Here is a 276,800-nt window from a genome sequence, read left to right on the forward strand (position 1 = left end):
ATTTCTGGGACAAAACGAAGGGGAGGAGATCAGACCGTGGCACCCCAAGTGGTTAACTTCAGAACTACACGGACAGGGACAAAGAATACAATGACTCGGCGCTCGGCTGACATAATCGAACGCGACGTCAGCGTTCGACTGGATTCGGAGTTCGTGTTCTCCGGTGAGTGGGAGGAGAGTCTTTTTTGTTACCACTCCGGCTTGCATGAACAATGCAGCATGCACGGTGCCTAGCGCAGTACAAAAGCCCAAGTGGATCAAGCTAGCATCCTGTGACGACTGCTTTCGGGAGAGATCCGGCACTTGACGTCATTTCGTTTTTTGTTAGTATTTTTACATTACACTGTGCCCCGCGCTCTATTAAAGAAGATGACATGAACATGCACGCAAGGCCTGTGGCCATGTGCAAAGACCTTGTGTTAGGTATACACCGAGGTGTGGGGGCAACAGACGGGATAGAGCGTCTTGCCAATAGTGACATTACTGAATCTCATGTCCTGCGGCGCACCCTAGACGGATCGTTCAACGACAATCCATATTCCCTCTATGGGGAGTTCACTATAAACGACTTGAAATACGGATATGAGTGAATTGAAAACGAAGAGAACCCACATAATAAGGTGTTGTTCAGAAAGGCACTCCACGTTTGGGGACGTTTTGTTGGCATTTTGAGAGGTCACCTTGCTCGTTGTCCGTTTCCTGTCCTGTTCGCAGCTTATCAATGTTCGCTTACAGACAGTGTTTACGACAGCAATAAGTGACGGACTGATCACAAAAAAGAAAATAAACAACAAAAAACCGTGACGTTTTGCCGCAGCAGGGTCAAAGATACACAAAGCGAAACAATTTTTTTGTCCGCTTATCTTTTTTTTTTTATTATTATTTTCTTGAAACTCAAGTTTTTATTGTTGTCGTAGGTCATTTCCCCGGTCTGCGTCGCGCCTCAGTGTGGTAATCTTTACATCCGTAAAACCACTCCTTTTGTTTGGGGAGTTTTGGGGGGAGAGTTCAGGAAACAAAAGTCACCTTTGAGAAGGCTAGGGGAAAACCTTCATTCTACGAAATTTGGGCTGAAATATGAGTCACAATCGGCAAAAAAGCGATGTTTTCACGAGCTCAACCAAAGTCACCGCAGCTAATCGGAGCTAGCAACAGGATTTGGTTGCTCGAAAGAATGTTCACGTTTGCTCGTGCCACGCCCACGCCACTTCATACCGGAAAAGTCGGAAAATGGCGAAATGTCAAAAAATGTATTTCAGATAATGAGTACAAGGTACTCAGGAATGTAATTAAAATAGAGTATCAAATACTCTAGATCAGAAGTATTTGCAAGATACCAAGATTCTTCAAAAATTATCTGAAATACAGTATCTTGAGTAGATTATCTGTATCTGAGATAGGCACAAGTCTGGTTCCATGTCAGGTAACCTGTCCTTTTGTTGTAACTGTAGGTCTGTTTGTGGAAGTTCAGTGATGGATGTAGTTGGCCTTAGATTTCTGGGTGTATGAGTATTCGTGGAAGAAAAGAAAGTGGCTAAGTTTGAAACGTCCCTCTTTCTGTGTCTTTTCCTTCGACCAAACGTTTTGCGTTTCGTACCGCACTCTCGGGCACTGCAAAAATAATAAATGTCCACTAGCTCTCCTGCACCCCAGTGTTACCAAGCGAGGACTACACAACATAAGCCCTAAGTAACCAAAATTTTAACCAGACCCTGCGCTTTGTAAATATATGGTTTTTATACTTTTAGACGTTCCTTTTTAGAAATAAAATACAAATTACCCCATTGGACGAAAAAAAGGAACGCCGTTTCCTTTTCCGTTCTCGTAAAAATGTAACGAGTTCCCGTTCCAGTTCCACCGATGCCAAATGGAACGGCGGCGTTCCTTCGTTCCTCCTAAAAGGAACGCGTTCCAGGAACGCCGTTCCTTGGAACGCCGTTCCGTACAACACTGGTTCCACCTTTGTTCACGCGCCACAGTGGACGCATTCTGAAAGTCGAAACTGTGACCCGTACTCCAACAATTGTCTACGAGTTCCGTCTTCGCTCTCGTCGCATGCCTTGCCTTCAAAACGTCTCATTTGTGTTCGTTTAGGCGAGTGCAGCACCTTCAGCCTGTCTCCCCAATGTAGGACGCGTCACAGTCCATACAAAACAGTGTCTAGACTGTGACGCACTTTATACACAACAGCGCACTGGGACTCTGGGGGGCGTAATCTTTAGGTTTAGAAATGAGGTCACGTAGTTTACGATGAGGTTTGAAAGCTGTGCGGATATTCAAAGGGGAGAGGGCACTGCGAATAGACTCAAAAACACCTTTCAAGTAGGCTATTGTTAGTTGCCCTGTCCTAAGTCTTTCATTAGCCTGACTTCTTCTTTGTCCCATCTGTTTGCGGGTGTTATCAATAAAACGTTTCGGATAATTTCGCTTCATCAACACGTCAAAAATAACAGCATCCTCAGAAGCGCGCAATTTAGGATTAGAAGAAATGCGTTCTGATCGATGTAGTGGGGTTTTTACGACAGCTTTTTTATATTCGACAGAATGATGAGAGTTAAAGCTTAAGAGGTTGCCTGGATCGCAAGCTTTGCGGTACACTGTTGTATCTAACCGACCGGTACTATTTCGGAACACATTAACATCCAGAAAAGGCAGCGCACTGTTCTGATAAATTTCATTTGTGAGTTGTATTGATGATTCAACGCTGTTTAAAGCTAAATGAAAGTCAGCAAGATGGTCCTTGTTTAAAATTACAAAGGTGTCGTCCGCGTAACGTTTGTAAAACCCTATCGGGAGCGCGTTCTGTTCAAGGACAGTCTCTTCACATACTCCATTACAAGATTTGCCATTGTAACACAAATTGGACTAGCCATTGGACATCCTTCAATTTGGTCATAAATTTGTCCGCGAAACGTAAAATTCGACTGTTCAAGACAAAAACGCAGCGAAATTACAATGTCCTCCACCGTTAACGATGTGCGTGAGGGGGGGTGTAGGCCCGTTTGTCATGTGTGCATTCATCACAGGCCAACTGGTAATAGGCCCGTTCGTCACAGCGGAACATTCGTCATAGGGGAATTTGTCCCTAGGAAAGTTTGTCACTGTACGAACCGGATATTTGAATTTGCCCAACATATATTCACCTGGCTGTGCATGCAATAAAGATTAGTACGGTATATTTCATTTTTACTGAAGAGAGGGAACATCCAAACAAGTCATCGTTGTGCTTAGAAAACAACAGGTTTATTGAGCAAAATAAAAACAAATTAAAAAGCGATATTCCGAGCGGCCGTCCCCAAGGTTTCAAGACGATTGCGACCATTGTAGCGGCTTACAATGATTTGAAGACGCCGGTTGCAGTCGGCGTGCTTCTTGGACACCCTCGAAGATGTCATGCCGCCCTCTGCTTGAGCCAGCTTCATCTCTGTCAAGGATAAAAAGAACACGCACACACGCTCATGCAGAAAGCTTTTTGAGGGGGAAATGTACTGAAATCATGAGCCACAAATGCAAAAATGCACTACAGAAAACGTCCAAGTTCTCAAAGGACTATGTCAGTTTTTACGTGCAGTCCCCGCGGAGCCACGCTTCTATGCTGTTGTTCGTCCTTGGCCTTTCTGCTAGTGTTGATTCTCTGACTTACCAGACCAGAGGAGGGAAGGTGGCCAACGACAAGCCGTTCCGACGGGGTCTCCCGATATACACGTCCTCGAAGTAGTCCGCCACGAGTGAGGCATCGGCGGAGAAAACCTCGAGAAGGTCCTTGGAGGCCTCAGGAATGTCGGCGATTGGCAAGAAGGCCAATGCTTAAAGCATTCTCATATGAAAATCAACAAAAAATGAAGTAACCGATTGGCTTACCTGAAGACAACAATAAGACATATAAATAGAATGCCGCATACCAGAACAGCAAACTCTTCATCTGAATTGAAGCGACTCTGGTGACCACTGGAGCACACCATCCTATACACCGACTGGGATAAGTGAAAAAGCATCCCTGTATAGTTGATGGCCGCTATCTTGAAGTCCATGTAAGCCACGTCAAGGCAGTTGGCCCCCCATGTAACTCAGAAGGACGTCGAAAAACCTTAAAAAAAGGGAACATATATTGAAGTATTTGAACACATGTCCAATAATAGGACCACTGAGCGTTTCGTTTTATACGTTTATCAGAGCTCTTGAATGCTTACCTTCTGTAGGTAGCTTCAGATTTGTTGGCAGCAAGCCGTAAACCATTAGCACTGCCACGCCATTGACTGTGGCATGCTCCATGTACAGTTAGTAAAACTGCCGGGGTCACTTTAAAGGTCCCGTCCGCGAACCACGTAGTCGCCTGAGCCAGACAGCTCAAGTTGCGCTCCGTAGCAAAGATCAGGATTCTTTCGCTGTCGCCCTATCCGCTATCGTGGAGGAGAAAGGAGTCTCCTTTGGCAGTGGTCTGCATGCAGGTAAAACAGTCATTATTATCAGAATATGTCGCGCACTGTGATTTTGCGCTGCAGTACACTTTACCTTGAACTCTGTGGGAATTCGTATGTTGGCTCTGCAAGATGATACGCTGTAGTCGCAATTCGCCCGCTGCCTTTGCTTGCAGATTGTGCCCCGAAGTGTTGACGGTGCGGGAATCTGCGATGCAGTGTCGTCACTGACACAGGCAAACGCAGCCAGAAGTATTTGGTGTGGTACTATAGACGGCCTCCCACTGAAAGAAAGGACATTTGTGAACTTCTTTAGGGGGGAATATGAGAGCAGGAACAGATTTTGGTACATACCAGCCTTTTCCTTCATCTGATGACGAACCCGAAACACGTTTATCTCGGTGGGGTCAAATGCATGCGTATGGTCTCTGGAATAAGAGATTATACGAGTCTTGGCGGTGATCGCTGACTATTTTAGTTTTACAAACTCCTCTTCGCCGGCAGGACCAATACAGCGTAGTTTCATTACCCTTAATGCAAGTGTAGGAATGTCCTTCATGAAGAAGCATATCGCCACCTCTCTTAGCAGTAACTACTTCCATTTAGAAATCGGGAGTGATATTTTTTATAATCCGAGGGCAACCGGCATGGAAAACCCTGACACGGGGCAAAAAAAAAAAAATTGCGTTCGGTGGGTTTTTTTCTATTGGGAACTTTATGTTCTCGAAGGTCTTTTGTTAGAAAGGTGACCGCGATAAGGGCAACATGTAGGTTAAAGGCTACATGTTGCCTTGTCTTGGGGTCGTTGGTACATGCGTTTGTTTCCCGTTCGTACAGTAGTCAACCTCACTTACCTTGTACGAATTTGGTTAAGTTACTCCGTTTCCTAATTTTCTTAAGAAAGCAAGATAGAAAAAGAAACGTTTGACATCCTTCAAGTCATAGTGTGACGAACTGTCAGCGTGACGAATCATCCTATGACGAATGTTCCGCTGTGACGAACGGGCCTGTTACCAGTTGCCCTATGACGAATCGACATGTGACGAATGGGCCGTATCCCGCGTGAGGGGATGTACGTAGGCGTGTTTCGATGTACGTAGGCGTGTTTCGGCTATCTCAACATACCGAGAGGTGGGGACATATGTAAAAAAGGACACAACATCAAAGGAAACCATTATGTCGTCTTCGTCTAGGACGTGGTCCCAAACCAGGCCCACGAGTTCTTGGGAATTCCGTACTGTTAAACTGTTTTTTCCTGTGACCGGAGTGATGAGTTCGAACAGATATTTTGACAGATTGTATGTCGGAGACCCAATAAATGAAACAATAGGACGCAACGGGCACTCGGGTTTGTGAATTTTGGGGAGACCATACAATTTAGGTGTAGATCCGTCAGAAGAAAAAAGACGAGGGTACGTGGCATCGTCTAGGAGTTTCTTCTTTTTTAGATCGCCGAGGTGATCAACGAGGGATCTCTCAGATTTATGAGTGGGGTCCAGTGGTAACGTCACAAAATGCGCTGTGTCGTCAAGAATTACCTACATTTTTTCAAAGTAAATTTCTTTATCAAGTATTACAGTGCCTTTCCCTTTATCAGCTGTAAGAATAATAATTGATTGATCCGATTTAACATCCGGTAGTGCCGACTGCTCCACCTTGCTCAGATTTGATGGCGTTACTTTAGCATTGTAAAGCATAGTCGATATGCGGCTGCGGGTCAGATTAATTCCGGTCGTATCCTGTAGCTGACGAAGTGCCTCCTCAATTTCGATTGTAAAGTCTCTTTTGAGAACCACACGTGGGGCTAGAGCGAAATCAAGACCTTTCGAAAGAAGACTTACATGACCATTTCTAATTCTCAATTGCGTGCTTCTGAGGATGGTGTTATTGTTGACCTGCTGATGAAGCGGAATTATCCTAAACATTTTATTAATAACACGCGCAAACAGATGGGACAAAGAAGAAGTCAGGATAATGGACGACTTAGGACAGGGCAAGTACAATGCCTACTTGAAAGGTGTTTCTGAGTCTATTCGCAGGGCCCTCGCCCCTTTGAATATCCGCACAGCTTTCAAACACCATCGTAAACTACGTGATCTCATTTCTATACCTAAAGATTACCCCCCCCCCCCCAGAGTCCCAGTGCGGTGTTGTGTATAAAGTGAATTGTCTAGACTGTGACGCATCCTACATTGGGGAGAGAGGCCGGAGGCGCTGCACTCGCCTAAACGAACACAAACGGGAAGTGGCGAAGGCCACGCATGCGACGAGAGCGAAGACGGAACTCGTAGACCATTGTTGGAATACGGGTCACAGTTTAGACTCTAAGAATGCGTCCACTGTGGCGAGTGAACAAAGGTGGTCTCCACGCAGGTTCGTGGAATCATGGTTCATCCGAAGTGACTCATCGGCTTGCAACACCGACCGCGGCCCCCTCCACGATGTGTACGCGGTCTTGCTTAAAGAGGACTGTTGAAGTTTCTTCGCTCATTCCTGCTTGACGGTTTAACTGATAATGTTTCCCGCATGGGAGACGAAACGTTTGATTAAATCGATAATCATGTTAAGTCAAGTCGACGCAGTTTTTTTTATCGTAATTTTGATGTGGGTGATCATAAGCGATCATGGTGTTAAGTGCCTAGGCTTCATTGGATCCTGATCCTAGGATATTTGTTTCTGCCCATTAGAGCACTGCAGCAGCTAATCTTTTGGGTCTCGACTCGGGACGGGCGCGTCGGCTTTAAATCTTAACCGACACGGTCCCGGCCCGATGGGATGCCTGATTCGGCCGGCCTCGGAGCCAACACAGCTGGAGGTGCTTCGACTTTGGGCACAGATCTCAACAAGAAGCACAAATGTGGCTCGAAAAGTGGGACCGACGTGCGTCTCACTTCTGTAGCCCACGGGCCTCCCACGTCGGTGTTGCAAGTCGGGCCCATGTGAGGCCCACTTGGTCAGGCCACCTCGCCTGCCCTCGGGGACCCTCAAGGGACCTAATCGGGAAGCCCAAATGAACTCAACTCGCGGGACCCAGATTGGGCCTACTTGAGCAACCCACAAAAACCTCTCTCGTAGTGCCAAACGCCTGTACGTAGGGTGGACAGCCCACATGAGCCTACCTCCTCGGTACCGCAAGGGACGAACGAGGGCTGCCCAAATAGACTCCCCTCATGGGACCCAGAGTGAGCCCACGTGCGCAGCCTAGATGAGGCACCCCTAGGGACCTTATCCCCTTTCGAGTAATTTGATAATCTCACAGACGTTTTTATATCTTTTTTATCTTATCAGTCAGAAGACAACGTGGTATCTATTATAATTCCCCTACCATGAGGAGTATTGTAGTTCATCCCAAATTGCGCGTGCCTCACTTTCTTCATGTGACTACTGAAAAACACTAATTGCCAATTTCAAACTTCCATCAATATCGCAGGTTTGATATATTAATGAAACATCTTGACCAAGACCATCGAACATTGACAATTTCATGTTTAAGATATTGAGAAGAAAACAACACATTTCCATATAATTCCTTTTGGACAGGTAATCGTGATATATAGAGAGTTTGAGCTGTGTACAGACACCGAACAGATACCGACAACTAAACACGCGTCTGCTGGATTCACGCTAGAACTTTATAGTGCGAGTAAATATTTTCACACCATGTAAAACGGCCTTCCCGAGATTTACACTGAGTACTAAGTCTGTAATTAGGTTTTTCAACACAAAGGTTTCTCACACACCTTACGTTATAACCATAGGTGATTTGGTATCAAACTAAACCAATATGTGATATTAAATTTCCACCACGAGAATAAAAGATCTCGAATATTAGCGGAAAGTGCCATATTTTGATTTGCACAGGCAATCCAATTTGGGCATGCCTACGCGCAGACGAAGTAGGAACCAAGGGGGTACTGTCAGTGCAGCACACACGTTGGTGTGCTGCCCAAGTCGGCCTTCCATGCTTTGTCCACATCTCTGCGTACTTTGCCCTCACGTAAACAAGGTGAGTCCCGCAGATATCCTGATATGCTGGATATCCTGACCTACCCAAGTACCACCATCGTTTGATCGTGCCGCTGGCGCTTCTAGTGGATACCGGCGACGATTCGCAATTTTCGCTTCATGGAACATCTGATATCCAGACGCGCACGCTTCTATTATTTATCTGTGGCTTCGGGTGACCCGCAGCCGTTCGCAAGAACGCTACCATTGCTCTACTGTAGATTCCGGCGCCGCGCCGCCGCGCCGCCGCGCCAAACTAAATCGGAGGTGATCCTGCGCCATTTTTCGCTCAAATGCTTCCCAGAATGCACCAGCTTGGCGATACTTGTTTGTGAAATTCAAATTCATCCAGCGCTTTAGTCTGCCCATCTTGCCTCGATGGTGAGGCAGCACTAATGATGTCACGTGTTTACAGCCGTTGCCGTATGGACGTGTGCCTGAAACAGTGACGAGTCCTCAGGAAGGAAACCCTCGGTACATCGCATCTCACCTTACATGAACGTCACGTGACACCGTGACGCCAAGTTACATAATGAGGTCACGTGAGCCTCTTGCCTCATCGTGACGTCACGTGACAACATAATGCACGTTACACCGTGACGTCACGTCACCTTACAGAACGATACGTGGTCACGTGATGGAAGGTTACGTTATCGCTTGACGTCAAGGCCTGGTATCACGGCACATGGATTATGCGCCCACGTGGCGTGCCGTCCCTGGACCACGTGCTTTTTAGGTGATCGCGTGACGCTGTGGCCTTATGCTGCCACTTTACGCGATGACGCATGACACCATGACGTTTCATTGTGACGATACGTCACTTGATACTGTGGCGCTACATGTCCTTACGTTACGTTAGGTACTCCTGTGGCCATGTGGTTTACAGATTACCAGGTAACAATGTGTCGTCGCGTAACACCATGGCGTCACCGTGGTCCACTGAGTGCTACGCATTTTAGGGCTCTTTGGGATCCACCAAAAAGAGTTGTTTGCTTATTATTCGTGCAGTTATTTTTAGGCTTTCGTCCAGCTCAAGCGGAACCCATATTAGTGATCCCTGATTTTTCAGACATGCGCAGATCACATTCAGAGAAAACCGATATTTTACAAGAAGTTATGCAAGGTATTTAACCACCCTACTGGAAAGACCAGTTTAAACTGGTACCAGTTTCAAACTTGGTTATTGCTCCAGTTTGACCAGTTTCATAATGGACGAACTCTTCAAGGTGGTTCAAACTGGTCACACTGGTTGACGGGTCATGGCGGTTGACCTGGTCATACAGTTTGACTGGTCATGATGGTTGAACTGGTCACACTGGTTCGACAAAAAATATTTTCATTTGTTCATGCCACCACTATTTATTATACACAAATGTAGACACAATACGCCTACTACAAGCATCAGCGGAACATACATTAAGCACGTACATGTACACGGCACATACAAACACCAATACAACAGCACACTAACCTGATCACTACTACCGAGCTCTCAGTTTCCCTCTTTTATACTTGTCGTTTTGAACGTACGGAATTTCTCGGTGACCGCCTAAGCAATAAAAAATATTCCCAGCATGTTGATTTTTTCCAGCAATCTCATACCTCTGAGAGTATTTTGAACGGCCCAGGGGATTAATCTCTTAGTAACAAGTAAACTCTCCATCATGCCGTAAGTATTTGAAAGCCAATAAATCATAAGTGAGAAAGCAAATAAATAAAGTAAGAAAGAGGGGTCAAACTGGTAACCAGTCAGGTCAATCTAGCTACCAGTTCGGCCAGTCTGGTGACCAGTTCGGCATCTGGTGACCAGTTCGGCCAATCCGCTGACCAGTTCGGCCAATCTGGTGACCAGTTCGGCCAATCTGGTGGCCAGTTAGGCCAGTATGGTGACCAGTCAGGCCAATCTGGTGGCCAGTTAGAAGGCAATCTGGTGACCAGTTAGATCGATATAGTTACCAGTTAGACCAGTCTGACTTCCAGTTACGCCAGTTTGATTTCCTGTTAGATCAGTATGACCAGTGCAAATACTAGTTTGAGCAGTCCAAATACCAGTCGGACCAGTTAAATATTCAAACTGGTCTTTCCAATAGGGCAGTTGTCACATTCTCGCTTGCCGACTTTTTATGTTTTAATTAATCCGTCAAGAATTCACCACAAACCTAATCGATAGGTGGGCGCTTAGGACCACTTAGTTTTTGATATCTTATTTAACTGCTTCGCCAAAGTAGATCGCATGGTGCTCTTCACCATTAAAGAGGCGAAAAACTTCAAAAGAAGCAATTACGTCGACGTCACTATACCTTCCCGAGCCTTACCACAAAGGATGCTTATTTGTTTACTGAAGTGTGTTAATTGTATGCTCAGCACGCGTTTCGCTCGGAGCACGTTAACGAAAGCTCGCGCTGCAGAGCCCAGGGATCCTGGGTTCAATACGCACCCCTCCCCGTCTCTGTTCATGAATGAGCAGCGTACCGGAGCATTCTTGTATTCCCTCCTGCGTGACGCACGTGAAATACCCGAGGCTAGCAGTCGTACCGCGCCGGCTAAAAGGCTCCTCTGCAGACAGACATCGCCCAATCGATAGAGACAAACTAACTGCTGTTTAAACCCATACACAAAATAAAAAGCCAGGCTTATGCATGCACAATAAAGTCAGAGTGCGTTAGGGTTGAGGCGTGCATTTGTTGAACCCCATATTTGCGTTGTTTTCCTGCTGTGCCGTCGAAAGCTGTGTACATAGACTGGAGAATCGCGGGAAGAACCAGAAATATTATTTTCGTGGTCCTTCCTTCGAGATTCATTCCTCGGCTTTTGTATTGCCTTATGCCGGCGTCTCATTAATTTTATGCTGCTAGTGTTACCGACTAGAGCCAGTTCATTTTAAGATGCTGACTCTGTCTATTCCTTTCTTCTTTTTTGGCTATTTTGATTTTAGCAGATGTAACAGGTATAAACATTGTCAGATGTCAGGGGCCTTTTTCCTTGAAAAACCATAACGCATGGAATGCTGTCTTTTAAAGCTGATCGTTTCGACTGTTCCGAAGACATAAAAGTCGTTCCGGAAATTAGCAATATATATCGTTTTATTAATTTCGGAGAAACAGAGTTGGTGTCTCACGTGACACGGCAGGGGAGAGGGGGAGCGAGTGAATACACTTTATTAAACCAGAATTGATTTAAGTCCCCGTAGCTACGGGGACACCTTGAGGCCTGGCCCGTGGTGAGCCAAGGCTTTCAAGGCGTGCTGGATGATGAAGACTTGAGCTTCTTTGACGACTTCTCTAGCTGGGGCTTGGGCCGGCTCGCCGTCTTCATTGGTGAGCTTAAGAGCGATGCTGCACTTTCAAAACACCAGGGCTCGGACATGGGGGTTCTGAATATCTGGGTGGCATGTGAATAGTGTGTGTTCTAGGTCTGCATTTTCTTCTTTGCAATGTCTGCATCTATCATTAATTTGTGGGTTAAAGATTCTAAGTCTTGCTGGAGTAGGGAATGTGTCTGACTGTATTCTGCGGAAAGTCACTTCTTGGTGTCTAGTCAGTCCCTTCTCTGGGAGTCTGAGCTTCCTTCTCGTGTGTTTGTAGTATTCTAGTGTTTGTTTAAACGTCTTGCACGGTGTCATTTCCGGCTGGAGATTCGGGCTGAAGAGCTCACCGCGGGTAAGCTTTGGCGCGGATTGATGGGCTCTCTCGTTCCCGTCGGCCGGAGACGACTGAGTGTGCGCTGGGTACCATTGGATGGTGACCCGATGGGGATTGTAAGCCTTACTGAGCAATGTGCTGGTGTACTTAGTGATCCAATTTCTGGCGTAGTTCGTTAAGCTAGGGTTCCGCGTTTTCGGTTTCTATTTTCTCAAAATTCGGCGTACCTTTTTTCGGTGTTTATTATAAATTTAATTTTCGGTTTTTTTCAGCGCATATTTATGTCCACAAAGGTTTGTCGGCTTTTTTCGGTGAATGTAAAATAAACACCAACGGACACCAGATCAGATTATCCTTCTAGCTATGATATTTGTGATCAATCAAAGAGTAACGGCGCAGATACATTGAAAAAGAAATGGACACTTTATTCGGCAAATGTATGTAGCTGCAAAAGAAAAAAGAAAAAAGCTCTGCGGCGTTCAAAAAAAGACTAACCTTCATAAAAAAAAGTGAAAGCCGTTTACAACTCCCTGTAACACCGAATTAGAGCGCAGCTCTTGAGGAGGAGGAGGAAAGGGTACTGGCGGGGGGTCAAGTGACCTGGGGGGTCAGGTGACCTGGGGGGGTCACGTGACGATGCCGATGATGCCATCAGTGATGTCACTGATGACGTCATCAGTGACGATCGTCATCGTCATCGTCATCAGTGACGATGACGATGCGGATTCTGATGATGTCATCAGGGACGTCACTGATGACGACATCAGCGATTATGACAATGACGATGCGGATGTCAGTGACGTCATCAGTGACGTCACTGATGACGTCATCAGTGATGATGGCGATGACGATGCGGATGCCGGGGACGTCATCAGTGACATCACTGATGACGTCATCAGTGATGATGGCGATGACGATGCGGATGCCGGTGACGTCATCAGTGATGATGATGACGATGCGGATGCCGGTGACGTCATCAGTGATGATGATGACGATGCGGATGCCGGTGACGTCATCAGTGACGATGACGTCATCGGGGAGGTCACGTGACCTCGGGGGGGGGGTGTCACGTGACTTCGGGGGGGTCACGTGACCTCGAAGGAGGGGGTCATGTGACCTGGGGGGAGGGGTCACGTGACCACGGGGAGGTCACGTGTCTTTGGGGTGACCTTGGGATGACCTTGGGGTGACCTTGGTTACGCCGACGCCGACGGCGACGCCACTCAAGCCGGAAAACGGGCCCCTAAGAGCTGCGCTCCAAATTAAAGCCGTTTACAACTCCCTGTAACACCGAATTGGAGCGCAGCTCTTGAGGAGCAGGAGGGAAGGGTACTGAGGGTTACCTGTTCTCGGGGGTCATGTGACCTTGGGGCGTCACGTGACCCCCAGAAAAATTTTCCGCTAGATTTAGCGGGGAATTTTAGAGCGCAGCTCTTAGGGGCCCCTTTCCAGCCTGAGCGGCGTCGGCGTCGGCGTAACCAGGGGGGGTCACGTGACCCCCGAGGTCACGTGACCCCCAGAAGTCACGTGACCACCTGAGGTCACCTGACCCCCCTAAGCTTACGACCCCCATTAGGTCACGTGACCCCCTGAAGTCACGTGATTTCTGGGTCACGTAACCCCAAGGGGTCACGTGACCCACCCAGGTCACGTGACACCCCTAGGTCACGTGACCCCCGAGGTCAAATGACCCCCCGAGGTCACGTGACCCCCTGAGGTCACGTGACCCCCTGGAGTCACGCGACCCCCTTGAGGTCACGTGAACCCCCTTAAGGTCATGTGATCCCTTCAGGTCACGTGACCCCTTCAGGTCACGTGACCCCCCCGAAATCACGTGACCCCCTGAGGTCACGTGACCCCCTGAAGTCACGTGACCCCCTGGAGTCACGTGACCCCCTTGAGGTCCCGTGACCCCCTAAGGTCATGTGACCCCTCCAGGTCACGCGACCCCCGAGGTCACGTGACCCCCAAAGGTCACGTGAGCCTCTGAGGTCACGTGACCCCCTGAGGACACGTGACCCCCTGAGGTCACGTGAACCCATGAGGTCACATGACACCTTAGGTCACGTGACCCCCTGAAGTCACGCGACCTCAGGGGGTCACGTGACCTCGGGCTCACGTGACCTTTGGGGGTCACGTGACCCCTTAGGCCACGTGAACTCCTTGAGGTCACGTGACCTCAAGGAGTCACCTATCCCTCACTATGCTTCCATCTTCCTCCTCAAGAGCTGCGCTCTAACCGGCGTTACAGGGAATTGTAAACGGCTTTCATTTTTAGAGCGCAGCTCTTAGGGGCCTGTTCCCGGCTTGAGCGGCGTCGCCGTCGGCGTCGGCGTCGGCGTAACCGCAACCCTCGTAACCCTCGTGAGGGTTACGAGGGTTACGAGGGTTAATCTCATGAGGGTTACCCTCACGAGGATCACGAGGGCCACGAGGGTTACTTACCCTCGTAACCCTCACGAGGGTTACGAGGGTTAGTTACCCTCAAAAGGGTTACCTTCACGAGGGTTACCCTCACGAGGGTTACTTACCCTTGTAACCCTCACGAGGGTTACGAGGGTTAGTAACCCTCGTGAGGGTAACCCTCGTGAAGGTAACCCTTTTGAGGGTTACGAGGGTTAGTAACCCTCGTGAGGGTAACGAGGGTTACTAACCCTCGTAACCCTCGTGAGGGTTACAAGGGTAAGTAACCCTCGTGAGGGTAACCCTCGTGAAGGTAACCCTTTTGAGGGTAACTAACCCTCGTAACCCTCGTGAGGGTTACGAGGGTAAGTAACCCTCGTGGCCCTCGTGATCCTCGTGAGGGTAACCCTCATGAGATTAACCCTCGTAACCCTCGTAACCCTCACGAGGGTTACGAGGGTTGCGGTTACGCCGACGCCGACGCCGACGGCGACGCCGCTCAAGCCGGGAACGGGCCCCTAAGAGGGTTACGAGGGTTAGTAACCCTCGTGAGGGTAACCTTCACGAGGGTTACCCTCACGAGGGTCACGAGGGTTATGAGAGTTACCCTCACGAGGGTTACTCACCCTCGTAACCCTCACGAGGGTTACGAGGGTTAGTTACCCTCACGAGGGTCACGAGAGTTATGAGAGTTACCCTTACGAGGGTCACGAGAGTTACCCTCACGAGGGTCACGAGAGTTGCCCTCACAAGGGTTACTAGGGTTACCCTCACGAGGGTCACGATGGTTACCCAGGTCGTGACCCCCCCTGGGGTCACGTGACCTGGGGATACCCCCCGAGGTCACGTGACCCCCCGTTGACGTCATAGGCACTGATGACGTCGTCAGTGACGTCACTGATGACGTCACCGGCATCCGCATCGTCATCGTCATCATCACTGATGACGTCATTAGTGACGTCACTGATGACGTCACCGGCATCCGCATCGTCATCATCATCACTGATGGCGTCATCAGTGACGCTACTGATGACGTCATCGGTATCGTCACGTGGCCCCAGGTCACGTGACCCCCCGACGTCACGTGACGCCCCAAGGTCACGTGACTCCCACAAGGTCACGTGACCCCCCGCCCCCCGAGGTCACTTGACCCACCCCCCAGTACCCTTCCCTCCTCCTCCTCAAGAGCTGCGCTCTAATTCGGCGTTACAGGGAGTTGTAAACGGCTTTCATTTTTTCCGCTAGATTTAGCTGGAAAATTTTTCCGCTAGGTTTAACGGGAAAATTTTGCCGCTAGGCTTAGCGGGAAATTTTTTCCGCTAAATCTAGCGGGGAAATTTTGCCGCTAGATTTAGCGCGGAATTTTATCCGCTAGATTTAGCGGGGAAATTTTTCCGCTAAATCTAGCGGGGAAATTTTTCGCTAGATTTAGCGGGGAAATTTACCCATAATGCACCGCGCAGTTACGCCGACGGCGACGGCGACGGCGACGCCGCTCAAGCCGGAAACGGGCCCCTAAGAGCTGCGCTCTAAAAAAACACAATTACAAGCAATTCAGATTTAAAGCCTATGCCCACAATCGTGGAACTTTATCTTCTGTATATCAGGATTACGTGATCTTATTATAGTACACATGCACATGTACTTCCCCAGGTTCTCCTCGTTGATCCACACTTTTTCTTTCATGTTAATATGACCCTGAGCTTCCAGAATGCCCTCTCAACGCTAGCACTCGGCACTGGCAGGATGAGGAGATGAAGCGCTGCCTGCGCCAAAATCGACCAATCAACCAAATGTGACCGCCAAAAGAGACATGGTGCGACGTTTTGAAGCACAACACAACATGCAGAGCTTGCACCAAGTCAGTCTTCCTTGCAACGAGTTTGAAACCACGCTCGTACACAGTGAAGTCGTGCGGCATTGCGGAATTCTCGTTCCGATCGATAACGCGCACATTAAACCAAAACGTCATGATGGCACCCGTGTATCCCGATTCGGACACGTTTCTATAGACACTGTCGTTCCACTTTTTTGCCGCGGCTCTGCGGCACAACTGGAAGGCCAAAGTGACTTTTTCGCTTAAAACCGAATTTTAGAAAATGGATTCAACGTACGTTTATCGGTTTTTCTTGGTTTGAATCGAAAATGCCGAACCAAGAAACTGACCTTTTTCGGTTAAAGCCGAATTTCTGAAAATGAATTCGGCGTACTTTTATCGGTTTTATCGGTTTAAACCGAAAAATCCGAACCCTAGTTATAGCTGACTTAGAGTCACTTAAGATGTGTTCGCATGTGGGGATAGTGTATGCTAAGGCTATGGCTATTTCCTCTGCGTCAGAGGGGACTGGGCTCGGCTACTGGCTAGTCGTACCGTTTCACCGAGTCCATTGTTGACAGCGGTGGCAAAGCGGGTACGCATTCCTGGGTACTTAGATACATCCGTGAAAAAGGATTTGGGGTCTGAGTTGTGTATAGTTGTGAGAGCTTTGGCTCTTGTCAGTCTGCGTTCTTGATGTTCATCCAGATGCGTATGCCTGGGGAGAGGCCTGATGTCAAGCAGGCATTCCCCAGGTATAGCTGTACGGTCAACTCCGTTATTGATTGTGTACCCTATGTCATGGAGAACCTTTCTACAAGTGGAGGTATGCATGAGTCTTTCCGTATGTGATACTCGTTGGGCCTCGATAATTTACTCTATCGTGTTGTGGATTCCCACCTCCTCTAGTCGTTGGTTGTTAGTCCCTACCGGGATCCCGAGGGCGACCTTGTATAGCTTTCTCATTTTCTTGTTTAATTTGTCGAGTTTTACTGCGTCCAGAGTTAGGAACGGTGTCAAGTACGATATATGAATAACTACAAAGGCTTGTATGAGCCTGAGCAGGCCCTTTCCCTCATTCCTGCGTGCTTGCAAGTAATCCTCTTCACTAGCTGTATGGTTTCGTTCATTTTCTGAATAACTCTGCCGAAAGCTGTGGCGCTGCTGCGGTCGCCGTCAATTGAGAGTCCTAAGATTTTGATGGTTGGGACTACGGGGATTACGAACCCGTCTCTAGTGTGGATCTGGAAGAACGACTGGTGTTCCTTGTTCATGTATCTGCGCCACGGTTCGTAAGTTAATAACTGCGACTTCTGACGCGAGCATTGTAAGGCCTCATTCACACAGCCGGCGTCTCGCCCCGTCTCGGCGAAAGCGCCGTAGGTTGCAGTGCCGAAAACGGGGCGGTGCGGGGACGGAGGAGTGTTCGAACCAGCGGCGGCGGAGCTGCCGGCGGTGGCTATAGGATTAGATAGATACTGGTGGCTGTGCCCCCTTATATTGGGCTGTAGCTTGCGTCACCCAGCTTAGAACTCTTTCTGCACCTTTCAAATTCCGCGTCGAACGTTTGGATCCCATAAAACTGTATAACCGGTATAACCTATCATTTCGTGCGCATATTCACACTTCCCTCGATCTCTACTACCAATCTTGTAATCCCGTATTTGTGGCCGCTTTGTGGCGGCGCCGACCACCAAATGTAGCGGACGATCGGCGTCGACGGGCGCAGACACAACTGTTTTGTACCTTAGAGCTTTCGTTTGGGTCGCCGATAACGATCTTGCATGTTTCAAAACATTTTATTTGTCTCCACTTTTCGAAACAAAAACGACAAGACCCACCGCGAGCACGTTTCTCATCAGACACTCCTTTCGCCGCATTTCGCCCCCGATGATCGACGATTGTATTTGCTTTCTTCGGCTGCTCTTCCTTAAAATCTCATTCACGTCTATCGCAAAGGAACCAATGTGGTCTCACCATTTCGAGCGGCAGCTCAGCGGTGAATCCAAATCTCTGTATGCCCGTTGTTCGAGAGCCGTAAACATCACACAATGCGCCCGTCGTCTCGCTGGCCTCCCTCCTTCCCGAAACCCAGGTAGCACACTTGCTTGGTTTAGCTGGGGCCAGGATTGGCACTTGGCTGTGATAGCTTGGCCACGACTGCCCAGCCATTTACGTCTGTATGCCAGCTTGGCGTTTCACAGTCTTTCCTTGCCCCAGAAAGCCACGGAACTACCAGGGAACGTCTTTCCTGGTTGACCAATCAACTTCCTTGGACATTGATGGCCAGGGTAAACAGGCCGCTGCCAGTATTTTGATGTAGCCTGGCTGTCTATTGATTTTCCTCGGTCAGAGATGGCCAAGGTAGCAATGCCTCTGCCAAGCTTTGAGGTTCCATGCTGGTTCATAGGAATTCCCTGGTCCACTCAATACAAGCAACAGCCAGTGTTCGGGCATGTTGCCAGATCGAAGATAGGGTGAGACAAGGAATGGCAGGGAATTTCCGCTATGCAATGTTCCTTGGCTCAAGCTCGTATTTCATTGGACCCAGAATGCCCGCTGAAAGCCACTATTACTCTACAGTTCGTTGAACTTTTTTACTTTTTTTTTTAATTTGTATGAGCGTTCTGTTAACATGTTTTTGGTGCTTTGTGGCACGAGCCCTCGCACTAGAAAGCGACGTTTCAGTGCAAGAATTCTGTTTTAGCTAGAGACATAAAAAAGAACACGTTTACGCCATTGAAAAAGAAAAAAAACTATTTGTAAACAGTTTGGATATGAACAGGCGAAACCCGCAATGAACTGGTTGGAGTGGAATTGTACCGGGCAAATTGGAAATCAAACTGTCGAAATCGGTCGAACTCGAACTTTATAACTTTCCCGCTTTTTACCGCGGCCTTTATCTACCCTGGCTTGCACGGAGAAGCCGCTTCCAGCGCAAGTGCCCGAGGCGGAGAGCCTCCCACGTGATGTTGGAAAAGCGCGGGAAAACTCCCGCACCCCCAGATGAATCAAGCGACTGGAATGCGCCAGTGCCCCGGGACCGGAAACGATGCAGTGTCCCCGCGCGCAGCGCGGATGCCTTGAAAGAGGAGAGCTGCTCACGTGCCAGGAGAGAGAGCACGCGGGCCAATCAGCGCGGCCCTCGCGTCCGCTCGAAGCGCCAGTTTTCAGTCGGCGGCGGCGCAGTTCCAAAAAAAAAAAAAAAAAAACGGATTTGGCGTTACTGGCGCGAACTTGGGTCTTTGTTCGCGCTGTTGTTCTGCTTGGGGAAGTTACAAGTTGCTGTGTTTGTACAAGATAGTTTGCCGGTGCATTAAGTGTTGCCTCTAGTAAAGATGTCCTTTCTTTGAGATTGCGCCGGGACCCGACGACGGAGGCAGCCGATGGTCGCTGACGGAAAAATAAACCAAACAGGACTCCGCGGGTAGAAGGAAGAAAAAAAACACGTCTATTCACAAGCCAAGCTAACTTTCGAATGTCGCCGCAGAAGGTTACAGCACGTGCTGTCCTTGTCTTCTTCTCTTCTCAAAGCCTCCCCTGCCCCAGCTCGCACGAGCGTCGCCAGTTCACCCACACACAGGGGCGCACGTGCAAACGCCAACACGCAATGGAAAGAAAAAGAAGCTCGGTCCTGTTCCCGCGTCCACCCACGGTGATGGCGGGGCCGATTCTCACACCTCCCGACTAAGTATATTTTTTAGACCCAAAATGTCAAAAATAATATATAACAACTAAACTCAAACGCGTACGCATATCAGACACACCTTACACAGAGTTTGTGACTCAACCCGTCAGAATCCAAACTATCGAAAAAATTTACACCAAAATGCAAATCACACGCCAGTAAAGTGATTCTTACTGTGCCCGCCAAGGCTCCAAAGCAGTGACCAATCTTGCGCCGAGACTAGCGCAGCATCTAGCCTCCTAGCCTAGGCCTCTTTGCCGACAGGTTATTCAAGCCACCCAGATTTTGGCGGGGCTTGAATCGGACGGTGTGTAGCTGGTTCCGGAATTTCTCCGCGCAAGAGCGACGACAGTTTATGCTCTGCCTAGATTTACGAATTAGGAAGGGGCCTCGCAGGCGGTCGCCGTTGTCGACGTCTTCTGCACTCCCAGCTCTCTCATACGTGGCCGGCAGGCAGGTGGTCGAGTCTTCATCGGCGTCCCTAGCTATATTCTGGGACATATTCATCTCAAAGACGATGTCCTCGTCGCTGTCCCCGCTTTCCCTGACATCTTCACCGGCCGGCTGTGACGTCAGCCACCCTAACAAGATGTCCGACTTGTTGTCGACACCCACTTCCCTGACGTGGTCACTATCAGCTTGCCAGAACGTCTGCCGCCAAAGCAAGATAGTCGGTTCTTTCTCGTCGTCGACGTTCACGTCCTTGTCGTGATCATCCTCCGCTCGAAGAAACGCCTGCCGCCCAGGCAATAAATTCGGTCCTTCGTCGTCATCCACGTTCTCGCCATCGTCGTCCTCGGCTCGCCGAAACGCCTGCCGCCCAGGCGATAAGCTTAGTCCTTCGTCGTCGTCCACGTTCTCGCAGTCGTCGTCCTCGGCTTGCCGGAACGCCCACCTCCCAGGAGATACTCTAGGTTCTTCCTTGCAACCGACGCCCATGTTCTCAACTTGGTCGTCATTGGCTTGCCGGAACTTGTGCAACCCAGGTAAGATGTCGGGACCGGCCTCGACGTTGTGGAAGTTCACACATGGGTCGTCCTCAGATTGCCGGGACGCCTGCCGCCCAGGCAAAGTGTACGGCCTTTCGTCGTTGACGTTCTCCTGCTTGTCGTGGTCGTCCTGGGCTCGCTGGGACGTCCTCCAGGCACGCGAGACGTTCAGCTCATATCCGTCGTCAACGTGCGCCTGCACAGACACGCATCTGCGATTGTTCTTTGACGACCGCTTCGTATCATCGGCCTGTAACATAATCTGAGGCGCCTCGCGGACTGATGAGTCTGGCATCTTCTGACCTTGGTGGTCCAAGTTGTTGCCGTCGGTCTTGCCCACATCGGTCGTCACCTTGTCGGGCTCACGGCTGGAGTCTTCCTCCACAGTGACATTCTCGGCGTCCACTCTTTTCTTGAGAAACAAAAGATCTCCGTCTGGTGTCTTCGTCCGGGGACATTCGCGGGAAAGGTGCCCCAATTCCTTGCATTTAAAACACTTCACCCGATAATTTTCAGGTACGATGCCCTGCCTTGGGCTCTCGCGTTTTTCCTTGAGAGAAGTGGTGGTTTTAATAAAGGGCGTCCAGACCTCATTTTGCGACAGTCCGAACTCTAACAAGACCCGTCCTTTGACCGCACCATACCCACTTCTCTCACCCGTGTTCACCCTATTCACTAGTGCACGCATGCTCTCCGTGAAATAAGGTCGCACAAGATATCCTCTGAGCCGCTCAGGGACTTCATATGTCTCGAAGACGTTCTCTACGCCATCAAACCAGCTCGGCACTAATATGTCGGACGACGGCATGGGAGTCAGCACTCTCTCCATCAATCTCGAAAAGCGAAAAACTTCATCTCGGAGGTTGAACTCCATGCCGCCTCCACTGGCTCGCCTTCGGTTTTCTGAGCGTATATGTTCTAGTTCTAGCTCGAGGCGTAACAGCCGTTCTTTCTCCCTCACTAGTTCTCTCTCCTTTTCAATTAAGCTGTCTGATCGGAATCCTCCGTTTCCCTCCCCTTGTGTCTGCGAGTTTGCCCCTAATCCACTCGAAGGTGACGATTCACCAGGCCCGTCAACATCCCTATTCCGACCCCTATTCTGCTCGGGCATTAGAACCGGCATCCGCCGCTCTGCACTGTCTGTATCCATGGCGGGCACACGTCAAAGAATCACCTTACCGTAAGGTCAACGACTGCCGCCGGATCACAGACGCAGCCCGCTGCTCAGAATAGTCAGGCACGAAAATGATGTCCGAGCTGTAGACTCAGGCGTCCCTCGCTCGAGTGGGACGGCATCAGGTCCGATGTAGCTCTGTCACCACGAAGTAGCTCGGTGGTCCAATCTTCAAGGAGCTCGGTGGTCCAGTCTTCTCTTTAGAAGGCTCCACCAGTGCCGCGTCAAGTCGCTGTCCGCCGATTCCGTTGTGAAGATCACGCCGCCGGGGTCCGCTGACGCAATCCTGTCGACTGCGCCAGTAAAGATGTCCTTTCTTTGAGATTGCGCCGGGACCCGACGACGGAGGCAGCCGATGGTCGCTGACGGAAAAATAAACCAAACAGGACTCCGCGGGTAGAAGGAAGAAAAAAAACACGTCTATTCACAAGCCAAGCTAACTTTCGAATGTCGCCGCAGAAGGTTACAGCACGTGCTGTCCTTGTCTTCTTCTCTTCTCAAAGCCTCCCCTGCCCCAGCTCGCACGAGCGTCGCCAGTTCACCCACACACAGGGGCGCACGTGCAAACGCCAACACGCAATGGAAAGAAAAAGAAGCTCGGTCCTGTTCCCGCGTCCACCCACGGTGATGGCGGGGCCGATTCTCACACCTCTGCCGATGGTTCCTGTGGCTGATGACGTCCTCCTCCTGAGTTCTTCTCGCTCGTGGGCGAAATGGCTGCATCCCAGAACGGCGTGTTCGGAATTCGCTCCGTCCTCATTGCAGCGCGGGCAATGGCTGTCTCTGTCTCTGCGCCAGCGAGCGAGGTAAGCAGGCTCGACCATTTGGATTCATTTTCATAACCAGATGCATGTGAAACTGAACTTTTTAATACAACCGCCAGTGTATACATTCAGCTTCAGAGATCCTCTGCCACAGAGGCTAGCCACTGTGGTGGAGCATCGTGCTGTAGCCGACGACAGACTCGAGAGGCAGGACAGGGGTAACAACAGAAGGATCTTTTCATTCTTAGGAATTGCTTTGCGTAAAGGCTGAACCGAATGTAAGCGACTAAGTGAACGACGAGAGTCAGCGTCGAGCGGCGGAGATTTCCCACGGTCGCCTGTCGCGTAGCTCGGTTTTTGGATTTCTAGAAATCGTCGCTCATCGCCTTGGTCGCTTGCTCCCGTCGCTTTAATGCGGTTAGCCGCGTCGCTCGAGTGACCGAAAGACAGTGAAGTGGATCGTCGTCGCTCACCTCTTCGCTCGTCAAATCACTTGCATGCAGTTTATACTTAATTGCCGCGAGACTGGCACCACATGTACGATTGGCACACGCTTCCATATTCCCTCTCATTCTGTTTATGATGGTGCATATATTTTATTCGTGGCATTAGTTACATACCGTTTTAGAACAAACGAGTGCAAATAAATCGGCCATGATTCTAATTACTGATGTTTATTCTTATTTCAGATGCCCTGGGGTACTATGTCAGCCACCACCGGAACCCCGACACTCCAGAGGATGCGGAGAATCTCGTCAATCGCCTGGGACACATGAATAATATCACGGCAATTTTTTTACATTGTAGATATGTTTATTTTTGCGGCCTGCAGTATGTATTTCTTTCTGGAAATAAATTGAATTTCATTAATTTACTACGTGTGTTGTCGTCATATCACCAGTAAAACTAGTTTAACTGCATGGTAAATTTATATTGTCTAACCAAGCTTGGCTGACCACGCGGCCACTAGCCTGGCCCATCCTGCATATTCCTCTTAGGACACGATTTTAAAATAATCGTAAGGAAATTGTTTATCGAGCATTTTTTACATAAGGGGTACCTAAAGGTCACGTTAAACACGCTATATTTTTTTTTGATCATGCCGTTTTTTCTTTTTGTCATGTACACGTTTGTGTACACGATGTCCCAGTCACTACAAACGAACTGAAGTGAAGATTGATCAAATCAACAAGGGCTTTTTATTTAATTCATAAAAAATGAAATTTATTTGAAGACTTTTCTTATACCAAAGCAGGTGGAAACACAAACAAATTTACTTGTGGTGGAAGGCGTAAAAGCAGTCATTGGTGGCAGAGAGACAGAGAAAGACGTTGCATTTTCGGCAGCGGATTCGGGTCCTTGAGGTGCAGCCTTCGAGCTTGCAGCGCTGGGCAAGCTTCTGTGTTGCGTGCGCTGGCCAGTAGTTCAGACCATCATAGCGGACTGCGTTCACGGGCCGCGGTTCCGCATTGTGCACTTTTTTCGGAGGGTCGGCTGCAAGGTCGAGACTTGGGCGGCCACGTTTCTTGGAGCTGGGCTTGTTGCACAGGATCAGTGCCAGTCCACCATTGTTCTGGAAGCCCAGCATGTCCAGCACCTTCCTAGGTTGGATGTGGTTCTCTCGCGCATCTTTGAGGTACTCTTGCCAACTGTTCACAAGAGCAAATGAAACAGAGTGAGAGATCACCCGTACCGCCCATTTCTTGGTCCTGGAGCTGAGGGGGTACAAGGAGAGCAGGAAGTCCATCTTGTCCACTCCTCGCATGAAGGCGTTGTATTCTTTTATCAACGCTGGGCATGTGATTTTCACGTGTTCTTTCGTGGATTCACTCCATCGCCTTACGGTTTTAGCCTCACCTATACCCACGAATGTTGAAGCAACGTTCACAATTCCATTGTCTTGCCATCTCAAGATGGTTACATCGCCCTCTCTTGCGACTTTTGCGTCCAGGCTCCCTCGTCCTTCTCGCCTCATTTCTCTTTCACTTTTAAGTGCACATCCCTGCAGCCTGTTTGCCCGGATAGTACCAACGGCCCAGATACCGACGGCCTTGAGTTCTCGGAGTTGTGGAACCGATGTAAAGTAGTTGTCGAAGAAACACTAAAAGTCCTGAACTTTGGCAAGTGTTCCACTAGCCTGATCACAATTGAGCCACCAAGCCCGAGGTGCTTGTGCTCGAGCGATGTCCCCCTTCCTTTTCTCTGGTACAGCTCGAAGTCGTTTTCCGTACCATCTGAGCTGCAGCGGACGAACACTTTGACACCTTCAGGGTTAGGCTTGTTTCGCAGAAACTGCTTGGCCGCAACTCTACGCGTGAAAGGGATCATCTGTTCATCGATGCTGTTGTTCTCGGATGGAGCACGTTCCAGACACCTCTTTCTGACAGCATCCAGCACTGGGCGCACCTTCCAAAACTTATCAGTTGGAGCCCGGGGTGAAGATGCCTCCGTGACGTGCAAAGCTGACCGGAGCTTGAAAAATCTGTTGACCCCCATCGCCTCCGATACGCTGGGGATCTGCGTTGCCGGCTGCCAGTACATACGTATGCGGGGAAACTTGAGCGTCCCCATGATCATCATCATCCCGAGGAATGTTTGAATTTCTTCCGGAATAATTCCGAGATTTGTTCCCGAGGTCTGCAGTCCGTAAATGTTCGTGCACCGTGAAAGCTCTTCAAAGAGTGAGTCCGGAAAATACCTTCGAAAGTATTCGCATGGCTCGGCCACCTCCTCTGCAGACATGTGGTTTTCGTCATATGTCGTGTCCGGGGGCTCGAAATCGCTGCTTGTCCAAACAGTCCGCACCTTTCGATTGCGCACTTCCTCCACTTTATCGTTTTCCTCTGGAGCAGAAGCCGGCTGTTGCAACCCCGAAGGTCCTGCCTCGTTGTCCAGAGGGTCAACCTAAACGACAAAATGCATTCTTTTTAACTTAGCTGAGTAGTTAACAATGTCATTCAAATATTTAACGTGCCTGTACTCACAGATCGATGAGGCTGAGGGTCTCCGTCCTCGTCATCCGAGAGGCCCACATCAGATGCATTTCCATCGGCAATTTGCATTAGCAACCTCTGTGCTGTGGCATTGTCGACCCTCGTGCGATTTCTCGCATGATTTCGGATGTCTGAATTGCAAGGAACAGCATAATGTCACTAGAATATATGAATTTCCAATGAAAAGCTCCTTGCAAAAATGCTAACGGCACTATAGCACTAATGTTTCCGTCGAAGCACATTTTTCCACGATGTGGCCATAGCGGCACGCTGTACACACATGTGTACGGGAAATTCACTAATCAGTTAGAGAAGAAATAACCGCATCCCAACATCTCAATCTACTGTGCTACGTTTATTAGTATCTTAGAAATGCATTGGCATGCAGCAACTCTCGTCAAAGAACATGGAATTAAGCAGAGATTTATTTTTTCTGAGCCACTCACCCGCGTCGTCGTAGAACGTGGAGGCGTCCATCTTGCAACGGTGTTATTCGTTGTAGTTCAAAGCAGCAACGGCAGATGGCGCCACCAACCCGCTCCATAAGGTGTACACAATCGTGTACAACGTGTCTCCAGCAATACAAGCTCACATTTCAAGAGTAAATAAATTCGCAAAGACGCGTACACAAATCTGTATGCCAGGTCTGAAGGGAATAAAGAGCCAAGCTTGGGGTACCTTTGAGCTTCCCGCCTGGCCCAGGTCATAATTCCAGCGGTGACCCAGTCCATGGCTACACAGGGAACTGCCGGTGGTCGCCAGACTGGCATACCAGGATGGGGCTGCCTAGCGCCTTGGGTGAAAACAATCTATGCCCAGTGAAACTTCCCCAGCAACCCAGTGTGGCTCAAGCATGAGCCGGTCGTAATGTGCTGCTTGGGAAGGAGCTTTGTTGGCTTCGTCGTTAGGGCAGTTAGGGCGATAAGGCACAGTACGGTCAACTCTCGCTCCCGCGGCCGTGCCCATGGTCACCAACTTTTGAGAATCCGCCAGATCCAGCGAAAGTTTCCCATTTTGTGATTGGCCGTCCCTCGATGGGGCGGAGCGCCGGCGTTCCCGGCCTCTCGCCGGTGCCGGGGACGTTGAACACCCTCGTTGGGCCCTTTTCGGGTCCGGCGCCCCGATCTCGGCCGGAAACCGATCCCAACATCCTCTCCCCCGGCGGAAAAGACGGCCGGCGTTTTCGCCGGGCCGGCGGAAAAAACGGCTGTGTGAATGAGGCCTAAGCCGGTGCCTTCCAGGTGCTGTTCGACTAGCTCTACTGCGTTCTGTATAATTTTCTCCATTTCGCCAGCTCCTCTGCTTTGTGTCCAAATCGTGATATCGTCGGCGTACAGTGTCGAGCTAGCGCCCTCCAGCTTTTCGAGATTTTCGGCCCTGTTGATCATGCAGATGTTGAACAACGTTGGGGACAGGACTGCCCCTTGTGGGGTGCCTCTATCGCCCAGGTTGAGTTCCCCTGTTTTTAGTTCTCCGACGTGGAATTCGGCCGTCCTATTACTCAGAAAGCTACGTACGGAGTTATAGGTACGGGCACCCATATTGAGATCCTCTACCGACTTAAGGATGGTCGAGTGTGTAATGTTGTCGAAAGCTTCTTGTAAGTCTAGGCCTAGGACCAGGCCTGTGAAAATCCTAGGAGCATCAATGATATCGTTTTTGATTCTGAGTATGACCTCCTGCGTGCCTAGCTTGGGCCTGAAGCCCATGTTGGCCGGGTATAGCCCTTCCTGCTCAAGGTAGTTGTTAATGCGTGTGAGAATGGGGTGCTCCCATACTTTTCCCACGCATGAAGTCAGTGAAATCGGTCGAAGATTCTCTATGCTTTGTGATTTGCCGGGTTTGGGAATTAGAATGACTTTGGACTTCGTCCATTGCGGGGGTACCTCGCCTTCTTCTCATCTCGCATTGATGAAGGTAGTGAGGGCCTCTATGGAAAGATTGTCCAGATTCCATAGGATTTTGTTCGTAACTCTGTCAGGTCCCGCAGCGGAGTGGGTATTGAGTTTGGATAGCGCTGCCTGTATTTCCCTGAAGCCGAAGAGGACATCGAGCGCCGGGTTGTCAGCACCGCGGTATGGTGGGTGCTCGGTGTGACCCTGTGTCCTTAGGTATCTGTCTACACACACTTTGAGCATGGCATTTGAGCCCATGGAGTGGGTGGCGTTATGAATTACAGTTGTAATGGCATCGGTACTGGCTGATTTCGTGGTGGTAGGATTGAGCAGATGGCGGAGTGGCTGCCAAGCTGTTTTACCGTGTTGATTTCTTTCAGTTTCCTCACAGAGCCTATGCCAATTCTGTTGCCTGTGGGTGGCACAGTGGGCCTCGATCTTCCTCTTGATTTCCGTCAATTTCTTCCGCAGGCTCTTTTTCAGTCTACACTTGTTCCATCTGTTCATGATGGAGTGTTTGGCTTGAAGGAGTGTGCGTAACCGGGTATCTAGCTGGCCCTCTGCTTCGTCGAGGACTTCGTCGGGGGTCAAGGGTGGTGTTAGACTTATGGTCCTCGAGAAGACAGTGAGTGGGTCCACTGGTCGAGGTTTGTTTGTTCAGTAGGTGGTCTGTCCGATCGGGTCGTCCTAAAAGAGTCCCAGTCTGTGAAAGGGATTTTGCGCTGCGGATAGTCGTCGCGTCTGCCCGATCGTTATATTGCCGCGCGCAGGGTCACGGACTTCTAGAAGTTTCTCGTTTATTCTTGCTCCGGACATAACTTCTATCGTTTATCCCTGCTCATGTTGTTCTAGAAAGTGCGCGTTCATTCTCGCCCCAAGCGCGCTACGCTCGAACCTTCTCCGCCGAATCTTCGAGATAGTGACTCACTCTAGATAAGATGCCGCTCGCGACCTTGTCGAGTCAGTCTCGCCCCAGCGTTCGACTCTGCTGCTACGCCGACTTCGACGCCCGCGACGCTCTGTTACTATCTTTTCTACCCTTTTATTTTGGCACAAGTTCGCCACATTAAACGTTTATTTCTTCCTGTTCATTTCTTGTTTATTGGTCACCACCCGTGACATTTTGGTGGAGGTGGGGGGTAACCGTATGCCCGTGCAGCGCTCCCCTCCGAGTTCCCGCAGTGCAAGTCCGAACACAGGCCCCCAAGAAACCAACAAAGACCAGACCGAGATCCGATTAAGTCGCCGGAATTTTGGCCTACCCCCGGAATCAGGACCCATGCCACCCAGGACTAGGCAAACCAGGAGGACGACGATGGCCAACCAGTCGGAGACCCCGGCCGCTCCAGCCGTCGTTTATCTGCCCGTCGCACCGCGAACGGCTGCTCCATTCCACGGCGAGCAATACGAAGACGTCGAAGACTTGATTGACCAGTATGAACGCGTTGCCCGCCACAATTGCTGGACCGACGAGCAGCGCCTGCACAACGTCTATTTTTCGTACCGCCAAGCACTGGTACGAGAATCATGAGTCCTCTTTGACGTCGTGGGACATTTTCAAGACCGATCTCAAGGCTACGTTCAGCAACCACCACCGCCAAGAGAGAGCCGAGGACCTACTACGAACCAGAACCCAGGGCCCCAACGAGAGCCTCAACGGCTTCGTAGAGGACGTTCTGCGCCTGAGTGCCCGCGCCGACCCTCGGGCTACCGAAGAGAAGAAACTACGAATTCTCATGCGCGGGATGAGAAACGACATTTTCGGAGGCCTCGTCCGCAACCAGCCCGCAACCGTCGACGCCTTCGTCACCGAGGCAACAAACATCGAGCGCGCCCTCCAAGCCCGCGCTTCCCACTACCAGCGGCATTCAAGCGTCACTGCAACCGCTCTGCTTAGCGGCGAAAACGCTCCTGGTACGGACATCCGCGAACTCATCCGGGAGGTCGTCCGGGAGGAAATCCGCCGGTTGCTGCCAACTGTAAACCGACAGCGACTCTCTCCATCGCCGAGGTTGTGCGGGAAGAAGTTCAGAGAGCCATCCAACCAGAGGCTCCTGTCGCCGTGGCAGCCACCGAGGAGCCCACGCTGGCTTACGCCGCAGTGGCCCGACGGCCACCGCCTCCTCCTCGAGCCTATGTTGCGCCGGCCCGACGTCACTCTCCTGCGCCGCACCACGACCGACGCCGCGACGACCAGCTCCAGTACGCCAGTCAGGAGCCCCGTGCACTCCGGAAGACCGATGTGTGGCGAACGCCCGACCGACGCCCTGTGTGCTTCCACTGCGGGGAAGCAGACCACACCTACCGCCGATGCCCATACCGTCGACTCGGGCTGCGCGGGTTCCACCCGAACGACCCGCGACCCCGTTACGGTGAACGGCCTCGGGAAATCGACGAGCACCTGCGACGACATCAGTCTTCCGAGCCTGCGTCCCGCCGAGAGTTCCGGTCGCCTTCGCCACGACGTCCAGGTTCGCCGATGCACCGACCCCGACGTGAAAGCCTGTCGCCCCTCGCTCCACGCCGGGGAAACTAGGAGCGGCAACCCCTGGAGGTGGAGCTGCCGAAGACGACCGACGCCACGATCCTCTACGAACGTCGGAGGGCCCCCACTCGAACGCTACCAGAGGCCGAAACGACGCCCCTGCAGCGGTGTCCAATAACCTAAACGTCGTCATTGACGGCCACGACGCATCAGCACTCGTGGACACCGGAGCAGACTACTCGGTCTTGAGTGGGGGACTCTCCCGCCGCCTTCGAAAAGTCACCACGCCGTGGGATGAACCACAAATACGAACCGCCGGAGGGCACCTCATCACACCAGTCGGGAGATGCACTGCTCGCATCAAGATCCACGGTGAGACGTGCCCTGTGAAGTTCGTCGTTCTGCAAGACTGTTCGACGGACGTTATCCTCGGAATGGACTTTCTCTGCGAGTATGGCGCCGTCATGGACCTCGGGGCGAACCAGCTGACGCTGCGAAAGCCTGTTTTACCGCCGGTGGAGACCAACACGACGTCAACCGCGGGATGACGACGATTTGTCACATGCGCATTCGTCACAGGACGATTGGTCACAGGATGATTCGTCACAGGATGACTCGTCATGCGGGCAACTGGTCACATTGGTCGAGCAGGGGACGATAGTAAATTGTAAATTTCAACACCTGCCCACATACCCTGATGAGGAGTTTCACGATTTTCCACTGTCACGTAAACCAATGGTTATATAAACTAACATTACAATACTCATCCGCTTTTCCTTTCATTATATTACGCGTCTTCAGCAGGTTGATCTCAGTTGCAGGCTTGAACGAGCAATAATCCGACTGGCAGCCAAATTAGTTTTTAGTTTTGCCTTGCATACAGCTATTCGACAAAACCAACAAGTATCGGAACTCCTTCTGCCGAATGTGTACGAGTACCCCTCGTGCAGCATCATGGCTCTACCTCTCTCTGTTCACCTCCATCCTTTTGAATGTAGTCCGAGTTCGAAAATAGTCGCTCTTATATGGTCTCCGCATTCACCGTTCACGACGGACCCAGATAGCTAGAACGTCTGTTACAAATTCTTTGACCTCGAGAAGCGAAAGACATGCTAAGAGGTGACCGACTTTGTGAGGCCCAACCAACATTCAATGTTCGGGACCGAATCAGAAGCTAAAACGTTCGTTACAAATTCTTCGCCTTTGTCTGCCCGAACCAAATTGAACAATACATTTTTGGGGGGACGAACTATTGTGGGACCGGTTGGCCGCGTCACGAGTCATCCTATGACGAATGTTCCTGTGTGACGAATCGTCCTGTGACCAATCGTCCTGTGACGAGTGTGCATGTGACGAATGGACCGTACCCCGTCAACCGCGATCCGAGCTATCGCCAACCATGTGAACTTACCGCCGCGGTCGAGTGTTTTCGTCACCGCCATAACCGACGCAGCCATGCACGGTGAAGCTCTTCTGGAAGGCAGAGTCCAACTGCTCCTTGAGAAAGGTATTGGCGTCGCACGAGGCGTAACGGATCTCCAAGAAGGACGTACAACTGTTCTTGTGACAAACTTCCGAGAGGAGCTGCAGCACCTAACGAAGGGTACCACTGTGGGCCACATTGAGGAGTTTCAAGCGCCAGCCGTGGTCACCGCAGCCTCCGAAGAAACCTCGTCGTCACAACAGAACAGCACGCCGCCGCCGCCTATCGACATCAACCCCGAGGTCCCAGCTCCTAAGCGCCGGCAACTGGTTCATCTCCTCGCTGAATACCGTGACTGTTTTGCCACGTCGTCGAAAGTTCGCCAAACACCAATGGCGAAACATCGCGTTATTACCGACGACGACGCGCTCCCTGTCCATCAGTCGCCGTATCGAGTCTCCTTAAAAGAAAGGAAGGTGATCCAGGATCAAGTCCAAGAAATGCTCGACGACGACATCATTCAACCCTCAAAAAGTTCATGGGCGTCCCCAGTCGTCCTTGTAAAGAAGAAGGACGGAACCCTGCGGTTCTGCGTGGACTATCGTCGACTGAACGCTGTGACGAAGAAGGACGTCTATCCGCTCCCCCGCATCGACGATACGTTAGACCGACTGCGCCACTCCCGATATTTTTCGTCGATGGATCTGAAGAGTGGCTACTGGCAGATTGAAGTCGACGAACGCGACCGGGAGAAAACTGCCTTCGTCACTCCCGACGGACTGTACGAAATCAAAGTGATGCCGTTCGGGCTTTGAACAGCGCCAGCCACTTTCCAGCGTGTCATGGACACCGTCCTGGTAGGTCTGAAATGGCGGAGCTGCCTCGTCTACCTCGACGACGTCGTGGTATTTTCACGAGGTTTCTACGAGCACCTGAAACGACTTCGAGCCGTGCTTCAAGCAATCAAGACCGCCGGCCTGTCACTCAAGCCGACAAAGTGTCGATTCGCCTATGGTGAACTTAAGTTCCTTGGCCACGTCGTGAGCAACAAAGGTGTTCTCTCGGACCCCGAGAAGACCCGCGCCATGGCTGCATTTACGCCGCCGTCTGACAAGAAGGCCGTGAGAAGATTCCTCGGTCTTTGTGCCTACTAAAGACGATTTGTTCGGGACTTCGCCAAGCTGTCCGCACCGCTGACGCACCTCACGAAGGACGCCGTAAAGTTCGAATGGACAGACGAACACCAGCGGTCATTCGATGAGCTGAAACGAAGACTCCAGACGCCCCCGATTCTTCGCCATTTCGACCAGTTCGCTGATACAGAGATCCACACGGACGCCAGTAACACCGGACTTGGCGCGGTGCTAGTTCAAAGGCAGGACGGGGCAGAGCGAGTCATCGCATACGCGAGTCGGATGCTGTCTAAGGCGGAGAAAAATTACTCTACAACTGAAAAGGAGTGCCTTGCTGTCGTCTGGGCAATAACAAAGTTTCGCCCATATCTGTATGGAAGTCCTTTTCGCGTGGTCACGGACCACCACTCGCTCTGCTGGCTCGCGAGTCTGAAAGACCCCTCCGGACGCCTCGCCCGGTGGAGCCTACGACTGCAGGAGTTCGACATGACCTTTGTGTACAAATCCGGCCGGAAGCACAATGACGCCGACTGCCTGTCAAGAGCCCCTGTCGAGGCCGGACCTACCTGTATCGAAGACGACGACGATGAGTGTTTCCTCGGCGCTTTGGACGTCAGCGACATGGCAGCACTCCAACGAGACGACCCTGAACTGCGAGCGCTCATCGAGCACTTAGAGGGACAAGCGAGTTCGATTCCCTGTGCTTTCCTAACAATCCTGCATACATTTTCCAAGCGGCAAGGGGTACTGTACAAGGAGAACTTCGTCAACAACAACACAGCATGGCTGTTGGTTGTTCCTGCCAGCCTTCGAGATGAAATATTCCAAGGATGCCATGACGACCCAACGGCTGGACACCTTGGCTACAGCTGGGCGCTCGCCAGGATTCGAGAAAAGTACTACTGGCCGAGGTTACCGAAGACCGTTCACCTATACATTCGATCATGCCACGGGCGTCAGCGACGCAAGAAACCGCCGACGAAGCCGTCAGGACTTCTGCACCCGATTTCTCCCCCGTGTATGCCGTTTCAGCAGATCGGAATGGATTTACTTGGCCCTTTCCCGCCGTCAACGTCGGGAAACCGCTGGATTATCGTCGCCACCGATTATCTCGCACGGTACGCCGAGACGAAAGCCCTTCCAGCAGGCACGGCTGTTGAAGTCGCCAAGTTGTTGATCGAGTCCATCGTCCTCCGGCACGGCGCTCCAGAAGTTTTGATTACAGATCGCGGATCATCGTTCATGGCACAGCTGACCCAAGAAATCCTCCGACTCAGTCACACCAGCCACCGTCGTACAACTGCGTACCACCCGCAGACCAACGGGCTGACGGAAAGACTGAACAAGACAATCGCCGACATGATCTCTATGTACGTCGACGTTGAGCACAAGACGTGGGACGAGGTGCTGCCCTACGTCACGTTCGCCTACAATATGGCGGTTCAGGAGACCACTGGATTCACCCCTTTCCAGCTGGTACATGGTCGGAAGGTGACGACCATGCTGGACGCAATGCTGCCCCATGAGCCATCTGACAATCAAAGCGACGACGCCCAGGTGGTTGCTCAACGCGCCGAAGAAGTCCGCCAGCTCGCCCGACTCATGATTCAAGACCAGCAACGCGTCGACGCTGGCCACTACAACCTTCGTCGCAGGGACGTTCACTTCGAGCCCGGAGACATGGTGTGGGTGTGGACGCCCATCCGTCGCCGCGGTCTCAGCGAGAAGCTTCTGAAACGCTCTTTCGGACCCTACAAGATCATCCGACGGCTCGGCGATCTGAACTACGAAGTCCTTCCCGACGGAACGCGCCCATCTGCGAGACGTCAGCCGCGACCCGAGGTGGTGCACGTCGTCCGGCTGAAGCCGTATTACGAACGATAGAACGTTCTACTCTTGTCGACGAGTGAACTGTGAACTGGGAACTGTGGCTCGCGATTTTGCTGTCGTTTTTTTTTTGGATTTTTTTTTTTCGTTTTGTGCGGCATCGGCAGGATGTGCTTTTAAAGGGGGGGGGGGGGGATAATGCCGCGCTCAGGGTCACGGACTTCTAGAACTTTCTCGTTTATTCTTGCTCCGGACATAACTTCTATCGTTTATCCCTGCTTATGATGTTCTAGAAAGTGCGCGTTCATTCTCGCCCCGAGCGCGCTACGCCCGAACCTTCTCCGCCGAATCTTCGAGATAGTGACTCACTCTAGATAAAACGCCGCTCGCGACCTTGTCGAGTCAGTCTCGCCCTAGCGTTCGACTCTGCTGCTACGCCGACTTCGACGCCCGCGACGCTCTGTTATTATCTTTTCTACCCTTTTATTTTGGCACAAGTTCGCCACATTAAACATTTATTTCTTCCTGTTCATTTCTTGTTTATTGGTCACCACCCGTGACAATATAGCGGTTTCTATGATCCTGTGATCACTACCTAGCTCTTCCCAGAGGTTGAGCCATGAGGGGTTGCGAGTGTTTAGACACATGGAGAGGTCGGGCGAGGTGTCCGAGCATATCGAGTTTTCGACTCCGGTGGGGGGGGTAAAGTCGTTGAGCAGGTTGAGGTTCAGCAATTGGATTTTGTTGCGGAGGAAGTTGCCGTTGTGGGAGATGTATTTGTAGTCCCAGTCAGGGTGGGGAGCGTGGAAGTCGCCAACCAAGACTAGAGGACAGAGTCCCGCTTTGGAAATAGCTAAGTCCCAATCTTTTGCGAGCCTATACCCTCCTGCCACTTTCTCACGGGGGGAGCTGTATCCGTTGAAAACGAATAAGCTGTTTTGAGTTCGGTGTCTGGGAATAATGTCTACTCGCATGTTGCGTGAGCTCTTGTTGAGCGGGATTATCCTGGCCACCAATGGTTTCCTGACCAGGATCAGGAGACTGTTGGAGGAGTTGCTATGTTGGGAATCAGAAATATTCTTAAGTGTCTTGTAACCTTTGAGTCTCGGTGTGTCTAAGTTGTGATAGGTCTCCTGCAGTGCGATTACATCTGGTCGGGTGTGTATTCTGTATGAAGGTTTCTAGGACTGCCAATTTCTATTTGAAGTAATGACCATTCCACTGCCAGATTCTTAGACGGTGTTTGCGATTCTGCTTTCTGGTCATTATTGCTGGTTAGAGCTGGCTGACCCGGCTGTTGCGACAGCAACCGCTTTGCGCCTTGCTGGAGCTGATTCCTCTAGTACCGCGAGGCGGGCAGAGAGGGTGTTGATGACGCGAGCTAGCTCATCGTTGGAAGATGTCTTGACAGCCCGATTGCCTGGCGTGTGCTAGATTTCAGTGGGTTGTGTGTTCCTAGTCCGCGGTACATTGCCGCCGGCTTGTTTAGTGAGATCTGAGACTGCCTTGGTAAGTGTGTCTATTCTGATTCTAGGTTCTTGATTTTCGTGTTTAAGGTTCTCTATGGTTTCTTCTCTGACATCCCTGGTGTTCCGAGAGGAAACAGCATCACTCCAGCTCACCTTGTCTCTTCCTTGCGGGGCTCCTCCACCATTGCGGTAGGTGTTGAATCACGATGCCGAGCTCATTCTAGTTCTCTATGTAGATCTTGACTGTGATCTTGAGTTACGGTTGCTCGGGGTCTTAGACGGTGCCCTGCCTCGTCTCCTGGTTCTGAATCTGAAACGCCGTCTACCCTCGGAGCCTCCGAGGGGCGGGAAGTCTTCCTCCTTGAAGATTGCTCGTGGCGGTTGCCAGTTCTCGTACTGCTGTTTCTTGATTATATACGGTATGCGGAAGCGGGGAGGGCATTCCTTGCTTGCCGACTCGTAAGCGCCCCCCCACAGGATGCACTTGGGAGTGCAGGGGTGTCCTTCTTGATCGCCTTTCATTCCGCACTTGCCGCAAATCTTGTTAGTTGGGTCCGGGCAGACGTCTTGCCTGTGGCCGACTCGGCAACATTTCCAACACTTGTCGACTTGCTTTCTGTACAGCCTACACTCGAGAATGGTGTGACCATAGAAGACTGGGTATGGAACTCCGTCTCCTTGGAATAGTACACTCACCACCGTGGTGTTTCCGAGTCGGTGAGCATCCACCACCGTTGGGTTACGGTTCGTGACCGGCTTGCGTCTCATTTCATCGGCAGTTTTCGAGGTCGAAATACCCTTGATGACTACCTTGGCCGTGTCGTGCGGTGCGGCCACGTAGGTGTTCGTGGGTCTTGGTCTCTCTCCTAGCGTAATGGAGTCCACCCCTAACAGGGCTTGCATGATTCCTTGATCCTTTTAGCTTGCGACGACAATGCTCTGCCTAACATTGGGGCACATCGTGATGAGTCCCCACTTTTCTGCACGGATACCCGCCGCTTGAACGATAGCTGTAGTGATTACGGATCGAGGTGTAGCCATCTGTGATGATATGGGCTGAACAAACGACGAGGAAGACAACGCAGATGAACGCTGTCAACACATGAATAACCAAAGATGAAGAAGACTGCAAGACCGTATCAGGGAATGAGAATAAGAAAAAAGAAGAGGAGGACAACACGAGGAGAGTGAACGTCACACACGCTCGAGGCGCTCGAAAAAGGCGGTTGGGCATCGGCACCCGGCTCAACACCAGCGGTCCCGGCAGTCTAGGAAGATTCCGACGGGCGCCAACAGGCCGGTGGGGACTTTGAACCTGCACACCGTGGACCGCCGCCGTTAGCCAAGCTGCAGCCAGCAACCCTACGCCTGGGCCGACCCAGCCTGCCAGGCTCCTGAACCAAAACGTTACGACAACGAGGCGTCTTCTCGGCAATAACATCGTGTGGGCCGTAAGCGAAGTCGGCGGACTGAACTTTGTACATATTTTGATGACTCTTGTAACTTGTGTTTTCCTACTCTATCTGACTTTTATTTTTAATTCCTTACTCTGTAAATAACATCTTTCTTCTTACAACCACCGCTCCGGAATTCTGAGTTCCTTCCTTATCCATTCCCATCACAATCTGGCGTCCGCGACAGGACCTCTCTTCCTAACATCTTATAGAGAGCAGAATTCCAGGACGGTGCTGTAAGAGAAATGAGTATGGATCCGGAAAAGATAGTAGCTCTGGGTAAAGAACTGGGATATACTGGGGGAGAGCTTCGCGACTGGGTTGAGCAAGAACGCAACCGGCAACGCGAAGAACGCCACCTGTTACGAGACGAAGCACGGGAGTCAGCTAAAGAGGCACAGGACGCGGCTGATCGCGAGATCCGTAGATTACAACAGGAGCGGGAAGTGTTAGAACTGCGACTCCGACTGCGAGACAGTACCAGTTCAGATCGCAATGAAAACGAGATGGGTACCGGTGGGGCAGAAAATCAGGAAGCGCAAGCCAATTGTCGCAGCCCTCATAAACTCATTCCACCATTCAATGATAAACGAGACGACTTGGATGCTTTCCTCCAGCGTTTTGAAAGAGTCGCAAGCAGCCAAAACTGGCCTCCTGCCAAATGGGCATTGTCATTAAGCTTGTGCCTCACCGGCGAGGCCCTGACTGTAGTTGGCAGGATGACTCCTGAGGAGTCCTTAGACTACGCAAAAGTCAAGCTAAGCCTGCTACAGCGGTTTCGCTATACGACCGAAGGGTACCGCGAGAAATTCAGGGATGGCAAACCCGAAGATGCGGAGACAGGGAGACAGTTCGCGGCTCGACTATTGGGATACTTTGACCGTTGGATCGAGACAGGAGAAACCCCTAAGACGTATGAAGGGTTAAGGGACCTGATAGTCTCAGAGCAGTTCCTGAAGAGATGCAACACAAAGCTATCTATATTCCTAAAAGAAAGAAACTGCAGGTCCCTGGAGAATCTGGCGACAACCGCAGACCACTTTCTTGAAGCACAGGGACAGACTAGCCTCTTTAAATTGAGAGATGATTCGGACCACAAGAGTGGAGGCTGTGGGAAAGAAGGCAATAAAACACAGCATTCTATAAGGGTAGCCAGTCGATGCTACCTCTGCAACAAACCTGGTCATAGAGCAGCCGATTGCTGGACGAGTTCCAAGGCTCCGCGTCCTTCTGCGTGTTGGAGGTGTGGAAAGGCTGGGCACAAAGCAGAAGCTTGTAACTGGAAGTCAGACCGAGAAAAAGACAAGGCTTCCCAGGCTTCCTGTGTGTTAACGACCGCTGACGAAACCGAATCAGAAAAGGCTTATGTCTTGTTAAAAAACGGGGACAAAATCCCAGTAGTAAATATGGCAGTTGGAAAACCTCCACGTTTCTTAGTAGACGATATGCCAGTGGTGAGAGGAGAAGTGGGAGGTCGAACGGTAACGGCCCTCAGAGACAGCGGCTGCAACACAGTTGTTGTAAAAAGAAGCCTGGTTCCAGATAACAAGCTAACTGGCTTTTCCAGTCCAGTTTTTCTTCTGGACAGGACGATTAAATATTTACCAGAGGCGGAGATTGAAGTAAAAACACCATACTTCACAGGCAGCTTGGTGGCGAAGTGTATGGATAACCCGTTATATGACTTGGTACTCGGAAATATTAAAGGAGTGAGGAGGATCGATGATCCCGATGAAGAATGGGATTGTGACAGAGGACAAATAGTGTCTAAAGCGAGAGAAGCGGAAATCGAAACTGATCAGACGGCAGTAGGAGGAGAAACTGCTAAAGAACTCGCGATGAGCGAGAAACGTGAAGAGAAAGACTGTAAGGTCTTGGAGAAAGTAAGTGATTGCGCAGGGGCGCTAGGAAAGGCGCCAGGCAAGAAAAACATTTCCGAGTTACCAGTCATGTCGGTGGAGCCAACAGAAGTTGATAAAAGAAAGCTGAGAATGGCTCAGGAGAACGACGAAACGCTAAATAAGTGCTTTGCTTCCATCGGGAGAAAGTTCGGTTCAGAAAAGGCACACGAATCGGAATTCGTGTTACATGACGGAATCCTCTACAGGAGATATCGAACACCGTCCCGTAAGGAATGGGAACAGTTAGTAGTACCAAGAGACTTTCGAATGATCGTGCTCAAATTGGCACATGAAGGAATTATGGCCGGCCATCAGGGAACAAAGAAAACCACTGATCGTGTACAAGAAGAATTCTACTGGCCGGGAGTAACGGCAGAAATAAAACGATTTGTAAAATCGTGTGACATTTGCCAGAGGACTGTTCCCAAGCACTTGGTGGCCAGGGCGCCCCTTGGAACCATGGAAATCATAGGGACACCCTTCCAACGAGTCGGCATAGACATCATCGGACCAATCAAGCCGAGTTCAGAAAATGGCAACAGATATATATTGACGATGATTGATTTTGCCACCAGATATCCAGATGCTGTCGCCTTGAAGAGCATGGAGACAACAGAGGTTGCAGAGGGCCTTCTTCAAAAGTTTTCACGAGTAGGCCTACCCCAAGAAGTCCTAAGTGATCGGGGGTCCTGCTCCACGTCAGGCTTGATGAAGGAGATCAGTCGCCTGTTATCGCTGAGACAGTTGACTACCACGCCCTACCATCCTATGGGTAATGGACTTGTCGAGCGGCTGAATGGGACATTAAAACAAATGATTCGGAGGATGTGCCAAGAAAAGCCACGATGCTGGGATCGGTACCTGACCCTGTTGCTTTTCGCATATCGGGAAGTCCCACACAGTAGTTTGGGGTTCTCCCCGTTTGATCTGCTTTACGGGAGATATATTCGGGGTCCCATGGCAGTTTTAAAAGAACTGTGGACTAACGAGAACATCGACCCTGAGACGAAAACAACCTACGGGTACATGGTCGATCTTTGGAAGAGGCTGGAAGACACGTGCAAAGTTGCCCACGAAGAACTAAGAAAAGCCCAGAAGACGCAAAAGGGATATTACGACAAGAAGAGTCGTGTACGCGAACTGCAAGAGGGAGATCCAGTGCTGATCTTGTTACCAACTGACAAAAATAAACTGATTCTGCAATGGAAGGGACCATTCCGAGTGGTGGAGAGAAGGAATGAACTGGATTACGTAATAGACCTTGGAGGAAAGACGACATTATTCCACGTCAATATGCTCAAAAAGTATGAGGAGAGAGAAGTTCTGGGCGCTCCTGAACAAGTCTTGGCTGGCCTCGCAGTAGAAGAGGAAGGTGAAGAACAGGAGGTCCCCCATGTCGGCCTTCGGCGTCAGCAAGACCACAATGATGTGCGGAAATCAGAAGAACTCTCAGAAGAACAGGTCACAGAGGTGGAAGAATTGCTAGAGTCGTTCCAAGAAGTATTCTCGGATCTTCCGGGTCGAACCAATCTCGTAAAATGCCAGCTGAAACTAACAACAGATGTGCCAGTTCAAGTTCGACAGTACCCCCTCGCCTTTGCGCTACAGGAAGCAGTAGAAAAAGAGATAGGTGACATGCTGAGTCTCGGCATAATTGAGAAATGCGACTCGCCCTACAACTCACCCGTGGTGGTAGTAAAGAAGAAGGACAAGACGACCCGATTATGCATCGATTTTCGACAACTAAATCAGGTGCTCGTACCTGATTGCGAACCGATACCCCGAGTCGACATGATGTTTGCTCAAGTCAGCACAAAGAAGTACTTTTCCAAATGTGATTTTGCGAAAGGTTACTGGCAAGTGCCAATGGCACACGGATCGGAGGACGCGACTGCGTTTTCAACGATGTCAGGGTTATATCGTTTCAAGTTCATGCCCTTCGGCATAAAAACAGCCCCAGCTGTATTCACTCGTTTAATGAGGGAAGTCCTGGATGGAGTACCAAACACACATCATTATTTTGATGATGTACTAATCGCAACTTCCAACTGGGAGGAACACGCGAAAACCCTGAGACAATTTTTAACGAGGGTAAAACAAGCTGGACTTACCATCAAGCCAAAGAAGACAGAGATCGGCTTCTCCCGGATAACATTTCTCGGACATCGAGTAGGACAAGGAACGTTTGAGCCGTTAACCGAGACTTTGGAGAAAATTCAAGGCGCTAAGAGACCGCAAACAAAGACGGAAGTCAGATCGTTCCTAGGATTAACGGGATATTACCGGGAATTTATTCCCCATTACGCTGAGACGTCGCTCCCTCTAACGGAACTGACAAAGAAAAAAGCACCCATCAAAGTCATCTGGGAAGACAAACACGCCAAAGCTTTTGAGGAGCTAAAGAAATCCCTCTCCAACAAACCGATTTTGAAGTCTCCGGATCTTTCGAGGGCTTTCATCCTGAGAACAGACGCTTCGGGAAGATGCTTGGGTGCTGTGCTAATGCAAGAGCACGATCGGATGATGCACCCTGTTGCGTATGCTAGCCGGCAGTTGTTGCCGCGAGAAGTTGCATATTCAGCAATCGAGCGAGAGTGTCTCGCCCTTCTATGGGCGGTGCAGAAATTTCACCTATTTCTGTTTGGAAAACACTTCACGGTTCAAAGCGACCATCAACCCTTACAATACATTCACTCTGCCAAACAACTCAACAGTCGCGTGCTGCGATGGAGTCTGCTGCTGGCTGAATACGATTTTCATGTCATGTACATTCGGGGCAGTCAGAACTTTGGGGCTGACTATTTGAGCCGACTATAATACGCTTCCGTAAAGGATGAGATTACTCAAATAGTTGTGAGTGCATCTATTTAGGTGAAACAATTGTTTTTTTTTCCTTTTCCAAAGTGTGTAACATTTTGGTCTTTACATTGTGTTGTTCGATCTTATTTAAACAATTGTCTTTAAAAGGGGGGTGAATGTGATGATATGGGCTAACAAACGACGAGGAAGACAACGCAGATGAACGCTGTCAACACATGAATAACCAAAGATGAAGAAGACTGCAAGACCGTATCAGGGAATGAGAATAAGAAAAAAGAAGAGGAGGACAACACGAGGAGAGTGAACGTCACACACGCTCGAGGCGCTCGAAAAAGGCGGTTGGGCATCGGCACCCGGCTCAACACCAGCGGTCCCGGCAGTCTAGGAAGATTCCGACGGGCGCCAAAAGGCCCGTGGGGACTTTGAACCTGCACACCGTGGACCGCCGCCGTTAGCCAAGCTGCAGCCAGCAACCCTACGCCTGGGCCGACCCAGCCTGCCAGGCTCCTGAACCAAAACGTTACGACGACGAGGCGTCTTCTCGGCAATAACATCGTGTGGGCCGTAAGCGAAGTCGGCGGACTGAACTTTGTACATATTTTGATGACTCTCGTAACTTGTGTTTTCCTACTCTATCTGACTTTTATTTTTAATTCCTTACTCTGTAAATAACATCTTTCTTCTTACAACCACCGCTCCGGAATTCTGAGTTCCTTCCTTATCCATTCCCATCACACCATCAGATTAATTCCCCCGCCAGGGCGAATGATCACTTTGGTTTCATCCTTCGGGAGTCGCGGCATACGGCTCGAATTGAGAATCTTCGTGAGGAGATTTCGTCTCAGTCCTTTTGAATCTCGCGCCGATTCCGGCTCCGATCTTGCTCCTTTCCGTGGCGCTCCAGGCACCTGCCAGCCAGCAGTTGCACCTGCTTCACCCGGTGAAAGGGCGTCCCCGTCGACCATCATGGCCGTCCTTCCGTCCACGTAGGTCGGGCCCGCCATAGCCCTCTTGGCGGCGGCGGTAAACCGTTAAGGGCCATACGCACATAAGCGTTTGAACGCGTTTGAGTGCGTTGCGGAGTCCTTGCGGCCAGGCGCGGTCGCTTGCAGAGCGACGCGCGCCTTCCCGCAACGCTCGGTAGCGCGACGCAAGCGAGTAGAGACTCGCTCAACTTTCCGAAGCGTTGCGGTGCGTTCGGGTGCGTTCGACCAATCAGAAGCCGAAAGAGGAGAGGGGGTGACGTGTTCGCTCGCCCCACCCGGCCGACTCGGCGAGACGTATCCGGTTCGCCGGTCGCAGTGCTTGCTTTTTCGTTTTCGGGAGCGGTGGGGACTGTATTCTCCAAGGCTGCGATGGTTCAAGCTTGACAAAACGTCGAGGAAGCCGGCGAGATTGTCCCAAGATCGAACACCGACGCTGTCGCCGTGCGCCGCCATGTTGCCTTGGATTTCGCTTACTATTGGTGAGCCACTAGCGACGATAGCGCGTTCTTATTGGCTCTTGACTGCGGTTGACTGCGTGTCAACGCAACTGTGCGTACAAGCTTGGCGGAAGCGGTCTTCGCAACGCAACGCGTCCGCTTGCCGCTACGGAACGCACCGCGCTCAAACGCGAATGTGCGTATGGGCCTTTAGGCCGAGCAGCCGAGGATTGCTAAGCCTAACCGCTCTGTCGAGACTTCAAAGTTTTGTAGAATGGCAGAAAAGTCCTCAGAGTGGCCACTCGTGTCGCTTCACTTGTTGCGTCCAGTAGCGATCACTTTCTTGGTTCCCGGCGTCACAATTCGCAGAAAACGGGCTCAGAAAACGGAGCGATGCGGAGCCACATCCACTCGCCTCGGCACCCTGGCGGCCTTTTTCGGGAGAGGGAGAATTGAGGTAAAAGTGAACAGAGGGCACTGTAGGAGATTGAGAAAATTAAAGAAGAGGGGAGGAGAGGTGATTACAGTTTGGTGGGTCACAAAAAATTCACCATTAAATTCTGCAGTGAAACTGAATTTTTCCGGTGACAAGGAGTAAAAGGGAGATATGGAAAAAAAAGGAGGGGTAGGAGGAGGGCGCCGTGGAAGAATGTGGAAAGGATAGGAAGAAGATGGGGAGGGGAGGAGCGGTAGAGAATCGGACGCAGTTGAAAAGGAGAGATGGCCAAGGCACTGTGGCAGGTTGGGCTAGTTGTAGCTTTGTAAAAGTGTAAAAAACAGCGCGAACACCGACACTGACAGAGAAGGTGTACACACGCGGAACGCTGACTTTGAGCTGAGGAAGGAACGGAGATGAGGATGACACCGCGGGAGGCGGGGATGGGAAGAGAGAGGGAGGGAAGACAGGGATGGGGTGGGGAGAGGAAATTGGTGTGTCACGCGACGTATGAAGCCTTTTTGTTTACCTTTGTTCCCAGTCACGCGTTGACAAATCCGGTATGCGAGATGAAAGCAAGGCATTCTAACCTGGAACTAGTAAAATAATATGGAAACGCCAAAACGAGAATGATAGACATTGGCGGTTAAACCGAGAGATCCCCTTAGTGGTGGGGCGACAGCAAACGATGTTTCTCACATACCAAAAGTTCCGCAATTCTAGGTGGTGACGTCCGAGTAGAAATGTTCCACATTTCCCCACTAAATTTATCGGGGAAAATAAATCTTGTAGATGTCACGTGGCGTCGTCATGACAACTTCCCCGCAAAACTTATGGGGGAATCCTACTTGGTCTTTAGTCCACGTCCATTTCCCCTCTAAAACTTTGCGGGCAAACCGAAATTAACATATAGGTCACGTAACGTCAATGCTTTAACTTGTTGTAGCGGTCACGTGACCTCATGAGAATTGGCGTCTATTTTCCCGCAAGATTTAGCGGAGAATGCATGAACGGACGAGCAGACGGACGAATGGACGGAGGACGGATGAACGGAGAGACAAACCTCTGCGGTCGAAGAGAGAGGGCTTTGTAAAAGAGCATTTCATGCCTAAAAAGGAGTGAAAGTGCGATCACGGCATTCACCACTTGAACGTTTCGCCAAGTCCGAAATCCAGCCATTTAATCACGGTGTCTACAATGAATCATTCACTGTAATGAGCAAGTCACTTACCTTGTACATAGAATCAATTCGAAAGTGCGTGCAGCTCGCTCCGAGGCTGTAATGTTGAGGATAATCTTTTCGATTCTGCTTCGTGGACCAAACAGTGGCCATTGAAAACGACACCATGAGTTGTCGCTGGGTGAACTGTTGTTTCCATTTCACATAGTCCAAAGCATCCACCTGCGGTAATATGATGAAATTAAAATAAACCTCTGTAAGGTTATGCTCGCCTCACTACGACGCCGCCATATGCCACTTTTTCCCGTCTCCTGTCCCATGGACTTCTTTATTTACTTATTATTCAAGGGTAAAATAGCAAATATTCTTTAGGCGGCGATTTACTTCTGAGGTGCGATTTATTTCTCTTTCCCAATGTGACGACGCCTGTTCCACGAAGCAAACTGACGCAGAGAAAAGGCCAGGTATATTTCAAAATTAAGGTTAATTCGCTTTTCGACGAGTTCACTGACTTGCCTTTTAAGAGTAAGAGTAAGTTTCCAAGCTCTCAATGTCTCGTAAAACAGTCACCATGGCGGTAGTAGGTGCTCACCACTCTTGCAGTGTTCACCTATTACTGCCCCCTACTGTACATTGCCACGCGCGTCGCCGAGTGAGTATGCGCGTGCGGGGGGAATGGTTACAGTGCTTGACTTTCGCGAAGAATTTATAGGCTCGATTCCAGTCAGCGGAATGTTGTTTTTTTTATTTTTTCAACTTGGCGTTCTTGTAAGTTCGAGAGCATTGTTGTGTGATCGAGTTCCGAGTCTTCTACGCTCCGAAAGTTCTGCGCCGAATGTTCCCGAAGCCCACGCGTGTACATAAGGTGCTCCGCGTGGCGAGCCGGAGTCAGTCTCGCCCCAGTGTTCAATCCTGCTGTTTCGCCGCCATCGACGCCTGCGACTCACGCGTCTTTATATTTTGTTTTGGGCGCAAGTTCGCCCCATTAAACGTTTAGTTTGCGTCAGTTTTCGTCGCCTCACCAATTGTCATTTGTGACAAAATAATATTTAGAAGTTGAGTTATATAGTGTTTGCCACTCTTGATAGTTTCATTATCGTTGGAAGGGACCTTAATCTTCCGAACATGGTTAGTGCCACTGCCTCCAGCATCAATCAATCGTTTTTACTTTTTATACATTTTAATTACTTCATTGTTTATCTTTTCTTACTTGGTCAGTATGTTCTATAAAAAAAAAAAACTATTTTCGGTCCTCACTGACCAATATCTCGTGTTTCTTTCCTTTATGAATTGTATCGAAGGTATAAGTGCACCGCGCCGTTGTGGGTGATCTCTTATAGAGCAGGACGAACAGGTTTCCAATACTTCGATATGAGGTTTTGCTATGTGGGCAAGGTAATCCAAAGAGGATTTTCTGTGAACTTTTGAGAATATTGCCTTCTTTATGAACTTCAGCGTAGAAAGAGGTCTTCACTAGCCATGAAAATTGTTCACAAAAAAAATTAAGAAACTGACCGAATCTCGCATACAATCCAAGATCTTCCAAAGAAATAAACGAGAAAAACCGTGGCTTTCACTTCCTGTGTAAAGACAAATTAATCTAAACTTTATGCAAATAAGAAACATTAATCAAAACACGTCTGAGGCTCCTACACAACGCTCAAAAACATTCCAGAGCACATAAGAAAGATGTAACGAAAGCAAATGATGTTCCATTAGTCTTTTCACGACAAACTGAAAAATATCGAAAATAATTTTGGAATATTGTCATTAATGACAATTAATGAGAAACCTATGGGCAGACAGAAACTAAGCGTTTAATATGGCGAGCTCGTAAAAACATATTGTGTAGTTACCGCCAGGAGCGCGCTACTTAGCTTATAGTGGCAGCGCGCGTGTCTGTCTTTTTTGTCGCTGCCTATGACACGTGCCCTTTGGAATAGCACAAGAGCTTCTGTTTCTTGTTCCTTGGTCCTTGGACTAAACGTTCTTTTCATGGTCCTCCGGTCTTTCATGTCTGCTGCCCAGTCAGAATACGACAACTCGGAAACGAGGAAGCTTCTCTGACATGCGCGGAAGCCGACATTGCAACGGGTGACCCGGTAGCAACGGCAGCAGTGCCGCAAGTCTTCGCTCGACTGGGCTTCGTCGAACCTGTCGACAAATCGGCCAGCAAGTGGCCGTCGTATGAGGAGCGACTGACATCGTTTCTCACGGTCAACAGAATCGGCGAGGACGACAAGGTACACGCACTTCTGAGTCTTATAGGCTGGAAAACCCAAAAGACTTAAGTGATTGACCCCGCCAGAGTTGCCAGCAAAAAAACGTTCGACCAACTTAAAGAAAAAAAGTTAGAAATACACCTAAGCATTTCCGATGAGCCGTGCATAGGAAAGCATGCAAGGCGCTCGTCCGCATTCTTCTTCGTCTGCAGCGTCCTTTTCGTCGCCGGTCTGCGCGCGTGCTCCCTTGGGCTCGCTGATAAATACGCAGCGTCATGGGGTAAGCGGTCATTGAAACTGGCGAGCACAGCGGCCAATGGGAGCCCAGTGGACGCGCGCCCGCCAATAGAACCGAAGGCGAAGTCCATCAGCTTTATTTACTTTGCTCCTTCGGGAGCAGGGAATCTACGTGCCGTTTTCGCGCTTCAAAATGATGACATCAGCTTCCCTATGGGACAGTTAATACTTTCGCATTAAAAATGATTTTGGGGGCCACCTGACACCGAAACCATCGGCAATCAGCGAGTGGGCAAAATTTCACAGAAGAATGGAACTCGAAAATGAATCTGTAGCAACGTTCGTTGCAGAATTACGTTAGTTGGCAGAAACCTGCGACTTCGAAGCATCCTCGGACCAGTCTCTGAGGGACCACTTTGTGTGCGGTTTACGAAGAGAGGACACTCAGCGAGTGTTGTCCCCAGAATCCAACAAGTTATCTTTTCAGAAAGCCATAGCGACAGCACTGGCCGTGGAGGCAGCGAAAATGAACGCAGCAGAAACACATGCATCGGAACCTTGCGTGCCGGAAGTATGCCAGCCGGATATGTGCGCGTATAGCGGATATCTGTTTCAAGTGTAACAAGAATATTCATATTCAACAAATGTGTCTTGCCGACAAAGAAAAGAAACAGAATCGGACGCCGCGTAAAATGGTGAAGAAATCGGTTCTTGTTCAAGCACCAGTTAGCGTGAAGGAAATGGCTACGTATGGTTTGGAACCAATTAAAATCAGGATACAAGTGCCTTAAGTTGGCTTGAAAATGGAATTCGACACAAGGGTAACAGTTTCTGTAATGTCATTGTAGCAGTTTCGTCAGCTATATACTTCAACCAAGGTTATGGCAATGCCACTTAAGCTACGCGCGTTTAAATGAGACAAGAGGAAACATCGTCCAGGCTGTTGATGTCTATTGATTGGGGGTTTATGGAACATCAGCATCTAAGGCTATAATGCGCCAAGAGTCTGAACTATTGCAGTGGAGGGTTAGAGAGAAGAAAGGGCTGTAGTCGCTGGCGATGTTATAAAACTATTGACATGCATTTGTATAAGTGTAAAAAGTATGATCATGAGTTTGGAGTGGAAAATAAAAATCACAGTCGGTGTATAAGGCCGATATCAGTGAGAAACTTAAATAAGCAATCATGTGAAATAAGTGGTTCATCGCCTAGAAGCAGAGCTAGGTGCAGTGGGAGATGTTCTCTATATAGTTGTGAGAAGTGTTTCTGACGGTATTGATCATATCTGTGACATTCAATTAGGATGTGTAAAACGCTTAAAGTTATGTTACAGTGTTCACATACTGAATCATCCTCCCCACTCAAAAGGTGCCCATATATGAGACTTGTATGACCTATTCGTAGCCGACTAGGACCACTTCGTAGAAGCGCTCCCGATGCCGGGCACTCTCCCATTCACTTATGAAAGGTTTTACTGCGTGTAATTTGTTGTACATTTCAGTATTCCGCTGAAGTTGCTACTTTGACCGAATGCGCCGTTTTAAAGGGGTACGGAAACGAAATTTTAGCGCCGATCTTTCTGCATAAATATGGGCTAGGGACAGTCACCACCTCGGAAATATCAATATCGCGCTGTAAAACACGGAAGAACTAATTTTAAAACTTATTAAACGATTTCAAATTCACATCTGGTGGAGGACGGGAAAGTTCTCGTGACATCACTTGTGGTAGGAGCGGCCCCGTTCTGCGGCAATACGGCGTGCCGGCAGAATTAGCCTAGGCCTGAACGCATTTGCAAAGCCTTGGCGGAGAAAGCCAAAGCGTAGTTGGCCACAGTGAGCTCGTTCTCGTTGCGTCACGACACGACCCGAGCATACTTCTGGCACGGCCGCCGGCCGGTATTAGTTGCTGCGAGTCGCGAGCCGACGTTAAAAAAATAGGTTTGAACTACCAGAGTGTCAGCAAGAGCCACGCAAATACCTGTTCACACTCGGAGCGGACACGCGCGTTTGATCGAAATGCTGGATTCGCTCTGTTAGACCGCGTTTCGGTACGCGTTTCTGGACCGACCTTTTACGATTGCAACCCGATACTGACATGACACTCGGCAAAGAAAGGTTGGACCGACATCGCGTAGCTCCCCCGAACTGCTATAGCTCGACAGTGACGTAGCGTCGTGTCAGAATACAAATGGCATACTAATAACAAAGTGTTCATAGCGTGTTGCGAAGGTAATCCGTATGGCGTTTATTTGAGCTCTATGTCACACAAAACGAGGAGATAGAATCAATGAGAGTCCCTTTTCGACGACAGCGTTCCTCACCGCTGTCTCGGAAAACAAGAAGATCGAGATGACAAGGGGAAAAGATTGACCCCTGAAATTTAGTTCAGGGATCAAACTATTCATCCGGGAAGGGTCCACAAGGGTCTCGCGGGCATATTCCATTCAACAGGCCAGCCGATCATGGGCAGACGGTCTTGGCCAAGGACCGCCGGAGCAACGGTGCGCCGAGTCGGTGTTGCTGCTAGGCCTACTATATTCTGCCGAGCTCGCTTGGTCGGTAGAATCGTGGCCGCTGTAGATCTTCTCGAGTGTTTGTGGATCCTGCGTTCTTGATCGTCATGGTCTGTTTCACGTACTCCTTCCTTTTTTCTTGCTGGTTGAAGTCGGGACGCACGGGAGGAGCACGTAGAAAAATAATTGGCCGTTGGACGTTGCTACCAAGTAACTGAGTGACGCTGTCGGCCATGTTGATTTGATCGTAAAAAGTGCGTAAGACAGCTTCGGAGCTGTCGTAGGATTCTGTCGTAACCTGCGCAAAAGTTACGAAAATTTCGTTTCGAGAATACGGGTTTTCTCTCAAATTTGTCGTACGCACTTTTTTCGTCGTGAGTTCACTTTGAGAATCCGGCCTCAGAGCTGGTTCTGTCAGTGGTGCCGTGGTTGCCGACTTGCCGTGATGCAGCGTGCGTGCAGCCCTTGCACATCTCAAACGGCCACGTTGTCACAGGTCGTTAATCGTCGACGCGCCACCAAGTCGCAACGCTCGTAACCACAACATCCACGCCGTAGCCTTTCCCGTCTGGCACAAGTGACGTCACGAATGCGCCCAATATCCCAAGGCGCATCGCGCTCTCCGATGGCTGATTTTTGAGCGCGCGCCCAATCGGGCCAATCAGGATATAAAATATAGCCATGCGTTCAAAATACAAACGCGCGATTATGATTTACGGATATCATTGATCATATCGAACCTATTTCTGACCATAATAGGTGTATTTCAAGTTTCGCTTCAGTATCCCAAGCAGCACAGAGTTGGCCAGTCATCGGCCAATGGCTGGCGATGGTCCTTGGCCAAGTGGCCAGACAGTGGCCAGAGACTGGCCGGTTGGCCATTGGCCAATGGCCACTGGCCATCAGCCATCGGCCAAGCATTGGCCAATGAATGGCCACTCTCTGGCCACTGGCCAAAAGACCTTCGCCAGACATTGGCCATTGCTTGGCCGAAATCCGTGCTGCTTGGGATCCCTCTAAAGACGCGTGATAGTCTTTATAAGGTATTTTACGCAAGTCTACTTTTTCTTGTTAGCAAAACGTTCTGCAGAATCTGCCGGTTGCCAACATGGCTAGGCACCAAGCATAAAGTTATGCGAATTTTGCTGTTTTCGGCTAGAATAATCTTAATAATAATAATAAACTTTATTCAGACTCAGTAGTCTTGGCTGGTGGGGCAAAAGGCGAATCTAACGCCGCCTGACAAGGCTCCACCAGCCGTGCACATCGTTCAGCAGCAGAGGGGAAAAAAACATATAAAAAATAAGAAAAAAAATTCAGCAGCATTTAGACAATGATAGGACAAAGTCTAAAATGTTAGCGCTAGGAGTAATATAAATACACATATCACTCGGGTACGATGCAAGTCAAAAAAGTAATAATACATTCACATGAACACACGTCATACCGTCTACGTCACAACCGTACAATCAACAATAGTAGAAAAAACACTAGCCAAAATTCAACAATAAGTAAGCTTTCGCACTCTTTTTAAAGCTATAAGACGATACAGCATCTTTAACTATTTCTTCAATTTTCAAATACTTATTTAAAAATTCAGGAACTTGATGTGCTAATCTTTGTAAACCGTAATTAGTTCGAGATTTCGGTGTCATATAATTTTGGTCCCTGAGATTATAACCCAAGTAGCACAACTCGCTGGTTTGGGAATGGGGCGGTACCGGTCTGCCGGCAAGATCCTACTGGCCCGACGCTGGAAACGCCCTGTGGGGCGACAACGGGCCAGTGAGATTGCCAGTCACTGGCCAGCGACTGGGACTGACTGGGACGCCCGGCACTGGGCGTCCCATTGAGTTCCCGGGATGCTGCCAGCACAAACCCCCAGCGTAGTACCAGTAATACGGTAAGATACCAGCAAGACCCCAGGCTAGCGGCCTCAAGCCATACAGTTCCCGGTCTTTTTTCCCAGCGAGTTCCCGGGCTGCTGCCAGCACAAATCCCCGGCATAGTACCAGCAGTACCGCAAGATACCAGCAAGACCCCAGGCTAGCGGGCTAGAACCATACAGTTCACGGTCTTGTTTTTCATGCTAACATTTGGTTTTGTGTGCAATTCACACCTGGATAGAAATGATGTAGTTCATAACAAGGGTTATTTTAACACGTAATGTGTGTAAACAATAAATGAAACATACAAAATTGTTACCGTCATTGTTTATTGTCAGTTGCAGTGAAGCTACAGTCGGCTGGTAATCATGCGCTTGTCGCCAGAGGAGTGCGCTGAATGAAAGAGGCTGCATGTCACGGGCCTAGGAAGTTTTCTTCACACTTCTCATGCAGCTTGTGATGCAAGTCGACCATGCACCCGAGAAGGCAAGTCCTTCATTACAGCACCTGTAAAGAGAATCGACACCACAGTAGAATGACAGGGTAAATCAATACCAGCTGGACGTGACAATCCAGAAATTCCAAACTGGGGTGAGGGGCATGAGACAAGCAGCCCATGTAAAAGGAAATTTTTTTTGTAGCTAATGCACTAATTGTCTTTATTTTATTTTCAATCTGGAAACTATATCAAAACAAGAATCCCTAAGGGACACACCTGTAACAACACACTGGATGACCAAGGGGCGAAAATGGTCCAGTTATCTCATAATCAAGGTCAGCTATTTGTATGAAAAAGGCCCACTTCAGAGAAAGGCTTGTGGAAATCATATATTTTAATTCAAAAGGGCATGTCGAAAGACGGGCGAGCTTGGCAGAGCAGTTGGCATGTTGTTTAACACTGACGTTTGTTACGATAGGTGTGCAGTTCCCGATATCCACATTCAGCATTTTTAGGTAAACATAGCGATTCATAGCATTACTGAGACAATGACAAATCATATCCTTGACATATACAGCTCACCGTTGTACACATACTAATGAGATTGGGTAGACACAGGTAAACATGTAATGCATTGCAGAGTATGACACCCCGGTTCCCACATAATGGCAGCTTGACGACTAAAAGTCATCTGCAGACTTCATAAAATAAAAAATAGCGACTTACACAAAAACTAGTATATATTATCAGCGTCCACCATCAAACTCACATTGAGTGTTTTCCATCGGCATGCCCTAGCCCTTTAAAATGCCCGCAAGCCTCACTTCCCATGAGATGAAACATTCCCTCGTTATCATCATTAAGATGTCTAAAGGTGCGAACAGTTCAGGAATATCAATTGAAAGATACCAAATCAGTAGTGAGGTAGTGTACAGTGGCTGGTAGATGCAGGTTAATATGTATGGGACATCTATTTTCTAAGTGATATTGTTTATCTGGTCAATTTTCTTCTCATACCCATCACATACTGGGACAAGGTTTTCAATACAGTGGAAAACAGGAAGGAGGAGTGAGTTCCAGATTTAGTTTTGCACAAGTTATGTGGCAACTGACTTCATCCTCTTAGAATTTATTAGAGTGGATCTGGGTGTAATGATGTCTAGCCCGACAATACTGCCAGGAGCACATGTCCCAAAACCTTCAGAAACGGGTAGAGGAAGTTTTAATCATAATTTCCGTATTGCGATGAGAGCTGCTCACACTGAGAATTGATGTGAGCAGTGTCGGCCATCCCTCTGTCTGAAATATCTATGCGTCAGCCACCCCCTATCAGAAAAAGTTTTAGCTGAGCGCTTTTTACGGCCGGCTCAGCTCAGCCACTGAGCGGGAAATTAACCAGGCATGCACGTAACGCTCAGTCAGCAGTGGCCATAGGGGTGCAGGAATTGTCTTCTCCATGGGCATCTGCGCTCCGGTTGGTCGTTGCTGACTGAGCGTTGTGTGCGTGCAGGTGCTTTCCTTTTGAGTGGAGCGGGTCTAACAATGCTCAGATAAAACTATCTAATGTCTATGTCACAGCCTCAACAGCCAAACGAGCAGTCTTCTTCCTCGCTTGCACAATAGACCAAAATTGCACTGCATACTGCTTTAGAGGCTTGTTGGCATGTTTCACACTCACTCTCTGCAGACAGCTAGGACTATCGGTAAGCGAGGGAAAAAAAAGTGTGAACACATATCATGCAAGCCAAAAGAAAACATCAATGGGACTACACGAGACTGCAGTAAAGTTGCCAATTGGGCGCGTTTTATACTGCACAGCCACTGGCTGAATCACATAAGTGTCACACTTGCCGAGCTTGAAGTACAGTCGTGATCTTTACGAGTGTGAACAAGCGATCGTCGACTGTTCAGTACTGGGAGCATCATGAACCAGCGGACTTGCTCTCCTTTTAAAATGCCTTGCGAACCAAGCATGGTAAGTCATCTGATAAGGAGAGAACGTCACCACGGACAGCACTGAGCAGTTGATAATCACCTGCTTACCTTTATACGGATCAAGTCTCTACTTGGCCAAAGTAGGCAGTATGTGTGCAGCAGAAACGGCTGTACTGAAATCTCAAAAGGATGAAAGATCAGAACAGGCTTGGTGAGGTTTCACGTTGCAAGTATGCCCATGCAAATTTCACTTTCTAAAACATAAACACGCATTTCAAATTGTCATCCAGGACAAGCTGCTATTACACAGCTGTATATATAAGGCAGCTTACCATCAACAACCTTCGCAGACTGCCATGGACCTGATCCTCGGCTTGGCTGATGATGCAGGAACGAATTGGCCTAGTCGATGCTAGCTTCCGTTCGGCAAGGGCTGCACTGAGTATAAAGATGAAAAAAGTGTTGTAGATTATGTGAAACAAACAAAAGCAATCCTAGCATCCACAATTCGCTAGAGGCACTGAAAACAAAAATAAGAGGTTGGGTCAATTACTTTAATGCAATATACTTCGGACACATACCATGACTGCAGGTAAGATATTTGCTGCCTTCAATCTAGATCTGCTTGAAAATTTACAAGCCAAATAACAAATATTTTATAAGCTGAAATATATTTTGCTGGAACTACAAAATCTGAAGACTATCTCTGCAAATATGGTGCTATCTAGTACATCAGAGATGAGTAGAATTGGATTACAGCGTCCCCTTACAAAGATTGAAGCAAAACAAGTATAGAATCTGCCGTGCCACTACAGTAAAACCTTGTTAATTCGGATCTCATGGGACCGGCAAAAATGTCCGAATTAACCGAAAGTAGAAATATCGAAAGGACAAAGAAATCTGCGCGAAAACGTTGCCCTGTGACAAACCTTTATTTTGAGAAAAAATCTGTTATTACCGCCTGCTTTCTGTACGACACTTGGGCGAAGACGGCAACTTTCCTTAGCGCGGTCGAGTGCTCCACCGCACTCGCACTGTCGGAGCTACGCATCCCGTGCGCTGACAATGTAGCACAGCAAGGCCTCTTCTAGTTTCGGGTGCACCACCTTCCAAGGCCGCTTTCCTTTCGCGTTGAACTTCTCGCTCTCAAAAGTTGTCGAAGTACGCCGCCCTTTAAGGCCCTCAGTATTTCCACTTTCGTCGCTAAATTCTTAGCCTAGTACAGCTGCAACGAAAAACGAGTAGCACAACTGACCAGTAATCGGGGCGGCGAAATCGCGACACCCGGCGCCATTTTTCCCGAGCGCCGGTAGCGACAGTGCCAGTCACGTTGCAATTTACAATGCGGGGGTGGCCGACGAAAAATTGAGGGATAGGATAGTTGTTAAAATGGCGGGCTTTAGGATCCCCGCGTTGAGGCATAAAACGTGACTGTCACTCTCGCTATTGGCACGCTCGGGAACAATAGCCCCGCGTGTCGCGACTTTGCCATTCCGGTCGTCGGTCACTTGTGCTACCCTTCTTCCGTTGCAGCAATGCTTCTGCCGCTTCCTTGCCAGGAGAGTAACGCGCTGAAGCACGGCGATCCAGAGCAAAACTGGTGCGAAACACGGAGAACCGAAAAACCATGGGAAAACCGGAAAAATCACGTGCGCATTTCGGATGGATATTGGTTATACCTTTTGGAACAGACAGTAGATAGCGCCACCCGCCGAATTCGTCCGAATTTACGATAGTGCGCCGCGTTCCCTCTGAATTAATGAGCGGTTGCTGCCATTGACTAATACATACGTTTGACGGGACCGAATCGGCAGTTCAAATTATCTAAATTTCCAAATTAGCGGGGGTTGAATTAACGAGGTTTTACTGTACAACAGAAACGACTCTACTGTGATCTCGTGGGGATCAGAGTTCGGAACAGGCATGAAGGATTTGGCACGAGAAATATGCCAATGTCATTATTCATTTTTGCAACATTAAACGGACTCTGAAAGTGCGACCAGCTGCAGGGTGTATTAATGCAAATCTTGAGAGTGCTGAATTGTAGGCACAGTGCCCTGGTTGTGTTCATGTGCGATATATGACCAAATACCATAAGACCAATACTGCAAGCCTCATCGAAAACCAATGGGTGCGGTGGCGAACGGCGTGAGTGGCGCTTCACCTCTCTTGCCGTTCATTTGTGTTTGTGTGTTGCCACTTCCAATGGGAAGGCTTCAGCCATTATTGGGAACACTAAATAAACAAATAAAAATGCAAACACAACACACACAGCAATACTGGCAGCAAGTCGAGACGCACTTCTGTTGTCAACTCAGCATTCCGCTTACGAATGGGATGCGCAAATTCCCTACAGGATTTCATTCCACGTGAATGGCATTGGAATTGCTAAAGGCCAGTCCATAAACACAGTCTGTGTTAAAAACAATCCTATCACCAATAAGCAAATTATATTGCTCAAGATATAAAGAACCTTACCATGAACAGCCTTGGCAGTCTTCCATGAAGCCTGGCCTTCAGCAGAGGAAGCTGTCATTCTGTGTCGTCTCAGGACACTCGCATCAGAATGGCGAAAGTGAATGCCAACTTCTACTCGGTAAGGACTGCAGTAAGTATAAACATGAAAACACAGATTACAACATACGATAAAAAATATCATAGACCAACGTGAAAAAAGTGCACAAAAAGACAAGGACAAAAGGACAGGAACACATAGGACGCAGACTGGTGCACACTCACAACTTGATCTATTGAACATAAAAGAAAACGGATCAGAGAAATCAGAAAGGCTGTGTTCGGAGAATGCGAGCTTCAGAAACCAGGGCGTGAGCAAAACATGTCAGGTAGACTGTTTTACAGACACTTTGGAAATAACAACAGCCTTTCCATGTAATAAGGTGGTGAGCTCATTCTGATTGAACATCCTGAAAAATAACAAACAAAAAACAAGGAATAAAGGAGAGGAATACATACACTACATACGAGTGTAGACTCCCAACTCACAAATTGGAGAAGAAAAAAAATAAAGAATGCGAAAGAAGCTTTAGCAAAGGTTCGAACAGGTCCAAGTGGAATGTGCTAACTCCCACCCATATGCATAAGACTGTAAACACAATTTTCTTGGCAGCTCAGGTAACGGACGGATGTGCGGACACATTGGTCGCCCATACTAAGAATAATAAAGGCCTAAAATAATCCCCTTGTATGGTTTTCACAGTATCTGCTAATTATTCACGTTTTCTCTAAAAGCCTCGTCCCACTAGAGCGACAAACACCGATTTTCGTCCGACGACACCACAAAGTTCCATGTCGCCGATGCTGTCCCACTGCAACGGCCAACGCCCGCGACAAATAGAGGCGGAGGGCACCGCGCTCTTCCAGACATTCTAGCTTACCAGTGAACAATACGGTGGAGGGAGGCAATCAAACAACCCCCCTTCCCCTTTCCGCCTCCACCCGCCGGCGGGCCGCCCCCCCCCCCCCCCCCCCCCCGCCGCTGCCGCGGTTTCCCCCCCCCCCCCCCCCCCCCAAACGTTCCGCCGCTACTGATGGACCTCGAGCGAGTATGCAGCCTATTTGTGAGCGAAGAAAAACAGCCTCGCATTACCCCATTCGCGCACAATTAGTAATACTGGTAAAAGCAAGCGATCTAGGATTTTGAACGGAGGAAAGAATAATCTAGCCCTAACAGACAAAGAAAGGAACTTACTTTGGAACGACCGTACCATGATCTTGGCTGTTGAGCAGATTTGACGTAGTTCCACGGCTCACAGTCGCTTCCTTCTTGTTTATACAGATTTGAAACTAAGATAAACTCCACGCATCACGACTAATCGGTGAATTGACCTGAAGACAGAGATATGAAAACCCACACGCCCGGGCAAACGTGCAAAAAAGGGCTGTGGATTGGATTGGATTGCATTGGTTGGCTCTAATGGATATCTAGCGACTTTACGGAAACTATCTTCAACACGCTTGCAATAAAACGACCAGCAATGCAAATTAAAATAAAACATTAGTATACACAGTAATAATAACTTATTTAGCATGTAAACATTGCCACAATATTATAAATGCGTCCTGAACACGTAGCAAAAAATTAAATACGAAACTAACCGCACAATGTATCCAACCGACTTCAGCAGACTTATAACCTTTTAAAACATCAGGCGTTCCATATGTCGGTTTGGCTTTGGTTGTTAACGCGTCCTGCTGGTAACGTAGTGGTCGGTGGTTCCAATCCCACTAGAGAGAAAGTTTTCTAATCTTTTTTTTTTTTTTATCGCGTTTTTTTCTTGTTTTTATTATTTTAAATATTTGCTGTGTTTTTTGCAGTCGCCGGCCCCCTACTTTAGGGTAAAAGTCACGCAGAACGTGAAAATAGAAAGTGCGAGCCCAAATTTGAGTTGATGCAATGCACAAACCGTGGCCCTCCTGTTTGCCGGGATAAATCGCTCCCTCCGTGCTAATAGGTTGGTTGGTGTAGTACGCAAACAGCGCAAGTGCTTTCAACGAAGTAAAGAAGCTAATAATAATGGGAATATTGAGAGAAAAATGGGAAAATGTGTATGTAAATGGTCAAACTGCCACAGTGATGCAGCCGAAGTTTGTCTGAAGGCGGTCGGTCACCTTTAGCCACTATTAAAACTAAAATACCGCTATTTTAAGGCAGTTATTTACCTGAGCTCATAGCGCGCTACGTATTGAGCACATCTCTTAATTTTCTGACTTAGTACTTAATTTTGTTCTGGCACATCAGGGATATCCATCGCCTGCCCCCTGGTTTTACTTATGGAGGTTGTGCTCCGCAATTTTACTTTTTTATTAGGCCTATAATGTTTTCATTCCTGAGATCGAAGAACAGTGCGGATAAATCAACTAGCTTTCAGAAACGGTATCGTTCGGTGTGATAACATTTATGTTTTGTAGCGCCAAGGGGTCACATTCACAAACCCGGCAGTGTAAACACCCACAACGCCTTTGTGTTTCCCGTTTTATCGTGTTAAAAAAAAAAAAAAAAAAGTTTTTATATTTACTTTTTTTTGGTGCGGTATGTCGTATAACATAAGCTATCGGGGACAGATCATCTGGCTATGTGAACATTTGAAATATTTCTGTTAGATGGTCGTAGCTACCACAGAAAATAGTCGATTATTGCCTGAAATAGCATATTTTCATACTCAATTAAAATCACCAATAACATGATCTCAGGAAAGTTGTGTACATCTTGCAGCGTCATAAGCAAAACACACATCTCTTTCTTGTCCAGATTCTGCAATGTAATACAAATTATTGTTTTTGTAATTCAAAGCGCGTGCTCAATCATGCCACGTGTTTGTTAATTGTGGTTGTTGTTCTTCACTCGGATTCTCCGCTATAGAGTTTTTATTTTATTTTTTTTATCAGTGCCAAACACGTGCGTATACCACCGACCTTAAGTATAGTGCATCAAATTAAACTAGCTTCCTGAAAAGGTGTCGTTCGGTGTTGTGTAATTTATTCTTCATAGCGTAGGTGGTCAGAGTCTCGAATCCTGAACTGCAAATGTTCCACGCCGCATTATTTTTTCTCGCGTTTTCGCGATAAAACACGTCAGCTCTGCCATGCTGGGATCAAATACACCAGCGACGGCAGTTATTTGCGAAGGATTAATCTACGCAAATATTTCCACTCGCTACTCATGAATTGCCACAGTTCGTCAAAATCTGGAGGACTTGACTGCATAGTAAAAACGGCAAAAAAAAAAAAAAGATAAAACGATGTCGGTCAGTAAACGGAACTTCCATGGCGGGGCTCGCCAGCCTGAACAGCAAAGCGCCGATGCCGGCCAGTCACTGAACTTCCGTGTAAATACTGGCCATCAAAGACAGCAAAGTGCCGATGCCGGCCAGTTACTGAACTTCCATGTAAATACTGGCCATCAAAGACAGCAAAATAGCAATGCCGGCCAGTTACTGGAACCTCCATAGAAAGACTGGCCAGCAAAGACCGCAAAAACCCGATGCCGGCCAGTCACTGTAACTTCTTCGGCGGAACTGGCCAGTGAGCAAGACGAAACCCCGACGCCGGCCGTGGCCGGTAGCTCACCGGCGCCAATGGCCGGGCGCCGCCATCCTGTTACCGGGACCGGCCGGCGTAGTCCCGATACCGGCCGACGCGGTGTGCTACCTGGGAAGGTGTACTTTTACGTTGATAGAGCTCGTAGACTGCCGCCTGGTCACTACTAATTTCTTTATATATTTCTACCGCAAGCTTGTCATTGAAAAGCTGATCAATACGCAGTATACGATATTTCAAAAATAAGGGGCTGTATGCTCTTTAGATGATAAACTTTCAATGGTGCGTACAGCTTTTTTTTGAATGGTAACGATTTTATCAAGGTTGGTTTTTGTGGTTGAACCCCACACAAAGAGACAGTAATTAAGATGTGAGTTTATAAGGCTGTAATAAAGTTGGCACATAAGCCAGCTAGGAAGAAGAAACTTGACTCTATTCAGAATGCCAACTGAACTAGATATTTTAGAGCGCACATGGTTTACATGGCGCGTCCAATTTAATGTTTCGTCAAACCAAACCCCCAAAAGGTTGTGCGAAGGTACTTGCTCTATTATTGAATTTAGAAATTTTATAGTCACAGTGCTGGTCATCTCCTTATTTCTAGGCTTGAAGATGATGTATTTTGTTTTACCTATGTTCAGCTCTATTTGATTTAATTGTAGCCATAATGACAATTGGTGCAGTCAAGCGTTCGCCGAGTTTTCAAATTTTTCTAGGCTTTTGTCGGTGAAAAAAACGTTAGTGTCATTGGCATATAGAATAATACTTGGAGTTGCTATTATGTTGATTAGGTCATTTATGTACAAGATAAAAAGTAATGGCCCTAAAATTGACCCTTGAGGAACACCGTAATATATTTGCCTCAGCTCTGATTGAAAACCATTAATGAGTGTATACTGTAAACGATTAGATAAATAATTACGGATAAGTCTAGCGAGATACCTCTTACTCCATATAATGGTAGTTTTTCAAGAAGAACATCATGTTTAATAGAATCAAAAGCCTTTCTAAAATACAAGAAAATTCCAATTGTATATAACTTGTTTTCAAAAGCATCAATGGATTTATTTTTTAAGTTTAATAAGGCAATTTCGGAAGACTTGCGTTTTTGAAAGCCATACTGCTGTTTTGCAATTAAATTCTTCTCTCCTAGGTAACAAATCAATTTGCTGTTTATTACTTGTTCTAAGATTTTTGAAAAAATCGGTAGCACCGATATTGGCCTATAATTGTTCATGTCATGCTTTGGCCCACCTTTATGTAAAACACAAACTCTAGCGATTTTCATCCTATCAGGAAACATTCCTGTAGATAAAGAAATATTGCAAATGTGTGCCAGAGGAGCTCTTATGAGGTACGAGATTGCCTTAATTGGTGCTGCTTTAAGATCATCCTGACCAGCTGAGGTGTTATTCTTTAATGCTAGTAATAAGGTAGTAACCTGTTCTTCACCAATTGGCGAGAGAAAAATCGAGTTTGATATCACGTCTGGAACATCAGAGCTGATTGTCTCAATCACAACCGGAGAAGAGGAAGACCCGCCGCAACGTAGGAAGTGCAAATTAAATAGGTTTGATAGTGATACACCGCCGTATGCAGCACCATCCCTAGTGATTTCAATGGGGTGTCTACTAGTTGGTCGCTATATAAGACATGCCACTTCTTTCCATATTTTCTTGGGATCATTAGAGATAACTAAAAACTTGTTTTGATGATAATGCAATTTGGAATTCTTAATATCTGAGGCTAATTTATTTCTAAATTTTTTGTACTCGGCCAATATTCTTTCACCCCTCAGTTTGATGAATTTATGGTACATACGATTACCAACATTAATTCTTTTAAAAAGATCCGGTGTTGTCCAAGGTTTTCTCGATTTCTTGGGCTTCCGAACTTTGGTCAATGGAAATGCTAGATCATAGCAATATTTGAACTTATTCAAAAATAAATCGTAAGCTGTATTAGGATCACCTTCATTGCAAACATCATCCCAGTTGAAATATGACACCATATCATAAAAACAGTTGATGCTACTGGTATTAATATATCTCTTTAAAACTGGAGCATCTAAAATTGGATCATTCACCTTTCCATTTCTTGCAGAAGGTAGAAAACAGAATAGTGGTAGGTGGTCGCTCAGATCACACGTCAAGATACCAGCAATTATATCGTCAGACGGATAGCTGGTAATACATAAGTCAATTAGTGTTTGTGACTCTGACGTAACTCGTGTTGGTGAATTAATTACATTCTTACATTCATGTGTTTGAATACCATCAAGAAATATCCTACGTATATTGCTTGAGGACAGTAAATCTATGTTAAAATCACCAATCAATGTAACTGGTAAACTGCAATTCAGAAACAAATGGGTTTGTGACCCGTTCCAGCGATAAAACTGCTTTTAAAGAACTCAAAGAGTCAGTGAATACTACTGAGCGAGGAAACCTTTTCTTGGTTATGGAGTCGACCGCCAATAGCAGACAATATAGCTCTGCCGTGAGTATGGTGGCGGTTGAATTTATACTATTTACTCGCTTAGCGGATGGTCCAATCATAGCGCATCCCACAGTGGAGTCGTCTTTTGTCCCGTCCGTATAGAAAGTTTAGTACTATTGATAATTACATTGAAGTTCCATAAATTGCTGCTTCATAACTTCCTTTGGAACATCGTTTTTACTATTTTTCGTTAGTGAGAAGGCGCAGTGAATGTTGCTGGAGTCCCATGGGGAAATATGTGGAGGGTATTGGACTACTGGGGCCTTTGCATCCATCCCAACAGACCCTGCTGAACCACAATTCCTAATTGAAAAAGGAGGAACTACGGAGGGCTTGTTTTGAAATGTTCTCTGGAACCGAATGTTTTCTATGTTATCTCGAGCAGGGTGCTCGGGGATCGAGCGCACCCTAATGTAGTACATGAAACCCAGTGCGAACCTTCGATACTCCAAGGATGGTTCATTAGGTTCTACGTAGAGACTAGGTACTGGGAAGGTGCGGAACGCACCAGTAGCTAAACGCAACCCCTGATGGAGAATCGGGTCCAACATCTTCAAAGCCGATGCCCGGGTTGAAACATACACTATGCAACTATAGTCAAGCCGGGAACGAACGACAGAGCAATATATGCGTAATAGACACAGTCGTTCCGAGCCCCATGCCACATCCAATAAAACCTTAAGAACGTTGACAGATTTCAGACATTCCAGTTTAACACTCTTAATATGTGGAATAAACGTGAGTTTTGAGTCAAATATGAGACCCAGGAATTTGTGTTCACTTTTTATGGAAATTGGAGTACCATATATGCTTAAAGATGGACCATGGCAAGTTCCACGCCGACGAGAAAAACAAACAGACATTTTTTTCGGGCGAAAATCTAAAACCATTTGTATCAGCCCATTTGATCAAGTTATTAGCCGTAACTTGAACCCGACGTTCACAAATCGACAAGTTACAGGACAAGACGGAGATCTGCAAGTCGTCAACATACATAGAATATTGTACTGAAGGTGGTATTACTCGAGTAATTGAATTTAACTCAACGATGAAAAGAGTGACACTGAGCACGCCTCCCTGCGGGACTCCATTTTCCTGTATGAACTCTTTTGAGAGTGTTGTCCCCAGCTTTACACAAAAAGTGCGGTGCTCAAAGTTACTTTGGATGGCAGCTAACATGCGACCTCGAACACCGAAAGTGAACAAGTCTTGCAGTATGCCAAAACGCCAGACCCTCATAAGCCTCCTCTAAATCAAAGAAAACAAAAAGGCATTTTTGCCTGTTCACAAATGCCTCCCACACAGCGGTTTTCAAAACGAACTAGATGATCGACAGTGGACTGAGGTGAACGAAAACCGCACTGGTACTTATCAAGTAGGTTGTTTCTCTCCAAGTAAATCATAAGTCTCCTTATTAATCATTCCCTCCATAGTCTTTGACATAGAGCTAGTTGAAGCTAGGGGTCTAAGCTAAGTGAACATGAGGGATCCTTGCCTGGCCTTAGCACTGGTACGATGATGGCAACCTTCCAAGAGGATGAAAAGTGACCCTCAAGCCAAACTCTATTAAAAAGGTACAAAATAAGTACCAGGGTGGACGGATGAAGATGTTCGAGCATTTTATAATGAATCCCATCTGGTCCAGGGGCAGTCTGCATGAATGAAAGAGGCGATTGAGTTCGCGTAGTGTGAATGGAGGGTTGATGGTTCTCTCAAAGCCCCAAAGGTGATCACGGTCTTTTTTTCATCCTGCAACTTGTGTCGCTGGAAATTTCGAGTATAATGCTCGGAATTCGATACAAATTCGAAGTGTTCCCCTAGGATGTCTGCCTGCTCTTTCAGACTCGCAGAGCATATTCCATTTCGACTTAGTAGTGGGACGGAAAATGCCCGGTAAGAACCATCGATTTTATGCACTCGGTCACAAATTTCTTTCAGGGATGCACTGCTATTAATAGAGGAAGCATATCCTCTAAAGCTTCGCCGCTTAGCGTGCCTTCAGATGTACCTTGCCTGTGCCCTCATTCTTTTGAAATTAATAAGGTTGCTCGGTGTAGGATATCGCCTAAAAATTCCCCACGCTTTGTTTTCTTTCTTTTTAGCCTCTCGGCAGTCTTCATTCCACCACAACTTTGACCTTTTAGGAAGATGGGTGGATGTCATCGGTATGGCAATCGTTGAAGCTTCCAGGATGTGCTTCGTGAGATGGTCTGTCGCTTCGTCGATAGAGAGTTGATGTAGAGATGAAACAGCTAAAAGAGATGATTGCTTAAAACGTGCCCAGTCAGCTTTTTCGAACTTCCATCGATGGGAACGCGATGAAAGAGTGACGTGAGAACGGTTCAACTCTAAAATTAGTAGAAAGTGGTCACTTCCGTATGAATTTAGGATGACCTTTCATGAAAGCAATGGTAATATTAAAGGGTGACAAATGGATAAGTCTATAGAAGTAAAAGTATGAGTATTAGAACTTAAATAGGTAGCTTCATTTGTGTCAAGTAGGCACAATCCCGAGGAAAGAAGAAAGCATTCAATAAGAGCACATCTGGGATCTTGTCTGCCCCTCCCCCACACAGGATTGTGTGCATTAAAATCTCCCAAAAGTAAAAGAGGTGGTGGAAGCTCACTAACAAGGTCTTCGAGCTCTTAAATCTTCAGCTGATAACTGGGGGGTATATATAAAGAACAAACTGTAATTATACAATCTAACGAAATGCGGGCTGCCACAGCCTCCAGGGAACTCTGCAGAGTCACTTAAGCTACGTGAAGTTGAGCGTTGCACTACAACTGCAACGCCTCCAGATGAATGAACTGCTTGTATCCAGTCCTTGCGAAATACCTGAAAGTACTTTGATATATTAGTGCGGCTCGCTTTTTAAATGTGTTTTCTCTAAGAAAGATGCAATGGGGTCGTGATCGTCTAGTAGCTGGCTCACATCGTCATAATTAGGAAGGAGGCCTCTACAGTTCCATTGAAGAAAAAGAGACATTGGTATACTCTAAAAGGAAGTCAGATCGAGATATATATATATATATATATATATATATATATATATATATATATATATATATATATATATATATTGTAACGATAATTCTTCTCAGTCACTCAGTCGAGCCGTCCCGTCCTCAGATCCCGTCGTCTTCCTCTTCGTTTCCTTTCTTATCGTAGCAATCTCCCCCCTCCCACTGAACAAAAAAAAAAACAAAAGTGGTCATTTCTTTTAACACTACAGTTACTGTGATCTTGATGGTAGTCCGTCTGCAAAAGATGTCCACAGTCTTTACGGAACTTGGACTTGACGCGCTCGTGGGATGTATAGCTTGAGATGCAATACGTGCTCAGGAAAGCAGCGGTGTGTGCCGGGAGGTCGTCCATCAGTGAGGTCCTCGAGGTAGTAGGTGACAGGCCCTCTCCGTTCCAAGATTCGATAAGGCCCTCAGTATCGGGAAAGAAACTTAGCAGCACTCCCAACAGACCGCAGGGTCCGTCTCGCCAGAACTTTATCTCCAATTTGAAACTGGTGCACATTATGGGTACCAGCCTCTGACACATTGCCAGTCTCTTCCTGACTTCGCCGAATGGCATCCCGTGCCTGTCTACGAATTTCATCAAGAGAAGCACGTTGAGTGTCCCTGGAACGTTGTGTCCCGTTCACCCCAAGTCTTTTCTCAATACGCAGCGTCACATCACGACCGTATAAGAGTCTGAACGGTACTTCTTTTGTGGTTTCTTGCTGTGATGTGTTCTGTGCGAACATGGCGTGTGGGACAAAGTTATCCCAATTAGTATGGTTGGAGTTTACATAGGCAGACAATATATCTGTAAGTGTATGGTTGTTCCTCTCAACTAGACCGTTCGTTTGAGGATGATACACGGATGTCGGAGAATGTCGTATGCCATGTCTCGCCAGACAGTTTCTAAAATGGCGAGACATGAACGGTGTACCACGGTCTGAAATTATTGCGCGTGGCGGGCCATGTCTCAGAACAATGTTGACATCAATAAACTCTTCTAGGAAATCTGCGGTAGCATCTGGCACCGCTAGGGCCTCTACCCATTTCGTTAAGTAGTCAACTGCGACTATGACATAACGATTTCCGCTCCAGGATTTCGGAAAAGGTCCGAGAAAGTCAATTCCAATTATCTCAAACGGATGTTCTGAAGGTGTGACTGGGCAACGGGGTAAGTCCCAGTTAGTAGTAGATGTCTTTCGGAACTGGCAGTGTTCGCATGTCTGAACGTGCCGAACGATGTCTTGACGTAGGCCGCGCCACCAAAAACGTGCAGCGACCTTAGTGTAGGTTTTTTCTCGCCCAAGGTGGCCTGCACTTGGAGCGTCATGGCATGCTTGAAGTATTGCCACCCGCAAGCTCACAGGTGCAACTGGGAGCCAGACGGTGCCTGCCGATTGTCGTTTCTTTACGTGGCACAGGATAGAGTGCCTTCATGTGCGCTTCGTATAGAGTGATGCCAACTGCCTGTTTCCCTTTCCCACACCCTCTTCCACCGCCATTTTGTTTCTCTCATTGTTTCCCCGTGCGCCGGAAAGTGGCCTTTGTGTCCATCGGTAATCCCATCCGAGGGGGAAAATGCTAATCTTCCCTCCGTGGGTTCCACAACTCTGCTCCGAACTTCTTATATAAGGTGCTTGTTTCCGGGAGGGTTATAAGCCCCACGGATTATCGCCGAGGAACAAAATGGCTGCTGGTTTGTCGGCGAGTGGTATTACGAAGGGTGGCATCACCCTAGCAAAGCGCACATGAAGGCTCCCTAGGCACAGGATATTATCGACAATCCTGTATGCTCGCAACAGGCCCGGTAATCGTCGTCGTGTGTCATTCCGTCTCTCGGTAGAACTTTGTGGGAGGATCGAGCGTATATTAGCTAGCTCGGCATCGTTTACCTGTGCTTTGTACAAGTCTTGAATAGCGGAAATTACCACAGGGTGGCGCGAAAGAAAGTCCGCATCTTGGTGAGATGATCCACTGCGATGACGAATTGAGAAGTTGTATTCCTGCAGCTGGAGTGTCCACCTTGCAAGCTTTGGCGTCAGGTCCAGCTTGGATTGCAACCATTGCAATGCGGCATTGTCCGTTACTACCGTAAAATGACAACCATAGAGATATGGACGAAACTTGCTGACGGCCCAGACCACGGCGAGACATTCCAGTTCAGAGGAATGGCGCCTACTCTCACAATCGTCTAAATGTCGACTAGCGAAGGCCAACACTCTTTCAATGCCGGATGAATCCTTTTGGAGCAGTACTGCTCCCAGACCATCACCGCTGGCATCGGTGTGTAGGATTGTCTCATGAGTCTTGTTGAAGTGTGCTAGAACGGGAGGGTTCGGCAAGGCATGCTTGATGTCTGCAAATGCCTGAGTTTGAGCCTTCCCCCACGTCCATGTGGTTGTTTTTCGTAGAAGGATGGTTAAGGGTCGTGTGCGTCTCGCGAAATCTTTTATGAAACGCCGAAAATAGGACGCGCATCAGATAGAGCCTGCAGTACAAGACGAAGTCGGCGCTGATGCTCATCGAATGTAGGGGCATAAATGATGATATCGTCGAGGTAGACCAAGGCCATTGTCCATTTGAGATGACCGAGCACTTTATCCATTAGCCGTTGGTATGTGGCTGGAGCATGTGTGAGTCCGAATGGTAACCGATTGAATTGAAACAGACCGTCAAGTGTTACGAAAGACGTTTTCTCTGCATCCTCGGGTTTTATGAAGACTTGCCAGTACCCGGAAATCAAATCAAGGGTGGTAAAAAGTTTTGCGTTCGCTAGACGATCTAAGACGTCGTCTAACCGGGGTACTGGGTAGGCATCTTGTTTAGTGACACTGTTGAGTTTCCTGTAGTCGACACAAAACCGAATAGATCCGTCTTCTTTTGGGAACTAGAACTACCGGCGATGACCACGGGCTATCAGATGGTGCTATGACGTCTTGCTCGAGCATTTTGTGCACTTGTTCGTTGATGATCTCTCGTTCTGACGGGGCAACTCGACGAGGATGCTGATGAATGGGGTGAGACATTCCTGTATCAATTGAATGCTCAAGCAAAGAAGTGCAACCCAAGTCATTGGAGGAGGTTGCAATGACGTGTCGAAAGTCTTGAAGTAACGTTCGGAAAGACCGAGCTTGTTCGTCCGTCAGGTGAGGACCGAAATTCAAGTTGTTCCATCCTGTTTCGTTAGATGGACTGGAAGAGCCCATGTTGTCGACTGGAATAACGGTCGAAACAGTCTGGGAATGGGTTTGACGAGTTACTGTTCCCAACTTCTCTCCGCCACTAATGCTTGTGTCGGTGGATCCGAAGTTGATGACGAGGATTTTGGTGTGACCATCTTTACAGAGAAGAATGCTTCTCGGAGCTGCCATTTCTTGACCGGGCAAGCACTTGAGATAAGGGTCGAAGATTACATCTCCACAAAATCGTTCCGACATAACGGCGTTTACCCATACTCCAGAGTTTGCCTGGACAATTGTTCGTCTGGAGATGACTGCAGTAAGTTTAATGCCTTTTCGGGTAGACCTATGTTTATTGATGACGAGCGTTTTCATTGCTTGCCAACAATATTGCCCGAAGGTAAGAGAAAACGTGATGAACCACGTGATGAACTGAGCAAAGTGGGTCAGCAGGCCATTTTGATATCTGGTAGGTTCATCTTGCGAAACTAACGTCTTTGACTTCGGGTTACTTGGGAGAACCATCGTTGTCGTCTCAATGAGGGGTGTGTCTGATTTGAAACTGATAGTCAGCCCGGTCTATTTGCACCAGTCACACCCAAGAATGACCGGATGTACCACATTTGTGACGACAACAAAATCATGTAGCAGTTGTGTTTCCTCTCCAACCATCGTCAAGGACATTACGCCTGCGGATTTTAACTCGGAACCATTGGCAGAAGGGAGCTGGATGGTAGTCGCTGCCTTGAGATTGGCTAGCAAGCCTGCTACAACTCGACTATCAATAATGCTCACTGCGGACCCAGTGTCCACCAGAGCACTAAACTGCTGGTTGAGTTCCAGAATACGTATAGACAAACATGGTGGTGGGTAAGGTTTAGGCATCTTTACTGATGTTGGTGTTTCTGCCGCTATGCCTAAGGTAACGTTGGGGACTGGATGAACTACCAGCGAGCCCTGCCCCGATGGCTCGCGGAAGCGTTTCCCGGACGTGAAGTTTCATGAGGTTCATTCGGGCACTGTTGAGCAAAATGTCCGATTCCACCACAGCGGAAGCAATATTGCGGCTGCGACGACTTGTGGCGGTTCATCATGGAGAAGGTGCTGACAGCTGTAGTGCGTGCTGCCCTTTCCGTAGAACGAAACGCGGCTTCCGTTTCAACTGCTTGGACTAAAGCTGCTCGCAGGGTTGTTGGGCGTTCAAGGCGTACAATTTGTTGAATCTGGACATCACCAATGGCGTCCAGAAATGAAGCGGTCGCCAAGGCACTTATGGTGTCGGGGAAAGAGCTTGGAAAGGATTTTCGTGCAAGACGTTCGACGCTGGCTGCCAGCTCTGGGAAAGTCTCGCCAGAACGTTGACGGCGAGAGCGCAGTTCCGGGTAGTGAAGTTGTTCAAGGTGAGAGTCGCCGAACCGAGCGTCCAGGGCAGCGATTAAGGTAGGGTAGTCGTGAAGGAGGTCTGCTGGAATAGTCTCTAAGATTTCAACCGCCTTCCCCTGGAGGTAAGACACCAGGGCTCTTGCTTTGTTTGAGACGCTCCAGCCGTTGGCTTCTGCGATAGTTTCAAACTGCATCTGATATGCTTCCCAGGAAACTGTTCCGTCAAATGGTTGCGGTTTCAATAGAAACGCGCCGTGTGCCGCACTACCTTGAGGAGCCATACTGCCTCGGAGAAGTTGGGGTGCGGGCCCGGCTTGTTGTAGTTGATTTCGGAGGGCCTGGACTTCCAACTGTAACTGGCGCACCTGGACTTCCGTGGGATCCTAGTTTGCAGCGCCCAAAGCAGATTGATCCTCCAGGTCTCGAACATCATCATCGTTGCGGTCTCCGGCGTGGGAGTGAGAGCGGGTGAGAGGCATATCCCACCGCTGCCACCAAAACTGTAACGGTAATTCTTCTCAGTCACTCAGTCGAGCCGTCCCGTCCTCAGTTCCCGTCGTCTTCCTCCTCTTCTTTTCCTTTCTTAGCGTAGCAATATACATATATATATATATATATATATATATATATATATATATATATATATATATATATATGTATATATAACAGAGAAGGCCAAAAAACACAGATTTACGGGGCTTTTGGTGCCTCAACACCTGAGATTGTTTTTTTCTTAGCAGTGTCTTTCGGTCGTCCTACAACCTCAGAGGAGACCAGAGGAAGAGACTCTGTTTCAGGAAGAGACTGGTTGTCTTCAGAGAGCGGTAGGCACGAGGAGGGAGCACCCGACCCCTGCCAGAAGGGCCAGCTAGGGCCACTGATGGCAACCCTGGTACCTTCGAGGGTACAGTACCCATAGAACATGAAGGTGACTGAGTGTGCGTCACCTTCAAAAGTTCGGAAGGGGACCCTTGTGAAGAGGACAGCTCTTCCGGGGAAGTCTGTGTCTACACAGATGCCGTAGACGGTGGGGGTCCCCTCAACACTGCCTGGGCATAAGGACCCCTTACCTGAAAGGCAAGCTGTTCTTTGGCTGCTTGGTAGTTAAAGTTATGTTTTACTTTGAAAGTCAAGACATCTTTTTCCTCTTTCCATTTTGGGCAAGAGCGGAACAAAGCAGGGTGAGCTCCGTTACAGTTTACACATTTCGGTTCATTTTCACAGATGTCCACTATATGGTCAGTACCACCGCAGTTTCTACACGTTTCTTGGCCGCGGCAGTTTCGGGAACCATGCCCGAAACGCTGGCAACGGATACACCGCTGAGGATTTGGGATGAAAGGGCGGACTTTGCAGCTCAAGTATCCTTCCTTCACGGTGGACGGGAGAGCATGAAGTTCAAAAGTGAGTATGAGATGTCGGCTTCGTTTTTCTTGTCCATTACGTTTTAAGGTTATCCGTCTAACGGCAACAACAACACTCTTGCGCAAACCTTCGAGGATCTCGTCTTCACTGCCTTCGAGAAGGTCATCTTCTGAGATGACTCCGTGAACAGTATTCAGGGTACGGTGGAGGGTGACAGTAACCGGGTAGTCTCCCAGGCTTGTCATCTTCAATAGTGCTGTGATCTGTGACTTATTTTCTACCTCAACAAGGAGGTCTCCAGCAAGCTTCTTTGCCTCATAACATTTTCTAACCAATTCTTTTAAATGCTTTGCAATGAGAAAGGAAGAAACTTTTGAGAAATGCACAGTGCCACTTCTACAGTGAACTACAAGAAATCTCGGATATTTTTCTGGTTCATCGGCTTTTTCGAAAGTAGGGGGTACGGAGCGAACCCTTTTGGGGGCCGCTCTGCTCGGGGCTCAGAAGAGAGGCGCGCCATAGAAGGCAAAGCGTTTTCAGAATTTGTGACGCGCCGCCCACCACGGTGCCCAAGGAGGGAATACGTAACACCCCATAACAAATATGGCTATGCTGGAAGCATTACTCTATTAGCGCTTCCCAGAAACTATAACCAAGTTTGGATCTGGACGAGAGTATCTGTCATTACGCTTGGTTAGCACCTGCCGCCAAAGGAGTTGAAAAATGAGAGAAGAAAAATGAGAAGAGTGAAAAGAAGGAGAAGACAAAGGCGAAAGAAGGGAGGGGATAGTAGGAGGAGTGGCGACTAGACTGCATCATCCTGGCCGGGCCTTACCAGGACTCCCGTCCATGATGAGCGGGGGCCGAAGTGATGTATTGCCTCGCCCGGGGGGCCCCAAAGCGTCCAAACCTACCCTGGGCTCGACTCAACCACCGGGATGCCCTTTTCCCCAGACACGGGAAAGCCACGCACAGCCAGACGTGGGCGTGCGAAGCCGCATGGCTCGGGGTCCGTGAAGACGCTACTCTCCAAACACCTGCTTTCACAGGTGAACCCTGCGGGGAGGCTGTTAGTGTAACTCGCGTCAAAGTGCAGTATGGACAATAGAAGGCCAAGAGTGACCATGTGAGAAGTTTTAGCGTTTTCCCAGCAACACACAAAGCTTGGTTCACTTCTTGAGAATTATGATGATTTGTTCATAAACATACTGGGAACTAATACCGAGAAAAGGGTGCAGCTATCGGTTAAGGGGATACTTCAACGAAATTTGAAATATTCCCGTCGTGTTCAAAAATAGGTTGAATATGATCCACAATGTCCGTAAATCACAATCGCACGTTTGTATTTTGAGCCTGGTGGCTCTATTTCTCGTTATAAACGGCCCACTCTGGCAAGCGCTCGGAGAAGGCCCAGCGGAGACCACGTGACATCCAACGCTATCGTGACGTAGGTCATCTCATGACGAGCAAAGCTACGTCGAGACTGACGTCGAGAGGATGGCCTAGTCGTTACAGCTACCTAAGCGGCTGCTTTTGTACAAATTTTGAGTGACGGGTTAATCTTCTATAATCTTGTAGGGGGACAATAGCGACTTCTGTGACACACAGAAGGCATTCTCGGGAAGAGGGGAGTTCCTCCTGCCCCTCTTCTCTCGTCGTGGCCGGAGGTGAGACAACCTCCGTCACTAGCTGCCAAGGTTGCTAGACGGGCATTACAAGCGAGGCGTTAGCGACATCCACCAGGTGCTCGTTGCTAATCGCTTAATTCGTCTCAAAATTCTTTTTCGTGACTTTTTTAACAAAATATTGGTATGTTCAATTTGATGGTGCTTTTTTGAACACATATAGACAAAAAAAAAGAGCGCCAAAATTTCGTTGTAGTATCCCTTTAAACAGGATAGCGTACCGATATTATTCAAGGCCAAAAATGTACCGTTTGCCTTAAAACATGCTGTCGAGACAGAAGTAAAGAAATTGGGGGATAGGGGCATCATATCACAAGACACGACGTCATAAAACACGTGAAACAAATGCTAGTACCTCCCGGTGTAAAGATCTTTGTGTTTGACCTACGCACAACTTCGTAACCGGTAAAAAATTACTTGAGAAGAAGGGACTGTTTGTTTCCTGAGGCGTTCATTGTATCCTTTGTAACAAGCCGGGGACAATCGAGCATGTGTTTGTGGAGTGCTGGGACGGCGTTCTTCCTAGCGGCGCCTTCCAACGTACCCTAAAAAGAGGCTTGCCGCTAGATCTCTAAGGGATTCGGGTTTTTACGGTTGATCACGAGGATGGCGTGCCATTGATCTGATTACGTTATTATGTCAACACATATTATCTGGACAACCGGAATGGCCATGCGCCATACCGACAGCGATGCGCGGGAGGCGTGGGAGTAGTTCCACGAAAGTGTCATAACATACGTTGGAGTTATGAAGATCCAGCAATGGTGTTCCTGAGTGGCTCCCGAGCTTTGAGGATCTGTTGTCGATGAGACAATGATAGATCCTCAGCGCTAGCCAAAAGTTGGCTCGCATTTTTAACTCCTATTCACTTTTAGCGTACCTCGCTTTATGCTTGTGTCCTTTTGTTTGATTGTTTGATTGTACATGTTAACAACGTGGCAATAAAAAAAAAAGTGTCGTGCCATCCTGGGAAGCCACTCGCTGAATGATCTAAATGGTCTGGGGTCGATTCCCGCGTGGCGCAAAGGATTTTTTCGGCGATGGCGTCTTCCACTCAAAACTAAATCAGAGCCAAGCCTCGCGGCCACGTATTTATACAGCCTTCACTTTTTGGAATTACGAAATGGCAAACACCTATTAAAATAACGTTTCACGTTACAAAAAAAAACAAAAAGCAACATTTGGTTAACATATCTACTGTGTGTTTTTTTGTGTGCTTTTTTTTATTTTTTTTTTAGACCAGTCGCGAGTGCAAGTAACTTACAGAAGAGTTAGTTTCAATTTTAGAGGAGGCGGTTTTCAAGAAAACACACAAAGTTCTGCTGTTTCGGCATGCCTAATGGCGCAGCAGGGATCATGCAATTAGGAATTAATAAATATAAGTAATGCGGGTACATTTTTTGGAAACTTCGAATGGGGAATACCTTCCTAGAGATATATTTTTTAACACAATTGTACTCAGTATAATTTATCGCGTGATCAATAGCAAATGCTGGCGTCGCTTTCGCAGTGCTCCAACACGTCTATTTCGTACGCGAGCGGTGCGAATGATACGACAGACGACCCCTCATCCTCTACTCTTGCAGCATTCGGGCTGAATCACCCTGGAGGCGGCGCTAGCCTTGACAACGTTGCTTAAAACAGTATACACAGAGCTGAGCTCCTTGAAGACAACCGCGTGGTACAGTCACTTTGGCGTACTCGAAAATCGCTCCGTGCATTCACTGCATCCTTCATCTCACACCTATTTACTTGTAGCAATTGAATTTCGCGAATCCATACAGAACCCACCCTAGAAGAATACGGTCGAACATAGAGTGTGAAATCATATATACATATATATATATATATATATATTAGGACCTGATGAAGAGCGGTCCTCGCTCGGAGCGTCGTCCAATAAATACGTTTTCAAGCATTTACCTCCTTTTTACGATATATATATATGGGTGATTACATCTCAACTCAGGCACGGAGTTAGTGTCGAATTTGTAATTTTGAGGACAAAAATATATGTTTTGGGGCAATTCCTATAATAACATAAGACGCAAACGGCAATTTTGTCGGATTTTTTGTTCTCAAGTTACGGACCGTTGAAGCGACCAAGGTGGAAACTGACGTTTTTCCAGCTTATCAGAGGTGACACATTTCACTCCATCCTTTTTTCTACTTTTTACGCTACATCAATATAACTTAATGGAACACTCTAGACATAGGCTTTTTATGCTAATTAAGCGTCTAGGTCATAACATTCTTAATGATAATTTTCTTCATTTGCCAATTTGCCTCTCTGCCACGATAAATGACGAAGTTCAGCAAGCTGTGCTGTTTGACCTGATCAACATATTTGTATGACCTTTATATCGCAGTAAAGCTCCAATTAAGCTCTTTGTTTGATATAATTTAAATAATTTGCTATATACCCTTTCAGGCAACATTTCATGGGCGCCGCCATCTTGACGTCACGTGACCCTGCCGCCATAGCCGCCCTTCAGTTTCTCGCCGTTCCTCCGCGTTGTGTGCTGCACCGGCCACTACCGAAGCTTTGTTTTCGCGTTCTTTTACATTCCGCGTTGAAATAGAGTGTTTTCCTTAGGTCTTTTCGATATTTCGGGCTTTCATTTAATCATTTGATATCTATATTTCAACATAGCTCTTGTATCTTCATATTTATGAAATGGGATCGGACAGCTAATGGATCGACGATACAAGTTTATGGCTTCAGAGACCATGTAAGTTCATCCCATTCCAACGTTGTTCTCGCAAATAAAGGGCAGCCCACACCACAACGACATATGCAAATTTCAACTGACGCAGTAAGGCTATCGCAGTCGTGCTTCTCGCTGCATGTGCGCGCTCGTTTCTGTAAAGCCGACCCGCATGTAAGCGATTTAGCGTGCGACGAGACGAGCGACGGAGACAACGACGAGAGTCAGCGACGAATATTTCTCACTGTCGCCTGTTGCATCGCTCGGTTTTTTGGGTTTCTAGAAAACGTCGCTCACCGTCTTGGTCGCTTGCTCCCGTCGCTTCCATGCGGTTCGCCTCGTCGCGCGACTGCGCGAGCGACAGCGAAGCGGGTCACCGTCGCTTGTCTCGTTGCTCGCCGAATCGCTTGTATGCGTTTTATACTTAATATCGAGGCGCCAATTGTTCAATGGTGTGTGCATGGAAATTAATTGAGTATAAACCGCATGTAAGCGATTTGGCGAGCGACCAGATAAGCGACGGCGACCCGCTTTGCTGTCGCTCAGTTATTCGCGCCGCGAGGCAAACCGCATGGAAGCGACGGAGCAAGCGACCAAGACAGTGAGCGACGTTTTCTTGAAATCCCAAAACCGAGCGATGTGACGAAGACAGTGAGAAATCTCCGTCGCTCGTCTCGTCGCACGCTAAATCGCTTACATGCGGGTCGGCTTTATGGAAACGAGCGCGCACATGCAGCGAGAAGCAAGACTGTGATAGCCTTACTGCGTCAGTTGCAATTTACATATGTCGCAATAGTGTTGACTCCCCTTTATTGGCGACAAAAACGTAAGAATGGGACGAACTTACATGGTCATTGAAGCCTCATAATGTTGTATCGTCGACCCATTCGCTGTCCGCTTCCATTCCATAAATAAGAAAATACAAGAGCTATGTCAAAATATAAATATCAAATGATTAAATGAAAGTCCTAAATATCGAAAAGACCTAAAGAAAATACAAGATCTCAACGCGCAACGTAAAAGAACACGAAAACGAAGCTCCGGTAGTGGCCTGTGCAGCACACAACGCGGAGCAACGGCGAGAAACTGAAGGTCGGCTATGGCGGCCCGGAAAGCGCGCGAAGGGCGCGCCGACTGGTGGCAGCTCTTGTAACTGACTCGCTGAAAGCGTCTATAAGTATGTAGTGCGCAACATGTGCCTAAAAAACGAAGATTGAAAGACTGGCAAGTTTCGAGTCGATTTTCTAAAAAAAAAAACACTTTTTATTTCTTTTATTTTTTTATTCACAATTAGTTAATATAGTATTCTATCAGAAACTGCCAACAGAAATTATAATATATTGCTTGTATGGCCGCTATTAGGGCTCGAATCCCGTGCTGTGAGCGTTTTGAACGGGACTTCGCACTGGCGCTCTGCTTAGCTGAAGTTTGGCCTATGCAGGGTTTTCTATTTATTGCTAGCGGTTACCTCAATATCCAACCATAAATATTAATAAAATATGGAGTAGTGCGCTTAAAAAAAAGAAACTACTTCGAAGTCCGTATCCACAGGTGCGGGCACAGCGCTTAGTTCCTCCGAATACGGAGGAATGCAGATCGTTAGAGAATTCCTCTAAGGCCGTTTGCTTTCGGCTTTGAGCTTTAAATACCGAACTTGACATGCAATTGCCATACATTTTCATGTCGAACAGATATGCAGTGCATATACATATGTATGATTTAGTATATGACGCTTTGGAAGTACGGTTTATTTTGTGCACGTATACGGATTTTTTCGTAAAATAACAAGCATTTCGTAGCGTGTAAGGCTTCCAACGTGTTAGTCATGTGTTTAGGTTTCATTTCTATTTTCAGCGATTCATGCCGGGTTACTTGGACTTTTTCCTATTGACTTAAGTTTGTCCGGGAGTCCAGATATGACGTATCTTCTCCGTCAATACATCAGGCGAAGCTCACACACCTTGCAAATCACGCCAGTGCCAAGTAATTAAATATTGTTTGGATAAATATTGTTGCTTCACTGGCTTTTACGCCCAGATATTGAGTTAAGTATTAAGAATAAATAGAAAACCTTACATAGGTCAACCTTCTGCTCAGCTGAGCGTTTATGCGAAGTCCTGTTCAATACTCTCACAGCACGAGATTCGACTCCTAATAACGGCCATAGAAACAATATATTACAACTTTATTGGTAGGTCCTGACAAACTACTATATTACCTAACTGTAAATAAAAAAATAAAATAAATAAAAGGTGGATTCTTTTTTTTTTTAAATCGACTTCAAACTTGCAAGTCTTTCTTTAGAAAAACTTGCAAGTTTGAAATCGACTGACTCCCGTGGAGAGATAGTGCAACCAACCTCTGTTGCGCTGTCATCGCGTGACGCAGCAGAGGCTTCTTGCACTATCTCTCCACGGGGCGCGGTGCCGCCAGGGCCCAGATGCGCTCCGATAGTAAACTTAAAAACCCGTAGAATTTCTGCGGTTTTTCAGAAAGCCGTAAAATGCTTCGCGTGCCTTCTATCGTTCTGCAATTTGTTGATTTAGTGTTTTTCGATGATGCTGAGCAATTTCCTAATTGACACCATGCCCTTAAACACCATATTAAAAAGTTAATTACGCAAAAATAATTAACAACCGAATTATCTCGGACTTAAATAATTTTCCTAAATGGGCCTCTGGCCCTTGACCTAAACGACACAAGCCTTTTTCGTTGCGATGTGTAGTTTTCGTAGGAGCGATTTGGACTGAGTTCTCTGAAACACCCTATATATATATATATATATATATATATATATATATATATATATATATATATATAGGGTGTTTCAGACAACTCAGTCCAAATCGCTCCTACGAAAACTACACATGCAACGAAAAAAGGCTTATATATATATATATAAAACTAAGAAGAAAAAGACCCTTAGTGAAAAACAGCAACAACGGACGATTTAATCTTCGACGTTTCGGCCGGAGTCCGGCCTTCGTCAGGAAGAACTTTTACAAAAAAAATTGGCTTGCTCATTATGTTTATACAGCCTTGATGGAGATGCGCCTCAACGGGTAATCGGTCTCTTAGCTGTTGATGAGAAATTTAGCCAGTGCGATACAACCGCTAACCTGGGATTTTTAACGTGCATCACGCAGTAGTGATCACACGAACGCGTGCCGGTACGAAACTCATCCAGATCGAAACGGGGGGATCGAACCCAGGAGGCTCCCACGCAAGCTTTCGCTCAACGCTCAGAGCTGAGACGCGTTAGCCCACTCGGCCACTTCCTTCCTTAACTTTTACAGATGAACGCGGGTGGTATTTATACAATGCTACGGTCGAGTCCAAATTTCGGAGGAGTGACGGTTGAAGCTTTCGAGAGAGGGAAGCGTAGGGCAGTTCTTACCCGGGTGAAGAAGCTTGACGGTCGGTGCCAAGTTTCAAGGACGGCGGGATGACGGTTGCAGTAGCTTCTTGAGAGGAGGCGCAGGGTGACTTTGTGTCCGGGCCGGCAGCGGTGACCTATATAGATGATAGCGTACAATAGACGAAAGTTACACGCGCAAACTAAAATGCCGCCTCAAAAAAAAAAAAAAAAAAAATGGCGGCACGGTCACTTGTGTGCATGGAGGCATGCATGAGTCAAACCTGGAAGGGAACAATGTTAAACCTAGCAGTAAAAAGAAATACAATGGATATCAGAACCTGGAAATTAAAGAAAAGTTGATGGTCCAGCTCCGGCCCCAAACACAGTACCACTGTTAACAAAAAAAAAAAAAGTGTTTTTTGATTGCTGTTGCTATTCGTCTGTTAGCATTTTAATCGATGCCAGAGTACCGGGGCTTTCATTTATTCCTTGTTTAATAGTGTTAAATCGGTAAATTAGGTAGCATTCACGCTGTTCACGTTCGCGATTTGATTTAAATCCAGATTCTAGGAGCGTCACTGACAATTTATCAAACGAATGTTTTGGGAGAGCGAGATGTTTGGATAAAGGCAGTGCCGGAATATTTATGGCGTGAGATTTGTGATTATTAAAGCGCAGTCTAAATGCCGTTCTACTCTGCCCTATGTATTGCATTTTGCATACCGTACACTCGAATAAGTAAATGACATTCGACGAGGCACATGTTAAGTTCCCTTTAATTTTGATCGAGAACTGCGAGTGCGTGCTGCTGGCCGTGCTTGCGTGCTGCATCTGTTTACAGATTAGACATCCTGGGTGCCTGCAAGGCCTACATTCGTTAGGTGGTGGCGATGATTTTACCCGAGAGTTTACTAGCGCGTCTTTGAGGTTCCGCGACCGTCTGTGGACAACCCCCGGGGCGGATGGCAACGCGCGTTTAAATCGCTCGCTTTGTTCGAGAATGTTATAATGTCGTCTCAAGACATTATTTACATTAGGATGGTTTATGCTATAAGTTAGACATAGATTTGTGCGTTGTGTGTCGCTTTGCGTGGGGCGCGGGCTGATGAGGTCTGCGCGGTTCAGTTGTTTGGCTTTTCTGATTGCATCGTCGATTATACGGGGAGGATACTTTTGTTTCTCTAGCACTGACTTTAAATTTTGACAACTCGCATCAAAATCTGTCTCTTTGGAACAAATTCGTTTGAAACGATGAGCTTGGCTATGGGGAATGCTGTTCTTGCAATGGTGTGGGTGGTTGCTTTGATAATGAAGGTATTGCTGCCGATCTGTTGGCTTACGGTACAGGCTCGTGGCGAGTTTACTTTCATCTATCTTAACGTTGACGTCTAGGAAGTTTATTTCGGTTTGAGAGTACGAATGTGTAAAGCGGATGCTCGGATGAGCAGCATTGTATCGACCTATGAAGTCCACCAGCTCCTCCTCAGTGTGCGACCATACAATAAATATATCATCTATAAACCTTATGTATATTATTTGCTTTACGGGACATTCAGAAAGGAACCGAGATTCTAATTTTCCCATGAATATGTTGGCATACTTCGGGGCCATGTTGGTGCCCATCGCGGTTCCGCTAACCTGCCTAAAGTATTTATGGTTAAATTCGAACGTGTTTAGTTCTAAGACAAGCCTCGCTAGAGTAGCGACGACGTGTCCATCTGGGGTATCCGGTTGTTTGTGGAGTTCGTACATGTCAATTAAAGAGAGTATTTCATCATCATGTGGAATATTCGTATACAGCGATGACACATCGAGTGTAACGAGATATGATTCTTTTGGTATGCATAAATTTGATATTTCTCTTAAGAAGTGAGTTGTGTCTTTAATGTACGAATCAAGAATTGTAGGTATATGTTTAATTAAACTGTCTACATATCCTGATATGGGTTCGGTTACTGTACCTATTCCGGATATGATTGGACGCCCTGGGTTACCAGGTTTGTGAATCTTAGGGAGCATGTAGAAGCGGCCCGGAGAAGGCTGTACCGGTTTCATTAATTTATGTTCGTTAGCAGTTATTCTGCCCTCGTCTAGGAGATCCTTAAGAACCGAGGTCACAATCTGAGTGTGGCACACCGTAGGGTCATTCGCGAGAGGTTCATAAAACTTTGAGTCATTTAGTTGGCGGTTTCCTTCTCGGATGTATTCAGAAGTGCTAAGAATCACAATTGCTCCTCCTTTATCGGCTGGTTTTATTGTTATGTCTGTTCTATTGCTCAGGGTTTTTAAGCTAGCCCGTTCGGATTTAGTGAGGTTATCCCGTCTTCCCGCCTGCCTGCGATATTCCCGCATTATGTCTTTTTGCACAGCGGCTATGTATAAGTCAAGACAATCATCACGGTTAGCTTTTGGCGTCCAGTCGCTCGTTGCACGCTGCTGAGAGGTGTTGGACCTAGAAGTTTTGTCCAAGAAGTATTCCCGCAATCTTAACTTTCGAACAAAGTTGTCGAGGTCGCGTAGTAATTGAAATTCGTCAACAAAACCTGTGGCGGGACAGAAATTTAATCCCCTCGAAAGGAGTCTTTCCTCTTCTGTTGATATAGTCACGCCAGATGGATTAACAATTGTGCCACAAGGGGCACTAGTGCTTGACCTATCGCCGGTTATGCTAATGGCCGGTTGAGTATGTTCGTTATAGTTAAATGATGTCGTGAGCTGAGGTAAAACAGGGTTAGGAACCTTATCGCGCTGTAGCTTACGTAGCTTGATTGTTGCGAGGTCATGGTGTTTCTTTTTATCAAATTCAGATAGGGCGCTAATTTCGGATGTCGATAAGGGGCCATTTGAACGGAGAAGTGTAGCGGTCGCGGTCGTTAACTGTTTCACTTGTTTGTCACTATGCTGAATCGCTATTTGGACCAGTTTAAGGGAACCTTCAAGGAGAACTTTTTGCCATTCCGATCGGTCATGTTGGTCGAGGTTTGTGCAGGCGGGAGGAAGGGAAAGCGACATGCCCTTCGGGGTAATGCCTGCGTTAAGGTACACTAGCAGGGTTGAATTATGGAGTTCGTGCCTAATGCGTTTATCTGAGAGCTTTCGTACTTTAAGAAAAGTGGTACTGTAGTTTGGAGTGGAGGAATTGGACTCACCGAACTGTCGTCATTCGTCTTTCTTCGGGTGCGGGGAGCTCTCCACGGCGGGCTTTCGCAGGTTGTAACGCTGTCTTGGGGTACTTCTCGGCTGCTGCGGGCGTTGCTTTGGTACCACACTCTCGGCAGGTGTCGGGTACTCATTGACGTAGTTGACGCTCTCGCTGGCCGCCGGGCACGGTGCTCCCGGGGTCCCCACAGGGGCAGCTGGGCTCTCGATGCTCTCGCTGGCTGCCGGGCACGGTGCCCCTGCGATCCCCACAGGGGCCGCTGGGCTCTCTGGACTGGCGTTGTGGGACCTGGGACTCTCGGGCGCCTGGGTTCGTCTGATGCGGCTCTCCTGGTACAGTTGGCGGTGGCGGCGGCGGGGATCTCCGATGACCACCCTGGCGACGTCGTACTTGCTCCACGTTGCAAGATAGACTTCAGGTTTGCCGCGAGGAGGGCGACTCCCGTGAAGCTCGGGTGCAGCCCGTCAGCCGCCAGGACTCGAAGAGGCGGCAGCGACGTGAAGTCGTGGTCCAGGAAGGTCACCTTGCCTGGTTTCCTGCAGTAGCCCTTGACAGTGTTGTTGAACTTCCGGGCTTCGGTGTTGAACCAGTGGACGAAGCGGTGGTTCGACTGATCCAGGCGTCGATTGGTGTGCCTAGGCAACACGAGGGACACAATAAGCCTGTGGAGCTCCGGACGTGCTCGCAGCGTGTTGTTGACCAGGCGACAGCACCGTCGTAGCGTCTCGTCGGTGCCGTATCGTTCCAGCTCGGTCGTCCCTACGTGAAAGACGAGCGTCGTGACAGAACGTGGGAGGTTGGCGAGCTCCTTCTCGATGTCGAACGTGGATGCGCCACGGATGGTGATGAAGGCGGGTGCGGCTCTATCGTAGGGGTCGAAGTGCTGGTGGAGATATCGGGTCTGCGAGTTCCCGATGACAGCGGAGGTCGGCAGGTGCTTCGGGTACATCCGTGTTAGCTGCTAACCTTGGGTGGAGCAGCTAACACGGTTTGACTCATGCAGGTTTGACTTCCAGGTTTGACTCATGCATGCCTGCATGCAAACAAGTGACTGTGCCGCCATTTTTTCTTTTGAGACAGCACTTTAATTTGCGCGTGTAACTTTCGTCTATTGTACGCTATCGTCTATATAGGTCACCGCTGCCGGCCCGGACACAAAGTCACCCTGCGCCCCCTCTCAAGAAGCTACAACCGTCATCCCGCCGTCCTTGAAACTTGGCACCGACCGTCAAGCTTCTTCACCCGGAAAGAACTGCCCTACGCTTCCCTCTCTCGAAAGCTTCAACCGTCACCCCTCCGAAATTTGGACTCGACCGTAGCATTGTATAAATACCACCCGCGTTCATCTGTAAAAGTTCTTCCTGACGAAGGCCGGACTCCGGCCGAAACGTCGAAGATTAAATCGTCCGTTGTTGCTATTTTAGAGCGCAGCTCTTAGAGGCCCGTTTCCGGCTTGAGCGGCGTCGGCGTCGCCGTCGGCGTCGGCGTAACCGCGCGGTGCATCATGGGAAATGTCCCATAATGCACCGCGCGAGCCCCCCACCGGGGTCACGTGACCTCGTGGGGGGCACGTGACCCCCCGAGGTCACGTGACCCCCGAAGTCACGTGACCCCCTCCTCGAGGTCACGTGACCCCCCGATGATGTCATCGTCACTGATGACGTCACCGGCATCCACATCGTCATCATCACTGATGACGTCAGCGGCATCCACATCGTCATCGTCATCATCACTGATGACGTCACCGGCATCCACATCGTCATCATCACTGATGACGTCACCGGCATCCGCATTGTCATCGCCATCATCACTGATGACGTTACTGACATCCGCATCGTCATCGTCATCATCACTGATGACATCATCAGTGACGTCACTGATGTCGTCACCGGCATCCGCATCGTAATCGTCATCATCACTGATGACGTCATCAGCGACGTCACTGATAACGTCACCGACATTCGCATCGTCATCGTCATCATCACTGGTGAAGTCATCAGTGACGTCACTAATGACGTCATCGGTACCCGCATTGTCATCGTCAGTGATGACGTCATCAGTGACGTCAGTGATGACATCATTGGCACTGGGGGTCACGTGACCCCCAAGGTCACGTGACCCCCCCCTGGTTAGTTTAACCCCCCCCAATGCCCTTCCCTCCTCCTCAAGAGCTGCGCTCTAATTCGGTGTTACAGGGAGTTGTAAGCGGCTTTCATTTTTTTCACTACGGGTTTTTTTCTTCTCAGTTTTATACCCACGCCTTCGGCCTCCCACCATCATGCCCGTTATATATATATATATATATATATATATACGGCCCTCCTGTAACGTTTCACCGTTTCTCTGCAAGAGTCAGGACTTCCTCACCATTGACGGTTGATACATTGACGGCTTGTAGAGGTACACGTTTGGGCCCGTGATTTTGCACGTTTTACCAGGAACTTCATCTTCTAGGTGTGTCCTGAGTATGATAGCGTCGATGGGAGCAGTCCTGAAGAAACCAAACAAACGGGCGTTAATATTTGATGCAGGAGCCGTAGATGAGTCAAGTGTTCATTCTTCCGTCACACAGTGTAGTTTTGAAGGGTTTTCAATTGTTCCTGAGCGGCTGACTAACCCACTGGAAGATACCTTTATATTCATAAACAAAATCGCATTCTTACTTAAGATAAATCCGATATAAGCTCGAAGACGGTGAGGGAAGGGTCATTCCATGCCAAACGTCCCAGGCGGGACGCTCGACCATCGCCGATTCTTTTCAAAAAAATCACAAAGGTTCCGTATGTGTTGAGTAGTCACTTGCCTAAATATTTTCGTACACAAAAATTTTTTGGTTGCGCTAGCGCTGTTTGAAATTCCCGAAGAGGCGCGAAACTAGGCACAAGTAAAAAAATTGCCAAAAGTACAGATCTTTATTTATCAACACACAATATTTTTTGTCCAATTCTACTTGCATTATCGCTTCATATGAGGCCGATTTTAAATAATATAGTTCTTTTTTTGTTTGTTTTTAATTGAAGACAAAATGCTGAATTTGTGTCGTTTTCGAAATTTTTTTGTTTAAATTTCAAAGTCCGCATACCCGTGCTAGGAGTGTTTTCCTCATCTATTGTAGATCGACGTTTTGCATGAAATAGCTTGCTACAGTTAAAAAAAAAAAAAAAAGGTTTTTCGTTATATTAAAGCTGAAAGTTGCGTAATACGGCATTTTGGTTTAAATTAAACCGCAAATTTCGCAGTGAGGTGGTTCAAGTAAAAATATGCCAGACCAGTCAAGCGATAGAGCGTCAAATGAACTTGTGATTTATAAAATTTAAACGAAGTAATATTTTTTTTAATTGAGAAAATATTTTTTGAAGTTGAGCTCCCGCAGGGCTGCGACACCGCGCGGAGTGTTTTCATGCGGCAGCTTCTCCACACAGCACGACGGCAATGGACCTTATGTGAGCCCAGGCACATGTTCTGGTGCTCTAAATGGGGCATGCAGCTTAGTATGCGCAGCAATAAGTTGTCAAAAAGTAAGGAGCAAGAAAACAGAGTTTGTTAATCCTATTTATTCCATACAGTGGCTTGGGCCTGTTGAGAGTTACGTTATAAAGCTGTGGGCTATCGGTGCCATCCGTGAAGGTTTTTAACAAGAGTCTGCAGGTGACTGTTTTAGCCGTTTTCGAACTGGACGGGAACGTAACTACAGCGTTACTAAGTACACAAGCTTTATTTGCAGAAATATAATAATAATAATAATAATAATATTTATTTTGGTTCAGGAGAACCGCGGTGCCGCAGAAAGGCCAGTAGCCCATACCAGGAAGGCCTGCGGCGCCGCATCTAAGGACGATGGGATGAGATTGTGTACAGATGACAGAGAGGTGCTGACGATGTTGAAATGGAGCTTGTCGACGAGGGTGGCGGGATGATGCTACGGGTGATGTGGGTCGTACTCTCTTGTCGAATTTCTGCGGCTCTGGTCCTCCTGCCTCGCCGGAAGTTGGTCTTGTGAAGCCACCGGTGCGGCGGGTGGACTTATCATCGTCAGGCCGAGTAGGACGGCCGCCTCCGGGATGGAACCGGCTCGCGGCGCTCCGGGCTTCTGCTAGGCTTAACGCGGCTGCCACGAAAATAATTCATAAGTCCAGTGAACTTGCACTCACCAACGCGAAACCGATACCGATGAGCTCTAAATCACTCAAGGGGAGGCCATGCTGTCGGTGACCGCCGGCAGTGGAGACCGAGGGTCACCAGAGCCGGTGGAAAAAAACCGTACCCAACGGAGCCGATAGAAATTGCGGTTTCTATCGGTGCACATCTACAAGATGTACAAAAGTACATCTTGTAGCCTAAAATGGAGGGCGTGAGCTAAACAAGATGAATAGTTTATTTACAAACACATAGATGGCCCTAGGTGGATATCTAGGAAAAGAGCATGCGCCACGGCTCAGATAAGGTCTATTCCGTCGTCCTGTGTCGAAAAGCTGCCGCATGGAACCACTCCGCGCGGGGTCGCTAAAGCTCAAATTAAAAAAAAAAAAAAATTATATATATATATATATATATATATATATATTCGGCTTTAAAAAGTATTGCTTCGTTTAGATTTTATAAATCACAAGTTCATACGGCGCTCTATCGCGTGAGTAGTCTGGCATTTTTTTCCTTGGACCACCTCACTGCAAAATTTGCGGTTTTATTTAAACCAAAATGCCGTTTTACGCAACTTTCAGCTTTAATATAACAAAAACCTTTTTGTTAACGGTAGCAAGCTATTTCATACAAAACGTATATCTACAATAGAAGCGGAAAACACTCCTAGTACGGGTATACAGACTCCCAAATTTAAACAAAAAAATCCCGAAAGCGGCACAAATTCAGCATTTTGTCTTCAATTAAAAACAAACAAAGAAACAACTATATTATTTAAAATCGTCCTTATATCAAGCAATAATGCAAGTAAAATTGGACCGAAAAACTTGTGTGTTGATAACTAATGATCTGTACTTTTGGCAATTTTTTTTTTTACTTGTGCTTAGTTTCGCGCCTCCTCGGGAAATTCAAACAGCGCTAGCGCAGCCAAAATCTTTTTGTGTACGCAAATATTTAGGCAGGTAACTCTTCAACACATAAAGAACCCCTGTGATTTTTTTCAAAAGAATCGGCGGTGGTCGAGAGTCACGCCTGGGACGTTTGGCATGGAATGACCCGGAAGCATAACCGACTGCTGAAGACGTGCGCGCGCGAGCTCCGCCGACCACAACAATGAAACAACAACAAGAGAATGAAATACGCAGAAGGTAGGACACCGATACCACAAGCACAATAGCTCGAGGTCGCTGCTTTAAAGCGGTCTTCCGCAGAGCAAGCACTTGCGCTAGAAATGCACGTCTCAAAGCCAGGAGCTAGGCCTAGTTCGCGCTTGTACCTTTGGTGGCAGTGTCAGCTTAAGAGTGAAGAGAATATTCGCGCCAGGTGCAAAAGCTTCAAAAACACCAATAAATCAAATTGGTGAAGACGGCGAATTTGGCGACGCCTTGTAAATTTTACAATGACGTATGGGGAATGCCGATGGTAGATTCGAAGCGCTGTCCAAAATTTGCGAGGGAGGTAAAAATCAGCTCCTTTGGCCCCTAATCAAATCAACCAGCGGAGATGTCATCTTTGGAGCGACCCGCTGGAGGCGGTCCACCGTTCAATATGGCAGCTGCTACAAGTTGACAAGCCGACTAATCTTTCCGAAGACGGCTCACTACTTGCACTGTCCATCACCTGAAGGAACAGCCGACACAGGCGGTGCACTGGTAAGACTCTTAAAAGTGGAAAGAGGAAGCAAACCATCACTTGCATGGTCGTTGCCTTGTCGTTTCTTGCGTTATTGCACGAACAAACGACGGCGGTAGGCAATGTTAGAAGGTAAAAAACCAGTCACGAAAACATAGACATGCCACCTGCTTGCATCAGGTTTTCTGTCGTTATATGTTTTTCCGTTCTTCCTCCGGAATTAAAAACAGCGCGGAAAGACGAGGACCAGACAAAGAAGTGACACGGACGTAGCGCTGACTTACAACTGAGTTTATTGAACGCAAAATCGCAATATATATTTGCGGTGTCACGAACAAAAGAACAGAAAGAATTCAGCCCATGTGATGTATCACCAATAAAAATAAAACAATGATAATATACATATATATATATATATATATATAATAAAAAATAAAAATGCGCCATGACACAGCCGTACAGAGTATGTGCTGAAAAAACGAGCAAGTTAGGTAACCATAAAAATTCATCTCTTTGCCTGATAGTGCCACGGAACCTAGCAGAGCTGAGGGGGGACAGCTCAACTTTAGCGCCGTTTTTCCTCTCACAATCACAAACCTTAGCGCTTACAATTTTCCACGCTTCAGACCCGCTCTGCACTAGGTAGGACCGTTGGGGCTGTCAGAGTCCCGCGAAAAAATTCCGATGCGTACGAACACATCCAACTCGACGGTCCGCACGGTACGGCGACCTCGTGTCCACAAGCGCACCGCCGAGTTAAAGAAAGTGCCGCCGAGTTAAAGGAACCTGACGTAGCTCTCATCTGTCTACTTCCGGCTAGCTCCGGCGAATTTCGTGGATTAACCTCGACGGGGTTGGAGTGCTCCACGGGGCGTGCGCTGGAAGGAATTGACGAAGGGGAGATGACCAACTAGAACTGGATCTGCCAACAGAAGATGAGCGCTCCAAAAAGGGCGCGTTAAAAGCGCTCGAAATTTGCCAGCGGAGCTCACCAGTAGAGAGAGTTGTCTTATGAAATGCAAATGTCGGAAGTGGCATGTCTGCTAAAATTGCGCTCTCACATTAAGGAAAAAAATTGATAACTCTCTCCGTCAACACGATGGAACTGTATTTTTGGCCATCAGCCATATTGTGCAAATCGCCGGGTTCTGCGACACCTAGCTATTTTGGTCTTCACGTTGTTCGTTCGAAAGCAGTCCTGTTAAAAAGAACGTAGGACGTTAGCTTACAATATAGAAATAATATGTTGCGGTTCCATACCACATGAGCGAACGACGTTTTAGCGAACAGCGGTTATTTGAGCGAATCAACGTTGAAGCGATTAACCTGGGCGTGTGTCAACCCACCCGTCCCCTGCGTTCACGCCGCTTTGCGGCGACAGCTTGCGGTGCCTTATTACAAAATTATTAACCCGCCTTGCCCACCCGTAAACATCGTTTCACGGCGTCCGATCATTCGCTAATGTGTCTTGTGATGAAAATTTGGCGTTCGCTTAAATGTCGTTCGACCAACTGAGTGCTACTCTAGAATAGCAGGACTCGTTTCTTTTTTTTTAACGCTTCACCTTCAGCACGTGCTCGTTCCCTTTCGCCATGCTTTGGCTGCGTGCAAGCTCCACTGTCACGTGGCACCGAGAGTTGACGAATGTATACGCAGAGAAAGTCGCCTGCTTCATGCGCAGGAGTTGCGACGACGTCAAAAAGGCACCGAGCTCCGATCCGCTCCGATTGGAGGAAAGTGGGTAGACGTCAAAGCAAGCTGCCGTGACGCCCACCCACTATTCTTCATTCAGAACCCATCAGATCTCGTAGTCTATCTGACGTGATCAGAACCCCTGCAAAAGAAGCAGACGAACTTGTGCTCCGTATAGGAAGGTCGTGCTTGAGGCGGGACAAGTGAAGGCCCTCCCTGCCGTTCCTTTCTGGTTTCTGGCTCAGCTCTGAACTGGTGCGCTGCTTTACACATCTCTGCCTTCTGTGGCTTGTCATTTTTTTAACTGGTCGTATTGGAAGGGGTGGCCGACCTCTATTTCTAATGAAAGAAATCGTCGTGCGATTGTTTTTTACTCTTATGATTACGGGAGAAAACTATGTTAATTTATCTCGTTAAAATAAGGTAAAATGATTTTTGTCTATTTTAGTAGAATGGGGGAAAATCTGGTTGACAACTTTAAAAAGAACGAAGTTATGTTTACACGTCTAGATACATATATGCATTGTTATTTAGTGTCTATTCCTGATCAACTTTGAGGTGATGGAGTCATAGTTGGTCAAACAATATGCATACCATAAAAAGCGACTTGTGATCTTTTGACTGACAGGTTAATATACTGTGACAACTAATTTTTATCCTAATTTCACCGTTTGCGGCCAGCGTTCGTCTTTTAGCAGCTACAAAAAAGACACAATATTGCGGGACTTTAGCTATCACACTCTTCTCTCGTCTGTTGCATATCCCCAACAAGAAAATGATGATGACCGTGTTCATTGATGCGATGTTATACAAAGGTTCAGAGATTGCATAATGTTCTGCAGGTTCATAATAGAACTTCTGCGGAGTGTGTTGCTGATGAGAAGCAGTATGGGGCAAAGGAACCATAGCAAGCTAATTCCTATCGTGAAAGACTCTGCTGAGATACTGTCACAGCCACCCACATTGTTTGCCGGTGTCAATGTCGGTAACGCCATGTTCCATCATCTGGATCTTTTTTAATGTTTTATGCCTATTCGCATTTAGACAAGCCTGCTTGTAACTAGAATGCTTTATGCCAGCACTGTTCCAGCAATACCATTGTTGTTTTGCGAGTTGGAAATATTTTGAGTGATTAAATTGCGCTTTACCTGAACAAGTAGAGGTTGATGCGGTAAAACATCCTATGCTCAAACACTCCGCTTGGATGCTTAAAGGGACCATTAAAAATTTTTGATATCAAATTTAATCTATCGCACACCGTAATGGTGTTAAAGAAACACCAAAAAACAAAAATAGACAGCAGACAAAGTATTGCCAAAGAACTTTTAAAAGAAAACCGGACTCTGTTTTATTTTCTTTCCTTGGAGAGCTCTCTGCCTTTTCACTGCGATGCCTCCGCGGTGCCAAAGCATGTCAGCCAATCCACGTCGCGTATTAGATAAGAATTTGCCTCACCAGCACCGCTATTATAAACAATAAATAGCCTTCGAGTCTTTCTTAACACTTTTGGTATAGAATAATCTTGTCCACATTTTGTAGCATAACTAGGGATGTGATGGAAATTGCCGAATTTTATATTGCTCTGAGCCTTGCGCTATCTATCGTGTGGTGAACGAAGCAAGGTGGGGTCGCGGTTCCTGCTATCTGCTGAAAAACAAAGCGTCGGTGGGGATCGTCGACGAGGTCGGCGTTGTGGAAGCTCATCGTTCCGCATAGAGTAATATCCTCGACTGAATATTCGTCGTGTATCGCGATGATAACCCAGCACGTCCTAGAAGGGAAGATCCATCTACTAGAGCGGCGATGATCTGGCGGCACTGTCAAGACAGCAAAATGCTCGTGCCTTCGTGTTTGTTTATTTCGACTAGAGTGGATCTTTTTAGCATATGTGTCCTCAAACATTGCCCGGATTCTCTATTTTCGCGCATTTCATGTGTGTGATAATGTTTAAGGTATTTCTAGTGCATGTGTATGAAGTATGTGCCTGTTTAAAGAATGTGTGTTTACGAAGGATTATGTATATGAAGCATGCGAATTTTGATCCGTTTTCATCATCCGAGAAAAGTGATTAGTGTTAGCATTTCTAAACTCCCGCAACGGGAATGAGTCTATGTGATCACGAAATCATATTTGTACGTTGCTATATCGCTGCTAACATTACACCATCTTTTGCAATCGTAGGAAGGCCGTGTGGCGAGATTTGTACCATCGGTAAAGTCGTGTGTTAAAGTCGTGATCGTTCAAAAACGCGTACTGTGTCTTTTTTTTTTTTTTCATCCACTCTTTCCTGCGAGCCTATCCTCAAGAAATATAAACTAATAAAGCTTGAGCTTATGGAAATATTTGTCCATTCTATGGTACACGAGTGAGTGGCAGCGTGCCCCCTCCTTTTAAAAGACACCGCGGAAACAGCTGACGGCGGAGGACAAGCGGCGGTCGTGCTGACGATCTACAGGGCTTGTTGCAGTAGTTGCAGGAGTGTGTACGCGCGGCACAGAGCAATACCACCTAGAAGACAAGGCGTGCGCATGACGTTTCGTTAGTAGATCCCCGACCCGCCCAAAGCGGCAAATACCCCGAAGCTTGACGAGAGTAGGGGCCCCGCAGAGCGCGGGTGAAATGTGATCCCAGTGTCCCTGGCGAGCTCGGCGCCTCCGCTAGGGCCGTCTGCAACTTTGTTGTTTTCTTGTACAGTCGTCTGCGATTACCTCCTATTTTCCACTTCGATTGAGTTTTTAATGCGAAATCTTCGTATGGTGCTTTTTGATATTTATTAAATATATTAAAAGGTGCAAGCTCGTTATACATTTCTATTCAAAGTTTATTTGTCTACGCCGGAACGTCTGCTATGGGTCATCGTTTGTTGATCAACCGACCGCCTTAGGGGCATACACCAGCACATACTTGGAGATGGCAGGCGTGTCATGTGCTGACTACCACTGCAAAAGCAAGTTTTTGCGATGTGTTAGAAAATCCTTCCGCTTCCCGAAGACCGAGCAAACGTGAGTAATTAAGTTGCTGCAGAGTTCAAATTAAACTAAAACAAACAACTGAAAAAAAAGGGAAGCTGTTTTGTATATGCTGCTGCTTTCCATCTTTTTTTTTTCTCCATAAGAGTTGCAATAGTCTTTTTTTTTTAATGAGCTTTTTGCTGGGTGATTTGTATTTTTCTATCGGCTGCTAACTTTTTGTTTTATTCGCCGTTGTTTGCTGTTTGCTCCCAATTTCTCTTTATTTTCGTTTGAGAAGGGGACCCCATCTTTCCTGCAAAGTTCAGAAAATGTTTGCACGGTCATTTTCTCGTTACTTTTTTGTTTTTGTTATGCTGAAGCGGCTGGTGCGCTTGCTCAGGTAATCTTAACATGTAGTTTGCGCACGTTTTAATGATCACCTATTTAGGTAAGAAACTGTGACAACGCAGCCAGTAACGCGTGAACAGTAACCTCTTACGACGTAGTTCGAGCAGCTAAACGCCTTTCTTCCGCCTCCCAGATGCGCTCCAAACTCGTGTGGTCCTCTGAGTGGCGTTTGAGACTGCTAAATAGACTGCTCTATCTTTGTTTATGCGAGCGTTGTTATTTGATTGCTGTTGCTGTTGCGATCAGTGGATTCCGCTTCGGAAGCGGACTGACCGTAATGAATTGTTTCAGCTGTTGGGGTGACCAAACGGTGCTCGCAAAGCGTCTGCTTACGTAGACTCCGAGTCCTCTAGAGGGCGTTCGCCGCCGCTCCCGTGGGTTTTCGGAGGAACTACGCCGCATTTACTGGCGGCCACAGCTACGTGGGCTACTGCTTAGCGCGAGCTGATAAAGAGCTGCCACAGTTCATTTACAACGTGCATGCGACACCATCAAGATTGCCGGGCTTAGCAATGTGAGCTCGTTCTGAGCACGACCACTGAAGCAGGTGATGGAGCAGACAATGTAGCAGACGACGGTGCTCATCCGGACTACCTAGGGGGCGCTGAGGGGATCTACTAGTGATGACGCTTAGAGGAGGAAACGCGCAGGACTTGTGTTCTATGTGGTATTGCGCAGAGCGGCTGTCCCGGTCGCTCCAGTCACAACGGACGCAGTCGTAGCTAACGCGCTCGTTGCAAGTGTTCGAATTACAGTTTGTGCTGTCCGGAGCTTAAAAAGAAACGGCTGCAGTTTCACGGCTTGCTACTCAATGAATCACATCAAAGCACTTGGCGCAGGCTCATCGATTTGTGGGATCTGAGGTCTAAGGTCATCCGTGTATGCTCGCAACACTCAGTACTTTGGAGTCGCCACCCCTTGTCGTTCAATTTTGACGAGGAACTGAAGTCGTCGACAGAACACTCCCCATCGTGAATTCCGACATTCGTATCGTCGTATAGGACCAGCCCCACGTTGTCGCTGTAGCGCAACGTATGTAGGGGTAGTTAAATTTGTCTGATCTGCAATGTGTCCATGGTTATCGCGGTGATGACAAGCGCTGATTTAGAAAATATGTCCTTGGCATCGGCGCCATCAGCGCGGTAAAACCCTGTGGTAAAACCTACCGGCACACCGCAAGCTCGCTGCTAAGGCTCCCATTCACTTACTGCCGAAAGACCTTCGGGTTCCGGTGCCAGAGTACGTCATGAACGCCAAAATTACGCCGCGGTTTGTTTTGAGGTGAGTTGCTAAGGAATAAAAGCTCGGATATTTCATTAATTGTTTTGTGTGTGGAAGTTAATAAATGGAAACGAAAACAAATGCCTGTTCGGCGTTCATTGAACATTAGAGGATTAATGTAAAGGTTATCTCACAAAAGTAAAGGTGTCTCCCCATTAAATAGTCCATCTTCAGTAAGTGCCTGAATAAGGCAGGTTTTGTTCACACACCATATTGCCGCGCGCAGGGCCCAGAAAGCAACGCTCGGTCACGGACCTCTAGAAGGTTCTCGTTTATTAATGCTGCGGACATAACTTCAATTATTTATTCCTGCTTTTATTGTTCTAGAAAGTGCCTGTTCATTATCGCCCCGAGCTCCAGACGCTCGAGCCTTCTTCGCCTAATCTTCGAGATAGTTCCGCACTCTAGATAAGATGCCACCCGCGACCTTGTCGAGTCAGTCTCGCCCCGGCGTTTGACTCTGCTCTTACGCCGACTTCGACGCTCTTGACGCTCTGCTGTTATCTTCCGTTTCCTTTTTGTGTTTGGCACAAGATCGCCCCATGAAACGTTCAGTTTACTCAGTTATTCGCCGCCTCGTCATTTGCCATTCGCGACAATTTTTCTGGAGGTGCGGGGTAACGCATGGAAGGGGGGGGGGGGGGGGGTCCCAGCAGCGAACCCCTCCGGGGAATGGGAAACGACAAGTGCCGAAAGACTAGGACAAAGTAAGAAAACGACGACACAGAGCGCCTTGTGTCGTCGTTTTCTTACTTTGTCCTAGTCTTTCGGCGCTTGTCTTTTCCCATTATGAACCAACTGGCCCAACTCACCATTTTGTTGCCCGCCGAGGACCCGCGGTGCAAGTCCGACACCAATCCTACGAAGACCCAACAAAGGCACCACCGAGACTCGATCAAGCCGTCGCATCCTGGGCCTGCCTCCAGAGTGTGGTCAAGTGCCAGAATCATTGAAGAAAGCCTGGTCGACGATCAACAGCCAGTCGGCGCAAAACAAGATCACCTAACCCGTCGTCTACCTGCCCACAGCCCAAAGAACTCTGCCGACCTTCCATGGCGAGGCCAACGAGGATGTGGAGGACTGGCTTCAACAATATGAACGCGTAGCCCACCGTAATTAGTGGAGCAGGGAGCAGAGCCTCCAAAAACCTCTAGTTTCATTTCATTTCATTTCTCTTTGCAGGGCACCGCGAGGCACTGGTTCAAGAACCACGAGGCTTCGTTCACGTCATGGGACATCTGTGTGGCCGAGCTTTGGCGGACATTCACCAGCCGGCACCGATGAGAGAAAGCGGAGGATCTTCTTTGGATTCGAACCCAGGGACCCAACGAAAGCGTCACGAGTTTCATGAAAGATCTCCTGAGCCTTAGCACCCTTGCCTACCCACTAGCCTCAAACTACAAGAAGCTGCGGGCCCTCATGTGCGGGGGTGAGGGACGTCTTCTTCGGAGGCCTAGTCCGCAAACCGCCGGCAACCGTCGACGACTTCATCACCGAGGCAACCAACACCAAGCTCGAGCTTCAAGCGCGCGCTTCCCACTACCAGCGACATCCAGGCGTCACTGCAACCACGCTGCTTAACGTCAAAAACACTCCGGGTACGCCGGACATCCGGAAAATTGTCCGGGGTGCCGTTCGGGAAAAACCGGAAAGGTTGCTGCGAACCGCCAGTCGCCCGCTAGCCCTTTCCATCGCTGAGGCTGTCCGAGAAAAAGTGCGTCGGGCGCCCCAACCAGAGATTCTCTTCACCACAGTGGCCCCGGCGGAACCGAGGTTGAGCTACGCCGCAATGCCCGACGACCGCCGCAAGCTCCCCGCCACGCCACAACGCCACCCCGAAAAGATCAGGCGCACGTTCGTCCAGAGCAACCTGCGCCGAGGAAGCCCGACGTCTGGAAAACGGCCGAACGACTCCGGCTGTATTACCACTGCGGTGAAGCGGACCACATCTACCGACGATGCCCCTACCGGCAGCTGGGTCTACGAGGGTTTGCACCCAACGACCCTCGACCCCGTCTCGGAGAGCGACCTCTGGCTACCTCCGACGCTCTTTACCTCCTGAGTCGACTTCCTGCCGAGGATTCCGTTCACCGTCTCCTTGACGCTCGCCATCGCCTTTCCGCCGGTCTCGCCGAGGCAGCCTGCCAGCGATCGCTTCCCGTCGGGAAAACCAGGCACGGCAATACCGGGAGGTGGTGTTCCCAAAGACGAACGATGCCAAGATCCTCCAAGATCGTCGGAGCGCTCCCACTCTAACGCCGCAACTTCCCGAATCTACGTTCCTGCAAGGGTGTCGAATAACTTCAACGTTATCATCGACGGCCACGTCGCGACGGGACTCGTCGACACCGGAGTAGACTACTCCGTTTTCAGTGGGAGACTCTCCCGCCGCTATAGGAAAGTTTCAACGTCGTGGGACGGACCGCAGATACGAACCGCCAACGGACATCTCATCACACCTGTCGGCAGGTGCACTGTTCACGTTGAGATCCACGGTGAAACGTGCCCTGTGAAGTTCGTTGTTCTGCAAGACTCTTCGAACGACGTCATTTTCGGAATGAACTTCTTGCGTGAACACGGCGCCATCAGCGACTTCGCGGAGAACAACTGATGCTTCGGAAACCTCTCCCATCCGCGGAAAATCCCAAAGCGAAGTTTGTTGCAATGCGAGTCCTTACCAGCCACGTAAACCTGTCGCCGCTGTCGAGTGTCTTCGTGCACGTCACGACCGAAGAAGCCACCTCCAGTGTAGCACTGTTGAAAGGAAGTGTCCAACTTCCCCTGGGACGAGGGATTGGCACTGCAAGAGGCGTAACCGAGCTCCAGGACGGGCGTACCTTAGCTTTTGTTACCAACTTCCGGCAAGAGTCGCAGCACCTTACAAAGGGTACAGCTGTGGGCTACGTCGAGGAAATTCAGGACTCAGCCGCGATCGCTGCGATCTCAGAAGACGCCTCTCCGACGCAGCACAAGAGAACCACGAAGTCAGAGCTCGACATCGACCCGTCCCTCCCAGTTTCACAGCGACGACAACTTAGTGACCTTCTCGTGAAGAAGCAATGAGTGCTTCTTCACGTCGTCAAAGGTGCGCCAAACGACGGTTGCGAAACATCGAATAATTACTGAAGACGACACACTCCCTGTGCATCGGCCACCGTACCGAGTTTCCGAGAATGAAAGGGAAGCCATCCAGAAGAAAGTTCAGGAAATGCTTGATGACGACATCGTCCAGTCCTCGAACAGTCTGTGAGCTTCCCCAGTAGTCCTGATGAAGAAGAAAGACGGAACCCTGAGGGTCTGCGTGACTATCGCCGGCTAAACGCAGTAACAAAAAAAGACGTCTATCTGCTGCCCCGCATCGACGACACCCTGGACCGGCTGCGCCACGGTCGAAGCTTCTCGCCAATGGACTTGAAGGGCGGGTACTGGCAGACTGAGGTCGAAGAACGAGATCGTGAGGAGACGGCCTTCCTCACGCAGGACGCACTGTATGAATCTAAAGTAATGCCGTTCGGGCTGTGCACAGCGCCGGCAACCTTCCAGCGCGTTATGGACACCGTCCTTTCCGGCTTAAAATGGCAAAGTTGCCTCGTCTACCTCGACGATGTTGTGGTGTTCGCAAGCAAATTCGACGAGCACCCGAGACGACTGCAAGCCGTGCTGTGGGCCTTCAAGGCTGCTGGGCTGACACTCAAGCCTTTCAAGAGTGGGTTCGCCTATGGTGAGCTGAAATTCTTGGACTCCGTCGGGAGTGCTCAGGGTGTAATCCCTGACCTGCAAAGCCGTCCGCTGTCGCCGAATTCCCGAAGCCATCAGACAGGGAGGCCGTTTGAAGATTCCTTGGGGTGTATGCCAGCTACAGACGGTTCGTTCGAAACTTTGCACGAATTTCTGTACCGCAGACGCATCTGACGAAGAAGGACGTGAAGTTCTAGGGGGGGGGGGGGGGGAGAAAAAACAAGCGTTTGACGAACTCAAGCGAAGGCTCCAGTCGCCCCCTATCCTCGGGCATTTCGATAAGTTGGCGGAAACAGAAATCCACACGGACGCCAGCAATACCGGTCTCGGTGCGGTAGTCATACAGCGACAAGAAGGGACAGAGAGAGTAGCCGTTTACGAAGCCGGGCGTTGTCTAAGGCAGAACAAAATTAATCAACGACCGACAAAGGATGTCTTGCTGTCGTCTTGGCGACAACCACATTCCGTCCGTACTTGTACGGGATCTCGTTCCGCGTGGTCATGACCACCACGCCTTCTGCTGGCTCGCAAACCTCAAGGATCCTTCAAGACGCCTCGCCCGCTGGAGTCTTCTGCGGCAAGAATTCGACCTAACCTTTGTGCATAAGTCCGGCCGCAAGCATAATGACGCTGACTGTTTCTCTGGGGCTCCAGTCGAACCTCGTATTGCCGGCACCGACGACGATGACGACGAATGTTTCCAATTTGCCGTGGACACCGACGACATGGCAGGACTTCAGTGAGACGTTCTTGAGCTGCACGCCAAGATTGAGCATCCAAAAAGTCGAAAAAGTACCGTTCCACGTGTATTTTCACGAGCCCTGCCGGCCTTCGCTATTCGAGGAGGTGTACTTCATAAGAAGAATTTCGGAACCAGTAATTCGCGTGGCCTCTGGTAGTCCCTACCAGCCTTCGAAAATAGATTTTTCAAGCCTGCCACGACGACCCGAGTTCAGAATACCTCAGTTACTGCCGGACACTAGCCAGAATACGTAAAAAATACTACTCGCCCAAGCTTCCGAAGACCGTCCATCCCTACGCACGATCCTGCCATGAGTGCCAGCGATGTGAAGAGCCGCCGTCAAAGCCCGCAGGTCTCCTTTAGCCGATCACCCTGCCAACCAAGCTCTTTCAGCTAATTGGAATGGGTTTGCTGGCTCCTTTTCCACCGTCGACGATGGGGAACCGCTGGATAATCGTCGCCACAGATTATCTTACTCGTTACGCCGAGAGGAAAGCCCTTCCGTCGAGGACTTCCGTCGAAGTCACCAGGTTCTTGATCGAGTCTATTGTCCTCTGGCATAACGCCCCTGAAGCCCTGATTGCAGACCGAGGGTCATCGTTTATGGCACAGTTGACCCAAGATATCCTTCGTTTAAGCCACTCGGACCACCGTCAACAACTTCATACCATCCGCAGGCCAACGGGTTGACGGAGCGGCATCAAAACAATCACCGACATGGTCTTTATCTACGGCGAAACGGAAGAGATTGAGCGAGTGCGTACAAAGCCCTTTCTGGTGGGAGCGTCGTCTGCTAGGCTATTCCGTTGATCGCACAAAGCCCCTGCTCCGTAGCAAAGGAGGGCAGGGAGCTTGCAATGTCGAAGGGAATTGCCGACACGTCCCTCTTCTTGGAATGCGTTCACAATCCTATAGACGGTAGTCTGTACAACCCCGACTGTTGTTGCTATATCCCTTTGCGTCATGCCGCCCATCGACATTCCCACGATACGTTCCTGTGTTTCTGAAGGCACACGAAGAGGCATAAAGACGTGCGCGCGCCCGCTGGCTAAAGAAAAGTGTGACTACCCGGCGACAGCACTTGGCGTTGTACCGCCGCCGACGCTACGAGCCATCTTGGCCAGTCCGTCGCTATAAGTGTCTTACGCGGCCTTCCCGTTGGGTACGACTGCACGTGAAAGCACGATGTTACGCGGCAGGCTGAAAACACTGTATTGGTTTGTGTAGTCTTGTTTGCGGTATTTCGGTGTATAGTTTAATGGATCGCTGCATTCAGTGTGTCGCGTCACCGTATTTTTATATTTGTTGGTTGTAGTAGAATAACTGTACGAGTTTGCACAGCGACCAATCACACCGCGGGAGGACGGGGTCAAACCCTATACGACCAATCAAAGAGCAGCAGGGGGAGCCCCCTCCCTCTCTCCCATCCCAGTGACCAATGACGAGCCGTGAGCATCGATGCCCCTGCCCACAACAGTGCATTAGCCGGTGACCAACCGGAGCTCATCGAGGCCCGCCCTCGAATCACGTACGCGGTATACGTGTGAAGTCACGTGCGCGGGGCGTGCCAGAAGCGTAGGAAACACACGTATCAGAATAATCACCACCTGTGTAATCACCACCTGTTCACAACCGCTCCCGTCACGTGATGTCAGCCACGTGATTTCTCCGGGTTCGAGCGGCGTCCGACAGAGAGCGCTCACGTTAGGTCAAAAAGGGTTCGTGCTGCATCTGACAGAAGGTGCTGCGCTGCGGTCACATGACGGTCACGGGTTATTATTTGAATTGTTGCGCGGTAAATGCTAAAAAGGTACCGCGGCGGCTGGGAGACAACCCCGCTACCTGCTGCACAACAGCCCGACACTCTACCCCCCTGAGCTACAAGCACATTGCTTCCTTGACCGCTCAACACGTCTTAGTTATCCGTATGTCGCGCGCGCGTGCGCAATTCACGTCCTGCTACTTGGATGTTGTAATGTGGTGAAAAAATAAACACCACGGGATATGAATGCGTCATTGCCGCAGGTCATGCGACGAAGGTCGTGTGACGTAATATTATTTGCACCGCTGGGCGCTAACGTTGCTCGTCTACCTATCACGTGATTTCGCGCGCGCGCGATTCAAACGGCGCTTGCGGACTCTTAGCCCCGTGGCGCTCTCTTAGCTGTTGCGTTTGGGGTCTTCGACCTGCTAAATTTAGGCGTCATATGACGGTCCCAAAAAGCAGCAGCTGGGTCCCACTAAATTAGGGTTGAGGTGACTAAAATTTTCAAGCTCGCGGATCGTGATTAATGTTGATACCGCGTAAAGCTCTAAAGTGGCCCTATTAAAATTTGGGGCCAGCTCATAAAACTTAGCAAAAACCCAGCGAATTTTGGGAATAGGTGCCATCTAGTGTTCAAATTCTGAAGTGGTCCTCGTCACAATTTGGTGCCATCTGGTGGTAAGAGCTTCGACCCGCTATAAACTTCGGACGTCATGTGACGGTCCAGTTAGCATCAGCTGGGTGCCGCTAAATTGGGGGAAAGGTTACGGTAAAACCTTAAAGCTGGTGGACCCTGTTAAATCTTGATCCAGCACAAAGCTTTGAAGTGGAACTGCTAAGCGTTGGGGCAAAGTCTTGAAACTCACAGACCATGCTGGACCCAGTGATTTGTTCTTAATAGACACCTTCTAGCGTTAGAACTTTGAAGGGATCATCGCACTCAAACTACCCGACTCACGCATCGTTTTTTTTCCTGATCTTCCTGCTGCAGGGTGAGCAGACTAGAAGCCTCGCGTTTTCCTTGCTAATAAAATATTTTGTTTCAGCATTTAGTCATCGGGAGGGAAAAAGAAATTACATCGGTCCGCCATCAAACCCTTCTTGCACAGCAAGGTGAGCAGTCCAAAAGCCTAGCGTACTGCTCGCTGATAGGATTGTTTTTTTCAATATCCGAAAAGGTCATCGATAGCTAGCCACTTCGTCACCTGATTGTCGGATATCTACGAATATTGTCTAGCTACTCATCCTCATCATAGTTACTCGTCACCTGTGCTCTCCCAAAGACCGACAGCATTATTACAGTGTAGACTCGCTGCAAGTTCTCGTAGCCTTGGTTCGCAGTGTGCCTCCCTCGTCATGCATTCTGTTTTGTGAAAGAGTGTGCGCTCTTCATAATTATGTGGCTTCGTACTAGTTGTACGAAAGAGGCACAGAAGCGTACGACGTGGCCCCCTTTTTGGGCAACATACAGAGCATATGTGAGACGTTCACCGGCATTTTGGTCTGCCGCTGCGTTTTTTTTGTGACGCTTACTGTTGAGCTCGGACGTCTCCTTCCTGACAACGCCGTTTATGTGACTGTGCACTTTTTCATAGCCAGGTTCCAACCGCATTTGTGGGCGGTAATATCAGTAGTTCGACTCAGCGAGTCCGCACTAAAATAGCTGCCCGGCTGGAACACCATCAGGTACAAAGCTCGGGATTCTTTCTTATCGGGATCAAAGTTTCCACTATTAGCTTTGGATGATTCCTTCCTCCAACCGTTGATAGCGGAATTTTTTTTTCCGAAGCAATTGCCTCAACGCGATGCCTCGTCAGTGTCAGTGAGCGTCTTCACCTATATTTGCGGTGTTCGCTGTTTTGCAGCCCGCGAGCGGGGCTTACAAAGGAAGAGCAACTTCGTATCGTGAACATATTGCCGCGCGCAGGGTCACGGACTTGTAAAAGATTCTTGTTTATTCTTGCTGCGGACATACCTTCTATCGTTGATCCCTGATTTTGTTGTTCTTGAAAGTGCGTGTTCATTCTCGCCCCGAGCGCGCTACGCTCGAACCTTCTCCGCCGAATCTTCGAGATAGTGACTCACTCTAGGTAAGAGGCCACCCGGAACCTTGTCGAGTTAGTTTCGCCCCAGCGTTCGACTCTGCTCTTTCGCCGACTTCGACGCCCGCGACGCTCTACTGTTATTTTTTGTTTCCTTCTTTATTTTGGGCACAAGTTCGCCCGATTAAACGTTTAGTTTTCTCAGTTATTTGACGCCTCATTCCTTGTCATTCGTGACAATATGTGCGAGTGCGTGTTTGCGAAAACGTTCCCTGTAACCTTACCACAGGGCCTATGAGCGCAAAATTGTTTCTCAGTGAATGTGGTTGGTTGTCAAAGCGAGAAAAATCTGTCTAACCACTGAAGGTAGTTTATGACGCCAGTTTGACCAGCATGTCGATCATCTCCATGTTGAGAACCATTTTTTGGGCAAACAAACTTTGCGAGACTTTTTTTTTTTTCAAACGCCAACGGGGTATTTCGTTCGCTAGAAAGTTAGACAGGGTTTCTAGCCTCGTAAACCCGGTCAGGCACCTGTTACAACGAAAGCGTAGGCTGTTGGTTCATTTGAAAAAAAGAAAACGTACCGAAAAGCCGCCTGTCAGGGTAATGATGCCGCTTTATATTTTATTCGAGTCAGGTCACATGTGCACAACTTCCTGTTGGACGGTCAGGTATTGCAATCCGCTCCTTGGATAAAAAAAAAAAAAAAAAAACAGCGAGCGGACGGGATTTCTTTAATGTCGCACCTTACTAGACGGAACCGCGTCATAGGCAAATTAAATAAGCTGTTAAATGTCATTTCGATTTGCCAAAATGTGTTCGAACTAGGGAGCCGTGCCATTTTGGTTTTCTTAGCTGGGGTAGACTCTGAAGAAAAAGTAAGACCTATCACGTCTGACTTTTTTTTTTTTTTTTTTTTAACAGTAGGAACGTCAGGTATGTACCTTTTCAATGTCGAGATAGTCACAGAAACTAGTCTCGATCTTGCAGCCCAACCTGTTCCTAAGAGGATGTATTCGACGTTTGAGGGTTTGGAGCCTAAAACAACGAAGCTTTTTTGTTACAAAAAAGACGGGTAAATACCTGCGAAGTCGCCTCGTTCCTCACAAGATATAGGTAATAGGTGTTTTATTGCTTCGTCTACAAGATAAAGAGGATCCATTTTTTGCTTCATGGTCCCTTTTATTGTAAACTATTTGTGAGCGACATCCTCAAGGAGTTATCTGAGGCGCGAGAACTGTATCGCGCGTTGCCCGTGAGATGTCATTTCACAACTTTTTTGCCTCAGATGTGCCTTGAAACTGCTTGTGTTGTACATTTCTGTGTAAAGTGTTACCAATGACTACATTGTTGCGTAAAGTGAAAAAAAAAAAAACACGTAAGCGTTGTATTTGTATTTATAAGTGTGGGTGTTTTTAGAGCGTACGAGAATAAAAAAATGAAGCACCATATTTGTCTCATCTTTAGCGTTTGCATGCGACCACGCTCCGTTCCATATCCCACACTGCTCCATTCAGCAGACAGATCACGCTAAATTAGCGAGAGATGTCGCGCGCGCAATGGAGTTGAAGCCATCTACCAAGCTGACGCTAAAATTAGCGAGAGATGCCGCGTGATAATAATAAACGTTCAGGCCAGCTAAGGGATTCAGGTGCGCGCCATCTACAAACGGAATCGGCAAGTTACACACAGAAAGCCCGGACTTGAATTGCGCGCGCGCGAAAATACGGATGAGCGAGCCTCCGCAAAACGAGCAATTTAACGTTTCAGCAACATATGTCGCAAGGACACACCCACGCCACCAGACGTCACTCATACCCTAACAACAAAGACACTTGGCAATAAAAACACGCACCATCTATGAACGGAGGTGAGAACTCATACGCCTAAATCCCGGATTTAAACTGTGCGCGCGCGAAATCGAGAAGAGGAAATGCTATCTTCATCTCATTGAAGTTCAAAATAATATTCGACCAGTTCAAAGTTTTAACGCTAGGTGTCGGGTATACAACAATTGGCTGGGACTGTGCAAAGCTTTACGCGCTGGGCTTGACATTTTATTGGGGCCACATCCAAGTTTTACGCGCTATGGCCAGCCCCCAAGATGACTGTGCCACGTCAAAAGTTTACACTGTTTCTCAACTTAGCACGGTTCGTGAGCTTCGAATTTTTACCGTCACCCCTCAAAGTGGATACAGCTGACCATCTGTGCTAAGGACCCGTCATGTCACGCCCAAATTCAGCGGGTCGTAGCTTTGAATGCCAGATGTAAACAAATTTAGCAAAGAGCACCTTTAGCACTAGATGACACCTATCCCAAAATTCACTGGGATCTAGCACGGTCTGTGAGCTCTCAAAAGTTTACGCCGGGACCCAATATTTGGCAGGGCCACTTGGATGCTTTACGCTGGGCCAAGATGTAGCACGGCCTGTGAACTCCAAAGTTTTACCGTCACCCCAGCCTAAATTTAGCGGTATCCAGCGGGTGCTATGATAATCTTCAGATGACGCCCAAATTTAGCGAGTCGAAGATATTACCACCAGTTGCCAGCAATTTTAGCGATGAGCACTTCAAAGTTCTAACGCTAGATGGTGCCTATTCAGAAACAAATCACTGGGTGCAGCACGGTCTGTGAGTTTCAAGACTACCCCAACGTTTAGCAGGTCCACTTCAAAGCTTTACGCTGGACCAAGATTTAACGCGGTCCACCAGCTTCAAGGTTTTGCCGTCACATCACCCTCAATTTAGCGACGCCCAGCTGATGCTAATTGGACCGTCACATGACGTCCAAAGTGTACAGCGGCTCGAAGCTTGTACCACCGGATGACACCGAATTTTTAGGACAACTTCACAATTTGAACACTAGATGGTGCCTATTCCCAAAATTCGCTGGGTCTTTGCTAATTTTTACGAGCTGGCCCCAAATGTTAACAGGGTCGCTTTAGAGCTTTATACAGTATCGACATTAATCAGAGTCCGCGAGCTTCAAAAGTTTAGTCACCTCAACCCCAATTTAGCGGGACCCAGCTGCTGCTATTTGGGACCGTGACATGACGCCGAAATTCAGCGGGTCGAAGACCCCAAACGCAACAGCTAGGGGGGCGCCACAATGCTACGAGTCCGCAAGCACCTTTTGACACGTTATCACGTGTCACGCGCGCGAAATCACGTGGGAGGAAGACGAGCAACGGTAGCGCCCAGTGGTGCAAATAATATTACGTCACACGACCTTCGTCACATGACCTGGGGCAATGACGCATTCATATCTTGTGGCGGTTTTTTTTTTCAGCACATTACAACAACCAAGTAGCAGGACGTGAATTGCGGACGTGCGCGTGACATGCGGATGACTACTAGGATGTGAGCGGTCAATGAAGCAATGTGCTTGTAGCTCAGGGGAGTAGAGTGTTGGGCTGCTGTGCACCAGGCAGCGAGGCCGATTCCTCGGCCTCGCTGCCTGGTGCGTTTTTCAGGGGTTCCGGTGCCGTCATGGAGGCGGGATGCTTACGGGTTGTCGCTCTTCAGTTTATGCAGGCCCTAGCCGTCTCTTGCGGCGCTGAGTTCACGCTCTTTTGGACTGACGAGTCATGGTACGACGAAAGATGCCCGGCGACTTCAACTTGTCAGCCAAGTCATTCTTCGATGGATTTGACGCTGCTACACCCGGACTCGGCTTTCTTCAAACATCACGTCAAGCAACAGCGATCAACATCATGTGACTACGAACTAATTAAGAGCCTGCTCTGCCAGCAACGGATGGGTTCCGGTGCCGTCATGGAGGCGGAATGCTTACGGGTTCTCGCTCTTCAGGTTGGTACACCTTACTTCCACGACAGTGTCGTGCGGTACGCACAACCTTGTGAAGCGGCACCGGGACCCAGCTTTCTGTTCCTTTTGAAGTGTTCCTTTGAATGCGTTGTTGAAGTGCTCTCTTTGATATGTCGGGTTGTTTTATCCCTGATCAAAAAGCGCTTAATGCTGTCTGGCGACGTGGAAGATAACCCCGGCCCGCTCACACCGGAGCAGCAACAGGAGCTCCTTGATGCACTCCTTGTTATAGCGATGATACAGCTGGGGCACACAAAGGTACTTTCGGAATTGAAGGAGATCAAAGAAAATCAACTGGTCGCAGAAGGGAAGCTTGCTGCACTTACAGCTCGTATTGGTGGGATTGAAAAAGAGCTACTGTCTGTAAAGGAAATGGACGGAGAGATACGGCGTTTTAAAGAACAAAAAGAAACCATGACTGCGCAACTTAGTTCACTCATGGTGCAACAGGATGATCTAGAAAATAGATCCCGAAGAAATAATCTGATTTTTCTATGGGCTTTCAGATTCCGTCAACGAGACGTAGGATGAGTCCCAACGAAATGTTATATCGCTCTGTAGCGATAGTCTCGGGATTCAAGTCGGTCCTTCGTCAATCGAACGCGCTCACAGTATTGGTCGTTTTTCTACAGCCAAAAATAGGCCGATCGTTGCTCAGTTCTGTTCCTTCAAAGATAAGCAGAACATTCTTTCTAACGCGCACAAACTGAAAGGCAGTTGCTTGTCTCTTAGCGAAGACTTTTCGTTACGTGTAAGATCGGAAAGGAAGAAACTTCTTGACTTTGCTAAGGAACATAATGAAAAATTTAAACTACGCTTTAATAGGCTTATCATGGGGACAAAGACGTTTACCTATGATACAACAACGGATCGTGTCGTCGAAAATATTCAATAGCAATCAAACACCCCTGTCGAATACCGCAAAAGTAAGCCACAAGAGCTTGATTTCATTGTTGTAAACTGTCTCAGTATCCAGAATAAATCGGATGAGCTCGCCGATCCTGACATAGTTATAGGTACCGAGTCGTGCTGACATAGTTATAGGTACCGTACTAATCCTGACATAGTTATAGGTACCGAGTCGTGGTGAGATGGCACTGTTCGCGACGCGGAGGTATTTCCCTCCAATTACAGTGCTATCGGAGGGATCGCAACGCTCATGGAGGTGGCGTTTTTGTACTTGTCAGCCGTTATATCAAAAGTATTGCGTTAAATTTCGATGACCCCTCCTGTGAAGCTGTCTGGTGCAAAATAGAACTGGCAAACGCAAAACAGCTACCCGTCGGTTCCTTTTACAGGTCTCTTGGGGGCAGTGATACAAAGCCACTTGAGGCGTTATCCAATGCTTTGTCAGTGCTGACCTCTGATTACGTCGTTGTAGGTGGTGATTTTAATCCTCCCGAGATTGACTGGCAAGATAAACTTCCTGTTACACGGTGCAAATCTAACCTTTACACGACTTTAGAATCCCTAATTATCAAAAACAGTCTTCATCAGTTTGTGAATACTCCTACAAGATTTGGCGGGACAAGAGCATCTACTCTAGATCTTGTGTTTAGCAAGCACCCTACGCTTGTACGTTGTTACAACAATTACGGGAATTAGTGATCACGAGGTAGTCGTTGGTAGCATTCGCTGTGAACCACTTGACATTAAGAAACCGCCCTCGAGGAAAGTATTCTTTTATGATATAGGAAATTTTGAAGGCCTCTCGAATAATCTACATTCTAACCTCCCAAAGTTTGAAGAATGCTCCTTACATATGAATAATAACAGTCTGTGGAATATTTTCAAGGGCGAGCTTGCTGAATTGGTTGATCGTCATGTACCGTCCAAAATTATCACTGGAAAACGTAGAGTTGATAAACCTTCGGTAAATAAAGAGCTGCGCTCACTTATCAATAAGAAACGTCGGCTGTGTCAACGTTACCGCAAAACACAGTATGGTGACGTACGCGATCGGCTCGAGAGGATAGGCTCTTATTTAAAGATACAAGTGAAAGAAGCAAAATCAAATTTTTTTTATTTCCCTTAAAGGAAAACTGTTGAGTAATCCAAAAGAAGTGTGGAAGTATGTAAAATCTATACTTCGTTTCACCTTAGGTCCGAGCGCGGCCGATGTTATGAGCCGAAGGGCCAGTCAAAAAGCGCATAAAGCGCAGCGTCATTGCGTGCTCTCTGCGCTTGATAGGACTAGCCGGCGGAGGAGCACGCACAGAGAGACGCAAATACCGGCTGGTCCAATCAACTGCAGAGAGCACGCCATGACTTTGTGCCTCTTTCGCTGTTTGAGTGGCCCTTCGTCTCATAACATCGGCCGCGCTCGGACCGAAGCTGAAACGAAGTATAATAGAAAATACGAAGTTGGTATTCCCGCGATCTCTGACGGACGGGGCACTGTCTCTGACGATCTCGAAAAGGCGACATGTTTCAACGCTTATTTTCATTCGGTCTTTTCACAACCATTTAACGGGGCTATGCCAGCCGCGGCGGAGTATATCTCTAAGGTTATGCCCGACATTGTTATCTCGGAAAACGGTGTTTTTACTTTACTTCAGGGTCTAAATCCGGGAACTGCGCCCGGACCAGACGGTATTTCTAACCATGTTCTGAAGAATTGTGCCCGTGCATTGACTCCCTTTTTCTTTATACTGTTTAATAAGTCCTTAGAAGCCCGTGAACTTCCTTGTGAATGGAAGACTGCCAATGTTGTTCCAATACACAAACCCGGTGCTAAAGACAGTGTCATGAACTATAGGCCTATTTCACTAACCAGTGTATGCTGTAAAACCTTGGAACATATTTATTCTAACATTATGAAGCATCTTTAAGCTAACAATTTTTTCACACCTCAGTAACATGGTTTTAGGTCTGGCCTTTCTTGTGTCACCCAGTTGAGTGAATTCACCCACGACATTTTAACTTCTTACGACAAAGGTTTACAGGTTGATTCTGTATTTTTGGATTTTCAGAAAGCTTTTGATGCCGTTTCTCATGTTCTTCTCTTACATAAATTGTCGTTTCTGGGGTTACCTACGTATGTTCTTGAGTGGCTAGAGAATTACTTATCGGACAGAAAACAGTGTGTCATTATTAACGGTGTAATATTATTTTACGTCAACGTAACCTCAAGGGTTCCACAAGGTTCGGTCTTGGGGCCATTGCTCTTTCTCGTCTATATTAACGATATCACAAACAGATTAACGTCTAGTATAGAGCTTTATGCAGACGACAGTGTCATTTATCATAGTGTCCAAAATGCATCAGATGTTGCGGCCCTCCAGTATGACTTGGATCTTGTCTTAGCGTGGTGTGACAAGTGGAAAATGAGTTTAAACAAAAAAAGTGTTGCTTTATTAGTTTTACCAGAAAGGGTAAGCCTCATTTGTCGAACTATCATCTGGGTCAACACTTTCTTGATCGCGTTATCAATTTCAAGTACTTAGGTATATACTTTTCATCTGATCTGACCTGGAAGAAGCACATAGATTACGTGACTAATAAAAATCAAGGAGGTGTGCTAAACTTTATTAAAGGCAATTTCAAAACTGCGCCAGTGTCCCTCAAGGAAGCGCTCTATACAACAAATATGCGACCAATTTTGGAATACACATGGACAATATGGGACCCTCATTTTCTAAAAATTAAATTAATAAAGTGGAACGAATCCAGAACTGTGCAGCTCGTTTTGTAACCAGTAACTGTGATTTTCGTTCGAGCATCACTAACTTAAAAAGCTTACTTAATTGGAGTCTCCTTTGCCAACGAAGAAAATGTTTACGGTTAAAGCTATTCTACGCTATTTATAATGACCAAACCGGAATCGATAAAAGTATGTATATGCAGGCACCAAATTACGTATCAAGAAGAACGGATCACCAGATGAAAGTTCGAGAAATTGACTGCCGAACGGATATTTTTGCCCACATTTTTTTTCCCCCATACTACTTCCAAGTGGAACCGTCTGGACAGTTCAATTGTCAATTCTCCTGATTATGATGTTGATAATTTGCGGTTTTATGGCGCAAGAGCAACTTAGGCCATATTGCGCCAAACGAAGTTTTTCCCAAAGGGCTTAGAGGTGTGATCTAAAAGTACTGCAAGTTACAGCTGGTGTAAAAGGCCAGTGTTATGAAGAAAATTTAAAACTCGATCGAATGGTACCAATGGTTCATCGCCAAGCAGGAAATATGGATGAAAGGGGAGGTGATCGCGAAAAAGTTCAGGAAAACATTTTCGGCGCTCTGGGTTTAAAGCTTTGCAATGCCACAGGATGTGCAAAACAGTCATATCTTTGCCACACTTGTCGCAAGGTTTAACATCCTCACCACAGAGCAGGTGCAAATGAGTCAAACGGGTATGACGAATTCTTAAACGGCAAAGGAGAACCTCAACCCGGCGGACTTTATGGAAGGAACTCTCCCATACCCCCAGTTGGGGCTTGATATTGTGAAGCTTGTTCTCTTTTTCCAAATCCCAATCCAACTGCCATGACTTCATAATCGATTTCTGTATGATCGGTTTCAGGTCTTGGTGTGGCAGGCCAAGAGGCAGTTTTGGGTACTCTTTTGCAGAGGCAGCAAGTAAGTCTGCTTTTTCATTGCCGGAAATACCCACGTGGTTTGGGACCCAGCAGAATTTAATCTGGTGTCCTAGTTGAAGTGCTCGGTTAAGCCGTACCCGAAGACATTGCACGAGAAGGTTCTTGCTGTCTGCTAAGGACGAAACGGCTAGAAGAACGCCTTGAGAGTCGACAAACAGAATTGCTCTCATGATATTGTTCTCTAATAAGTACTCCACAGCCATTAAAATACCGTACAATTCGGCAGTAAAAATATTTGCAACAGTGTGGAGTTGTCGAACTTTGCTGAAGGTAGTGGAATAAACTGCACACCCCACAAGAGTTGATGTTTTCGATCCATCAGTGTAAAAATGCGAGTAGTCCTTGTATTTCTGTTCTAAATCGGTAAACTCCTGCTGAAGAACGAGTGGAGAAAGAGCTCCCTTTCTGTACTTAGACAGTGACCAGTCACAAGAACTTGGCAGAAGGTCCCAAGGCGCAACTCTCTCATTGCCCCTCAACACAGCAGCCTCACTAAAGGGGAGATGGAGCGATGTTACCATGCTCTGCACTCTGAAACTCAGGGGCCGAACAATGCTCGGCTTGTTTTCAAAGAGTCGGAAGGACGTAGAAGGTTGAAGTGCACCAAAGTGGGATGTTCAGGATAGCTGTATAGCTTGTAAGCATAACAAAGACTCAAATACTGCCTTCGTCTTTCCAAAGACATTTGATGTGTATCAGCATACAAGCTAAGCACAGGTGATGTTCGAAATGCTCCTGTGGCGAGCCTGAGCGCCAGATGATGGACGGGGTCCAACATTTTTAGGGCAGACGGACGTGCCGACCCATAAACAATCGCGCCATAGTCCAGACGGGACCGTACCAAGAAGTTATAAAGTCGTAAGACACACCGTCTGTCAGACCCCCAGGATGTGTGTGAAAGCACTTTGAGAATGTTAGACGACCGCAAGCATTTCTGCTTCAGCTCCTTGACGTGAGCCACAAAGGTAAGTTTCTTGTCGAAAATAACCCCTAAAAATTTGTGCTCGTATTTTACAGGTACTGCAGTGCTATTGAGCTGCAAACAAGGATCAAGCAACATACCACGACATAGTGAAAATGGCACACCCTGTTTTTTCAGATGAAAACTTAAAACCATTTTCATCGGCCCAATTGCTCATTTTGTTTATTGAGAGTTGAAGCTGGCGCTCACAGCTTGAGAGATTGCAGGACGAAAAGGACATCTGCACATCATCTACATATAATGAATATGAAACTGATGGAGGTATCATGGCAGCAAGGCTGTTTATCTACACTACAAACAAAGTGACGCTCAATACAGCCCCTTGAGGGACGCCATTTTCCTGAGGAAGAACATCCGAAAGTGTGGAACCAAACCTAACCTGAAAAGTTCGGTTAGTCAAAAACTCCCTTATGCAGCGCAACATGCGGCCACGGACACCATGTGTGTATAAGTCCTTTAAAATCCCGTAACGCCAAGTAGTATCATATGCTTTCTCTAGGTCAAAAAATATCGAAACGCAGTGCTGTCGATGAACAAACGCTTCCCGTATGAAAGTTTCCAGGCGAACAAGATGATCCAATGTTGATCGCCCCATTCTAAACCCACACTGATTGGGATCTAAAATTCCCTCAGACTCTAAAAAGTGTACTAATCGTCTATTTATTAGTTTTTCATAAGTTTTCCCAAGGCAACTGGTCATTGCAATGCGATAACTTGCTGGTAGAGCAGAGTCTTTACCGGGTTTTAGGAGAGGAATTATATGTGCCCGCTTCCAGCACTGAGGAAAGGCAGAAGCCATCCACAAATCATTAAAAAAGGTTAACAAATGGCCTAGAGATTCAGGAGACAAGTGTCGCGACATTTCATAGTGTATTTTGTCAGGACCAGGTGCCGACTGCTTTTTTGACCCAAGGGCTACCTCGAGTTCACATTTTGTGAGAGGCTGGTTGTATACAAGAGTGTCTGATCCTGACATAGCAATTGGCTGCTTTTCTGCTACAGCTTTGAACTTTTTAAATTTTGCCGAATAATTAGATGAGCTAGACACTTCACAGAAATGTTTCGCGAGAACATTTGCCTGGCCTTTCAAGGTTGGCGAAGCTGAGGGAAAAAGGGGCGTCCTAAAAGAGAGGTAGTTACCCCGAATTTTCCTCATTCGATCCCACACCTCCTTAGTAGTGACAAAACTGTTCACCTTGGAAACATATTTCATCCATGAGCTTTTCTTAGCTCGTTTCCTTGTCCAACGAGCCTTTGCTTTACATTTTTTAAACTCTATCTTGTTCCAGACCGTTGGGTAGCGGCAGAAAGTGCCCCAGGCCCTGTTCTGACGTTTAAGCGTAACAGAACAGTCTTTGGTCCACCAAGGCTTGCAGCGCTTAGGAAGATTTTCAGATGTTTGTGGAATGGAGGCAGAAGCAGCACTTATGATACGGTCAGTAACGTACAAGGTGGCATCTTCCGGAGTCATAGCTAAAAGTTCAGCTGGGTCAAGCACTGCTTTTAATGCAAAAAGAGCCCAGTCAGCTTTGTCTAATTTCCACCTGGGGATACGTGTTGAAAGTGAAGGAGGTGCTACAGTACTTTCTAAAAAAACAGGAAAATGGTCGCTCCCAAAAGGGTTATCTAAAACCTTCCAAGAAAAACAAGGAAGTAAAGTTGGCGATGAAAGAGGCAAATCGATGGAAGTGAAAGTATTATGAGCTGCACTAAAAAATGTAGGATCATGTCCATTTAAAAGGCAAAGGCCGGATGACAAAAAACTTTCAATGACACCACCACGGGAGTCTTGGCGAGCACTACCACACATGGGGTGGTGGGCGTTAAAATCCCCCAAGATTAAAAAAGGTTGCGGAAGTTGCGCTACAAGTCCATGCAGGTCATGTAAATGCAGTGGAATATTTGGTGGCAAGTAAAGTGAAACAAGCGTAATAAGGCGGTCAAGAAGAATGCGAACTGCTACTGCTTCTAGAGAGGTTGTAAGAGGAACAGAAGCACAGCTACTCCGCCAGAGGAGTTGCTATGGGATGCACGGTCCTTTCTAAAAACCTGATGACGACGTAGAACATTTGTTTGTGTGTCCTTCAGATGAGTCTCCTGTAGGCATATAGCGACAGGCCGAAGCTCATCAAGAAAAAAATGTATGTCATCAATATTAGGGAAAAGACCACGGCAATTCCACTGCATAATGCTATAGTTCTTTGCCATTTAGAAACGAAAAAAATATATATAAAAGTGACCTAAAAGGGAGATTTGTTAAGTTCTAAAATCTATTTTTACACGTGGGGTAGTCTGCTTTTAGGAGGATCTTTCTGTTTACAAGTGGGGTCACTGGCGACAGAAAGAGACGACTCCGATCCTGAGAGGGGAGTATCCTCCTCGGACCTGGTCCCACTTACGTCCATGGGCTCGTCTGTTGCCGCCGGCAGTTGACCCCTGGAGGTCGACTGCTTTGGCGACTCCCCGGGCTTCCTCTGTGGAGCAGAGGTGCGAGGGGGTAGGCCTCGGCCCTTAGGGGCCAAAGGGCCAGGTGGAGCAGGGGAGGTCAGCCCCTGCCCTGAGGTGGATGCTGAGGAGGCAGCATCCACCTTGCGATTCGAAAGCGGTGTCACTGGCACCGCTCCTGAAGACGCCGGAGACCTCGACGGGAGGCGCAGATCGTCCGTAGACGTTTGTGTTCCAGTCGAAACCATGGGCCGTACCGGTCCCCTATGTACGGCCTGGGCATAAGAGGCTTTGGAGACAAAGGCAAAACGCTTTTTTGCATCAATGTAGGAAATGTTTTCTTTAACCTTTAAGGTGAGAATTTCTTCTCTTGCTTCCATAACGGGCAAGATCGGGAATATGCTGGATGTTTTCCATTACAGTTAGTGCACTGAGCTTCGTTCTCACACACATCAGCGACGTGCTCCTTACTGGAGCATTTGGCGCAGGTCTCGCTACCTTGACAGTTCCGCGACCCATGGCCGAACCTCTGACACTTAAAGCAGCGCTGAGGGTTCGGCACATAAGGCCGGACACGGCACTGAAGTAGCCTGCCTTTACATTAGTGGGTAGAGTCGTAGTGTCGAAAGTGAGAATAACATGCTTTGTTTTGCGTTCTATGCCGTCGCGACGGATGGTGATGCGTCGTGCTGCAACCACTCCCTGTCCTGAGAGACCCTCAACTAGCTCTGTATCTGTCAAGTCGAGCAAGTCATCTTCAGAGATGACCCCTTGGACAGTGTTCAACTTTCGATGAGGGGTCACACTGACCTTGTAGTCTGAGACAGCGTTCAGGGCTGTAAGTGAGTCACTTTGTTTTTTTTTGTATTTACCTCCACAAGGAGGTCGCCTGATGCCATCTTTTTGGCGCTAAAGTTTTCACCGATAACACCTTCAAGCACTTTGGAAACTAAAAAAGGAGAAAGTTTATGAAAAAACGGTTAAAGTGCAGGCGAGCTGGTGGATATTTACCATGATGGAACTTAACCCGAGACTGGGGTAGAAACAAACTTAAAAGTAGAAGGGACAGAGACAAGTGAAGAAGAGAACGTCTCAAACGCAGCTAAAAGATTTATTTAGTCCCACATCCTTATATACTCACAACCACAAGGTCACCCAAACACTCAACACGCCCCTTTCAAAGACACAACACACCAGAAAAAAAAAGAACCAAAGACAACAATACAAAGGGACGCCCCCTCAAGCAATACTACGAACAGGGGCAAACCATCCACTTGTCCGGAAAGAAAAACTTTTCATTTTTCCTTTCCTTCTCTTCTTGAAAGGGGCGTGTTGAGTGTTTGGGTGACCTTGTGGTTGTGAGTATATAAGGATGTGGGTTTGAGACGTTCTCTTCTTCACTTGTCTCTGTCCCTTCTACTTTTAAGTTTTTGTTAGTACACCAGTCTCGGGTTAAGTTCCATCATGAGAAAGTTTAGCCAGTGGCTTTTCGTCCTCAGAGTGCAGAACAAGAAACTTAGGAAATTTGAAAAGATCAGGGGTCTTAGTAGAAATGTGAATGACTTCGGTGCGGGTCCTTTTCAGGGCCCGATCAGTTGGTTTAGTTTTGGAACCCATAAAGATGGGAAGGAATTTCAGTGCCCGGGTGCACCGCCCACCACGGAGCCCAACGAGGGGGTAGGTAATGTGCCATAACAAGAAAGGCTTGGCTGACACAATTACTCTACCAGTGCTGCCCGGGCACTATAACCGAGTGTGGATGCAGGGACAGGACCTGTTTCCACTCAAGGTTAGCCCTTGCCGCCTAAGAAGGTGAAAAAGGAAGGAAGAGAGTGCACAAGAAAAGAGAAAGAGGTGGAAGGAAAAGTGAACGAAGGAAGAAGAGGGTAGAAAAGGCGACTGACTGAATCATCCTGGTCGGGCCAAGCCACGACACCCGTCTACGAGAAGCATTGGTCGAAGCGGTGTATCGCCTCACCCGGGGGGCCCCGAAGGGTCCAAACATACCCCGGGCTCAGCTCAACCACCAGGGTCCCCTTTTTCCCGGACACGGGTACGCCACGCACAGCCAGACGTGGGAGGGCGAACCCACATGGCTCGGGGTTCGTAGTGACGCCACTCACCAAGCACCTACTAAAGTGGGTGCCGCCTGCGTGCGGGTATGGTGGCCCACGTGGCTGGGGTCCGTGGTGACGCTACTCACCAAGCACCTAGCACCTAAGGTGCAGGCGCCCCCTGCGGGGCTCGGGGTCCGTGGAGACGCCACTCTCCAAACACCTGCTTTCACAGGTGCCCCCTGCGGGGGTCAATTCTCCTGAAAAAATGTTCTCCTCAGTTTTACAAAACTTTTGTTTCCAATAGGTATCTGGAACTTCTATGTTAATTTAGGCTTTTTTATTATTTCACTTGTTTGTCATGTATTTTCTCTCATGCAACCCCCCCCCCCCCCCAATAATGCCCCCCTGGGCGATGTAGGTATGTGCATAAATAAATAAAAATAAAAGGCATTTACCGCGGAGCGATTCAAATATTAACACGTGACCGTCATGTGACCGCAGCGCGGCGCCGTCAGATGCAGCACGAACCCCGTGCGACCTCACGCGAGTGCCCTCTGTCGGACGCAGGTCGAACCCAGAGAAATCACGTGGTTGTCATCACGTGAAGGAAGTTGTCGTGAACAGGTGGTGATGACATCTCTGATACGTGCCTTTCCCACGCTTCAGGCACGTGTGCGGGATGCTTCACACTGATGACAAAGGCTGCTAACACCATGGTGACTACATGCTAAGTGCCACCCTTCTGCAACGCACCGCGCACGTGACTTCACACCTATACCGCGTACGTGACTCGCGGGCGGGCCCTCGATGCCCACGGGCTTGTCATTGGTCACCGGGATGGGAGAGAAGGAGGGGGCTCCGTCCTGCTGCTCTGTGATTGGTCGGACCGGGTTTGGCACCGCTCTCCTGCGCATTGACTGGACGCTGTGCAAACTCGTACACTTATTCTGCTACTGTTGGTGTTCAGGTGTTCACAAAAGTAAAAGCAAACATGAAATAAAAATAAGGAAATTAAACTTGAGATGACGCGCGCTTCAGGCCGTGCCAGAGCAGTACCCAAAAAAAGAGAAAATAAAAGCAAGCGATGTTCAGATCTTTGCTTAAAGGCGGTTAGCTATGCCAGCAGATAACAAACAGGGTCTGTGTGCGGTCAACGGAATAGCTTAGAAGACAGCGCTCGCCACGGAAAGAACTTTGTGCGCACGCGCCTAATCTCTCCCGTGACGCCGCATTTCTCCGCAGCACAGCGCTGGCCGTCCCGGCGGTCGACGCTCGCTAGATATTATTAAAAATTGGGCCCGTGTACCTTTGGCTCAAAAATAAATGCAGACAGTGAAAGCAAAACTTAAAGAAAAAAAAACACGTTTCCTAGACGACGGTGCCTTTGCTGCCAGCAGAATTTCGTCGGCGTGTCGTCTGCTTTCTTTCGCTGGACGGCTAAACCTTCAGACGCTGTTCCCGACGCCATCTACTATTACGTAGTCCAAAGCACGCCTGAAGTCGACTTGGTTGTCTGCGTCGCCGTCCGACGTTGACACTGGCTGGGTTTTTTGGATATGTGGTTTACGGAAGAGGAGCTACGCTTTGTAATTTTACAAGAAAAAACCGAGTGGTGAGATACACCTTTGACGAAAAGTTTAGATTGCTACATGCAGGCGTCGGTTTTTACGGTATATTTTATATCGAGCCTGGTGACACCTTATAGATTGTTAGTACGATGTTTTTTCTTTTATTTATTATTCAGTTTAGGTCCAGCGCTTGTCTCAGCTACACCTTCCTTGTTTTTGTTATTTGTGCGTTGCTTCTAGTTGCGCCAGGGTAACCAGATAGACATATACAAAAAATTAAAAAAAATAACAATCCTAAATGATGTGGGAGGCCACAGCAACCAGTGAACCTTAACTTTGACCCCAAATGAAGTACTTTATTTCCCAAGTAGCTGTCGTCTTTCCGGCCTGACCTAATGCTATTTCTATTCTATCGGCATTCAGGTTGAGAAGAGCGGCTAACAGTGATACACGAAAGTTATTCTGCGGTTTACACGGAGAACGCTCACAATACACCGTTTGAAGTGGTGCGCACCAAGAAAACGGCCTCGAGCAGTGAAGGCATCACCACTGTTGAGCAGGAGGAGTTTTTATTTAAGGACACGCATAGCGACCAGTGCAGTGATCATTCTTGCATTGTTCTGGGTATCATCTTTTACTGTAGAAAAGTGGAAGGTCGCTTGCAATGTTGATTTTATGCATTCATCAGTTTCAAAGCATGCTACCTTCTCTCGATATGGTCAGAAAGTCGTATATGTACAATTATATTCTTTTCAATTAAAAATGATTAGGACCAAAAAAGCCTTGACTTGTGTCATTATCTGTCACACCTTGACCTTTCACAAGGAGCAACGTGAGCTTTCGTACGCACTTGTAGGCACCATTTTAAGGAACCCTTGCAGCTCTTCTGTTGCACTTAGGTCGTTTCATCTATTTCGACACAGATGTTTTCCGGTGGAAGATGTTTAAATGTTTTCCAAAAGCTTAGACTCACATTCATTTTATGAAATATTTATTGTGAATCATTACACTACAGGAGGTAAATGCCACTCTTCTGGGCAAGAACTGATAAACTGATAAACTTCCAGTGGATTTAAAACCCCCAAGAAAGTAACATAATTGCAGTTCTTCTGCAAAAGAGTATGATTAACTCTCTAAATTAAAGTGATTTTTACTCCACGTAAGAGTGGTCGGTTAAACTTCAGCAGAGGTGCTACGACACTTAATGTATTAAAATACATATAACCCTAAATTTAGGAGTTCCCGCAACCCTTACAAAAGAGTTTAATGTTGCTCTCCTTAAGAGTGAAAGAAGCACGTGATATGAAATTCACTTTAACACTTCGCAAGGGTCGTTAGTTTACATTAACCCAGTGTTTCGATCACTCACTTTCAGCGTGCGTACAACACAAACTGTAAGAGTAAAGGCTATTCCTTTAAGAACGTTAACGGTACCCTTCTCTCGAAGAGTAATTCCCAAGCTAGACAAGAGTAACCCTCACCCTTGACAGTTGACTTTCATTTACTGCTTATCGAAGTTTAACGCTTACTCCAGCAAAAGAGGTGGATTCTGGGACATGCCAGTTACACTTAAAAACAAAAAGCAATCTGACACTCTTTTTAATTGTTCTGTGACTAAATGTGTACTGTTTTTATTGGTGACAGCTTCAACTCTTGTCCAATGTTGACGTATGGGCTTGCATTTGAAATTAGGTGTTACGATGTGATATTTATAGCTTTAAAACTTTAGATATACTCATGCAAAAAATTATGTTCCGGTTCTGTCCTCTCCACTATCAGCACTGAGGAGTATGGTCAACCTTTATACCGTCCATCTGTCTAAACAAACAGGCCCCGCAGGGGGCACCTGTGAAAGCAAGTGTTTGTAGAGTGGCGTCTCCACGGACCCCTAGCCATGCGGGATCGCCCGCCCACGGCTGGCTGTGCGTGGCTTTCCCGTGCTCGGGGAAAAGGGCATCCTGGTGATTGAGCCGAGCCCAGGGCAGGTTTGGACCCTTCGGGGCCCACCGGGTGAGGCAATACACCGCTTCGCCCCTCGCTTCCCGTAAACGAGTGTCCTGCCTTGGCCCGACCAGGATAATTCAGTCAGTCGCCACTTCTACTATCCCCTCTCTTCTTTTTCCCCTTGTCTTCTCATTCTTTTCACTCTTCTCATTACTCTTCTTTCCTTTTTCAACTCCTTTGGCGGCAAGGGCTAACCTTGGGTGGCGACAGACCCCTTGTCCAAAACCACATTTGGATATAGTACCTGGTCAGTGCTACTAGTTTCACGGTTACAGCAAAGCTTTTTTTTGTTATGGGCCGTTAACTATTCCCTTGTTGGGCTCCGTGGTGGGCGGCACACCACAGATTCTGAACACTTTCCGCCTCTTAAGGCTCTTTCCCTCTCTAAACCCGGTTCCATGCAGGCATCCAAACGGCCCTGTCCGGAACAAGTCATCGCCAAAGCACCAGAAACAGAACACTTTGTAAGGAGTTTTGTAGTTCACTCTGAAGACGATCAACGCCCTGCCGCCAAGCTGTCTCCGTTCATTGTTGCCAAAGTTCTTGAGCAATTGATCGGACACTCCTACCAAGCAAAAAAATTGCATTCTGGGGACCTCCTTGTTGAGGTCACCACACAAGCGCAAAGTGTGACCATTCAGAAGAAGAAAAGCATCGTCGAGACCTCAGTCACGGTAACGACGCACAGAACGTTGAACACTTTGCGTGGTGTCATCTCTGAAGAAGACCTTCTAGATGTTAGTGAGGATGACATTCTTGAAAGCCTACACAACTCGGGTGTCAGTGCAGTAAAGCGGATTACACTTCGCCTCGAGGGTCAGGAGATCCCCTCAAAACATCTTATTCTTTCTTTTGAACGGCATAATCTCGCAGCGACAGTAAAGGCAGGCTATCTGAACTGCCCTGTCCGTACTTTTGTGCCGAACCCCCAAAGGTGTTTCAGGTGCCAACGGTTTGGGCATGGGTCCAGGAGCTGCCGTGGAAGAGAGATCTGCGCCAAGTATGGCAGCAACAGACATGTCGCAAACGTCTGTGAAAATACTGTGTATTCTAGGGGAGCACTTTGCATTTGTGTCAGGTTCATTGCATTACTTGGCAGCATTTTTAAAGCATAAAAGTGCCGTAGAGAAGAAGGGAATAAATTGTTCTGGAGGACTACGAGAACCATATAATAGACCATTTACTTTTCGAGAGTTACAGGCAGCGTTAAATAAAAGTAAAAATACGTTCCCGGGACCCGATCGGATTCACTACTGTATGCTCAAGCATTTGCATTCCAATACCCTGCAGGCGCTTTTAAACTTTTTTAACGAGATCTGGAGAGAGGGTGTCTTCCCAGATTATTGGGAAAGAGCTGAGGTTATCCCGCTCCTCAAGCAAGCAAAAGATCCATCATTACCCTCAAGTTACCGGCCCATAGCCCTCACCAGTTTTTTGGGGGAAACCTTTGAACGGATGGTAAAATCAAGATTGTTTTTTTCTTCTAGAGAAAAATAATCTTCCTGGACAAGTTTCAGTGCGGTTTCCGTGCCCACAGGTCAACGGTGGACCACATAGTCCGACTGGAGAAAATTATTCGTCAGGCGTTTGTTAATAGACAGCATGTTGTTTCCGTCTTTTCTGATATAGAGAAGGCTTACGGGACACAACATGGAGGTATGGTATCTTCAACGATCTTGTCTCGTATGGAATTCGTGGCCAAATGCTCTCACTCATCAAAAGCTTCTTGGAAGACGGATACTTTCATGTCAAGCTTGGTACAACCTTCTCTCGTAGTTTTGTCCAAGAGAATGGAGTTCCACAAGGTGGTGTCCTTAGCGTAACACTGTTTTTAATAAAAATAAACTCTATTGCAAGGTCTATCCCACAGTAACTTTCCTACTCTCTTTACGTGGATGACTTGCAGATTTCTTGCTGTTCGTGTAACATTTCAGTCTGCGAGAGACAACTACAGCTGGGAATTAATAGTCTGATGAGGTGGGCTGATGCCAATGGGTTTAGGTTTTCAACAGAGAAGTCAGTATGTGTCAACTTTTCTTTACGTAGGGGCATGATCCTAGAGCCTAGTCTCACCTTAAGGGGTCAGGCGATTCCTGTTCGTAATGAACAAAAATTCCTAGGAATAATATTTGATAAAAAGGTAAATTTCCGTAGTCATATACTTAAACTGAAACAGAAGTGCTCAAGGTCAATGAACCTTCTAAAGGTGCTTTCACACAAGTCTTGGGGTAGCGATCGGGAATGCCTCCTTCGTCTCTACCGCTGGTTGGTTCGTTCAAAATTAGATTATTGATGCGTAGTGTATGGATCCGCACGCCAATCTACCCTTCAGGTCTTGGACCCGATCCACCATCAAGGCCTGAGGCTTTCCACTGGTGCTTTTCGGACGTCCCCTATGCCTAGCCTGGATGCTGAATGTAATGAATATTCACTTGAAAAGAGACACTTTTATTTAGGGTTTCAGTATGTATTAAGAATTCGCTATATCCCCTCATCCAATCCAAAATGAAATTTAGGATTCTCGCTACGAAACCACATTCCAGAACAAGCCGTCTGTCGTACCCCCTTTTACGCAGAGAATCAAAGCATATTCACAGGCGTACAACCTTGACAGCTGCAGCCTAGTTGCTCAACTCCCACCTGCAGTAGCCCCTTGTCAGTGCATAGCATCCATAATCAGTTTTACTCTGATTAAATATAATAAGCGACAAACTCCTGTTGCTGCACTGCAGCAGGAGTTTTCCCAGGTTGCTTATACGTACAGCAAGTGTAGGAGCTTCTTCACAGATGGTACTAAGAGTGACTCTGTCCTTGGTTGTGCTGTTATAAGCGAGACATGGAAGGTTGTTAGACGTCTTGCCAAAGCCTCACTCTTTACTGCAGAATTATATGCTTTAATTTTGGCTGTTGAATTCATTATAGAAAACTGCATCCAGTATTTTGTTATTTACTCTCACTCTCCCAGCGCATTAAAGGCACTTGCTTCTTTGGAAGTACCAAAAGATACCTTCGTTACAAGGTTCCGGAACATTGTGCAGACTCCAGCAAAATCACACCTACACATCAATTTCTGTTGTGTGCGTAGTCACGTCGGTAATCAGGGAAATGAGGATGCTGACAGAGCTGCCAGTATGTGCATTGAGAGGCAAGTGGATATCAAGAACATTCCCTAAACTGATTACAAATACAGTCTTAAAAGAGCAATCCAGAAAAACTAGCAGTTAGAGCGGGACACGGAAATTCACAACAAGCTTCATTGCGTGAAACCTACCCTGCGGGAAAGGGCAAATTGCCGACACAGGGAGCGCTTCTTTGAGGTTGAGGTCTGTCGTCTGAGACTGGGACACACTCATCTCACGCACAGGTACCTCCTACGGGCAGAGGCAGCTCCGAAATGTGAACACTGTAACGAGTCGCTGAGTGTCTTGAATATTCTTATCGTACGTCCTAAGTACCATCACGAACGCACCACCTTTTCTCTGCCTTTTTCCGTAATCGCGTCCCGTTCCACCCGGCATTATTATTGGGTGACTGTGGTGTTATAGGTTCAGGTCAAACCGCCGAAGGAGGAATTCAGTCACACCGTGAGGTTTGATCAAGATATTTATATATTAAAAAAAAAGAAACGTTCTAGCTATACACACATATACAGGTCAGAAATTGTCTCACTTTCAGTCCGTCCTTGTGTGGCTGAAGGTTTTGGTGCTGTCTTGTTTTCAGCAGCGCTTGGTTGTTGATGAGTGTTGTTCCTTGTTGATGGTCTGAAATGCTCTGCTCCGGGACATCGCCGAAGTCGTTCCCACTGATGTTCCTTGGGCATTCCTTAAGGCTGGTCTGGGATGTTCTGCTCCGGGACACCACCGAAGTCGTTAATCTTTCCCACCAGCGGCTACTTCGGATCGCTGCCGAATGCCTCGTTCATGCCGGATGTTCACGCTTTGGTTGCACACCGCCAAGCTGATGTTTCACCCGACAGTAGCACCCTCGGGACGTTGCCGGGTGTGCTTCCACCTGGTCGGGTTACCACCGAACAAGAAACTTTTTTCTTTCTCCTTTTTTGCCCCCTTCTCCTCCGGCCTTCTTCCTCCACGTTTTCCTCTTCTGCTCCATTTTTCTGTTGTAGCGCGACAGTGACAAACCTCTTGTGCCGCACCGTCAAGTTTTTACGTTTTTAGATAGCATTGGCATCCTACATCGGCTATGCACTTTAGTTCGTTTTCTTTCTATTACGTTTGCCTGAAGATTAGCGGTGGCAGAGAGCCGGCGATCTTGTATCGTCAGTGCATTCTCCCATACTTCCTAGCGTGAATAAAATTCCTTTAGAGTGTCTCTGGTTATGGAGCATTGGTTAAAATTTTCTCGAGGCCTTAATGGGCCTGTATCTTGCAAGGTTTTAAACATTCATTCCCCATAGTTTTAAGATTGAACTACTTACTGTAGGTCTTTTCAGTATTGCCTTTAACTTACCCTGCGTGGTGGCACGCTATGGCCTTAGTTGTCGCTGTGCCATTAAATACCTAATTTTCTTCTTCTTCTTCTTAAGCAAAGGGGACGTTCTTTTAACTAAGTAAACATCAAACCCTCCTAGAGGAATATTGTTTTTGCGATTCATGTTATGTGATGTCACCTGTCCGAGCCAGCAGAAATAAGCCCATGCTACTGTCGTCATCGTTAAAAAATATGTCGGATTTCGTATATGCCTCGTACAGAAGCAACTACTAAAATTTCACTGCGATCACGGCGCACAAAAAGTGAGGGTGAAGAAACTAGCTGGTACTTTATAAACCAATAAGACAGACTGTTTGCTGTATCGCCAAAACTGGAGCGTCGGTTGGAATAATATATGGGTTTTGGGGGGTTTGCTTAGGGCCGCTGGCCGCTTGAAGCAGTCCAAATGGGAAATTAAAAACAAAAAAAAAAAATTTGAAGAACGCCGATTTTGTGGGGGACCCACAAAACTCAACGGGGTCTCAGGTGGCTCTGCATTCAGCTTTTTGTGAAATACCACAAAGTAGATCTACCCACTCCCCTTTCTGGGGGTCGTAAATGAAAATAAAACCATGCAGAAAGCGGTGGCTTCCTATCGGCAGAACTCCCTAACTTGTATGGATACACCACTGCCGTTGCCGTCGCGGTGCTCGAATCATCTAGTGAATGTTCTACAGATGTGTCTCTGATGTAATCTTTAAAGAAGTCAGTGTTTGAGATAGCTTTTGAATTAAAGATATGCTTGAAAGGCCGAAGGATGGTTAGATAGATTGCCTGGATCTTTAGCACAAATCTGATCCAGTCCTTTGTTGGGAATGTGGCAAATCCGCGAAAGCCACTTCTTCCTTTCGGTAGATGCCTCTCAAAGCATATGAGAATAGGAATAATTAAAAACCTAATTATTGCAGCAGAACAAACGTCATGTGTTCATTCGATAGGTTCATCTCACCCTCATTTTAAGAAATGGAGGATTCTGAGGCGATTATATCTTAAGATAGTTTTTTGTCACGTATCTTCAAAAAAGGCAACTCAGAAAATTAATAAACCTTCTAAGCGGGTAATTGTTCCCCAATTTCCTAAACGTTCTCACAATAGCCTAATTTTGGGATTTTCCGTGCCAAACAAACGACGGGCATCTAGCAGCTCCAGTGGTAGACTGAGGATTCATTTCCACCACCTGGCATGCTTGGGCAATTACTGTAATTGAATTGCTGCAACTTAATTACTTTTCTTGTTAATTTGTAATTGTAATTATTTACTTTTGGCTAAAAGGAAATGATACTGTAATTTAATTACTTTCTAGCGTAAGTAATTGCAAAATTTCAGGCACAAATACAATTACTTTTGCAAAACTTCGCGGCGCCGACGGAACCTCTATGAAAGCCTTAGCGTTTGCACAAGGGGCCTAGCTCTCGGTGAAACACTCACACACAGACTCAAACTCACACTCACACACGCCATAAATGGCGTCACATTGGTTGCTCTTTTGTTGCTTACACTACAGCCTGAAGAACAATCCTCTTTGAACCCTATTTCAACGGCGGCGTGTAGCGCCGTCTGCGGTGCGAGAAGAAAACAATAACGTAAACATGCCTAGATCGAACAGCGCGGATGAAGTCTCACTCACATGCACACAAGAAAGAAACAGACTCGCAGCGCTGACTTACAACTCAGTCCTATATTTCTCCTTCCTCAAATCTCCGATTTCTTCGCCTTCGACCTCAATGAGAACAAATTAAATTATTACAAACCAGAGACGAAAGAGGGAATAAACATTAATAAATAACTAATAATTATATAAATGAAAGCCAACTAAAGAAATATTATTAAAAAATAAAACTTAAATTAAAAATTAAATTTAATAAAAATTAATTAAATATTAAGCCAAACATTTCTCATCATTATTGGTGCTTTTATGATGTCTCGATAATACTGTTCTTTCTTTGATAAAGCTAAGAATAATGCACTAACACATTGTTTGTCCAACCTGGCTATTTTATTCAGCTTCGATGATCTCTCGTGTGAGCTGATTACCACTTCTGGCATTGACAGTGCAGTTACTCAGGTCCGCTGAACACCCGCAATCCCGGCAATGGATTCCTGGATTCCCTGATATTATTCTGTTTATGTTATAATGATGCTCTCGTAACCGGTCATTGAGACACCTCCCGGTCTGCCCGACATACAGTTTTCCGCATGAGAGAGGAATTGCATTAACCCCCCCCCCTTTAGAGCATGGAAGAAAACAGGAGTAGTGCTTTGTGGTAAAACCTAAGGTTCTATCGTCGGAGGATGGATTGACTTTTTTACATAAACTAGAGAGCTTGCATGGACATGCCATAGAGAGCTTGCATGGGACATGCCAGAGTATTGAAAGAAAAATATTTGGGCTTAAACTTTCAGCCGAGGTTGGGAATTTTAATGGACTATGAAGGCATTTTTTTTTCTTTTGTGCCATTTTTCTACGTCCCTCTTGTTGGAGATATTCAGAGCGCGCGAGGATACCGGAAAAAGGGAGCAAGCACGCGACCAAAGCATTGGGGCTTTCACGACCTCGGCGGCTTGATCACGAGATCTGCACTACCAGGAGAAGAGAAGGAAGATGAGATGGCTCCCGAACGACGTTGACAATTCTGTACCCCATGTCGGACAATTAAATTAGTTTGTTTTTATTAGATCGAAGCATATCTGTCACCTCTTTCAGTAATGTCGCATACATGCGTATCTTTGTATTATTTTGAAGTTTATTTTGCGTTGGTTTTAATTCGGATATTATTTGCATAAGCATTTTGGAAACTGACCTCGCACCTGTGAATACTGTCACCAATTATTCGGGAGCCACGATTTGGTACTTATATTTCTGAGCCATTATATTTCCAACCTAATGTTTACAATACCATGATGTTTGTTTGTGAATGTGGTCGTATTTACGCATGTGGATTTCACTTTTATATTAACACTTTTAAAATATTCCAATATGAATAATTATCAAATTTTCATTTGCCTAGCTAATAAAAGTCTGTCAAAGCAATTTTTCCTTTAGTGATCTGGCGTCTTCCAGGCGCCTGATCGCTTTTTCGGTCGTGCACCAGTTACCTAGATTTCTGTTTGTCCTTTGTCCCCCTTGTTCCCCATCTCCAAGGATTATTTTTGCCATTCTTGTCCAGCTTACTTAGTCTTTTGCATTTAATTGGATTATACTCCAGCAAATGAACTGATATATTATTTATTCAAAATATAATAACGCAGTACTTCATTGACCCATACTGTCAAGTTCTATCACGAATTTTACAAAATGCATAAAAAGAAAGTACAATACGTGAACATTGAAGTAAGGAAATAACAAATACATTGCATTTTATTCAACTCCTTTAAAGTTATAAGGCCCAAGTCAGGTCGCTCTCAGAGATAAGTAATTCTAAAAGTAATTGCTTTACATTTTAAAAACTAATTTGTAATTGCAATTAATTACTTTTCACGCAGTAGTATTTGTAAATGTAGTTAAACTACTTTTGAAGCAAAGTAATTGTAATAGTAATAAATTACATTTTGGAAGTAATTTACCCATCTGTGCCACTTGGGGATATTATAACGTGCAACCAAAAGCTCGACTACAATGCGCTAGCCCACAACTTTAATATGGGCACTACCTTTTCATGGCTTACAGGCTGAGACGCATGAATCCCCTCGCTTCAGCAAGTACAGGTTGTGCGAAGAAAACAAAAACGAACAATTCTATATTATACTACTACAATACTATACTATACTACTACAATACTATACTTTTTATATCAGCGGCAGCGGTCGCAAGAAGATACGCTTCAATTGCGGCCCATGTTATATTGAACAATTCAAATGTTGTATAAATAAGCGCTTAACACCACACAAAGTATAGAAACATGAAACTCAATTTATCAGTATTGTGTCATTGTGGGGACCCACCAACGTAGAGTCACGAAATAAGTTATTACGGCCCTTGATAAAAAACAGTCCTTAAGAAGACAAAAACACGGGAATGTTGTTAGCAAACCTTCGTTTAGCTTGGACCTTGAACCACGACGGTTTCTTGGGCTTTGAAAGGCGGTGACCTTCAGGGTTCGTTTGTTAATTGTGGTTTGCAAAGCTAGGGTGACATGTCCTGTGGTCTGCATTGTGACGCCGAACTTATGGTGAATTCGGGTGGTGGCCTCTCTCCTATGACCTTGATTCAGCAGAGCGCCCCCTCCTCGCCGCCAGAGCTACTCGGGATCCTTTTCAACCGATCACGACTGCCGGGTTCAGAGCGCTCTAACATTTTCAGATCAGTCATAGAATTAAAGCTTCTTGACATCGGTAATGCATTACAAAACAAACAAAAAAAGTTTTTAGAGCGTACGGTGAACGACTGACCAAAATTTACGCTCGCAACGTGATGAAATAACAGTTGTGACGTAAACTGTTTTACGCATCCACATGTAAAGAAAAGAAAACATCTGTATGCGAATTCATTTTTGCAGAGCGGTACGAAAGCCAATGCTTGGAAAGAGTTGTCAACTCATCGCGTTTTCGACAGTGAACGCGCTGCGATAGCGGTCATGCGTACGGCAGAGCAGGCAAATATAAAATGGTTACTAGACCACAATTTTCTTACGGCGAAATATCGTGCAAGTGGGATATAGCACATATCACCATGTGACACAAATCACATTGCATTATATTCGGCTCTCCCTTTATTTTGCAACACAAACCTTTGAACGCACTTTTACCAAACCTGAAAATTTCTTGAAGCGACCACAAAACCCGGTAAAAGCCCTGCAGGCAGCAGCGAGCTCTTTCTCCGTCGGTTAGGCTTAGCGGATTCATCGCCGTGAGATGAACGATCTCGTGAAAGCACTGAGAATACTTACCACGTCTACTTTTCCTGTTGTTGTCGCAAACGAATGTAGTCCCGTCCGTTGTAATCCTAGCACCGTCGAATGCACAAACACTGTGTATAACCACATAACAATAGCCGTCACGGTCTGTGGTGGTGTGCGGACCCCGGACACCACCAGAGACCACTGCCGGCCATCGTCAACAAAACCACGTGATCCCCATCCAAGTACTACGTGACGCCTGCGCCGTTCCACACTCCGATGGCTACCGACGGAGTGCTAGAGAGCGCTCTGAGAGGGAGAGGCGTCCTCGGAATGGAACCAGCCGATCAGGCCACAGCACTCTCTTTCAACAACTCGATCTCGCGCGCTTTGGAAAGAGCGCTCGGGAGCGCGCAGAAAGAATCACGCGAATTCGCCATTAGTTGTACCAGTGTAAAAGGTTGAAGAAAAGAGCAGTTAGCGAAGATTAGTGGATAAGAGAGGGGGTGGGCGTCCGGACGTTTTTTGTGCTATCGGTGTGTCAATAAATTTCTTTTTTAAGCTTTGCATAGAGTGTGTTTGGTGTCTCCCTCTTTGGTTTATTTTCTCTTTGTCATGATGCCTATTTAAATACTTTTTTGGAAACTAAATATATCAGCAGTGTTTGAGGCCTTTCAGGTATGTGTCGTTTTTTACCTGCAATCTAAGAACGTACCAGAGAAGATCGTCCAGGTAGCTGTAGACGTCGCTGGTCCTGGGGGCAAAGAGGTCAACACCGAGGATGATGTATCCAAATTTCTTGACGTCCCCGGCTCTATTCACTTCCTGGAGGCCTCTCAATCTCTACACCACATAGCAACATAAGGACGAATAATTATACTCTGCGCGTTCTGCCTATGTACAATACCATTATTGAAAGCTGTCTTTCAATTAGTAGGTGCGAAAACATCAGCATAATACTGCCTTCGTTCGAGTACCCTTGATATATATTTTATTTACTGGCGTGAGTCCTGAATTACTCGTAGGTTAAAATAATCTACTAAATATGAACGAAGATATAATCTCGTTTATTTATTTTTTCTTATCTCACCTGATGAATTTCAATGATAGAAGTTAAACCTCAAAGCCATCACTCGTTATTCTGTATGCCGTTTGGTCTTCTTTTTCAAATACTCATGTGTCATCTCCCCTTCGCAATAGTCTCATTTTTCTTTCCGCTTCTAAGGTATCTTTTCTCTAGTTTCTAGCATAGACATAATTAGTTCTCTTTTTTTTTCTCAGAAGCAGGTTAAAGGGTGGATTGAATGAACAGTAATGAAATCGCTAACAGTGAAGAGAAATCTTAAAAGTGACAAGACACTCCCTTGTATTCTACATGGTGCTTGTTCAGGGTGACTCTGGATTACACTCGAAACTGTGTGACCATCGAATAGGTCGAAACGACCGATCATTAGGAAGCTGAAGAACCACCTTTCCCACAATTTCTCGAGTGCGGGCCGGGCGCTTGGGGGATTGAGGAAGGGGTGTGTTGGATGGCAGACGCCGCCAGCGAAGAGTGGTCGCAAGTGCGTATGCGCGGCGTTTTCGCGTGGCAAGGAGGAAAGCAGGCGGGAAGGCTGAGACTCTCGCAGACACTGATCTTTATGTCTATTTGCTGGATCGCGTTTGCCCGCTCCGCGGATACGGCCAGTGGAAGCCATATTTTTGGTAGAGTTATATTACCTCTAGCGAATTTACTACAGCTGGTGCAGCCACTACCATCCATCCATAGCAAGGAGCATTGTGGCCAAAATAGATGCGGGTTATATTTCGTTCTTTACTCAAATTGTTTGACGAAGCATATTGTTGAAAACCGACGTGAACGGTAGCCCGATCTTCGAGGACCCGGTGAAAGTTTCACGGTATGGCAGCACCGGGGAAAAGCAGCACAGCACGCATCGAAAGTCGCATCGAAAAAAGCCTCAAAAGCAGATGCCGCTACGGCGTCTGCTTTAGATGCGAGCTGCGCTGCTTTCCCCTGGTACTGCGCTTTCGTAGAACTTTCGCTGGGTTCTCCAACATGAGGCTACTATTCACGCCGGGTTTCAAGAATCTGCTTTGTCGAACAACTTCAATCAAGCAAAGAATATCACCCACGGTACAGTGTAGTAGATACACGGCTATGTTAGGGCAGAATGCCGCTATAACGCTATCCGCTTATTATTATGATGGCTAATGATAATATAACTCTACCAAAAAGATGGCCGACCGTGGCCGCATTCCTGTCCATAGGCGGCGCTGGTCAAACGCGATCCATCAAATAGACATAGAGATCAGTGCTTGCAGACGACCAACTGTGAACCCCCCGCAAACGCCGGTTCGCGGCGGCCGAGCCTACCCGTTCGTCAGCTTGACGATCGACGAACCAAAATAACGTCACCCGACAAAACGCGAAGAGAAGGCCTCGTGGCCCTCACCGGTAGAGATGCGTGACGTAGAGAGGGGGCGTCACTGGAGTGTCACCTGGCTCCACGGTTGACGGTGCACAAGTAGCAAACCCCGCTTAACTCGTCTGCCGACAGCAGCGCCCCTGGCGGTCCCGAAATATTTCGTCGTAGAATTTTCATCGCGGAATTGCGGCGCACGGCTTATTTAACGAGCGAAACGTGCGCAAATCATGTAGTATACAGACCATGCGTCAAAATATAAAGAAGTTCGTGACCTTTCAACACACGCGCTGCAGGCAGCGCGTGGGTCGCGATGAATATCTTCGCCACCGCTCGGGTTGCTGAAGTCTGCAGACGAGAAGAACACACGGGTCGTTTTCATCGCCACTCTGCGCGGCCCTTCGCTCCCGCCCCGCACACTTCTGCGTCAAGCCAGCAGAGCAACGGTTTATTTGCAGCGGAGCGCCATGTTGTGACGTCATAACTTACGGGGTCCATTTGTCGTACGCACGCGCACCATTTTATGCGTGCGTAACGCGGCAAACATTCGTAATATTCGGTCCAGCTTCAAGGGGGTTGATTGGTCATCACCCGATAAAGACTCGGAGCGACGCCGAAGTCACTGCGGGAAATTTTGCGATTGACTAATGCAGTGCCATGTTTTACGCTTCCAGGGGGCGTAATAGGAGCTGCGCTTGAACTGCGCTAACATCTTGCGAGTGCGGATTTGCGATCCGTCGCTCTCGCAAAACTCACACGAAGTGAATATTAGGCGATTTTAGTAGATTTTTTCGAAATCTCCGATAAGCTATTTTTACTAGCGCATATTCGTAGCGAAAAATACTCTTCTTCACTGGTGAACAGTTTTGTGGTTCCGCCGACCGTTCTTCGCTTGCAGACGATCCGGAAATGCAGAATGGTGCAACGATCGCTGGAGACCTACTCAACCGTATTCACCTGTCATGACAAACTACCGCTGTTTTAAAGTTGGTATCGCGTCTAAGTAGTTGCGAACTAAGAGAAAATATCAGAGACCAGGGATCAACTAGTTCTGCGGTATTTACGAGCACGAAGCGAGGGGGTGACTCTCTAGTCAGAACTAACAAGGGGAAGTGACATAAAAAGGTTAGTCACGCATACGTGTGCTTAAAGGAATTCGGAAACAAAAATCGAAATATTCAAATTTCGTTTGGAAATGAGTCAGGCAGAAGGGATAATAACCGTAAATGATAATCGCACGTTTGTATTTTTAACGACTAGCTATATTTTTCGTTCCAAACGGTGCACTCCAGCAAGCGCTCGAAGTGAAGCGAACAGAGAGCGCGATGCGTCATGGGATAACCGGCGCAAACAAAAACAGAAACAAAAAGATTCCCCGCGTTCGTGACGTAGCAAGGCTGACGTGGTTATGAGCTTTAATGTTGCTGGCTTTCTCAGCGTTGTGGTGGTGTCAATATCGTAAACGCGTTACAACCGAGCCTTTCGAAGTTCCCGTGGGGTGAAGAGCGTGTCGGCCTGCCCAAGGAGCACGTAGCTTTCACAGCACTGTCAGCTTAGGGTTGAATGGGGTGGGAGAAGCATCTTTTGTCCAAATTTCGAGGGACGCGCTAATCATCCGGGGGAGAATGGCTGTGTCCTGGTACACAAATGTGGGTCTGCCTTCTTGAAATATTTCGTATAGTGCGCGATTTTTGGGTTGAGGTGGAAAGCTATGTAGGAAAACGTTAAATTACAAAGAGCGACGCTGCTCCGATGGAACTTGCTACGTCATGACTACGTAGCATGTTCCCCAAAGTTGCTAGATAACCTCCCCAATAGGCTCCCCATGCATCCACCAGGTGCACAACAAAAGATCGTTTAATTAGCTTTACAATTAGTTTTCTTGCGCCTTTCATCAAAAGACGTATTTTTGAGGTTATGCTGCAAGATAGAATATGATAGAATAAAATAGAATAGTTTTATTTTTAAAACATACATTTTCAAAAAGTACAATGATAAGCCGGTGTAAGCGTTCAGGTGTTGTGTACCTGGCTCGACGCAGTAGGTGACAAATTTAGTATGTGTAACGTCAGTATAAAATGCTCATTTACCATCGAAATAACTTATTCGAGGAAAAGAAAACAATTTTGAGCAGGGACCAAGAAAAAAAGAGCGAAAGACGGCATCACACTGCCGAACAATACGCACTGTCCTGAGAAAAAAAAAACCAGAAGGAAAAGAGTAACCACCATCTAGCAATCGTTTACTGGTTTAAATTCTGTAGTGCTTTTTTTTTAGTTTTTGTCTTGATGTGGCAGCAAATAGGGATTCTGTCATGCTGTTAAATATATGATGCACACAATCAATACGCGTACGTTCCCCATATTTAGTTCGAATTCGCGGCATGTTAAATCGAAGTGAATGTCTCATTGGTCGGCCTGGGGTGTACGGAGTTATAAAATTTGAGTTTCAAAAGTGTTGCAATATTACTGTCTCCTTAAATAACCCCAAAAAAGACGGTAAGTTAAATTCTCTAAAAATACAGGGGCTAGAGACCTCGGCCTGGTCAAACGCAATACTTTTCAGGATACACTTTAATAAAGAATCAACTCTATCTCGCCTAAATAAAGAACACCCTGTATGGGGTTATACCGTATCGAATGTAACTATATGCCAAAGCATGTGTGATAATCTTCCGGACGGAAAAAGGCATGAATATTTTAACATGCTAAAGACAGCACGAAACACTTCTTAACCGTTTACACGAGTACATCGTACGCGTAGACAACGATAAATCGCTATCAAAATGTATCCCTAAGTACTTTACTGAATTGACATGCTGAAGAGGAATGCAATCACATGACATGCAACTAGAAGTGTGAAGAGCTACAGTAGTTGATAGTTCGACCTTTTTAGAGCGCAGCTCTTAGGGGCCCGTTTCCGGCTTGAGCGGCGTCGCCGTCGCCGTCGCCGTCGGCGTAACCGGGCGGTGCATTATGGGAAATGTCCCATAATGCACCGCGCGAGCCCCCCCCGTGGTCACGTGACCCCCCTCCTCCACCAGGTCACATGACCCCCCCCCCCCCCCCGAGGTCACGTACCCCCCCCCCCTCCCCCTAGAGGAGATTCAAGAATGAGTCGAGGAGGAGGATAGGAAGGTGAGGAGGAGGCAGAAGGGGTATACCTTCCCCTTAGTACCCTTCCATCCTCCTCCTCAAAAGCTGCGCTCTCATTCGGCGTTTAAGAGTGTTCTAAACGGCTTTCACTTTTTTTTCTTAACTAACTGGGAACGCGACAGAACAGCACACGACAAAACAGCACGCGACAAAACAGCACGGTCATAACAGCACGCGTCAAAACAGCACAGCGTCAAAACAGCACGGCGACAAAACAGCACGCGTCAAAATAGCACGCGACAAAACAGCACAGCGTCAAAACGGCACAGCGACAGAAGAGCACATGCCAAAACAGCACGGCGTCAAAACAGCACGCATGCAGCAACTTCAAGCGCGCTCTTCACCTCTTTCTGCGCGAATAATTTCGAACCTCCTTGACTATTTCATTTATTGTCGCAAGGTTATAAAAAAAAATGCCTATTTCAGTGCTTATCATACTCCGCAACCCTGACTCCAATATAGCATCTAATTTGGCACTCATGAAAGTGGTGACAAGTTGTTCTCTTCGACAAGAAAGAGCGCACTGAACGGCAATTATCGTGCGGCGATTTTACGGATTACAATATATAGGGCAGTGTTTGCTTTGCCTTTTCAGGGCAAAATTTATATATTTTGGTTTTGAAAAAGTGGCGACCTGTTGGCATCTTCCACAAGTCGCCCTTCGACGAATTGACCTATTTGACAAATTGGCCATAGATGAGTTGGCTTTCGACGAAAGCCAGCTCGTCGAAAGCCTGCTTCCCGCCTCTTTAGTATCTAAATCACCACTTGAATCTTTTAGGACTGCTTTAACCAGCCATTTCCGTCAGCAGGCACCCTGACTGCTTTGTCTCTTGTTAGTTTTTTTTTGTATTTTTTTTTCTTATTTCTGTATTATGGTTTATTACTTGCCCGTCCCCTCTGTAATGCCCTCGGGCCTTGAGGGTACTGAAATAAATAAATAAATAAATAAATTGGCCTAGACCCTTCAATCCTTTTCAGTGCCTACTTTGACACGTGCATTTTTTAACTCCATATGCTATATTTAGGGTTCATCGTTTTCGCCTTAAACCGAATAAAATCGGTAAACCTACGCCGAATTCATTTCTCCGAATTTTGTTTTACTGAAAAAGGTCAGTTTTTCGAGGGCGTTTGGAAGAGGGGGGGGGGGGGGGGGAAGGGGGGTGACTCGATCATTACTGACCGTATGACCACTTCCTTTCGCAATTTGCGTCTTGTTTTCGAGATCAGTTCAACTTTCAAAAAAAACCTCCAGGGGCGCAGGTGTCTTCAGGACGAAAGTTGGGTTTCTGCACTTTATAGGTTTTTGTGTGCAGAATTCTTTGTTTAAATAAGAAAGTTTAATCACGAACTGAACATTTTTTAACAGCTCTAGCTTCCGTCTACTAAAGGAGGGCATAAATACGATTGTTTTATTCTCGTTTCTGTGGTCGGCGCGAACTTATTTCCTCTCGCAGTCGTGAAAATGGGGAAAAAGACGGACTGAGTACAATGCTTGCGAATTTTTAGATTTTGATATTTTCCTCTCCAACCGAAGTGGAATAGTGAAGATCATGTTCGTCATGTGTAAAAATACGAGACCACGACAATAATGGCAGATCAGATTAGGGCCCCAGTGCGTCTTGCAGAACAGGTCCCGTCGGCTGCCACAGGTTGCAACAAATAAGAAATCCAGTACATGGTTTACTCACTATACATTTTAAACAAACGCTTTTAATAACTATTGCATTTTTGTCAGTATATTGGTTTTCGTCAATAAACTGAAAAGAACCGAGAAGTATATGAGTCTACAAATACACACCGCAATAAACCGAACACTTCTGTTTGCAATTAGAAACGAAAAAAGTATGCCGAATTTCAAAATAATAAAAACCGAAAAGCCCAAACCATAGCTATACTTTCACTGTCCTGTTTTGACGCTGTACAGTCTGCATCAAACCTGTCTAGAGCGCGGGAACGGTGCGCTCCGTACTGCGCGTGCGACATCTGCCGACAGACACTGGGGCCGAGATAGCGCTCCTCTGAGCATGCGCCGCCATTATGCAGCGCTGGGCACAGGCTGATGTCTGTGCTGACCCATCGGCAGACTCCACCGACCGCTAGAGGAGCGCTCGGCGCCTTCAATCTACGAAATCAAGGCGCTAGGCGTGGCGGCCCACGCGCCGCCGGCTCCGCATTATCGTGCGTTTTTCTGAGAGGAGTTCAGCCGCTGAACTCACGCGCTTGCTTCCGTAGTAGCGCGAAACCAATCACGGTGTGCGCGGGAAGCTACGCATTTTCTTGTTTGCGTGTAATGCTTCCTCACCGCTACCATTTCAAGTGCTGGTTATCTCTGCACTTTCGATAGATTACGTTCACAATAAAAACACAACAGCGGCTTGTGATTCCGTGGTAATAAATGTTGGTCGGACACAAAAATTATTCCTTCCTTAAATCTTCCTGCCACTTCTGCAAGCTGTACCAAGCTCCTTATGAAGCTATACCAATTGAAATACTTGATGTCTGAATGAACCTTCCAATATTTAGCATGTCACAAGACGCTTGGGGTTTCACGCAAATATTTTAATTCATTTGGCTTTGATTTAAAGCAACAAAAACAAAAACGTGATGAAGGAAAAGAAAAAAAAAAACAGATCTCGAAAGAAAATAATTTCACGTGTTCATGCTGAAGCATGGATGTGGCACGTTTCTCAGTAGCGGATAGGGCCGCCTTGAGCCGCTTTCAGGCTGGCGATCCTCGTAGGAAGCGAGTCAAACAATGCGTCAACGAAGTGTCGATCTTGGCGCAAGTTTTCCCATTCGACCTTCAAGGCTTCCCATAGTTGTTCTGAGGTCGCCGTTGCAAGCCCTCGCTTCTTAGACAGAGTTTTTTTCATCTTACACCAGACATTTTCAATTATATTAAGGTCTGGAGACCTCGCTGGCCAGTCGAGCCTCATGATTCCCAAGCTGTCGAGGAGGTTGGTGACGGATCTCGCGGTGTGGATAGGTGCACCGTCCTGCTGGAGTAGAAACACGCCATCTGTGAAAGGCCCATCCAAGACATATGGTAGCATGACTTGCTCCACGATATCCGAATAGGTTTCTGCCGTCATTCGTCCAGATATCCTGTGCAGGGGACCGAGGCCGTCGTGGCTGATGGCTCCCCACACGTGAACGCACGTGCGCCCGCTTGAACGCACGTCCCATATATATAGCCATCCTCGTATCTGCGTGAAGAACATTGCAACAATCAATACATATATATTAAAAAAAGTGCCCTTAAATCAGGAATCCGTATTTCAAAAGTGTATAGCAAATATCTACGCAATTTTGGGGCAATTACGAAAACTTACCGACATGCGTGTGGGCGCCACACCCTCTGCTGCTGGTCCCAGCGCGTGCAGAATGATGCCTCGTCTGTGAACACCACACTGCGCCACTTCTGCGGGCACCATGACTCGACGACAGATGCAAACTCCATGCGCTGTTTGCGGTGCCTGTCGTCTAGGAGAGTCTTTCGCGCAGCGATCCTGCTGTGAATCCCTGCTTCGTGGAGCCTTCTTCGAATAGTAGAGACGCTGACATTTTCCAGCTCAAGTTCGTCCCCAATCTCTCGAGCGCTCAAGAAAGGGTCTACAACGCACGCTGCTACAATCAACTTGTCCTCTTCCGTCGATGTCGCTCTCTCTCGCCCACCACGCGGAAGGTCAGCTATGCGGCCCTCTCGGTAATAGGCTTGCAGAACTCTGCTAACTGTAGCCATAGGGCGCCCTGTGGACTGACATATTGCTCTGTGAGACATGGTACGCCCCATTAAAGCAATAGCTCTACGCTCATCGTGTGTCAAACGGGGAGCCATCGTGTAATAACCTTTATGCTCAGGATTATGCTACGAATCTGCTGCGGCCCTGGTTCTGTTTGATTATATGAGGAAGTTGTGACACACCCCTCTAATCTCTTTTTTTTTTTTAAGTGTTAGAAGAAAAGATATCAGCGTCGTCTTCGCCTCTTTCGCCGCCAATGTCATCAATCGGACAACATATTCGCTTTTATTTTCTGACGATACCACAGCAAGCATTACAAAGTGAACGCCGAACTGCGTATCACGTCAACAGTGGTTCAATAACCCAACAGGCCATCGCGATGAGGACAAGATGAAGACAACTATATTCCGCCTTACCCTTCGATAGACGCCAAAGCAAGGAGACGTAAGGTGCAATCATGGGCTACTTATGAATCACGTGGTATGTTCCTCACAAGATACGTATGTCGGAGGAATCTACCACGTGGATTCTAACTGACGCGCCATTTTACCTGCCTGCCTGTAACTTTGGCTCTCAGTACAGCGTAGGGCGATATAAAGTATATGGTCCCGTGAAGCGCCTTTGAAGCGCTACTAAGTTTTAGCACATAAATCAGGAGGAAGCGGGCAGCGATTGATAAAAGAAACGCTTATTACTTAAAAGGAAAATTCAAATTTGAATGTCTCTATTCTCGGAGACAACTTGCTGTGGCAAAACAAAAAGATGATTAAAGTGGGCGCAAAGTGAATGGCACACTTTCTCCTTTACCATCGACTGCATTGCAGCCTAAAGTTTTCCACGGGTATAGTGTCTTGCAAATTCTTCGAAGGTTTTCGGCAATTCCCAGTGTAATTTGTGCGACTTTCACTTCAATCTATACGAAAAATAAAAGGCGCTCATATTTTACAGCTCTTTCATGCGTCTCATTTTAGGCACTCGACTGGAATGCTGGTGATTTATTCTTAATGATTAGGCTTCAATTTAGGCTAAGGAGTTTACACTTTCTGGCGTCAAAACAACGTATTCATAAAACAGCCGTTCTTCAGAGTCTAATTGCTTAGGAGGTGGGTAGGTTTTGCTTGCTTTGATTACATAAAAAGATGTAGGTTGGTAATTTATTAGTCTCGTAGTCGTTTGCAAAAAAGAGATGGGAGTGAGATGATCGCACTGTAGCTTTTAAAGAGAAAATGCTAAAGAGATAACCAGCACTTGAATTGGTAGCGGTGAGGAAGCATTACACGCAAACAAGAAAATGCGTAGCTTCCCGCGCACACCGTGATAGGTTTCGCGCTACTACGGAAGCAAGCGCGTGAGTTCAGCGGCTGAACTCCTCTCAGAAAAACGCACGATAATGCGGAGCCGGCGGCGCGTGGGCCGCCACGCCTAGCGCCTTGATTTCGTAGATTGAAGGCGCCGAGCGCTCCTCTAGCGGTCGGTGGAGTCTGCCGATGGGTCAGCACAGACATCAGCCTGTGCCCAGCGCTGCATAATGGCGGCGCATGCTCAGAGGAGCGCTATCTCGGCCCGAGTGTCTGTCGGCAGATGTCGCACGCGCAGTCCGGAGCGCACCGTTCCCGCGCTCTAGACAGGTTTGATGCCGACTGTACTGTTTTGTCGCGCTATTGTTTTGGCGTAGTTCTCTTCTGTCACTCTACCTTTTCGACGCTGTGCTGTTTCGTCGCGTTGCTGTTTTGACACTGTGCTGTCTTGACGCCGTGCCGTTTTGTCGCGTGCTATTTTGACGCGTGCTGTTTTGTCGCTGTGCTGTTTTGACGCTGTGCTGTCTTGACGCGTGCTGTTCTGACCGTGCTGTTTTGTCGCGTGCTGTTTTGTCGTGTGCTGTTCTGTCGTGGTGCCAACTAACTAGCGTAGTCTTTGAGGAATTCACACTGATTATGTTTGACTGAAACCAGTCCATTGCGAGAATAATGTATTTTTGTAATTCTTCAATAACCACATCATAGTTCGCATGGCTTGAAACCAGAAGCGTATCGTCCGCGTATTCGAACACTCTACAGTCGGAAAGAGTAGAGAGAAAATCATTTACGTATAAATTGAATAATAAAGGCGACAAAACTGAGCCTTGCGGCACCCAGGCCTTAAGGCAAGCTCTACTGCTCTTGAGATCTCTAATGGCGAATTCCGCTGGGTGTTTTGGAGCGCGCCGGGATCGGTTCAGCAGATCCGGAATGGCGCACACGATCCGAACAGGGTCGCGCCGCCTACGGATCCCCAGTGGAACATGACCACTGCTCCGTGATCGGCGGATGCCTTCCCGTCATTCAACTGCCCGGGAATCCCCTTTCCGCGGCCGTCGCGGTCGCTTCGAAGACGGCAGGAATGAATCAGGAGCTTCTAGTAAAGACTGCCGGAATGCCCGTAGCGCGGCAATCCTTCTCTTCTCCTTCCTGGAAACCGAACCGGCTGTCGAGCCAAGGGTAAGCAAGCGGCCATTACCAATACTTCTGAGGCGAGATGGCCGAGATCAGGCGAGATGCCCCGCGAGAAAGGAAGTCACATGTGTTCGCCGAGGGCTGGCCCGGCTGGTTTCCTGTTGAATCCGCCAAATCGTCGGAGCGACTTTTCTCGGATCCAGATCGAGATCTGGAGCGGGAGCTAATCCAAAACGACCAGTGGAACACGCCGGTCTCGATCCCGATCGCCCAGTGAAATAGGCTCGCTCCAGAAAAAGGCGTTCCCGCCGCGCTCCAAAACGACCAGTAAAATTCGCCATAAAAGTCACAACCTGGGACCGTCCTGAGCAGTACCCGTTTAGAATCGAAAGAAAACATGCTACGCATTAAAGCTAAAAAAATTAGCGCTAGAATTTCATTTCCGCACCCCTTTTAACGCCGCTTTGTAAATGGGTATTTTATCGTATAAAACTGATATCTAAGTGTTTATCGAAAAAAAAAGCATTTTTTTTATAAACATTTACACACAGACACTTACAAACACAAAAATGTTTGCTTTCCAAGGGCGGCAGACGGAAAAAGTGCTCGCATTTAACAGTTACCTATAGTCGTTTTTAAGTCACGCTTGACCGCTCCAACCCCGAGAACCTGCGTAATTTTAGAAGACCACTACATAAGTCACGGGGCGCCCGCGGCCATGTAACCCACGAGTCGACAGTACTCTTCCCGTATTGAGCAGTACCGCACCGGGAGCGGCAAAACACGGTTAACAAAGCCTCTGAGGCCGACAACTTATAATTGCCTTCGAAGGCAGTCAAGACTAATTTCTTTGATTTAGGGGCGAAGCCAAAGGGTATGAAGGTAGGCATCGGATGCGCTGAAATTAGAACGAAAGCATCGTCCTTCATATTCGTGAGGAGATGTTTTGGTGTCGCCCTGTTGAGATTCCTACCAGTGACATCAAGACCGGTTCCAAATGGAAATTTGATGGTGCATGTCAAAATGAAAGTTACCATTATTTCTATTGTAGACGTATAGTTAGACGTATAGTTATCTTGGAAAGGGAAAACGGCTACATTTTTTGCTGGGTGCCTGTCTCCACTGTAGACCGCGACAACGTTTCTTGGCAATGCAGTGGAAGCTACAGGCTCGCATTGCCTTTTCCATTTTGAGCGCTGAATAAAGCAGTGCGCGGGCTCTCCTACTCTCCGCGGAAATGCCAAGAAAAGTTATCGCGCAGTGTAGATTTTTCCCAAAAATCCCACAATGTCTTTCGACAACCGCAGATTGGAGCACATGGCGCAGTGAATTGTGCGGCCGTTCCAATGTACTCTCGAATAAGCTCGCAGGCTCCGTACATTCTGGAAGTCGCTGGTTTCATTATCTCTGCTCACTGCGAGTTCAGGACTCGAAGAAAACAAAGCGAGCAGATCACAGAGACGATAATGCCCTGCTTTGTTATCGAACCGCACTTTTGGCGTTCTGAAATCGCAAAAAAAAACAAAAAAAACAAGATTATTGGCTCTTGTACTGTGTCAGAAATGCGCTTAGGGGCACTGCGTATTCTCGGAATGCGCTATTGCGATACATTCCTAACGTGCCACATTTTCCCGGTGTAAATATATCCGGCTTCATGATACGGATTTAATTTTCTAATCATTTTTAGCAGCTAGAACCGAGCATTTGTCTAGGTAACCTTAAAGTATAAAACACGCATTTATATTACATTCTTCTTACTTGGTATATTTCAAATCCGAACACGAGCAATGTATTGCCCGGCGTTTTCCCACAAAGAAGGAAGGCTGTGCGTTACCTTCAAAAGATTATTGTAGTCCTGGACGGTACTGCTATTCGTTATAGTGGCGTGCGCTTGGAACTTGAGCAGTCCATAATGCCGGATGTTCATTTTCCATAAGTCTGTAAATGTGCTCCTACCATCGGCTTTGTTGAGGTCGTCGTATGCTCCAAGGGCATTGCTGGGAGAAATTGCACATATGCATAAGCTCTGGTTGAATAATACTCGATTCAATTGCCACCTCAAGAGCACCGTTCTCAGTTAACAAAAAATACAAATAAAAGTCCTTAAAATATATACCGTCTAATTAAAACGGTGATATCTGCAGTATATCCGCAGAACCAGCCTCAAGCAAAGCAACTCGTGCATTCGTTTACAAGTTATCTGAAGACATCAATCCATAAGCTAGATAGGAATGTTTCAGCGAAGGGTTTAAGGTATCTCTTATAAACGGATGGTTGTGAGGAATAAAATGAAACTATTTTCTTCTGGACGCCAACGAAAGAAAAAAAAAGAAACTAAATAAGAAATTTATTTGCAGCACCGTAATTTAATTAGTGAAAATAAACATGATTTCCGAAAGAATCTCGATAAGTAGAATCGAAAACCACAAAATCAACTTATTTTGAAAAGATGCAGTATGCCAGATGTAACATTTAGCTACGTTCCAAAAAAGAAACAAAGCAAAAAAAAACCGCTCAATTTGGACGGGTTTCTAGGATTTGGTTTTCTATTGGAGCGTATCTTTATGCCCACAGTCATGACCCCCAGTGGCAGAAATGTGCAACGCCACGTGCGTTATACTTCCCTCCATCTTACCAATGAGGCGAGGCGGTGGCTTCGCGACTCGGCCGTCAGGGCGCAGGACTGAGGGCGCAAAGATACTGTCTTGTAAGGAGCATAAACCCATAAATGCGTCCAAAGGGATTTTGTTTGGGGACAGCCATAGAAACGTTGCACTTGCCTTAATATTTCTAAAATTACTTGATTTAGGAGTATCTGATGATGCTTGGCAACTTCTCTATTAAAATACTATGTTTATTTTTATTGATTAAAATTTTAAATATAACATGTGTAGCTAATTGACAGTTTTTACAATCTTTAACGTCCGTCGCGGCTGTCACAATCTTCTGAAAAGAGTTTCTTTTTTGCTCAATCACCCTAATTTAGTTATTTTTTAACGCCTTCAATGAAACACCCGTTGCAAGTAAAATAAACATTTTTTTTAATGTCTTTGCGCTTTTTTGACAATCAGGAACCGGTTCGGGCTCTGAGACCATATTTAAAATAAAATTTAGAGATTGACTTGTCACTACGAAATGCGCTCGTGCATTATTTGTGCACGACGCGAATATTTTATTTATTAGCTTAAAAGGCAGTGAAGACCTCACGAGTGAAATTGTCGGTCTCAAACGGTTTGGAAGCACCTGACTAAAGGCCCGACCTCACAAGCGTTGCGGAGGCTTCCCGCACGCCGCTGGCCGCCGCGGGCTAAAGGCCGAAACTAGTTTTCGCCCTCAGCGGATCGCCGCTTGGCGCAGTCAAGGCAACCTGCCAGTGCAAGCTTCAGGGCTCGCCGTTTCTTGCCGCAGAAGAAAGAAGCCAATGGGCGGTGGCGTATATAGTGACGTTGCGACGCCATGGCAAAGTGCGAGCCGCTTCTCCGCGCTGCTTTAGCGTTGCGACGGAGCGGAGCGTTGTTTTGTTTCGTCTGCTATCCCTACTTCCCCCAATGCCTTTCTAAACGGAGCTGTTCCTGGAAACACTGCCACTGTTTCCCTTTTTAGAGCGCAGCTCTTATGCGCCCGTTTCCGGCTTGAGCGGCGTCGTCGTCGCCGTCGGTGGCGGCGTCGCCGTAACAGCGTGGTGCGTTATGGGCAAATTCCCCCGCTAAATTTAGCGGAAAAATTTCCGCGCTAAATTTATCGGAAAAAATTTCCCGCTAAATTTAGTGGAAAAAGTTTCCCACGAAATTTAGCGGGAAAAAATTCCCTGTTTAATTTAGCGGAAAAATTTTCCCCTAACGGGAGGCGAGCAGGAGAGAATGAGGGGCACAGCGTCCTCTCCGTACCTTCCCGTTCTCCTCCTCAAGAGCTGCGCTCTAATTCGGCGCTACTGGGGATTGTAAACGTCTTTCATTTTTTATGGACAATTTCTACGCAGCCAGACTACCTAGATAAGGAACGATAAGAACAACCACTAGGAAATTATCAAAGATGAATTCGGAATAACTAGTCAGCTGCTCCGTGGCACTGGTCGCATATCGCCCGCGTTGTGACTGTTGTCGTGTTAATTCGGTGACACTCTTGAAAGTAGCCTTCATCTCTTCGGTAGCATCAAGTCGGCCGGACCCGAAACCTGTGGCTTCGCAGGTTTCGGGTCAGAGAGCGGCTTCGACCAACGAGCAGGTTACAATGATCTCATTCACGTTCATCACCAGATGATCATGGACACCTACCATGTAGACAGCGAGTACGGTTTGGATGGTGATATATGCGAAAGATAAGAGCCGAAATGGAAGAATCTGACAAAGAACAGACGACGAAAGAGCGGCAAATCTGGCGGACGCTCGGCACGTGTCCTCGAGAACGCGGGAGTCCGTGCTGTCACCTGACTATAACGCCCGTAAAACCAAGGCCAGGTGCCGGACGGCGGCACCGCCCACAGGCGCCGACCGGCGGCGCTGTTGCCGCTAGTGTGGTCACACATTTAAACGTTTTTTACACCGACAGGGTCCGCGCGGAGGAAGGTATGCCAGCGTTTGCGATCAAGCTCAGCGGCTTCCAGCCTTTACACCACCGCTAGGTGGCTCCGAGGCGAGAGCGCCGGCCTACGGATCCCCAGGTGGCGGTTTCGAATCCCGACCGAGGTGCCCGCAATATGACGGAGGCTTATTGCGGAGAAGGCGCCGTGTAACCGAGCTTTCGGTTGCACGTCAAACGATCCCCCGGTGGTCCAAATTAATCCTCAGTCCTCCACTGGAGCGTGCCAGATGCCCGTCATAGGTTTGGCACGTAAAACCCCCAATTTGACTTTTGACCACCGCAGACGAATTTAGTGCTTTCCACACTGGACACAGAAGCGTTTAACGACCAATTATCGTGAAAAACAAACCTATCCGCAGCCAAACCGAAATTGTTCGCACCCTCAAAGCATAGTTTTCTTCCTCCGCCGACGAGATAGCGTCAGCACGCCGCATCGAAAGAGCCGGGCGCTTTTGTACCGCGATGCCTATGCCGAGGAGAAACCCCCGAGATTCATCTCTCGTGTGAATACTCCTCTCAGCGCCGGATTAGTGTCACAGGACGGTGAAACCTGAGAGCGTTATAAGGCTGTCAGTTGGGAAAGTTATTGCCCATGGAAGTTCTTCGTTGTCCCTGTACTATTTTATTCCTTGATCTCAAAAAGAGAGCTGAGACTTTGTACATTTTAAACACCAGCATTTCGAGAAACTAAAATCTGAATTGGTGTGTAGGTTTGTGATGACCAATAAAGAAACAATGCGCGCGTTGCATTAGGGGATGTTACAGGTCACGGCTTCATGAAATGAGGCTTCATGAAATACGGAGAACCTATCCAAAGAACGTTTCATGTTAAAAAATAGTTCCTTGGTCCTCTGGAGTGCAATTTCAGTGACAACGAGACATTTCAAAACACATCGTCTCAACGTGGGCTAATACTGATTTCAATTCTTCTTAGAAACAACGGGTTAAACCTCTGCTGGCTAGAAATCTATACACACGAATGGCCCTGGTATGCACGTCAAGTCAGAATAATACCCGTGGTCAATTCCTATTCCGAATTGGGTGGTTCCGCTGTCGATCCGGGCGAATTCCAGAAACCACTGGAACCCGACCGAGCTGCGGTCGAGAAAGGTGCCCCTCCCAGATTTGTAGAAGTAGTCCCAGAAAATGATGTCGCAGAGGCCTTTCTCGGGCCGCGCTGTAGACGTCTTCGACTGATTCCCAAAAGTACATAAAATCGTCTTATTTGGCAGCGTCCCTGCAAAAGAAAATGCTGTATTATTGACTAAGTGAATGAAGAACCTATACCAGCTATAGACGTAAAATATCGCAAGGACAACGAAATGAAAGTGGCCTGAACGACCTTTTAGCCCCAGACACAATGCGCTGGCCCGGCCTTCATAGATTTCCTTTTTTCTCTATCCTGTCGCACTGTCCTCTGCTTTCTGCTACATACATTATGATCATAATAGTATCGAGGTGTTTCAGCGAATATTTCCAACCACTTTCTACCAATAAAGTGGTAGAGAAAAAAAAGGAACTCTTAATGAAATAAACTGCTAGATACAACGAACGTCAGAAAGAGCACAAGCATTATAATTAACTTAATGTTTAAATACACTTAATAACACACTTTTTAAGCCGTGCACATAAACATATGGTGTTTCAGACACTGCTCAGACTGATTGAAAATCCCTATATTAGTCGATATTGCCGCGCGCCAAGTAGGCAGCGCGGCCGTAGCCTAACGGTTATCGCGCTTGCCTCCCACGCGAAGGGCCAGGGTTCGATTCCTGGCCGCGGCTATGCATTTTTGTTAACACTGTAATGTGATGTTCTGGTGAAATCGAGAACCGTCTAGCTGATTCGAGGTCAGAATTTTCTACGCGTCGAACCTTCTACGTCGAATGCTCCAGAAGCCAACGTGTGTACAAAAGCGGCTCCGCAGGCAAGCCGGAGTCAGTTTTCGCTCCAGCGTTCGACTGTGCTGCTACGCCGACTTCGACGCCCGCGACGCTCTGTTATTATCTTTGTTCTCCCTTTAGTTTTTGGCACAAGTTCGCCACATTAAACGTTTATTTCTTCCCGTTTATTTCCTTTTATTTTGGTCACCACCCGTGACATTTTGGTGGAGGTGCGGGGTAGCGCATGCCCGTGCAGCGTTCCCCTCCCAGGGCCCGCAGTGCAAGCCCGATTCCGAGCCCGGTGAGAACACCACTCGACGCGGAACCTGAAACTCGGACCAGTCGCCGCACCCAAGGTCTGCACCCGGAATACGGACTTCTGCCACCCAGGACCAAGCAGCCGACGAAGCCGACGATGGACGGCCAGCAGTCACAGACCCCGGCCGCTCCTGCCTTCATCTACCTGCCAGTCGCACCCCGGACTCCGACGCCATTCCACGGGGACGCCCACGAAGACGTCGAGGACTGGCTTCAACAGTACGAGCGGGTGGCCCAGCACAACCGATGGACGGACGACCAGCGCCTGCAGAACCTTTACTTCGCGCTCGAAGGAACGGCCAGGCACTGGTTCGAGAATCGGGAGACATCATTGATCTCGTGGACCGCCTGCAAGAATGAGTTGAGGCGAACTTTCACAAACCAGTATCGACGGGAGAGGGCCGAGGACCTTCTTCGAATGAGAACCCAGGGCGCAAACGAGTCTATCACCAGTTTCGTCGAGGATGTCCTGCGCCTGGTCACTCGCGCCGACCCTCAAGCCACCGACGAAAAGAAGTTGCGGATCCTGATGCGAGGCGTACGAGATGACATTTTCGGAGGCCTCGTCCGCAACCCGCCGACCACCGTCGAAACGTTTGTAACAGAGGCGACCAACATTGAACGGGCCCTGCAAGCACGAGCCGCTCACTTCCACCGAGCTCCTGCCGTCGCTGCACCCACGCCGTCAAGCTGCGCCCTCAGCACCAATATTCCGGGGATCCGAGAAATAGTCCGGGACATCGTCCGTGAAGAACTGAAGAAGCTGATACCTGCCGCCGAACACCCAGCTTCACTCTCGATCGCCGAGATTGTTCGAGAAGAGGTCCAGCAAGCGCTCCAGCCAGACGTTCTCGCCGACGCCGCACCGAAACCACCAGCTGTGACCTATGCCGCCGTTGTTCGTCGTCCGCAGCCCCCTACTGCTCGGCACTACCCAGCTGCACCCCAACGAGAAGTCTCTTCGCCGCAGTACGCGCCGCGCCAAGAGCAGCGTGGACTTCGAAAGACCGACGTGTGGCGCACGGATGACGGACGCCCGGTGTGCTTCCACTGCGGGGAGGCTGACCACGTTTACCGGAGGTGCCCCTACCGCCAGCTCGGCCTGCGAGGATTCGCTCCAAACGACCGTCGACCTCGTTTTGGAGAACGACCAAGGGACATCGAGGAATACCTCCGTCGCCCTCCGTCACCAGCGCCCACCGCACCTCGAGGTTCCCGTTCTCCATCCCCCCGACGTTCCGCGTCGCCCTTTCGTCGGTCGCGCCGTGACAGCCTGTCCCCCCTATCCCGTCGGGAAAACTAAGTACGGCAACGCCTGGAGGTGCCGTTGCCGAAGACGACCCGAGTAAAGAGCCTCCAAGAACGCCGGAGCGCTCCCACTCTCCCGACGTCACGCATCGCTACGACGCCCCTGCAACGGTGTCCAACAACCTAAACGTCGTCATCGACGGCCACGACGCATCGGCACTCGTGGACACCGGAGCAGACTACTCAGTCCTGAGTGGGAGGCTCTCCCGCCGCCTTCGAAAAGTCATGACGCCGTGGGAAGGACCCCAAATACGAACCGCCGGAGGACATCTCATCACACCAGTCGGGAGATGCACTGCTCGCGTCGAGATCCACGGTGAAACGTGCCCTGTCAAGTTCGTCGTTCTACATGACTGTTCGAGGGACGTTATCCTCGGAATGGACTTTCTCTGCGAGTATGGCGCCGTCATCGACCTCGGAACAAACCGGCTGACGCTACGAAAACCTGCTCCACCAGCGGAGGAACCCCAAGCGACGGCACCCACGGTCCGAGTCCTCGCAAACCACGTAAACCTACCACCGCGGTCGAGTGTTTTCGTACTTGTCGGGATCGATGAAGCTTCCTCTGGCGAAGTTCTTCTCGAGGGAAGCCTCCAACTGCTCCTGGGAAGAGGCATAGGCGTCGCAAGGGGAGTAGCTGAACTTCAGGATGGGCGGACTGTGGCCCTCGTGACGAACTTCCGAAACGAAGCGCAACACCTCACGAAAGGTGCAGCCGTGGGCCACGTCGAGAGACTCCGAAACCCCGCCGAAATCACCGCGATTACTGACGAATCCTCGCCGCCACAGCAAGACAGTACGTCGCCAGCGCAGCTCGACATTGACCCTAAGCTTCCGGACTCTAAACGGCGTCAGCTGGTTAACCTCCTCGCCGAATACCGCGACTGCTTTGCGACGTCGTCGAAGGTGCGCCAGACCGCGGTTGCCAAGCACCGCATCGTTACTGAGGACGACGCGCGCCCTGTGCATCGATCGCCGTACAGAGTCTCCGCTAAGGAAAGGGAGGTGATCCATCAGCAAGTTCAAGAGATGCTGAATGACGACATCATCCAAGCTTCAAGCAGTCCAGGGGCCTCTCCAGTCGTGCTGGTTAAGAAGAAGGACGGAACGCTTAGGTTCTGCGTGGACTACCGGCAGCTGAACGCGGTGACGAAGAAAGACGTCTACCCACTTCCCCGCATCGACGACACGTTAGACCGGCTGCGCCACTCTCGATACTTCTCATCGATGGACCTGAAGAGCGGCTACTGGCAGATCGAAGTCGACGAACGGGACCGAGAGAAGACAGCTTTCGTCACGCCGGATGGGCTGTATGAGTTCAAGGTGATGCCCTTCGGACTATGCACGGCGCCAGCAACTTTCCAGCGTGTCATGGACACCGTACTGGCAGGACTGAAGTGGCAGAGTTGTCTCGTCTACCTTGACGACGTCGTAGTATTTTCAGCTGACTTCGACGAGCACTTGAGACGACTCCGAGCTGTTCTCCAAGCCATTCAGACCGCCGGACTCACACTCAAGCCGTCAAAGTGCCGGTTCGCCTATGACGAACTGAAGTTCCTTGGCCACGTGGTTAGTAACGAAGGCGTCCGCCCAGACCCCGAGAAGACTCGCGCCGTCGCGGCATTTCCAGCGCCGACAGATAAGAAGGCCGTGCGAAGATTCCTTGGACTTTGTGCCTATTATCGACGCTTCGTTCGGGATTTCGCAAAGATTTCCGCACCACTTACGAATCTCACGAAGGCCGCCGAGAAGTTCGAATGGGCCGAGGAGCAACAGCAGGCATTCGACGAACTGAAACGACGACTCCAGACTCCTCCTGTGCTTGGACATTTCGACCAGGATGCGGAAACAGAAATTCACACGGACGCGAGTAACGCGGGACTGGGCGCAGTACTAGTCCAAGTGCAAGAAGGCATCGAGCGAGTCATCGCCTACGCAAGTCGGACATTGTCCAAGGCGGAAAAAAATTACTCCACGACTGAGAAAGAATGCCTTGCGGTCGTCTGGGCAATAACGAAGTTTCGTCCGTACTTGTACGGGAGCCCGTTCCGTGTAGTCACGGACCACCACTCGCTCTGCTGGCTTGCGAACCTGAAGGACCCGTCAGGACGCCTCGCTCGATGGAGTCTTCGACTACAAGAGTTCAACATGACAGTGGTCTATAAGTCAGGCCGCAAGCACAGCGACGCCGACTGCCTGTCCAGAGCCCCCGTCGAAACCCCTCCCGGCTGCAGCGACGACAATGACGACGAGTGCTTCCTAGGAGCAGTGAACACCGACGATATGGCACGACGTCAACGGGACGATCCTGAGCTGCGCGCATTAATCGAGCACCTGGAAGGGGGCAGGAGTACCGTGCCACGTGTCTTCTCACGAGTACTGCCGACCTTCGCCATCCGACAAGGTGTACTCTACAAAGAGAACTTCGGCGACAACAACACACCGTGGTTGCTGGTAATCCCGAGTGACCTTCGAGAGGAGATCTTCCAAGCCTGCCACGACGACCCGACATCCGGACACCTTGGTTACAGCCGGACACTGGCCCGTATTCGCGAAAAGTATTACTGGCCGAAGCTCCCCAAGACCGTCCACCTATACACACGATCATGCCACGAGTGCCAGCGACGCAAGAAACCGCCGACGAGGCCGGCCGGACTCCTGCAGCCTATTTCTCCTCCAACTGCACCCTTCCAGCAGATCGGAATGGATCTACTTGGTCCTTTTCCGCCTTCGACGTCGGGGAACCGCTGGATCATCGTCGCCACAGATTATCTCACGCGGTACGCCGAAACGAAAGCTCTGCCTTCAGGGACTGCTGTGGAAGTCGCCAAGTTTTTCATCGAGTCCATCGTCCTCCGGCACGGCGCACCCGAAGTTCTGATTACAGATCGCGGATCTTCCTTCATGGCCCAGCTGACGCAAGAGATCCTTCGTCTCAGTGGCACCGGCCATCGTCGAACCACTGCATACCACCCGCAGACCAACGGGCTGACCGAGCGACTCAACAAGACAATCGCCGATATGATCTCTATGTACGTCGACGTAGAGCACAAGACGTGGGACGAGGTGTTGCCCTACGTCACGTTTGCCTACAATACGGCGGTTCAAGAGACCACTGGATTCACCCCTTTCCAGCTGGTACATGGTCGGAAGGTAACGACCATGCTGGACGCAATGCTGCCCCATGAGCCATCTGACAATGAGAGCGACGACGCCCAGGCGGTTGCTCAACGTGCCGAAGAAGTCCGCCAGCTCGCCCGACTCATGATTCAAGACCAGCAACGCGTCGACGCGGACCGCTACAACCTTCGTCGCAGGGACGTTCACTTCCAGCCCGGAGACAGGGTGTGGGTGTGGACGCCCATCCGTCGCCGCGGCCTCAGTGAGAAACTGCTGAAACGGTACTTTGGACCATACAAGGTACTTCGTCGCCTCGGCGAGCTGAACTACGAGGTGATGCCCGACGGAACAAGAACATCATCACGCCGCCCACCACGACCTGAAGTCGTCCACGTCGTGCGCCTGAAGCCGTACTACGCTCGATAGGACTGTGAATCTTATGTGTTTCAAGTGACTCTTCAGTTTACCGTTCTTTTTATGTGCTTTGTTTTGTTTTGAAATGCATCGGGGCGATGCACTTTTTACGGAGGGGGAGTAATGCCGCGCGCCAAGTAGGCAGCGCGGCCGTAGCCTAACGGTTATCGCGCTTGCCTCCCACGCGAAGGGCCAGGGTTCGATTCCTGGCCGCGGCTATGCATTTTTGTTAACACTGTAATGTGATGTTCTGGTGAAATCGAGAACCGTCTAGCTGATTCGAGGTCAGAATTTTCTACGCGTCGAACCTTCTACGTCGAATGCTCCAGAAGCCAACGTGTGTACAAAAGCGGCTCCGCAGGCAAGCCGGAGTCAGTTTTCGCTCCAGCGTTCGACTGTGCTGCTACGCCGACTTCGACGCCCGCGACGCTCTGTTATTATCTTTGTTCTCCCTTTAGTTTTTGGCACAAATTCGCCACATTAAACGTTTATTTCTTCCCGTTTATTTCCTTTTTTTTTGGTCACCACCCGTGACAATATCAGGAAAATCTTAAAAACGAGAATACATCTCAAGCGTGGGTATGCGCTAAATTTTCCACCACTGCAGCAGACACAAAGCCGGTGATGCGAAAAGGGGGTAATAAAAATATCTTTTGTGTTTTCGAGGAAGTATGTCACACATGTATTTTCGGGTAGGCCACTATTCACAAAATCTTTCCAGCAATACCCCGTAGTCTTTGAGACAAAAACGACCTGCCGTGCTTCTATACTCTATCTCAGGAGTTCTGTGCAGCAAAGGCAGAGACATTGGCCCGGACACCTGGCTCTCAGACGTGCTTTCTTTTCGCGAGTGCTCATGAAAGGAAGGCAAATATGAAAGTCAGGACATCGCTCCTGTGCTTTTCCCTCCGCTCATGAGAAGCAGAATCGAGTGTCATGGTCGGTTGAGAATTTGAGATTTTCGTATTAAGCAACAGGATTTTCTTATATGAAGCATTTTTTACTTTTGAGGAGTTTTAATATATATTCTATTAGCATCCGAATCAATTAACCGCAAGCTCAGTTGATGGGCGGGACAGTTGGGCGCGAAACGTGGAACTGTCACATCCACAAGAAAAGGTCTTCGCGGTGCCTCTCAAAAACCGTTATATATGTCCGTATAGCAGTGCCGTTTGGTATCCACTGTTCCACGGTACGACGGAGCTTAGAGGGCGATGTGTGCCGTCGAAGCCAAATCAACGCCGCGTGAGGACCATGTGGTTTTCGGTAGGGACGCAGTGATGCTTAAGGGGACTGTAGTCACGTGATTGGGTCACAACGCTAGATCGCTTGACTTGTAGCGTCTGCTGCGCTCCCCTGTACCCTGGACTAGGCGTCGAGATAGTGAGGGAGAGGAGGAGAAGATAGCGCACAGGAACTTCCGAACGCCGATCTCTGGTCGAAATTCGTGGGAAGAACTAAATCTGCACTGCACTCGTCGAACGTGTTCGAAAGCCAAATTCAAACGCCGGACACCGGTGTTCCGCGTTCTACCCGCGCGACGAGTGCAGTGGAGGAAAGGGCGGCCAGCATCAGGCCTACCCACTAATCTCTCCAATCAAAGCTCGGTGTTCTGACATCCCCCAGCCTGCTCGTCTTCTCCTGTCCTTCACTTTCTCGGCGCGTACGAGACGACATGGCACACATCAGCGGCGCGCCGAACTTGAACGTCATTACTGTTAATGAGTGAAAATATCGCACGATTAGAGGCACGCCAGACGCTCAACGAAAGTCACTTACGCAGAACACCAGCAGATGTCTCTGATACTTACAAGGAAGTGGCGTCGTTGTAGTCGTTATTTTCGTTGTTGTTGTAGGCTTTGCCGTTGTTCTCCTCGTTGTCTTTGCCGTTGTCGTTGTAGTAGTCGTTATTCTTGTTGTTGTAGGCTTTGCCGTTGTTGTTGTCGTTGTCTTTGGCGTTGTTGTTGTTGTAGTCGTCATTCTTGTTGTTGTAGGCTCAACCGTCGTCGTTGTCGTTGTCTTTGGCGTTGGCGTTGTTGTAGTCGTTATTCTTGTTGTTGTAGGCTTGGTCGTTGTCGTTGTTGTAGTCGTTGCCGTTGTTCTTGTTGTAGTCGTTGCCATTGTTGTTGTCGGCTTTGCTGTTGTTGTTTTCGTTGACTTTGCCGTTGTCGTTGTTGTAGTCGCTGCTCCTGTTGATGTTCTAGGCTTTGGCGTTTTCGTTGCTGTATTCTTCGCCGTTGTGTTTGAAGTTATTACTGTTGTACCATTTGTCGTTGCTGTATTCTTTGCCGTTGTCCTTGAACTTGACCTCGAAGATTGGCCTGCAAATTTAAGGGAGCCATTCTCACTCGTGCTGTCGAGTAATTTAGAGGCTTTCAAGCGGTGGAACTTGTAAAGAAAACATAACTACACAGACATCTGCCACTGCGGTCTGTGAAACTTCAACTTCTTGTAATCATTCGCTCTATGCTAAACAAACCCTACGAGACAGTTGCAACTGTATAGACATTCTATATTAAAAAAAAAGAAACTACTACTGAGTGACTTCTAGAAACGAACTCTAGGCGCGCATTAAATTGAGTAAAATCATAAAAAAGTCAATAATTTACGAACAAAATGAATTCAGGCATTTTGAAAATACTGCTGTTCCCCCGCCCTTAAAAAGCCTCTGACACGCCCAAACAAAATTTTTTTTTCATGCTAGGCGTTAAAATGGCATGTCAGGACATTACAAAAAAATTGTTTCACTATACAGTTGCGTAGTTTTTTATAAAAAATAGAAATACGAGGCCCAATCCAAAGTTCCCGCCAGTGCACTGTGACGTAACAGTGTCCCGCAAGGTGTCGGGGCGGTCAGAAGGGAGGCATCGACCTACGTGACTAAAAGTGGGTTCGCAGGAAGTTACGTGAGTTTCACTCCTCGTCCTCTCCGCGACCGTGCCTAAGACTTTTTTTCTGCACTTTGTAAGAGCGATTGTAGACAACGAAGTTTTAGTTCCACTAGCTCTTTATCGCTGCACCGTTGGTTAGTTTGCGTGCTGTAAAAAGTTGAGGACGAAGAGTCAGTGGATCGACGTGATGGAGGTAAATGATGAAAGCGTTGCGAGTACAAGCCAGTGTACGAGTGCATGCCGTCAGTCCCATGATGCAGAGCTATACTGGGCACAAAAGAAGCTATCAAGTTTTGGAAAAAAAAATTTAGAACGGTCGCGGAAATTAGGATTGCTAGCGTACAACGCGTCCAATTGCGATGCTGAAGGTTCGGACACCGAGGTTGTCGAATCATCGTATACTCTCCCGGCTGTAGATGCCTGCCGTCTTCCGAAATGCATGCAGTGTGGTCTCTTGTTCAGTTGCTGAAATACCATACAGTCCCTCACACAGCACCTTCTAGGCATTGTAGTTGATCACGTCAATTCACTGACTCCTCTTCTTCTACCTTTACACCAACATTAAGCGATGAAAAGCAAATGAAAGAAACCTTGTCTGCTTGGATCGCTCGTGGAGCTGCGGAGAATAACAAAAGTATTTAAAAAAAATATTACACGAGCTCGCGGTAAGCAGAAGGAGGGATACAACTCACGTGACTTCCGGCGATGCCTCCTTTCTGACCGCCCCGACACCTTGCGGTACACTGTTACGTCACAGTGCACTGGCGGGAACTTTGAGTTGGGCCTCGTATTTCTTTTTTTTATAAAAAAAAACTACGCACCTCTATAGTGAAACAATTTTTTTCGTAATGTCCTGACATGCCATTTCAACGCCTAGCATGAAGAAACAATTTTTTTTGGCGTGTCAGAGGCCCTTTAACGCCGCATTCACACTGGCGGTTCAACTCCGTTCGCAAAGCGGTCACGAATGCGGTTGCTTGACATCCGGTACAATGTCAGGAGCGTTTAACAATAAAAACCAGCGGATCCATTTTGCGGTTGCAATTTTTACGCCAGTTTAAATGCACCTTAAATAAGTTGTCGCGTCTAAGCGGCTCTAAAAAAACGATGCATATCAACATAACAAATAAATTTTAGCAGGCATTTTTATGTTCGAGCAAAATAACGTCAGATGAAGCAGTATAAGTTGCCTGGTTAGCTAAAACCCCTGTTATACCCCTGTTACATGGGCCGTTTCAGCGATCATTGAGCCAACGGTCATTAGCAGTTTCCATCTATCCTTGAGCAAAACTAAGTGAACCGGTGCTTCACAAAACATAAGCGTAAAAAAACCTATTTTGATGCCAGTTGAAAGAAAAAGCTAAACCAAAACACATGCCACAATACTATTTTCAGAAGTGATGCGAATGAATTATCTGCAACTTTACTACAATATATAAGTGTACAACAAAAATATAGTATTTTTTTAGCGTAAAGAGGCGGTAATCAAAACGTTTCATAAGAATCAAGCAACAGAACGCGAGTCTTGTCGACACCGATATCACGATGGCCACGTTCGCCGAGCGTGGGATTCAACGACCTGCCGTGATCGTTTGAACGGTAGAACTGGCCTCGAATCATACTTCTTTTGAGAATATTTGCTGCTACGACACTTCCTAGATTTACCTCCCATAATCTTTCGCAATAGTAAGTGCTACGCTGGCGCTGGCCATTGGCGGGGCGGACACCTGCAACAGCTCAGTTGAACTCAACGTTAGTTGAGCTCAATGACTGTTGACGGCTTGATGGCGGTGTACGCTTCCGTGTAACACCGCTCGATCGCCATTAATCGCCATTGACTCAATAGTCGTTGGCTCAATAATCCTTGAAACGTCCCGTGTAATACCCCCGCATGTGTTCCTTTTACAGGAACCTTTCCAACAATCACTGAGTCAACAACTATTGACTCTAACCCGATCAAGCAGTGTTATACGGCAGCTCCAACTGCCATCAAGACGCTAAATATAATTGCGAAACACAGAGCTGGCCTACCTCAGCTTACTGATGAAGCTTTGCCCCAATAGAGGTAAAGATGGCGGCTCCCACAGAAATTCTCCCGACGGCCAGCGCCAGCGAAGAACATACTCTTGCGGAAGATTGGGGGACGTAGCTTGAAAGTATTGTAGCAGCAATTGTTGTCGTGAAAGGTATGATTCCGGGCCAGTGCTGCCGCTAAAACGACGACGGCACTTCGCCGAAACCCATGCGCGACGAGCGCGGCCATTGTGATGTTGGCACCGATGAGACTCTGGTTATGTGTCTGTTGCTTTAATTTGTGTGAAACTTTTTAATTATCATTTCTTTATGCTAAAGATTAGTAAGCTTTTCAACATAGCTGATGTTAAACGTAGATTGTGAAAGAAAAGTGCGCACATAATTCATTTGAATCACTTTTTAGAAAGGTGATATGACTTCAGATTTTTCCGTTTCGGATTCAACAGGGATTTAAAGTTGGGGTTGTCAGTCTTCTGTACCGTGCAACACCGGACAGCTTAGTCTTGCTCAATGACAGTTGGGAGATGTCAACGATTGTTGGCTCAATTATCGTTGAAAGGCACCGTTTTTACTTTTGGCCCGAGGCGAGTGTCTCTCGGCACACCAACCGACCTGCCCAGTATGGTCGCCGAGTGCCGCCTAATTAAAGGAGGGTGAGCTGAGGCCAGGACAGCGGATTACCAGGTAAAGATTTAGAAAGGCAGCGCCAACTCCTGGATTCAGTCCTCAGTTGCAAGGGACGAAGCAAGTTCGTCTTCGCCGAATGAGGAAGGGGAACCGGTGGGAACTTCCGTGAAGGTCGACCTTTCCTCAGGCAGGGGATAGCAGTTCAGATTATCCTCTGCCGCAACTAGCGAATTATCTGGCGAAACTCTTTCGGGAGCCAGAATGCCACCCGTTAGGATCAGCGGGCCGACAGCGGACTTATAGCCGCCGCCGCCTCGTCGACGCCACCCTCCCGACCTCATGTGCCAGAGTGCCTAGGCGCCACAACGTGAAAAAGCGTCTGCCACGCAATTTTGTGGGTGTGTGTTGTGCTTGCTCGAAAGGATGAACGAGCCAAGCCATGTGACTTTCCTTGGAATCTCGGCCACCATTAGCTGCCACCGCTGGGGTACAGACCACACCTCCCAAATAACAAAGCCGTATGGTGCTGATAAAGATGTCGTTATCAGCGAAGGCCAACCTAGGCAAAGATTGGGCACGACGATCGCATCAACGTTCGGCTCAAACTTTACTCGAAGCCGAGAGCGCTGGAGCAGAATACATTTCCAATACGTGTCCCGCGTTTGCCTTCGCTGGTGACGCAAAAATATCAGCACTATGGTGCCTGGATCGCGTCTTCGACTGGTGTGTTTAGCGTCCTATCCCGCCCATACATCAAAAGTGGTCCCAATGTGGCAACAAATGACGCGAGTGTCATGCTGTTGCCTGTCGCGATCATGGCGGTTGGCCGTAGAAATGCTGTCGACAAGCACAAGCGAACGCGAGTGTCGCTTACGTCACGGCGTCCCTTTAGGCGTCCCAACTTCCGGCTGCCCCAGCTTTCGTGAACTGTCACAGTGGAAAGCGACCTGCAGCAGAACAGGCGTCTGCCACTTATACCACCACTGTTGGGGCGCCGCCAGGATCGCAACAGGCGAGAACATGACACTTCTATGACGTCATCAGGCGGAAATCGAGGGACCACTTTTTTGAACCCGATAAGCACACCAATCGGAGACGCGTTCCAGACACCATAGTCAGCACTACGGTCTTGTCTTCTAGGTGGTGTTTGTACAAAGCACTGACCCTCTAAAAAACTAAAACAAGGGATCGCAAACGTGCTCTTTGATTTTGTACGTCATGTAAATAAGCTTTGTTTATTTCGAGAGAGACTCGTCTCGACATTGTTCCCTTTTGGATATACACCAGCGCCTGGTTCGAGTCGGCCCTACAGCACCAAGGACACCGCTTGGTGGCAGCACCGTGTAATAGGGGCATAACTCCCTCACGGCGCCATAAAATTCGGCACTCTTACGAAGGCAAAGTATGGGGATAGTTTTTTGTCGCATATTGTAGAAGATGCATATTGCATTATGGTTGATGATTACAAGAACGCCAGTCAGTGGCTATAAATTCAGTGTTCATAACGTACTTTCTTTTTCAGTATAAACTTTTAACACAGAATCATTTTTTCAAGAGCGGATATTATACGTAAAACGTTACGCTCAAGGTGAAAAGAAATTTATCCTGACCACGGCAACACTAAAAAAGCATAGCCCATAGCAGTCAATGCACGAGCATATACAAGCCCTGCGTAGTTATAGTTAGTCATACCTTACCACAATTAACGGTGTTTAAAAGTTGGCGCAGCGGCGACCACACGTGCGCTTATTTTAGATGATTTGTAATGCTAAAAATTATTTTCCTCACAAATGCTTCCTTTTACATCCATATAGCTCGGCATTTAAAACTAGTGACAGAAATGCACCTGAGATACTGATTGTGAGGAAATCTTCTTCATAGTACTACACAACACACACAGAAAACTGGAACATCTCATTTTGTTGATAATTTTATAGCAATTAATTTGTTACGCGTAACCTCTTATTCTTACTAAATGTATTGACAGCTAGGAGATAATGCCACAATTATTTTCCTGAAAATCACTCGTAGTCTGATTGTTTTCAATATCTAAATAAGCATGGTTTTATTATGTGCTTAATTGCTACTTAAATCGCATTTTCTTTCCTATCAAGTGTAATTATAAGTTATCGATTAAGTAAACTCTTAATTGCTTTAATATTTGTTGGCCTTTTGATGTATATTTAAACTCTTTCGTGCCTTTACCTTTAGATCCCTTGAAGGTACAGTTTATGCTCGCATGTCCGTGTTTTTATCGTGATTTCCAAACTTGCAGCATTATTGCATATTGCACCTTTTGAAATATATGTTTGAAGTCTACTATGTTTACTGCTGTAATTGAGTACACGTGTCCGACATTTACGCGGTATATGCTCGCCTTGCACCAACCTGTCAACAAAAGGGTGTAGAGACATTGTCAAGTAGCAACGGTGATCTTTTCTCTGCTTCCTGCTTCGCTCTTGAACATAAAGGTTTCAAATAAAGAGAGTCAGAGCCCAGACCGTGCGATCCTCAACCCGACACCATAGCTCGGCGCCACGAGGAAGATATAGAACTAAGTCTGACTCGCGTTAGATTCCGCTAGCACGCGAACATCCACGCGCGCAGCTCAACAATCACGAGTCCACGTAATCTTACGATGTAACGGGGTGCATCATAACGCACCAATAAATAGCGGGTCTATTAAGTCTCTACTTCATATAAAAACCAAAAAAATAGCATAGCGAGAGCGATAAACCTTCTGCACTTGCAATGAAACATCATGTGATATACCTGACGTCTGCACCCGCAGCGTCAATCATATCCGCCATCAGGTCAAATTTTCAAAACCACCTAAGTTTCCCCGTAACAAAACAAAACAAATATGACGCACGCGTAGTTTACACACGACACAAAGTGTGCTTACAGGGTGTACAATACGAGCTGGTGGTATCAATCAGACTGCGTCAAAGACGCACAATCATGTCGTTTCTCATCTTCCTGTACGTGTTCTATTATCGCTGAACCAGTCATAAGCAAAAAGAAAGGCCTGGTGAGTTGCCCATTTGACTCTGCTTGATTCTTCCCGTTACCTCGGCTGCGTCTCGACTGATTCTGAAACGAGGTATAGAATAATCTCGACATGTGTTTTCCTTTTCCTACAGCATTCGACTTAGAAACATGTACCCTAGATTGATGATCCGCATGTGCCCACTCTGCCGCTGCAACTCTTTTTCTGCGAGCTTACGTCGCCTATTTGTTATCTTACAATTTGTTCCTTACAAATGTGTCGGAGAAAAAGCATCCTGTGCTTTAGTTGCAAGCGGCCTAAAAGTTCCGTTGCAAAAGCAGAGATCACGAGCTGAATTTCTTGTCCTCTCTATTTGCTTATGGCGAAGAGGCCACCTTCCCGTATTCATCCAGTCCCACTAATGCATACTTCTATTGCAATTAGCCCCATGGAGATGAAGAGGCGCCACCTGGTGGCCTCTTTACGAGACGTAAGAGCAAGGATCACGTGACCGCTTTTGGGCTTTGTTAGTAGCATGCAGGTTGATGTGTGCCGTTCACAATTTATGTTTGACTTGTTAAATTGAACGAGAGCTCAGGGTTGATTTTTACCTAATACATTCGTTGTACTTCTCGTCAAAACTAGACTCAAGCAGCGCGACAACAGTGTCTTCGCGGCCTACAGAACTCGACACAGTGACCCAGCTGTGACACTTGTCTGTCACCTTTCTTCAAGGTATGTTCAAGGTATATAACTTCTAGTTTCATTCCCACTCTAGATGTTTAAACATCACGATTGACCCAGTTTCGTGTTATTATACAGATTGCCACCAAATCGGTTGTCGTCGTGGCTTTGGAGGCTTGTCACGTGACCATACATAGATTCTGAGATGGCATAGATTTCCGGGCAAGTTTTTTTTCTTTTTCTTTTTCAGTCTGTTGGAAACAGAGAGAGCAAATAGAACCCAATCGCGAAACTGATCGAGCAGGCGTTGAACTTGGAATTGCAATCGCCGTTTTATTTCCCAGTTTGCTGGCACACGAAAGATAAAGTGTACGTACCACATGATTTAAAGACACACGAAAAATAAAGTGTACGTACCACACGATGCGAGGGCAATCAATAGCGTGTGTATTTGACCTTTACGTTAAAGTAAGCAACAAATAGAATTGACGAGTGCGTCATTGCAACGTGAACGACCTTCACTACCGCACAACGCTCCGGATATGACAAGGGGCTCAGCCTCTAACCGGAAGGTCTCGGCTGAGATTCGAACTACTCATACCAACAAAATCCACTTTAAAAAATCGTTGCGAGAATTTATTTATTTTACGAGGCCGCTGGTAGTAGGCAGCGAGTGACAAGCGCCTTGCTAGGCCTTTTTCCCTATACTTGACCGGACGCTGAAGACGTTTGGATTGCTTTCGTTTGCTCAGGAAGCTGTGAATCGAGCGCACTTTATCGAGAATCGGAGTTTCTATTACATATTTCCTTTTGTTTGCTGCTTGAAGTCCAAAAGCGCACAAAGAGCAGGTAGACGTATTCTCGATTTCCTTCACGACGAAAGTATCCGAGCGGTGTTGGGGAGCATGAAGCTATCGCAGGATTCGATCGTAACTTACACACAACTTCCGATCGTCCTGCTTGGCGCATTCGGATTTGTTTTTAAGCTTTCATCCAAAGCACGTTTCGCGTGACAGCAAAAACGAAATGCAATTGGAAAACTGTTTCTGCTGCTAAGCGTTAAAGCACACAACCTAACCAAAGCAAGGAGGAGAAAATACCTGGACTCGTCATGTGATACAGGTCACTACGTCCCCAACATACGATCGCAGCGCTCCAATCGGTCCTGCTCGGGGCTAATGGCCAAATACGCCGTTATGAGCTGGGACTCTGTTCGTGATCAGAGTCAGTCATCCGGCGAATAAAGCACATTTTCTGTTAACAACCGGCAAACGCTAATTCGCGCTCTTAAAGTCGCACTAAATACACTTTTCGTTCGCTTCACTGCTTCGACTCTCGTCTCCACTCACCGGGTCTCAGCCACACAAATAGACCAAGAGCCACTGCAGCAATGAGGAACAGGAAAATTGCCCCAGCAATGAGTATTCGGATGGTCCTGTCACAATGAATGAAACAGAATTGTGAATCTTCTTTATGCTCAGAAGGACCGGTGAGCCCATAATGTGCTGGGTGAGAACTAACACCTAAGAGAAATGAACAACTGCTTGCAGGTCACATGGCGCAGTCATGTCACGTGACATTGATTTCCTCTTTAAATACTAGGGGAAAGCGACGTCATGTGGCATCACTTACCACTTAATTTAGCGGGGCGGTTAACATCATCTGACCTGAGGTCACATAACGTGATCACGTGACATTTAGTTTTCTGCGCTTAATTTAGGAGGGAAATTGGCACGTGACATTAATTTTCCCGCTAATATTGGCGCGGAAATTGACGCGACGGTCCTTTATGTGGCGATTGTTTCTAAGTTTTTTTCATTAGATCCAGCTGATAAAAGACATAAAGCATTAAACAAATTGATCGTCAAGTTCCTCCTATAATCGCTTAGTTTTTGTACCAAAAAGAGACAAAAAGAGACGTTCTGCATATTATTGTAAGTTTATTCGATCAATCAAGCTCTGAGTTTTCATCTGAAATTAGGGTAGGTCAAAATTGACACTTTTAATCATTAAAAAAACTAGCGAAATCCAATCGGTCTACTTAAGCAACTGTTCAATTTGCCGGCTAATTCTGGGAAAGAGAAAGGGGGATATTGACGTCTTGTAGAAATCTGGCCAAAACAATTTCGACGCTTAATTTTGAGTGGAAAGTTTTGTCATGTGGCCTTCAGGCCAATTTAATTTACCCGCTATATTTAACCGTGCAATTGACGCTATCTGACCTGCTGTCACGTACCTATATAGCAATTAAATTTCCTAGCTAAATTTAACGGGGAACTCGAAGTCACGTTACCCATTCACCATGTTAGTTTCCTCACTTTAAATTGCTTGAAAATTGGTATCACGTGAAATATTTGAATATTCCGATTTTCCCGCTCAATACGTTGCGACAATTGACAAAAGAGACAGGTTGATCTCCAGTCGCCGAGACGACTGTTGAATGCCTTGTAGAGATGTTAAAACTATCGCTGCTCCGGTAGAGTATTAATTTAGATTTTTGGCATGTTGTCTTATGAGAAATCTTCGTCACTTTATTTCCAAGTATTAAAATCAGGACGAAGTATGAGGAATTTCATCAATTTGGCAACGTAAAGTTTATTGGCTGGTATGCCATGTTTATTAATTACCTTTGATGAACATTTCTACGTTAATTTGCGCCAGAACAATGCAGGATTCATGGAACAAAATGTTAATTTTAATCTCACTCGATTTGGCGCTGACTGGATCACTAAATAAACTAGGATTCTTTTCATATTAAACCGACTTCATCAAAAATGTCTTTTTCCTTTTTTGCGGTGCACCATTTAGCGCTGGAATGATATACCGTAGGAAACAATTTGTGAGATAGGACAAAAAATATTTTTCAATATTGTGCCAGTATTTAACACTCCAAATGCGATGTGTTTGCTCTTAATTCAAACACGTTTTTTTTTTTTTTTTTTTTTTTTTTTTTTTAAGAAACGTGAATGAAATTTAAAGGAGAGCCATCTTCGCCCTGAACTCCTCAGGAGCGCCGGTCAATTGATGACGGGATAATCTTCTTGGAAAGTTCACCAATTAAGTAATAAAAATTAATTAATTAACTTTTTAATTATTGGTTTTTGAAGTAATGTTGCAATAGCAGTATTGACAAAAATCACTACTGGAGGCAAGGCAATTTAAAATAATTCGCGAAAAGTAATGGCGTCTTAGAAATTGACGAATAATCTTCACTTTTTTTTTGTTTGTTTTGTCCAATTTAAAATTTTTGTGCTAAAAAAAAAAAGCGCCACAAGCCGTGCCACAATGACGCCAAGAAGGCTGCAAGAAAAGTGACGCAGTCCCGTCAGTCACCTCGTCACTCGTCTAGTCGGCCAATCAACCAATGACAAGCTGCCGAGGTAGTGACGACATACTGGAAACATCTACGTCACTCTTCCGAGGGGGAATATGGCTAGGGCTTGCGGTGATCCTTTTGCGCGTAATATTAAAATCGGATGAAAAAGTATAAATGTTCATCAAAAATATCTACAAGGAAACTACTACATTTTAGTGAATCCTTTCAATCGGTCTGACCTCTAATAGTAATTGCTGGCACTACTGCAAGTTCACATGCTCGTAAAAAAAAGTATACTTTAAAAAGTTAATCAACTTCCTCCTTGACCGTTTTGAACGAACCTAACTCGTCACTGTGGAGCCATGCCCGAACCGTTCAGGGCGAATATAGCTCGTCTGCTTTCCCGAGTTCACGCAGTCAAGCATTTTGGACGAACCAGGCTATCTGATGGCTTAGCTTGCGGCTCTGCTAACAAATGGCACCATTGATTCTTTTTGCTTTCCTCTTGTTTGTCGTTAAAACCTTGATTATGAAGTCAGCAAACTTAAGTTTAAGACAAGAATTAAGCCGTTGAGGGACAAAAGAGACCAAAACTAATATTTGTTAAGTGTTTCAGAGATTTAGTTAACTAACATACCATAATGAACATTCCTTAATCTAAAAGTGTCCACCTAGTGCAATACATGCAAGGAGAAGCACACAAGCGTCTAACTTTGGCGCATTTGAAAAATCCGTTCGAATTAAAATTAATGATTCTGTGGATTATATTTTGTATATATGTAATTTTCGCAGAAGCAAGTGTTAAAATGTTGGCTTTTGCTTCGAAATTTGATTCGCTGTAGGCGGCGCTAAATTTCTTTGGCGCACTATACTGCCATTTACTTATTTTTCATTCCCACACTCTAATGTTTTCCCGGGCACATTGGGAGTACATAAAGAAATAAAAAAAAAAAGAGTTATTACACATGGCTTGATTTGGAGTCGCAATATCCGGACATCTTTTTTTTGTCAGACATGGCAGAACGGCAAATAAGTTTGCGAGAAATACGCCAGGAGAATCAAAGCACTGTGGGGGTGCTTAAAGACACACTAGAAAAGTGTTTTTTTATGGTTATTTGTCTTTGCACGTCGTGCGTACACATGAGTAGCCGAGGCTTGAGTGCGGGCTTTTTAAACTTACATTTTGTCTAGAAAGAAGCAAATATCTATAGTCAATATCAAGTTCTCATTTGATTCCATTTTGCAATTCTTTTACAAAAAAAGGCTGAACATACTGTATCTTTCTGCCGATGTTTGTATGATCGTAGTTCTTATAGTGGTGTCCTCAGTGCCTCCGGCTGAAAAGAAAAATAGATTAAAAAGAATTCCCGTCACAATGTCACCTACACATCGTGAACAAAACCCCCTTTACCCCTTTACTGGTGTGAAATGCAAACATAAAAATGAACTTAAAAAAACGTTAGAGCTATTTAGTATGATGACAATTCCTCTGGTACGTTGGAGCATATATATAGGCTTATGCGTATTACCCTCGGTGATGAAATGTTGGGTAAACTACCGAAGTTACATCACCATCCTTGAGGCATTCCCAATGTGTGATGGTTTAACAATCAAATTCAGTTTTGAACTATTACAATAATAAATTGGTAGAACATCGAAGTTAAATCGCACAAATGGAACGAAAAAATGTTTCTTTTTAATGAACAGGAAAGTTTGCTTCCTCTCAAAAAGTCTTAAAAGTCCGCTTTTTCAAAAGATATGTACATAGTGCCGAAAGACAGTCAGGCTCACATGTGTTCAAACCAAGCTGTTGCTGTCTTTTGGAGCGATATTGACAGGGTTAAACCGACAAGCTAGGAATGACTAGTATCACGTTGATGTTTTTATATCACCGCACAGTAACTCAGAGTGATATCGTGACCGCACATGTGTCAAACGGCGTGCTTCAAGAGTGCACCGAGTTTATTTTAGTACAATTGCTTTAAAATGTTCTGCACAAAGATTGCAAGCAGGAAGGGAGGCACTTTAGTCGTCGTTTCTTTCAACATGTACTTAAACCGATGTCAAGAAGAAGTAATATCTCAGATATACGACGTTCTGCTTAAGCTTGCTGTTAAGTAACAGTGTGTTAGTTTTAAGATGTGTTAGTTTGACTTAAAGTGACCTCTTCTTGAACACTATTGAAGATGAATTATAAATATTGTACTTGTTTCATAAATGGCGCTCTTATATTGGAGCTGTTTTCGATCGTTAATATATTTCAGTTGTTTAATGCATATAATATTCTTCTCCAATGGCATTATGTAAATACATTTCTGTACACTATAGTCATTGCAACATCAAAGGAAGAAGAAATTAAGTTGTGTGCATTCTTCAGCGGCTCGGAGTAGCTCTTGCAGAATTGCTAGTCCAGTGAAGCACAATGGTTTTGGCGTCTGAAACCAGTATGTATTGAAAAGAAGTATATTTTATATGATATTCACCAACGTATATTTTATTTTAGCGCTTAGATCTGTAAGTTTTTACCGTTGAGCGAGAAGTCTAATTTTTTGTAATATGATTTTGAGGGTAATACAAGTACAACTTTATACTAGTCACTTTTAACACGTTTTTTTTAATGTTCCAATCATATATCATCTGCAGGCTTCTGTGTAAAACATACCACTGCTGTAATGCCCCAGGACGATGCAGGTTTCTTTGAAAACAAAATCATTGCGAAATGCAACAAAGCTGTTTAACTTAAAAAAAAAAATTACGTTAGAGTGCGAAACAATCACTTTCACAATTGGCCATGAATCTGGGAATAAAAGTAACCTCGCGAGCTTTTTTTTAAACATACATGTATGTTCGCGCGTTATTGATAGTGGATACTTTAATGAATGGTAGCATGCATATATTTAACCAACGGTACACGTGTTCTCTATTAACCTTCCGCCGTATAGAAGGATTAAGAAACTAAAAGAAAGCGCAAGAAATCTATTTGAAACTGTCATCCCGCCAACGACTCGTATCAAAACTTGCATTGGCTCCCTTAGAAATGCCACCAATGTCAACTTGCTCGAAATAAATAAGACGGAGCTAAAAACATGAACATAGAAGTCAGCTTACTCGTGAGATATGTTTCGGTTTCTTCGCCTGAAAATAATTTTAGGATAAAATGAGAAACACAAAGATTCTGCTAGGAAAAATAAACACATTCGAACCTCATCGACAAAGATACCCTGAAACAATTTTCATAAACGGGACCTCCGACGCTATTTCGACCTACTCAAACGAAACGCACTTTGAAAATATTTTCGCACTGCACTTCCCGTTGTTCAATTTAGCATTTAAAAATTCAAACAATCTATACGTAGTTTCTCCGGACGGCACAGCCGGAGCTTATGGGATATGTCAGCGCCATTACCAGGTACTGACATAGTTTCGGCTTCGAGATCGGCGCCGGCTGTGTCGCTACACTCTAAGAGAAAAATGGAGGAAAAAGGTAGCAACGGCGCATCTTCCTCCCCTCTACTGACGCGCCCCCAAGCGGACACGAAAAGAAGAGAGGAACGAAACGTTTTTTTCACCTTCTCCAGGCAGACGGGTGAAAGCTTTCGCCGTCCCGACTCATCTTCTTTTGGTTTCGTTTTTCGAGCACGTCGCTCACGTTGTTTAATGAATGTTTTTCAGTGAATTAGGCTTCAGCGGCAGCGAAGGCCGCCTGTAATTCCATCTTCTAGTCCAAACGTGCAGAACATTTCGGTTGCATTGATGTTTTTATCACTAATTTTATCAAACGAGAAAACGAAGCTACTGGAAACAGCGAAGTTCCGGAGCAGTGCCACCAGCGCTACGTATACTGGGTAAGATGGCCGTCTCCGGGTTGCGGAACCCACGCGGAACTGTGTCGACGCTTTCAACGTTATGGAAATCGCAGGAACTGCGTCCAAGACCGGAAGGTTTTGCTGCCATCTGCCTGGCTGCCTTTCGTGCTGAGTTCGGTTCTGTTTGCCGGACACCGGCAATCAACGTGGCTCTGTATTTCTTCGCGTCAGCAACATAGCACCAACATCGTGATGGCAGTGTTGTGCGTTGTGAACAGAAGACTAATTATCGCCGATGTTGCCATGTGTTCGCGTGTTAGTGGTGTCACAAAAATATGAGATGATGTAAACTGTCGGGCATTAATGCCGCTGGTCGGGCCGTGATCGGAGGGGGCGTTGTTTCGCAGGTTGACATTCCCCTTTGCATTAAAGAGTGTAAGACCACTTGAGGGGATTAGGTGCAAGTGGTCAACGTGCGGATAGTCATGTTGGAACGCTGGTATGAACAGTAAGCTCCTATCGTACTGTGGCCAAGGTGACTGTCGGTTGTCTCTTCCCCGAGACCGATTGCGCTCTCGGGAAAGGACTGAATAGTACGACATTATGAGGGAAAGCACACCCGCCGGAAATATAAAATTGAACGCCGGATCGTGGACCGCTCCGTGCTATCAGCGCCATGACGTGGCTGCCACGGCAGCCGCGTCATGGCGCTAATAGCACGGAGCGGTCGACGGTCCGGCGTTCACCTTCATTTTTCCGGCAGGTGTACGTCACTGGCGTATCAACTTGTTCTTGAGCGTAATTGCGTAAAGCATAAATGCGTAAAGCATAATTGTCAGTTGTCAGTCAATCTTTCAACTACCTCGTTGCATCAATGAAAAAGTGAAATGAAAATCACGTTATCCAGAATGCACCGCGTCATTTGTCACTTGCGCAGTGGGCTGTGTAAATTACTAGTCGATCTTCTCTTCTTGAGGCAGAAAATATTGAAAAGAACCACACTCGCAAAACCTGAAAACCCACAGTTGCCGTGCCGCCTACTCCGCACCTCGCCGGAACCGCTGTGGGATGGCAGCCGCACGACTGCGCGGCGTCCATTTCTGATCCATGGCCCGTCGCGCTCGTGCGCGGGCGCAGACATTTGCCAAATTTTTGCCGAATCTTTGCCGAACTTTCTTTAAAAATTTCGGCATGTGCGGAACTTTGCTGAATCTAAAGCTCGGCAGATTCGGTCCATCACTAACTTCTACGGCGTGAGTGTGTGCAGGCGTTGTAAAAGAGGGGGGGGGGAGGGCCAATTATGCATGCGCACCAGGCGCTTTGGTCACTGGCTTCTTTTACGGCGCAGGCAAGAGACCCTCTTGCAATGACGCTCACGCTGGATTGGCTGCTGGGCAACGCGCGGGAACCTAAATGTCGGATTCGGACGGCGCCTGTATCACTCGAAGCGTGTTAACGCACCCCCGCGCGTGCGTTCACGCCGCTTCGTGGCGACAGTGTGCGGCTGCTAATTACCAAACTATTAACCCACTTAGCCCCCCCCCCCCCCCGTACTTTGCGGCGTCCAGCCGGCAACCCTAGGGTGCCTTCATGTGCGCTTTGCATAGGGTGATGCCAATCCACCGCCGTTTTGTTCCTCTCATTGTTTGCCCGTGTACCGGAAAGTGGCCTTTGTGTTAATCGGTCCTCCCCTCCGAGGAGGAAAATGCTAATTCTCCCTCCGTGGGTTCCACAACGCAGCTCCGAACTTGTGAGATAATTAAGGTGCTTGTTTCCTGGAGGGTTATAAACCCCACGGATTATCGCCGAGAACCAAAATGGCTACTGGTTTCTCGGCGAGTGGTATTACAAAGGGTGGCATCACCCTAGCAAAGCGCACATGAAGGCTCCCTAGGCAACCCAAGCCCCGCTGTCCCCCATGCACCTCCATAAATAGAGTCACATACGATTTACTTCAGCGATGTTTCGTCAACAGCATCCGTTTTTTTGTTGTTTTTTTCAGTGTTAATCGTAAAAAAGAAGTGTCGTAAGTATCGCCAAATGCCTCGACAAAACAAAATGTTCGAGGAGAAACCATCAAAGAAGTAAGACACACTATAGATAGATCCCGGGTCTGATAAGTATGAGGCAGATATCTTACCACTAAGTTACGCTACTGCTTCGGAAACTAGCATTTTAACCGCTGCCTATGTGGACGGCGGCAGCGCCTATCTCCACGAACCAGCCAATCCGGCGTGAGCACCGTTGCTAGGGTTTGTATCGCCTGCGCGTTAGAAATATGCCCCCGCGGGTCGGGAGGCGGTGCCCTTGCAAAACACATGCCTTGCACCCACAGTCTGAGAACGGGGGGGGGGGGGGGGGGGGAGGGGGGGCAAGCGCCCCTTTTGCCTTCCCGGTTGGTACGCTTATGGTGTACGTATATTTACAGTGAGGATTTTCACCTTAAAAAATAATGGTAGGTAAAGCCGAAAAAAAAGGAAAGCTACACTTTATTTTGCTGTTTAAATATACTACGGTTCCTGGAGAAACTGCCCTCCAAATGGCGCGCTCGGATGAGCGCTAGAAAATTTTTAACTCGCCACGGCGAAGCTTCGTACACTTAAGACCTGTCGCAAGTCACGGCGTTGACTGCATTCAAGTTGATCGAAAAGCGATTTTCTACCCGTGAAGTATCACTTCCAGCTGAGTGAATATCCGCTCTATAGAGATCAATTCAAGACCGCAAATGAAGCCGTGCGCGAAAGCACACATAGAAAAACAAACACTGTACCTGCGGGGGAACCTGGCTTCAGAAATAAACACAGTTTGCGAAAAGCTCGTATTGCGCTTTTATTTTCTGCTCCTCTCCTCCCGTATAAGCGATGTAGCGTCCTCATTAAGCCTTATTGAGCTCGATTTGCTCGATTCAGAGCCGGCATAATGAGATGCAGGTGACTATTCGCTCCCCTGCTTTAGGTACGAAAGTTTCTCCCTCTTTAAAGAAAAATAGGTTACAAGACCGTTCCTCCCCCTTAGGGAGGACTATCCATACCCTTTTTTCTAAGAGTGTACGGCGTTCACGGCGCACAGAGTGCACGTTTCTTTCTTCTGGTGTAGGGTCGCGGTCGCAGTGGTAAAGCCATGCCGATGTGCGCGATCTTTGACTGCCGAAGCAGAAGCCACTCTCCCCTACACAGCAGAGTCACACAGAGCCAAATGAAGGGCTGGACCGTTTGCCGAGGTTCATAACACGACAGTGTGAGCGTGCAACGTTGCTGTCCGAGAAACGCCGAAGCCTCTGGCTTGCTCGCATACATCGAAAGGACATTAACAATTTAGACAATGTTCATGTCTGCAGTCGACACTTCTTTACCGGTAAGAAATATGTGGCTCAATCGTACGTAATTGCTTAATGCTTCTGTTCGCACCCTGTGCGCATTGCCATAGCGGCCGAGGCAGTGTTTGGTGTTTGGTAGCGTCACGCAGCAGGGATTCGCTTTTACCTTTCTCGCAGCGTGTCTGCAATTGCGTAGTGTTTGTAGAACACTTGTGCCGATGGAGGTGTGGCGGCGGCGCCACGTTTACTCAGCTAACATGCCGACAATTCAGATGCGGCAACTACGGGCATTTCTATCCGCTTGCAGGCAGACCTTCGGCTCTTCGGCTCTTATAAAGACGCTTGTTTTATTGCCTGTCAACTCGCCTCGCTCAGCACGACTATACGCTTCGATCGGAGAGGCATCGCCATCAGACTCATCACTCGTCCTTGCAGCAGATGAAGGCCTTGAAGGCCTTCATTTGTTGCAGCGACACGTAGTTCGTTGACAAAACCAGGTAATTAATTATGTCTTCATGCGTCGAAGCTGGCGGCACGTCGGCATCTGGAGTGTTGTCCGCGCCGACGCGTGGCGTGTACAAATCGGTGCCGTCGCACATCTTAACTTTAGACTGATGCCACGGCCACGAGGGCCCAGAATTGCTCTTAGAAACAGGAAGGGCAGAACTCATGGCAAATGGCTTTCGCCATCGCGCTGTACAAGCGATACCAATTCCGTAGCGAAGTCGCAATCGAGCGGAACACATGCGGCGGTGGCAGGGTCTGCGTCTGCTTCTCCGTGCCTGGCTGTTGCGGCCAGGCGGCGAAAGACGAGCAAGCGACGTCACGTGGTAACTATGTATAGAGGAAACGGCAAATAAACGTGATACGAAAACAACATTCATACATATTCCTCACTCTCTAGTGCGTCGATATCGCGCCAGAAAACGTTCTTTGTTTTCGTACTGCTGGCGCTAGCCTCTTAAGCATTGATGTCTTTCCATCAAACGTGTGACGCGCCGAAAGCAAGATATACCGCCCCCCCCCCCCCCCCTTATTAAATTTGATGTCCCGTTTTAAGCGGTGACGGCAAAGCTTCTTAGCCTCAGACCAACTTTAAAGATGTAATTACTCTGCGTAGAAAAAATCTTATTTGTAATTCGGATTGCGAGTTTATATGTGTGTATTTCTGCGTTGAAGCAGTTTTGAGAGAAATCGCTAGTGCAAGCTTCTTCTGTACTGCTTAGAATCAAAGATTGACATTCGTAACCTACAAAACGCTCACTCGGGCTTCTCTATCATGCCGTATTGGCGACGTCCACTACAAAAAGCGTCAATGTGATCAACGCCAACGATTGGCCAAGCGCCCCCAGTGTGACGTCTCTTGTGGCAAAATTTCTGCATTCATTGACGAAACTGAGAGGGTGTGTAAGGCTGTCGACTTTTAAGGTGTTAGTTTAAGAACAAGATGATTCCAGCTTCTGCCGTGCTTCTTGCACACACCATTCATATCGTCCTTCGTAAATGATAATACTGGTTGTGACGTCACGCGTATGAATCATAAGAGGGCGCACGAGCAGGGAATGTTTTTCGAATGGCCAGCCTCAATCAGGCGTTCGTTGCTGTATGAAGTACTTTGGCTGCGCAAGCAGGCATGAAGCCCTCGAGACGCCAAATCAATATTGAAGGTAGAAAGATGGCGTTGTAGGCAGGAAAACTAAAATCCTTCCTGCCTTCTTATGCGTAGTGCAAGTTCGTCTACTTCTTTCGCAGAGTTTGTGGTGACGTCAGAACGGCGAGCTCCGATTGGCTCTGACAGGAAGGATAGCAGGTAGGCCTCACATCAAGCTGCCGCGAGGTCTACTCGCAATCCCTCACCCAGAGCCGATCAGAGATCGGCATTTTGACGTCACCACAACCTCTGCACTAAAACAAAAACAGACTAACTTACGCTCTGCATAGGACTGTCGCACTCGTCCAGAAACGTGAGCGCGTCCACAAGACGCGACCATGTAATGTTGCCTTTGTGGCACTACCGTAAAGAAGGCGTCCCATGGATCGATCAGGCACAACTCTCGTTCAAATGCTATCTTCTGTCAGCGTTCGTTCATGCGCGTAAAATGAAATATAATATAATTAAAACATATATGTAGAGCGCGTGGTCTTTAGCAATGCAACCCCGACTAAAATAGCTGGATCATGGGAAATGGCGATTTCCATGGCAACGGAGTCCGATTAACTAATCTCTTTGCGGTGTTTTGGACGTCCGTATGTTAGTATCTGCTTGTGTTCGGCTAGCAGGCAGGGAAGGCAATGGTGCTACTTTCCCATGACCCAGTCACTTCAGCCACAATCAGCCGGTGTTAGAGTGCCTTTATACACACGCGCGCTTTTGCTTGAGTGGTGACATCTCAGCCATTTTTCCGCCCAATTGTTTTTTGTATTCATTTTGAAGTGCGCGCAATCTGGTGTCACTCAGCTCGGGCGCGTAGCTTTGGCTAATGCATAGACGCCATTTCACTGCCCAAGTCACGCACCGAGTGCGCGAGAGCGTCACGCGCTGGCACATTCGGGGCAACAATGGATGTCTTCACTCTGAGACGGACAGACATGTAGGCACCCTAGCCGGTGTTTTAAAATTAAAGCCGATATCGTCTGTTTCATAAAACACCGTCAAAGCTACTGGCGCGAGGACGTGGCTTCATCTATGGTTTCGTTTGCGTGAGATCGCGTGCAAATGATCTGCATGATCAAGCCCCATGCTCGCGCTTACAGCTTGGACAGCGTTGTATATTATGTTTGAAGCGAAGTATTGGCGACGTGCGCGGCCAAACACGTCGCTGTGATCAGCATTCGCGAATAAAGCCCCTTCATGTTTCAAAAGTAGTGCAAGGTTAGTCGATGCACAAGGCACGTGCAACGTGCAGCCCTTGGGAAGATCATAGCGGCACAGAGCAGCACTGAGCTAGATTTCAGACGCCATGAATTTACCAGTAGTGGCGCGCGGCACGTGCCTCGATCATTTCTACAACAATGAATGGCGCCACTTTTCCCAGGATAGAGGAGCTTTTTTCGCGACTGGCCTGACGCTCACCCTGACGTCTTTATTTGGATTAATTTTGCTTTAATTAACGGAAATAATAACAACGTCAGAGTCTCAACTTTGACGGCGCTGCTTTAAGAATGCGATGACTGAAAGTTTCTTCATAATTTATCTGCACACCATTGAACTTGACGTTCCCAACCCATGATAAGTGGCCAGGAATGCAACTCGCGGCATCACGGCGAGTCAAATCTCGGTCATGACGTCACGAAAAGAAACCATATATTGGCGCCACCGAAACATCTTGGCGCTAATAGACAGTGTCGTCTGCGGCACGAGCATCAAGATGGCGGCGCTTTAAATAAAAAAAAAGTCTACAGCATGATTGTACTCTTACTTTTGTAAACCACGGTATATATATATATATATATATTTTTTTTTTACACTAATGCAACATTAAAAATACTTGTCGAAGCGAAAAGAAGATTTTGCTAGTCAGAGATTTTTGAAGGCTAAAATTTTCACAACATAGCTGGTACGTTCTATAGCTCGTTCACTGTTAAAACGGAGGTCACTCACTGCAGCTACCTTTTAAGACCCTTTTGCACTGCAAGATGTTCTTACAAAACATGCTTGTGAGGCGTTTTGCAACTATGTGTGTTCATAAACATTCATTTTTTTTTTAATTATTTTCCAAACACAAGACACTTCAATGTTACAAAAAAGAAAATTTCGAATATGTCCTTTGAAAAAGGGCAGTTTCGTGTCACAGTCAGGGCATTGAATCGTTGCAAGCACGTGACGTGACTTTCTTTTATGTGAAGACTTCCATCGCTCGTATGACCCTCACAGTGTTAGAATTATTGTCACAGACGCAATTAATGTGCTAATCGTCAATAGCTTTGACCGATATCACTACGTTCGCGTATTTCGACTACTGGGTGATTATATACTGCAGTACATTTATTCAATAGGTATTGATCATAAATAGGGTTCCTTTCTTTATCAATAACGACACACCCAAATATTATCACCTGAACAAGAACCAAAGAACAAAGACGCCCAAAAATATTGAATGGCAGTGTTCTTTGCATTGCTCATAAGACTGTTTTTATTTTTTCGGGAACCACGTCCCCTAAATAGTTTCCTTCCCTTATTGGTACCTTTAGGTGCAACAAACATTAGGATCAAGCCCATATTCCTTGTAAGTTGACAAATCCCTAGCCCGTATCCTGTTTTAATTCAAATAATTAGCGGATACTGTCGGACACCAAAAAAAAAAAAGAAATTGTCGGACACTGACGATAGACACCTAAGAGAACTTAATCGATGGGGAAAGAGAAGCAGCAGGAAAACACCTTCAAAGTTTATAAAATAGGTCTCGAAAAGACTGAACCACCATCAGACACAATGAGGCCGAAATGTAGGATCACTGCGAGATGGCACGACAAGAAGACCATGCATTAATGTTGACATAGCTTCTAGCCCATCTTACGGGGGATTCAATCGCTCGTTACTCAATGGGCGAATTTCGCTAGACAAACCTGAGTTTCAGGAATGCACGATAGTATTAATTATTTTGGAAATTACTTATGAAGACGTAATGAAGGTTGTACGGACGTTGACTTTTCTCTTTAGAGCACTGAAGATTTTTAATGATATCCCAAAATATGACCGTTTTGACTGTTTTTAGCGCGTTTTGAGGCATTTTTGAAAATACTATTATTTAGAAGAAAAACGTGACAAAACGCTTGGCCGTACGTACTAGGGGTGCCTCTAATCTTAATTTTAAGACCATGAGAAGAAAGCAAAATATTGTTGCATTTGCGTATTTCTGTAAATAAAATCACCCTGTCGTTTCTATTTCGAACATGTTAAACGAGATGGTGAAACTTGTACATTATGTTGAATTAAGAGCGCAAATATGACGAGGAAGGATAGACGAAGGAGACAGGATTGAGCGCTGAACTAACAACTGGCGTTTAATGAAAAAGAGAAAGAGGAAAAGGCCATAAGAATGCTTTGAAAATGCACAAGGAAAACCCGCACAAACATATGCTATAGCTTGAGTACTCCCATACACTGCCTGAAAATCACAGTGCGCTGAAAATGAATCGCTAAGGATACTAGCTCTAAGCTGCTCGCTTAAAAGACTTTTTAACAACGATTGAGTCCTGGGATGACGTGCATAGAACTTTAGTATACAAAAAGAAAAAAAAAGAAAGAAGAAGGTTACGTCGAAAATATTCACAGAAGCTAAGGATAGTTAAAGATCGCGACTTAAAAAAAATAAAGTTCTTTTGGTGACAAGGCCACGGTCGGCGCACTTACGCAGGCATCCCCACTGGACAGATTAACCTGTGCATCGTAGAGCTCGCGAGTTCGCCGTTCCCAGAAACGGTTCAGGGTTTTTGTTTTTCTGAACAAGGCGGAGCACTGGCAGTCCCTGACGTGTATGTCGGGTTTTCATTATGCATTTTTAAAAGCATTCTTATGGCCTTTTCCTCTTTCTCGTTTTCATTAAACGTTAGTTGTTAGTTCCGCGCTCTATCCTGTCTCCTTTGTCTATCCTTCCTCGTGAAATTTTCGCTGTTAATTCAACATTATTATCAACCAACTAGCCCACCAAATGATTGTGAGACACTAGTACAAATTGCCTCAAACCGAAGATTTTCTTGCTGCTGCTGTTGTTTTTCTCTCAAGCTCGAATTCGACCGCGATGTCTCGTTGCTCGTGGATCAGTAGCGTGTGTAGCGAAAGCTCGCACTGTAAAGCTCACTGATCGTGGATTCAATCCACCTCCTCTGTCCGTTTCAATCTGGATGAGCGTCGTACCAGCCTGCTGTCATCTATCACTACTGCGTGATACACGTTAAAGACGTCAGACAAGCAGCCGTATACTGCACTGTCTTTCATCTCCAACGAAGACACCAGATGCCCTCAGAGCTGACTAACTTCCCGCTGTATAAACATAGACACAACAGAATTAGAATTGATGGCTCCGTTGGTCGGCACTTTTTGAACGTTGCAAAAAAGATCAAGAAACGTGCCCATTACTGACTGACCCGATGTTCCGCAACTTTGTCGCGAAGCTGCCGCACACATGCGATAAACTTAGACCCCTCCTTCGTGATGCCTCATTGTACATTATCAGTGCTTCACAATATATCTCACTGTATTATTATTATCACCCCTTATACGTGCCTCTCCGGCATTCATTGTACAGGCTACGTGCATCTCTGTGGTGCCTGTGCTTCCAAGCACCAAATAAGCACCTACCTACCTACAAACGAATATTTTGGTTTTATATGTTAGACCAGTGAGAGCGGCTGTGTTACTTGATGACAGGGGGAAAATATTGATTCTTGCAAGTGCTTGCGAAACCAGATTCTGGAGAACGGTAATACTTAAAAGGCTGTTTCTACTCCGACGTCGACGAACGTGACGTGCGCCGGCGTTCGTCGTCAACAACGACACGACGCGCTGCGCTGAAAAGGTTGCGGTCGACGGCATTTATACTCCAACGCGGTCAGCGCGCTCCGACACGCACTTCGCGTTGCGCACGCGCGTCGCCATGACAACCGCGACATAAGCTGATGGTTTATTTCCGTTTCCGTTTGCATTCTGTCCAGGCTTGTTCAGACGGGAGGAACCATTTAGAGCCGATTCGCGATGTACAGGGTGTCACAAAAGAAAATTTACACGGTCTTTTTTACCGTAAAAATAAACTAGGCATCGCCGAACGCTCATTCTCCGTCCAAAGGTAGAGCTAGAGGTCACAACCAGATGCCAAAGTTTCCGCCCGATCCGATAACTTAATCAAAAGTTATAAGAGATTTTCTGAAAAGTTCAATTGGAAAATGAAGCCCATTTTTGCCCGTTTTCGGTTTTTGGCGCCGTAGAGCCCCATGTGTTTGAAAACTCCGTCGGCCGCCATTTTCCCATTGGAATTTTCAGAAAATCACTTATAACGTTTGATTAAGTTATCGGATCGGGCTGAAACTTTGGAATCTGGTTGTGACCTCTAGCGCTACCTTTCGGCGGAGAATGAGCGTTCGGCAATTCCTAGTTTATTTTTGCGGTAAAAAAGACCGTGTAAATTTTCTTTTGTGACACCCTGTATTTAGATCAGCAAAAAAAGCAAAATATTGCAGCGGTGCATGTATGGCGCTGAATACGGCGCCAGAAAACACGCACGATGTACGTACGAGACATATTTGATAAGCGCACAGTGTTTGGATAATTTTACCATTAGTACAGTACCTGCGCGAGTCCGACCCAGAATACCACTTCCAATATTTCAGGTAAGACGACGGTCGATAGTAATGTCGCTTATCAGAGTAAATCAATTCTGTCGTTTCCTTTTCTGCAGGATGACGAAGGCTTCATTCGACGAGCTGCTCGGACTCGTCCACGACCGTCTTGTACACTCGCCCACAAATCGCTCTCCCATCTCGCCCGCTGAGCGGCTGGCCATGACACTGAGGTATGTACTACTATGGTGCCTTCATGTGCGCTTTGCTTGGGGAGATGACATTTAACCATTTTGTTTCGAACGCTTATATTTATTTTTTGTTCTGAAAGCGTGAAAGAGCGTGTCCCTGCACACGCTCCTGGCGCGACTATGCTAAGGCGACATTTTGTTTCTTGCGACTTCTTTGTTTTTCCTGTGAGCGCGTGCTGTACGCATAGGGTACTACAAGCAGTGGCATCCCCCAAAACAGAAGGATATTAAAGCACTCTATGTACTACATATTTGATATACACTTCCTTTTCACGGATGTTTGACTGATTAGGTTATGCTTCTAGAGGGTGTACTACCGCCGTACACACGCCCAACTCGTATTAAAATACCTCAAACCGGGAACTTATGCGCTCTCATCTACTCCGATATTTTGAGAAACCCGATCTCGACAATGCGTTTCAAAATAAATTTTGGGCTCTTAAATCGCCAGCAAATATCAGGGACGCGACGTTTCAAGTAGAAACGTACCTCAAATGCTTCCATTACTGGTTGAATGTACCGCACGCATTCAAATTCTAAGTCTTAACTCCTAGAACAAAAAAAAAAAGCCTAAAATGGGACAGTTGTCTTTTATTTATTCGTACTTTAAATAGAGACCTAAATTTGTAATGTGTAAAGGGGACTAGTGAAAGTACGTATTCGAGGTAAGTTTCAACTTGATAGGTTCAGTTGCTGATGTTTGACGGGCCATTGGTTCTAGCTTATAACTTTATTTTGAGACACTCTTAAATAATCGAGTCAACGTGTTAATGTAACATTTACATCAAACACATATTTTACTAAATAGGAAGACTGTCCAATTTGACAACATCGGGCATTCATTTTTTTTTTTAATTTTTGCACTTGAAATTGAGACATATTATTAATGAGTAAATCAGGTCAGTAAAACTCATATTCGAGGTCAATTTCCACTTCATACGCCGATTCCTTGATTTTTGCGGGCGGTTTTAGAGTATAAACTATTGGAAAACACCGTAGAGCGTCAGTCAAACACATTTAGTACATATTTACATATTGCGTGTATAGCAATATAAGTCTGACGGAGCACTCTCGTAGGTCGTTCTTAACACGCGGTCACAAACAGTGGAAATGACTGACCAAAGAGTTGCTCTGAGTTAGCTACTAAGTCTCACATTTGTTTTTCACAATTCTAGGTTACTTGCATTACCAGGATCTCTGGGCCATGTGGCCATAAGTTACCGGATGCATGAAGCAACATTATCGGGGATCCTCCAGGAAACGCTGCCAGCCATCTGGGACTGCCTCTGCCCGTTAGTGCTGCAGCCACCCACATCACAACCGTGGGAAGAGATCCGGAGGGAGTTCTGCGTCAAGTGGAACTTTCCTAACGGCATTGGATCAATAGATTGCAAGCACTTTGCGATCAGGTGCCCATCAAACTCTGGCTGAATGTTTCACAACTACAAGAAATTATACTCGATGGTGCTGCTGGCTGTTGCTGACGCCCACTACATGTTTCGACTGGTGGACATTAGGGCTGCCGGGCACCAGTCCGATGGCGGTGTGTTGAGAGAGTCTAACCTCGGAAAGGCGTTAGCTGCCAACACCCTCCAGATCCCTGTAATCGCACAGCCTGCACCACCGCTGTGCCTCCTTGGGGATGAAGCCTTCCCGATGAAAACGTACCTCATGCGCCCTTTCCCCGGAAGAGGCTTGGACTACCGAAAAAAGATCTTCAACTACAGGCTCTCCTGGGCAGGCGTACAGTAGAAAACGCCTTCGGAATACTTCTGTATCGCTGGCGGGCGTTTCTGGCTCCAATGCATGGCACTGATGAGCACTGTGAAAAGATGATAAAAGCGGGAGTCTGCCTCCACAACTTCCTGACACGGGAAGAAGCCTACTGCCCTCCTGGATGTGCTGACAGTGAAAGGGCCCGTGTGGATGGTCAGTGGCGAGCTGACATTTTGAATGTTGGTGTCAACAGGAGCCTAGGTGGCAACAGCATCCCAGCAGCAATCAGCATCAGGGACCAGCTGGCAGACCACTTCATCTCCCCTAGGGTGCTATCCCGTGGCAACACGACATAGTGACGAGGGAGTACACGACGACACAAGGTTGTTATCAATGCTGTTCAATTTTTTCTTTCCTTGCAAATAAATTGTATATATTTTCTCTGCTCTGCTTGCTTAACAGGGTTGACCTGCAAAATATATTTTGCAATCCCTCGTTGTTTTCACCTTCAAAGAGCTTACCTGCCTACCTTGGTGAATTTTGTTGTACAGGGGAGAGCGAGGTAATTTCACTAGCGAGGAATATTGGCCATCCATGTTTTTCGCTTGCCACTGAGACAGAGGCACGCATGCCAAATGATTGGCTTCTCATTACGTGAACCCGCAGGAATGCAGTAGTGGCTCACTTGGAAAATAGGACAGCTTGCATATTAATTACAAAAGTCGGGTTTAATCTTTTCATTTACACCACAAAGGAGTAAAATAACGTTCTAGATGTACTTTCGATAAGCCTGCTTTTCTACTCGCATTTTCCTCGGAAATATGAACAGGTTTCGAGCAATGCCTGCCACCCACGAAGTGAATGTAATGGGTAGAAAGCATGTTTGATTAACGGTATTAGTGCAGGCTGTGTGTCTGAGTAGCAGATGATGCTATTATGTGCACTAGACCTTTTGCTAATTTACACAAGCACAAAAGATCATGCCAGGTCTTTGTGCTGCGCAAGCTATCGTCCACATTCGTGTGTACCTACATTCCAAGCCGCTTCCTTGACGCTTGGGATAAATTTGCAAAATGTCTGTAGGTGTTCTTTCAAGCTATTTTATGTGATAGACATCCCTGCAGCTTGCCTTCAAGAACCAATTCTGAAGCATTCCACTAGAAAATTAATAATATTCAGATTAACATAGACTGCTTCACAGATTTTGTTTTCTTCTAACGATGTAGTAGAACTGCATAAGCAGAGATTGCTCTTCGAAAATGTAGTTCATATGAACAGAATGTGTATATTATCAAGAAATGAGTGAACACGTGTGCATTCAGATGCACAAAGGTCGGGGCGTTTCATTTCTGCTGAAATTTACATTCATATTCATACACCATGTGCATTACATAAGCCCTGAACTGGGCACTGGTGACCTCGTCTCAACGATACAGAGATTGTGCTACAGAGTAGGCAAACGCCTCGTTCTGTGTCATTTTACTCCTTAAATGATTTGAAAGTTCTCTCTCCATTGTGTCAGCCTCCCTTCTGCGTGCAGAATGGCGGGGTCCTGGGCACCTTTGTGACTGTCCTGATGACCCCCTCGAGGTGCTTGATGTTGATTCAACCGACGTGGACGGCGTGGCTGGGACAAAAGCCTCGGGGCTGCACTGCAGCTCTTTTTGGGCAGGCTCGAAGTCAGTGGGAATGGTCGAGTCGTCAGGAGAAGATTCCACCATTTTGATTAATAGACACTGTGCTGTGTCGCCCACAGGCGGTGCCTTTACGTTGGTGGTTGCCCTGCAAGTGGGATTAACATATGGGAGAGAAATTTAGTTAGACAGCAAATGAGGACTGCAAGTTTTGTTTACATACTTCCTGGGTAGGATATGTTTCTCGTAAAACAACATCATTTCCAGGAAGGCCCATTGTTTTTTTCTGGACGAAGCCACTGCCGCTCCTTGTGGCAGCTTCAATGGCGCGGACCTCCCGAACATACCTGTCGCGTACACACTTCCACGCTTTTTGTGCGTCCTCACCTGAAATAAATATGTCAAATTCAGATCTCAAAATGCGGACATGATACAAAAATAAAATGCTGAACAAGTTGCCAAATCAGTTAAGCCGCTTGCACTGCCCTTCTGCTTGAAGTCCTAAATAACTAGAGCGTCTCCATGTCTTTCTGTTTGGATGCCGCCATCGTTTGTAGTACCCGATGGCGACAGCACGCGCTCACAGTGAAAATACAAAGAAATCGCAGGAAACAAAATGTCGCCGTAGCTACACCGTGGCCGTAGCCACGGTGTAAGATAATAGGGAGTTTTCGTAGACCGCGTTGCCCCCTCCGCTAAGCGTTCCGCAACGAAGAAGTTGCTACTGCGCCGGCGCGCCGATAGCCTTGACTGTGGAGTTCCCGCTATCGTAGCGGATTGCGGAGGGCCTTGCGGGACGGCGAAAGCGATCTACGAAAATTCCCTATTACTCTTCAGGTGAGGACAGCGCGCTCCTCGCGCAGTGCAGATAAAGTTCGCTTTTTACTCTCTCTCTTTCTTTCTCTCACTATGGTTTAAAGCGGCGCCGGCAGATGACTCGTCGACCCGTGGGCACGACAAAGACGACTCGTACCACCTCATGCTCGACACACGCAGAGCTACAGCGAGGTTGTCGCTCGTGCAGAAAGAACACGGTGTACCGGGGTGTCATGGCAACGAGATAATTTTTTTCGCTCTCACACAGTTTCGCTGTTTGGCCGCCGGCGACACTCTCAGTCGCGGGCACGGTGGCCACGGAGTGATGCAGCCTTTCGGATGCCCGTCGAACGAACACTATCTGATTTCTCGCGCCGCGCGTTCAGCCCCGCCGTGTCCTCACCTAAAGAGTGTATTTTACACCGTGGCCGTAGCACCGTCAGCGCCACGAGCGCGTGCAGGGACACGCTCTTTCACGCGCTCAACACAGAAAAAAAAATATATAAATAAGCGTTCGGAACAAAATGGCCAAATGTCGTCACCCCAAGCAAAACGCACATGAAAGCACCCTAGTCAACTTACCGGGCTTCATGTCGCAGGCAATGCGCACGGACTCCCAGGCATTCTTTTTTCGCTTGGAATCCCTGTACTCTAGAGAACCGATGTCGTAAAAACACTCGCGCTCTCTCAATGCTTCAATGAGCCGCTCAACCTCGTTCGTCGTCAGATCGCTCGGTTCGCACTCCGCGGCACCTCCGTTCGCCATTTTTGTTTCCAACTGACGCTCGCGCGAGAAATTCTGGGTGACGACCGCCGTCGGCCGATGCCGAGCTTCGAGCAGCGCCTACCTCGACGTGAGCTTCGCCGGCGCGCGCCGAGGCGCGTTACGTTGCGAGGCGTTCTACTTGCGTTCGGAGTATAAACTCTCCTGTCGCATCTACGTCACGCAGCGCGCTCGGGAGCGCGCGCACGTCGACGTTACGGTGGAGTATAAACAGTTCGCCTCGACGTGAGCTTCGCTGGCGCGCGCCGGGGCGCGTTACGTTGCGAGGCGTTCCACCTGTCGTCATAGTATAAACTCTCCTTTCGTAGCAACGTCACGCAACGCGGTTGGGAGCGCGCGTCCGTCGACGTTACGTTGGAGTATAAACAGCCCTTAATACCATGCATAATGGTTGTTTAAATGCCCAGACGCACAGTTGCGTTTTAGTGCGTTTGACTGCGTTGCGTTAAGAAACAGAAGCGAGTCAACTGCACAGAAATGCTTCGTATGAAGCGTGGAATTCAATTCAAAGAGTATCTTGGCACGGGACATACGAAGCAGGGATGTCCTGGTTTTTCGCAACCGCAACGGAGTCAAATGCGCCTAAACGCTCTCAATCGCAAATGTTTATAGGCCTATAGAAGAGCGTTAACGCCGCCTACCGCTGCCACGGTGTACTGCTCCTGGTACAGGTTGTACCAGCATGTACCACTCCATCTTATTCCCCCCCCCCCCTCCCCGTTGAGGGAATCATCCCCCTTCATTCCCTCACCTTTTCCTCCTGGGAGGCGGCCTTATCAGGCAAAAAGCTCGGTGGCCAGCAGCGACTGGTTAAGCAAGCCCGCCGAATTTGGGCGGCCGACGGAGCCCTGCCCTAATGGGCACCAACCAGAAACCGCAAGGTCTTTTCACTTTTCAAATATTAAAATTTACAATGATAATGATGACATTGCATGCTTCGAAATGATGGTGCAAGCCCCCGTTTGTACTGCCGCTCTGGGCAGTTGCGGGATCGCTATGCTCATGCCCAAGTCCAACGAGAGTAACTAATAGAAACAACCAACACCAACACACGTCAAGCAATTGAATCACCCACGCGAATGTATCTTTGGCAGGCTTACAATCGCTTGTGCTTACTTCAAAAGCACCGTGAGACAGCAAGCATGTAAAAAATACTTTTGTGTGCTTGCTTCATTTGCGTTCGTGTATATGTTTATACAGCCTGAAGTAGTCTGCCTGAACTCGCGACTTGTCTCTGAGCTGTAGATGGGCAATATAGCCAGTGCAGTGCAACCGCTAGCCTGGGGTCTTTAACGTGCTCAACGGAGTAGTAATACACGACCACACGCCGGTACGATGCTCATCCAGACCGAAACGGCCAGGGGCGGAGATTGCTTGTGTCCTTTGCTTGAGGCTTATTGGTGTTGGTTATTTCCAATTGTCGCTTTATGAAACTAGGGAATAAACAACAACCATTTGTGTCTTTTTTCCCTCTTCTACTGGGAATAACCTTTGAGCTTCTCCTTACCCGATCATGTCATCTTATTGGGTAGCGGAAGTGGGCGTCCGGAGGAAATATTCCTTCAGTGTACGGAAGTGCAAAACATAAAACAGGAGTCACATGTAACGCCCAAGCTACGAAGAGTGCTTCTGGCAGGCTCAGTGGACCTTTTCGAAAGTTTGATCTCTGTTGCAAACTGTGGAATCCCTACCCGACTGGAACTTACCTTGAGGTTCCTAGCCACAGGTGGGTTCAGCTTTCTTCATTGCGACAACAACGCGAAACGAGCATACTTTTGACCGGTGCTTCATGAACTTCCAATTAATTTAAATTGACGGAGGATATCAGTACCCAGCTGAAGCGCACCCACGTCGCTTAAAACAAAGCCTTAATCGAACAGTAGCGGAGCCGGAGAAAGGATTTCAATCGAGCCCCTTACATTGTAAAGGAAAATCAAGATTCTAACCCTCAAAGCTGAGTGGTGCAGCGCGTGAGATGTGTTTGCGTTACGCGGTAGCGCTTGCCTCGGGCCGGTATACACTGCTCAAACGAACGCGCTTGCGCCTACTATACTTTGTTTCACCTTATGTCGTACCTCAGCGAAGGCTAGAAGCGCGAGCTCATAGCGTTGGCAGCTGCTCCTAAGTCACGAGAGCTTGTGCCGCCGAGATGTGACCCAGAGCAAGGAGCTCGCGCTTGTAGCCTTTCCTGCGGTACAGCATGAGGTGAAACAGAGTATAGCTCAATCGAAATAGCAGTGAAATAAACTGTCCTCGCTGCGCGTAGGAAACTTTGGGCCTGGGATATCGAAATTAATATAGCTAATTTTATCGATGTTAAAAAGCTTACCCGCTCACCATTGTTAGCAACATCTAATTTATTTTCTTTGGTACTTTTTGAATAATAATCGCTTATTTAATATCTGGAATTTGGAGCAGATAAGCTGGATGACGAAACTTTATCCCTCTCCCCCAGTTGTTACAAGTCCAAATTTATGCACACTTTCTTTCCAGGAGAGAGTCAGAAGAGCCTGGCTTATTAATTGCGACTGGGCAAAGGCACCGTGCACGCGGTACTGTGGGAGACGTGTGCAGCCATTTGCACCCCCCTGTGCCACCTTGTGCACACACCTGCCACTGAGAATGAGTGGTTGGCCAAGGCCAAAGACTTTAAGATGCTTTGGCAGTTCCCTAACTATGTCGCCGCCATTGATGGCAAGCACGTCCAGATTGTGAAGCCTGCGAAGTCTGGTAGCCTTTACTATAATTACAAGAAGACATTTAGCATTGTGCTCTTCGCATTCACAGATGCAAGGTACAACTTTATTTATGTGGACGCCAGTTCCTACGGCTCTCAAGCGATGGTGGAGTCTGGGCTAGGACTCCCCTGGGAAACAGGTGGCTAGCGGTAATACCCACCTGCCAAGATCAATGGCTTTGCCCAACTCGCCGCTTCAGCTGCCGGCCGTGATTGTGGGAGACGACGCCTTTCCGCTGGCCGAGCACCTTGTGAAACCGCACTAAAAAGCAACCTAACGGACGAAGAGGCCACCTTCAATGAACGACTCTCAAGATCTCGGAGGGTGGTGGAGAACAGCTTCGGCCAGCTGGCCAACAGGTTTCGTGTATATCACAGTACAATCTATGCTGAGCTCGACCATGTGAGGGATCTGATCAAGGCGACATGCGTGCTACACAACCTCCTCAAATGTGGTTCAAGCCCCCCACCGCACAACACTTCAAACAAACCGAAGACGACGAGCAAGTTGCTGCCTCTAGGGTCATGTGGTATCCGGTATGGCGCAACGGCAGCGTTTATCCGGAATAAGTTGACTGATTATTTTTCCACCGTAGGAGCTTTGCCATAGAACTCTGCAAGGTGGGGCCCAAAAGCAGGGACTACAACAGAAAAATAAGCCTGGTTTCTGTCACGGTTACCCAGTACTAGGAAATAGATTTAATTTAGGTGTCTTGGACACCGGGTTATAGTAGTATGGGTTACGGGTCTAGCGTTCCCCCGAGACCGACTTATTTAGGTCTGATTAGAATATTTCTCTAGAATCGGTTTATTTCAATTTGAGTGGTACATTTGAATCAAACCAATTTACATGGGTCTCGGGGGCATTCGAAAGAGTAACCCAAACTAGGAAATCCCAGTTTCCCAAAAACCAAAGCCAAATCTATTTCTTAGTATTGGGGAAAGCATACCATAAACCAAACTTATTTCTTGGTTTTGTCCCCGCACAAAATTAAACTTGGTCAGTGTGCTTATTACATTTTAAACGGGGCATTAAACTAATTTAGCGTTGACTTTCTTAGGAAAAGGTCGTAGTAGTAGCCGACGATTTCGGGGGTAGTCATTGCTTTAGTAATATGACCATTACGCTTACTGACCCTTTTTGGGCGCGCCTCGACATAAGTTATTTTTTGTTGCTTTCAGTGGCTGGCGTGGTTGTATTTTCCTTGCATTTTTGTTTATTTGTTCTTAGGGTACATTTTTCTTGAATGCAATGTTTGCCCTTCGCAGTTTTCTTATCTCCACGTATTTCTTGCCCCTCCCCCCCTTTCCACCTAGTGTCCTCGCTGTTCGTCTTCCAGTGGTTCAGTCGCTGTGCTTTATGTTTTGCTCCATGTTTAGAAAGCAGTTTTTTTACGTTCCTTATGTCTTCTTTCCGGCAGTGTGTGTGCCTATCTAGCCGTGGGCCTTTTTATACATGTGATATAGGTACTAAATATTTAGCTGTAATTGAAGCTTCTTGATTTTGTTTGCCCTCTTATCATCTCCATGCTCCAGGATTGTAATGCCTGGGAGCACTTGAGAGGATGCTACAATAAAATTGTGCAATAGAAGGTAAACATCATTTCTTTATTGTCAGGGATTCAAAATTGGGTTTCGCTCTCTGGTTACAAGACACACATACAAACAAAAAGATTCCTTTATATGTGAGTGGTGTCCAACAAGTATTCAGACTAATTTTAGTACCAAAAAAGAATGAGAAATAAATTGAAAGTAGCTACTTCTACTATTTTTCGACATAGTGCACTCACACTGCGACACATTATCCCCATCTGGCTACGAGCTTCGTCATAGACCGATATCACCAAGCATTTCATGCATCATGAAGCCGCTATTACTTTCATCCACAGGAGTACAGTGTTCTAGAGGGTGTAGTGGCATGAGCGGCGCCCGCTTACAATGAAGCGCGTGAAGACGGTCGACGTAGATACCGTGAGTGGCGCTGGAGTTCTGTGCCCTAGGAGAATTAATGGCACGTGTGCGATGAACGAAGAAGACGACGAGGGTGACGCGGTACGCTTCTTCAAAATGTAGCACCGTAGAACTTCTTTCGCAGCAATTAAGCCTGCAGCCCAAGTGATAGCGTTGGTGAACGATGTGTCAGTACTGGGGGGGGGGGGGGGAGTCGATATTAATTAAATAATCTCCCTCAAAACACGCGAATGTTTTAAGTAGAGGATAGCACACACTCTAGAGGCATTAGTCGAAAGGCAGAACTACAATTTACTATACTTCGTTTCACCTTATGTTGTACCGCAGCGATGGCTAGAAGCGCGAGCTCATAGCGTTGGCAGCTGCTCTTAATTCACCAGAGCTTGTGCCGCCGAGATGTGCCCCAGAGCAAGGAGCTCGCGCTTGTAGCCTTTCCTGCGGTACATCATAAGGTGAAACAGAGTATACAGAACAACATTAGCAGTTGTTTCGCACCGCGAAAAGCTCCAGTCAAACCACAGTAGTAAGCGCCGAACAGCGCTGACGATGGGGCTGACGGGGGCGCGCTCCTAGGGCACAGAACAGCAGCGCCATGGTGTCGTCTATGCGCAAAATTTTCACAAAGCCGCTCTTGCCACTACAACCCCCTCTAGAACACTGTACACAGGAGGCAGTGAGAGAGACGGTTCGTGCCGTCTCGAGCTGTGCACACGCAGAGCTCCAGCGAGGTTGTCGCGCGTGCAGAAACTGAAGTTGCCTCGGTGCATTGCGGCAGCGTAGCCAACTGGATGGTGAAATCGGTCTATTCCGGCACCAAATTCATTATAAATAGAAACAAATCAAAATTAAACAAAGACTTACACATACCTGCAACTGCTCAAAGAGACACCAAAAAAGGAAAAAAGTTTTAACCTAAAAAAAATTACAAATATGACATGACAAATGTCGCGCAAAAAACATTGTTTCGCACATTATTTACGGCACTAGACTTGTTATAGTTAACACATTTCAAACGCGCGCGCCAAAAAGTGGTACATAACGTCACCACATGTTCATACCAAGGGCAGCGCTCCTCCTTAGCTATCTCCCCTCTCCTTACCTCTCATCACGCTGCTTGCTCGAAACAGTGTCTCAGTGAAGATTGGGTCAAAGAAAGCACTGCCAAGACTAGCATTTGAGTCCACACCTGAGACGTGTCTCAGCTCATCCACTAGCCTTGGCAGTGGTTTCTTTCAGCCAGTCTTACCTGAGACACTGCTTCCAACGAGCTGGTCCAAGGGTTCATAGGGCGATGACAGTGCTATATATACATAATTAAACAGCGCACAAGGAGAGGGACAGAAAAGGAAGACAGAACAGGCAAGCGCTGACTCGCAACTGACGATTTACTATGAAAAGGAGAAGGAAGAAAACTACACACATGAACATATATTGGAAAAGAGAAAGATGTGAAAAAGCTAATAAATTAAATAAAATTACACCTAAAATAATTATAGCTGAAAAGGAAAACAAAATAAAATGAAAATCAATCTCTCAAAGTCCTAGGCATGTCCAGTTCCGGCACTCCGAAGCCTTGACCATACACCTATTAGTGCGCAGCTGCCTCCATAAACTCATACTCGATGTCTTGTAGTGTTAATGATGGCTGGCTCACACATTTGGATTCGAGCTTTCTTATCCAAAAGGCTTCCACTATTTCTCTTGTTGTTTTTTTCTTTATGGGAAGCTAGAACAGTTGTTGCACAAACATCTGGATCATATCCACAGGTTCTGCAGTGGATGGCTAGGTGGCTTCCAGTGGTGGTTTGAAGAGACTGTTTATGTTCCCTCAAGCGGTCGTTGAGGCAACGCCCAGTCTGTCCGACATAGGTTTTCCCGCAGGACAGAGGAAGATGGTAAACCACTTGTAGAATGCAAGACACAAAGTGCACCTTGTGGTTTTTCATGCAGCAAGCCCTGCTGTCATTGTTCTTGTCCACAAGCGTGCAAATTCTACCCAGTTTGTTTGGGGCTGAAAACACCATGGGCACGTTGTATCTATTGGCAACATTTTTTAAGTTGTGCGACGTCTTGTGGATGTATGGTATAACTAGTGGTCGGATATTGGTAAGGTCTTTGCTCTTTTTTCCTTTGGTCGATCCTTTACAGGTTTGTATCAAAGCGCCCGCAACTTCACTTAACATGGCTGATGGAAAGCCGGATCTTGAGAGTTTGTTTACTTGAGTGCTGAAACTCTGTTCGATGGTGTGGTGACAGGATTTTTTCAAAGCTGAATACATGCACGAACTGGCTATCCCTCTTTTTATTAATTTTGAATGGGCAGATTGGTAATTAAGAATTTCTTTTTTGGAGCGTGGTAGGTAGGACCAACAAATGTGGTGATCTGAGATTTTTATAGATAGGTCCAGGAACTGCAGCACATTTAGAATAGGTTGTTCATACGTAAAACTCAGACCTTTACCGCTTCTGGAGAAAACACTCAGGATTGTATCTATTAAGTCTTCTGTTTGTTCTTCTTGGAGGATAATGAGAAAGTTTTCAACGTACCTGAAGACTTTTATAATAGACATAGTGCTCAAAAGCGGTGCGAGGATCATGTCTACGCCTCCCAGAAAGATGTCGCTTAAGATGGGAGCAACACATGACCCAATGCACACTCCAGACCGCTGTAGGTATGAAGAATCTTGCCATTTTACAAACAAGGCTTTCAGATAAAAGTCTAGTAGCTCCATGAAGCTTTCCGTTGAAGTACCACTCGAATTCTGAAACTTGATTTCTCCTGATGTTCAATAGTTGATTTGACTGAAGCCAGGAGAGCATCCTGTGGAATGGAGTAATACAGGTCCACCACGTCTACGCTGAAGGCTCCTCTCTTCTGATTGGTGTCACTCTTCAAAAAATCAATTACCTCCTCGGAGTTGTGTATGAGGAACGGGTCAACTATGCTGAGGCTAGAGAGGTGAATCTGGAGATAGAGGGCGATCTGTTTCTGCCAAGTACCCCTTTCTGATACAATGGCCCTGAAGGGACATGCATCTTTGTGGGTTTTTGCACTAAAAATATATCCAGGTGCAAGCCCTCAGCTTTCTTTATTTTTACCGCCAGCTGATTGAGACTTAGCTTTTGACAGGTGGCATATGCTCTTTCCTTGATCTTTTTCAGTACTATGTCTACAGGCTTGAAATTTTTCATTACAGCAGCGTTAGCCTTTTCATTGTACATACCCTCGGGCATGACGACAAAGCCTCCTTCTTTATCTGAGAGCAGAAGTTTCTGGGAGTTTTGCCCTAAATATCTGACCACGGGTCTGACTTGAATGGGCTGTCTTCCTTTCTTGATGGAGCTTGTGATGACGTTCACACATTCTGAGATGCATCGGGGACGATCTGCTTCTGGAACTTTGAAGGCTACCTTCCTTGCCAAGGTTAGTAAAGCAGGTGGCTGTAAGGTGGGTTCCACGGAAAATTTAGGGCCTAGGTCTAAAGTCTTCCTTACAGGAGAAGGAATACTAACGCCGCCCAAGATGGTTGTTGTCCCTTTGACGGCAGTCAAGTTTCTCTTTTTGCAGAGCAGTTGGGGAAGAATCCCCCGCCAGAGAAATTCAGCAACTTGTCTCTCCGAATTGCTCATGTTGTAGAACAGCCTTCGTTGTTGGTTCTCGGTGCCTCCACGAGCAGCACAAGCCACTCTAAGGCATTCCTTGAAATACCTTTCTTGCCGCCAGTACTCGGAGCGAAGAATCCGACACAGTCTTCTTGCATGGCCTGCTGACGGTTGTAGCATACCGCACAATCCATGGAGTTCCACTGGACAGAGGCCCTTCTTGATGTGCCAGGAGGCCACTCTGGCACTAAACATGCACTGGGCCGCGAGGTTGACCAGATGACAAATGTTACTGAAAGGGGCATATTTACATGTGAGAGGAGGATAGAGGCCCGATGTTTTTTTGAAGAGTGACACCAATCAGAAGAAAGGAGCCTTCAGCGTAGACGTGGTGGACCTGTATTACTCCATTCCACAGGATGCTCTCCTGGCTTCAGTCAAATCAACTATTGAACATCAGGAGAAATCAAGTTTCAGAATTCGAGTGGTACTTCAACGGAAAGCTTCATGGAGCTACTAGACTTTTATCTGAAAGCCTTGTTTGTAAAATGGCAAGATTCTTCATACCTACAGCGGTCTGGAGTGTGCATTGGGTCATGTGTTGCTCCCATCTTAAGCGACATCTTTCTGGGAGGCGTAGACATGATCCTCGCACTGCTTTTGAGCACTATGTCTATTATAAAAGTCTTCAGGTACGTTGATGACTTTCTCATTATCCTCCGAGAAGAACAAACAGAAGACTTAATAGATACAATCCTGAGTGTTTTCTCCAGAAGCGGTAAAGGTCTGAGTTTTACGTATGAACAACCTATTCTAAATGTGCTGCAGTTCCTGGACCTATCTATAAAAATCTCAGATCACCACATTTGTTGGTCCTACCTACCACGCTCCAAAAAAGAAATTCTTAATTACCAATCTGCCCATTCAAAATTAATAAAAAGAGGGATAGCCAGTTCGTGCATGTGTTCAGCTTTGAAAAAATCCTGTCACCACACCATCGAACAGAGTTTCAGCACTCAAGTAAACAAACTCTCAAGATCCGGCTTTCCATCAGCCATGTTAAGTGAAGTTGCGGGCACTTTGATACAAACCTGTAAAGGATCGACCAAAAGAAAAAAGAGCAAAGACCTTACCAATATCCGACCACTAGTTATACCATACATCCACAGGACGTCGCACAACTTAAAAAATGTTGCCAATAGATACAACGTGCCCATGGTGTTTTCAGCCCCAAACAAACTGGGTAGAATTTGCACGCTTGTGGACAAGAACAATGACAGCAGGGCTTGCTGCATGAAAAACCACAAGGTGCACTTTGTGTCTTGCATTCTACAAGTGGTTTACCATCTTCCTCTGTCCTGCGGGAAAACCTATGTCGGACAGACTGGGCGTTGCCTCAACGACCGCTTGAGGGAACATAAACAGTCTCTTCAAACCACCACTGGAAGCCACCTAGCCATCCACTGCAGAACCTGTGGATATGATCCAGATTTTTGTGCAACAACTGTTCTAGCTTCCCATAAAGAAAAAACAACAAGAGAAATAGTGGAAGCCTTTTGGATAAGAAAGCTCGAATCCAAATGTGTGAGCCAGCCATCATTAACACTACAAGACATCGAGTATGAGTTTATGGGGGCAGCTGCGCACTAATAGGTGTATGGTCAAGGCTTCGGAGTGCCGGCACTGGACATGCCTAGGACTTTGAGAGATTGATTTTCATTTTATTTTGTTTTCCTTTTCAGCTATAATTATTTTAGGTGTAATTTTATTTAATTTATTAGCTTTTTCTCATCTTTCTCTTTTCCGATATATGTTCATGTGTGTAGTTTTCTTCCTTCTTTTTTTCATAGTAAATCGTCAGTTGCGAGTCAGCGCTTGCCTGTTCTGTCTTCCTTTTCTGTCCCTCTCCTTGTGCGCTGTTTAATTATGTATAGCAACCACCAACTAGCCCAAGTATCCACCATTTTGAAGTTCATGCTATATATACTACATTTTTTTGGGTTGTTCGCTGGACTCCATGTGTGAGCTCTCCAGAGTGGTGGCATAATCAAGCATGTGTACCTGGAACCAGCTGTGCCTTTCAGATGGTTGCCGTCTTAGCCGGCTAGCGATAAGCCTCAAAACGATGGCGCACTCATCATCCTCCGTGGATGATGACAAGGCGGTAGCTATATTGTTCAGGGCGGCCAACCTTCCTTCACAACTGTCTCCGTTTGTTTTTTCTTTGGCTGTTTCTTCGGCAGCTGTGGCTCTGGCTCTCGCTGTGTCTCTGGATGTGCATCTGGCTCTGTCTCCTCCTCGACGTAAACCGACTGAAGCGGGCTGTCAACTGGAGCCTCGTCTTCCGGACAGAATTCCACCTCTTCCACGGGAGGCTCCTGGACATAGCAAAAGCAATTACTGCCAGCTATAAGCATATCAGCATATCTCCTAGCCAATCAACAATATGTGCCAAGATATAGAACACGGTATTCCGCCAAGCCGTCGAAGGCTAAAAGTCGCACATACTTATGGACCGCCTAGGAAAAAAAATATATATCTGGACCAGTGGATAGTAACATCCGATCCACAATCCGCCATATGCAGGACTCTACTAATAACCATACGCTTGTAATGCATTAGCCTTCTCACTAATTCAGTATGCCGAGATAATTTCAGAGACACCTTTCAGGCAAGGCTCGTAGGTGTCAGTAAAGGCTAGTCTAAAAACCTTACTGAGGAGAGGGGACAGTTTCCGTCGTAGCCAAGCTCGGTGTTTCAGAAAACTGTATCTCCGATCACTACACAATTGGGGGGACAGATATACGACAACACGAGTAAGACATCACACTTATTTTTGTGTTTTAGTAGGGGTAATTTTCATATATTTTCCTAAAGGTTGTCGGAAATTATGCACCCGCTGTTCTCATTTCAATTTGTACAGACTCTATATTTCTGGGAACTTGGATAACCAAAACGCAGGCACACTGCATGGAAATAAATTTGGCTGTCTAACGCCCTGCCATAAAGTGTTCCGTCCGGCGAATTTACAATACATTAATGGAGACACAGATTCAATTTGGGTTTTAAAAGAAAACCAATGGGCCCCTTCAACTAATCAGCTATCGACGAGTTCACCTAAATCTAGAGCAGACATTGCAATGAAATGTTTGCATATGAGAGGTGTATATACCACTTGCACTCCCAGTACGGGCTTTTTGGGTGGTGGTGGGTACTACTAAAGCCCCCCGATGTGTTTACGTGTCTTGCAAGTAGCGTCAAATGTGCGAGCGCACGAGGCCCATGTCTCGAGAGGCCCCTGGAAGCAAATGGCGGTACAGCACTGAAATGAGCGGCCTTTGGAAGCGAATGGCGGCGGAGCACGCGCTCGCGGCACGTGTCTCGCGCGTTTCCACAACAACGGTTGGCGGTACTTGTAAAAACGGTCTTTATCAAGGGGCTTTAGGTACTACTGGTTCAGAAAGGAAAGTGCCCCAAAAAACTTGCATTTTCCCACATAAGTGGGGGCAGCTTGTCCACTTTTGACGAAGGTTTTTTTTTTTTCTTTTCATCCATATTTTGCCGTCTCTTGTTATTGAAGCGCCTCTTTATTTCATCTGAAAGATGGAAAAACAAACAGGTACAGTAAGCCAGAAATGTTAATGACATTGTTGCAACTGTTCTCTCTGGCTGGCAGAAGTTTCGTTCAGCAAAAACACTTATTTCCACTGGGAACAACTTTCGTTCAATAGTCAAAAGGGCAGGGGTACAGGCTTCTATTTAACACATGTTCTTGTCCTCATTGTGTTTATTATTTCTCTGAGTGTGTGTGCGTGCGTGCGTGCGTGCGTGCGTGCGTGCGTGCGTGTGTGTTTTATGGCTTGTTTACGTTTGCGGTCGGGCGTGTCCCCTTTGCACTCTTCCCCTTGGCGTCTCTTTTCCAGGGAGAGCAGGACCCCACCGCCTGAGTCAAGCGTGGTATTTGTGGCCGTGTCTTGAAAAAAGAAGCCACGATATGGAAAGAGACTCTCTTCCGACACATTGGTGTTTTTTTTTTTTTTTCAGAACCTGTTGCAGCAGACAATTCTTGATATTACAAGGAACTTTATAGCTTTACTAGACGGAGATAATTTGACAACAAACTCGACTCTGCTGCACAATATTCATGTTTTCGGGATGTGACTGATGATTGACTACAATTTATGTTCAGTCATGCAGAAAGAGTAGCACTGTCGACATGAATGGGTGACTCCCAAGGTACTTAGCGTGCAAATTGGTAAGATATATTTGCGCTACAAATGTTTTGTCTTTTACATAAAATCCAGGATCTAATGGGCGTAGCCATTGTCAAAATTCGGCAGACCGCGCGAGCGCGGACGGAGCGGGCTCGCTCTCGTACGGCTGCGAGGATTTTGAAAATAAGGGCTATACTTTATTCCTGCGTCGCTCGCACCTCGATAACAACAAACGTCAACGATAGCAGAGTCACCGTACGGGAGCGAACCGCTCCGGACACTCGCGCGGTGGGCTACTAACGTTTGAGCAATACCACCAAAAGCGCCGCGCGCACACTGATGACTGGAGCAATAGCAGTCTGCTACGAACGATCGAGCAGTCTCGAACCAATTGACTATTCCCATTTTGCACGCCCGATACCTTTTAATTCAAAGGCACTGCGCATTCAGAGGGAAAGCAATGATGTTCATGCAAAAACGAGCTTTAACACATGGCTCTATTCTTCGTACCTGTTCTCAGGACGTCCAGGTTGGGAAATCTTTCCTGCGGTCGCTTGCAGATATCGTTCCAGATGCGGCCTTTCTTCGCCACGTTCTTATAGCCTTCATGATCGATTCTCCACAAGCACTTGTGCTCTTCCATTATAAGAAAAAACATGTGGAAAGCCCCCTCGGAAAGTACGGCGTCCGCAGCACGGTCGCTGGTCGCCATCTTTATCCTCACTCTTTGCGAGGGGCCCAGGAAGATTCTGTCAGCCCCCGACAGCAGCGCGTCAGGCGGAACACGTGACCTCAAATTCTGATGACGTAAACGCTTCTCCGTGGGTAGCTCGTCAGCGAATCTTCGTAGTGTGAATACACCATAAGTAAACTTCGCCTAGGGTTGTAATCTTCATCATAATGTACATCGAGCATATCCATCGAATACTGACGGATTCTAATAGCTGTCCTGCGGAAACCGCAGTCAGCCACCGGTCCATCTCTTGTATGTCTCTCGGTAATGCATGCAATGTAATCTCTTCAGTTGCTGAAATACCGAGACAGTCCCTCACACAGCCCCTGCTAGGCATTGTAGATGATCACGCAATTCACTGACTCCTCCTCTTCTATCTTTACAACAACATTTAACGATGAATAGCAAATAAAAGAAACGTCTGCTGGGATTGCTTCTGGAGGAGCGGAGAATAAGAAAAATATTTGAAGAAATATTACATGCGCTCGCGGTAAGCACGAGGAAGAATACAACTCACGTGACTTCCGGCGATGCCTCCCGTCTGACCGCCCCGACATCTTGCGGTACACTGTTACGTCACAGTGCACTGGCGGGAAGTTTGAATTGGAACTTGTGTTTCTATTTTTTATAAAAAAAACTTCTCAACTCTATAGTGAAACAATTTTTTTGGTGGTGCAATTTTTTTTTGTAATTGTTTGTAATGTAAACAATTTGTAATTCAACGACTAAGATGAAAAAAAAATATTTTGGCGTGTCACAGGCCCTTTAAGAAACAGCTCCAGTCGTCTGCTCGGCCGACAACACATGCTGCAGTAAAATTACGAAAATTATGCAAGCGCTCCTTGAGCCAAAGAGCATGTTAATCCACTGGCGCCCCACTAAGCAACTGATAGTCGTACTTGAATTCAGGTCTTAGTATCTATCGAGAAGTCATTCTGACGAATATATGGTTTATGTATTACATTGCCTACTACGTTCTATGAAAAGCAATATTAGTATATTCTTTAGGTTGAAATATGAGCTTAGTTGACTAGGTATTAGGTGGACTGCTGAATAAAAGTATATTTTACAGACAGAGAGATACTACTTAAACTTAACCAAATTGTTCTAGCCAGCAGCGCGGAGGCGAATGCGGACAGACTGAAGAGAGTCTTCATCGGAGATTCACGCAGAACCCCTCTGGCATTGAACTTCACTTCGAATACTGAACGGAGAAATTGAGTATCTTTTCTTTGGGGCCCACAGCCTCAGCAATGTAGACGTATATTGCTGCTGGCTTCGATGGGATACAACATAAATATTGGAGGCGCGATAGATAATAATGTCGGGACAGCTTCTAACTTTGCGAGACGTGTCGCCCATTTTTTGAAAGCAGACAATTTCTCTCATTAATCGTATGCAGCGAGCAGGTTTTTCAGAATCAAGTGACTGCGAAATCAACCGAACTCCTTCGGTGTGTTCAAGAGGCTTTTTCGGCGAAAAGCAGCAAAGATGAATAGCCAACACACCGACCGGCGTGGGTGGCTTAATACAGAAGAAGCCAATTGAAAACAACAAAACTCAAGAAAAGCAGCTATGGAACCTCCCCATTCACTTGACTGCAACATTGGTGTTCCCTTCAGTGGAACACCTTGTCTGTCATCCTCCGTCCACTGTTCTACATCCCTATAAAAAGAACCTATCACTCCTCACTTTGAATGTGATTCGAGACCGAAAAGATATCAAAACGTTTTTCCCTGATTACTCCCCAGCAAGAACATGAAAGCTAGCGACCGTGTGTTGTGGAGCAAGCGGGCTTTCAAACACCTGATGGAAGGAAACAAACTAGTGTGGCTTCGCCACACCAATGATTACTGAGGCAAACTTAAGAAATATTCGAACCTTCGTCAAATTGCATTGTTCGCCACCGCGCCGACAACACGTGTCCGCTAAAGCCGCCACAGACGCGGAGAGGCGCAAAGCAACCGGTTCCAGCTGGTTACCGGTTTTCCCGAACTTTAAGCAATATTTGCTGTCGTAGCAAAAAAAACAAAAATCTGTTGGTTATCCGATTTCTTCTGGACCATACCAGATAAAATAACGTAAGAAAAATGCGGTATGAGAGGACGTTATGACAGTTTCTGTTAAAGAGTATCTTTACTTTAAATGTATGTTGTATTTTTAGTACTTTACTGAAAGTAGATTGCACCCGGTGTACTTATGATGCTTGAAGTACATAACCTCTAATTGACTTTGTACTGTACTTTAAGTACCTTTTAAATTTACTTTACGCGACTGTAATTGAGCAAACAGTGTCTGCAAAAACAAGTTCATGCAGTGCTAAACCTCAAAGTAGAAATGATACATTCGCAGCACATCATTGGGCGGAAACAAAATGTAGAAAACAATTAATCACCACTAAAGTATTTATATGAAAACACAAGCCGCTTTCTGTTTGCCTATCAGATTTTTTCTAACTAATTAAAACATTTGTGTTCTTTCTTCTGACTACAAAAAAAAATATAGAAGTAAGCTGAAAAGTAATTTGCTACTTTGTTACGGTACTTAGTACTGAATTTCTTTCCTTTTGAGTAACTTCTACTCTACCCAAATTATTTTTGAGGCCAATCTTCAGTAACTTAATTACTTCTTTAGTAACTTGTGCATGGCTGGTACACTGTTAACTCCATTATTATTTGTCGTCAGTCGTACCCGTCAAGCAGGCTCGGCAGATATGGTTACAATGTATCTACAATTTACAATGGATGCACTCAAGTACAAGTCATCGAACATTTGTACTTGAGTGCATCCGACGTTGCTATATTGAGGAAATATTGTTGAAGTAGGTTCCTTTTTTTTACGGTGACGAAGAAACTTTAGCGAATTAGGTACTGAACCCACTCGAAGACAGTTTTCGATGGCAAAATTCTGGCAGCTGATTTTTCCACAGGCGTGCGCGGAGTTTTCTCGGCTTTGTATTGTTCGGGGTTTAACCTCAAATGTCCGGTTTTTTTGGCACCACTCATTACGTCAAAGGATTGAATGTACGTAATCCTACAAAATGATGACGTGCACTAATGACGTGTCACCAAATGCAGGACTGCCAACTTCACTTGTCCTCCGGTAGAAACGTTAAAGCCGTCGGTTGTGAAAAGACGAGGTTCTTCCTGGAAAGCATTACAGTAAGCCGGTACAAGCCTTGCGTCGATTATTTTGACCGCTGACCCGGTGTCAAGAAGGATTTCTTGCATCCCAACCCTGTGAATCTTGACTTGTGTAGTTGGAAAATTTGTAAAATGACTTGAAAGAGACACGAGGAGGCTTTGGTTTGCTATTCGCGATCCTCCGTCCGTTGTCAAGCCCACTTGTCGTCCGCATCGTAAACATCGCCTGCTATACTGTTTCAACTTGTGTTGTACCGCAGGAAAGGCTACAAGCGCGAGCTCCTTGCTCTATGGCACATCTCGGCGGCACAAGCTCTCGTGCACCAAGGGCAGCTCCCAACGCTATGAGCTCGCGCTTCTCGCCTTCGCTGCGGTACAATATAAGGTGAAACGGAGTATAAGGTTAACTCGTATGTAACATTTATGTCCCCAACGTGATCCGGGCTTGCTCAGGTGAGTAGTGGGCTGTAACAATGCTGGACGAGAAGCTTGGGCATCTGCTGTAGCTTTTTGGATTGTTGACATCTTTACGCATTTGGCAGATCCTCTCGAACAGTCTTCTGTACTCAAACTTGAATAAACCTTTGAACTTCAACGTCTGCATATCATCGACGAAGGCAATAGTGCTCAGAAGGTGCAAAGGGTTCGCAGTAACTCTCGCAAACGCTTTCGGGGAGAGGCACTCGATTTCTGTTGCCAGGGCTTGTAGCGTTTCCTCCGGCTGTTGTTGACGGCAGCGCAGTTCGCCATAATGAGCTTCTTGCAGATGCCTGTCGCCAAAGCGAACTTTGAGTGTCGGTACAAACGCATGCTTGGTAGGTAAGATTTCTGCATTAATTTTTGGACCAGTACCGCAATGGCTGGTCCCCGCAGTGGCATGGCGAGAGCGTTAGCTGGGTTTCGTCCTCCAAAAATTTGTTTGCTAAGGCAACGATGATAACTTGCACGAGGTAAAGGTAGAGTGGCTCGCTACCATCGAAAGAGGTTAGTTTCAGACGAAGGAGTTTCGAACATGTGGGTGCCGTTGCCGAGTCGGTCTGATTTTCCGGGCCTCCCCTTCCCTTCAGTACGATGATTCTTCGTTGGAGATCCTCTTGTCCAGACGTCACGGGTTGCAGCTGTGCTTGAGCGCAGGTAATTGGAACTCCAGCGTCGTCGGTGTCCTTGAGAGAAGGACTAGGATCACTAGGTTTGGTTTCCTGTAGTTTGGGGTGCATCCTGACTCCGATCCTGCTGTATTGTCCCGCCACTGACACCAAAATGTTAGTTTTTCCGTTATTGCAGCTCCTTTCGCTTCGGGTCGTTCACTGCGGTTTTTTCTTCTCTTCTTCTAGTCCCACACCGGCTTAATTAAGCTGATTGCACGTTCTGTTTCCTACTACCAGAATATAGTTTTAGCTGTACTTTTATCCGGATACGTTTGCCAACTAACCAAGCTATAGTAACCGTGTAGGTTTTGAATACATGATAATTGTTTTCTGTCTTTAAATGAGAAACTTCCAATAGCCAAACAAGACTGACATTCAGTGAATTAAGAGCCTGATTTTCATTTAATCTTGAATGACTAATGAAACGTATAATGCTTTATGGCGCCATAATTAAAAACGTGATCAAAGGCCGAGTGACGTAAAAATGCGGGGACGGATGCTGAAAGCACCGGGTCAATCTGCTTTCACTGCGGTTGCTTGGTTTAGCCGAGTATTGCGGACACGAGGTAATATATTAAATATTGTGACGCTGCACTTTCGAAGTTCTTTGTTTTTCACCCCATCGACTCGTAGCCTCGGCTGCGCTGTTACTTGGGTTGAATCTCGAACGATTGATGTGAAGCTAACACAATTTATGCAACTGAATTTGGCGATGCTCCAAATGCAGTGTGTGCTTACCCATGTTTCAGCTCGGAGGCGTCGTGAAGTGAGCAGACGAGGAAGCTGTAAGATAAAATCTCGGATTAAAAGCGTGTACCAAGAACGCGAGTCACGATACACATTTGCCAACACTGATATCTGCAAAAGGATGGTGAAATCAAGCATGAAACTGGATATCAGCGAAATAAATTCGAAGTCAATGCGGAACGAACCGGAGTGCCGACCCTCAAATCCAGTGGTCGTCGAATGGAATGATAAGCGCGTGCGAACGTGACAGCAGTGACGGTGCGGGCGGTAAAAAAGCGAGCTTCTTCGTTCTTTTCTTGTCGGGGCTCGTGACCTGATGCCAACTTTTTATGGACGCTTTCAGGCAACTGTGCATGGGCGCCGTCATAACCGACCTTCAGTTTTTGTTTCCTCTTATTCCGTTCGCTCCACTTCGTCATTACCACAGCTGGAAAGATTATTGTCCATTTAAGTGCTACTGTGTCCATTTCCTCAGCATGGGCCTTTGTGGAGCCTCGTCAACGCCCGCTTCAGTGGTTTGGCATATTAATAAGGCAAGAGAAGGTCGGCTATAGAGGCTCAATCTGGCGGCTAACCGCTAACAGGTCAGAGCCTCCTGTTAGCGGCGAGATATTTTTGTTGCGCCCTCCTATTGTTCCCTTTCGGGACGTAACCACCTTGCGAACAATTTCGATGGTCTTTGTTTTATTACGGTGGAAGCTTGAAATCATCGCGCTTTGAAATCAACACTGCCAACACTGTCGAAAATGAAGATCTCACATTACCGTTATTTCTGTCGATGGGAAATCCTCTCCTGACGTCTTATGCCTGATTCACATGGTGCGAATTTTCCTGCGATTTCGCAATTGCGACGCCGTTCTTACGGCACAACGCAGTTGCGGTGCGAATTCGACTAATTCGCAACTCTGTATTTTGCCAAACGTTCCTTGCGAACGGCCGCTCTTGCGAAGGGGACGGACAGCCAATCAAACGCGGCTCGTGAAAGACGTAACGGTGGTCACAGCAACGTGGGAACCGAAAATACGAAAAATGCGTCAATTATGTCGTCGTCTTCAAAATTCGCTGCGGGGGAGGGGCGGCGGATGTCCTTTTCCCAAGTGAATGTTTTTCGCCGGGGGATGTAAAGCGGGTTTCACATGCAGCGATTTTGGCACTAGAGCGGCGCGATTTCTGCCGTCGCGGCGCTCTGGCCAGCCGCAGCGGTTGAGCGGCGCGGTTCCACCAGGTTGGAAATTTTTCGCCGCGGCAGAGCGGCAGCTTCTGGCCACTCACAGCGCGGCGGGAAATCACGTGACAGGAGGAGAAGCATTGCGGGAAAGCTGGCAGATAGGACGGCGGCAGTTTCACCTTCACAACTGACAAGGAAACACCGCACCCTCAAACCAAGCACTCTAAAGCTTTCATACACACGAAAGAAAGAGCCACTGTTTCACGTTCTTGAAGCAGAGGACAAGCAGAGAAAGCACGCAGCGACTGGTTTGCGGTTTTTTTTTTTCGGGTGGGTCGAGCTTCTTTGCCTCAGCAGTCGAGTCGGAACTGTTCAGGAGATTATGGAGGAGGGGGATGGCTGTGCCGTTCCTCAGAATTTGTTTTCTCAATGAATTACGCGGCTCTTTTTGCTTTCCTCACCTGAGTACCGACTGTAGCGAGCGCAAGAGACGCTAATCGGAAGCGGCTCGTGCGAGCGCTAGTGGGAAAATAAAAGAAGAAGAACTGAGCGACATTTCGTGTCTTCTCGAACACAGATCGCCCAACAAGTAGGAAAATGTATCGCGCCCAGTTCAATGAACTCCTGATAAGTGAAGTGTCCAAGCGTCGGCTTCTTTGGGACGCGCAGCTCAAAGCATTTAGGAACACTGGGACGAAAGAGACACTCTGCGAAGAGGTGACTGAAGCCGTGAAAGTGATCGACAAGACCGGTATGAAACCACTGCACTACTACGGGTTTCAACGTTTTTACACTGTTTAACCATGTGAATTATTCAGCAAACGTCAAAGGCAGTGCATGGTATCAGAACAGAGGGAGGCGACGGCCCCCCTTCCCCTTCCTCGCGCCCCCCTAGATATTTCTAAATTTTAATGTAAGGAATACGTACTTGGACGGGGCAAAAAATAACTCTGTTTGCCCCCCCCCCCCCCTCCCCCCTGCCCCCCAATATCCGAGTAATTCGGACGTATCTGGTGAGGGGTCTTGATTTTTAAAATAAATATTGCAAAGTGGCTTATAGTGATATCTGAACAATTGCACAGGGTGTTCCCAGCAGTCGTAGTAGACCAAGAACAGCAATGCCCATGGCTTGTGACCAAGCACTTGACATTACCTAAGACTAAGCTAACCAGCTTGCCTTCGTACTTTCGGTCGTTGTAACTCGATGTTTCTGCTTTCCTATACTTGGGGACAAGATTCCAACGCTATGAAATCAAATGTGTGGGTGCGCGTGAATCTCGGAACATTGAGCACCGGCGAAATCTATGGAAGCGCGCTCTTCGAAATGGCACAGAAAGTTGACCCCAAATTTAGAAGCGTTCAATGCTGCGCTTCCCGCCCCCGCTCGTTGCCTGTCGCAGGGCTCTGGTGGCGCGTACGACATTAGAGAGTTTTAGCAGATCGTAAACGATAGCCCGGTACAGCGGAGCTTGCGCTACTACTTTGTAGCATGCTTTTAAGCGCACCCGGACTGTACCGGCATCGTATCGGTATTGTGTTAAGCGTTTGATAAAACTCTCTACTGTTATCAAAGCCAAAAAGCTTGTGTTCGATGCGGATCACCGACTGTAGGACAGTCATTTATCCCTTTTGAGTCGACTGTATTACGAGCGCTCTCGAAGACGGCAACATGCGCAATGCGCGCTATGTTAATCTAAATGTCCAGCATCATCAGCCTTTTAATCAACATGCATCACGCTGTATACGACTTGACATTTCAGTGACAGTGGATGAGGTCCACTCCCGATTGAAGAACCTGAGGGACACTTTCCGAAAAAAAAATGAATGACGAGAAGGGGACAAAAAAGAGTGGGGCTGCAGCTTCCTCAAAATCTAAGGTTTGGCCCTACATGGACCAAATGCAGTTCCTGAGGGACACATTTGGTTTGCGCAAGTAAGTGTTGGAAAATATCAATATTAATTGATAGGTGTGAGCAGAAGTGCTTAAAGGAGCGGTGCAACGATATTCAATTGGAATGTTTTTCACTTTGCACGAGCTTACTGGCACTAGTGGGACTCAAGGATACTCGCAACGCCACTGGCTAAGAAACTCTTTTGTTGCGGTGTAATTTCAGGGACAAAAGCGATCATTTTCATTCAATCTTTCCTTTGCGAATTTTGATGACGTACCGTGGGGATCGCAGTACGCCCCAAATGACGATATTTGAATGCGGTTCATAGATTGGACCCGAGTATTGCGTGGGCACTCGATTTGGGCTTGTAATAATTACTAGCTCGAGAAGCATTCGGGTAGTGGCCCGTGACCAATCGCTGCGACGACGACAATAGCCGAGCCATAGCAATGTCTGGAACTCAGCGCGTGTCCTATGCTTTGCCAACCCCAGCGCGTGGCTATGATCAACATTGGCGGCATATAATCGGCTCCAGATCACATGGCCGCTTGTTCTGGCTGCGAGTTGACGGGGTGAACGCTGCTCGTTTTTTTTTAATGTTTTTCTGGAACTTCTATTACGTGGGTTGAAAGACGAACGCGTGTTTCATATATGTCAGTAACGTCAGTGTTCCGTTCTGAGTGGTATTTGCGCGAAGTAGAAAAATTGTTGCACCGCCCATTTAATAATTTACATTCTTTTTAGAAGCTTCAGCAACATGGAGGCCACCGATTTAACGGTGGCACACATGAGTCAACCGGCAGCAGACAGTCCGACGCCTCAAGGGAGCCCAAGGGGGCCGGACGCCTCAAGCAGTCTGAATCTGATTTTTGCGTCACCGGGCTACGCCGAGACCTCTGCTGCTGGTCCTTCCCAAGCAGCCGAGCCGGGAAGCTGCCCAAGAGAAAGCGTAGCGACTAGGACACACGCAAAAAGCCAAAAACGGAAGCAGGACTTGGAAGCAGTGGAAGACGAACTCAACGTTGTGAGAGGGGCCCTGGCAGCACACAAGCCTATGGATGCTACTGTCCACTTCCTGCTCTCCCTAGATCCATACTTGAAGGCGACACCCGAGTCTATGCAGACTCACCTTAAGATGGAACTTCTACATATTCTATCTCAGTATGCTCAAGGCCGATACCCTGACGCACTTCTTGTAAAGAGCGAGTAAAGACAGATGAGTCACACCTTTTGCTTGTTTATTCGTCTGGATGGTGTCTACCATGCAATGTATGCAAAAGTTTCCAAGTGCTCGCAGCACAAGGTGCGCTTCCGTTCAAGGACGTAGCCCAGCAGAGGTCCGCTGCCAAGGTACGGCCCCTTGCCTGCTCATAAAGTAGGAGCAGAAGAGGTCCCTCGCTTCACGTGCGGAACCGCTGTAATTGTGCCCCACCGGAGGCTCCAGGTCCGTCATAACTGTTTCGTTGTCTTTGAATGTCGATCGCCAGTTGCCGTTCGTGATGTTGCCATAGGCGTCCTCTTTGTCAACGTAGCTAGGAGGAATGTAGACGGAGTCGTCCCGCAAGTAGTTGTGTAGTGCGCAAGTTGCCATGACGACGTAGTCTGCGTGTTCTGGTAGCAAGTTGATGGTTCTTCGGAATATCCGAAACCTTGATGCCAACACGCCAAAAGCATTTTCGGCGCACCTCCTGCACAAGTGGAGACAGGTTCACGGAAATGATTCTTTACAATTATCCCGCAACAAAACAGACCAAAAACAACAACAATTAAACTATTTGCTACCCTGCTTGAAACTACCCGCCCAACCTCTCCAATTCACTACATGGTTATTGCGCTTTTAAGTCACCTTGCACGGCTGAGCCGATAGTTGAATATTCGTTTGTCATCGTCCTGGTGCTTTCCCGGGTATGGTCTCAAAAAGTCGGGGCGTAGGTGGAACGCTTCGTCCCCCAAGAACACATATGGTGCGATTACTGTCGAGTTTGGAAGCCGCTTTGGTGGTGGCAGGCCGAGGAGGCCATTTTCGAGACATTTACCGAACTGAGAGGCACTTAGGGTACCTCCATCACTCTGTCGTCCGTAGGCACCGACGTCTACAGCAACGAACTTCAAGTCACTGTCCACAACAGCCATTAGTACGATAGAGTATGTACCCTGTAATGACAACAAATCATAAATGCAGTGAGAAATACAGCTCATAAAAAGTACTGACGCAAACTGCACCTTATAGTTGTAGTATAAGCTACCAGAATTCGGTGGTGCCTGAATCTCGATGTGTTTGCCATCCACAGCACCAACACAGTGGGGGAAATTCCACTTGTTCTGGAAGCCCTCAGCAACTTCCTGCCATCTCTCAGTAGTTGGCACCTGTGATGACATTGTGTCATAGCAGCAGACATGTAATAGAGCCTTCTAAATATTTCAAACGCGACTGCATGGAAATTCTGAAATCAGTTTCATAAACTACAATTTTCGATGGTATATAATATATGTAAGCACAGATACATAAGTAAACATTGGTTAATCCCTTAACCGTTTTAAGGTTTTCATGATCTGTATACTACATTACAATACTCAACTCCAGAACTTCATAATAAGTGCTCAACTTTGTGCAAGATGGCCTTCATTGATATAGCACCATTAATCTACGCGGGTTTCACATGAAGGGATTTCGTGGCCGAAATCGTTGCCGCTAGCGGCGTGGCGGCACGGATCGCGAGGTTTCACTTCACATGAGCGTTTCCTGCGGTTGCGATGGCCAATGTTGCTTGCAGCAAGCAGATGCTCACAGTAGGTTACAGCGGCTTCCAATAATTTTAATGCCTTAGTTTTCATTTTACCCTTTAATTTCACCTTAATAAAATAAAAAAAGCGTTTAAAATATTAAATAAACCTTGATCCTATTTGTTTATGGTTCTTGTTTTCTTTCGAACTTCGTTGTCGCGGAGGATCAAACGTCGAATCATCCTCGGCTGCGTCATGGGCAGCGCCTTTCTCGGATGTAGACTTCAACTATGGTGCCTGGAGCGCGTCTTCGACTGGTGTGTTTAGCGTCCTATCCCGCCCATACATCAAAAGTGGTCCCGATGTGGCAACAAATGACGCGAGTGTCATGCTGTTGCCTGTCGCGATCCTGGCGGTTGGCCGTAGAAATGCTGGCGAAAACCAGGAGCGAACGCGAGTGTCGCTGTCGTCACGGCGTCCCGTTAGGCGTCCCAACTTCCGGCTGCACTAGCTTCCGTGAACTGTCACAGTGGAAAGCGACCTGCAGCAGAACAGGCATCTGCTACATACACCATAACTGTTGGGACGCCACCAGGGTCGCAACCGGCGACAGCAGAACACTTTTATGACGTCATCAGGCGGAAATCGAGGGACCACTTTTTTGGCCGCGGTAAACACACCAGTCAAAGACGCGATCCAGGCACCATACTTCAACTGATATGACCGACCCGAACCTCGCGAACCGGTAGTAGTGCAGTCGTTTCATACCGGTCTTGTCGATCACTTTCGAGGCCTCAGCCACCTCTTCCCAGGGTTTCCCTTTGATCCCATTGTTCCTAAATTCTTTGAGCTGCGCGTCCTAAAAAACCCGACGCTTGGACAGTTCACTGATAAGCAGTTCATTGAACTGGGCGCAACATGTTTCGTCTTACTTGGTGCAACGATCTTTGTTGGAAAAAAACATGTCAATGTCGCTCAGTTCTTCTTCTTTTGTTTTTCTCACTAGCGCACGTACAACCCGCTACCAAGTAGCGTCTCTTGCGCTCGCTACAGTCGGTACTCGGGCGAGGAAAGCAAAAAAGAGTCGCGTAATTCATTGAGAAAACAAATTCCGAGGAAGGGGACAGCAATCCCTCTCCTCAATGATCTACTGAACAGTTCCGACGCCACTGCTGAAGCAAAGAAGCGCGACCCGCCGTAAAAGAGATATCGCAAACCAGTCGCTTGCGTACTTTCTCTGCTGGTCGTCTGCTTCAAGAACGTGAAAACGCCACCGTCCTGTGCGCCAGCTTTCCCGCAATGTTTCTCCTCCTGGCACGTGACTTAACGCCTCGCTGTGAGTGGCCAAGGCGAGAGCTGCCGCTCTGCCGCGGCGAAGAATTTCCAACCAGGTGGAACCGTGCCGCTCAGCCGCTGCGGCTGGCCAGAGCGCCGCGACGGCAGAAATCGCGCCGCTCTAGAGCCAAAATCGCTGCATGTGAAACCCGCTGACGAACTGTGGCGGCTTGTATACGCAGGTATTGTCAGGCAAAAAGAAGCGGGGCTCGGACGGCAGTGCGCGAGCTGAGCTCTCGGATCTACATTGAACGGTCACCGTGGACGCATCATCTTAATCAGTATGCTTATTTCCCGATTTAAAACGTATTCAATACTAGAATCCCCAGCAGTGTCAGTATTTCTCTAAAAGCACCTCACAAATTACTGGTAATAGAAGAGGTGCGCAAAATTTAATCTTAAGCAAAGCATTTTCTATCACTAATTTGACCAGCCAGCCTTTCAACATACCTTTAGACAAAGGGGTTGGAGAGCTGTCCAGAGAATCTTGCAGGTGGAGTGAATGACACCCGCCGCTGTCGAGATTCCGACTCTAAAGGCCAGAGCAATGTCCTGTATCTGCATTCCAGACGATAAGTACCTTAAAGAAAGCGGGTGGAACAGTAAATCATATGTCTGTGCATAAATCAGAGCTAAATAGAAAAGCAGGAAAGTTCCCAGTACCTGAGTGTCATGGCAAGTCTAGCCCGCGATAATAGCGGCTCCCGCGTGAGGTAAGCTCTTGTGAGTGGTGTTTCGATCAGGGAATGGAGCTCTTCAAATTTTTCAGGTCTCATCTTATAGTACTTCTGGAAGTACTCCGTGTCCCCACTTATAAGCAAAGGCATCTGCACGAATATATTACATTGTGAGAAAACTAATACCAATAGAAAATCCTTGGTATCAAAATACGAGGTCACAACTCACCGATGTATGGAACTCCGACTCTCTCCTGCGGTTTTGCCAGATGGGCCTTACCCACCAGCGCCTTGGGCTCGGGAGAGTAAGCAGGATCTGCTTCTTTCTTAAGAGAAGATACTCTTCAAGTCTTCGTAGACGGACATACTCCGGATCATGAGCACATACCCCAATTTCGGAAATACCAACTATGTCCAGGAGGTTCGGGTCGGCCATATCAGTTGGAGTGTTTACATCCGAGGAAGGCGCTGCCCGTGACGCTGCTGAGGATGATCCCAGGTTACATCCTCCGCAAAAACGAAGTTTGAAAAAAGAACCATAAACAAATAAGACCAACGTTTATTTAGTATTTTCGACGCTTTTCTTTGATTTATTAAGGCTAAATTAAAGGGGAAACTGAAAACTAAGGCATAAAAATTGTTGTTAGAAGCCGCTGTAACCGGCTCTGCGCATCTGCTTGCTGCAAGCAACATTGGCCATCGCAGCGGCAGAAAACGCTCATGTGAAATGAAACCTCGCGATTCGTGCCGCCGCGCCGCTAGCGGCAGCGATTTGGGCGGCGGAATCGCTGCATGTGAAACCCGCTTAAAGCGGATTTCACATGCAGCGATTTTGGCCCTCAAGCCTAGTTCACATGCAGCGGTTTTGGCCCTAGAGCGGCGCGATTTCTGCCGTCGCGGCGCTCTGGCTAGCACCAGCAATTCTGCGGCACGAGCGCCGCGACGGCAGAAATCGCGCCGCTCTAGGGCCAAAACCGCTGCATGTGAACTAAGCTTAAAGCGGCGCGATTTCTGCCGTCGCGGCGCTCGTGCCACTGAATTGCTGGTGCTGGCCAGAGCGCCGCGACGGCAGAAATCGCGCCGCTCTAGGGCCAAAACCGCTGCATGTGAACTAGGCTTAAAGCGGCGCGATTTCTGCCGTCGCGGCGCTCGTGCCACTGAATTGCTGGTGCTGGCCAGAGCGCCGCGACGGCAGAAATCGCGCCGCTCTAGGGCCAAAACCGCTGCATGTGAACTAGGCTTAAGCTTGAGTTCGGCATTCAAACGAACTGGCGTTCGCGTACCATGCGAGGGTTGTGGGTTCTTCCTTTGTAAAATTGCAAGCGATAACAATTGACGCTTCTGTTCGATCACTTTGCGTAAGGGACTCGTAGGAAGATCCTTTCTTCAAATCTGCTTGCAGATGACGCGAAGGTCTGTCTAGAAACCGAGAAATGCTGAACAGCACCTTGTTATTAAAGCCATTTGATAAAAATCGTGATTCCCATTTTTACGAAGTGCCAACAACTAGTGATATGTAAACGCGCTGGGCGCGTGCTACGCGACTGACACGCGTGTAAAATGGCTTTAATTACAAGGTGCCGATCAGCGATTCTCGGTTTCTGGACAAACCTTCGTGTGAGATCGACAAACAGATTTCAAGGAAGGGTCTTTCTGCTATTCAATGAGTTCCCTGCGCAAATTTCACACGTGCCACGCGTGATATTTGTCATAGAACTCCTGCGACAATTTGGTTTCGTGCATAGTTTGCGATTATTTCACCAACATGGTTGTTTTGGCTGTCTTTTGCATCTGAAAACCTGTGTTTTTTTTCTTTATTATATATGTAGTTTCGTTTATCTTCAGTGTTCTTTTTTGTCATGTTCGCAATCGCTAATATTGTTTTGAATAAAAAAAAAGCTAAACATTTACGTAAGCTTGTTCATGCTGACCTACACTGAGGAAGTACAGAATGTGTTTTTCACGTTCTTATTCACAGACACACACGTAGTGTGTGTGGTCCAGCGTGTCGTTCATTTCATGAAAATCGGCCGATAAAACACATGCTGTGTTAAGTAAAGACCCGATTGGACAGCGTAGGTCCTACGAAAACAGTAAAATAGCACCTCACTCTGTGGGGGATCAGCCGGTACTCTGTCGATCTACTTTGGGCTATACCTGCCACAAAAAGTGTCCGCCAGTTTGTCCGAAAAAGAGGCAAAGACCACACCAATTTTATATAAAAAAATGGACTGATTTGCACGCAACAGGTCCGGGGTGAAAATAAACTAGAGAGGTGACATCAGGCAGGTGTGATCCAGGAATAAATATTTTATTACTGGCTTTAAATGTTGAAAGATAACAACTAACAAAGACAAAAAGTTGCGATTACAAAAGAAAAAAAAAACAAATACAGGCTCATCTTTTTGGCAGACATCAAATATGAATAAAGACGAGCATAACACGTTGCTGGAGTCATGAGGTGCACCGGCGCCAAAAGGCAAATATTTGCATTGTGTGCCGGTGCTGCAAGGCCGCCCACTCATCTACGCACGCCGCCGACGATCCGAGTACCCCTTGTCAATGGCCAGACGAAATCGACCCCTACGTGACCCGGAAGCTACAACGCAAGGCACGACGAGAAGGAAACTCGCCGTGCCTTGTATTATAGTTTTGTCTTAACCACATAACCACCTAAAGCCCACCCCGCACTGCAGAGAGGGCAGAGAGAGAGAGAGAGAGACATGTTTTTATTTGATGAGGGGTTCACCCGCTATGGAGTTGTGCTCCTGAGACGAGAGGGGAAGGGTTGTGAAGGGTGAGGGGGTGAGGGAGGTTTCATGATGATGGTAATGACGTCTTAGATGAGGCTATGTACACCCGACTCCCTGATATACTGTATCAAGGAGTCGAGGATGGCTTTCCTATGCTGAGGAGTGCCCGTTGGATTGGTCCACTCCTCGAGCGTCGTAGACTTGTCTACGCCCTGGATCTTGTTCAGAACATCATTCCTATGATGCTTGAGGCCCTTACAGGCCCAGAGCAGATGCTGAAATGTTGCCTCGGCTCCTTCCGAGCAGCTCGTGCAGGTTGGGTCTATATCTTCTTTCAGGCCAAAAAATACTAGTTTGGATGGTGTAAGTGCAGTCTTCGTTCTTATTCTTCGAATCCTGACGGTTTCCCACCGACTGTATTGTACCAGTATGTTGCTGTCTGTCGGCGGAAGCTGGCTGCGGAGGTAGGCCTTTCTCTCCAGTTTGGCGAGTTCGGCCCGTTCCTCCGGGTCCATTGCTCCCGCCTTCATCTTCTCCCGAGAGGTTGAGCCTGGTGCGGAGTGAGTACTACAGGCTGTCTTCGCTGCGGCTCGGTGTGCCCTCTCGTTCCCGGGTATGCCACTGTGTCCGGGTAGCCACTCGATTGTAAGTATGGTGCCCCTTGTGCGGAGCTCCACTGCCACTTTCTTTATTTGCTTTACCGTGCGACTCTTTGTTCTGCTGCATCGGCACGCACGTATTGATTCTTGCGAGTCCGTAAAAAGTCGTGCCTTGCCTGGCTGGGTCAGTTTCTTGAGCACGTCTTTCACCGCCGCCAAGATAGCCCTCAGTTCCGCCTCTCTGATAGAAGCCCCTTCGGAAAGTATTTCGGTGCTCTCTTCATTCCTTCGAGGATCGTACCACGACGTAGTCGTGGCGTCCTCTGTCTTGGCGGCGTCCGTGTACCGCAACTCATCTTCTGTCGCGTGCGTTTTGCACCAGCTTGCGTGTAGCCTGGCCGCTCGAGCCCGCTTCCCTTGGTTGAGAGTCTTCGGCATGGGTTTGTGGTCGGGGATGGTGTTATCTTGCCATGGAGGCTGCGGTTTCTCTAGCGGGGGCCTGTCTCGCATGTCGTATTCTACCGGGTGAAACAAGGAGACGGTAGGCTCTTTAAATTGACCGGAAAATTCGGTTTCTTAACCTATCGCGCTACGACTTTGTGCAGCGTCGCCCACAGATGGTGCATTTTTTTTTGTAAAATTTGCAAAGAGCGAACTTACCTGAGGAAAAAGTAAAGAAAGAAAAAGGCTTAGCTCCTATGGAAACGCAGCGACGCCACCGGTCTGCAATCAACACGGCGCCGTTTTGCACGGTAGACAAGAGATGGCGCAACGAACGCCGCCAACGAATGAGCATACGGCGCCGAGAGCCAGCGTTTTTAGCAGACGATCTTTTCGAATCAAAAGCGGCGCGCGTTCCGCAAACGGCGACAGTTGCAGAAACAAAAACAGGCGCGGTAACAACAAGCAACTGCAGTTCCTTGTCTGCTAAAAACGCCGGTTCTCGGCGTCGTCTGCTCGTTCGTTGGCAGCAGTTGGCGTCGCGACCGCTTGCGCCATCTCTTGTCTACCGTGCGAAACGGCGCCGTGTTGATTGCAGACCGGTGGCGTCGCTGCGTTTCCATAGGAGCTAAGCCTTTTTCTTTCTTTACTTTTTCCTCAGGTAAGTTCGCTCTTTGCAAATTTTACGAAAAAAATGCACCATCTGTGGGCAACGCTGCACAAAGTCGTAGCGCGATAGGTTAAGAAACCGAATTTTCCGGTCGATTTAAAGAGCCTACCGTCTCCTTGTTTCACCCGGTAGAATTGCTAGGAGCTTGCGTCCGTGCTCTGTTCTCTTGAGCCGTTGAAATTGGGCAATGTTCTGAACCTCGGCACGCTCTTCGATAGTGTTCATCTGGGCTTCTTTCCTCAGGTATTCTATAGCTGTGTATTTTGGAAGGCCTGTGACTGCCCTCATCAATTGGTAGTTCAACTTTTCAAGTTTCTTCCAGTGTTGTCTGGTCAAATTGAGCTAGTTGCAGCTGTACAATGCTTTGGGTGTGAGTACTGCCTCCGTTAGGATCCTGAGGGTTTTCTCGTCAGCGCCCCAGGACTTACTCGTGATCTTTCGGATGAGCTTGAGACCTTGTGCCCACCACTTCTGTAGCTCGGGTATCCACCTCGTGGTGCGGGCCGTCTCCTCGAAGGTGACCCCCAGTATCTTGATGTGTGGGCGTCTACTTATTTCCTGTCTATTGATCTCTAGTCGTATCAGGTCGGCTATTCCTTTCCTATTGTCCCTTGGTCTGGCCACAACCATGTACTGTGTTTTATCCGGTGATGGCTCCATCCCAACTTCAGAGAGATATCGAGCGACCTCATCTATACCTTCTTGCATCGTCTGTTCTTGGTCTCCCAAGGAGCCTCCGCGTGTCCAGAGCGTGACATCGTCTGCATATATGGTGAAGCCCAGACCATCGATATTCCGAAGCCTGGTAGGCAACTCTGCTATCACCATATTGAAGAGTGTCGGTGAGATCACTGCTCCTTGTGGTACACGCCTGCAGTTCGGCGTGTCGGGTCCTTTAGTGTTACCAATCTTCACTTGGAACCTTCTGCCCCGCTGAAAGTCTTGTATGAAGGCCAGGCATTTTCCTTGGATTCCGCACCTCCTCGCTCCTTTTATGACTGCCCAGTGTGGGACGGCATCGAAGGCCTTCTTAATGTCCAGGGCGACGACGAGGCGTGGGTCTTGCTGATTTTTGTTGGCCATGACATCCTCGTAGAGGAGCTTGCGGCTGCCCTGGGTTCCCATCGCCTCCCTGAAACCCGTTTGTCTGGGATCGAGCCTGTTGTGAGTTTCCAAGTACCACTGTAGTCTTTGGAGAACAATTTTTTCCATTGTTTTGCAAATGTTCGATGTCAGTGAGACCGGTATTAGATTCTCTATCCTGTCTAGGAGCTTGCCTGGTTTGGGGATGGGCGTTACCCACGAGAGTTTCCACTGTCTCGGCAGCACTCCAGAGTTCCAAACTTCGTTATATCTGTTCAGAAGTTTTTCTTTGGCTTTTCGGGAAGATTCCTTAGGGCTTGGTACGTAATGCCGTCGGGACCCGGTGCGCTGCCTGTGTTGGCCGTGTATAAGGCTTCCAACAGTTCTCCAATGTTAAGCTGGTCCTCCATCCCAAGTTCTTCTGGTGCCTCAAGGGTGTGGGTACTTTCGGATGTTTTGCTAGTCCTCGGCGGTGCTGCGCTAACTTGTGGAAAGAAAAGTTCGCCTGCCCTGACTGCCATTTCTTCTTCGGTTATGTTTAGCCGGAGGGCTAAGTTTTGTGCCGCATTCCTTGCCTTTCGCCTTTTACCGTCCATGCCTCTGTAGGTCCTCCAGGCTTTCCCTAGGCCGGTCTTCTCATTGAAGGATCCGCAGTGCGCCCTCCATCTCGTCCTGCCGAGCTCCTTGGAATACCTGGTGGCTTTGGCTGTGGCTATATTGAGTTTAATCTTTTGCGGTGTCGTCCTAACTTTTTTGTATTTCTGTAGGGCTTGGAGCCGGCTAGCCCAAAGATTTAACATATGTGTGTCTGGCGTGGGGCTCCCGCGTTTCACCGAGATTTGCGTCTTCGACCCCGTGAGCGCCTCTTGTATGCAGACCTCGATGTCCCTGTCCTTCCCAATATTTTGGGTCACAATCTCTCTGAAGCGATCCCACTTGATGATAGGTCTCATCTCTCGGCCTTTCCTCCCTGCGCAGTGTGCTACCTTCAACTCGATGGGGTAGTGGTCGCTGCCCAACGTGTCCCTCCATGGCTTCCACTCGAGGGTCAGGTCCCCCATGGTCCACGTGAGATCCGGTGTGGTATCCTTTTGTCTCTGGTGCTTAGCAAGCCTCGTCTTCACTCCAGTTTCATTTTGAAGCTCCAGGCCTTCCCTTCTCATGGCTTCCAGCAGTTCCCTTCCCTTTCTCGTATTTGTTGCGTACCCCCATTTTTTTGTGTGGGGCATTGAAGCCCCCGGCCACAATCAGTGAATCTCCGTCGGCTAATTCAACTAGGCCGCGGATCCAGCTTGCCGTCTCTCCGTCCTTTGGTTTGGCTCTGGGTCTGATGTATATAGAAGCGAGTACCATCTTGAGCCCGCCATATCTGACTCTCGCTGCGACGACCTCCCTGTCGCTAGAACACAGCACGGAGGTGTCAAGCTGCGCCTGTGGTAGATGCCGAAAAACTCCGATAGCCGCCCATCCCTTCCGAGTCACCGGGTTCCTCTCCCAGGGGCTCGGGACGGTCTCGATGCTAGGCATTAAGTAAAAGTTATAGCAGGGTAGGGTCATGTTCGGGCTTCTCGTTTCTTGAAGTAATAGAAATTCTGGCGGCGCTTGTCGTTCGAAGCGCAGTTTAAGTTCCGCACTTCTTGCCGTAAACGTGCTGCAGTTCCATTGTACGATGCGGGTCACATCCGTCTTTGTTCGTCCGGTCGTCATTCTTCTAACGTCGTGCATGTCTCAGTTCTGCTATCTCTTTCTCGAAGTTTGTTGTGCTCAGTTTCTGCGTCGAAGAATGATTTGAGCGGTCGCGTTGCCGGCACCAGAGTTGCCCTCGGTTGGGCCCATTCGGGCATCCAGGCAAGACACTAGTCCTGCTCTTCCTGAATCATTCCTTGCGTTGATCCTTGCTTGGCTTCGACCATGGGCTGTTCTGCAGGTGGTCTTCGATTGTCCGTTGTTGCCGCGGCATAGCTTTCTCTTGGTTGGTGTTTTGGTGACTGCTTTCGGAGTTTCGTTTTCTAGGGTATCTTCCTTTTCGGGCACGCATTACTAGTGGCGACATGATGCCCCTCGCAGTTTCGGCACTTGGGTTCCCTGTTGCATTGTTCCATATCTTCCTCGTGTGCGTAGCCGCAATTGCCGCATCTGCTTTCTTTGATAGGGCATACATCGCTCTTGTAACCGATTCCATGGCAATTGTAACATACGACGGGCCGGGGACGGTACGGCCTCACCGTGAAGATCTCTCTGCTAAACATTACGTTCTTTGGTAGCCTAGTGCCCTCGAACGTGATGACGACCGCGTTGCTAGTTTTGCCCATAAGTCTTGCGAAGACGATCTTCGCGGTTCGACATACCAGATCTGGGACGAGTGTTTCTGGGGTTTCAGCGCTGTTGTCTCCATGCAGGTAGATAACCCCACGCACTTGATTGTGACCCATTGCCTTGTAGGGTTTCAGGGCGTATGAATCTTTGTCTTTCTTCACTTCCGTCACCTGGAGTAGTTTTTCTGTTATCTTTTCGTCCCTGGTGGTGAGCGCGACAGTATTAGCTCTGGGCTGAATTTGAATCTTGTAGTCTTCGTATTCTGCGATTCCCGCCTCTGCTACGGCTCGCCTAATTTCCCTCGCTGTAAGGTTCTTAACGTTCTCTTTGCAGATGGGCTTGAGAACGACGGTTTGCACGGACGCCTGAGTTTCCTGCGTGTTTTCCGCAGCTGTTATGTCGTCCGACTCTACATTGGTCCACTTCGAACGTTTCCTCCTGCGCATATTCGCGACTAGGAACTCGATGTCGTCTCCGGCATTCCCTCCCATTATGACAGTACCAGTGCCGTCAGGCTGAGCTTTGCTTTCCTTAGCAAAGGGCTTTTCCAAATTTTGAGATTCTTCCAGCGTCGGAAACGCGTGTAAAAAACAAGAGCTCACCTGCTCATTCGCGGCGCCCTGCGGACTTGAGCTTCTGGTTAGGTTCAATGTCCCTTGAGCGTAATTGACAAGAAGTCCAGTTATCAGCTTTCCGATGTCTTCCTTGGCAATTCCCAAATGCATGAGAAGTCCGGCGTCAAGTTGGATATCAATGGTCGTGAGGTTGGGCGTGGGCAGCTGCGTCATATCTGTCGAGGTCTGAGGACCGCCGGTGCCAGAGGTTAGGCTTACCACGGTATCCATGTTCTCAATTTCCAAATTCGCCGAAATTGACCCCTGTGGGGTTCAAAATCGCTGGACGGGGGGACCCTTGGTAGTCCATGGCATTGTCCTCGTTGATTTGAGTTGTGTCCGGGGGGCTAGCACTCCCCAAACAGGATACAGAAATCGCTTGCGGCGGAGCGCAAAGAAAACACGTCTGCACTCAGCAATTAGAAGAAGACGACGCAGAGAGGGCAGATGCTACGCTTCTTCGGCGTGTATAAACACACTCGCTCTCAACACTACACTACCTCTAGCACGTTGCAGATCTACCTGAACCACCTAAATGCACGTACTTCGGAGACTACTCAAATAACTCTCACACACCAAGTTAAAGGGAAGCTGAAGCGGTTTTGTATTCGAGGAAACACACTTAAATCGTCTTCATTTCACCTCCAGAATCTCGAGTATCGATTTTTTTTTAATAATTTGGTGCATTGAGGTTGCAGAAAATCATTTTCAAAGTACCACCGAAGGCCCCCCTCCCAGGAGCGTGACGTCACAAAAGGAGTTTTCGGAATCTTCCTTCCAGCAGCGTCCATCAAAGCTATGCACGCGTACGCTTGCTATTTTGTTTTAAGAAGAGCAGAAAACGATGTCAACACTTCTGCCAGTACGGGTGAATGCACCTGGCAAGCTAGGGATTGCATGCGCGGCCCTCGAGCGACACGAGCTTTGCGACCGAAAGGTCCTCTTATGACGCCACGACGGGTCGGGTGTTTTTCGTGTTTTCTCGCGTTTAGTTACATCTTCGGGGAAAACGAACGCGATATTAGGGAGTTTTCGTAGACCGCGTTTCCCCCTCCGCTAAGCCCTCCACAACGAAGAAGCCGCTAATGCGCCTGCGCGCCCATGGCCTTGACTGTAGAGTTCAGGGTATCGTAGTGGGATGCGGAAAGCATTGCGGGACGGCGAAAACGATCTACTAAAACTCCCTATTCATATTCACAGGAAAAAACTACGCTAGAATCAACCTCTATCTCATTTTAGAGCGCAGCTCTTAGGGGCCCGTTCCCGGCTTGAGCGGCGTCAGCGTCGGCGTCGCCGTCGGCGTCGGCGTAACCGCAACTCTCGTAACCCTCGTGAGGGTTACGAGGGTTACGAGGGTTAATCTCATGAGGGTTACCCTCACGAGGATCACGAGGGCCACGAGGGTTACTTACCCTCGTAACCCTCACGAGGGTTACGAGGGTTAGTTACCCTCAAAAGGGTTACCTTCACGAGGGTTACCCTCACGAGGGTTACTTACCCTCGTAACCCTCACGAGGGTTACGAGGGTTAGTTACCCTTAAAAGGGTTACCTTCACGGGGGTTACCCTCCGCGAAGGTTACTTACCCTCGTAACCCTCACGAGGGTTACGAGGGTTAGTTACCCTCAAAAGGGTTACCTTCACGAGGGTTACCCTCACGAGGGTCACGAGGGTTATGAGAGTTACCCTCACGAGGGTCACGAGAGTTACCCTCACGAGGGTCACGAGAGTTACCCTCACGAGGGTCACCAGAGTTGCCCTCACAAGGGTTACTAGGGTTACCCTCACGAGGGTCACGAAGGTTACCCAGGTCACGTGACCCCGGGGGGGGGGGGGGTCACGTGACCTGGGGATACCCCCCGAGGTCACGTGACCCCCCGTTGAAGTCATAGCCACTGATGACGTCATCAGTGACGTCACTGATGACGTCACCGGCATCCGTATCGTCATCGTCATCATCACTGATGACGTCATCAGTGACGTCACTGATGACGTCATCGGCATCGTCACGTGGTCCCAGGTCACGCGACCCCCCGACGTCACGTGACGCCCCAAGGTCACGTGACTTCCCGCCCCCCGAGGTCACGTGACTTCCCGCCCCCCGAGGTCACTTGACCCCCCCCCCACCAGTACCCTCCCCTCCTCCTCCTCAAGAGCTGCGCTCTAATTCGGCGTTACAGGGAGTTGTAAACGGCTTTCATTTTTTTTTTAAGAATTGTTCCGGCTTCCCTTTAAGGATGCGCGTCAGTTCAGGATCTTGCAGAACGTGCACTGAAAACCCTCGTCCCACTTAACCAACCAAGGATCTGAGAGGACTGGGTCACTCCTCCACGGGAGGCAGAGTATAAATTATGTCCACTCCTAGTTAAGCACTTAAGAGCGTACATGAACAGGGAGAGTCCCTAATTCCATCCCCCTCCAGTAGCACCGGTCTTGGCACAATACAGATGTTTCATTTTCTCTGTTCAAAGTCCTAGTGGGCCTCACACGGAAGCCATCTCACACCAGAACGCCCGTTCAAAAGTATCTAACTCGCACCGGCAGAATATTGTTGTAATGGTGGCCTCAGCTCCCTGTTCCACCGGAAATAGGTCAGATGATCGTCACACACAAAAATTTGAAAACTTCGTGATTTGTCACCATACCACTGACACTACTTAGGACTACTGACACTACGGTTCCTTTGCCAGGACACTCCAGCTTCCTTTACAAAGTACCTGCAGTACAGGTCTCTCACTGCGGTGGCCATTGTGTTGCATTTTTGGGGAGATCGGTCGACGTACCGCGATCTCAGCCTCGGTAGGTAGAGCAACGCGTTTGTCTGTTGAGAGACCTTCTTGCGCCACTGGCCATCAACGATGTTGCCGAAGTGGTCGACTTCAATCAGCATAGGCATTTAGCATGTGCAACTTGTCGTCTTGTAGGTAGTTGTGCAGTACACAAGCTGCGCGGACAACTCCAGTGGCGTGGTCTGGGAGGAGGTCGATTGGCCTGCGGAAGGTGCAGAATCTAGTAGCCAAAATATCGAATGCGTTCTCGACGCACCTTCTGGAAATGAGACAAAGACAACACTGTGATTTTTGTTATTATAATGAAAGTGCAACAATTCTAAAGGTTACCTCGCTCTACACAGTCGATAGTTGAATATTTTTAGATAGTCAGTGAGGTATCAACCAGGACAGGGCCTCAGAAAGTTGGGCCTCAGTTGAAATGCCTCGTCTCCAACGAAGACATACGCGGCGATAATATGGGAAGATGGCAGCAGACTTGGTGGTGGGCAATTTAAGGCACCTTGACTGAGGCACTGTCCTATCCGGGATGCCTTGAAGACGCCACCATCACTTTGGTGGCCATACGCTCCAGCGTCTGTGGCCACAAACCTCAACTTGCTGTCCACGACGGCCGTCAGCACTATAGAGTAGCTTATCCTGAAAATCCGAATGTTACGTTACTTCATGCGCTCTTGCAAAACATGATATATGTTAAAGTAAATTTGTAAACCCATATACAGCCCCTTGTAGTTATAGTACAGGCTTCCAGAATCGGCAAGGGCCTCGATATGTACTTGTTTTCCGTCAACGGCCCCCACGCACGAAGGAAAATTCCTTCCTGTCTTAAAGCCCTCGGCCATTTCCTCCCAGTCTGTGATTCTTGATGGGAGCTAGAATTACAGCACAAAGTTCATACACGGTTTTATGTTGTTATTTAAAAGCAGTTCAGGTAGTCTTACTTTACCTATAGTAATACTGGTAATAAATGAATCCTCAAATATGAGAAATACGTGTTGACGCTTAAGAATTGCGAATACTTTTGTAACTGAATCTGAAAAGCTGCGTGTCTGTTTTTTTTTTTTGTAACTCCGTTCTTTCTACGTTCAGCTGGAAACTTTCAGAAGCATGTTTAACCAACTAGCCCAGTTCCAGGCACTTACAACTTACTTTTTTGAGCCATCATATTGTGCCCAAGTCAGGCCGGTGTCAGACTGCTTATACAAAAGACAAAAACCAGTCTGGAGACATCGATCGAACGCGACTCACTGACGCATCCGTGTTTCATAAACCGCGTGCCAGGCTGCTCCTTTCATTGGTTGCCGTGCGACATAGAAAGCAGGGATGCTGCGGTGCCTCGAGATACTATTTGTCTGCAAATTGTATTCGTAGGATGCGTAATGTGTGACCCCGTCTTTCGAAGGTGGCGCAGTAATAGCATTGGGGCCTTCAACATCCTCAGGTCTGTAGCCCTTTCTTCCCAAGTTTGTCTCTACGATCATAAATCAATGGCTCTCTGTTGTGTAAACCTTTCGAGAAACCATTTCTGACAGTACAGCTTTCAACATGATTCATTTAGATATTTCGGCTTCGCATATAAACCCATGGAACCACAGAATTTGCCTCAATATTTGCGATCCCGTCTAGTTTGCAGCAGCTGCAAAGGACGAGTTAGCTGCAGTGATTTGCACACCCAACTCCCGTAATTATCTCCAGGTTGGGTGTGACACCCCCCCCCCCCTCCCCCAGAATGTCCTAAGCAACGTATATAAACCTAAGGCCAGCCCCTTCCAACACCCCCTATTTATCTCCAGGTTGGGCACGACACCCCCCAGAATTTCTTGACCAGTGAATCTAGACCTAAGGCCACCCCCTCTTAACAGCCCCCCCCCCCCCCCCCACACCGCCGAATAGTTGCAACACCCACTGATTCATAATTCTGGATGATTCCGTGGTTTAGTAGTGTGTTAAACGAGTACACCGGGGCACGGGGGGAGGGGGGGGGAGGGTGGAACTTGAATCCATCACTTGCCCAAGACCACAACTGTGACTTGGTTTTCGTAATGATCTACATCTTCAAAGGCGGTTTTTAGTGGACGCCCTATTGGCGCGCATTGTTCGCAGCTAGAGCTCAAAAAGAACTGCTACGTACTGCCGGCAAAGATAAACAATCTTGACGGTGTGAAATATACGTTGCAGAAGCGTTGTGGATAATCACTAACAGCACGTGCTCTAAGCAGCAACCGGCGCAAGCTATGGCCGCCAGTGAATACCACACGACCTGAATACCACCTCTATTTCAAGAGTTTTTTTCATTACGAGACGTCAGCGACTCTTTCACAGCATGCATGCGACATTAAGGATACGGTTGGTTTTGGACGAGGCGCGTTTTTATTGGCTGTCTTTCCGTACCGTCGTAGCGGCTCTGGTTATACGTCACGAAAGATGTTCGACAATTGACGCAGCTCCGATTGTTTCATAATAGCATTGCACCTGCCTGTTTGCCGCAACAGCGCCGTCGCAACTGCGAAATCGCAACAAAATTCGCTCCATGTGAAACGGCCCTCTTTTCCACCAGTTACCAAAAGAACGAAATCATATTTCTTTGCTTACCTTCATGTGTTTTGGGAGAAGCACCTTCCATATATGAGGACATCTCTCATGCACGATGGATGCCACAGTTGACACTCCAACCTTCAATTGCAGTGCACGCTCCTGCGTTGACGTTGCCGATGAGAGGTACCTGAATAAAAACAAAACATTGCTGAGTATATTAATGTCTGGAAGCCGAGAAACTAGCAATGAGTTCGCCATATAAACCAGTTTAATTGCACCTCGTATCCACTCCAAACAGTGCAGTTTAAAGAGAATGCCATTTTGCCTCAAAATGATAGCAAGCCGCACCCGCGACGAAATGGGCTCCCTGACGACATACTGCTTCGTAAGCAATTGTTTCCAGGCGAGCGTGGAGTCTTTCAAAAGTGTTCGGCATTATCCGGTAATATCTTCGAAACTGTGCAGCATAAAGAGAGTCTATAGAGAAAAAGTATTCGAGAAACCTGCTCGCAGAAAAGCACAAGTCGATTTACCGATGAGTAAATTTCCGATTCTTCGGCTCTGTTTTGTCAGCACGGCCTGACCCACCATCAACGCGGGCTTCCATCTAAGAGCAGCAGTTTTGTTTCTTTTTGTTTTTCTTTTCCGCAGAAGCAGGTGTTCCTTTTTACAGAGCAGTATGAACTCGCCATCTAGATATTGTTGAATTAACAGCGCAAATACGACAGGAAAGAGAGACAAGGGAGACAGGATAGAGCGCTGAACTAACAACTGACGTTTAATGAAAAGGAGAAAGAGGAAGAAGAACCGAAGAATGCTTTTAAGACATGCATAATAAAACCCGCAAAAACATATGCTATAGCTTGAGTGGCCTGAAAATGAATTGCAAAGAATACCAAGCTTTAAGCTGGTCGCTTAAATTACTTGCTGAAAACGATTGAGTCCTGGCACGGCGTGAATAGAAATTCCGGTAGAAAAAAGAAAGAGGAAGTTTACGTTTAAAATATACACAGATTCTAAGGACCGTTAAAGATCGCGACTTAAGAAGTAAAGTTCTTTTGGTGACAAGGCCACGGACGGCGCGCTTATGCAGGCGTCCCCACAGGACAGAATAACCTGTGCCTCGTAGAGCTCGCGAGTTCGTCGTTCCCCTAATCGTTTTAGGATTTTTGTTTTCCTGAACAAGGCGGAGCACTGGCAGTCCCTGACATGTATGGCAAAGTGGCCTGCTGGCGACGACTTTAGTGACACGGCATGTTCTCTTAGACGATCGTTGACACACCTTCCTGTCTGACCCACAAACACTTTCCCACAGGTAAACGGTATTTCGTAAACGACCGCACATTGGCATTCGACGTATCTTTGTTGATGTTGAACTCCGCACCCATCTTGCTGCTGCTGCTTGTTGTTAATTTTCGGACGCAACTTCTTTAGTTTGTCTGGGGCAGACAACACGACTTTGACGTTAAACTTCGATGCAATCTTCTTAAGGTTGTGGGAAATGCAGTGAATGTATGGAAGCACAGCCGGTGGGATAGTTGTGTCCATTTGTATCGTCTGCCGTCCCCGTGTGGTGATAATAGACTCGGCGACGTCATACAAGATGGAATTTGGATAGCCAGAATCATGAAGACGCTGCACTTGATCATGAAAGCTTTCCCCGCTGAATGTACACAAGATTTTTTTAGAGCCGCATTTAGGGAGTTTTTTTTACAATTCCTCTATTAATAATCTTCGAATGTGCCAAATCCTATTGCAGGAGGCCTTTCTTGGACCTTGGGGAGTACTTCCAACAAGTATGATGTTCAAAGACCTTGGGGAGTACTTGTTGGAAGTACTCCCCAAGGTCCAAAATAGGCCTTCTGCAATACGATTCGGCACATTCGAAGTTTATTAAGAGAGGAATAGTAAAAAAAAAAAAACCTAAATGCGGCGCTAAGGAAATTTTGTGTACATTCAGCGGGGGAAGCTTTCATGATCAAGTGCAGCGTATTCAAGATTCTGGCTATCCAAGTTCCATCTTGTATGACGTCGCCGAGTCTAATATCATTACACGGGGACGACAGACGATACAAAGGGACACAAATATCCGACCGGCTCTGCTTTCATGCATTCACCACATTTTCCACAACCTTAAGAAGATTGTATCGAAGTTTAACGTCAAAGTCGTGTTGTCTGCACCGGACAAACTAAAGAAGTTGTGACCGAAAATTCACAACAAGCAGCAGCAGCAAGATGGGTGCGGAGTTCAACATCAACAAAGATACGTCGAATGCCAATGTGCGGTCGTTTACGAAATACCGTTTACTTGTGGGAAAGTGTATGTGGGTCAGACAGGAAGGTGTGTCAACGATCGTCTAAGAGAACATGCCGTGTCACTCTAGTCGTCGCCAGCAGGCCACTCTGCCATACATGTCAGGGACTGCCAGTGCTCCGCCTTGTTCAGGAAAACGAAAATCCTGAAACGTTTAGGGGAACGACGAACTCGCGAGCTCTACGAGGCACAGGTTATTCTGTCCTGTTGGGATGCCTGCGTAAGCGCGCCGTCCGTGGCCTTTGTCACAAAAAGAACTTTACTTTTTTAGGTCGCGATCTTTAACGGTCCTTAGAATCTGTGAATATTTTAAACGTAAACTTCCTCTTTCTTTTTTCTACCGGAATTTCTATTCACGTCGTCCCAGGACTCAATCGTTTTCAACAAGTCATTTAAGCGACCAGCTTAAAGCTTGGTATTCTTCGAAATTCATTTTCAGGCCACTCAAGCTATAGCATATGTTTTTGCGGGTTTTCATTATCCATCTTTTAAAAGCATTCTTCGGTTATTCTTCCACTTTCTCCTTTTCATTAAACGCCAGTTGTTAGTTCAGCGCTCTATCCTGTCTCCCTTGTCTCTCTTTCCTGTCGTGTTTGAGCTGTTAATTCAACAATATGATCAACCAACTAGCCCACCAGATGATCGTGATGTCGTCATCTAGAGTAGCGGCCATCATGCTCTATGAAAATCAAGATGCGCTGCCACTTGCCCTCTTTCAATATAGAACATCGTCCACGTGACGAAGCCACCGGGACAACTGTTCGCCTTGCGCGACATGCCAAGCAACGCAACAAGTAGCTTGCTCAAGCAGTTATGAGTTGTGGCTCTCCCGGTGTCCTTGTCGCATTCGTCGTACTTGTTGTTTTCGTCGTTTTCGTTGATGCGAATTCAGCCGATGCTAACGTCTGAATCGGCCCTATATATAAGTATACCGCGCACTTTTTACCAGAAGCTAATAAAAAAATCTGAAAATTTTATAATTTTGTTAAATATCGAAATAAGTATCCCCAAAAGACTCCAAGGGTTCCCACCATGTGCTTCGCACGTGCGGAAAATCGGATATGTTCTCACTCAATGCGAAAGGGAACGCGAAATTTCGCATGTGCGGTTCATCGCTTCACCAATTTCGCAGAACAAAATCGCACCATGTGAATCAGGCTTTAGCCAACACTCGACCGATCCTGGAAAGTCGACCAGCGACGCATTCGATCGCGCACGTCGCCAATTCTAAAAGTTTGAACTACACCCCTTTCACCCTTGAGCTGAGACTAGAAGCTCTACCTTCAGCGTGATCTTCCTGCCCATACTAACACAAGTGTGAACGCACAGACCCTCGTGCCCAGAGCACTGCGGAAGCCAGCGAGCTCGCGCTAAAAGCGGAGCTTCTATTCTCAGCTTTAGTGCACTGGGCCATAAGCCCTATACTCGCCATGTGTTTTAGCCCATATTAAGGAACATTTTTCGCAGTTACTAGGAGTACTCTTGTCATGTCTATATATATATATATATATATATATATCTATAGTGGGTGGTGGTGATGTTTTTCTACTAAAATAATCCAAAAGAGGGGGGATGCAGGGTGATAGGTTAGTCTCCCAGGAGAGAGGACAGCTGTATCACCCTGCTGGGAAGTGGGGTGAAAGAGGGACAGAAATGAGGAAGGGAGGGGAGTAATTATATATCATAGATGAGATGCCATTCTTCTTGATGATGACAAATAGTGAAGCACCGCTCGAAGAACACTTATTCGCACTGCACGTGATCCCGTTGGAAATAAAACCTTTGTAGTACTCGGAGAAGATATGGCGGCTGTGTTCACATTTCCAAGGAAGCTTTTACGACAGTCTGCAAGTAATGGGCACGTCCATAAAATATGGTCAAGGTCTTCCACCACGTTGCAGGCTTCACATAGCGGGGAAGTGGAGCGCCCAATGAGGTGGAGTCGTGCTTTTGTGTTGGCGCATCCGACTCGAAGTCGATGAAGAAGCGCCGGTTCTTTTCTCTTAGATTGTTTCCTCGGAATGAGATGTGGAGGAGATCCTGCTGCTGTCTCAGGGTTGGGGTGTAGCATTCTAATGCTTCTTTGAATAAAAGAATTGGCCGAATTGTATGTATGCACAAAAAAGCTTGGTGAGCTGTCGGAGTGGGCAGCTGTGGCAAGAGCATCAGCGTCTTCGTTACCTTGGATGCCGACGTGGGAAGGAATCCATTGAAAGTAAAAGGTGTTTCCATTTCTGCCTGCGGCTTGTGCAAGTTCTGCAGTTGTTCGAGCGAGAGGGGAAGCATCCTCCAGGTTCATAAGTTGGCGTAATGCTCCTTTTGAATCCGCAAGCACCACAACCGATCGGCGAACTGGAGGGAGGGGTGTCTCGGTGATTGCTAGCCAGATAGCCATTAATTCAGCTGTTGTGGTGTCGAAGGAAGTGTCAAGCTGTCCCATGTTGCTGAGGCCAAGTTCCGGGACAGTGTACGCTGCTGTAGCTGTGTTGTTCTTAATGCTGCCATCAGTGTAAATATGTAACATTCTATCGTAATCTGTGTGCATTAGTTCTAGTGCAATTTTCCGGGATATCACCGCTGCTGCACGCCGACGTTGTACGTTGTAGTAGGTCAGGAATCTCCGCGGCAACTTTGAAGAGTAACTCCTGATGTGGTGGCGGCAGAGGTGGGACGTTTTCCGGATAGTCGATTGAGTCGCGGAAAGCTTTGGCGACTTGACCAAAGCGAGAATGGTGTCGGGGTGCTAGTGTGTCGATGAATTTGGAAGTTGACTGGGCACGGTGAAGTCTAGTCATGTGTCGTAGAGCGCTCTCATGGGCCTGCAGCTCTAGCGGTGAATCCTCTGCTTCAATTAGTGTAGGCAGGCACTGCGAAGTTTTAGGGAGGCTCAAGCATCTGCGCAAAACTTTCCTGTGAAAGAGCTCGAGCTTCTTCCATTGCGCGTTTGATATTGTCAGAAGAGGGAGAGCGTAGAGGAAGCGGTTTAGAAAAAGTCCCCTAGAAAGGCTCAGCATTGTATTTTGACTGCTTCCCCAGTCACGACCCGCGATGGGTTGGATTGCACCGAGAAACGTTTCAGCCTCTGAAAAGACTTTTTTTACAGCAGGTTGCCAGTTCACTCTGTTGTCAATAATGACACCGAGATATTTGACGGTGTTTTCTCTCCTAATCCACTTGCCATGTAACTTCAAAGATGACTATTTACCTCGAAGGCGTCCACGTGGTCGGTAGGATAGTGCAATTGTTTTTCTGTAGATATTGCTAGCCCTGCGTGGTGCAAAAATGATGTAGCAACATTGAGGGCGCGTTGCAGCCTGGCTTGTATTGTGGTAGATAGGCGGCTGGGTCCAGTGCACCACAAAGCAATATCGTCGGCGTAGATCGTGCAATGTATTGGAAATGTTTACGACTGAGGTAGTGCAGGAGGAAGTCCAGCCATCACTATGTTAAATAGTAGTGGGTTTTGGACACTTCCTTGTGGGATGCCTTGAGTGCTATATCGTGCAGAACTCTCTGCTCTCAGTAACTTTACGTAAAACGTTCTTCCTCGGAGAAAGGCTTCAATGAAGTGATTTCAATGCTACTTAACCTCAAACCTAAATCGTCAAATGGTCCTGATGATATACCAAATGCATTTCTTCGTCGTTACGCTGAGTGGATTTCTAGATTCCTTGTTGTTATCTTCCAGATGTCATTTTCATTTGGCGTTGTTCCCTCAGATTGGCGAATTGCTCGGGTTGTACCCGTTTTTAAAAAAGGAGACCGTACAATGTTAACAAATTATCGCCCAATTTCACTCACCAGCTCTTCGTGTAAACTACTGGAACATATAATTTCTAATTACATCAATGATTTCCTCGATAAACATGAAATAATCTCGCCTTTTCAGCATGGGTTCCGAAAGGGACTTTCTACTACTACTTAGCTCATTTCAACTATTCATTCTTTTGCTTCTATAGTAGATAGGCCTGGTCAAGTCGACGTCATCTTCCTTGATTTTAGCAAAGCCTTCGACAGAGTTCCTCATTCCGGTCTTATATACAAACTTAATGAGATTGGCCTTCCCAGCACAGTTGTTCAATGGATTTCATCTTATCTTCAAATGCGAAAACAATTTGTCGATGTAGTCGGTCACCATTCTGATCCTCTTCCTGTAATTTCGGGTGTTCCGCAAGGGAGTGTCCTTGGCCCTCTTCTTTTTTCAATTTTTATTAATGACCTCACTTTTTGTATAGATAAAAGCGTGAGTATTCGTTTATTTGCGGACGACTGTCTATTGTTCAAGGATATTAACTCTACTAGGGACCAAGTTGTTCTGAACGAAAGTCTTAATGCAGTATCTAGCTGGTGCGATCGTTGGGAGATGAAGCTTAACCAAGAAAAGTCCTTGTACATGCGCATCACTAACAAAAAGTCCTCTCATCAGTATGAATACTTTATTGGTGATAACTACATCTCTCGGACGATGAGCTTTAAATATCTTGGTATTACAATTTCTAGCAACTTATCTTGGTCCTCACACACTGAACATGTTTGTGCAGCTGCCCGTCGAAAACTAGGTATGATAAGGCACAAGCTTAAGCACGTGCCTTCTCATGTGAAACTTTTAGCCTATAACACATTGATAAGAACGAAATTAGAATACGCCTTTACAGTCTGGGATCCATTCACAAAAAAATATATCAAGATACTGGAAGATGTTCAAAAGCAAGCAGCTCGTTTTATATTTAATCGCTACCACCCGGATGACTCACCTGCTGCCTTAATTCAAAGTAACAACATCATCTCTCTTGAATCACGAAGGAAGCTAGCTAGATTAAAATTTATCAACTCTGGTTTAAAAAACTCCGGCTTGAATCGTCGTCCTTTCTTCACCCATCATCGACTAGGCGCACAAGGCATGACCATCCGCATAAAATAACTCCAGTATTCGCTCGAACAAATGCATTTAAATACTCCTACTTTCCCAGAACCATAACAGAATGGAACAACCTACCTCATCACATATTTATATCTGACAATGTTTTGAAGTCGATTGAGCGTTTGTTTGATGTGTAACTCTTTGCATTGTGTTTTATTTTCCTGTTCCCCACTGCCGCCACTCCTCCCAACTTTGTTGTGAGCTATTACATGTGCTTTATTACAATTTTTGCTTAATTTTCCCCTGTTCCCCTCTCTCATTTTACGGATTACCTGGTGCTGCGTTTTTTTTTACTCCACTTTTGTAACCCCCAATCCTGCTTGGGCCGCAATTCGCCTGCAGTATTCCTAAATAAATAAATAAATAAAATATTTTCCCACCAATTCCAATAAGCCTCAGACGTTCAAGAATATTTGTATGAGGAAGAGCATCGTAAGCTCGATGTATATCTAGAAACACCGCATGTGCGATATTGTTTTGTGCCTTTGCTTGTTCGAGGGATGAGGCCAGATTTCCTATTGCATCTGTAGTTGAGCGATATTTGCGAAACCCCAAAATCTGATGAGCAAAGGAGTCCGTCTGCTCTAGCTGCCAGACCAAACGTCTATAAACCTTGCGCTCCATATTTTTGCAGAGGCAAGAGGTAAGAGAGATTGGTCGTTACGAAGAAGCTTCAGTTGTTCCTTTTCCAAATTTAAGAATCGGCGTTATTTTCGATTGCCGCCAGCATTCGGGGATATCTCCAGAGTTCCAAATGTCGTTGAGATGAGTGAGAAGTACAGTCTGATGTTTGGTGTCGAGATTCTTTAAGGCCTGGTTCGTAATTCCGTCTGGCCAAGGTGCGCCTCGTCTTCGGCAACGAGAAAGCGCGAAGGTGAGTTCAGCGAGCGTAAAGTTGTTATCAATGCAGACGGTGGTGCGACATGCAATGTGAGGCTCATGTGCGGAGGGGGCGTCGCATGGAAGGCTGACTTTAGCGCAAACTCGTTTGCGAAACTTTCGGCCAGGCTTGACACAGTGATGTTGCTTTTAATAGCAATAGCCGCAAAATGACAGCTAAGGGAAATCGGAAAGCGAAAGCATTTTACTGTTTTACTGTTTTTCAGGGTGTTCGAGACCCCGAGTCTCTGTTTAGGGAATCACTCCGTTGATGCCACTGCGTTTTTCCGAGCCGAACAGTGCGTCTTCGGAGCACGGCCTCTATTTGCCTTGATATGGTCCAATCTTCCGCCTCGTCTGTTCTTCTAGCAACTCTTTGAGCTCGCCGGGCAGCCGCACGAAGGTTTAAATAAGTGAGGTTAGGGATGGGCTTCGTTACGGGGAGAGTTTTAGTTTTGGTTGCTGCATTGAGTGCTGTTGATATCGCGCCCTCAATTTCAGGTATCGGTGGGACGGACATCAACTTGGATAGACAAGAACAATATAGATCCCAATTGATCACTTTATAATTTTTTTTTCTCGATTGGGATACTTTTTTGAGGCGTCAGTCGGATGGGAAGATGGTCACTACCCCATGAGGACGGCTCTATGTCCCATACCATTTGGATGTCTTGGGAAGCAAATGTGAGGTCCAGCACGTTGGCATTTCTTATGTGTGCTCGGATAAAATTTGGTGTCCCTGAGTTGAGGCATTGAGGTCGAGGTCCCTCATAACGTCTAACAGTGTTGTGCCTCGTGATGTCGTCACATCACTACCACAAGCGGGGTGATTAGCGTTAAAATATCCACACCATACTAAGGGACCCGGACAGCGTGCGCGAATAAGCCGTATTGATGCAGCATCCCAAGGCTGACCCGGGCGAATATAAGTGGATATGATTGTAACGTCCCGCCCAGACAAGCGCAAAGTAATGGCAACGTGTTCATCAATTACGGTGTTAATGTCATCAAGGTTGACCTCCATTTGCGAGATGTATTGTTTCACGAAAAGTGATGCCCGTGACCTTCCGTCCGGATGGGGTGTTTTGCTGTGATATTCGACGTATGGTGAAAGCCTCTGTGTACCTCGCTAACGATATGACTCTTGAAAAGCAAGCGTTTCCGTTTGGGTTTCTCTCAGGCGCTGGCGGAGTTCTAGTAGGCGTGGTTTAAGGTTGTTGGTGTTCAATTGAATCACGGTAGGGAGGACTTGTGCGGGTCGTGTCCTAGGACGTCGGTTGGTTTGGCTGGGTTTACCCATAATGCTGGTTATTCAACCCATCATGAAGCACTGAACATTTTAATACTGTTTACATTTAGAGCAAAGCTTGAACTTCAACAAGGTCGCTTGCTCCCGGTAAAGATCGAATGATAGCTTTTAGAGCCACAAATAGAATTGTAAGCAAAGGATTCTGTTCCAAGTTGCCAGATGGGTAGGTGTCTTATGTTGATTTGAATCAGAAGTCCTCAGTTTTGGTGGCCTTCGAAATCGAGGAGCAGGCGTAGGCCGTCGAGTTTCTGATGATGGGCTGGATTTTTTTTGATGGCGGCCGTTGTTTTGTTTACTGCTGTTTGGAAGATGCGGGTAGTTCTCCTCATTAACCATCAGATTATGCTCCACGGTTGGCTTTACGAAATCCGGGTTTACAGCTGTTGGCTTGCGTTTTGGAAATTTGTCGTACTTCATATCTGTATTGCGTGCATAGGCCGTATGATGACGGGTGAGGTGCACCAAAATTTGCGCAGCAAGGTTGACGCCTCACAGAGCAGTGTGGCTGTGTGCGCCCGCGCAGATCTTGCATTTCTGTGGGCCTTTACAGTGCTTAGCCATGTGGCCATTCTTCTGACAACGGAAGCACTGCATGGCAATTCCGAAGTTCTCTTGTACGGGGTGGCTCGTAAAGCCGAGAAACACTTCTGTTGGCATCGGTTTGTCAGGTCGAAATGTGAGGATCACACACTCGTGAGGCTTGACTGTTATAGTTTCATCGTAATTTCGAATGTACGATGCCTGTCGACGAACTGTTGTAACTCCGGAGTCTTTCAAGTACTCCAGCAGCTGCTCACCTTTGTATTCTCGAGGCACTCCTGGTATTTTGCCGACGCTTCTGGGGTACGATGCGGGAACACTACTTGTACATGCAATTGCAGCGAGTGCTGTGATGGCGAGGAGTTTGTTGGCTGAAGCCAGAAATTACACGTTCACGACTAGGTCACCATCCTTTGTAAAATGGTGGGCTAGTTGCTTTTCTTGCGCTACAGCGACTATCTTTCTGGCCAGGTTTTTAGGGTTTACCAACCAAAAGGATGCCATTGGATTGGTAGCCTTGAACATGATTGGGATTCCTGTTGCTCGATCTTTTCTAAGAGATACCAGTGTAAATGGGGGAAAGGGGCGGGGGGGGGCGTCGTCCTTATTGCTTTGCATGTCTTTTTCGAATTCGCTTATGTCTCGGTGTCTTTTTGCGCACGTAGTCTTCTGGTCAGAGATGTTCGGGGAGGCGGTGCGATTGTTCCGGCCAGGGTTCGACATTTTTTTTGACGGCAGTCCGCCCGAAGGCGACAGATGACCGCTGTTGGCGCAATATACTGAGAAGTCCGAAATATTTCAAGAAAAATAATATTATCAGCAGGAGCAGACGATTTATTCTTCGACGTTTCGGCCGGAGTCCGGCCTTCGTCAGGAATAACTTGTACAGATGAACACGGGTGGTATTTATACGATGCTACGGTCGAGTTCAAGTTTCAAAACGGCGGAATGACGGTTGGATTTTCCAAAGAAGCGTAGGAAAAGCTTCAGATGGGCAAACGTTTATACAATGCTACGGTCGGGTCCAAATTACGGCGGGGCGACGGTTAGAGCTTTCGCGAGAGGGGAGCGTAGGGCAGTTCGTATCCGATGGAAGAAGCTTGACGGTCGGGGCCATGTGTCAAGGACGGTGGGATGACGGTTGCTTTTGGAGAGGGGGCGCAGGGTGACTTTGTGTCCGGGCGGGCAGGGGCTCTGGGCAGAGGTGACCTGCACGATAGCGTACAATACAAGCAAGACACACGCGCAAACTAAAGTGCTGTCTCAAAAAAAGAAAAGAAACGGTACGCTGACTCATGCATGCCCCATGCATGAGTCAGACCTCGAAGGGGACAATGTTAAACCTAGAAATGAAAAGAAAGAAAGCGAATATCAAACCCTGAAAATAAAAGAGAAACGTTTATGGTCCAGTTCCGGCCACAAACACAGTACCACTGCTAACAATAAGGTTTGGAACCTGCAAAGATGTCCCCTGATCGCAGTTGCTATTCGTCTGTTAGCATTTAAATCGATGCCGCAGTACCGGAGCTTTCATTTATTCCTTGTCTAATAGCGTTGAATCGGTAAATTAGGTAGGATTCACGCTGTTCAGGTTCGCGATTTGATTTAAAACCAGATTCTAGGAGCGTAGCTGACAATTTATCAAACGAGGGTTTTCGGAGAGCGAGATGTTTGAATCGAGGAAGTGTCGGAAGATTTATGGCGTGAGATTTGTGATTATTAAAGCGCAGTCTAAATGCCGTTCTAGTCGGCCTATGTATTGCATTTTGCATAGCGTACACTCGAATAAGTAGACGACATTCGACGAGGCACACGTTAGGTGCCCTTTAATTTTGATCGAGAACTGCGAGTGCGTGCTGCTGGCCGTGTTTGTGTGCTGCATCTGTTTACAGATCAGACATGCTGAATGCATGCAAGCCCTACATTCGTTAAATGATGGCGATGAATTTATCTGAAAGTTTTCTAGCCCGTCTTTGAGGTTACGATATCGTCTGTGGGCTACCCCAGGAGCGGATGAAACGCGCGTTTAAGGCACTCGCTTTGTTCGAGAATGTTATAATGTCTTGTTAAGATATTATTTACATTAGGATGGTTCACGCTATAAGTTAGAAATAGGTTTGGGCGTTGTGTGTTGTTTCGCGTGGGGCACGGGCTGATAAGGTCTGCTCGTGTCTCTTTGGAGCAAATTCGTTTGAAACGATGAGATTGGCTATAGGGAATGCTGTTCTTGCAATGGTGTGGGCGGTCGCTTTGTTAATGCAGCTAATGCTGTCGATCTGTTGGCTTGCGGTACAGGCTCATGGTGAGTTTACCTTCGTCTATTTTAGCGTTGACGTTTAAGGAGTTTATTTCGGTTTGAAAGTACGAATGTGTAAAGCGGATGCTCGGATGAGCAGCGTTGTATCGACCTATGAAGTCGACCAGCTCCTCCTCAGTGTGCGACCAGACAATAAATATATTATCTATAAACCTTTTGTATATTAGCGGCTTTATGGGGCCTGGACAAAGGAACTGAGATTCTAATTTCTTCGTGAACAGGTCGGTCTAACTCATGCATGCCTAACAAAAAAAAAAATAAACGTGCTGTTGTTGTTTTTTTTTGTTTTTTTTTTCTGAGACAGCATTGTAGTTTGCGCGTGTGTCTTTCGTCTATAGACCCCTTTCCAAAGTCACGTGTCGATTATTAGAAGCTCAGAACCACTGCACAATGGCGGAACAACTAGCATCATGGAACGTGCAAGCCATTCCATAAGATTGCGAACGTCGTACCGCGGCCAACGATAGGAGCCGACGAGTACATCAAACAGAGTCGGAAGTGCAACGTCATTGGACTCATTAAGTTTTTTGTGGGCGAGTTATTGCCTTCTAGTCCAAACAAACGCCAAAAATCTGCCGTGACGTCGCGGTTTAAGTCCGCCATTCTGCAGGGATTCCGCACCTGCCAACAGGGGGCAGTACTTCGAAAGGGGTCTATAGACATTTATCGCTTACTCTCGCCCCCGACCGCCAAGAAGGCATGGGCGGCGGAGAAAAGCTCACCGGAGATAAGCTCACCGGAGAAAAGCTCACCCCAAAACTGGCAGATACGGAAAAAAGCACACTGGCCTCTGAGCAGGTGCGGAAAAAAGCTAACCGATTTTTTTTTTTTTTTAGCTTAGCGGATTCTGCGTCAAACGTTGCAATTTAACATAATTCGCATTCGTCATATTCAGTAAAAATACGTCCACTTTTTCGGAATATTCTTCAAGTTCATTGGGCATATTTACTAATTCATCAGAAATTAGTAATCACTCATTCCGTATATTAATGAAGCCGCAAGTATAAAATCAGAACTATATCGTACGCCGGTAAAAAAGACAATTCATTGACAACTGGCATTGTGCCGTCCGTAGCTCTGTCGAAAAAAGAGGTTTGTTCTTTGCGAGCTAATATTAATAGCGGTGTGTGAACCGTTCCAGTTTCAAATATTGTTTAGTGCCTATTAGATAAGTATGTGTTTGTTGATGTAATCAGTGTCGGCTACGCTGTTTTCTTTCTGTTAATTTCACTAACAAAACTTTAGTTGCGAGAACAGATTCGTCCTGTCGTGTTTGTTGTTTACAATCCATCGTCGTCGTTTGAGCCGTTTTCATTGTGTATAACGTTTACCAACTCGCCCTATTCGATACCTTACAGAAGTCTACTTTTTATATAGGTTACGAGTAACAACGCTGAGAGTGTGCAGCTGTGAAGGCCATGGGCGTCTCGCCCTAGAAAGGCACTATCTCAAAAAGGCAACGCGTGGAAACACCAACACGGACGGCTAGAAAACGTGCCTGTCCGTGAAAGAAAAAAGTTTCGTTATCCTACTGACTGTTTTGTCCTGTTTTCAAAGGTTAACAAAAACTTCAAAGAGAATTTCAGGCACCGCGTTGTTGCGCATGCACTTTTGGATTTTCGACATTTACAGTTTTGATTTTAGGTTTTAGGCAGACATTATAGGTTTCCGAACGTTTTCCTGTTCTTCAAGTTTATAAAGTGTTGAGTTGGGCTTTCGTTGCCTACGGAGTAAGCCACAGAAAACACTCGCCCGCAATTATTAAATTGAGAGGAATATACCCAACAAGCTTAACAAATAATACAAAAAAGGACATTTTATTTTTACACAGCTGACAAATTTTAATGATAATAAATTGATATATGTTCGCATGATCCAAAAGCCTCCATATAAAAATCAGAAAAAAAATTGTTGAGCTTTTCTCTGCATACGCTTAATGGCCGGTGAGCTTTTCTCCGCGTCCGCCGGTTTTGCGGTGAGCTTTTCTCCGGTGAGCCTATCTCCGGTGAGCTTTTCTCCGGTGAGCTTTTCTCCGGTGAGATTTTCTCCGGGATTCAGAAGGCATATCGGGTGTCGGCGACGAAAAAATATTAAAACGTTTCAACCTGCAATTAGTAAAATAATAGAGGGGAGAGAAAACGGGACTGGGTGACGTTTACGCTTTTCTCCTAAACGCAATCTATTGGCGTGGCGACGGCAAAACAAGTTTTCGCCCATACTGGAAGTGACGATATTTAAAGATGGCGGCGCGCTTGTGAAAAGGGTCTACTGTACGCTATCGTCCAGGTCACCTCTGCCCGCCCGGATACAAAGTCACCCTGCGCCCCCTCTCAAGAAGCTAGAATCGTCATCCCACCGTCCTTGAAACTTGGCCCCGACCGTCAAGCTTCTTCACCCGCCCCCGGATACGAACTGCCCTACGCTTTCCTCTCACGAAAGCTCCAGCTGTCATCCCGCCGAAATTGGGACCCGACCGTAGCATTGTATAGACGTTTGCCCATCAGGAACTCCTCCTACGCTTCTTTGGAAACTCCAACCGTCATCCCGCCATTTTTGAAACTTGGACTCGACCGTAGCATTGTATAAATAGGGAGTTTTAGCAGGTCGTTTCCACGCGAACGTAGTAGTAGTAGTAGATTGGGGTTTTGTGGCGCAAAAGCAGCTAAGGCTATGATGCGCCAAGAAATGATACTATTGCAGAAGAGGATTTTGGAGAAGAAAGAGCTTTAGTAGCTGGTAATTTGCAAAATGTATAGAATAGGAGTAAGACCATACATTATAAGTAATGCTACAATTTGTGTGAAAGATCAACGCTTTTTAAAAAACTTAAAAACCTGGGTGGGTGGGAGTAGTGGCTCATTTCCAAGTAACACAGATAGGTGTAAAGGAACATGCTCTTTGTACAGTTGGAAAAAGTAGTGGAGGCGTTTTTCTTCATACGCAGGACATTCTAGAAGGATATGTGAGACACTCAGCGGTTCCTGGCAATGTTCACACCCAGGAAGGTCCTCCCCACGTAAGAGGTGTCCGTGCGTGAGCCGCGTGTGTCCTATGCGTTGTCGACAAAGGACTACCTCATAAAACCTGTCTCTGTGTCTAGCACTCTGCCACTCACTAAGAAAAGGCTTAATCATGTGCAGTTTGTTTGACACCTGTAGGCTCCATTCTGCTTGCCACTGGGCTTTAACATGGTATTTAATTAGGGCACAGAAATCTCTGTACGGGATGCTCCTAATGTCTACAGCACGGGAGCCAGAAGTGCCCGCAGCACGATCTACCTCTTCGTTCCCTGGGATTCCAACATGGCTCGGTACCCAGCAGAATAGAACATTACATCCTTTCCTGGTTGCCGTTATTATTTTGTTTTGTAATAAAACAACGAGGGCATTCTTTGGGGTTTCAAGCGATGTCAGAGCCCGTAAAGCACTCAGCGAATCTGTATATACAACTGAACGAGAGTTACTTGTTTGGATTATGTGATCTACTGCAAGCAGAAGGCCATGCACTTCAGCAGTGAAAACAGTAGCGGACGAATTAAGCCTACGAACACTTCTTACTGAAGGGCCAATCATGGCACAGCCAACAAATGATTCAGTTTTTGTGCCGTCTGTGTAGTAGTGGAAATGAGAATTGTGTTCCTTGTGGAGTTCGAAAAATTCTTGTCGCATGACCTCAGTTGGGGTATCCTTCTTATTGAACTTTGTTAATGAAAAATCACAACGTGTGCAGTTAAAATCCCATAAAGCCACCATCCTTGCAACTGTATCAACTGGGAGCTTACTGTCTATCCCAATAGATTCTGCCAAATTCCTGTTTCTCATCACGAATGGAGGGATAATGCTAGGCTTGTTTTCGAATGTCTTCTGGTATCTAGTGCTCTCCACAACCTCCCGGGCTGGATGCTGAGCGACTGAACGTATCCTTTACGAATACATAAACCCTAGGGAGAAACGCCGTCTGTCAAGGGACATCTCATTTCCTTCAGCATAGAGACTGAGCACAGGCGACGTTCTGAAGGCTCCAAGTGCTAAACGAAGTCCCTGATGATGGATGGGGTCTAGTGCCTTAAGAGCTGATTGCCTAGCAGATCCGTATACAAAGCTACCGTAGTCCAGACGTGAGCGAATCACAGAACGATAAATTTGTAAAAGACATAGACGATCAGAGCCCCATGTCATGTGGGACAAAACTTTAAGGAGGTTCAGTGATTTCTGACATTTTATCTTCAGATTCTTTATGTGAGATATGAAGGACAGTTGACGGTCGAAAATAAGACCCAGAAACTTATGCTCCTTCTTTACCGGGATGGGAGTCTGGTGCATTCGTAAGGAAGGCTCTACGGAGATTCCCCTTCTCCGAGAGTAGCAGACACACACAGTCTTATCAGGAGAAAACCTAAAACCATTTTCGTCTGCCCACTTCAAGAGGTTGCTGACTGCAACTTGGAGTCTACGTTCACAAATGGAAAGATTGCATGATGAAACGGATATTTGGAGATCGTCCACATAAAGAGAATATTGCACACATGGAGGTATAGACCGGGCTATTGAGTTCATCTTGACTATAAAGAGAGTAACAATCAAGACACCGCCTTGCGGAACTCCAGCCTCCTGAACAAATTCTCTGGAGAGAGCAGTGCCCAACTTCACAAAAAAGGTTCGCTCAGATAAATAGCTCTTTATGATAGCAAGCAACCTGCCACGTACCCCTACTTCATACAAGTCACGAAGGATTCCATAGCGCCATGCTGTGTCGTATGCCTTCTCCAAGTCGAAAAACACTGATACGCAGTGTTGTTTATTAACAAAAGCCTCACGAATTGTGGTTTCAAGACGCACCAAGTGGTCAACAGTGGAATGGCAGGAACGGAAACCACACTGATTTTTATCTAAAATGTTTCGTTTTTCTAAGAAGTACATGAGCCTTTTATTAATGATGCGTTCAAATGTCTTGCTTAGGCAACTGGTGAGGGCAATTGGGCGGTAGCTAGATGCGGACGAAGCGTCCTTCCCGGGTTTCAGAAGTGGTATGACTGTGGCTACCTTCCATGCCAGTGGGAATCTACCCTCTTGCCAGACGCGATTGAAGAGGTACAAAATAAGGAGTAGCGTAGAAGGATGAAGGTGAGTAAGCATCCGGTAGTGGATACCATCAGGTCCAGGAGATGAAGGCTTAGTTGAGCGAAGGACCATTTCGAGCTCGTGCTGTGTGAGGGGTTGATTGTAAGCCTCGCGAACACCACCTGAGGTCTTCACGGCATGCGCTTCCGCTTGCTCTTTATATCGAAGAAATGCAGAGGAAGAGTTTTTGGAACTTGATACATGAGCGAAATGCTGACCAAGAAGATTGGCCTGACCCTCTAGGCTCTCTGGACAGATCCCATTGTGGGAAAGAAGTGGGACTGCGAAAGCATGGTATCGCCCCTCGATCCGATGAACTTTATCCCAGACTTCTTTTAGTGTTGCAGTGCTATTAATTGAAGAGGCATACCCCTGACAATTGTCTCGCTTAGATTGGCGGCGAATGTATCTTGCCCGAGCTTTCATTTGTTTAAACGCGAGGAGATTACTCTGCGTGGGGTAACATCGAAAAATACCCCACGCTCTGTTTTTTTTTTTTTTTTTCTCGATTCAGTGCACTCTTCATTCCACCACGGCTTGGGTCTCCGAGGGAGATGCGTAGAAGTCATAGGAATAGCAAGAGATGCTGCATAAAGAATAGACTCACTTAACAGTTCTGTAACTTGGTCCACCGAGATTTTATCAAATGATGTACAGGCAAGCTGCGTTGACTCGGTAAAAACAGACCAATCTGCTTTCTCGAACTTCCAACGCGCAGTCCGCATCGGCACGGACTTGGGGGAAAAGTTGTTTTTCAAGAAAATTGGAAAGTGATCGCTTCTATGTGGGTTAGTATCTGCGACCCACGTAAAAGAAGTAAAAATGGAAGCGCTACCGATGGAAAGATCAATACACGAGGATGATAATGAGGATGGGCTAAAATAGGTTGGTTCTCCCGTGTTAAAAAGGCAAAGTGAGTGAGACGTTAAAATTGATTCTATCAGTCGACCACGGGCATCAACGTGGTCGCTACCCCATAGAGAGTTGTGGGCATTAAAATCTCCAAGTAAAAGAAAGGGCTCCGGAAGTTGGAGTAAAAGATCATTAAAATCATTTATCGAAAGTGTAAAAGAAGGAGGAATGTACATATAACAAACAGTCACTACTTTGTGAAGGAGGAGACGCACCGCTACTGCCTCTAGCGCAGTATTAAGAGCGATTTCGGAACAGGGAAGGTGCCTTGGGACAACCACTGCAACTCCTCCTGCAGAAATACACGCATCCTCTCGGTCTTTTCTAAAAATATGGTAGCGTCTAAGAAAGTTAGTATGCTTTGAACTGAGATGCGTTTCTTGTAAACATAAAGCATGTGGGCGGTGTTGCTCCAGGAGGAACTCGATATCATCAAAGTTCCTCAGTAGACCTCGGCAATTCCACTGAATGATCGCCGTCATTCTTTATAGAAATTTAACTATCAGAGGAGCGATGGAAAAAGGGGTGATGTGTGTGATGCTTCATTTAGGGGGGAAAACTGGTGTTTTCCCTTTATGTTTTGGTTTCTGGGTCTGCCACTCCATATCCTCTGAATCTGGTTCTGGGGCAGAAAGGTCGCCTGCCTCTGCAGTCTTTTCTGCTTCTAGGGACTTCTTGGCAGGCCTACTGGAGGCCTTAGAGTTGTCTAGGGATCGTAGGGGCAACCCACGGCCCCTGCATTGACCTGATGGGCCAGCGGTCGACGTGCTAGGTCGGCCCGTTGTCCCGCCGGTATCGTCTGTTGCACGTGGCACGTGCTGCCTCCTAGACGGGGAAGTTCTCCCCAGGGAGGAGGAGCGAGACACTCGCTCCGTTGCCTGAGGGGAGGGACCAGGAGGCGGGGACGAAGGTGTAACCTCCGTCGCAGCTGCGGCACCTATGTCCTTGGTGCGACTATGTGGATCTGCTGCTTTCGCAGCTGAGATAGAATGCCCAGGAAGTGCAAGCTTCAGCCTGGGCGTAGAGGACTCCAGTGGCTTCCCGTGGTCTGAAAAAGACACCTGGGTCGCCACCGATACCTTAGACGGTGCAGGTCCTCTGCTGGACACCGCCTCGGCAAAAGATCCTCTCTGGAAAGCAGAGAGGCGGCGCTTTGCATCCTGGTAGGAAATGTTTTCTTTCACCTTGAGAGCAAGTATTTCTTTTTCCTTTTTAAAGTGGTTACATGATCGAGAGTAGGCAGGATGGTCGGCGTTGCAGTTTGCACATTTATAGTCGAGGTTGCAGTCGTCAGCAGTATGGTCAGAGCCGCTGCACCTGGCACAGGTTTCACGACCACAGCAAGCTCGTGAACCGTGACCGTATCGCTGGCAGCGAAAGCAGCGAAGCGGGTTTGGGACCTATGGCCGCACTTTGCAGTTAATGTAACCCGCCTTTACGGTAGGGGGCAACGAGTTTTTCTCGAACGTCAGTATGACATGTTTCGTTGGTCGTTCCTCGCCGTCCTTACGGATTTTAATTCGTTTTGCGGCCACAACACCTTGAGTGCTTAGAGCCTCCACGATTTCCTCTTCGGAACTGGTTATGAGATCATCCTCAGATATCACACCGCGAATGGTGTTTAGCGTACGGTGTGCAGATACGGTCACTTTGAGATCATGAATCATATTCAGATTGAGGAGGGCAGTTGCCTGATACCTTTCATAAATCTCGACAAGAAAATCACCGGAAAAAAAGCTTTTTCGCTTCATATTTTCCCCCGAGTGTGTTTTGAAGAACTTTAGCAACAAGGAATGGAGACAGTCTTGAGAGTGGCATAGAAGAGTCATCGGTATGTAGAACGAAAAATCTTGTGAAGTGATCATTTGAGTTGTCTCGTTTCAGAAATGTGGATAGTGCCTCGGTCCGGCCTCTTTTCGGAGGCTGATCAGGTTGTTTTTGCTTAGAACCCATAAGAGGGGAATGGTTTTCGGAAACTGCGGTGCACCGCCCACCACCGAGCCCAACAAGGGAATAGGTAACGCTTCATAACAAGATGGGCTTGGCTGAAGACGTTACTCTATTAGTGCTGCCAAGTTTCTATAACCAAGTGTGGTTTTGGACAAGAGGTCTTTCGCCACCCAAGGTTAGCCCTTGCCGCCAAAGGAGTTGAAAAAGGAAAGAAGAGAAATGAGATGAGTGAAAAGGAGGAGCAGGCAAAAGTGAAAGCAGAGAGGGGATAGTAGAAGTGGCGACTAGACTGAATCATCCTGGCCGGGCCTTACCAGGACTCCCGTCTACGAGAAGCGGGGGCCGAAGTGGTGTATTGCCTCCCCCGGGGGGCCCCGAAGGGTCCAAACCTGCCCCGGGTTCGACTCAACCACCAGGATGCCCTTTTCCCCGGACACGGGAAAGCCACGCACAGCCAGACGTGGGCGGGCGAACCCGCATGGCTCGGGGTCCGTGGAGACGCCACTCTCCAAACACCTGCTTTCACAGGTGCCCCCTGCGGGGTTCCACGCGAACGGTTCGCCCTCGAAAGCATCGGCGACGCCACTGCGCATGCGCGCGCGAGACGTTCGGGGCGTCGGGACGCTCTTTTCTTTCGTTTCTCCCATTCCGGCCGCTCGAGTCGTCACCGCAGCGCAGCCAGCACCGTTCACGACTCGTGTGAAAAAAATAACAAAGATGGCGGTCCGTTCGGCGACTAACTTCGCCGACCCAGTCGAGTGTTAGGCTTAGGACAGCGGGAGAAAATCTTCCATCCTGTTACTCTGCTTCATTCGAGAGTCTGAACCAACTCACTTCGAGGACTGCTCACAATGGTAAGCGATCGTGAATGCTGTAAACTGCGCGTGCGAGTAAATATATTTTTTTCCTATTGTGGTTGATGTGAGTGGAGGGGCTCGTGCCTTTCTTTGTGATACTCAAACTATTTTTTAAAGCTGTGATTTGATTCAAAACACAGCTTTAAAATTAGTATAAAGCGGTACCTTCTGTCATGTCACGTTGAGAAAATATTTTTATTTCGTATTTTCATTGCGTATGAGTTGTATTATCTGTTTCATTTATTTTCAAAGTGTTAAGTGCACTAACGATTGTATGGGCTCTGTAAAAAATCTGCTGTGTTGATTGATTTTTGTGCTATTGTATCTTCTTGTACTTCTTTAATGTGTATTGTTCTTGTTTTCGCCTGCTGAGCATTGTAAACGGGTGATAGGACCACGTCAGGCAGAGATAATCTGCCTCTTGTCCTGTTACCCTTGACCTAGTGTCTAAATAAAACCAATTCAATTCGATTCAATTCAACATATTATGAAACAAACATTCCAGTTGCATTTGTTCTGCCGCGCACAAACTCACCAAAACAGCTTTAATTTCTTTTTGTTCTCAAAAATAGTACAATGTATTCTTATAAACCCAAAGAAATTCTATTCGCCGTAGAACACAGAATAAAAAAGTGAAAGCCGTTTACAACTTCTTGTAGGGTCGAATTAGAGCGCAGCTCTTGAGGAGGAGGAACGAAGGTATACCCCTCCTCCCTGCTCCTCATCTCCTTATCCTCCCCCTCCCTTCATTCTTGAATCTCCTCCAGGGGGGGGGATTACGTGTCCTCAAGGGGAGGGGGTCACGTGACATTGGGGGGTCACGTGACCTGGAAGGAAGGGGTCACCGGACTTTGGCTGGGGTTCACATGACCTCGGGGGGGTCACGTGACATGGGGGGGTCACGTGACCTGGGGAGGGCGTCACGGGACCTCGGGGGTCACGTGACCTCAGAGGGTCAGTGACCTCGGGGAGGTCACGTGATCTCGGGGGAGGTCACGTGACCCCCCCTTCAGGCCACGTGACCCCGGGGGGCCTCGCGCGGTGCATTATTTATTTATTTATTTATTGATACTGTCAGCCCTAAACAGGGCTTTTACAGGAGTGGGTAATACAATGCAGTAAATCACATAAATGCAAACAACAATGCACAAGAAGGAAAAAAAAAGAAAAAAAGAACGGCGGCAGACAATATTAATGCTTAATAATAACTGCACGGTGCACTATTCGACATTTCCCACAGTGCACCGTGCAGTTACGCCGACGGCGAGGGCGACGCCGCTCAAGCCGGAAACGGGCCCCTAAGAGCTGCGCTCTAAAAATAGAACTCGGCAATTTAGCCTTCACCAACGTCCGGAAGTGCGCCTACGCAGGCTGCCACAGCCCACTGACTATGCTTTGTCTCACCCTACCATGGACTAAAGGCAAAAGCTACGGACCGACAGCAAACAACAATGCACAAGAAGGAAAAAAAAGAAAAAAAGAACGGCGGCAGACAATATTAATGCTTAATAATAACTGCACGGTGCACTATTCGACATTTCCCACAGTGAACCGTGCAGTTACGCCGACGGCGAGGGCGACGCCGCTCAAGCCGGAAACGGGCCCCTAAGAGCTCCGCTCTAAAAATAGAACTCGGCAATTTAGCCTTCACCAACGTCCGGAAGTGCGCCTACGCAGGCTGCCACAGCCCACTGACTATGCTTTGTCTCACCCTACCATGGACTAAAGGCAAAAGCTACGGACCGACAGATCCAATCACGAGCCACTTAGAAATTGTGCGGTTTTCCGCTTCGATGCACGTATCGGTGCCCGCGTCTCTGATCACTGATGAGGGGACGGGTGCGCAGTGGTTCGAATCGAAGAGCACTGAATGACTCAACAAATTTGCATCGCAAAAAATGCACGACATATATAGCTCTGTGCAGCGTTGACGCTAAAGAAATGATGCGGCGCTTTTGGATTAGAGCATTATTCGTCCACCTCTAATCAATGTTCAGCGTGCCATAGTACTGCGTGGCACGTGATTGGACCTGGTGGCTTATGGCTTTGGCTTTAAATCCATGGTAGGATGAGCGGAAGTATAGAAAACCCACACCCCAGCGCAGTCAGGCTACACTGACGTACCCTCTCAAGGCAAGGGACGCGCGCTATAAATCGCTTCTTTCGAGACTGCCGCTGCAAAGCTATACAGTATACGCTAGTCGTTTTACGGAGGGTGTAGCAAGTTTGAGGTTACGGCGCAAATATCCGAGAGCACGGTTATTATCAGAAATAACAGAAGTTATGTGAGTAGTCCATGATAGGTCAGAGGTGAGATAAACACCCAGGTATTTATATGATGAGCACGCTATTACTTGAGTGTTAGTGAGGTAATTCAAAAATGGCGTGGCACGCAAACTGCGGGAAAATCATAGGGATCTACATTTATTGAAGTTTAACGTCATCTGCTATTTTTCACACCAATGGAGTACAGACTCAAGTTCTTCCTGGAGAGCATGATGATCATGGCATAAAAGAATGGGTCGGTAAATGACACAATCGTCGGCGAAAGGGCGCACGGAAGGACCTATATTAAAGTGAAGATCATTACTATAGATGAGGAACAGAAGGGGACCATGTACGGTTCCCTGGGGAACACGTGACGTTATGGTAGAGGTGGGAGATTTTACGTTGTTAACGGAGGAATATTACTTACGGCTAATTAGAAATTCAGAAATCCACTTAACAGCAGAAAAATGAATATTAATATCGTTAAGCTTTGTTGAAAAACGTTGGCGTGGTACTTTGTCGAATGCTTTAGAGAAATCAACGAAAATGGCGTCGGTCTGAATATTCGAATCGCAGCTTGAATAAATAAGAGTAAGGAAGGCGGTTAGCTGGGTTTCACAAGAGTAAGATTTAGGAAATCCGTGCTGATGTTCAAAAAGAAGGTTATAAGAGTCAAGAAAGTTTTTTTTTTTTTTTATATTTGAGTAAAGTATATGCTCCATGAGCTTAGATAAAGCACTGGTGAGAGAGATGGGACGGTAATTACTTATTAGGTGGTGATCACCAGTTTTGTGAACAGGTATTACGCTAGCGATTTTCCAGACTTAATAATAATAATGATAATATTAATAATATTACTAATAAAATAACAATAATAATAATAATAATAATAATAATTTTATTTCCACAAACTGGAAGGGGCCCATGTGGTGGTGTGCGACCCGGGCTAGGCAGATAGGTGAAAACCCTTACGCAGAGCGCCTGCCAGCCCGCCAAGACATGTGAAAAAACAAAACCGATGTATAAATGTACTGAATATACACACTACAGAAAGTGCGTAAAAAGGAAAGAAAAGAAGGGGAAAACATGTATTACATTATGACGAGGATCCCACTTGCATCCCATACATTCTGGCAAGCTCTCGTGACTCTGCCCCGTTTGACGGCAGTGGGCTGCGCACACTGAACGTAATTGTCAGTTGTCGGTCAATGTTTCAACTACCTCGTTGCATCAATGGAAAGGCCAAATGAAAATCACGTTATCCAGAATACACCGCTTCATTTGTCACTTGCGCAGTGGACTGCGTAAATTACTGGTCGATCTTCTGTTCTTGAGGCAGAAAATATTGAACCACACTCGCGAAACCTCAAAAACGCACAGTTACCGTGTCGCCTACTCCACACTTCGCCGTAACCGCTGGTTGCACTAAACTGTGCGATGGTAACAGCACGACTGCGCGGCGTCCATTTGCGATCCACGGTCCCGTCGCGTTCGTGCGTGCACGCAAACATTTGCCGAATTTTCGCCGAACTTTCCTTTCAAATTTCGGCATGTGCGGAACTTTGCCGAATCTGAAGTTTGGCAAATTTGGTTTATCACTAACTTTTAGGGCGCAGGTGATAGACCCGTTAGCAATGACGCTCACGCCGGATTGGCTGCTCGGCAAGGCGCGGGAACTTGAATTTCGGACTCGGACAGTGCGTGTATATAACCCCCCCCCCCCCCCCCCTCCGCCACCTGCGGTCACGCCGCTTCGCGGCGACAGTGGGCTGCTGCTAGTTACAAAACTACTAACCCACTTAGCCCCCCTCCCCTTACTACCTCCATACACGCCGCTCTGCAGCCGGCAACCTAAACCCCGCTGTCCCCCATGCACATTCATATATAGAGTCCCATTCGATTTAGTTCAGCGATGTTTCGTCGGCAACGTTTTTTTTTGTTTTTTCTTTCAGTGTTAATTGTAAAAAAAGAAATGTCCTAAATATCGCTAAATGCCTCGACAACACAAAATGTTCGAGGAAAAAAAAAAAAGATGCCCACACCGTAGATAGAACCTGGGTCTGCTACGTATGAGGCAGACATCTTACAACTAAGTTACGCTACCGCTTCGGAAACTCGCATTGTAACCAATGCCTATGTTGACGGCGGCGGCGCCTATCTCCACAAGCCAGCCAATGCGGCGTGAGCGCCGCTGCTAGGGTATGCATCGGCTGAGCGTTAAAAATATGCTCCCGCGGGTCGGGGGGCGGTGCCCTTGGTATTCCTTGGGCGTCGCCGGCCAGTGTTTGCCCTGCCCAGTGGCGGCTGTATCAGGGGGGGGGGGGGAGCGAAAGACATGCCTTGCCCCCCACTCTGATAACTGGGGGGGGGGGGGGGTGGCAAGCGCCCCCCTTGCCCCACCCCCCTCCCCCCCGGTTAGTACGCCCATGCGGGCCTCGCCCTTACTGATGATTGATTGGAAGAGTCCAGAGGTGTTTACGTTTTGGTAGCGAAGCTTATATACACTACGCCATCGCTCAAAAGCACAGCGGTGAAACAGTCTAGTGTGAAACTGTTTCGTAGACCAACGAATCTGCTCTTTGGATGGACGTATGAGAGGGAAGCCATCGACGCGGCGCCACGCATCGGCCCAACCGGGAACTCCGTTAGCTTCATTCGGCTGGCCCTAAGCTGAACGGTGGCGAGAAGCGGCGAGAAAATTCGCCGAGGCGCCGACCGCCGTGATTAGTCGGCGCCGCGACTGAACCATGAGCCGGCAACTCCCTAGACTCTAACGTCACCGTGGCGCGAACAGAGTCGCCCAACTTGAAAACGCAATCTCGCCGGCGAATTCCCCGTGACGTCATGCTGATGTCACTGTGACTCGCCACCAAGGTTACTAGATTACTTCAGTTGTGGAACTCAAGCGGAAGGAGGTACCCCCCCCCCCTCCCCCCCCTCACTCACTTCAATCCGCCAAGTGTCGTTCGAAGCGCCATCTAGATTTTGGTTTCATAACTGTGCGTTCCAGAGAGCAGAGATGAAGCGCCATCTAGACGCCGTGGTTCGAAACGTACGTAGCGATCCCGACCTGATTTCACCGTGCCCGATTCCCATAGAATACGCTGCAGGTACCAAAGCAGCCGTCCGGCGGCGCGTCGAGCGACGCTTGGCGAGCGCGGCCCACACGCACCGCGCTCAAACGCGAATGTGCGTATGGGGGGGTACTGTTCGTGCATGCAGCGTCTATGAGCAGTTCCTTAACTGAGCTAATCTATTAACGTTGCTCGCCACGAGATCGAAATGCGCGCCCGGTTGGAGAGGGGCAAACAGTGGCGAGTTCAAACGAGAAGCGAAGATGGCGGCGTATGAGTTGCTGTACTTATGGTTTCGCCGACAACAGCGTTTTTTCACGCAAGTCGACGCGTTCGAAATGGACGACGACGAGTTCCGCCGGCACTACCGATTGCCAAAGAACATAGTGCGGTGGCTCTGCGACGAGCTTCGAGACGACGCGGCCTTGAGGCGGCAGCGACGCGCAAGGACGGGGATGACGGTGGAGCAGCAGGTGCTTTGTGCGCTGCGATTCTACGCCACCGTCAGCGCTTGTGTCCGCGCTGTGGCTACGGCCATGTGCGCAGCCTCGGTCCCCGGTGGATCGCCTTCCCCGAGACCACGGAGGAACGGGCAACGACGCAAGAAGCCCTCCTTCGCACGCGGTTCCTTGCCCGGAGTCGTCGGATGCGTCGACGGCATCTTCATCGCAATAAAGGGGCCCTCCAAGTACAACCCTACTGTAACGAAGGCGCTCTGCTGGTGTAGGAAACTGCACTACGCCCTGAACGTCAGTACAACATATTTTCCAGTTCGCGTTGCTCCCAGACGCACAAGAAGTGAATACCAAATCGCGTTTACTCCGATAGAGTCAGGTCTCGTATAAAACGAATATCTGAAGTTGTAGCGTACCTTAGTGGGAAGGTGTCCGCCTGTTGCGGAGCGGACCCGGGTTCAATCCAGAAAATGGGAATAATTGTTTTGGAGATATTTTAGACATTTCATGTTTTTCAATTATATCTAAAAAAAAGTTTCAATGAAACTTTGCTGAAATAAATGGTATGGGACTCCCTTTCGGGAGGCGTGTAATGAGGGACACCAGGGCTTGGGTTGCAGGCTGGACGCCGCGAAGCGGCGTGTGCGGGGAAGAAACTGGATTGATAGTTTTGTAATGAGCAGCCACAGACTGTCGCTGCTAAGCGGAGTGAACCCAAGGGGGAGGGGGGGGGGGGGGTTGGTTAACACGTTCCACAGTGATACACGCGCCGTCCGAAAAGGGTGACCCAAATGGCATGATCCTTCCGCGCAGACTTGGACGTAGTTCAACTACTCTACTCAAACTACTGTAGTTTAACTACTTTTTCGAGTAATTTGGCAATTTTCAATTACAACTTGATTTGGGTAATTAGTAGTTTAATTTAACTACTTTTTTCAGGTAACTTCTACTCAAATTACTAACTACTTTCGAAATTATATAGTGCTAATTTTGCCCATCACGAAAGTTTGAGTGCAGAAATGAATAAGACGCCGGCAGATAAAGTGGCATTCCCGAACAAGGGCCCCCCCTTGTTCGGGAAGGCGACCTTGGGCCAAGGTGGCGACGAGCAGCCAAAACATAACACCGGTACGCACGAACGCAGGAAGAGATGCTTAACAAGCCTTGGTCGGGTATTGACCTAATCCGGTAATGCACGTAGGCGCCGCGTTTCCAGCTGCAACCGTGAAAGACGGGGACACTTCGAGAGTTGTTGTTTTCGTGTTGTCTGTCTTTAGTGAGTTCTGACTCAAGCGGTAGGTTCCACGGGAGGCGCCACTGAAATGAGCTCGCAGCTGGGCGCCTGTTCTTATGGTCGCCTTGTCGTCAGCGCATACGCCTTTGCAAAGCCGGACTCCCCCGCGCACAAACCCTGGCACAGATAATCGGTTCATGGGAGCACGTCCTCGCTTCCAGCTGCAACTGTATACGAGCAACGATGCTTGTTCACGTAATCCTTCGCGTCCTTCCGACCATCCATGCCAGGAGACCTCCTCTTTGTTATAACGATTTACTTGTCAGGCGTGTCAGGCGCATCGGAATATTGTAGTCGCCGGCGAGGATTGCGAGTTACCCTTGGGAGATCATTTTTTTGGACCCGGCGTCAGCGGCGAAGTATACTTCTTTTCATCTTCTGTTAAACCAAAACAATTTTTTTTTTCAGTAGCGTAGCACTAGCACTACAACGGGACGCGCAGTCGTCCGGATGATCTCATCGTCGTGGCGCGAGACTTGAACCCTTGACGGTCTGGTGCACTGGCTCAGCGTACTTTTAGAACGACGTCGGAATAAAGAGGGGCCAGTCATAACAATCTCAACTTGACGAAGAAAAAAGGAAGAAAGTTTGTTATAAAGGACCCTCTACCCGAGGCAAACCTCACGTGTTTAGTCACGGACACCTAAGTTTCCGACACTCGCTTACCCGACACTGCACAGCCTGTTTCTCAAATTCAACGCTGCCGTTCCATCCAGCCCGTCGGTGGAACGTCTATTTAGCTTGGCTGGGGACGTCCTTAGAAGGAAAAGGGGGAAACTCTCCTATCAAGAACTTTGGAAGTTCATTGCTTCTGCGAGCGAATAAACTATTTTGGCGAAAACGCAAGCCATAAATAGACTGCATTTATTTTAGGCTCGCAGAGTTTTTCATTGATCAAAACTGCTGTTCATTTTGCGATTAAAAAAAAACATAAAAAGTAACTTCGGAAGTAACTTCAAAGTAACTCGCTACTTTTTACAGTAGTTAGTAGTTTACTTAATTACTATTTAAAATGCGTAATTTCTATTCTACTCCAATTAATTTTGGCGTCAATACTCATTAACTTACCCGAAGGAAAAATCCATCAATGTAACCCTGTTTGGCAGTCAATGTTTTCTAGTGGACCGCTGACTGTGCCTGACTGTACGTCAAGCATGCCTGACTGTCCAACAAGTTACTCTGACCGACAGTCAAACTCCAGTCAGACCCCGCTTGTCGGCTTTCTGATGGTTTCCTGGTGGCAGTCGGCCGCCGCGAAATGCCGTCAAGATTTCTTGGTGGCGATTCTGATTGTACATCGACTGTCTTTGACTGTACGCCAAAAAGCTTTGACGTGCAGACAGACGTACGGTCAAAGTACGTTAAGTTCGTTCGGATACCACTATTTCGTCAAATCTAGGAATACGAAAAATAATCTATGCACGAGAAAACGATTTCGGGACGTGAGCCCATAAAACCGCTGATGTTAGAGATATGACACGCAACCGACCGACAACCTTGATCAGAAGCCCGCCGAAACGCCGAATTTCTTCGCCGAGCTAAACTAGTTCACTTTAGCCGAGCGGCCGAGCTTCCATGAACGATCGCTCTCGACTCGTTTTGTTTGCCCGCTTGCTCCAACCTGTCGATCCTGCCCGGGCTCTACATTGTCTTACGTTTTAGTAGAATTTCTACTCGACAAGACCCAGCCTGTTGTGAGTTCCGACGATGTAAGGCACTTTAGCGGTGTAGTTGAAGACGGCAAGGTGTACTACTCTGCCGGAGACGCTCCAACGAAAGGAGGATTCTACGACGCGAAACTACTCTGCATGGCAGGTGAGTAGAACTGAAGTACGGCGATTGATGTACGATTGCTTGGTTTAACTGCATATACGGCAGAAGCACTTTTTAGAGCGATGCACTCATTGCCGGAACCTCTCGCTGCATTAGAGCGATGCACTCATTGCCGGAACCTCTCGCTGCAATACTGAAATGCTCTTGACTCGGTCCAAGAGGTTTAGGCAAGAAAGTTTATATCTTCCTATCTGGTGTGCACGGTAAAAACGTTCCGTAAAAAAACGTAGAGCTTCTAATTAAAAGCTACGGAGAAGCATCCGTAATCTGAAATACGATTGACTTGTCCGTAAATCTAAAATTACGATTCTTTAAACAACTAAAATTGTTTGCGACAAGCTGAAAATTGTTTTATTTGGTTTAGACTAATAGACAACGGTTCTCACATTTTAAAGGATAATTTATTGCACTGTCAAGCAACTGATGATAAACGCTCCGAAACGAGGTGGCGCTAGTTACCGCTAAATTGAAAAGTACGAGGTGAGATTTTTGACTAGTATAATCACACTGCCGCAACGAGGTAGAGGGGCTTAGAGTGATAAACCGGAAGTTTGGAAGTGGCACCCCCCCCCCGGTTGCCGCCATATTTTACGCAAATGTGACCACTCGTCACGTGACCTCCCAAGAGCCGCGACGTCACAGGTAAGATGGCAGCGCCCAGAGCTGGCGGATGCGAGTTTGTTCGGTGCGCGGTAGCCGTGATATGCAGCTGCTTTCCGACGACTTTGGGCTTCTTCGTGCTCGCTGACGCAGGTATAACGTGAAAATATGAGGGAATGAGACTTTATACCGTCTCTGCGCAAGATCGCTCTGGATCATCTGGATATTAACTCCTCTGAGACCGCATCAGCTCTGCATCGCCGTACCGGTGCTCGGATTCCGGGATGTGTCCGAGGACCGATAGAACTTTGAGTGCTTTTAACATAAAATTTTCGCATTCTCTTAGCTTTGTTTGAACGTTGAAATATCTGAGAATCTACGCGAAATGTGTACGTCGCGTTAGGGCCTAAGGGAAGTTGTTTCAGCCCTCCGTCACCGAACAACCATAGCAACTTTTAGCGAGGAAGCTCCTGCGATTTTTTTGTGCTAATCCACGATTCTACATTCGATCGCTTTTCTTCCCTTTTCGTTTTTTGTGTGTGTGAGTGCGAAGTGCACCCTTATTTTCAGCTACGAGGATAGCGTTTTATTGAGTATGGGGAAGAATAAATCGTTGCAGGCACCTGCTTCAAAGCTATTAGACTTGCTATAAGAACAACTGTTTTGGTGCATGCATAGATTAACTGCGCGTTTTTTCTGTTTTGTTGGATTTATTGCAGCTATATTCTTTTCCATCAAGAGTGCATTGTATTAGCCGGTCAATTATTTAATTATTCTAATTACCTGGATAAGATGATTTATATTTGTGTTCATCCCTTGCCTGGAGAGCAGTCTTGTTGAAAAATGTTGACTACCATTCCTTTCGGTCTCTTCAATAGACTCTTTTTAAAAGTGTGGGCTGTCTATACATCGCATCACCGTAACTTGGAAAAGGCCAACCGCCACAGCCCCCTCGAGCCAATCAGAGAGACGGAGCGATAGTGTGTGACAAATCTGTGCAGACAAGCACTCTGGTGATATGTTGTCATGTGCCTCTCTCCAATGTGTGTATTGACTTACCGAGACCGTAGCCTTTGCCGTCTGCCAAATTCTGATGAAACAAATTACTGTAGCTACTAATGTAATTACCCCAGGCTTTCAGACCTCGGGCATTTGTTCGACAAGAATGTTATGTCCGCCATCCCTGTGAATTTGGCTCAGCACCTATTGGACTCGAATGCTGCATTAGCGTTCGACGTGAACTGGGGCCCATTCGTGTGCTTTACGCCGAAAAAAATGGTGACAGTTGTGTTGCTTGATAAGGTTCTGCAAAGGGTCTATTGTGTACGTGACGTCACGTGCAAGGCATCTATAAGATGCCTTGCACGTGACGTCATATGGCTCCGTATCAGCCGCCATTGCTCCGTACCAGGTTCCTGTACGGAGCCTTCTGCGGCAAACATTTGGCACCATCGAATCTGCTCTTCTCGGCAAGCCTTGACCAGAAAAACGAATTCAGTGGTGTCAAATGTAGGCTGAAGAATTTACGGGCACAGGAGAATGGTACGGAGCAATGGCGGCTGATGTGACGTCAATGCAAGCCATGTATAGGAAGTGTCATGGTATATAACAATGCATCAACACATACTATTAAACTATATGCTCAGAGGTGTGTTTGTCTTTCCAATTAACAAGTTACAGCAGTGTGCTTTAATGCTATTATCATGTGTCTAGTTTTAAGTATCTTCTCTGCAATGCCTACGAATGCCCCTGGAAGGAATAAATTAATAAATAACATTTTCACATCACTGGAGTTGGTTTTCGGATGCACCACATGTTCAGGAAAGGTTGAACTAGTGCACCCCCTTGCAAGAAGTCTGCCAGTCTGGTATGACCCCTTAATTAATATTGAAGGGTCAGAGATGCGAGTGTCCTCGTAAGGTCCAGAGCATGCAGTGGACACATTTCTCGGTGTGTAGACTCTCAAGGCATGAAGGCAAGCGGAAATATGTTTATCTGGTTAGTGTATCAAATATATTTATTTCCACTTGATTACATAATTATTGATTCTTAGGAAATGGTTCCATAACGAGTTCTTTCTGCGACAGTCTCGTGTCAGGCGTTCAGTCGTAGTACCTGTGGACCTTGTTGTCGGATGACGCTCCTGGCACGTCGGTGTTCAGTTTGGTCGAGTGGGAACTTTGACCGACTAATGCTGTCTTGCAATCATACGTCATGTGCGACCACTGACGTCTGATGCACTGAAGTTGCAGGGCTGGCTTCTAATCCGAAAATTTTCCTGGTAGTTTTCAGCATCAATGCAGCAAGCTCGGGCATGTATTGCTTACGTGGCTGTGCCTTTTGCTGTACCGTTGACTTGATAGCTGGCAACAATTTTTGTTTGCTATCGAAGTCTGGTGATGCTTGCAGTTCACTTTTGAGAGCAACCAACCATTCTATTTCTTCAAGTCACTCAGGGGCATTCTCCCTCAAAGTTGGAAATTGTGTGCTTCGTGGAGTGGACACAGAAAATTGGTGTCAGCAAATTTTTAGGTATTGTCCTTGGACGACAACCGACACCAAATCCACTGTCACTGCATCGCCGCTCACCTGCTTTGTCGTGCTTACCTCTAGTTGAGGTGATGGACACGAGGAGCTTCGGGGTAATCAGAGATTCAGAATCTTCGATTCAGCTTTTTCGGCATCAGGGACAGAGGTCGCCGAAGGTAATCATTAATCTCCCGTGGTCGCTCCTCGAGACGTAATCAAGGGTCGTTTGGCACGAACCCTCGCAGACCAATTCATTGATACGGGCTGCTTTGGTAGACATGGTCGGCTTCATGCAGTGGTAGCAAAGTGGTTTTCGGTCGCACATTCGCATCACCTACGTTTTTCTCGGTGTACTTTGTTGAGCACAGACCTACAACGATGTCGGGAATGCTTCGGCGTTAGAGTGTCTCATTGAATTGGTATTGAATACTAAGGGGCAGCCGGTGGCGGTCGTCGTGCCATTGTGACGTAAGTTGCCCTTGGTTTGTCAGATGCCGCTTCGCTCGCAGAAGTCTCGGTTGAAATACCTCTCTAACTTGTTCCGAAACAATTTCGGCAATCAAAATAAAAGCCGGGCAACTGATGGCAGGAAGTAGCTTCTTGACCTCCTCCCAGAAAACGTCGTGGATGATGTCGTGGATGCCTGGGAGGCTGGCGTCGAAGTAGTAGCTGGACAACTCGAGTGTCGAGACACCGGGAAGTTGTTCATAGTGGCAGGCTCAGGCATGCAGTGCACATTCCATGTTGGAAGCCTCAGTGATATGAACACTTCGACTGTTGTTGGGGGTTGCGGACAAGGCTGCCGAAGGTGTTGTCCCTCACGTGAGGGGCATGGGATTCTTAGGTTCTTGTCTTCTGTAGCATCAAGGTCGGCGTGGGCGTGGGCACTCGATCAAGCGCAAAACATCCTCCACGAGTGCGGTGGCGCTCTCGTTGGAGCAGTGTCCTGGACAGAATCAAGAATGCGGCTCTCTCTCGTTGATGTTGGCTGACGAATGCGCGCTTCAGCTCGATCTTGCAAACTTCCCATGACGTTAAGGAGGATCCATGGTTCTCAGACCAGCGCCGGCAGTTTCTTCCACGGGAAGTATAGGTTCTGCAGGAGCTGGTTGTCTGTCCACCCAATGTGGCGGGCGACACTGTCATATTGTTGAATGCAGTCCTTAACGTCTTCATACAGCTTGCGTGAAAAAGCGTCAGAGTGTGATTTGCGATGGGCATGCAAACAATGGTGGGAGGGGACACGGTTTGCTGCTACAGGTTTGTCATTGTTGGCTTAGTCAGCTTCGGATTTTCTGACAGGAGACCGAATTCCGGTGGTTTTTCCTGGTAGCAGCAACTGGCTCGGATTTCAAGTGCTTCGTGGTGTATTTCCGAGGTTACTCCTTGTGGTATTCGGTCGTCTTGCGGTTGTTCTGCCAGGCTCGGGTCAGGACTTCGCTTACGGCTCGACGGGGGTATAAGACGCAGGATAGTCCGCCAGCCGTGTCCCATTATCGGGTAACTCGGCTGAAGAACCGCCGGGTTCACACAGAGTGAAGGGCTATCGGTGCCCAGCACCTCCTCCAGAACATACAATTACAGCTGAGGATGACCTGCAGTGTCCCAGAATAGTGAATATTGATAGAAGATAGGACTGGAACAAGCATCCGTGACAATATAACAAAACTGACAAAAGAGAGTCTATCCTGACCACTACAGAAGCTGCATTTCTTTAGTGACATTCTCTCCCAAGTAATCCTCTCCTTCGGGGTTTGGCGACTGCCGTGGACGAACTGAACTGAAATGGATGTGGGGCCACTTTTCTGGTAATGAGCCACTGCAGTCTGTTGCCACAAAGCGGCGTGAGCTGGGTACGTAACACGCTCGATGAAATGTCCGGACAACTTGCAATTCGCGTAACGAGTGTGGATGAAACGTTTGTGTTGACGAAACGTGCGACAGACCAGCGGGATCAATACCAACTGCAACACCTGTGCTCAGTGAAAGTGCACGTCTACGCCGGAACAATTTCGGAAGCAGCACAGCATCACCTAAAGCATGGCACAGGAACTACCAGCTTGAAGGCAGCTCTTCGGTGCGCCGCACACCTGTGCTCCGTGAAAGTGCACTTCTACGCCGGAACAATTTGTAAGCAGCACAGCACCATTCAGCACGGCACGGGAACTACCAGCTTCATGGCAGCCTTCCGGTGCGCCGCACAACGGAAGTGAACCCTCGGTCATTTGATCGAAGCTGCACCACGACTGCACACCGCCAAGCACGACTCACGCAATTTCCGTCGCTAAAATGTGTATCTAAATATATTGCACACGCTTCACTGCAACCCTCGAAGATTCCGATGGTCAACGAGAGCACAGAAACGTCGCCTTAAATTTTATCCTAGCGGTATCCGAATCAATCCGAGGTCCGAGCAACGTAGGTCAGATTCGAAATGCACACCGTTCCTCCGTATTTTCACGTTATACCTACGTCAAACACCACGCTGAACTCTGAACTCGCTTTCGACCGGCCTCATATGACGGCTTCCGCGTCTGAAATCAACTCGCCGAGACGAACGACAACCAACAAAGCATCCGACAAGCTCCGCCCCAGCTGGGGCCAGCCGCTGCATGGGCGCTGCCATCTTTCCTGTGACGTCACGTATTTGGTTTGGTCATGTGACGTGTGGTCAAATTTGCGTACAATGGCAGCCGCCTTATGGGGGTCACTTTCGAGTGCAGACCGGAACCCCGGTTTATCGCTCTAAGCCCCTCTACCTCGTTGCACTGCCGCTATCTCTTCATCTACCCATCTCCGCTCGGTTTCTGTGCGAGCTTTCCTTGTTGTTATCAAAACGGTGAGTTTGTTCTGCTCTTTTTATTAACATTAATTGGGGACTGTCATATTGTCAGGTTCGTTCGGGAAGGTGAGAGAGAATCATGGAAGCCAGAGCCAGCGGGAGAACTCAAACGTACTTTACTGTAAGAAGAAAAAAAAAAGGAAAAAACTGGAATACGATCAGCGTCGGATAAATGAAATAAATATTGCATTCAAAGTAAAGATATATACTGTCAGCACAAATAGTCATCACCCTGTATAGTCACCATGGGATGTGGCGGGTGGATCGTCGTCGGAGAATGATGTCCGGCCCGCTGGTGCCCTTCGGACCAAGATGACGATGCCGAGCGCGGTGGTTCAAGCTTGGCGGAGTCGATTGCGAGGACGGAACGTAGCCGACCGGTTCAAGCCTGGCGGAGTCGATTTCGAGGACAGGACATAGCCGACCCGAGCTCCGCAACCCCAGACGACAGCCGTCAAATCTCGCGCCTCGTCGGATTGCTTCGAAACCCTCTCGCGCCTCTTTATTCTTCTTCTTTTTTCATGCTGCCACAAATCTCTCCTTCGTTCCTTTTCTTTTTCCTTGTCTTATAAATCATGACAATACCCCCGAACTACGAGAAGTTTATTCCCAGAAACTTCTTTCTTCACCTTATCTTCTGCCCAGAGAATCCTTCCGTCATCGTCGACCCAAAATTGAGGCATGTAACCCAGCAGTTCCGCACCTCGTCTTCATCGTCAACTTGGCCACGCTGAACTCTTGCAGGAGTCACATTTGTTTGGTTGATGCACCATGCACAGCCACACCGACGCGACTGCACGGTACCGTTACACACACGCACGCGCGCACACAAAAGGAACGTGTTTTATAAAAAAAAATGAAACAGACATGAAAAATATACAAAAAATACAGATTGGGCATTCGATACACTTGATTTTTATCAATTAGTTGCCACCTATAAAGCAAAAACAAATAAATAAAGCCTAAACGCGACTTAAATAGTCCGCTCCAACGTTGTCTCTACCTTTTATGTATTCTACACTGAACGTGTGGTCTTGTAGAGCCATGCTCCACCTCATTACTCGGCTGTTAGTGTGTTTCGCCTTGTTGAGGAACTCTAGCGGCTGGTGATCAGTCTGAACGCGGAAGGCTTTTCCATAAAGAAACAGCTTAAACCTAGTGACTGCCCAGACCAGTGCAAGACATTCCTTCTCTACAGTAGCAAAGTTCCTTTCGGAGCTACTGAGTTTACGACTCGCGTATGCAACCGGGTGAAGTATTCCATCTCTCTCCTGTAGTAAAACTGCTCCTAAGCTTGATTCAGAGGCGTCCGTGCGCAGCACGAATTCCTTTTCGGGGTCCAGTGATAGCAGGATGGGAGGTTGTCCAAGTCGACTTTTCAACTCCGTGAAGGCCTCCTCTTCTCTTGGGCTCCACTCAATATCATTGCGGGATCCCTTTTTCGTTAGATCCACTAACGGCGCTGCGATATCTGCGTAGTTTGGTACGAACTGTCTATAGAATCCCGTAAGCCCGAGGAATGACCGAACTTGGCGCTTCGATTTGGGTCTTGGTGCGTCTTGAATCCTTTCCAGGATCTTTGGGTCAGGAGCGATATTCCCCAGTCCAATTTTATGTCCTAAGAAGTTGATTTCACTGAACCCTATTTGGCATTTATTTGGTTTGATCGTAATGTTGGCTTCGCAAAGACGCTCAAAAATCGTCCTGAGTGTTTCCACATGCTTCTCCCACGAGCTCGTCGCGATCAAGTTATCATCTATGTAGTGATATGCATCTTGAATACCGTCTAGAACCTTTCGCATTAACTTGGTAAAAGTAGCAGAGGCGGTCTTGAGGCCAAAGGGCATATATCTGAACTGGTAGTGCCCGCTTGTTGACGAAAACGCCGTCTTCTCTTTTGCATCTGCTTCCATGGGAATTTGCCAGTAGCCCTTAGCTACATCTAATTTCGAGAAAAACCTCCTGTGTCCCGCTTTAGCAAATGTCACATCAATTCTGGGTATTGGCTCTACATTTGTCATTGTCGCGTCATTCAATCGTCGGTAGTCGACACAAAATCTGTTTGATCCATCCTTTTTCTTCACAATCACGACCGGAGCGTTGTACGACGATGTACACTTCTCGATTACCCCCAGCTCGAGCATCTTGCTGATTTCATCCTCAACCACATCTTGTACTGCCAGAGGTATTGGGTACTGCCTCACGTATATCGGCCGCGTTGTTGTGAGATGAAGATCACACGTCATAAGATTTGTCCTCCCGGGGACATCAGAAAATATGTTTTCGAATTTTCTTAGTAATTCTTGCACTTGGGCTATCTTCTCGCTCTCTAAGTTCTTATTAATGACCACATCCTCACACCCTTGCTGTCTGGTCCAGATTGGCATCGGGATGTCGCATTCTTCGTCATCAGACTCGTTTTCGTCAGTTTCTTGTTTATTCACCACCGCATTGCAAAGTGGTTGATGTTGTGAGGTTTCTTTCCTTTCTTCATATTTCTTGAGCATGCTGATATGGAATAGCTTCTTCTTGCCTCCCACCTCTAGCTCGTAGTCCACTTCATTCCTTCTTGCTGTTACAGAAAACGGTCCTTTCCACTGCATGATCATTTTGTTATGATCGGTGGGGAGAAGAATGAGTGCTTGATCTCCCGGTTGCATCCTTCGGTTAGAGCTCTTTCTGTCGTAGTAGCCTTTGTATTTTGCCCTCGCTTCTTCCAGGCAAGTGTGTGCTAACTTGCACGTGTCCTCCAGCTTTTCTCTTAGCTCCAGCACGTATCCGTACGAAGTCTTCAGATCTTGCTTGAGAGCTTCGTTTGACCACATCTCTCTTAGAATAGTCAAAGGTCCTCGCACTCTTCTCCCGTAGAGTAACTCGAAAGGCGAAAACCTGAGGCTCGACTGTGGAACCTCTCTGTAGGCAAACAGTAGAGCTGGAAGGTATCGGTCCCAGTCCTTGGGCCTCTCCTGGCACATCCTTCTTAGCATTTGCTTGATTGTGCCGTTGAATCTCTCCACCAAGCCGTTGCTCATGGGATGGTACGGGGTGGTCAGGAGGTGCTTCATTGATAGAAGTCGACTCACCTCCCTCATTAGTTCTGAGGTAAAGCTGGTCCCGCGGTCGCTAAGGATCTCTTGTGGCACACCGTACCTCGTGAACATCTCCACCAGTGCTTTGGCTACCTGCTGGGATCCAATGTTCTTCAACGCTACCGCATCCGGGTATCTCGTAGCCATATCCACCATTGTCAGAATGTACCTGTTTCCTGGGGTCGCGATTGGTACAATAGGGCCAATTATGTCTATCGCGACTTTCTGAAAGGGCGTCTCGATAGTCGGCATGCTTCCTAAGGGTGCCTTGCCCTGCTTGCCCTTGGGTACTGTGCGTTGACACACATCGCACGACCGAACGTATCTCTTGATCTCGCTCTGCATACAAGGCCAAAAAAATTCTTCCGACACCAGGTTGAGCGTGTTCTTCATGCCCTGGTGTCCTGACATTATGCTGTCATGTGCTAGAGCCACGACGGCGCTCCTGAACCTTCTCGGGAGTACAAGTTGCTCTATCCTTCTGCCGGATGAATATTCAACGGCCCTATGTAGCAAACCATTCTTGAGAAAAAACTGGAACTTCGTCCTGCCCTTGTGTTTTCTGGTAGTTTCCCCTATCTTACCAAAACACTTCATGAGAGTCTTATCCCCCTTTTGCTCCATGGCGAGCTCCTCGGTTGTCGCATCGACCACTGCCGCCTGCGATACCTTCAAAGGTCGGTCTGGTCTTTCCATTTGACCATCTGCTCCCCTCGCCCTCGCGGACGCAACTTCTGCTGGTTTGTCTTTCCGGAGCTCGTCAGTACATTTAGACAATCTCGGTGTCATGCGACTATTGAAGCTGACTTCAACGGCGTTCGGAAGTGCTTCCGGCTTCGACGTTGGCTTGGCCAAAACTTGACCTTGACCCTCTTCGTTTTTAATTTCCCAGTCTGGGTTTGGATCATTGGCCTCCCGCATTTGGGGTATATTCCCGAGTACCAGATCATAGAGAGGATTACTTACACATTTTGCCGTCACCTTCCCTGTATAGTAGGGTGTTCGTACAAATATATCCGCCTCGGGCAGATACCGAACCGTGCGGTCTAGCAGAAACCCCGGACTTGACTTTCCTGTTAGGCTCTCTCGGGGAACCAACTCCTTACGGACCACGACGGTGTTACACCCGGTATCCCTTAATACCGTTATCTTGTGCTCCCCGAGACGGCCTTCCACGACCGGCATGTTCTCTACTAAGAACTTTGGAGGTGTTCCCATGGCCGCGTTTACTACCGGGATTTTGTCACCATTATCCAGTGTTACGTAGGGGTCGTCAGGCGCGTCGACGGCCCCTGTTGACGCAGTCCATAAGCACGAGGCTTGCTGCTTCTCGTTCTGCCTTCCCTTGCAGTTTTCCGCTCTATGACCAGCGCGGCCACAATTCCAACACACCACTGTTTTCTTGCCTTGCGCGTTGCTTCTGCAATTTTCGGCCTTATGTCCAGCCTTCCCACAGATGAAGCAGCGGATAGCTCTTCGCGTCTCTCCCCTTGCGTGAGTGTCTCCGTTTCCAGCACCTTGCCTGGTTGTCACCTCGTCTGACTTTTGCCTAATCGAGCTGGATGGTGTCTGGGCTTCTAGGAACAGGTCTGCCTTTGCTGCTACGTCTTCCAAAGTCTGAGAATCACGCTCTCTAAGAAAGACGGCCAGTTTGCTGGAGCAGGTCAACATGAACTGTTCCACCAGGACCTGGTCTCGTAGTGCCTCGAAAGTCTTCTCAACTCCAGCTATCTCGAGCCATCGGTCAAAAAATCCGGCCAATCGGGCAGCGAATTGTCTGCGCGTTTCGCCCTTCTCGGGTTCGGCGTTGCGAAACCGCTCGCGGTACCCCTCCTTAGTATACCTAAATCTTTGGAAGAGCGCTAGCTTGACCTTTCCGTAATCCAACGCATCCGCCGGTGCCATCCGGCCAACCACAGACAGTGCCTCCCCGGTCAAGCATAAGCTTAGTGTGGTGGCCCATTTCTCCAAAGGCCAGCTCAACCCTGTTGCTGTACGCTCGAAGCGCAGTAGATACGAGTCTAGATCATCCCTCCGTTCGTCAAACTGCGGGATTAACTTGTGGGGACTCCCTCGAATTACTAGGCCTGGCGCTTCCCCGCGCTCGTCTCCCACAGTTCCTGCACTTTCATGACTAATCTCACGTGCAGCGATTTTCAGCTGCAGAATCTCCCTTTCCTTTTCTAATTTAGCGCACTCTGCAGCTAACGCTCTTTCGGCTGCTTCCCGGTCTTCCCTTACGTTATCACGTTCCTCAGCTCTCTCGGCTCTCACGCGCGCCTTCTCTTCATCCGCCCAAACTCTTTCTTCAGCTACCCATTTCTTTAGCTCGTCCCCAGCATACCCCAATTCCTTACCCAACGCAATTATTCGTTCTAGCTCCATTAAAACACAATGGACTGAGCTTCCCCTCAACTCTCTCACTTCCCGGAAAAACGCAACCAGGATTTAATGGGCCTAGACGAATCCTGGCAGGCTCGCCAATTTGTCAGGTTCGTTCGGGAAGGTGAGAGAGAATCATGGAAGCCAGAGCCAGCGGGAGAACTCAAACGTACTTTACTGTAAAAAGAAAAAAAAAAGGAAAAAACTGGAATACGATCAGCGTCGGATAAATGAAATAAATATTGCATTCAAAGTAAAGATATATACTGTCAGCACAAATAGTCATCACCCTGTATAGTCACCATGGGATGTGGCGGGTGGATCGTCGTCGGAGAATGATGTCCGGCCCGCTGGTGCCCTTCGGACCAAGATGACGATGCCGAGCGCGGTGGTTCAAGCTTGGCGGAGTCGATTGCGAGGACGGAACGTAGCCGACCGGTTCAAGCCTGGCGGAGTCGATTTCGAGGACGGGACATAGCCGACCCGAGCTCCGCAACCCCAGAAGACAGCCGTCAAATCTCGCGCCTCGTCGGATTGCTTCGAACCCCTCTCGCGCCTCTTTATTCTTCTTCTTTTTTCATGCTGCCACAAATCTCTCCTTCGTTCCTTTTCTTTTTCCTTGTCTTATAAATCATGACACATATATACGTTCGTATTTTTGACAGTTATTTCCTCGAAAGAAACGAAACCACGGATTTGCGTCGCTTGAAACTTTCGGGTTCAATGACTGTCGCCGCTATCTCAGTTCGTGTTTGACGTTCTTCTCAGAGACGAAAGCTCAAGTCGGGTGCTCGTTTGAACCTTGTGTCATGTCGCGAGCTCGCTGGGACGCGCGGTTCGTTGTTTGTAGCGATTGGAATGCTATTCGCGCGTGCTGGCTGACGAGAGTTGCAGCAAAGCACGTGACAACGCATCCTCTGAGTGCGTGAGTGCGCTTTACGAGTTTCGCATCGTTGTTCGCGCGCCCTGTAGCCTTCTCATTTCGCCGAGCGGTCCCTATCGTTTCGTCGAAATTCGTTTTGCGGCAGTACGTTTCGTGGACAACTTTTCATGGACACGTTTCGTTGACACGAACGTTTCATCGACACTCGTTACGTGAATTTCATGCTGCAGGGACGTTTCGCCACTCGTGTATCACTGAAGTGCGCGTAAACCCACACCTCCGCCTGCGTTCACACCACTTCGTGGCGACAGTCTGCGGCTGCTCGTTACAAAAATGTTAAACCACCTAACCGACCCGTACAGGTAGCCTCGCGGCGACAGTATCATGCAGCTTACCCTCCCCCTCCCCCCCCCCCCCAAAAAAAAAAGAAAGAAAAAAGAAGGGTAATTTGAGCTGTCGATGAAACGATCTGTCGAGGAAACGTCGTTCGATGAACTGATTTTCCATCGGTGTATCACCACTGCGTATTTCACGTTCACTGGTTGGTTAGCAGTCATAATGCAGCCGATGAATTTCTTATTTCACAGAATGCACTTGTGTCACCATATGCTGATTCCCCCCAACCAGATGGTCTAAGACCATTGTATTAATATACATTTTTATGCTCATAATATTCTACGTGTATATTAAAGCAATATACCTCCGCTCAATACTTGCACGGCGCCACTCAGGAGGGCACGTAATACCACTGTTCAACGGACTGCAAAATTGTATGCATTAATCTTGCTCCTCAGTCAGACTGTTTGTAAGGAACATAGCCACCGTTCCTGCAGTTTCAAATTGTCTGAGAGGCAAGCTCATATTTTTTTCAGGAGGCATCTTCAACGACAATTGCTTCCTTGTCACTGAGCATCGGCCAATGTTTAAAGAGCCTATGCCATTCTTGAAGGCGGTATGCGTCTTATTTGAAGCTTTTTACTTGTTGAATTTACCTATTTAAAGGAAGCCTTGGCCACTCTCGAGTTTATGCAAATGTGAGAAAATCTTGAAATGCGTCAAGTCCACAGGATGTGTCATAGAATGACATAATCTATATTACCCTATCATTTATCGTGCCGTAGCGCCCTTTTTCACAACTCGCACTAACATTTGAGCTGTACTAATTTTACAAAGAATTACGCTGCGGCATATTTATAATGAATTGATAACGTGGGAACACTGGTTGTCATTAGGCTGTAACTTTCAAGGCAGGGAAGCATGGTTATCTTGTAGAGACCAGCTCGCGGCACTGACGTCACGCAGCTGCGGTGGCGCTGTCGGCGGCACAGCGCAGACGCTTCACTTCACGCGAATTTGGATTTTGCGCACGCACAGTGCTCACACCTGGTGTGGGCAAACGCGGGCTTGCTTATAAACAGGGTGTCGGTCTATAGAATGTGTGCTTGTTCAGCAGTCATTCAGGTTTAACATGTTCCAACACTACCATAGTCTGACTTGATAATAGAAAATAAATGACTTCACCTTCACCAGGCTGACTATGCATGAAGCAGGCATGGCATTAATGTTAGATGATGCAATATATCCTCCTAGACCAATCTTCCAAATCAACCTGGAGAAGGGCTTGAAGAGAATGGGAGCAGTGAAGCGAAGGACGGCCCAGCGCAAGATTTTAGCGATGCTGAAGGGCTTCAAATGAAGTCTCCACAGAAATCCCTTGAACCTGTATGTTTCTTTATGGTAAGTGCAAATTTCAATTCCTACACATCTAGCATGTACCTAAGAGGAAGACAAGTCTAATGTGGCTGATGCCAATCTTTTGAAAAGCGTAACAAAGGGCTTTGTGAGTATTCAGAACTTTCAAATGTCGAAGCGAATGATGTCATATTTTGTTTATACTTTCATCAGATAGGACGGTTCGGCAGTTGTACGAATTTTCAATCTGAGAATTCGTTGAAATACGATGAATTTTCAATCCATCGTAAAAAAGCAACTGAAACGACTCACAAAAGCCCACACACAAGTCTGGGAACTGTATGCAAATAAAACTTATTTCAACTCGTTTATTTAAAACGGGAAGTCATCCTATAATTGTAACCAAAAATGGTTGATCTGTAAAATGTTTGAGCCCCCAGAGCGAATACATGATTTGCTGCGGTACGCTGCTGTGAACCGGTGATGCATGCACGCAGTGCGAGTGCTACAGTGTCAAGGCAGATGTGGCCGACATGATATGGTATTCATATCCCGTATTATTAGGAGTCTGCGTCTGTTTAATTAGAGCAACCGGCATCCTGCCACGTTACAAATTATCTCCTTGCAATTTATTTGCCCCTTGCTCTCGCACAAAATAATTATTCGTTTGATATTTAAATGTATTATTATTAGAGGGGGGTGCAACGATTTTATGATTAAGAGAATTTGCATCTCGTCATTTTTACGTTGTTTATCACGTCCCGGAGGATACAGAAAACATCTCCTTCATTAAGAATGTTGTGATTCCGCTGCATAATCGCAAAACAAAAGCCAAGCTTTTTGCCCCACCCGCAGCCGCGAGTGGCAGCCGAAGGAACTACGGCTAGAAGATTACGTGCCCCCGCTCGGCTCCAAGCTGCAGCATAACGCCCGCTAATGTCAGCAGAGAGAGGGAGAGGAAGCGTCCTCCGAGATAGCACACGGGAACCTACACGGCACTCCGAATGACGTCACTATACTCCGCGACAACGTTTCTTGGCAATGCAGTGCAAGGTACGTCCCGCGGCCCCTCTTCCATTTTGAGTGTACGCAGGCTCTCCTCCTCTCCCCGGAAATGGGGTAGGAGGAGAGCCTGCGTACACTCAAAATGAGAGAGGGGACGCGGGACGTACCTTCCACTCCATTGCCTAGAAAAGTTGTCGCCGAGTATAGGAGTGCGACCAGGTGTGACCCTGAAGACTGGGAGTGAGTTGAGGGGTGCCCGAAATGCCAATAGCAATCTTTTTTTTTTATGCAACAACTAGGACGCGCAGGCGAAATCGGTTTCCTGTTCTTTACTTCAGAAGTGTCGGAGAGCAACCTCCACAAATTTTTGGCCGAAGTCCGGAAATCGTTGCACCACCATTTAAATAGTAACTTTTAAGCTTTGAAGTGAAGCCTCATGGTTCTTTTTTTTTGTTTTATAGAGGTTTTTCAAAGCCCAAGTCGGCCGGTCTGCCAGCCACCTGCAGCCATGCTTGCACTGCATGATTACTCAGCATGTCCAGTGCCAACTGCTATTTAAGCTGCTCTAACCTGATTAAATTGACCGTCTGACAATCTTGTGTCTTATTTTTTAGAAAATAGAGTGTGCACCTCAAGACGACGAGCAATGTTTGATGATTTAACCATTTGAACCAGTTGAATTACGGAGTCAACTTCGCTTTTTTTTTATGGTAAGTCACGAGTTTGAGTTCTTACAGATTGAGCATGTCCCTGAGGGGGAGCCAACGCTGGTGTAGCTGATGTCACTTTTTCGACAACTGTTGTAGCAATATCAGCCACATCTAACATGTTGCCCCTAAAGCCCCAGTTTGAACATGTATCAAGCCTTTTTCTAATGCATATTTTAGCAGATTATGAGTTAACTTCAAAATGGAACTGCATGGTTCATTCTCGTTTTGTAGAGGTTTTTCAGGGCACAAGTTGGCTGATCTCTTGCAGCCTCCTGCAGCCATGCTTGCGCTGCAGGGTTACTTTGCATGTCCAGTGCCAACTGCGATTTAAGCCACTCTCACTTGCTTTAACTGGCATTCTGACAGTCTTGTGTATGTCTTGTTTTTCAGAAGATACGGTTAGTATCTCGAAACGTCGAGCAACGTTTTATGATTTAACTATTTGAACAAGTCGAGTTACGGAGTCAACTTCTCTGGTGTATTTTCATGGTAAGTAAAAAGTGAGTTATTACAGATCGAGCACGACTCTGAGAGGGAGACAACGCTGATCCAGTTGGTGTCACTTCCGACAAGCTTTGTAGTTGTGTCCGTCGCATGTAACATTGTTTTGACCCCAACTGGTGTTACTATACACTATAGCTAGATTCAAACATAATATGCTAAATTCATTTGAATCTAGTTACTATAGCTACATTCAAACATACTAGGTCACCTGCTGCTGGCTTTTTGTAACCGATGTACTTGCCACGTTTGAATCAAAGGTAGTATTAAGTAGTGACACGTTGCAAGCAACATATTGATGTAACAATTGTTTTCTTGGTAACACTAACTGTCACACGCTAAGTTTGTGGGAAGTAAGTTCTGTATCACGTTATTTTTACTGAATAAAAAAGTAGCAATGTTCTTTTGTAGTTATTTTCTAATCTTTCTAATTACAGTTACATTGAGGAGCATGATCTGATGCATACCTTATATCTAGATTGTCATGGATAGACAATGACCAAAAAGATTAGGTATGCATTTCGGATTACGGATGACAAGTGCCAATGACAAAGCGCAGCTGGCAATGCAGGGAAAACACTGACAACAGATAAACAAGGAGAATATTTTTTTTCAACTCCCTACAACAGTTGTGCGTACAGTGAGCAGCAGTGGTGGAGAAATGTAACCTCAGAGGCAATAGCTTTGTGTGTTTTTGAGGTTTTAACCAGGAACAAATCCTTGTGCATGCAAGCCATTCCACCGAGTGTGCTAGTTGAAAGCTTGTTCAGCGATGGAAATGGATGTGCTTGCCTTCAGTAAAGTAAAACTTTTGGATGAAAATTTAAAAAAGCAACTGCTGCTTTAGTATAAGATGTAATAACACTGATGCAGGCACTTTGTGCAAAAAACCTGTGCATAGCCAGTTCCTAGTTTTCCTTGTTTATTTGTTTAATAAAAGAAGTAAAGTAAAATAATGGAATTACCTCTTAGGAGTAACTGTAATAGGTTACTTTTTTCTTAACTAGCTTAATTAGGTAGCCTTTTTATATAAAGTATCTTGGCCCAAGGCGACAAATATTGTAAGGGTCCTCTCATTGCATAATTTTTTTGCTTAGTTTATGTCGATGCCTACAAGGTCTTGCTCTAAGATTTGAAATCTGTTTTTTTATATATTCTAACACATTACAAGGTAACCTTTAAGTAAAGGGAACTGCATGGTTCTTAAGTATTGTATGTAGGAATTTCTTGGAGCACAAGTCTGCTGTTTTCTGGCAGACTCCTGTGGCCATTGTACCGCAGGATTACCTTGGATAGTTATAGCCAGCTACGATTTAAGCAACTCTCATTGTATAGATTGTCATTCGTGTTTGTCTTTTTTTTTCAGGAACTACATTTGGAATTGTACAACGTGGAGCAGTTTTTGACGATTGGTCACTTTGAAAAAGTCATATTGTGAAGTTGGCTGCACATGTTTTTGCTGGCAAGTAAATAGTTCAGTTTTTAAAATCTATCATGTCTGAGAGAAAAGCAAACTTGATGTGACTGACAGCACCCTTCTGAAAACTGTTTGGACAATATTGATCACATCTAACCAGGGTTTTTCCCACGGTGGGTGGCTGTGGTTTCGCTGCCCACTAGTCCTGCTAGCCGCCCAGTTCTTTGAAAAATGTCTTGTGGCCTTCATGTCTTGGCACAGAAATCGCTGTGCTCGGCAGTCTTCTGTGCCAAGACATGCAGGTACAGGTCCCCACAACCCAAATTAATACGACTTGGTCGAGGTGCACGCAGAAAAAAGATGCGGCTGCTGCCTGTGTCCCCCTCCACAGTCATAGTCGGATGTCTATTTGTCCACAATGTATGGAGAAAAATCTGTGTCTAACATTTATTTTCTCCTAACTTGTACAGCTTCACTAGATCAAAGGCCACAGTTATTAAGAAGGCCTTCCACAAGATTGGCTTTTTCCTCATGCGGTTGGCTTCACGTATTTATTTCTTGTAGATATAAAATAACTGGTGTAATGAAAGTTTCAAGGTACCTTTGTTTTAATGGTTTGCTTGTCTCGGCTTGACTTATTTTCACGTTAAATTCGACAGCATTTGTGGGCGAACCTTTTTGTCACTTTTCACCAGTCGGTTGGTCTGTTTCATGGTTTGTGTGACCGATTTGACTCTAGCACAGGCAACGGCAGAGGCACATGATGACAGCTTGGTTTGTATGAGCGCTCACGCAGAGAGAAAGCTTTTTAAAATCTTGCATCTGGCCCTATGCTTTTGTCAGCTCCAAATCCAACTTGTAAATTGGAGTATATGGCATGAAGGTACACCAAAATGCATCGTTCGCACACATCGGAACAGTCTCTTAGAGAAAATTATGAAGAAGGTCCGCCTTTCAACGGGCAACAAAAGAAATGTGCAGTCAGAATGCGTCGACGAGGTGGCCAAGCAAGCTCCTTGAGTGGTAGGCACTTGGGGTAAAGGGAATGGCTAGATCACATTTTGGGGGTAATCAGGTGCACAAAGTGTGGAGCTTGCAAACAGACTTGCATGCCATATATAAATACTCTGTAAATTTTTACCACTCGCTCAACTCAACAGCGTGTGCACAGGTGTGCTCAAACGTGGGTAGGGTGGAGCTCCCAAATTGTAAGATTGGGGACTAGGGACTAAGCTACTGCTTAGTCTTCAGTTTTTGATAGCAGTTTTAGTACACATGCACTCTTTCACCCGCTCAGTTCTGTGAAAACCTTCAGGGATATCTAAAGAGGAATTCAAGTTTTTATGGTCTAAGCACTCGAGGCTGACCACCTGATTCGACAACGAGAAAGAGTGCAACTAGCCCTTCGTTCTAATGGGAGATTTCGAGTGGCTGCCCAAACTTATGAAAGTCTGGGATATGAGCTTAGCCAGTTTTACAAAGATTCTTTTGCAACATCTCATGAACCTTAGAAATAAAGCATTACTCAAACTGGATCGAGTTTTCCGGTTGGTTCATCAGTTCTCAAGAAATGCTTCACATTATAAACCAAATCACTATTGCAATTCCGGCCTTGCATTTTTTTCTAAGTTTCGAACGAATTTAGGCTTGAAGAGTATCGGTTTTGACTAAGGGACAGGAGAACAAGACCCTCAAGTCAAACATTGGTTTTAGATATCGGGTCACAGGATGAACAATTAGAGGCAATGTCCATTTGACTTTTGTATAAGATTCATGGCTAATAATTAAATGGGCTGAGGGGGGCTGTGTTTTATGCACAAGCTCAATTTGCACGTCTTGTTGATATGATATAGATATTTAATTCTTTTTTCTCTGTTTTCTCTTCTTTAGCACATCATGTTACATGCAGCACCTGAAAACGAAGGCAAAACACCATGGGGGGCTCTACTTTGGCTCTTCAATGACCCAAATACAGTGTTCGAAGGTACTTTTCTTATTTTCTCATCAATTATTCAGGTGACATTGCATGATTGCTGCAAGCAGCATAGGAAAGAGTACTCAATATTCGTTTAAAAAGATCCTTTTCCAATTCAAAATTCTGTAACTTTTTTTTATAGAAAACCTGGTTGTATCAGCGTCATAATGAACATTACTTTATGTATAGGGCAGCATCACTAAGGGACTGGCTGTTAAATGAACTGGAGAAATCTGCACCTACAAGGATTGAGCTCATATTCTTACCAAAGGTCTATTTTAGCGGTGAACACCATTGTGACATGTGAAGGCACAGCTCCGTCTCTGTGGAATGTGAAAACAGCATTCTATTTTCAAGCATGAGTGCCGACGCAGATGAGTGAGAGTGACGTTTGGTGTTGTCGAGAAGGTGCTTTATATCGCTGTTTAAAAATGCAATGACTGCGGTGGTCGTTCAGACTGCAGATAATGTTTTGTAATCCCACTACCTTCTATAATTGTGCACATTGGTCTGAATGCCAAAACTGACAGAAGAAAAAACAACTGACATTGAGGAAACTTGCTGCAGATGCATTGCTCAGCTATGTTGCCTGCTTTCCACAACAGGTTGTGGCAGCTCTCGATTGTATACATTGGTGCCCATTGTCAAATTTAAATAATTTAGTTCTATTTTTCACAGACTGGAGTTGCACCTTAAATGTTTTCATGGGAATCTGTGTCACAAAAAGAAAACCTTTGATAAGTTCAGCTTGCTAAATGAAGGCATTGATTCTTTTCGCTCATTTTACAGCCCACCTTTCTATTGCCACCGCCCTATGCGGAGAGAAAGTCGTCTGCTTCTTGCACAGACAAACGGTGACGAGCTCTCATTGGCTTTGATTGGAAGGATATAGTGGGTAGACCACAATGCTAGACACCATGAGGTCTACCCCCTATTTTTTTTGTTCAATCAGACAATAAGAGCTCGGCCTTCTGACATCACCGTAACCCCTGTGCAAGAAGCAGACAAACTTGTGCTCCCCATAGGATTACGGATACTCAAGAGTGCTTTCCGTAATATAAGTTACTGAAAGCCTACCCTGTTTGCCCTTTTACCGACAACTTGTAAGCACTTTTACGGATACTAGAGCGATTTCCGTAATAGGTTTTACGGAATGCGTATTCCAGTCCGTTGTTTTACGGACAGCTCTTGAATAGCGTTACGGATAGTAGAGCACTTCCCGTAATCTGTTTTGCGGAATGTCCTTTTATTTACGGATTGTGTACGTGTTTAAAAGGATTTTTCCGTCATTAGAATTACGGATGACCTTTCCGGCAGCATAGGTGCCAGAGATTTTCTCCGTAAAAAAGGGCAAAATTTTTTACAGATGGGGTATTGGCATTACCGCTATGTCGCAGCTCGTTATTATTGTTTCATGAAGAGCGCAGACAAAAAGCATCCGCCAGCCTAGTTCAGATATGTCTGCTGCTCGTGTCCATCCGTGGAAGCCAGGGCTGCCTGTCGTAGCATGCATGCTTGCTCTCTAGCTTCAGCT

At 47.3% G+C, this 276,800-nt stretch overlaps 4 protein-coding genes across 5 annotated transcripts; 1 reads left to right on the forward strand and 3 right to left on the reverse strand.

Annotated features, from left to right (window-relative positions):
- Positions 1-38,083: 38,083 nt before the first annotated feature.
- On the forward strand, positions 38,084-42,472 carry LOC120849798. Its single transcript, XM_040222036.2, has 2 exons — positions 38,084-41,173; positions 42,446-42,472. Exons 1-2 carry the CDS (start codon positions 38,084-38,086, stop codon positions 42,470-42,472), a joined length of 3,117 nt encoding a protein of 1,038 aa, XP_040077970.2.
- A 2,787-nt stretch (positions 42,473-45,259) lies between these two features.
- LOC120841191 lies at positions 45,260-198,944 on the reverse strand. The gene is made up of 6 exons (XM_042290426.1): positions 198,743-198,944; positions 147,540-147,762; positions 143,779-143,941; positions 130,882-131,028; positions 45,389-45,559; positions 45,260-45,265 (listed from the first exon to the last, which is right to left on the reverse strand). The coding sequence occupies exons 1-6, from the start codon at positions 198,942-198,944 to the stop codon at positions 45,260-45,262; spliced, it is 912 nt and encodes a 303-aa protein (XP_042146360.1).
- A 9,933-nt stretch (positions 198,945-208,877) lies between these two features.
- LOC120841206 (protein ANTAGONIST OF LIKE HETEROCHROMATIN PROTEIN 1-like) lies at positions 208,878-211,854 on the reverse strand. 2 transcript variants are annotated; one of them, XM_040212071.3, is made up of 4 exons: positions 211,786-211,854; positions 211,573-211,702; positions 209,287-209,430; positions 208,878-209,217 (listed from the first exon to the last, which is right to left on the reverse strand). In XM_040212071.3, exons 1-4 carry the CDS (start codon positions 211,794-211,796, stop codon positions 208,906-208,908), a joined length of 597 nt encoding a protein of 198 aa, XP_040068005.2. In that variant the 5' UTR covers positions 211,797-211,854; the 3' UTR covers positions 208,878-208,905. The 2 variants fall into 2 exon arrangements, with proteins under 2 accessions (XP_040068005.2, XP_042146945.1); XM_042291011.1 differs by having other exon boundaries at positions 208,878-209,430.
- A 50,677-nt stretch (positions 211,855-262,531) lies between these two features.
- On the reverse strand, positions 262,532-266,606 carry LOC121835883. The gene is made up of 2 exons (XM_042290427.1): positions 263,742-266,606; positions 262,532-262,546 (listed from the first exon to the last, which is right to left on the reverse strand). The coding sequence occupies exons 1-2, from the start codon at positions 266,604-266,606 to the stop codon at positions 262,532-262,534; spliced, it is 2,880 nt and encodes a 959-aa protein (XP_042146361.1).
- Between the last annotated feature and the right edge of the window lie 10,194 nt (positions 266,607-276,800).

Source organism: Ixodes scapularis, unplaced genomic scaffold (genome assembly GCF_016920785.2).
Source record: "Ixodes scapularis isolate PalLabHiFi unplaced genomic scaffold, ASM1692078v2 PGA_scaffold1__304_contigs__length_218370807, whole genome shotgun sequence".
Classification (NCBI taxonomy): domain Eukaryota; kingdom Metazoa; phylum Arthropoda; class Arachnida; order Ixodida; family Ixodidae; genus Ixodes; species Ixodes scapularis.

What these genes read in the sequence shown, in the direction of transcription:
- LOC120841206 (XM_042291011.1), bottom strand. An exon ending in TCCAACCCCTTTGTCTAAAG is followed by an intron (nt 209,431 to 211,572) that starts GTATGTTGAAAG and finishes ATGTCATCACAG; the next exon opens with GTGCCAACTACTGAGAGATG.
- LOC121835883 (XM_042290427.1), bottom strand. Translation starts at nt 266,606, where the DNA reads ATGGCACCGGCGGATGCGTTGGATTACGGAAAGGTCAAGCTAGCGCTC.
- LOC120841191 (XM_042290426.1), bottom strand. Translation starts at nt 198,944, where the DNA reads ATGGCGACCAGCGACCGTGCTGCGGACGCCGTACTTTCCGAGGGGGCT. An exon ending in CCTGGACGTCCTGAGAACAG is followed by an intron (nt 147,763 to 198,742) that starts GTACGAAGAATA and finishes TTTCTTTTGCAG; the next exon opens with GGACGCTGCCAAATAAGACG. An exon ending in GGAATAGGAATTGACCACGG is followed by an intron (nt 143,942 to 147,539) that starts GTATTATTCTGA and finishes AATTTCTCCCAG; the next exon opens with CAATGCCCTTGGAGCATACG.
- LOC120849798 (XM_040222036.2), top strand. Translation starts at nt 38,084, where the DNA reads ATGGGTACCGGTGGGGCAGAAAATCAGGAAGCGCAAGCCAATTGTCGC. An exon ending in ACAACTCACCCGTGGTGGTA is followed by an intron (nt 41,174 to 42,445) that starts GTAAAGAAGAAG and finishes TGTCTTTAAAAG; the next exon opens with GGGGGTGAATGTGATGATAT.